Here is a 288,358-nt window from a genome sequence, read left to right as displayed (position 1 = left end):
TGTCATTGTGGTTGGATAGGACAGAGAGAAATGGAGAGAAGAGGGAAAGTCAGGAGGAGAGAAAGATAGACACCTGCAGACCTGATTCACCGCTTGTGAGGTGACTCCCCTACAGCTGGGGAGCTGGAGGTTCAAACCGGGATCCTTACGCAGGTCCTTGCACTTCATGCCACCTGCACTTAACCCACTGCGCTACTGCCGGACTCCCAGCTATGTCTCTATATGTACTTTCTCCCCCCACATTTTTTCCCTTCTATTCTCAGTGCCTGAACCAAAATTCTACTGTGCCTGGTAGCCATTTCTCCCCATTTTTATCTCATAGGTCATAGAAAAACTGGATAGAGGGATAGAGGGATAGAGAAGAAAAAGAGTAAAACCACCACCTGGAACCTCTCCCTTCTTTTTATTTTTTCCTTCCTTCATTCCTTCTTTCCCTTGCTTTCTTTCTGTTCCTCCCTCCCACCGATCCCTCCCTTCCATCCTACCTAAGATTAATGTCATTTATTTCATATGAGATAAGTTGAGAGAGAGAGAGAGAGAGAGAGAGAGACCAGAGAGTCATTTGGTACAAGTAGCACCAAGGATAGAACCAGGAATCTCAGGCATTGAAATCCTAAGCTCCATCAGCTGAGCTATTTCCCTGGCCACTAGACTGCTGTCTTCCCGCACTGGGTCTTACTGTCCGCACAACCTGTGCCAGACATCAGGACTCAATCTCCCACCCTCGCATGGAGTTTGAGATTGTGACACAGACGACACAGTGGAATGTCACATTAGGAGCCTAATTCTGACCTGCCAGGTTTGGTATCCCAGGGGCCATCCCCAAAGAGTGAGCAGAGGAGGGTGGGAGGGGGACTTGTGCTCTGTGTGAATTCTTGGCATCCCCAGTTATTTTGCATGAGTCAGTCTGGATTACAAGGCTTTCCGGGCCAGGTTGCCAGAACAGATTGGACCGTGTTCTCCTGTAACCCACACTTGCTAGCCTCTCCGTCAACTGCTTCCTTATCTGATAGTGCCAGAGTGTTTTGTCTGCATGGGTGGAACTGCTCTTTATGTGATGGTGAGTCCCCTATTATTAAAACAAGATCTTTTTATTTGGGGCCAGGTGGCAGCACATCTGGTTGAGCAAACACAGTACAATGTGCAAGGACCCAGGTTCAAGCTCTCAGTTCCCACCTGCAGTGGGGGTGGGAGGTGTCACACACAGGAGAGTAGTGCTGCTACTCTCTCAGTATCAGCCCCACTTGCTTCCAGGGTTATCACTGGGGCTCAGTGCCTACACTATGAACCCACTGCTCCTGGGACCATTTTTTATTTTTATTTTATTATTTCTTTTGATAATCTAGAGAAAAATTGAGAGAGGAGGGGAAGATAGAAAGGGGGAGGGAAAGACACCGGGCAGACCTGCTTAAACGCTTGTGAAGCAACCTCCCTGCAAGTGGGGGGGGGCTGGGGACTTGAACCTGGATCCTTCCTTGGGTCCTTGTGTTTCATACTACACATGCTTAATCCAGTGTGCCACCACCCAGCCCCTCTCTCTCTCTCTCAATCATTCTCTCTTTTCCCTCTTTCATCTCAACTTCTCTGTATTTTTTTTTTATTTATTTATTGGAGAGAGACAGCCAGAAACCGAGAAAGAAGGGGGAGATAGAGAGGGAGATAGACACACCCACAGCCCTACTTCACCACCTGCAGAGCTTTCCCCCTGCAGGTGCAGACCAGGGGCTTGAACATATCCTTGAGCATCGTATCGTAACATGTGCGTTCAACCAGGTGTGCCACCAGCTGGCCCCTCTGTGTCCAGATAAATGAATATTTTTTAAAAGTATATGTTAAAAAAAAACTTTTCACTCAAAGAGAAGACAAGAGAACTCCTTAAAGCAGTAATGAACTTTCAGACTAGAAAGCCGATTCCTTGTTACAAGGGGGGAGGGGGCGGGGCTGGAGGACAGGCAGGGCCATTAATCAGGTCAAAATGGGAAGCTCGCTGGCTGTGAGATACACCTGAAACTTGTATGCTCTGACAATGCAAGGAGTTTTTAAAAATGCCTTAAGTTAGAAGGTCTCAATCACACCCACCCAAAAAGATCTGTGTACACATATGTGCATCGCAGCACAATTTGTAATAAACAAAACCTGGAAGCAACCCAGGTGTCCAACAGCAGATGAGTGGCTGAGAAAGCTCTGGTCTATATACACACTGGAATACTACTCAGCTATTAAGAATAATGAACCCACCTTCTCTGACCCATCCTGGATGAAGCTAGAAGGAATTATGTTAAGTGAGATAAGTCAGAAAGAGAAAGGCGAGTATGGGATGATATCACTCCTTAGTAGAAGCTGAGAAAGAAGAACAGAAAGGGAGACATGAAGCAGAAACTGGCTGATTTTGGAGTATTGCACTAACGTAAAAAAAAGAAAAAAAACTCTGGGGGGAGGGGAGGGTAGGTTTTCAGCTTCATTATAGGGAGGTGGGTTGGGCACACAGACTTTTGGTGATGGGAATGGTGTTAATATACATTCTTAACCTATAGATTCATAAAACACTAATCAATATGAGAGGGAAAATTAGATTGAAAGTCTTGAACGTTTTGTTGTGTAGACCCCAGTTCTCAGTATATATTCCTTCAATCTAAGCACTTCAGGTGTCAAACTGGCAACCTGATAGAATTTCAACAGAGGGCTTAAAGTGTTAATACATTTATAACATTTGAAATATTAAATCATCTATAATATTAGACCAGAGAGTCCAGAAGCAACTGGTAATGTCAGTATATAAGACACAGTTACTGGTAAATAGCATTACATGAGATAAATCATGGTAAGGTCTTGTATGGTGCAGTAAATCCTACCCATGAGATTTTCAAAGTAAACCAAACTTCCAAATAACTTGGTTACAACAATAACTACTTATTGCCTTCCTAAACTCTAGACAGCAGAAACCCTCCCCATTCTCTATAAAACCCCTATTTCTCCCAGTCCTCGAACCTCTGGGGCTTGGCTCATTTTCCTTCATGCTTCTCTCTATCCATACCATTTTATCCTGCATCTTCTAAGCTCAAACAAGTCGCTGCAACCAATTCCACTTCGACGTGTTTCACTTCAGACAGTGTCTAGAGACGCCTGGAATGCCAACCCTTCAGCTCCATTACTCGGGTGAGACCTTTCCTAGCTCAAAAGATTCCTTGCTTCACACTTTCTAACAAAGATACAGAACCTTGATATAGACCAGGGCCATGAGGCTGTGCACATATGCACATGTATTCTAAGTTAGGGGAAAATATACACCTTAAAGCAAAAGTGTGCAGTAGTCTACAGTGACTCAATAAGGGCAGCAAGGAATAGAAAGACCTAAAACAGACACAATAAAGTCTTCAATCAAATAGTTTCTACTTAGACCCACATATACCCCTCACCAACTTTCCATTTCACTTCCCTCAATCACTCTAAGACTAACCCTTGTCAGGTAAAGTAAAACGTGAATAAGGGCAAGAGACTGGCACACTTCTATGATAGCTCTCTCTTTTTTTTTAATATTTATTTTATTTATTTATTCCCTTTTGTTGCCCTTGTTTTTTTTTTATTGTTGTAGTTACTATTGTTGTTGTCGTTGTTGGATAGGACAGAGAGAAATGGAGAGAGGAGGGAAAGACAGAGAGGAGGAGAGAAAGACAGACACCTGCAGACCTGCTTCACCGCCTGTGAAGCGACTCCCCTGCAGGTGGGGAGCCGGAGTTCGAACCGGGATCCTTATTCTGGTCCTTGTGCTTTGCGCCACCTGCGCTTAACCCGCTGCGCTACAGCCCGACTCCCTATGATAGCTCTCTTGGTCACTATCAACCCACCCCATCATCCTGGGTTCTACTCAACTCAGGGAACCCTGGGATTCCCACAGAGGTATGATGGGCCTAGACCTCTTAGACTGGGAAGGTATTGATTCCTCTGTCTCTTGCTGCCACATCTGTTCCTTCTGTGTCTTCCTCCCCTGAGAGTTGGGCTGGTTTCATAATTGAGGGGTGGAGGGGAAGCTGGGGAGCCACCAAGGATGGCCTGCTGTGGGGGGTGGGGGGAGGTGAGGTCTCCTGGGGACTCAGTCCCATATTCATTTGTTCTGTCTTATTCCATTTCATTATGTCTATTTTATGTTGGTGAGTCTCTCAGAACGGGTGGATTCCACATCAGGATATGATATGAAGAAGTAAGAAATGCTCAGATAGAAACTGTCTACCCTTCATTCAAAGGCATGCTCTGTCAAGGGGGTGGGACTGGGGGGGGCAGGTTGTCTACCCATCCTTTTAAACAAATGGTGTTATTGAGAAGCCCTTTGTGTGTTCCATCAATTGAAAGCAAAGGAAAATGACCCCGTGCACAGCCCAAAAGCTTTTTTGCTGTGGTGCATTTGGTGAGCTACCTCACTACATTGCTCAGGACTGCTTTAAGCTGAGCCTTCCTTACAAACACTGTGTTCTGCTTGTCCTGAGGACAGACTTTAGTGGGCTTCAGGAGTGTCTCTCTAGGCAATGAACAGGGCTATATTGGAGAGGCAGGCTTAGGTCTGAAGGTATATTGAAGTCAAACTCTGTGTCGATCCATCTCAAAGGAGCATTAGGTATAGTCTGCAGGACATTCCTTGAAAGATACATTTTATTTCTTTCATATGAAATAGAGGGAATAGAGATAGAATTTCCCACCAGAGAGAGAGAGAAAGAGAGAGAGAGGAGGCAGAGCACCACTCTGGTACATGTGACATTGGGAATTGAACCAGGAGCCTCAGGTATGTGAGTCCCATGCTCTCCCAACTGAGCTATTACTCTGGTCTGGCATCAGGTGCTTTATGTAGCTCCCAAAGGCATCTAGTGTTGTGCGTGATGAACTCCTCTGAAAACCCTGCTTGGCATTGCAAACGCCATCTCATCTCAAGGGAGTCCATCTTATGCCAACCAAAAGTCAAAGGATTGAGATAGTGGATCAGTTAGAATTCCTTGTTTTTATTTTTCCTAACAAGAAAAAAAAGCCAATTTTTAATCTAAGGTATTTTATTTTATAATGAACAACAAATGGAATTTACTCCTCTTTGTAGAAGAGGAGTAAATTCCACACAGTTCTCACCACCAGAGTTTTCCATCCTACCTCCTCCATTGGAAGCTTTCCTATTCTTTATCCCTCTGGGAGTATGGTCCTAGGATAATTGTGGGGTGAAAAAGATGGAAGGTCTGGCTTCTGTAATTGCTTCTCCACTGGACATGGGCTTTAGCAGGTCACTCCATACTCCCAGTCTGTTTCTGTTTTTCCCTAGTGGGGCAAAGCTCTGGAGATGTGGGGATCCAGGACTCTTTGGTGAGGTTGTCTGCCCAGGGAAGTCAGGTTGGCATCAGGCTAGCAAGTCAGGTAGCATCCTCAGCTTGGTGGATGAAAAATCATTAAAATATAAAGCAGAAAGATTGTTTAGTAATCAGGAACCTGAAGGTAAGAATATAGCAGATGAGATTTGGGGTCTCCATTTTGGAAAAACTTAGGAATTCTATTTTAGGTATATTTCAAGAGCCCATGTCTTTATTAATTCTTGCTTGAGCCTGGCAGCTAACATACAGGTGGGCTAAAGGTTTTACATGGGGAGATGGTGTCAGAGTTGGGAATGAGACTAGAAAGCTGAATCAGGGAAGAGAGTAGCTCCTCAAAATGGGAAAAGTATATAAATACCATTAACTCTGTAAACCCCATTGATCTGATCTGGGACCCATAATCAGCACAGAAACCCCATTGATCTGATCTGGGACCCATAATCAGCACAGAAGCCTGTGTACCTGTAGGTCTGCATACCTGTAGGTCTGAGCTCATATTCTGAGGTCATAGCTAGGAACCTTCTAGGCTGCACTCATTTCAGAGCCCATCTTCGTTGATGGCAGAGTATTTTGACCCAGTTTCCCTTCAGAGAGTGGGACAGTCTCTACCATTGTTGTTACACATTGAGGGCAAGGTCCTGTAGAGGACCTTAGGCTCACAGGGGGGTCCACTATGTTGTTCCTGGTGGAGAGGAGAGACTGTAGGTCTGTTAATTATCAAACAAAAAATTCTGTTTCAGAAAGGGAACAAGTGCATTTCAATAGCAGCTCTATAATTAGCCATTTCTGTCCATGATTTCTTCATAGCTGTTCTCTCTCTCTCTCTCTCTCTCTCTCTCTCCTTTCACCTTTATTTCCTTTAACAATGGTCACAATGGCTAGGAATTGCTCTGCTTCGAATTACTTGCTATCAACACCAAGAAGCCCAGGAAAAATGACAACATAGTAAAGAAAGATCTCTGTGCTGGATGTAGTGACATGTATTGTTGCCCTTTCACTCTTTGTATTTTTCTTCTAGTCTAGGGTATGATTTGTCAGTATGCATAATAAGCAGGTCAAAAAAAACCCCACTCACCTGAGGTTTTTATTTATGATGTTAAAGTTTTAGTCTACAAGTTCAATATGGGTAGGTACCCAAGTTTTATTTATTTTTCTCCATCAGGGGCAAAATCCCTGGGATTTGGTTCCTGCAGAATGACTCCAATGTTACTGGCAGCCATTTTGTTTTTCTTTTTTTTCTTTTGATGGGGAGTGACAGAGGGAGAGATAGAGATAGAGAGAGAGAGAGACAGAGAGAGAGAGAAACAGACAGAGAGAGATAAATGCCTGCAACACTGCTCCACCACTCTCCAAGCTTCTCCCCTGCAGGTGGGGAATGGGACCTTGAACCCAGATCCTTGCGTCAGGGAACTTGTGCTCTATCTGGTGCACCGCTGCCCAGTCTTCTAGATACACAGTTTTAAAATAGAGTCACATCTTTAGTAAAAGCTAATTTAGCTCTTTCCCTAAGTTGCATTTTGCAAAAAGGAAGGAAGGATGGAAGGATGGATGGAAGGAAGGAAGGGAGAACTGTATGAGCTCTTTTCTCAGGTGGCAGAGCGGAAGTCATTTAGAAACCCAGCATAATGACCAAAATATAGACATCCAGGTACCAACACTGAACTGTCAAGGCAGGGGATACTTGAAAGTAATTGATCCATGTTTGATTGTGGAAAGCAAATGAAAAATCAAGGCAAAAGCAAGAGGATGAATCAGAGTCACAGCTACTCATGAGAGCAAGAAATTCCTAGAGACTCAAATGATCCTTAAAACTGAAGCAGTCTGCATCCACTGTTCGGAAATCATGACCAGAAATAGTCTGAGGTGCTGAGTTCGGCACCAGAAATTATTAACCGTGTGCCATGAGGAACAGTGGTCTTCTACCCAACCAGCACCCTATATATGGAAGAAGAGCCAGCCCAAGGGGTGGGACGGTATTCACTGTTCTTCTCTATTTTAAAGAAGTTGTGACATTCTCAAGGGATAGGACTATCATGGCTGAGAAAGCCCATGGAACTTAGAAGCAGCAAGAAGGAGCTAAAATCACTGTCTGAGTGGTCATCACTGAATCACTTTCAAACAAACTGTCAAAAGGTCAAGAAGTGTCCAGAATTAAGACAGCAGAACAGGAGGCCTCATGGAAGCTGCAGAAACCATCTCTCAATAGGGTCCCTTTGTCTTTTTACCTCCAGAGATTTTGCTGGGGCTCCGTGCTGGCACTAAGAATCCAGTGTTCCTGGTGGCCATTTTTTTTTTTTTCATTGAAAGGCAGGCAAGGGGAAGATAGAAACGGAGAGGGAAAGATAGGCACCTGCAGAGTTGCTTCGCCGCTTGTGAAGCATCCCCGTTGCAGGTGGGGAGCCGGGGGCTCAAATCCTTAAGATTTGATCAGATCCTTAAGTGGGTCCTTGCGCTTCAAACTATGTGCATTAACTGGGTTCATCACAACCCACCCCACTCCATCATAAGCACGACCCCTGAGGCATTCATATTTATTTACACTCATGTAAATTTTCTTCAGACCTGAGTTTGTTCCCAGGTGGGTGCCACATACCTGGACTACTATGGGGGGGGGGAGGGAAGCCCCCTTCTCTGAGAGTCTGGGGCTCCCCTCTGGTCTAAGTATAGCACAGCCTCCCTTGAAGACAAAGCAAAGCCCCACATCTCCTGTGTGATGGTGGAGAACACCAGTGCAATTCTGAACAAAATAAATTGTGCTCTGTTCTCTGAGTAGTAATGGTTCTTAGTAATAGCCTCTTGCTGTGGTTTATTGGTCCATCTTCTAGTTTATTAGCGTATAGCCTGTGTCAGGACTTCCATTATAAACACATATTTTCTGGGTTGAGAGATCAACAATAAAATTGGGCCCATATTGAACCTGAATCTTGCCATTCAGGCCAAGTTCAAGAGAGTTAAAGAAAGAAATTAAAGGGAAAGGACTCGAGATGGAGAAAGGAAAGCGGTGGGGGGAGGGGGTGGAATCCACAGATAGGGCATCCTGATTCTGAACTTTTTTTTTCCCTCTTAGCAGGTTTTCATGTATAAGCTCACTTTGGTTTGACTATGCTCCCACTTCTCACAGAGCATGTGAGAGAAAGGGGGGGAGGAGCAATTTGAGAGCAGGGAAATAAAGGGTCAAGTCATAACAGCTTAACCCTGTACGGCTATTATACCAAATATAGCCACAAAATAACTGTGTCTTCACCTTGGAATTTGCTACCTGAGTCACCAAAGGGACAGGAGCAGAGCAAGAGAGGGAGAAGTGTTCTCACTCGTGGGATTTCTTCACCCATCTTTCTTACCCTTTGGCTGTTGACATTCCTAGACTTCTGTTCAGATAGACTTTGATAGCTAGATGCCTTTCTTCATTCACACAAACCCAAAGTAGCACCAATGGCGTTTTCCTCACGCTGTACTGAATAAAAGTATTTCAACTTGTTTAAATGTACTTCCCAATGAGATGGTTTCTTAAGAGAAGGAGGAATTAAAAAATAATAATAATAAATAAAAAGTTTGTGAGGGCTCCATTTCAAAGAGCCCAGTCTCACTGGCGTGTCCACTATGGAGAAAGACCTGGGTTTAAACGAGACCACAACTATTTGAAATGGATTTTTAAATTATCTACCTTTGCATTTCATCATGAATGTTTCAGGGAAATTATCCTGAGATAATGCCAACAAATGGCTGCCGACTTAAGGTTGATAATTGCTCTTGCTCATTTAAGGTTCCCAGCAGACCAGCTCAGGAAATTCAATGCCTGGCAAGGCAGGCTTGATAATATACCGTAACTGGCGCTTTCTTATTAGACGAGCACCCACATCAGCTTCCATTTGTAGCAATGACCCTAATTAAGAGAATCCTGATTTAAAGCAGTGTCTTCTTTCGCATTCTCTGAGAATCAGACCTGGATGTGGGAGGTTTAGCCGAAGGAATGTTTCCCCGAGCAAATCGGCACGATCAGACTTCTCCTTTAATTTTTCAGATGTACGTCATATTGCTTGTTGTTTTCAATTCCTCTCTCAAAATAAGAGGCTTTATTTTAGCTACTGAGCATCTATATGTTTGAGCTTGGACAGCGATAGGTATAAAATGTCCCCAGGAAACACAGCATGTGTGCAGAAGTGTACTCACCTTGGTCTTTGATAAATGATTGGGCTATGGGGTTTCAAGAGAGCTGAGGGGAAAAAAAAAAAAGATCACTGAATGCAACCTTCACCACCAGCACTATCTTAAGGGAATGGAACTGAGGGCTGGAAGTGAATGCAGTTTTCTCTGAATAACAAGAGGTCTTTTGATGAGAATTCTACAAAATTATCACCCCGTTCCCCTCCCATGCTACTTATTTTAATATATTTTATTCATTTATTTTACTACTACTACTATTATTTTAGCCAATGCATTGCTCAGGGCTGACTTATGGTGGGTTGGGAGATTGAACGTGGGACCTCAGAGCCTCAGGCATGAGTCTACTTGCATAACCATTATGCTATCTCCCATGCCCTTATTCATTTATTTTTAATGAGAGATACATAGCGTAAGATACACAAAGAGAAACACCAGAGCACTGGGGATGAAACCTGGAAATGTAGAGCAGCAAGTATGAAAGATTCTTTACATAACCATTGTGCTATCACCAGGGCCTTCAAATGTTAGTTCTATGTTGATGTATTTTTTGATTTACTTATTTGATAACACAGAAGTTGAGAGAGAAGGGAAGACAGAGAGACACCTGTAGCCCTGCCTCACTACTCCTGAAGCTTTACCCCTGCAGGTGGGGACCAGGGCTTTGAAACTGGGTCTCCGTGCACTGTAATGTGTGTGTTCAACCAAGTGCACCACGGTCTGGCCCTTCCCATTTCGTGATAGCAATATTATTGGTAGTGGGTTGTGAACAGTAAACACTACTATGATCTGCAAATTGTGCCTATAGGCGCAGTGGTAGTAGCAATTGCCACTATTTCTATGTCCTTTGCTATGGGTGCTGCTCTGAATAATGTTTTGCACAAGTGGATAGTCGTGGAAATTCACAGGTCAGAATGTCATATTCACCCCTGGGGAAACAGAGTCTCAGGAAAGTTCTCTGATTTATCTCCCATAGCAGGGTCTGTACAATGAAGAAGTGGGATTCGAACAAGGCTAGCCAGACCCCCAAACCAAATGGTCTTAGCTGGTTGATATACTTCTGTCGAGACAGAATGCATGGTTCAACATGTTCCTAGTGTATTGGCAGTGAAATTTGCCAATAAGCAGGAAAGAAATCAATGAGAAGACTCCCTGGAGGTTCAGTTAGTGTAAGAGAATAGCTTGACAGAAAAAAGGGAATGGTTAGATGAGTGACAGCTGTGAGGGGTGTGTGTGTGTGTGAGTGTGAGTGTGTGTGCGTGTGTGAGTGTGTGTGTGTGTGTGAGAGTGTGTGTGTGTGTGTGTGTGTATGTGTGACAGAAAAAGAATACGTATACTTAGCACATAGTTTTTCACTTATTTATGTGTAAAAACTGCATGAGAAGTAATATTTTAAGAAACAATGAGGAACATTCCACTTAATATTAAGTTCTTTCACAAAATTCTAATGACTTCTAATGACTGTGACATAGAATTTAGTTTAGGCATCCAGTGCAACAGACAGAATACCTTCCAGTGCTACAGGCACCTTCTTATCAGGATTTAATTGTTAAAATTGCTTCATTTTTAAGGAAAATGATCTAGCCCCAGGATATGTGATCACTATTATAATAAGACACCCTTTTTTTAATGCAAGGTTGGAGGGGAGGCTTCAGCTATTCTTGAAATAGTGAAAATTTCCAGGAATTATCCTTACTGCTATTATAAATTAATAAATTTTTAGCAGTGCCACACCACAAATCTTTGGCACTGACCTATATAGAAACATTAATATCTTATGATATTGATTCCAAAGACCAAGTCCAGAACCTTATGGTAAATCTAGAGGAAGTACGTCTCCTGTGATCGATGTTGCCATCAGATTCTCCTTCTAATACCTGAGTGAATCATAACCGCCACTAAGCCCAGGACAGGGTGGCTGAATACAACCTTGTTCATGAGGGTTCCTTGGGCACTAGTACACCTGGCAGTTCTACAAGACCACCTGGCACATCTCCAGCCCCTGTGTCTCTGCAGCTGTGGGCTGCAGTGACAATCTCACTCAGGCTGGAGAGATTCCCACTGTCACTGCCAGTCATTGAGTCAAGAACATCTACAACAGGACCCACTAGAGCTATTAGACTTCTAGAGGTTTGCCCAGGCTGGGCTCTGTGGTTTCCTTGTTCCCATGGTCGACAGACACTTTTTTAAAATATTTTATTTTATTTATTTATTCCCTTTTGTTGCCCTTGTTGTTTTATTGTTGTAGTTATTATTGTTGTTGTCGTCGTTGTTGGATAGGACAGAAAGAAACGGAGAGAGGAGGGGAAGACAGAGAGGGGGAGAGAAAGACAGACACCTGCAGACCTGCTTCACCACCTGTGAAGCGACTCCCCTGCAGGTGGGGAGCCGGGGTTCGAACCGGGATCCTTATGCCGGTCCTTGTGCTTTGCGCCACCTGCGCTTAACCCGCTGCGCTACAGCCCAACTCCCCAGACAGACACTTTTTAAGTTTTGTCCAAATGCTCATTTTAGATATGATTGGGTAGGAGTAGCCAGTGTTTAAAAGTAATGAGCTGTGTGGTCAGGGAGGTGACACAGGAATAGAGCATAGAATCTGCAAGTACGAGAGGTCCTGAGTTCAACCCCGGCAACGTGCGTATGCCAGAGAGCAGATCTGGCTCTCTCTTTCACATAAATGAATCATTTAAGAATATTAATACTTTGAAGAAAAAAGAAACAACAGTTCCCCCTTTCCTCCTCACTGCCTCATCTATCTCTAGTTTACTACCCTGAATTATTACCCTAATTCACAGCTGCTAGGTATGGCTTTTAACATGCTCTCTTTTCAAGGGCTTAAGGCTTAGGGAACAGCTTATAAAAATAATCAAAAAGTATAAATAAGAGTTGTGTTACCAAGCCAGCTGCAATGGGTCCCCTTAAAATCTGGGAGTGAGAGGAGAAAGGGGAGATGCAATTGTTAGTATCTCAGCTCTTGGCTCCCGCAGACCATTACCCCCCAGAGAGGCCAGCCTGAGTAACCACTTGAAACAGATGTTTTCAAGTTTGTTTATCTCCTTCCTGTCACATTCACTGCTTTGCTCTGCTCTGCTTGGCAGCTGACCTTTTGCAAATGTTGCTTTTGTTTTAGCAAGGGCCTGCTGTAAATAAGAGGGCAGAGATCACAGAGCACAGGCCATTGCATCCAGAAGGTTCTCCACAGGGGCCAAGGAGTCTTGTTTCCTCTGCCAGAGGGGAGTGTGGGGCTGCTCCCAGCTCCAAGGAAGATCAGGGGTCCCACTTGCCAGTGCTTCATCCAAGCTTCATGTCTTGATTTTCCCCAGGAGACCATAACCAACATGTTTGCTCATTCGTTTATTGACTATGGGATATTTTTGGCAGCGAGAGGCCATGCGATAGAATTTGTTTAAACAGAAACCGTTTCCACCGATTCCCAACACAGATGTCTTCTCTGAGCCACCATTTCTCTGGTAATAAAATACTGTCTTACCTGCCACACAGTGATGGACCTCAAGTAAGATCATGCACATGAAAGTACATAGAGAAACAACACAATGCTTGAGAGGAGACTTGTTTGGGGGGCATAGTACTTGGGCTATTATCATTCACCAAATGATCATTTTGATTTAAGTTCCAGATGATCAACAACATAAGACATTCAGGACCCAGTGGTAGCATACCAGGTAGAGTGCACACAATACCAAAAGAATAAACTCACAGAGAAAAAAAGGAAGGGGGGCTCATATTAAAAGGAAGAGGAAAAAGAGAGATGAAATTACAACAGATAATGCAGATACAGAAGATCATATGAGAATGTTTGGAGCTTCTCTATGCCAAAAAAATAAGTGGGGGAAGACAATCTAGAATAAACAGATACATTCTTATAGTCATACCACCTGCCAAATCTGACCCAAGAGGAAGCAGATAGACTGAACAGACCAATAATTCATGCAGACAGTGAAGCAGTGATCAAAAGGATTCCCAAGGATAAAAGCCCAGGTCCACACAGTTATATTAACAAATTAGATAAAAATAGATAAGACTTTCTTTTTTTTTTAATTAGTGATTTAATCATGATTGACATGGTTGTGGGATAAGAAAGATACAATTTCATACAATTCCCTCCTCCAGAGTTCCATATTCCATCCCCTTCACTGGAAGTTTCTCCCCCCCCCCTCTCTCTCTCTCTCTCTCTCTCTCTCTCTCTCTCTTTCTCTATCTCTATCTCTATCTCTCTTGCCTCCAGGGTTATTGCTGGGGCTCAGTGCCTGCACTATGAATCCCCTATTCCTGGAGACCATTTCCCCCATTATTTTTTGTCCTTGTTGTCTTTATTATTGCTATTGTTGCCACTGATGTTATTGCTGTTGGATAGGACAGAGAGAAATTGAGAGAGGAGAGGAGACAGAGAAGGGGAGAGAAAGATAGACACCTGCAGACCTGCTTCACCACTCGTGAAGTGACTCCCCTGCAGGTGGGGAGCCAGGGGCTCAAACCGGGATCCTTAGGCAACCCACTGGGCTACCGCCTGTCTCCCAAGCTTCTCTATTCTGTATCTCTCTGGGAGCATGGACCCAGGATCATTATGGGGTGCAGAAGGTGGAAGGTCTGGCTTCTGTAATTGCTTCTCCACTGGACATGGATGTTGGCAGGTGGATCCATACCCCCAGCCTGTTTCTATCTTCCCTAGTAGGGCAGGGCTCTGGAGAGGTGAGGTTCCAGGGTGCACATTGGTGAGGTCATCTGCCCAGGGAAGTCAAGTTGATGTCATGGTAGCATCTACAACTTGCAGCTTGCTGCTCTGTCCTCCTTTGTCCTTTCTAGCAACCTTTGCCAACTTATAGCTGACTTGTAATGTTACAGCACGGTTCCTCTTTGTTTCTCTCCTACTGGCCTGGAAATCCTGCACACACTTGGAATTCTCAGGTTTAAAGCAGTTTTTTTTTTTTTTTCAGAGAGTAGGCCAGGTACCTCTAGCTGCCATCTTGACTCCTCCCCCTAGATAAGACTTTCAAAGAACTAACATAGGTGTTAGTTTGATAGTCTCAGATAGTCTCAAATTTCCCCAGAAAATTAAAATGGAAGAATCACTCCCAAACACATTCTAAAAAAAAAAAAAAAAAAAAAAAACCAAACTATTATTACTCTGATCTCCAAAACAGGAAAGGTCTCTACCCAAATGAAAGTGATAGACCAAGCTCCTCAATAAACAATGGCACCAAGATCCTCAACAAAATCCTGGCTATCAAACCCAACAATGTATAAAGACCAAGACCCAAGCAGGACTCAATTCTGAGAAGCAAGAATGGTTCAATATTTCTCTAAATCAATAAATGAAATCCACCACACTCTCTGCCTTTCTGTCTTCAGAAGAAGGAGGAGGGGGAGAGAAAGAAGAGAAGAGAAGAGAAGAGAAGAGAAGAAAAGAGAAGAGAAGAGAAGAGAAGAGAAGAGAAGAGAAGAGAAGAGAAGAGAAGAGAAAAGAGGAGAAAAGATAGAGGTCCTGAAGCATCAGTTATAAATAGGAAACAGCCACCTGGTCAACGTCTAACTACACTTTTTATTCATTTGGATGAACAGATCAAAGTCTTGAAAAGAGACTTTTTGAAAAGACAGAATCACCTTCCTTTGCAAGAAGCATGTGGTGTTGGGCTGACTCATCCTCCCTTCCCTCTTTGGCAGAAGAGACCCTGTGAGTTCAGTTCATCACTAATTGATCCTGCTAGCTCCCCTCTCTGTGACCCCAATGCAAATGGCTGTCTGAACTCAGGCTGACCATATAGATTTTCAAAATTCCATTATTATTTAAATAAGTCCATGAACAGCTTATTTAGCAGTCAAAATAAAGTTCACAGGGTAAAAGGCACACGCATGAGAATGTAAACTATTCCCATGGTGTGCACCAGCCTGCCATTGCCATCTCCCCAAATTCTTCCAAATGATAGGGTTGTTCTAGCATTTTTTCATTTTTTAAAACAATATTTTATTATCTATTATATAGAGGCAGAGAAACATTGAGAGGGAAGAGGGAGACAGAGTGGGAGAGACACCTGCAGCACTGCTTCACCTCTCATGAAGCTTCCCCCTGCAGGTGGAGAGCAGGGGCTTGAACTCAGGTCCTAATGCCTAGCAACATGTCCACTTAACTGAGTGCATCACTACTGGACTCTTGTTCTAGCATTTCCTATATTTCAGGATAGGGTTATGGAGATCCAATTCCCCTAAATTCACTTTTGATGGCTGATGAAATCTAGACTGAATATTGGGTGTACTGAAATAAAGAGCCTCTGTCACCCCAAACGTTTGAAGTCTCCTTAGGCAAGAGCTGGAATTCTTCTAGAAGGTTCTGTAACCTAGGGAGCATTCCATCAGAAGTCAAAGATATGGGGTTAACACCCTGTTGACCTCTAGAAATTGGGGGATCCAAAAGACAAGATAAGAAAAACTTGGTTGGAAGGATGGAAAAAGGAAAGTGTGTGTGGGGGGTAATGTGGGAGGTGGATCAACTGAGAAGAAAGATAAAGCAGATAGGAAGGTGAGAATGTGAGGCAAATGATGGCCAAGGAAGTGCTACATCCAACTATGGTGTAAAGATGGTGGTTAGGGGTCATCATCTAGATGTCATTCGGAAAGAACCTGCTGTCCTGGGCACTACTAATAGAATGGTTGCTATGTGTATGTAACTACACTTTTTATTACACCAATCACGCCAAACCCATCTTCTTTAAGACTTAAAAAATTATATATATATATATTTTTTTTGGATAGTGGCATAAAGAAATTGAGAGGGAAGGAAGTGATAGGGGGGGAGAGAGAGAGAGAAAGAGAGAGAGAGAGAGATCTGTAGTTCTGCTTCACTGCTTTTGAAGTTTCCCCCATACAGATTGGACTAGGGGCTTGAACCCCAGTCCTTGTGTACTATAATGTGTGCAGTCTACCAGATGTGCCACTGCCAGGCTCCAATGCCCATCTTCTAAAATGAAAAACATATATATATATATGGAGTCAGGTGGTGGCACACCTGCTTAAGTGTATGCACTGGACCTGGGTCCAAGCCCCTGCTTCCCATAAGCGGGGTAGAGGGGAAAGTTTCATGAGTGGTAAAGCAAGCCTGCAGGTGTTTCTCTGTCTCTCTATCTGTCTTTCCCTCCTATATCAATTTCTCCCTGTCCTACCAAATAATACAGAAAAAATAGAGATTAAAAATATGTACATATACAATATACCTATTACATTTCTTGAAGCCCTGAAAATCTGTGATGCTACCTTAAAACACCCATCAAGCAAACACATCTGCACCCACAACTCTCTCAAAGCGCCTTTGACTTTTCTATCGATCACTTCTGATCGATTCTCATACCAATGAGCCTCTCTAAATTACTGCCAGTTTAAAAATAAATAAATGAGAATTTAATATTTACTGGGGCAAGTCCTCTTTAATTATTCTTTTCTTGGTGTGCAGAGCTGCTCCAGCTCTTCCTTCATCCAGCAAACTTTCTGATCACATAAAGAAGCCGAGACAATGCCACTGGGATTTTGATGACTTTGTTAACACCAGAAATAAATCAGCATGGAGGCTCAGCCGCCATGTCTCTCCTTTGAAAAGGCCTCCTCATTTGCTCAGGGCTTTGTGCGTCCCTCAATTAATTCTCTCTTCTGAATTGGAGTATTATATTTCTCAATGTTTATTGCTTATATGTAGAAAATATATGGGGATTACAGCTATTTCTTTGGTACTCAACTACCTTAATGAACTCTCTCATTAATGTGAATATCTTTGTGGAATAATTATTTCAGGTTCTGCAGGTTAGAAAAAAAAGATGATCTGCAAAAATAAATAAACAAATAAATAAATAAAACTGTAGTTCTCATTTCTGAGGGACTTGGTCTTCTGTTTATTTTTGTTTGCAAAGCTTCTGTGTAATATACAAGACATCCTTCACATCCATCTCCACTTCTGATTCTCATGTAAGTACTTGGGAAGGGTTGATAAGAATATATATGTATATTAGTCATTTAAAATGTAGAGCTTCCATTTTATAGAACAATTGCATTTGGAAGTGACTGTTATTTGCATTCCTGTGCTCAGCCTAATGATGGAGCATTGTTTTAAATATTGTTTCCTTATCTATTAGTATTAAAATATAAGTATTTGCTTTTGCTTTTTATTACATCAGCACATGCAGGTAATTTCTCAATTTCAAATTAATGTATTTATAGTTTGTGAAAATAAGATGATTGGTTGCCTTAAGTGCTTGATTTTTTTTTAGAAAATGTAAAAGAAGAGGCCTTATCCTGTCTATTTCCTCATCTGTTTTTTCTACTAGTTATCAATTCTGAGTTTATTTGTACCATCTATTTTATTCTTTCACGAATTTATATCTGCAGTGGTTTTCCTTCTACCTATATATACAAATAATATTTTAACCACACTCATCAATTCATTTGTGATTTTCTTTTGTTCTCAATTATCAGCCCTTTGAAATTATATTTTTCTACTTTGAGTTGAATGAGGAATTAATTTCTTCTCAGACGATCTTATTAAATAACGCTATGAATTTGCTATTAACTGCAGTTTTGGAAGCATCCAGTAACTTTCATGTGAAGGGTTTCATTATCACTTTTTAAATACTGGTGTTTGCCATTCTGTATCATCTGAGTGTGTGTGTTGTGTGTGTGTGTATGTGTGCTTGAAACTCTTAACTAGGCTATTTTAATTGTTTACCCATGTATGGTCTTGGAATATTTAGGGTTTCTTATGACAGGTTAAAATGATTACTTTTCCATTCATTCTTAATAGATACTCAAAAAGGACATATTGGGGTTGGATGGTGGTGCACCTGGTTGATCACACACATTACCATGTGCAAGGACTGGGGTTCAAGCCCCTAGTCCTCATCTATGTATGAAGGGAGCTTCATGAGAGGTGAAGCACAGTACTGTAGGGGTCTCTTTCTCCCTTTTAATCCCCCCCTTCCCTCTTAATTTCTCTCTGTCTCTATCTAAAATAAACAAGTAAATATGTTAAAAACAATTAAATGAAAATATTTTAAAATAAATAGAGTGAAAAATGTTATTGAATCACTTCTCAGTCTTATTCCTCATAAAACTATATATTTAGAAGGATTAATAATAATAATAATTTTTTAAAAACCTTCAGAGGTTTGGCTTTCTCCTCAAACTGTATTTCACTTTCGTTTTAGATATAAACACTAGAAAGCACTGACTAGTGGAATTATTTTCTTGGGTGTCTGTGCAAACCGCTCTATTTTGTGAGATGTGGAAGATTCATAATCTACAGATCCACCTATGGATCCTTTACCTAAGATAACCCAACTGCCCTCATTAGCACTACTCCCACCTAGTGGCCATGCTTGAAATTGCATACAGATATGAAAACAGTCATAGGTTACAGGTCTGAGTTCACAAATAAAAAGAACCAGAGCAACACATTAGGAAAACGGCTCACTGCAACAGAAAAAGGTGGCAGTTACTTAAACCTGTTGTACCGTATTAAACTGGAATACACTCTATCATTGACATCTGAGGACAGTTTGTATTTCCCCCTAAAGTCACGCGAGAATACTCAGAAGTAGCCTAAGTATTTGCCTTTGAAAAGTCCTCAGGTAAAAAGTTCTTTTGCTTTTGTGTATTTGCTTATTTATTTACATATCAATAAACTTTTTGTTTATTTATTTTTATTTGTCATTAATAGTGAGCTACAAGTGTGCCCACTTAATTTCAGAAAATTTCCCTGATCATGAGGTTCTCTGTACTAACAGGACACACTTAGAGATGCATATGACAGCTGAAATGTTCAATTACATGGATCTCATGTAGAAAATGTTGGAGGGAAACAGCAGCTGCTCTACAGCTGGATCAGCTATGGGGCCATAATAATAGATCCCATTTATAAGATTGATGGTGAGGCTACAATAACATCAGTCTGAGGACATTTAAAGGGAGTATTCTGATGGGGGGAAGAGAGAGAGAGAGAGAGAGAGAGAGAGAGAGACTACATTGGAATTAAACTGGACAATTGGACAACATCTAGCTGCGGAAGTAGCCCAGACCTGTATTCCTACTTCATCTGTGTAATCAGCTCCACAAATTGCAAAGCAGGGTTAATCCTTTCTCCCAAACTCCAAACATCTGTCTTCCAGCTACTCTTAACTTTCAGCTAGGACATCATTTCTTAGACCACAGGTTTCAAAGACTGACCCCCTCCCCCATGTTTTCATACTTGAATCCCTCTTAGGAATTGTAAGCCCACCCTTCAATGGAAGGCTGTTTTATTTTATCTGCCTGTTTATTTACCATGCTAACACCGTTCACCAATACATCCTGTTCTCAACATACTTTGGCCGTGCCTTCAATATTCCCTGAAGAACTACAAAAGGAGAAAAAGACAAAGAAAAAGGAAGAGGAGGAGGAGGGAGAGGAGGAAAAGGAGAACAACACTGTGTCTAAATTGTGCCTTTGACAGATAAAGACAAGTATGTAAGCCGCCATTCTCAGCAGAATTTTGTTCATAAAATGGAAGCGTCAGGGAGTCAGGCATTAGTGTAGCGGGTTAAGCGCAGGTGGCGCAAAGCAGAAGGACCTGCGTAAGGATCCCGGTTCCATTCCCCAGCTCCCCACCTGCAGGGGAGTCGCTTCACAGGCGGTGAAGCAGGTCTGCAGGTGTCTGTCTTTCTCTCCCCCTCTCTGTCTTCCCCTCCTCTCTCCATTTCTCTCTGTCCTATCCAGCAATGAAGACAATGATAATAACTGCAACAATAAAACAACAAGGGCAACAAACGGGAATGGATAAATAAATTTTTTAAAAAAATGGAAGTATCAGCACACTAAATGTCTTACTGTCCTTTCTGGTACGCCGGAAATACCAGTGGCATTATTTTAGTACTCACTAAAAATAAAATAATAATTAAAATTGTGTGTGCGTGTGCGTGTGTGTGTGTCTGTGCAGGTGTGTTTTCCCCACCATGTTTCAGCAGATATCGCATTTGGAGCTAAGCAAAGGCAAAATGGCACATAAGGCCATAAATGCATCTGTTTTCAAATGATTGACAACATGGGGCCAAGGAGGTGGCACCGCTGACGTTGCTGGAGCTGCAGGACGGCAAGCACCTAGCTCTGAGTTTGATCCCTGTGACCACGCGTACCAGTGGGATGCTCAGTGCCCCACTTATCTACCTCAGATAAATCCTTAAAGACAACGCAAAACAAAGTGAAATGGGAGGCAACGACAAGAAGTGAAAGAGTTACTGGGAGGTGGTGCAGTAGACAGAGTGTTGGGCTTTCAAGCATGAGGTCCTGAGTTTGATCCATGGCATCACATATGCTAGAGTGATGCTCTGCTTCTCTCGCTCCTTAATGAGTTAATCAGTTTTAGGGGCCAGGTGGTGGCACAGCAGGTTAAGCACACACACATTACTATGTGCAGGGATCCTGGTTCAAGACCCCCCCCCACCTGGTCCCCCACCTGCAGGAGGGAATCTTCATGAGAGGTGAAGCAGGGCTGCAGGTGTCTCTCTTTTACTCCCCCTCATTACCTTCTCTCCCCTTTCAACTTCTTCCTGCCCTATGAAATAAAATTAAAATGTTAACACATTACTTAATTTTAAAAAGACAAAGTAAGTGTTGAACCTCTTGTGCAGGTGTTCCTCTGCCCACTCCCCCTCCACCCTGAATCCTCAGGCCAGGGCGTCTCAACACAACCTAGATCGCAGCTCTGAACAAGCCCTGTGGACACTCGACACAGCGACACAATCGCAGGAAGTGGTACTCCTGATGCCAACTGTCTTCAGAGAAGCATTCCCTGGCATCAAAGGATGCTGGGAGTTTTGAGGGATGCAGAGACATATGTTTGTACACAGATGAATGAAGCATCAACTGCAAGGAAGAAAGTGCTGTTGGCATTTTCTAGCTCCTTGCCTGATTCCCTGGAAACATCCAGAAGAGTTCACTTGCAGGGCACAGCCTCCCTCCCCCCCCCAGGTTCCCCCAACAACCAGTCAGGGAGTAGGTTCTCTTCCCTGAGTCACTTAAACAGCCCTGCAACCTCATTGCCCCTGGGACTGGGGACTGGGGACAGGGGACAGGGTCCAAGACCACTGGACCATGAGCTCCTTGCCTTTGACAAGGCCCCCTATGCACAGACTGGGCAATGTGGCAGAACTCCAGGCAAGGCAGGGAGAAGCTTGTGGAAGATCAGAGTCAGACTGGAAGCCTGACACATCCAGCCACGCCTAGAACTCCCTGTCACACTTCTCTGCATCCTCCTCATCCTCTGCCACCATCAGCACCACTGCACGGTTCCCTCCAACTGACATTTCCAGAGTAAGAGCATCACCATGGACACAACAGATGGACAGAGAAATCGGTGGGATTTTCAACCTGGCTGTAGCATCTCATGGTGACAGTGGCCCAAATCAGGTTCCCAGTTAATAAGCAAAGATTTAGAGTGTTTTTGCAGGAAACTGAGAGGCTGTACACATGTACCAACAACTGTATTTACTGTTGACTGTAAACCATTAATCATCCCAATAAAAAAAATTATAAAAAGAAAGGAGCAAAGACTTGTGGGTGATGTCATCACAGAAGACCTTGGACAATGAACAAGGCATGAATTTCCACCTTATTTAAAATATGAAATTATCAAGGCATGAGTTTCCCCCTTATTTAAAATATGAAATTATAAAGGGAAGGGTGGTGTGTGTGGAGAAACACCTTCAGGACATGGTCAGAAATACAGAGAATGAAGGCAGCGGGAATGGGACCCTCCAGCAGCCCCCTCCTGCTTCTTTAAGCACAGCCGTGTCCCCAGAAGTCCTCACAGACCCCCACCCACCCACCACTGCACACACCCTGCCACAGCCCTCCCCCACCCGTGAATGCAAACAAATTGTTTTCAGCTACAATACCACTGGGCTCTGCTCTGACCTACGTAGGCAGAGTGGTTCAGCGTGGCCGGATTTTTTACATACAGCTGCATAGGGCAATTTTCATGTAGATTTCTAGGTAAATCAGTCCGCAGTTGGTCTATTACATGGACCCATCCACAGAAACCATTACGTTTGACAGAAGATTAGAAGGTGGTCCTTGTTTCTTCAGAAAGATGCCTCTCCCTGTGTCTAGTGTCTGAATAGGGAAAGGAAATGAATGAAATGAAATGAAATGAAATGAAATGAAATGAAATGAAATGAAATGAAATGAAATGAAATGAAATGAAATAAAAACAGAAAGAATGCCAGACACCTTCTACACCCCGAGACTGGGAGACAGCCACTCAGAAGGATCTCTATGGGAAAGAAAGGCATGCTCTCATGTTCTCCTTCTCTCTCTCTTTCTAACTCACTCTGTAGAAAATAAACTTTACCATGTAAAAGACCATGGGTTTAAGCCCCAGTACCATATGGCAGCACCATGGACAGCACCAAAGGAAGCTCCATGGTCTCTCTCTCTCTCCTCTCTCTCTCTCTCTCTCTCTCTCTCTCTCTCCTCTCTCTCTCTCACTTCTCTCTCTCTCTCTGTCTCCTTTCCCCCTATCTTCCACACTACAAAAAAAAAAATGACAACCAACCCTAAAATGAGCAAAGGAAGATAGGTAATCCTCCCTGCTGGGGGGAAAGAGGAGGGGGTATTAGCTAGCCACCTCCCCAAAGGGACTCTGACTTCTCGAATATTCATTTGATACAAGTCAGCCAGCGCCTACAGTGTTGCACCACTAGCCTGAGAAATCTCACAGGTTCCAGCAGGCAGGTTCAGCTAAGCTCCCAGCAGGTGGAGAAGTTTCTAAGGTGAGGGGAGCAAGTCATCTCCTAAGAGGCTCTGTCCTGGGATCCTCTAATTATTCCAGGCCGAGTTTGTGACAGGAACCAGCCAAAGCCATCCAACCATCTACTTGGTGACCAGTCTACTTGGAAAGGGATGGGGGCAGTGTAAGCCACATCTCGAGCCCAGGAAAGCTCATTTCTCTGACCTGTTCTCTGAAGGGGACAGTCACCTCCACCAAACACAAAGAGAAAGACTCAACCCAAACCTGGCCCAGGCTGTTTGTTTATGCCATCTTGAAATAATTCATCTTTATCCCTACTGAGCCCATCATGGCATTTCAGAAGTCAAAAAAAAAAAAAGAATAAAATAAAATAAAATGTGTTGCCTTGGCCTATTGTTTGCAGCTCTGGATTGTGGAGTGCACGAGGGAGAAAAGATTACAGAGACCGAGGGAGACACACGCAGGAGTGTGACCTTCCCCAGCGCTCCCTCGAACCAATCTCATCAAATTAAAGCACTGTATATTTTCCTTAATAATCTCTGATGAGGCCGCGGCTATGAGTGGACACGCACGGACTCCATTGCTATGCAGCGGGAGGCCTGCTTCGGCCCGCCAGAGCGTTGGGGGAATAAGTGAGCAAAATGCTTTAATTTGATAGGGTTAGAATCCTGCAGGCTCCAGGGTGAAAGGTCCCCAAGAGCTCCGCTCACACTGAATATGCAGAAATAAAAAAGTAAATTGCTTACATCTGCTGCCGGCGGCGGAGAAAATGATCTGATTGGACGGGCCGAGGGCTCTCCATCTCTTTTGGGTGAGAGAGAGGGTTTCAGAGCATCAAAAGCTTGTAATTGGTGTAATTCTGAATTAATGGACACACACATGCAAACACGCACGCACTCACACACACAATCGAGGGAGCATACACACACACACACACACACACACACACACACACACACGTACACGCGCGCACACACTTAGAAGCAGCTGTTGGCAGTTGCCTGTTTAGGAACGCTCGCAGATTGCAAAGAAGCAACTTGGAGTCTCATCTCTGTCCCCATCACACTGCCCAGCACACACACACACACACACACACACGCACACACACACACAAATCCTAGCCACGGGTCTGGATTTGACAACAGATAACAAGTATAACACTCTTATCTGCCTAGTCCTTCTGCCACAAAGCCTGGGAGCTATCAGAAGGACATATCGACTTGCCCAATTGGAAAGCTTTCCTGAAATATATGTGTGCAACCCAGCACTCTTTCATGGATAAAAAGATGCTCCCCCAAGGCCTTCCCGTGTGTGGAGGGGGTGCCCGGGAGCTGACACGGGAGGTTCAGGTTGGCCCTGGCTCTGTGATGCGGGGTTTCAGCAGCAGATTGGATCAATGTGAATCAAAGGCAGAATGCCGGGTCTTTGGGGCATGAGAGGCGGTTAGTTTCAAGCAGGATGTTGAACCTGGGGGGACAGAGGCAGTGCAGGGGCAGTGGTGTATGTGTGTGTGGGGGTGGCAGCCTGGCTTCTCACCTAGATGTTACTCAAGCACCTCCCTCATCCTCAATAGGATCAGTCTGTTGCTGGGTCTGGCGTTTTAGGCCAGCTAGGTGGAGGTTATCATCGGAACTGTGTCATTATTTTATTTCATTTCATTTTATTTCACTGACTTTGCCCAACTTGCTGATCCAAATACCACTGCCCCCCACCCTACCCCATCCTTGGGTTCCTGTCACCCACAGAAAGCAATCCTGGCTGCTCCTGGTGGAGATGAGCCTCCACCCCACCCCTAACACCCCCTCAAGGAGGAAGGTTTAGTGAAACCAAAGGAAATCCAGGGAAGGCATCCCCAAGAGGCCAACTTTCAAGAGTGATTTCTCAGCCCAGCATTGATCTGGGGAGGCAGCCTGGCCAGACAGGCCGGGCACCAACAGGCAGGTCCCGGAGGGCTCTGGGCTTTGCTGGCCTTGGACAGACAGCTCCAGGCAGCTCTGACATCTCAGCAATAGACAGGGCTGATGTTCAAGTTCAAAGCTACCCAGGGTCTCTTGGCTGCCACGGGCTCTTCCACATAGCCTATTCATTCCCGCGAGCACCATCCGGTCCATAGCTTTTCCCAGTGTCCATAAACAAGCTCGGACATTCTAGAAACACTTCACATGTAGATGATCGTTTATGTATGTGCACATATAAGGGCGGCAGTTATCAGATCTGTGAAACCTACTCAAAGGAATCTTGCTGGGTCTCTTTCCCTGGCAAGGCTACAGTCCACAGAGTCCTTTTCATTCCTCCACTGAGGCGGGATTTCTAGGGATTGATCAGAGGGACAACCTGGCTTCTCTTAGGAGCTTTGGCCCTCAGCTTAAAGTCTCCCCCCCCCCCAAGGCCCTGCCTCCACCATATGGTTCCAACTCCATCTCTATCGTTTGTCCTGCTTCCTTTGTCTGCTGGGCCCTGTCTCAGTCTATTGGAAGGTATTTGTCACCAATTATAGGTCTATTAAGGGATAGTCAATCAGTGTGACCAAAACAGCTAGGCCCTCGGGGCCCAGCTATTGATAAGAAACTGTCAATACCTCATTCAATCATTTGTTCCCCAGAACAACCCCCCACACCCACTTCCCCACACACACATCCATGCCCTGCCCTGCGGGCCCCCACCCCCCACACCCACCCCATCCCACCCGATCATCCCAGATCACTGTCTGCAAAAAAGAACTCAGTCTGTTTCGCTTCCCGGCCTCTGATGTTGCCACTTGCCAAATTACTCTTTCATTGGAATGAATAAAAACTTACACACACACACACACACACACACAAAAGGAATCTGAATCAGGGCTACTTATTAAACCGCTATTTAAACTGGGTGGCGGGGGGTAGATTCTTAATATGATTAAGAATATTACGGGAGGTTCGTGCGTGTAGGTGGCTGCAATTACTCCTGAAAATTGCAAAACCGGAAGAAAATTAATAAGGGATACTTTAAATTAGCTCGGCAGTAATTACTATCTATAAATACTTTCCCTTCCACCAACACAAAGTTTAGAGTTATTTACCTCATTTGGGACAAAAGGTTGCACTATCTGCCAATATATTTTTCCCACATATTCAATTTGCAAATCTTAGCGGTGGATTTTGTGTAATTATGATCCTAAAGGGGCTGGTCTTTTCTGGAAAGAAAAAAGCCAGGGAGTTCATGTGAATGGTTTTCAACTTCAGCCCCCCACCCCCACCCCCACCCCCAGCAAGATCACAATGTGGTGTGGGGGAAGGGGGGATGGCGAAGAAAGGAAAGGAAGGAAGAAAGGAGAGAAAGAAAGAAAGAAGGAAAGGAAAGGAAAGGAAAGGAAAGGAAAGGAAAGGAAAGGAAAGGAAAGGAAAGGAAAGGAAAGGAAAGGAAAGGAGAGGATAAAAGAAACCCAGATGCCCACTGTGAGGGAGTGAGTGTGAAACTATCCAGTCAGATCTCTGGCGGTCATCTTTGGGAGGTGGGCACACAGAACTTTGGTGGTGGGTGTGGTGTGGAACTGTACATTGTGATCTTGTAATCATATATTAATAAAAATGAATAATTAAAGAAGAAAAATAAATAAAGTAAAACCTAGAAATTTTGACATAAACCTAGATTTCTCAGGTCTCCAGCAAAGGAAGTTTCTGTCCATTCTATTTCCTATTTCTCTCCTTCCTTCCTTCCTTCCTCTCTCTCTCTCTCTCTCTCTCTCTCTCTTCCTCTTTCTTTATTTCCAGATTCAGAATGGAACCAATCAGAGGTGCTCACTCTTCAAAATTACCCATCTCCAGTCTAAAGAGAGAGAGTGTATATGTGTGCCACCCCAAACCCTGGCATCCTTTTAGCATCTGAGGTCCCCAGACTAATGGCTTTGAATGCATATTCGTTTTTACAGGTTCTGCTGATGTTCCAAATACACTTATAGATATTCATATCTTGTCAGGATAGATAGAAAGAGGAATTGTAGTTCATTCTAGAAGCTCCTTTAGGGAAATCTGACAACACACACACACACACACACACACATGTTCCCAGAGTAGAAATAGTGAAATGGACCAGGTCAGGGACCCAGGGAGTGTAAGGTCCCCTGATTCTCTGGTTCCCCAGCAGACAGCCATCATCACAAGGGACAGCTGAGCTCCTCTTCTGAAAGCTCCATTATGTGTATTTACAAAATAAACAATGCATGCAACTTCGTGATTGTCATCATTAATAATATGCATTAGAGCAAGCCGTTAAATAAATATACGTGCCAGAGATGCCTGCCAGACCATCACACTCTTTATTTTTTGTTCCCTCCATCAAGCTCCAAGGCATTGTCTCTGTTCAGTTGCGGGGTGGGGGGGAGATATATATCTCAGCCCTCATGAGGCAGCAGCACCAGCAAAGCAGAAATCATTATTTTAAACAACTCACCGATGGTTGCATGCTCCGATTTGAAATCGGATAAATCCGCAGTGAGAGCAGAGTTGGGGCAAGAGTTGGGTCTCATTAGACTTGGGTTTGCAAGATGCACGCGCAAACAGGACGCGAAATAGTCTCCTCCTCGCTTCAATAATGAACTATCTCTCACGGGGAAGGACAGACAAACAAACAAGCAAACAGACAAGGGGCATGATCTCTCCAGAGTTCAAGCTGAACAAGTTGTTGGTGGGAAACTCTGTTCATGAGACTCCCTCTAAAGCTTCTTTTTCGTGGGCCTGAGAAGATTTACCCGCTGAGAAATGCTTTCCCCTTCACAATAGCTTCTGGAAAGAAAAAAAAAAAAATGACACAATACTAACTAACCTTGAGGAGCTTGAAATCTCTACAGGTTGAAGGGACACTTGCCAAGATTTATAGTTCATATATTTTTAAAAGTTCATGTGACTCCAGCCTTTTGTGAAATAATACACAGTTTTAAAAAATAAACAAACAGACAAGAAAGCAACATGAAGTATTGCCTGAAAGAGACGCTCAAATGGCTGGATAACAATACCATACGAAGCAGAAACCTCTTATATTTTACTTGTCAGATCTTTTCAAACAGGTGCAGAAATACTGAAGCAGAAGAATAAAAACATGCGCTGTATTTATTTATACGCTGGAACTAAACACAGGGAGGACTGTATAGTAAATAGAATCAAGGGTATCGATCTGCATCACTTACTAAGATAACAGAAAACAAGTCTGTCCCCTCTGTGTTGTTCTTTATGGGGGGGGGGTGGACACCAAGACTGTGCATAGGAAAAACGGAGGAATAAATGAGTATTAATTATGATCACTGTCATGGCCAAAAGGGAAATGCTTTGATAGTCCGAGGTATGCCTGCATTTGCTTTCTTTTTCACTTAAGGCCTTTTATTGAGGAGTCAGGTCACAACTTCTCGGGTCTTGGATTCCCAAAATTTTTGCTAAATTTCAGCCTGTAGGAGAACAAAAAACACCCACTGACTGACAGCTCAACCCACTCAGAAAGTCAAAAGAAGCCCCCCCATACACACACCCAGACTTTCATCTCCTTCCTCGAGGCTTGCAATTTTCTTCTGGTTCCCATCAATTAGTTTTTAATTTAATTTTTTTTTTAATTTTAATGAGCAAGAGAAAGGGAGAGAAGGAGAAAGAGGGAGAATGAAGAGAGAAAAAGCAAGAGAGAGAGAGAGAGAGTACATGCAAGGATAAGGGCATAAAGCAACTTGGAAGGTCCTGAGTGCATTTCACTGCTTAGAACAGAAGAGGAAGGAGGAAGCCTGCTTGTGTTTTTGTGACTCACTCCACTCCTATTTTGACTTTTCTCTTTGACACCAAAGCAGACTGACCCACCGTAGGGATGCTCTGCCTGCAGGGTCTGGGAGCCAAGTGTGCTAATGTCAGATGCACCTGAAGCTGATACTCCTGGATGTGCCGTTCTGCCTTGAAACGAACGAATAAATAAACACACACACACACATAAACAAATGAGTAAATAAATACATAAAGATGAAGTGATGGTGTTTCCAAATTTCAGAATCAACTGGACTTACTTCCTGCAGGATTCAGACACTTGTCTCTTTCTAAGGCAAATTTCTCCAGACTTTGGCAGGTCTGAAAATACAAACCCTCCACTACGTGACAAAGCCCCTCTAATGCACCCAGAAAAGAAGGATTTTCATCTCTTGGAGAGGAAAATCACCCGAGCTGAGCATCCCTTAGGAAAAAAAATGAATTAAAAAAAAAGAAAGAAAAGAAAAGAAAAAAGAAACAGGGAAAACAACTGTGATCAGGGCATTTATGAAGAATACACATTTGTAGTTTTAAAAACATTAAAGTCAAAGTACAGAGAAGCATACACAAAGTGAAAGCAGAAGAAAGAAAGATAATTCCATAAATTTCTTTGCAGAAATATGTTCTTTTGGATTGAATAATGCATTTTTCTTTGTTTTACACACAATCAGGATATCATTAAATTCTGAAGTTATTTAGAAACAAAGCAGACTTTTAGTCATTTTTAACACACACACACACACACACACACACACACACACACACACACACCTTCCTGTCACAAATTTTCAGAAGCCAATAAAGAAACGTTGTGGTATTGTTAGAGAAAAAGGAAAGTAGTTGCTAATTATTCTTGTCCATTTAATCAGAAAGTATTATTTCCTGTTTTTCAAATCAGCGTTTTGTCTCTTAACAATGGATTAGGACACACCTTTAAATAAAAATTAGGGGGGGGGGGAAATCTACTTCCAGAATATTTAAGGGTGAAATTCCAGATACCATCAGCAAAATCCATGGTGTTCTACTGCCATCTACTGGCTATTATTCAAACGTCATGATTTAAAGGTACAGGTTGAAATGCACAGAACGGCTTTCAGAGCCCAAGTACTTTGCGATCTCTCCTGGAACAACTCACAACTTTGAAGGTTGCTCCAAATTTTTTTTTTAAAAGAGCTTTTCTTTATTATAGGATGAGCTCTATCCACCTGACACTATATTAAGTCCTGGGCTTATCTTTGACTTCTATAGTTGGAATTAGAAAACCTACTAGGCCTTTCTTTAACCTTCCAGAATCCTGTGGCAAAGGTTAAAGGTTTCTCCTTCTCCTTGACCACCTGCAATTCTTTCCTTCTTCTCCAAATTCAACATCCTCTTTCCCAGCTCGCATCTGGCATGGTCCAAATCACTTTGGCAAGCCAAAGGACTATCCTCTGGACACATCTTCCTTCCCTTCCCTTTCGCTCTGTGGCTGTTGAAATCACACACACAAAAAAACACTTGGCATTTTGGGTTGGTCACCTCCTGCACGTTTTACTTTTGTCGATGCAACCAAAAGCTTCCAGCAGCCATGAGCCACACAGAACGACTTGCTATCCAGAACATTCTTAGATATTTTTTTCCTTTTGCTGCCCTTGTTGTTTTATTGTGGTAGTTATTATTGATGTCATGGTTGTTGGATAGGACAGAGAGTAATGGAGAGGGGAGGGGAAGACAGAGAGAGAGAGAGAGAGAGAGAGAGAAAGACAGACACCTACAGACCTGCTTCACCACCTGTGAAGTGACTCCCTTGCAGGTGGGGAGCCGGGGGCTCGAACCTGATCCTTAACGCCAGTCCTTGCGCTTTGCACCAAGTGCTCTTAACCCACTGCACTACCGCCTGACTCCCCATTCTCTTAGATCTTTACTCTTGGTGATGCTTGCTGCCAAGCTCTACTTCCTAAAGAACAAAATACTTGTGGCTTTTAAAAACTAAGAAAATGCTCTTCAGTTCAGTCACCTGTCCTACGTTCTTACTCGAGACGGCCTGTCATTCCATTCTGCCTGCCGGAATGTTTCTGAATCCTAACTCATTCCACCCTCTTTGCCAGTTCTGTCGTGATCCTATAGTCATTATTCAGCAGTCGACTATTATGTGATTAGCATAACATCGATTGCTCCCTTCTAATCTACTTTTCTAGGTTTCGGCAGCTATCATCCAGTTAAATCAGGTGCCTTGTGGAAAAAGTTTCAAGGATGCCATTTATCTGCCTTGACTGGTGCCTAGCACATCATAAAATCCCAATTAATGATAGCTGTTTTGATAATTAGCATTAATAAAAATAATGAGTACAGATGCATGAGAGAAATGAAATCTACAACATACAACGCCATTATGCTAATCTCTGCCATAATGATAAAGGTATTTAGTCAGTTACAACTTCTAATTCGAAGCCCATCTTTTTTTTTACTTCTACTATACAAAATTCCTCACAACTAAGTAAATGATATGACACCCCACCTCCACCCCCAGTAGGATTCTCAGCTTCCAGAGGCCAAGAATTGTGACTTGTCAATGCAACTGAGGAGTTGCTGAAAGAATTCTCCTCTCCTCTCTTAATATTTAATTTCCTTTCTATTAAGGAGGGGAAAAGAGGTGTTCTGGACCAAAAACAAAGTGGAAGCACAGAAAGGAAAGAACTTGGAAATGCATTTTTGCTATCTGTGGATAGTTAGAACAGAGAGAGAGAGAGAGAGAGAGAGAGAGAGAGAGAGAGAGAGGGAGAGAGAGCCTCTGAATCTTGCAAGTGCCAGGTCATTCAGGGACAGACAGGGACTGACACAGTTCCAGTACCCATCACCTGCTTTCTGCTCTTTGAAATGACCCAGAACAGCTCTATTCTGGCCACCATCATTCCATTTTAATAGATTCCTCTATGTATGGGGGGTCTGATAACCCACTTTTGAACTCCTGAAAATTAGACCAAGAGGGCATGGGCATAATCCACAGCATCTCAGAAGAGTTCCTTGAGAATGGGGCTTTCTGCACCAGGAGAAAAAGGAAAGGCAAGCCACTCACCAAGACTTCAATCATTCCTGGGCATTAAAAAAGAAAACAACACCTCAAATTTTAGTTTCTACATACAGCAACCAAATAGTCCACTGACAGGCTGAGAGATAGGTCACCTGGTAGGGCATGTGCCCAGCTAGACTGACAGCCCCAGTTTTGGGCCCTGGCATGATATGAGAAAGAATCTTCCCAGGAGCATTTGTTCCATCCAGGTGAGCAGAGAATTGCTCGGGGGGGGGGGGGAAGCAGATAGGTCTCTCACAAAACCATCACCCTCTCCTGATTCTTGATTTCTGCATCTCTACTGGCCATCTGTACTTAACTGACAGATCAATCGACTGATTTTTTAAAAGATTTAGTTAGTTAGTTAGTTAGTTAATTATTATTGGATAGAGACAGAGAAATTGAGAGGAAAGGGAGAGATAGAGTGGGAGAGACAGAGAGACACTTGTAAACCTGCTTCACCACTTATGAAGCTTTCCCTTGCTGATGGGGACCAGGACTTGAACCCGGTCCTTGCAAACTATAGTGTGTGTGCTTCACCAGGTGCACCACCGCCCAGCCCCAATTGATTTTTTTTCAAGACAATTATTCAACTTTGGCCTACGGTGGTGTCGGGGATCAAATCTAGGACCTTTGGTACCTCGAACATGAAAGCCCTTCTGTACCATCATTCTGCTATCACCCAGCTGTCCCTAACTTGTTGGTTCTCGGCATGAAACAGAGCTGCAGACCCATAGGTATCCCTTAATCCTCATGCTCCTGGGAATCTGAGTGCAAATGAGTCAGAGGCATCTCTACATTTGACTGAATGTTTTTTCCTGTTTCAAGGGTTCCCTTCTTGCCAACCCACCACTACCATCCTCCTTAGCAAAGCTTCTAGACACTAAATTTAGGGGGCACCTGGTTAAGCGTACGTAGTACTAAGCACAAGTTCAAGCCCCCAGCTCTCTACCTGCAGTGGGGACACTTCACCAGGGGTGAAACAGGTCTGCAGGTATCTCTATCTCCTCTTCTCCTCTCAATTTCTCTCTGTCCTATTCAATAAAATGAAAAAAAAAATGGCCACCAGGACCAGTGGATTTGTAGTGTAGGCACTGAGCCCTAGTGATAACCCTGGAGACAAAAATAAATAAATGGAAGGAAGGAAGGAAGAAAGGAAAGAAGAGAGGAAGGGAGGAAGGAAGGAAGGAAGGAAGGAAGGAAGGAAGGAAGGAAGGAAGGAAGGAAGGAGCGAGCTAAATTTACAAGACTGGATGTTTTTCAGGATCAACTTGTACTCATTCATTCAGAATATACCCAATGCATTTGGAAGGTACAGTCAGAAGATGAGAACTTTTCAGGAAAAAAAAAAAAATGCTTGCTTTGTTAGTAGCTACCTCAAGTCCCACGCTGAGAAGGAAGGGGACACCCCCACCTGGAGATGTTCCTGAGCTTATGACAATGTTGTGTGGCTCACAGGGAGCTCAGGTGAGAAGCAGGAAGACTTGGGTGAAGGATTTCCCTTTATGCAGTGTCCAGTCTACCAGGAGGGCTTAGATCTCTCTCTCTCTCTCTCTCTCTCTCTCTCTCTCTCTCTCTCTCAGCATGACATCCATGATAAAACAGCAAGGATTCCTTGAAATGCTGTGCTGAAAGCTCTTCACATATGCACCATTTACTGGGTTTTAAGTCAACACCCCATGCTCAGGTGACTCTACTGACTGTCTATATATTAGCATGAAGGCTGATTTCTGCAAATCGAGGAAACTGAAATTGTCCAGAGGAGCAGTTAAACGCCATGATGTATGTGAAGTGCTGCTTAGTCAGGTAGAAACTGGGGAGTGTGGGTCAGAGAGACAGAGAAAATACACCAGGTAGGATGCATATGTCCTGCCATGCACAGGGCCCATGAATCCTGGCACCACATGGGGCGTATCATGGCAACTGGGGAAGCTCTGATGGTGTGAGGTTTCTCCTCCTCTCTCCCTCTCTGAAAGAATAAAGAACAGTCATGGACCTAAAGGCTAGAATAGTGCAGATAAAGTGTTGGGGGGCCCTCCATTTTGTAGATAGCTAGTAGGCATATTTTAGTTATATTCCAAAGGGCCTGTAGCTATACTAGTGTTTTTTGTTGTTGTTTGTTTTGTTTGTTTGTTTGCCTGAGTATGCAGGTGGATCCAAGTTATTGTCTGGGGAGATGATGTCATGGCTGGGAAAAGGACCAGAAAGCTGGATCAGGGAAGAGAGTAGCTCCTTAATATGGGAAAGGTGTATAAATATTGTTGACTATAAACCCCATTGACTTGATTTGGTCTGGGGCCCATATTCAGCTTAGGAGTCTGTGTGACCTCTGCATCCCTGTAGATCTGAGCTCACATTCTGTGGTCATGAGTAGGAACATTCCAAGCTGCCCCAGTATTGCTCCTCAGGTGTAGCATAGAGTGTGTTTTCCAGCCTCCCTTCAGAGGATGGAACATTCTCTACCATTGTTGATTCAAGTTGAGGGCAAGGTCCTAAGGGGTCTATTTTGTTGTTTCTGATAGAAATGACCGGTAACAATGGACAGAGGGATTTATTCGAGTTCTAGGCCCATCAAGTCTATAAATAAAAATTAAAAAAAAAAAGAAAAAAGAACAACGGGATTGGTGGATTGTACCAAAATAAAGGACTGGTTCTGGGTGGGGGTGGGGAGCTGTGCAGGTCCTGGAACATGATGGCAGAGGAGGACCTAGGTGGGGGTTCAGGGAGCTATGTGGAAAACTGAGAAATGATGCACATGTACCAACTACTGTATTTTACTATGGACTGCAAACTATTAACCGCAGCCATTACCACCACCACTCCCCACCCCGGTATAGAAAAAAGAAAAAAGAAAAAAACAACCCAGTAGTGGTAAAATCACACATGCTCACAGCCACAACTCTGCCTCCCAAAAGAATGGTCATCAGTAAGTGGAAGAAAGATCAAGCTAGCTCTGAATTAAAAGGAGAAGTCTTACAGCCAACAATGTGTGGTGGTCACTATGTTTATATATTCATTTGACATGTTTCCTGTGTGTTATGTATAATTTGACATGTTTCCTGTGTGTTATGTATACAGTTTCATATGGAAGAGAGGGAGGGAGGGAGGGAGAGAGAGGGAGAGGAGCCAGAGCATCACTTTGGTACCATGCAGCATGGATAAATGAACCAGGAGTTTCAGACATGCAGGCCCTGCACTCTACTAGCTGAGCTACTACTTTTTTTTTTTTTGCCTCCAGGGTTATTTCTGGAGCTTGGTGCCTGCACTGAGAATCCATTGCTCTGGAGGCTATTTTTTTCTTTTTGTTGCCCTTGTTGTTTATCATTGTTGTTATTATTGTTGTTGTTATTGCTGTCCTTGTTGGATAGAACAGAGAGAAATCAAGAGAGGAGGAGAAGACAGAGAGGGGGAGAGAAAGATAGACACCTGCTTCACTGTTTATGAATCTACCTCCCTGCAGGTGGGGAGCCAGGGGCTCAAACCAGGATCCTTACTCTGGTCCTTGCGCTTCGCACCATGGGCACTTACCCCACTGTGCTACCACCCGGCCCCCAACTGCCTACTATTTTTATAATCATGCTGCACTGGGAAATGTTCATTGTTGCACTTTATTTATTTATTTATTTATTTATATTATTATTATTATTATTTTAGATAGAGTTCAGAGAGGCAAAGAGACTATAGCGCAAGAGCTTCTTAAAATGCAGCAGGGGCCAAACTCGAACCTAGGTCCCAAGTGAGCTGTTCTACCGGCCCCGACACTTTATTTTTACAGAGAGGAGCCCAGAGGTGGGATCCTGTCTTCTTTCCCGATTCAGCTGCTCAGTCAGAGGGCTGTCCCTGATGTACGTACATATTGTTGCTAGAAAACATGACTTGAGGAAAAACAATACTAATATAAACAACAAGAACTAATGCCTCAGCTGAGAGACAGAGTGACCAGGAATCTCCTAGAGCACTGGGGAAAAGCCAGGGGGTAGTCTTCCTCTCTGCGGATTTTTTGAAATAAAGCCAGCAGAGTCCTCTAGCAAAACACTGGCTATTTTTAAAAGCATGCTATTGTTTTCACTCTCATCCTTCCAAGACCACAGCTGCCTTTAAGCAAACTAGGAGTAATTAAAATGGAACCACAGATAGATGCAGGCTGATCAAAGGGTGAGAGAGAGAGAGAGAGAGAGAGAGAGAGAGAGAGAATGTGTGTTGTTTGTGAGAGAGGAATTCTCTTCAAAGGAGCTAGGATGTCTCCCTGTACCACTATATTGATGGAGGATGGTTAAGACATTTTGGATGAAGAGTGATATTCATACTGTAGATCATTTGTTTATGCTGAAGGGAAAAGCAATTCTACACAGACATATGGGCCTTGGTTCACTGTCCATTAGACGCCTTGCTCCCCCAGCCTTGCACCCAAAGTCAAGCCAAACTCAAGCACCACATCTTCAGCGAGTAGATTCTCTAAGGTCTGGGAGGGAAGGGAGCTGATAACTGTGAGCAGAAAGTCTTCACTTCAGGTGGGAGACAGCACTAAAATCTAACTGCAGAGGAAGAATGTAGATCCCCGGTACCGCCTTCCAAAGTCATAGCTCAGGCTTGGATGTGACATTTTGACATAGGGAAATAAGGCCCACAGGGAGACCTTTGTACTCCTTACCTACAGTGAGCATATACAATAGTATGAACGTATCCAAAATCTCTATAATTATGTATACATAATTACATCTAATTAGGTATGCATTTAAGTATATAACAAGATATGTATAAATATATACAAAAGTTTCCTATCTATATGGAGTATGTCACAATCTGATCAGAAGAAGGCTGATAGAATAAAACACAAGATGCTGGGGGCCTGGCAGTAGCACAGTGGGTTAAGTGCACATGGAGTGAAGCATGAGGACCAGCATTAGGATCCCAATTCGAGCCCGTGGCTTCCCACCTGCAGGGGGTCGTTTCACAAGCAATAAAGCAGGTCTGAAAGTATCTATCTTTCTCTCCCCCCTCTGTCTTTCTCTCCTCTCTCAATTTCTCTCTGTCCTATCCAAGAGCAATAACAACAGTAACAACAACAACAACAACAATAACAAGGGCAACAAAATGGGGAAAATGGCCTCCAAGAAGTAGTGGATTCCTAGTGTAGGTCCGAGCCCTAGCAATAACCCAATAACCCTGGAGGCAAAAACAAAAAAACAAAAACAAAAATAAAAAAAGAAGAAAAAAAAAGAAAGAAAGAAAGAAAAAAAGACACGATGCTGAGTAAGCACTGAATTCAGAAACATGATAAAACTCGTGTATCTCAAATGTTATTTGGGGCATACTCAGACTGATTGCTTTTCCTAGAGTCTGAAATCCACTGTCACTGGCAAGTTTGTCTTATTTATTTATTTATTTATTTATTTATTTATTCATTTATTTAAATTGCTAAATTCAGAGCTCAAGAGATGGCACAATAGTTCTACAGAAAACTTTCATGCCTGAGGCCCTGAGGTTCTAGATTAATCACCAGCACCAGCCTAAGTCAGAGTTGAACAGTGCTCTGGTGTCTCTGTCTCTCTCTCTCTTAGTAAAATAAATAAAATATACTTTAAAATTTTTTATTATCTTTATTTATTGGATACAGACTGCCAGAAATCAAGAGGGAAGGGGGTGATAGAGAGGGAGAGAGACAGAGAGACACCTGCAGCTCTGCTTCACCACTCGGAAGGCTTTCCCCCCCGCAGGTGGTGACCAGGGGCTCAAACCTGGGTCCTTGCGCATTGTAATACATGTGCTTAACCAGGTGCGCCACCACCTGGCCCTAAAATATACTTTTCAATAGCCCTACATTTGGCCAGGCCTTGTCAATCCCTCCTGTAGGCAAGGACTTCAGGAGCCCTACCCGACTGGCTTAAATGTGGTCCAGATCACCTAATCACTGGCCACTGGTACTGGAGCTCTTAGAGGCTCTTAGAGCACAGGCTGCTCTGATAATACAGGCTTCTTCTATTCCCAGAGAAGATCCAAAGAATGGACTCTTGAGTGCTTCCTCTGGCTCAACGATAAGCCACACAGGAAGAGAAGGTCGAGATTGTCCCAGCAGTCTTCCTCAAGGATGGCCTGATGAGAGGGAAGATGAGCAAAAGATGCCTGCAGAAGATGAAGGTGACTAGGTAGCACTGGGAGACTGGGCATCTCCTCAACTGGGTGATATTTGAGACCCCTGCTTGCGTGTGTCTGATTTTACACATACACACACACACACACGCGCGCGCACGTGCACACACACGCGCACGCGCACACGCACACACACACACACACACTCACAGGGGAGCTCTGAATAAAAAATGGTTAGCTGTTTTTATTGAATGGAAGCAACGCTGGTTTCAAACATTATATAGGTTACAGACTTAGGTATCAACATATCTCGATATATGACATTATGCTCACCACCCAAAGCTTTGTTTACATATCACCATACAAATCATTATATCATTTTTACCCAAATTATCCACTGCCCACTCCACCTCTGTTTTTCTTTGTGGTCACTCTTTTTCTTTTCTTTCTGTACCCAGGGTTATTGCTGTGGCTCAGTACCAGCACTGTGAAACAGCTGCTGCTTGTGGGCATTTTTCTTTTATTCCCCCCCCCCATTTTATTCAATAGGACAGAGAGAGATTGAGAAGGAAGGGGGAGGTAAGAAGAAGAAAGATAGACACCTGCACCTCTGCAGATGGGGAGTGAGGACTCGAACCCATGTCCTTGCGCATAGTACTATGTGCACTTAACTGATGTACCACCTCCAGGCCCCCCCATGGTTACACATTTCTTTTGTTCCTATATCTCCTACATTCTGCAAGAAGTCATACCATTGATGTTTTTCTCAATCTGATTTATTCCATTAAGTAAAATAACTCCTAGGTCCATCTGAGTTGCTGCAAGTGGCAGGATTTTTTTCCATTGTTGTTGCTGTTGTTGTTGTTGTTGTTATTATTACTATTAATCTCTGGGCTCCATTGCTCCCGGATAACTTTAACAGATAAAGACAGAAAGGCAGAGAAAGATAAAGAGGGAAAGAAGCCACAGCACTGAGAGTCCCTTCAATGCAGTGCGGACTGGGCTTGAACCTGGGTCACACACATGGGAAAGCAGTGCACTATGCTTGTGAGTTATTTTGTCAGCCTAATTTTGCCATTTTAATGGTTGAGTCACATTTCATTGTCGACAACAGTTTTTCTCATCCACTCATTCAATGATGGACACTTAGGATCATTTACTTATCTTGGTCAATGTGAATAATATACAGGGAAGATGGCCGCGCTTTTCGTAACAGTATTTTCATACTCTTAGGAACAATACTTAGAAGTGGATCATACTTAGTAGCTGGATCATAAATCGTCACAATCCTTATTTTTTTTTTGGAGGGATCTTCCCACTGTCTTCCATAGTGGTTGGACCAATTCATATTTCCAACAAGCCTGCATACATTTTCCCTTTCTGAAGTGATAAAGGCAAGTTTCCTGTCTTGTTAATAACAGTCAGTGTAAGAATACTGACCCTGATGTCCAGGAAATTCCAGTTAAATCAGAAGTTTCCTGCTTCACCATGGCTCTGAAATGAACCTTCCCCCAGCACAGCCTTCTGGCCTGGAGGCTTCCAGACCATTCTAAGCAAGATGGTGCAGGGAATATAGAAGCATTAGGTGGGATAAAGAAGAAGTTGGCCAGGTCTCCTGACCAGATCATCTGAAACAAAGATCAAACTGAAGTGAAACAGAGTTTGCGGGAAAACAACCCAAGAAAAAGACATTTTAACAGGCGTGGATATTAGTGACTAGAGAAGCTAGTAGTGGTGAGAAAACTCACCGGTGAACAACACATCAGCAATCGCTAGTGGATTCACAGTGAAGAAGGAGACAAAGCTAAATCCATCTTACATCGCACCCATGATCCCAGCTTGCAGAATGCAGTGAGCCCTCCAGCTGTTACTACTGGGGTGTGCGTATACCAGACAAAAAGTGTTAATTTTCTGAATGTCATGTTTTGTCCTTATCTCTAATACAAAGCTCTAAGTAGGGGAGGTAGTAACTTTCTAGACATGGTTTTGGATGAGACAGGTACCATACAAAGGCAATAAATGTCATACAAATCCCAAGCTTGGTAAAGCCAAATTCTTTGCAGTTAGTTAACTATTGGCAGAATAGACATCATTCTACTGTATCTTACTACCCTTAAGAAGTCGAAATTTTTTTATCCCTGAGCCGTGTAAGCTTTTTATCAATTTACTTCCACAATAATCCATTGAGTAGTCATGATTCCAGTTACACAGAGCAGGCACAGAGGAGACAGTAAAGAAGAAAGTTAAGATTTGAAGCAAGAGGTGACATCTTTAAGTCTTCTACCTATTTGTCCTCCCACCCAACAAAAGTAAAACACATTCTTCTCAGCTGCACATATTTCCTTCTCCACAAGTCTTATTTTCAATCATAAGCAGGCCTCCATGAATTTAAAGAAATTGAAGTCATATAAAAGTATATTTTTCAACCAAAGTGAAACAAAATTAGAAATCAGTAACAGAAGGAAATTGCAGAAATTCTGAATGTGTGGGAAATAAAAAAGTACGTTCTTAAGTAACCAACAGATCAAAGAGAAAACCTTAAGGGAAATTAGAAAATGATTTGAGAGAAATGAAAATGAAAACACAACATAAAACATTTACAGAACACAGTTAAAGCAGTGTTTACAGGAAAATTTATAGCTCAAAACACCTATATTAAGAAAAAAAAAGATCTTGAGTTAATAACCCAACTTTGAACCTTGAAGAAACCTGAACATGAAGAATAAAATTAAATAACACGAACAAGAAAAAAGAAATATGGTGATAAATGAGGCAGAGAATAGAAAAGCACTAGAAAAAAATAATTACGTCAAAACTTGGTGCTTTGAAAGACCATGCTTTTTTTTTTTTTTTTTTTGAAAGAACATTCTTTTCACTATGTTAACCTATGGAAAGAGAAAAAGTTCAAATAACTGAAATAAAAAAAGAATAGAAGTATTAACTGCCACTGTTACTTAAAGAAAGGGTATGATGATGAAATATTATGAAGAACTATGTGCAGGGCCAGATGGTGGTACACCTGGTTAAGTGCACATATTACTGTGCTTAAGGACACAGGTTCAAGCCCCTGAGCCCCAATTTGCAGGGGGAAAGATTCACAAGTGGTGAAGCAGATCTCCAGGTGTGTCTCCCTCTCCCTCTCTCTGTCACCCTCCCTTCTCAATTTCTCTCTGTCCTATCCAATAAAGTAAATAAGATTTTAAAAATTTAAAAGCTTTACTTCTTTAAAAATATGTACTATGTGCCAAGAAGTTAGATGAACTGGCAAAATTCCTCCAAAGACAAATCTACCTAAATGACTTCACAACAACAAACCAATAATAAAAATACAGCAGAGGGTAGATAGCATAATGGTTATGCAAACAGATTCTCATGCCCGAGGCTCCAAAGTCCCAGGTTCAAGCTCCCACACCACCATAAGCCAGAGCTGAATAGTATTCTGGTAAAAAAAAATAATAATAATAGGGGCCAGGTGGTGGCACACCTGGTTGACTGCACATGTTACAATGCACAATGACCAGGTTCAAGACCCTGGTCTCTTATCTTCAGATGGAAAGGTTTTTGAGTGGTGAAGCAGGGATGCAGGTATCTCTCTGTCTCTCTTCCTCTCTACCTATATATATAGAGACTGACAGTAAGCTAAAGACTTAGTCATGTATTTATAAATTTACAGAAAGAAAAGTCCAGAACCAGAGAGGTTCACTGGTGAATTCAACTGAAAAGTGATAGAAGTAATACCACTCCTTCACAAATCTTCCTGAAATTAAGAGGAAAGGATCTTCTTTCTAAGAGGCATATCATGCCTTGATTCAGGAATCAGGTTCCAACACTAGACAAAAATAAATGTCCATTAGGAACATAGTTAGAAAAGTCTTTGACAAAACCCAAGCAAACTCATTTTTACTTGTGATTAAATACTGGTTCACAAAATTACAAGATAATAGGAGTACAATTTTATGCCATTTGGACCACAAGAGTTCTATGTCCTCATTCCCTCCACTGGAAATTGCAGTGGTTTCCCCAAAGTCACAGATCTCTCTCTCTCTCTCTCTCTCTCTCTCTCTCTCTCTCTCTCTCTCTCCCTCTGCATCTCTCTCTCTATCCCTCTGTATCTCTCTCTCCCTCTCGCTCATTTTTTACAGTGATTTAATATCGACTTACAGGTGGTAAGATAGTAGGAATATAATTCCATACAGTTCCCACCACCAAAGTTCTGAAATGTACCTATTTTCTTTTTACCCCTCTGGGGGTATGAACCAAAATTCTTTATGGGGTGCAGAAGGTGGGAATTCTGACTTCTGTAATTGCTTCTCTGTTGGACAAGGAGAAACAAGACATGATGTCTTCTCTCTCCACTTTTATTCAATACTGTATTAGAAAGTTCTAGCCAAAACAGTTAGAAAAGCAAAGAAAATAAAAGCCATCCAGATTAGAAAGAAATACCTAAGAGGATCTCTACTGTCAATTTACATGCCCACAATTGTATATTAAAATTCTAAGTCACCCAAGCACACACACACACACACACACACACACACACACACACACACACACACAACATATTAGAACTAAAAATGAGTAAACCATTAGAAAATAAACTCAATATACAAAAATAATAAATTACATTTTAGATAGATTAATGAATAGGTACATAGTTAATAAAAAGCAAATTCATTTATATTATTATCTAAAATAATGTTAAAAATAAATATCTATTTAAAGAAAGAGAGTGAGAATGAGCAAATCACATAGACAGAAATATCTTAATAGTTACCAGTGACATGGGCAGAGGGAGGAAAAGTGATTGTTAGTGGGTATAGGGCTAAGTTTTAAGGTAGTGAGATATTATAAAATTAAATAATGGCATGGTTTCACAATTACATGATTATATTAAGAGCAGTAATTTGTGTACTTTAAAACAAGTGAATATTATAACTCAGTTAACTTATCATTTTAAAAATATGCCATACAATAAATAAATGTTCAGGGCCAGACAGTGGCACACCTGTTTAAGCACAAACATGACAGTGCACAATGACCCAGGTTCAAGCCTCTGGTCCCCACCTGTAGGGGGAAAGCTTCACAAGTGGTGAAGTAGGTCTTCAGGTGTTTCTCTGTTTTCCTCTCCCTCTCTATCTCCCCCAGTCCTCTTAATTTCTCTCTAGCTCTTCTATCCAATAATAAATAAATAAAAATATTTTTAAAAAATAAATAAATGTTCAAGAACCTAAAATTGGTTGTGAAAACCTTTCAAGTTACAGAGGCTACACCATAGAAGACAAGGAATATTTCTTTTCTTTTCTTCTTTTTTTTTTTTTTTTTTTTACCAGAGGACTGCTCAGCTCTGGTTTATGGTGGTGCAAGGGATTTAACCTGGGACTTTGGAGCCTCAGGCATGAGAGTCTCTTTGCATAACCATTATTCTATCTCTCCCTGCCCAGCAAGGAATATTTCAAGGCGTATAAAATGTGATTTTGTGTCAGGCTAACGACTCGAGAGAGATGACCCAGGAACCAAGCTTGTGGTGGTGAGGCCGTTCAAATCTTTATTCATCTGAGCATCCCTGAGGTAACACACCTGATTAAGCCACGTGGCACAGACTGCAATGGCCGGCGTCTGCCTCCCCCTATTCCCATGCTTCACCAGGTTGGAAAAGGGAAGAGACAAGTCGGAAACGGAAGTGACTTGACAATACCATACATGGTTAGGAAAGGGGTGGAGAAAGATGAAAAAGGTAGGGACTTCCTTAGCAACTGTTACTAGGGGGTTGACTGGTAGGATTAATAATACCCTGTGGGGAATTAGGAAGGAGACCTTTAGTCATTTGTAAGACAAAGCAGAAGATTGATATGTAGATAATAAAAGGGCGGGCCATAGTATCAAGGAATGCAGGGTGGAGCAGGGGGAGCTGGCTTAATGTTTTAAGGAATGTCTGGCACCTGGAGGCAGAAAAATGCAGAGTGCTTTGTGAGACAGGGAGTCTGAAAAGATGAGGCAACACTTTGGGGTTCCCATATCCCCCTTGCTCAAACTCTCCACAGAGAGAGAGACTAACAGGATAGACACAACTCTCAGGTCAAGCCCTGCCAGGCTCTACCACATCCTCACAATTTCCCTACAATTTTGGACTATTGAACAGCTCAGCATATGAAAGCACAGAACTTGCATGCTCAAAAAACCAGGCATTCACTCCCTTCCCCTCTCTCTATCTCTTTCAATCTCTCTCATAAAAATTAAACAGATCTTCTAAACTGTGATTTATCATATAAAATTTTCTATTCCTCAAGAGAATATAACATTCCTAAGTAGTTGTGTACTGCTTTAGCCCATTGAAGCTGCTCTAATGAAATACCACTGTTTGTTTTGCAGTCACCAAGAATTTATTTCTCACTCTTCCAGAGATAAAAAGTTCAAGGTTGAAGCACTGGAGAACCACTCTTTAGTAAGTATCTACTTCCTGGTTCATAGGCAGCCATCATCTCCTTGAGTCCTTTTCTGAGGGAAGGGGAAAAAGAACTCTCTGGTGTGTCTTTTAGAAGAGCAGTACTTCCATTCACTAGAGGTCATCAGGTTTATACATGTAGACTGCTCTTAATCGATTTGCTTTCATTCTGAAGACTATCACTGCTAACTGCCAACTTTCCAGAAGTTGAGACATTCAAGAAGCTAACTAGTGTTCCAGATGATGCGAGACTGTGAGGTATTGATGACCTCCTTCTTGGAGGAATAGATTTCATATTAATTATGGATGAACACGTCAATTAGCATGTATCCAGAAAGAAATCTACAAGTAAAACTGGCAACACTCCAAAAAAGGAAACATACAGATTTACAGCTATGTTCATATTGCGATGCTATAGATGATACTCAAGATCTGGAATCAACTTCGTGTCCAGTGACAAGTCAGTGGATAAGAAAGGTGTGGTTGAGGGTTGAAGTGGCACACAGTGTTAAGCACACATAGTATCTTGTGCAAGGACCCAAGTTGGAGCCCAAGCTCCCCAACCACAGGGAGGAAGCTTCATGAGTGTTGAAGCTGGTCTGCAGGTCTCTCTCTTTCTCTCTCCCTCTCTATTTCCCCTTCCACTTCTCAATTTCTCTCTGTCCTGTCAAATAAAATAAGAGAAAACAAACACCACCAGGAGCAGTGGATTCCTAGTGCCAACACTAAGCTACAGCAATAACCCTGTAGGCATATATATATATATGAAGAAAAGAAAGGTGTGAAAAGCATATTGTACCATCCTGATAAAAAAATGGCACTGTTAAAAATTAATATGATGAAAAATCTCTGGAATATTGCCTCCCAGTAGTTAGAAAATAAATAACAGTTTCTAAATCCCATGAAGGTAAAAAGAGATTCAAACGAAATTAGAGAAATCTTTGAACTGAAAGAAATTTCAAACACCCACATGCTAGTCTATGAGTTGTTGTAATGTATTAGTTGTTGTTTACTTTTGCTGTGCTAATTGCAGGTTTAGAACAGAAGAAAGGTCTCATACCAGTGACCCCAAGCTATACCTTTAGAAGCCAAAGAAAAAGGGGCCAGGTGGCAGCGCACTTGTCTGAGCACATGTGTTACCATGCAGAGGAACCTGGGCTCAATCCCCCAGTCTCCACCTACAGAGAGGTGAAGCAATGCCTCAGGTGTCTCTCAAGCAGTTAAGCAGTGCTGCAGGTATTTGTCTACCTACCTCTCTATCCCCCTTCCCCTCACAATTTCTCTCTATCCAACAAGTAAATAAATACTTTTAAAAAGAACAAAGGATTCCAAAGAAAGCATAAAAGAGGAACCAATAATACTCAGAGTGAAATCAATGAAACTGTAATCAGAAAACAATAGGGGAATAAAGGCAACAAAAGCTGGTGGAAAACATTGACAAGCATCTAAACCTTCCAGTAAGGGAGCAAAGGAAAAAAACACAAACTCTCAATGCTAAATTCAAGATTGAGAAGTGACAACTCTCAAGATTATACAGTTATCAAAAGTGTAATCAAGAAATGCTAAGTGAAGCACTATGTCAAGTATTTGTCAAGTCTGGCATGTTAGATGAAATGGACTATTTCTGAGGAAGACAAAAAAAAATCATCAATGTTCACTCAAGTAGAAATATGAGTTCTACCTAACAATTAAAGAAGGGAGAAGATCTGTCCTAGAATAGCTTTCCTTGTAGCCTGGAAGGTGGTGCAGTGAATAAAGAGTTGCACTCCTAACCATGAGGTCCTGAGTTCAATACCCGTAATCTCATGAGCTAGAATGCAGCTCTGGTTATTCCTAATAAATATTGATAAATAAATAAACCTTTCAAAAGCATCTTTTCGGGAGTCGGGCGGTGGCGCAGCGGGTTAAGCGCATGTGGTGCAAAGCACAGGGACCGGCGTAAGGATCCCGGTTCAAGCCCCCGGATCCCCACCTGCAGGGGAGTCACTTCACGGGCCGTGAAGCAGGTCTGCAGGTGTCTGTCTTTCTCTCCCACTCTCTGTCTTCCCCTCCTCTCTCCATTTCTCTCTGTCCTATCCAACAACAAAGCAACGTCAACAATTGCAATAATAACCGCAACGAGGCTCCAACAACTAGGGCAACAAAAAGGGGGGAAAATGGCCTCCTGGAGCGGTGGATTCATGGTGCAGGCACCGAGCCCAGCAATAACCCTGGAGGAAAAAAAAAAAAGCATCTTTTCTTGAATAAAAAGAGAATGGGTCCCAACTTAATATATGAGCCTACAACCGGAACCATTGCAAAGAACCCATAGAACGATCTCTCTTGGGAATATAATTGCAAATATTTCAGAAACAGTTTTCTTAGGAAGTGGTATCTAAGAACGTAAAAAGAGATAATACAGCAAAGGCCAATTGGTATTTATGGAAGGAATGAAACATTGGTTTATAGTAGAAAATCCACAAGGGAGAGAAAGAGCTAGCTCTAGAAAACCCGTATTGACACGTGCACAGGCCAAGTTCAAGCTCCAGCACAGCAGGGAACATGTGATGCTAGAGGGAGCTCTGGTCTCTCTCTCTCTCTCTCTGAAAAAGGGATCTAGTGTGGTCAAATTGTGCATGAACAGGTCTCAGTTTTAATAAGTAAAATAGTAGATAAATATAAAAAAATAAAGGAAGAAAGAAACGGCATATGTATATATCAGAATTTTTTTCCATTTCAGAAACTATTTCTATTGCATGCTACTTCTTTTTTTTTCATCTTTTAAAAATTAGTAGGAGTCATCTCCATATGATTTATAAAATTATAGATTACAGGTCACATAGTTCCACACTGCAACCACTACTGAAGCTCTGTGTTCCCTCCTCCATCCTTGCATGCTGTTTTTTTTTTTTTTCCTCCAGGGTTATTGCTGGGCTCGGTGCCTGCACCATGAATCCACCGCTCCTGGAGGCCATTTTCCCCCCTTTTTGTTGCCCTAGTTGTTGCAGCCTCGTTGTGGTTATTATTGCCATTGTTGATGTTGCTTTGTTGTTGGATAGGACAGAGAGAAATGGAGAGAGGAGGGGAAGACAGAGAGAGAGGGGAGAGAAAGACAGACACCTGCAGACCTGCTTCACGGCCCGTGAAGCGACTCCCCTGCAGGTGGGGAGCCAGGGGCTCGAATCGGGATCCTTACGCCGGTCCCTGCGCTTTGCGCCACGTGCGCTTAACCCGCTGCGCCACCGCCCGACTCCCTACGCCACCGCCCGACTCCCGCATGCTATTTCTTAATGTGGTATTGTGTAGAAGATATTATGAAGAAGACACAAACGTGTCAAGTCCAAATACAAAAGGAAGAAAGGAAGAAGGAAGGAAGGAAGGAAGGAAGGAAGGAAGGAAGGAAGGAAGGAAGGAAGGAAGGAAGGAAGGAAGGAAAGAAAGAAAGAAAGAAAGAAAGAAAGAAAGAAAGAAAGGAAATGCAGGTTTGTAAGTGTGCTATTCTTTTTATTTTTAGAAAATGTGAATGGTCATATTAAAGAAAATCAAACTTCTCCAAAGAAAATCAATTACCTTCCTGACACTAACATGAAGGACAAATAAAAATGATAGTATAAGATGCACATTCTAAATATTAAACTTGTGGGGCTTTTGCTTTATAATCATGGATGCTTTTGAGGACTGAGAGGATATGAAAGGTAGTGACAGAGTTCTGAGAGGTGCATGCTGTGCTTAGCCCATTTTTGAGGAGTACTTTGACACCACATTCCTGAGCATCTGAACAAGAAGCCTTGAACTCAGTCCTGACCTGCTCAGCTACCTCCATGTTGTAGAGAGTCATCTTTTCATACTCTTGCCCATGGGGCTCCATCGAGACTAGCTTCTAAATCCAATTATCTCCAAACCAGATATAGGATGAAAGATGTAAGGGGAGGCAGAGAGTGACAAAGTGTCACAGTCAGACTGTCCAAAAGTCCCCTTTCCCTTTCCCCTTTTCCTCTAGAGTTCAGAGAAATGTGGAATTGAAGCAATAGATCTAGCCATGATGGGAACTGCTAATTCCAGTTACCAACAGATTCTCCCATAAGGAGCAGACATCAACACTGTTGTGATGACCAGATGGTGTGCTTAAAGCACTGGGTACTGGGAGTCGGGTGGTACCACAGCGGGTTAAGCGCACATGGCGAAAGCGGAAGCACCGGCATAAAGATCCCGGTTCGAGCCCCCAGCTCCCCATCTGAAGCGGAGTGGCTTCACAGGCGGTGAAGCAGGTCTGCAGGTGTCTATCTTTCTCTCCCCCTCTCTGTCTTCCCCTCCTCTCTCCATTTCTCTCTGTCCTATCCAACAACGACGACATTAATAACCACAACAATAAAACAACAAGGGCAACAAAAGGGAAAATAAATAAATATTAAAAGAAAAAAAGCACTGGGTACTTTGACACTCAGCACAGGAAACAGTCTGGCCCAGCCTCACCATTCACTTTCAGGCTGGATCTGAGTCTTTCACCAGAATGAGCAACAGCAGATGTTCACAGCAATGAATACAACCACAACACACAGTATTTATTCTTTGACCCCCATGGGTCAGAACTCCTGGCATCCTTTCCTCCAAATTTGACCAATGTCTGGCTTCTGCCTGCTTCTTGGTCACAACTTTGGTGTCATCCTGTTCCAGTGATCCCAGCTCTCAAGAAAAACAAAGACACTTGAGCACTGTAGTTTTCCCTTGCCAACAGAAGCACTGCTTGCTTTTTTGAAATTGTGTCACTTGGGGGGCCGGTGGTGGAATACCTGGTTGAGCACATGTATTACAATGTGCAAGGACCTGGGTTTGAGGCCCCCTGTCCCTACCTGCAGGGGGAAAGCTTTTCAAGTGGTTGAAGCAGGGCTGCAGGTGTCTCTCTGTCTCTCCCTCTCTATCACCCCCTCCCTCTAGTTTTCTGGCTGTCTCTGTCCAATAAATAAAGATAATAACAAATTAATTAATTTAAAAAAGAAAAAAAAAGAAGCTGTGTCACTGGGGAAATAATGATTTAGAAGACAGTTCTGATAAAATGGGTACAATCTCCCACCCAGCTTAGGGAGCTTTTATCCCCTCCATTTTATTGTGGAGTTAATGGTTTATGGTACATCTGTTGACACATGGGGACAGTTCCTCATGTCCCCATGGTAGGTGTCTGCAGAACACTCTTACCACCAACTTGCATCTTTTGCCATCCTCATGCACCAGGACTCCCCTGGCCCCTGTCAGCCCTCCCATCCTCTCCTTCCCCAGAGTCCTTTGCTGTGGCTCAGTGTACCCCAATCAGTTTTGCTTCCTGGTTTCCTTTTCTGTCCTTGTTTCTGAAATTCCACCTATAAGTGATATCATCTGATATTTGTCCTTCTCTTTTCTAGAGAAGCACTAGTTTTTAGCTACCAAGCAGAGCTAGATGAGGGGAAAAAATAGTTCACTTACATAGTGTGCTGCCCAGGTCTGAACCCAGCTCCCACAGCATTCAAGGAAGTTTTGGCGCTATAGTCTCTCCCCCTCCTTTCCCTGTCTCTCCCTCCCTCCCTCTCTCTCTCCTTTCTCTCCCCCTCCCTCTTCTATATCCATTGAAAAATAATCATCTTCCAATGCTTATTAATCCCCTTTCTCTCCACTTTGATCTTGGAGTGATATGGAAGACAGATGAGAGTTAACAAATGACCCAAAGGCTAAAATTCATCCCCTGCAGACAGGAGGACTGTGATAGTCTGTAACCATCAGCTGCTGTCTGGGGAGCTTAATCCGCCAGTGATACAGAAAGCCCCCATTAATTTGCCCCATTGTGTTAATAATGAAAACCTGAAAGCTAAAAAGTAACATCAGTGATTCATACTTGAAAAAAAAAATCTTCTTCCAAAGCATGGGCCACCCACACCACCACTTCTCCCACACCAAAGGTAGATGACTCTTTTTCTCCAAGTTTGTGCCAAATAAAATGTGGCTGACCTGCAGGTGGAGTGGAAGCATCTAGGAAATAGGCTTATTTCTGCAACTTCAGAAACTCATTCTTTAGGCAAATCACCCACTCTGAGGAAAGCAGAGCTGCCTCTGCTGTGAACATTTCCTTTTGCTTTTTCCAAAACAATTGTAAATCATGAAAAATTCACACTCAACTGATTTTTGGTGTGTGTGTGTGTGTGTGTGTGTGTGTTTTGTGGGAAGGCTATTTATAAACATCCCAACAGCTTGGAAACAAGAAGAACACAACCAGAAATCAGACTTTCAGAAATGCACTGGGTTTTTTCCCCCTCTTCAAATATATTAAGAAGAAAAAGTCTTCCACATGTAATTTTAAAGAGTGGATTTGTATTTTGTACATAGCATTTGCCCAGGGGGTGGTACTTAAAATGCTTTGAGTTTTTTGATCCCAAACTGTAGGGGATGTCCCCAAATGCAAACAGCAATACAGACCCAGGGAGGAAATAATGACAATGCACTTGAGTTCCAACAGGAGGGGAGGGTGCTGTTTGTTTCAGGCCTCCACTCAAAGCATCCTCTGAAGAAAGACCTCCCTCTCAGTGTGCAATGAACAAGGTCCTTAACATTCTGCCTCCGGTGGCTCAGGTGTGACCACTGCTTATCAAGGCTGCAGATAACACTTAGCTCAGCCTCGCTTTTGTTCCTCTCCATAGATGAAACCTGCATGCCTGAGGAAAGAATGGAAGTGTGCTGTCTGGCAGATGTCTAAATGCATCCACGCCTGCCGTGTCTAATTGGCCTCCTCCAAGGAGACCTGCATTCCAGGGAACATCTGGCAGGGTGGCAGTTGCTGTATTTGTAGTGAGTTTCCTCCTTAGGTTGACTGAGATTCAAGAAGTAGTTGAATTGGGGAAGAGAGTAGCTCCCAAATATGGGGAAGGTGTATAAATATTGTTGACTGTAAATTCCATTGATTTGATGTGATCTGGGGCCCATATTCAGTTTAGGAACCTATGTGACCTCTGCATCCCTGTAGATCCCAGATCACATTCTGTGGTTATGAGTAGGAACGTTCCTATATAAGGACCCATCTTCTTCAGGTGGAACATAGAGTATGTTGCCCAGCCTCCCTTCAGAGGATGGAACATTCTCTACTGTTGTTAATCCACGTTGCGGGCAAGGTCCTATGTGAGCCCACAAAAGGGTCTACTGTGTTGTTCCCATTAAAGATGACCAATAACAGTGGAGGGAGGGATCTGTTTGAGGCCTATCATGTCTGTTTGGGAATCTCAGGACTCCCTGACTAGGGCCCCAGCTGATGGGTGGCCTGATAGTGACTCAAGAGTCATCATTAAAGTATACCAGTCTCTTGCCCTTATTCAGCTTTTGCAGTCCTTACTTTGATAAGGTTAGCTTTAGAATAAGTGAGGGAAGTGTAATAGGAAGTAGGTGAGGAGGGTATCTAATTCTAAGTAGACACTATTTTATTAGGAACTTTATCTGGTACTTCTTATAGCCATGATATCATCTCCCCAGACAATAACTTGGATCCACCTGCATATCAGATGTCAGGCTTAGAAAAAAAACTAGTATAGTCATGAGTCCTTTGGAATATAACTAAAATAGGCCTACTAACTATCTACAAAATGGAGACCCCCAGATCTTCATCTGAACTAGTCCAGCATTTAGGTTCATGATTAGGCAACAATTTGTTTGGCTTTATATGTTCACTATTCTTTCAGCCACTGGGTTTCAGATGCTAGCAGGATGCCGACTTCCCTGGGCAGATGATGCCACCAATGTGTCCTGGAGCCCCACCTCCCCAGAGCCCCACCCCACTAGGGAAGGAGAGAGACAGGCTGGGAGTATGGATCAACCTGTCAACACCCATGTTCAGCGGGGAAGCAATTACAGAAGCCAGACCTTCCACCTTCTGCACCCTATAGTGACACTGGGTCCATACTCCCAGAGGGATAAAGAATAGGAAAGCTATCAGGGGAGGGGAGGGGATATGGAGTTCTGGTGGTGGGAGTTGTGTAGAGTTGTACCTCTCTTATACTATGGTTTTGTCAGTGTTTCCTTTTTATAACTAAAAGTTAAAAAAAAAAATAGAAAGTAGTTGAAAAGATAAAAGTTGCAGTGTGTGGACTCACTGGATCCTAACCTGGAGCCCTCCGATTTTAGGTTGAGTCCACAACTCTTGTTTTAAAACTCCATCAGGGACACTGTGTGATTCAACAGGTAAAGCATAGGTCTTACAGTGCTCAGTACTCTGGGTTCAAGCCCCAGCAACCCATGGGAGCACTCTAGACAGTACCGAGAGAGCTCCAGGAATGGTGGAATGGTGTGTTATTCTCGCTCCCCTCTCTCTTCTCCTCCCTACCCCAAAGATATAAAATCAAAGTCAGGCCAAGATTTGATTCAATGGTATGGTTCATACACCAGGCTCTGGATTTACCTCCTACCACTTTACTAAAATAATTTTTTAAAAAAGCTTCACCGAGAACTCATTACATTTTGAAAACTATAAGCCATTGTTAAAATAAATAGAAGATGACACAGAAATAAATGGAACAGCATTCCCAGTTCATGGATTAGAAGAATGATTATTAGGATGGCAACCCTGCCAAAAGCAATCTATATGTTTGATGCAATCCCTATTGAAATCCTAATGACACATTTCAAGGAAATTGAGCAATTTGTCCAAAAAATCCATGTGGAACTATAAAAATCTATGAATAGAAAAAGATACCAAACTCTGGTGGTGGGAATGGTGTGGGATTGAAACCCTAGTATCTTATACTTTTGGAAATCACTATTAAGTCACTAATGGAAAATTAAAAACAAATACTTCATGTATCTATCTATACCTGCAAAAAAAAGCCATCAAAAATAAAAATCAAATAGAGTGACTTATACAGCTCTATGGGTTATTCACTGGCTGAGGAAAAAGCAGCTGGAGTCCACTGAGGGCTCATCCGCTAATGAGAAGGCACTGCTTTTAGTGGTCATTTTCCTCAAACATATAATAAGCACATGGTCTTCCCACCTTCAAGATATTTGTCTTCTACTCAAGAAAAACAAAATGTCTATGGAGTGTCAAGAAAGAAGAGAACTTGACCCTAAAGTCTGCCCCAGGCAGAGGAAAGGAAATTCTGGCATTCAGCACATTTCTTAGACTCTGGGGCAGAAGACAGCTTAGGGGCTCAGTTCTTGTTGATTCTTGGGACCTTGAGCAAGTCACCACACTCTCTGGAAATCAGGTCCTTTCTCTTTGAAGGAGGTAGAGCTCATCCGTCTCTCCCAGGGCTTCAAGCTCCTGTGAACTAACAGTTTCTTCTCTTTCACTGCAGTCCACATTAGTAAGGTGTGAGCAGAGATGATTCCGTCCTGCACTGCTGGTCACTGTGATTGGTATGCCCCAGCCCCAATTCCCCAGAGTGAGGTGGATATGAGTTTGGACAGCAATAGAGAAGTCCTGTTATGTTTTATAAAATCCAAATTAATGATGAAAACTCACTACTGGTAATTTTTCCTCTTTCTGAGTTGAAGAAACTGGCTCCTTAGTGTGTTCAGTAAGTTGGTAACTCAGTGTCGTTAGGAAGGAAAAACATCTCAAAATACAGGAAAAGTGTGAGACTGGGGAACTTGCTATCAGAAGGGAACAGAAGACCATGTTTCCAAAGCTTATGTATAGCAGCGCTAAGGCCAGCTTCCTTCTACAGGCTTCATCTTCCTCCATGGGAGTTAAATCTAGAAAAGGTTCTCTGGGGCTCCTCCATCAGCGGGCATGCACCCCCAAAAGGGTTTCACACATACTTCCTACCCTATGGCAAACAGCACTGACCCCAGAGTGGCTTTTATCTAGACATGAAGTACAAGAAGAAATGTATAGAGAGATTGCTCCAAATCCAAGTTCTAACTCCTCACAGAAGAAGCTGAACTTGAACTCTGCCCCATAGGAAAGCATTTATGTTCTACCAGGAATGGGGAAAAAAACTGGTTATCAACTCAACTACTTCTATATTATAGAGAGTGAAAGATGGAAACAGCAATGCCCACTGTTATGTTAACATTAGCGTCCTGGAGTTAACTGTTCTCAGAAGGATGAGAATGAGTTCTAAGTAGTCACAAGCACTGTTCGCAACAGATAGCCAAATGCCCTCCTCGCAGGAAGATGCCTTTTCAGGTTTGATTATTTCCCACGCTCAGGTCCATGTGTCCAGATGTTGCCATAGTAGTCACATGAATGCTACATCCAAAATGAAACTCACCTTTTCCAACCCACCATACTCATGCCAGCAAATTCTGTCTGATCAAATGTCAATTGCCTTGGATGCAGATAGGGTCTCCTGGGAACATGTCATCTCATCTATCACTCAGTTCTTAGCCCTGTAGCTTCAGTCTCCAAAACAAGAGAAATATGGAAAGGTACAAGTAACTATAGGGCTGGGGGACATGGGAAGGTACAGTAGCCTAGGTAGGGGTGGGGATGGCTGATGTAGCCAAGCTGCTCTAAGACATTCGACCCAAACCCATTAGAAATGTCTAGCTAGGGCTCAGGCAGTGGCACACTTGATTAAGTGCATGTATCACAGTGTACAAGGACCCAGGTTCAAGCCCCTGGTCCCCACCTGCAGGGGGAAAGCTTCACAAGTGGTGAAGCAGGGCTGCAGGTATATGTCTATTTCCCTCTCTTTCTCCCACTCCCTTTTCAGTTTCTCTCTGTATCTAATAACTAATAATAATAATAATAATAATAACAATAACAATAAAAGAAATGCCTAACTATCTTGATGCTCTGGGAAACCATTTTGCATCCTGTGGACAGCAGGAGGGACCAAGGCACTTCCACTCCCATGCAACTTGCTACTAGTCCCCTACCCCTTCCTTTAAACCAGGTCCTGCCCTGCCTTGAGGGCAACACCAGTGGTTTAGAAGAGTTTGAGTTAGGAGTTACAAAGGTTTCAGTCAATGCCAAAGTCATGGCTGCCCAAGAGGTTTGAGCCTTGGGCCTCAGAGCCTACTAGCTTTCTTATCCAATGCTTTCTCTTATTTTAATCTCTCCTTTCTCTGCAATCCTAGGTCTTAACCCATAGAGTCATTAGCAAACCCCTGGCACATCTTACACGAGCAGAGATATTAACCCAAAGGTCTTGGCTGTGTTTCAACCCAGGTAATTGCACTCCGCTGACCAAAATCCTTTCTTGCAAAGACAGTCATTCTAACAACTGGAACATTCCCTCCCTCCAGCTTCTCCCAGCTTAAAGGGAAAGTAATGATTCTCCCCGAGATCTTGGCCAGATGCCAGTCTGGGTCCATTTGATTCCCCACAGAAGGACAAGAGCTTTTCTGGGTGATTGGGCAGAGGACTGTCTTGAGTTTCAGAGGTCACAAGTTCAAATTCTATGGAGGGCCGCTTTTGAATAAGACCTCTGTTCATATTCAGACGACTTGAAAGCACTTACCTCTCTCACTCTCTCTCTCTCCCTCTCTCCCTCTCTCCCTCTCTCCCTCTCTCTCCTACCTCAACAACTGCCCCACTGGGAAAGGTAACAGTAGGGTCCTCTTTCATTTCCCTTCTGTACAGCTGGAGTGAGCCCACATTGGTCCTTAGCCATCCATCCCATAAGACCTCTGGCTCCAGGAGTCAGGCGGTAGCGCAGCGGGTTAAGCCCACGTGGCGCAAAGCACAAGACATAAGGATCCTGGTTTGAGCCCCCGGCTCCCCACCTGCAGGGGAGTCACTTCACAAGCGGTGAAGCAGGTCTGCAGGTGTCTATCTTTCTCTCCCTCTCTCTGTCTTCCCCTCCTCTCTCCATTTCTCTCTGTCCTATCTAACAACAACAATAATAATTTCAGTGACAATTAAAAAAAGACAACAAGGGCAACAAAAGGGAAAATAAATAAATAAATAAATAATTACCAAAAAAAATTTTTTAAAAGACCTCTGGCTCCATTTTTCCAGATCTGTAAATATTAGCTTCAGGAGTGGTGAAACAGTGCTGCAGGTGTTTCTCTGCCTCTCTCCCTCTCTGTCTCCCTCCATTTCTAATGTTCTGGCTATCTCTTTCAAATAAATAAAGATAATGTAAAAATGTAAAAAGAGAGAAGAGAAACAGAGAAGGGGAGACATCTCTCACACTAATCCACCATTCAGGAAGCTTCCCCCTACAGGTGGGGACCAGGGCTTGAACCTGGGTCTTTCTGCATGGTAACATGTGGCCTCTACTGAGTGAGAAGCCTTTTCAATAAAGTTCCCTTAGAAATCTCTGGGGCCAGCGAAATGTGTTAGAGGAGTCAATCTTCAGCAAGTGTTGCTTATAGAGATGCCAGCCCTTGAGAAACCTGCCTTCACACTCCCTCAAGGTTCTCTTGTCACAGACCAAAGAGGGTACAAGAAAGCAAGCACACAAAACTCCAGAGAAACATCCCCTCCTTCTGCGTATCACAAGGACACACTGCACCTCCCAGCCCCACAGCCTGTCCACAACTTTGCCACTTGTCAGCATTTTTATCACATGAAATAATACACCATCTAGACAGCGAGAAATATGGATGGGAGATCGATAACGGAGTAAATTAGTAGTCACCAGCGATCAAGTATGACAGAGAAAAGATGATTCATTTCTTCGAAGGTCTAAGATCTCAAACCGTTTATGGAGACGTGTTGGAAGATGCCAGGGCATGGAGTGGCTGGGAGGGAGGGATGCTTTAAGTTAATTGACAAGTGGGTTTGTGGAGGAAACACAGGCAATCAAAAACCTTTGAGACTTTATTCTCTCTCCCTCTCCATCTCCCTCTCCCTCTCCCTCTCCCTCTCCCTCTCCCTCTCTCTTTCTCTCTCTCACCACCCGAGCTACTATTATGACTCTGCTTCTCCCTTCAGCTGCTTCTGAAATCCTATGTGTAAGCCCCCCCCAGCAACCTTACATTTTATTACATGAAAATAAAGTTTCCAGCTCAGTGTACTGGCCAGTAATTAATCGAATTAACAATCGGGCAGCAGTGATGCAGTTAAGAATGTCACCTCTCTCTTGGCATGCATTTCATCTCGGACAGGTTTCAGAGGGTGATTTTTCCTGACATTTAACAGCCTGCCGGTGTGGCTGTCGTCTTGCAGAGAAATACAATTTATTCATCAGGGCTGCCGTCTTGCTCTCCTTGGGTGCTGGCAAGATGAACAAACGCGGATTACCTTAATATGAAAAGTGATGGCCCTTGGCGTCTGCCTGAATATAAATGCTGCAAGGAATGGGGAAGTCATTTCCTCTGGTGTTCTTGGCTATTAAGCCGGAATGGTGAGAGGGTTGGAGCTAAGCCTCAGTGACACCCGACAGTGTTTTCGTAAATAAAAATTGACTTTTAAATAGTTTTCAACTGTGCTTGGAAAATGAATGTACCTTTGCGTGTGGGAGTCCGGGTGCCTGCAGCGGGGAAGGGTGAAGGCCTCAGAGCCAAAGTGTCTGTGAATTCACATACATTCTTCTACTACGGGCTTGGCGGGCCAGAGACAGAAGGTGTTGGCCTCAGCTGTTGTCAAAGTTCTCTTTGAGAACTTTCAGGTTCCCTGGACTTGACATGGTCTATTGCAGCAATTCCAAGGACATGGAGGAGTAGGAGAGAGGGCTGAGAGGGCACTGTGGGACCAATGCATAATAGTGAAGGATGGTCTAAGTTGAAGGTATAATTGATGTGCAAGACCTGTTGTGAAAGGATGAGAAATTGGGAGCAGTGGCACACCTAGTTCAATGCACATAGTACAATGCACAAGGACCCGCACAAGGATCCCGGTTCAAGCCCCCACCCCCACCTGCAGGGGTCACTTTACAAGTGGTGAAGCAGGTCTGCAAGTGTTTGTTTTTCTCTCTCCCCCTCCACTCTCAATTTCTCTCTGCCCTATCCAATGAAATGGAAAAAAATGGATGCCAGGAGCAGTGGATTCCTAGTGTAAGCACTGCACCCCAACAATAACCCTGGAGGTATAAATAAATAAAATAAATAGGAAGAAGGAGGATGAAAATTGTGCCCATGTGGCAACATCTGTCTTGGAAACCATTATTTCCACTAAGAAAACATTTTCAAATGGGGGGGGAGGGATGATTACAGATTTAGAAGAGGAATGTGAAAGCAAAATCTGGGGGAGCACAAAGCACTAACTCTCATTCATTGTGATGTATCATCCTTTGAACTCTACAGAGTCATCAAATATTTCCTAGGAAAAGTGTGCTGTTTGCTACAGAGACAGAAGGGCCTGGAGGTTAGAGGGGGAGTCTTTCAACTATTGTCAAGCACTCAAAGGGAAGACAGATTGATTGCAAGCTACCTAACAAAGCAGCCCCAAACTCCACTGCCTTCAAAGAGCTCAGAGCTCACCCACACATCAACCGAAGGGCAGCTGGACACGGGAACTGACAGTCATTATCATCAAAAGCCAAGTGCATCTTAGGGTTCTGGTCTACCCAAAACTTAGCTCTTCCATAGAGAATCTGGAGAAAGCAGTGATGGCCATCAAGGTGGTTCACCTTATCAGCAAGTCGGTCAATGCTAAACTTTACGGGCACCAAGAGGTCCAGGTGATATATTCTCCATCCTGACACATGTCGACTGCACATGTTTAAGGACCAGAAACCCTTAGTTGTGCATGAGGCCCCGAAACACAAACAATTCTATGAAGGAAACCCCCATCTTCTACTGAAAGAAGTTACATCTGTACCTTTAAAACTGACACGCTTTCATATATCAACATTCCCTCAATAAAATAAATACTTTTTAAGGTGAATAAGCCAGCATATAGGACAGAATAAAATGAAAGTTGTAATAATAAAGGTATCAGCACAACTGAAAAATATTTTTTTCTGGGGTCAGGCAGTGGCACACCTGGCTAAGGGCACATACTACAGTGTGCAAGGATCTGGGTTCAAGCACCTTTTCCCACCTGCAGGGGAAAGCTTCATGAGTTGTGAAGCAGGTCTTCAGGTGTTTCTCTATCTCCCTCAATTTCTCTGTCTCTATCCAATAATAAGTCAATAAAATTTTTAAGCATTTTTTTTTAAAATATTTTTTTCAGAGGAGAATCAATTATAGAAACCAGACCTTCCACCTTCTGCACCCCACAATGATCCTGGGTCCATATTCCCAGAGAAAAGCTATCAAGGGATGGGATGGGATATGGAGCTCTGGGGGTGGGCATTGTGTGGAAATGTACCCCTCTTAACCTATAGTCCTGTCAATATTTCCATTTTACAGATAAAAATTAAAAATATATATTTTTTCAGTTAAAAAAGAAAGATAGGGAGTTGGACAGTAGTGCAGCAGGTTAAGCACAGGTGGCACAAAGTGCAAGGATCTGGCGTAAGGATCCCAGTTGGAGCCCCCGGATCCCCACCTGCAGGGGAGTCGCTTCACAGGTGGTGAAGCAGGTCTGCAGGTGTCTATCTTTCTCTCCCCCTCTGTCTTCCCCTCCTCTCTCCATCTCTCTCTGTCCTATCTAACAATAGCGATAACAATAATAACGACAATAACTACAACAATAAAACAACAAGGGCAACAAAAGGGAATAAATAAATACTAAAAAAAGAAAATATTTTTAAAAATTAAAAAAAAAGAAAGATAATAGCTGAGTTTCAGATAAGTTAAAGGCCCTACATAAAGTCACTCAACTAAGAAGTAACCAAAATGGAATTTTGACATGCCTCTAGCCATCTAACATTCTAAGAAAGCACATCATTCTGTCATTCTCCCCTTACTCAACTCCAGATTTGCCTTAGGCGTATCATAACCACCTTGTGACTGTTTCAGGAGCAGCTACAGTATCTGAAATGTCTAGGACATGGGGAATGCTAGGAGACTGAAATTCTGCCTCAGCAAGCCCAGGCTACTGGAAATCACTGCACCGTCATCACTCTTCCCTCACACAGCAGGTAGGCAGGTGGCTGTCCCCACCCTGTTCCACCACTGTCACTGTCATGCACCCCGCTAGCAAACTGCATTTCCCTTGGGCATTACAATTCATCTACTTTACTATAAATGTTGATGCCTCCTGTCATTTTGTTTCTCACATTTTCTCCTTGACGCATGGCATAAAGGACGTCTGAAGTAGGGATGTAGTTTATAGGTATGTGTACATACATGTGCACATAGAGTTTCCATGGAATATGTACAGTCATGTTTGCCTGCGAGTAAATTATACATGGTACCTATGTGCACATGAAAATGTATGCACAGTGACTAAGGAATGGGCTTGACTGGCAGAGCACTGAATTTGAATATCTGAGGTTCCCAGTTCTATCCCCAGCTCTATATACCAGAGTAATACTTGTGCTACTCTCTCTCCCTCATGTGGAACTCTTTATCTCTCATCTGTAATAAACAAAATAAGCCTTAAACAACATTCATGTGGGGCTGGATGCTGGTGCACCTGGTTGAGCTCAGCACATGTTACAATGTGCAAGGACCCAGGTTCAAGCCCCTGGTCCCCACATGCAGAGGGAAAGCTTCGTGAGTTGGTAAAGCAGTGTTGCAGGTCTCTCTGTTTCTGTCCCTCTCAATCTCCCATTTCCCTCTCAATCTCTTCTTTCTTTATTTTTTTATTGAATAGAGACAGAGAAATTGGGGGGGTAAGGTAGAGAGGGACAGAGACAGAGACAGGGAGATACCAACAGCCCTGCTTCACCACTTGTGAAACTTTCCCCCTGCAGGTGGAGACTAGAGGCTTGAACCTGGGTTAATGTGCATTGCAATGTGAGCACTTAGCCAGGTGTGCCACAGCCTGTCCCACACTCTCAATTTCTGACTTTCTGACTGTCTCTATCCAACAAAAAAAGAAAGATAATTTAAAAAAATCAAATGGCCAAATGTTAAAAAAATAAACTAAAAAATATAAACAACCATGCATGTGCACTATGCACCCCAGCATATAGATTCTGCATGTTAGTATAGTCTGTTACATGTTTAAATAAGTGTCACTTTTGTAAATATATAATATGTATGCATATTATATGAAATGAAATACATGATGTGTAATGTAGGCATACTTACCTCATGGTCATATATGGCATAGAATATAATATATTACTATAAGGTAAATTTGATTTGATATTATGTGGTTTATTATGTATTATATTAAACAACATCATTTTGCATTTATAACATATCTACCTTATACTTTTGTTGTATACCTATATTATACTGTTATAATATACCATAGTTGTACAGTATTATGTTAGATACTAGAGATATAACACACATATACTATGAATGAATGAATGAATGAATGACAGCATAGCAGAGTCTCAAGGATCAATGATGAAGCACTTTAATCTCAATGTGCACTGGTGTCAGGATGTTCCTAAGCAGTTGACACCTGGCTTTTGATGCTCATATTCTCTCTCTCTCTCCCCCCCCCTTTCTCTCATAGATTGGTTCCTAATTACCACTTTTATTTATTTATTAGTGAATAGAGACAGAGCTATTGAGAGGGGAGGGGGACATAGAGAAGGAGAGAGACAGAGACATACCTGCAGACCTGTTTCACCACTCAAGAAGCTTTCCCCCTGCAGGTGAGGACTACGGGGCTTGAACCTGAGCCCTTGCACACTTTAATGTGAGTGCTTTATCAGGTGTGCCACTGCCTGGCCCCTCTAGGCTCATTCTCTACCCTGCTTTGTACTCATAGGTAGGTCTCTTAGTCATCTGAGCCAACATACAACGAGGGCATCTAGATGAATAGTAAACATGCATTGTCACCATGCAGCAGACACAGTGCCAAGCTTCCTAGTATCCCTACTGTCCTAGTATTGCCTATATTTATAGGAGAGGAAAACAAAGTCCTTGCAGTTACTTGGTTCAGAGTCACACAGCTAGCCTGGGGCGGTACAGGCAGGGGAACCAGGACTGGCTTGCTTCACTTCTTTGGCAGGGACTGAGATGAACATGCACACCTTCTGCCCAGCACCCAAGTGAACCAAGTGCTCAGCACATGTTAGCTTGTGGCCGTCGCTTCCCTCTGTCACAGCAATGTCTGTCTGGCCACATGTACTGTGAACTTGACAATTTATTTATTGGCCTTGTAAAGACTGGAAGAAGATATCAGCTTGCATAGATTTTTTTTCCAACTCTCTATAAATAATAAGTTAAGGAAAACTGGTCTTTCTTACTTAAAGCTCTAATTTAGATTCTTTATCAAAATGATTTAAAATGCCTTTCACGATGAAGCCATATTTCAAAGGCTTTATTTATTAGACTCCCTGAAAGTGTGTTTTTAATGCACAGTCTGACTTTTTGCCAGACCTCTTCTCTGAAACAGTAAAATTAGAGCCGTCCCCTCTTTAAAGAGTTATATTTATTAGGTTTTTACATATTGATACAGTACAATTCATCAAAATAAACCTGCGAATTGGCACATAAATCTTCCAATAGTCCCCATGCTTTATATTCTGAGTCTCTACTGTAATTCCCCCCTGCTAAACATCAGCACAGAGAAATAGCATGGCAAGGAGTATCTTTTCAAAAGAACCAGGAGGACATGCTCAAGTCTAACTTTTCTTCCCTCCCATCTGAGGCTCCACTTGAGCACCGTAGCTGTGTGTGTTTTGTCTGAGGCTGATAATTAAATGTGATTACATTGGAAACCTCAACAGCTGTGAACTTCACAAACGGGCAGGACTCAGGAGCCAAGGCCGAGGACCACAGACAACCCTGTGGGAACATGCAGCAAGAAAAAGGCATCACTAGGCCAGTGAGATAGCTCACCTGGATAGTGCCCTCATCATCTCCTGCAAATGACCCAGGCTCCCAGGTTCAAGCCCAGCCCCCACTGCATTGAAGGAAGTTTGGTGCTGGGGGAGTGTCTCTTTCATTTGCTTGGTGCCTCCACAATTCCACCATTCTTGGTAGTCACTCTTTGACAGAGGGTAAGAGACAGCATTGGTGAGGAAGAGAGAAGGGAAAAAAGTACATCTACAACATGGTTCTATGATTAGTGAGACTCCCTGCCTTTGCAGGTGGGGACCAGAGGGTTTGAATATGTGCCCTCTGTGCCCACTCCCCACCTCCCCATGCCGTATATCTTGAAAGAAAAAAATGCCAAAATATTTCTGGGTCTAATAATTGCCCTAACGCCCAAATGGCTCGGCTAGCCAGAAAGTCTGACAGTTTTGAGAACTCATTTCTTAGAGGGCTGGGCAGTGGTGCACCTGGTTAAGCACACATAACACTAAGCGCAAGGACCCAGGTTCAAGCCCCCAGTCCCCACCTGCAGGGGGGAAGCTTCATAAGAAATAAAGCAGGTCTGCAGATATCTATCTTTCTCTCTCCCTCTCTATCCCCCTCTCCCCTCTCGATTTCTCCCTTTCTTATCCAGAATGGAAAAAATGGCCGCCAGCAGCAATGGATTTGTTGTGCTGGAACTGAGCTGCAGTGATAACCCTGAGGGAGAGGGGTATACTTTATTTCCTCTTCCCAGTTAACTTTCAAATCCCTGGTATTTTGTACTCCATTGAAATAAAGTCTCCATCCCCTACAATTCTTAGGCACCACTGCTAACAGCATCATGGCTGAGTCTGCGGGACTCCCTGCAATACATCTTTGTACACTCTGGCCTATGTGTGAGCAGGTGCCAGGGGCAGATAAACCCAGTGTTCAGGCAGATCCTACCCATCTCCTTCCCACTGAGTGGTCTAAGGCTCCTCACCACTTCAGCATCCACTGATCTGATCTCTTACCCTCCCAGGGGCCACCCTCCCCTCCCGCTCTGGGCACTGAGCTACTTCAGTCGGCCTTTCCTCACCCGGGCCAGGATAGCACACTGTATGAGTATGCTTGAGGCTCCTGCTTCATTTGCCCATATTCTCTTTCTTGCTCAGGAAAATATTTACTACATATCCCCCAAGGCCTCAAGCATGTAAAAGTGAAGAAAGCCCATCCCCCTACACACACACACACACACACACACACACACACACACACACAGAGAGAGAGAGAGAGACTTTCAAATGTCTTAAAAAGAGCAGACATGGAGTTGGGCAGTGGCACACTCAATGGAGCATTTATATCACAGTGCACAGGAGCACTGGGGTTGACTCCTTGCAAACTAATTTCAGACTCTCCCCTGGCCAGCTGAGAAAGCTAGTTCAGAAATGTCATGGACAGGTTTTGAGTATAGGAAAGAGTTTCACATTGTGTTTTTGTTTTTATCAAGGGCTCACACACATGATTTCTGCTCCAGGATGACTTTTTCAGATCAGGAGGGAGATGGGGGTCAGGTGGAGGACTGGGGATTTAGCCCTCATCCCCACCTGCAAGGGAAAGCTTCCTGAGGGGTGAAGCAGTGCTGCAGGTGTCCTTCTGGCTCTTTCCCTCTCTGTCTCCCCTTCGCCTCTCAATCTTTTTTGTCTCTATCACATCATAAATAGAGATTTTTTTTAAGTATTTAAAAATAAAAACAAATATGACACACATGCTACATTTGTGCTATCACAAAAAGAGAAAGAGAGGGAGACACACTAGCATGGGGGAACTTTCTCTGGTGCTAAGCTACTCCTATGTGGCACTGGGGTTGGAGCCTGGCATGTCCATAGGACATAAGGCAAGGCAGGTGCTCTACCTGGTGAGCTACTGCTCCAGCCCTCAGAAGGGTTTTGGTTATTTACTTGCTTGCTTTTGGTTGTTCCAGGCTTTTTCAGGTAAAAAGAGAGAGGGAGGAAAAAGATGTCACAGCAACAAAGCTTCCTCCAATGTGGTGGGGGCGGGGGTAGGGCTGGGCTTGAACCTGTGTTGGTCACAGAACAAAACAAGCATGCTATCCTGGTGAGCTATTTAGCTGGTCTGGAAGGGTATTTCCTAAATATATGTGTGCGCACACACACACGCACACACACAAACACACACACGCACACACACACGCACACACAGACCAGTAATATAGCTGGAGATGAGCAAGCAGATGGGCTAATTTTACTGTTAAGTCATGCAAGCCTTGCTTGACCTGCAGGCTAGACAATTCCCTCGAATCCTCTTTTCAGGCAAATGTGTAATTGGGCAGACTCCATGCCATTATCCATATTTTTAAAACTTGAAATGTCCTAACTTAACATCATCTAGAAGGGAGCATTGGGTGGTTGTACAATGGGTAAACCTTTGGACACTCGACAGTGACGTCTGTTGTTCAAAGCCCAACATCCCATGTACCAGAGTGGTGCTCTGATTCTCTCTCCATTCTTCATTCACAATAACAAATAAATGAAATATTTTTATTCTTTATATTTATTTATTTATTTATTTATTTTCCTTTTTGTTGTCCTTGTTTTTCATTGTTGTTGTAGTTATTATTGTTGTTGATGTCGTTGTTGTTGGATAGGACAGACAGAAATGGATAGAAGAGGGGAAGACAGAGAGGAGGAGAGAAAGAGATACCTGCAGACCTGCTTCACTGCTTGTGAACTGAACCCCCTGCAGGTGGGGAGCCATGGGCTCGAACCAAGATCCTTACGCCAGTCCTTGCACTTTGCGCCATGTGCGCTTAACACACTGCACTACCACCCGACTCCCATAAATAAATTTAAAAAAATTTTTATTATCGTCATTTATTTATCGGCTAGAGAACGGCAGAAATTGAGAGGAGAAGGGGAGATAGAGATGTAGAGAGACAGACAGCTGCAGACCTGCTTCACCACTCGCAAAACTTTCCCCCTGAAGGTGGGTTTGAACCCCAGTCCTTGCGCACTGCAACATGTGCACTCAACCAGCTGTGCCACCACCCGGCCCTCAAATAAAACATTTTTGATAAGTGAAATAGCTCACTTGGACAGTGCACTGCTTTGCTATGTGTGCTGCCCAGGTTCCAGCCTGGCCCCCAGTGCGTTGAAGGAAGCTTTGGCCCTCTGGTCTCTTTGACCTGCCCTGCCTTTCTGCCTCTGTGTCTCTACCTAAAAAAGTGGGGGTGCACCCAGTTGAGTGCATATATTGCCATGTGCAAGGACCTGGGTTCAAACTCAAGGTCCCTACCTGCAAGAGGAATTTTCAGGAGTGGTGAACTACCTATTCAGGAATCAATCTATCTATCTATCTATCTATCTATCTATCTATCTATCTATCTATCTATCTATATCATCTCTCATCTCTTTACTATCAATTTCTTTCTGCCTCTATCCAAATTAGTAAGTAAATAACAATTTTAAAGTAAATCAGACTCCCCACAAGAAACCTCCAAATCATACAGCCAAAAGAGTATATTCCAGCTGCCTAAATCTTATGGTAGTAGGTACTTACCGGGTACTTCAGTGCATAACTGAAGCAAATGCACTCACCCTGGACTTACTTTCCCATCAGGGGTGGACTAAATGCCCCATTATAGAGGAATCATACATGAAAGACTCTCTCTACATCAAGTGCTGGATCAAAGGAAGGGAAGATGAGTGGTCTAGAGGCAAGAGCCACACCTCCCGAATTCTGAGGCCAGGAGTGCGCTGTCTGCATTTTAACTATCTCTCCTTGACATGAAACAGCACTCAGATGGCCCCCACCCAGACGAGTCAGGTAGGCTAGGCTGTGAAGGTCCCCTTCATGCCTCCTGCCTGCCTCCTTCCGGGCAGTGGGATGACAGGGCTCCGACTGGGCTCAGGTGAATCTAATTTAGAAACGGGACCCTGCAGGTCCCTCTCATCCCAGCCTTGTGGGAGGGTGTCTGTGAGCCTCCCCGCCTGGGTCTGTGGCATATTTACTGTCTCAGGGTTGGCTGGCTCCTTCCCAGCTGTGGCTGAGCCCATCTGCACCGAAACAACCCAACCAGATATTCCAGTGACAGATGAAAGCATGTCTCATCCTCACCATCCCCTGCCTCGTCCTGCTTCTTTAGGAGCATGCAGGGGTCACCCATGTGTCATTCTGACAGCCATCTCACAGCGTGCTGTACATCAGTACTCTAAAGAAGTTTCTCATTCATTCATTCAACAGCCTTCACCAGCCATGCACTCTGTCATTGAAATTCACACACACACACACACACACACACACACACACACACACACACACACACACACACACACACAAAACCACCACCCAGCCCCTGGCTTCAGAGTTCATTTCACTCATGCCTTCTGCTCCACGGGGAGTTTTTCACCCATTGGCAACAACCTTCGGTACCTGTTACTTGTCTAGAAGTACAGCCAAAATGCTAGCTGTGTGGCAATTGGACAGGGGAGAGTCCATTTTAATTTTTAACTGAGCCACCCCATATGTTGCCCTCTCCAGCTCATTCTCCTTTGCCACAGCCGCCTTCTCCTTGGCTGTCACTTTGTGCTTCCCCGTGTCATTTCTACTTAGCTACCACCTCCTAGGAGGGAAATCTTCTCACTAAGGCTGGATGTGTAAACCAAGGGTCAGCTGCAGATGGAAAGCAGAGGGCAGACAAGAAATGTCCTTGGGGAAGATCTCTGATGCCTCCAGGAGGAAGACCTCTAGAAGCAAGCCTTGCACAATAATAGGAGCTTGAGTGTGTATTTATCAACTTTGCCAGCTGGACTGGACACATAAAGCACTGGTATCAGGGAAATGAGCTAAGAACTAGATCCCTTCACCTTCACTAGCACAGGACTCCTTTCCCGTACTCTCCCTCCTTTTGTTTCACCCCTTTTCTTTCTTTGACCCTTACATCCTAGCCCAAGAGGGAGATGTTTTTCGGAGCTATCAGTTAGCCTTTTTTTTTTTTTCTGTGTATGTGTCATCTTCCCAGTTGAGAGTATTTCATTTTAGAAATCTTTGCATGAGAGAAAAAAAAAAATCATGCACCACTGTTTCAGTCTGCCATATTCTTGGATAGTAAGCACTTGGAAATAAACCCGTTTTCTTTGCACCGACCCATATCTCTTTTCCTTTTTTGGTGGGGGTGGATACATAGTTAGCCTTTATCCTGAAGGATCAGGCTACCATTAGTTCTCTCTGAGAACCAGAATTTACGAGGAAGGGCACATGATCAATTCTAGAGAGAAGGTTTCTAGAAATGGTAGATGCAGGAGTTGGTAGGTCACGAAGTGAACCAGACAGTATTTCAGTGAGCCACACCTCAGAGAGTTGGAACTTCCTTACTTTGGGAAATTGTGGTAAGTTGAATAATGCCTCCCTAAGAAAATATTTGCCTGCATGCCCTTGGTCCCAGAGCCTCTGACTATAACTTTATGTAGAACAAGGGTCTTTGTAGATGTCACTCAATTAAGGACTGTCATGGGCTGGAGGGCCCACTGGGCTGATCTGGGATAATGTCATTCCTTAAGATATTCCCACAGTTTCTCCACATCTTGGGCCAGAATCTCTTATTTGGCTGCAGGATGAAGGATTCTGGCTCCTGTAGGACACCCAAACCACCCAGGTCAGAGGCAACCAGGACTGAGGCCAGTTCTAGCATTGCCCTCCTTGCACTTGAACACCCACTGTGTCTTCCTGTCTGCAAACTCATAGGCTTGAAACTGCAGCATCTGGTTTGAAGACAATGGGCCAGAATCCCTTACAGAAACTCTCAATAGCTCCTACTGTCCTAAAAGAGCACATATCTATTCTAGATGCTCTACTTCTTTAGTTGAACCTTCACGAATCCAGAAAGGCACTAAGACAAGACTTTGAAGGTTAGCAATAATAAGAGTGAAACTAATAACTGACATTTGTGGGATCCTTCCTAGTTTGTCAGAGCAATGCAAAGGATTATATAGAATCTCAGTCATTACTGTAGCACTAGAAATGACCACTGTTATCTATTGATTTTAGCAGGCAATAATCTTAGACATTCACAAGTCTAGAAAGTTGCACTCCTTGTTATAAAGCTTTATCCAACTCTGGGTGACTGGCCAGTAAGATAATGTGTCTCTAGCATGGTAGGTCCACCTAGCTTAGAGGCTTCTGATGAAAGAAATCATATCCAAGGGATCAGGCAGTGATGTACCTAGTGGAGAGCTCACATTACAGTGCACAAGGATGCTAGTTCAAGACACCTGGTAGGGGGTAAAGCTTCATGAGTGGTGAAGTAGGGCTGCAGTTGTCTCTCTGTCTCTCTCCCTCTCTGTCCCTTCCTCCCCTATCAATTTCTCTCTGTATCTATCCAATAATAAATAAGTAAAAATATTTTTAAAAGAAATCATATCCATTTCATAGGTATTGGAAACTATTCAACTGGTAAAGGACAAGACTTAAGTGTCTAAAGTAACTGGTTCAATCCCTGGAACTATATGTACCAGAGTAATGTCTTTCTTTCAATTTCTCTCTCTCTCTCTCTCTCAATTTTCTCTTTCATAAATAACAAATCAAATAATCTTTTATTAAAAAATATTTTTAAAAGGAAACATTTTCATGCCACTGGCAAAAATAGGAGGGTTGTTAAGCACTAAAGGAAGAGTAAGGGAAGAAAGAATGTAGGCAAAGGCAATTAAGGATAGGCTGAAGTTGAGACGACATTTTATTTAAGGAAGTGATGCTAATTTTCGAATCACATATTTGTCTAAGAAAGAATGATTGGTTTTGGACTTGTCAGTAGGAACTCTAGTCTTAGAAACAATCTTCCTGTGGTTGGGAAATAGTGGGGAAATGTATCAAGTGAGGTATCATTTGAATGCCTGTTATTCTGGGGTAGGAAACAACAAAAAAAAAATGGTGTATTTTTCCTATGGGAAAGATAGAAGATAGGTGTTCCTGAAGCAATCCAGGCCTCTAATCAGATGGTCAGAGAAAGGCCTCAGCACTGGAGACAAGAGTTTTGCAGCCTGGGGTGGAGATGTGGGGGCAGATAGTAATGCCAAGGTCAGGAAGGGTCCGGGGCCAGCTCAGCCCATCTGTAAACTCTGGGTGAGCTGGAAGAAACTAGAAACCAGACAGGATCCCAGGGCTGGAAGAGGCTTGCTGGCCAGGTGACAGGGCTTATAAAGAGTGGGGCCAAGAGGCCAGACCATGGGAAATGAAATGGGCAAGTGGCAGGTCAAGGAGCATAAGGAGTAGTAAAAGTTGAGTGATTTCTTGTGTGATTAAGGGTTTATTTGGTGTTATCTGGAGTTAAAGGGAAATTCAATAGGGGAGCTCAATCCCCAGGTCTCTCTGCCTGTGTCCATTGCTGGCTTGAGAGAATAAAGCAGCTCAAAGGGGTTGGATGTGGAGATTGTTATTTTAACCTCTTTATCTCCCACTCCCAAACCTGAAAAGGACTCCCTTTCAATCATTGTCTGAACTACATGGCAATTTGGGGAGCTGTGTTTTCTAAATTTTCTCAGATAAGCAGAGTGGATAGAGAGATGGTCCTGCTTGAATGCAAACAAAACTCTTTTTAAAAAATTATTTCTATGCCAGAGAGAACCAGATCAACACTCAACATACAGGATGCCAGGGATGAAACTCAGGGCCTCTTGCATGAGAGTCCAATACTTATCCATGGAGCTACCTCCTGGGCAAAGAAAACAAAAACTCTTGTTTTCAGAAAGTTACAACCTTTTAGAACATTGTCTAAGGAGTTTTCAGAAAGCTACATTTTAGAACATTGTCTGAGGAATACAAAGACTTAAGATACACCCCTTTTTAAAAAACCAAACAATAATTATCATTTTATTCCCAATGATCACACCAAACATATGGATCAGTACACACACACCCTTCAAGAACATGTTTTGATGAGTGATTCCATTTATGCAAGGAAGAGGCTTAGTTGTAGAAACAGGTAAAGTGTGGGAGACTGATTCCTAGGAGAGATAAACTGTAGCTACTTACTCACAGGGAAATACTCATATTGCAACCTGCCCCCCATACAGACTGCAAATGGATAAAGTTACTATTTTCAATATCCTTAGCTATTTAACAAATTTAATGGAATCAGCCTTAGGCATGACCTTTTAGATTTTACATACACAGTTTGAAGATTTTATTTTCAGTTCCTGAATCGCACTCAGTTTTAACGTCTGTGTCAGCATTACTAAAAAGCTATGTTGCGTATTTTTAATATCTCAGCAAGCCCTTGTAAATCTTTAAGCTTATTCTGACAAATTTGTTTTTCACAGATCTTACTGACTTTGGGGGCTAACAGAAATCTCTTCCCCAATTATCTGCCAAAATCAAGAGATGAAGCTGTCAGTTAAAAAAAAAAAAATCTTGTAAAGCAAAATATCCTGGTACCCACCCCAACATCAACACAAACCAAAGAGGAGAAACCTAAGACGGTCATAAACCTCAACATGGCATGGAAGCTTGCAGCATCTACTTCCGAGCTTTCAAAAGGATGGCCTAGAGGCAGTGCAAAGAAAACAAAACCGATCCTTAAAAAAGAAATCAGAATGGTCCTTAATGCACTTGGGAGCAGGTGTGGAGGAAGCCAAGAGGATCTCTGGGGTCACCGGGAAGGAATGTCAACGCTGAGTTATTAAGTTGAAGCAGAAAATACAACCTGAAAGCTTAGCTCCAAAGGAATTAAGGATGTGCTGAGGAAGGAGTGAAATATTTGCTCCCCGAGTCACGGGGGTACACAGGTTGGAAGGCAGCATCTGGGGCTTATTAAATGTGCTTTAGGTGACAGGTGGCTTTGGGAAATGGGGGCCGAGTCAGAGCTTTTAAAATATTTTGCTGGGAAGGGTAAATAATTCGATGCCTTGCTGGTCCCCCCCCCCCCTCCCTTGCAGGGCTGTTTGAAATACAAAAAAGCACATCTCCAGCCACATCAAAGCTGTTTCACAGGCAGACTAAGGCAAACATCCTCTGTCCTGACACCTGACCACGCCATGGTTTGTTTCACTTCCGGCATTCTGAAATCTGTTCTGTGTTCTGCTGGTATTGATCAGTTGCCGGACCCTATTGTTAAGAGTTCTAAAACGAGTATACCTCCCTTGTCTTTTTAATTCTCCATTTTCATGAGCCTGACTTTTTATAGCCCAGTTAGCTCCTGGGGCAGCCACAGATGTTGAGCCAGAGAAAATAACCTCAGCTTTGGCACCAAAACGAGCATGCTGAGGACTCATTTCAACTTTTGCAAAGGGAAGAAATGCTCTCTTGAGTGCCTGCCAAGTCAACGGTCATTTTGCTGCCATCAAAGATGATGGGGTGATTTGTGCATAAGTGTTTCTCACTTGCTTTTGTTTTTGATTTTTTTTTTACATTATTTTGGTTGTGACCGATTTTTTTTTTCAGCTTAGAATTTTGCTTCTATTTGAATTTTGTTGAAAACTGTATTTAGTTTGGTGTTGTGAACTATCTATTCAGAAAAGTTCTACTCTGCCCTCTAGACTACATCTCAGTAGAGAGCTTCATCAACAAATGTGTCCCTCGGCATTTAAAAATGTCAATTCATTCTCCCAAGATATTCTTTTAGAGAGCACCAGCTTACTCATCTTTTTCATTAAATATATATATATATACATATATTTTAAATGTAATATAGATATATAATAGATGGGTAGATAGATAGATGATAGGATAGATAGATAGATAGATAGATAGATAAACAGATAGATAACAAGTCTACTTCTTAATTCTCCTAGGCAAAGATTTGAATATAACAAAGTCTCCTAGGGCAAGGGAGATAACGTAATGATCATGCAAACAAACTCTCATGCCTGAGGCTCCAAAAGTCCCAGGTTCAATCCCCTGCACCATCATAAACTAGAGCTGAGCGGTGCTCTGGTGTTTCTCTCTCTCTCTCTCTCTCTCTCTCTCTCTCTCTCGCTGCATCTCTCTCAAAAATAAAATAAATAAATAAATTAAAAAGTCTCTGGAGGCCGGGCAGTAGCACAGCGGCTAAGAGGGTTAAGTGCACATGTGGTGCAAAGCGCAAGGACCTGTGTTAAGATCCCAGTTTGAGCCCGTGGCTCCCCACCTGCAGGGGTTTGCTTCACAGGTGGTGAAGCAGGTCTGCAGGTGTCTATCTTTCTCTCTCTCTCTCTCCCTCTCTGTCTTCCCCTCCTCTCTCCCTTTCTCTCTGTCCTATCCAACAACAAAGACATCAACGACAACAATTCTAATAAGCACAACGATAAAAAAAACAACAAAGGGGGGGAGAATGTCCCCTGCATATCTACCCAGTGGGGAAATGGAGAGAGAGTCCTCCTCCTCAGCATGCCCCATTGTCCCCAGTAGAATTCTCTGAACTGTCACCCCAGTCCCTGTAACCCCATATCCTTAGATGCCTGTTGCCCAGCCTCAGAACACATGTGCTCCAGGCAATGTTTTCCCACTTCAGACCAGGAACTTGCCCAACTTTAAACAAAGACTGAAATGAACGGTGGGCATTAAAGTGATTGCTATCTCATATGGCGCTTGAATGAGTGGGAAGCCATGTAAGAGGATGGGAGAAGACAGCAAGACATGCTGTATTTCTTCTAAGATCTTTAGGCCTCTCCTGGAGTCACATCAAGGAAGTTGATTGCCCTCCACACTTACCCCATGGGGGCTGTCTTCTTTGAATATATCCAAGATATCCTCAGTGGGCCTGTTTTAAAATCAGGATCTGACCAAATGGTAAGAAGTAAATGTCGTTTACTCTAGTGGCATTCTCTTGGCTGCTTTGTCAGAACTGCATGGCTTTTCATTGTGTTTGTCTAAGGAGCCTAATGATTACTTGTATTCATTCACAAATTGTGTGTAGCACATGGCTGTTTTTTATCTATAGCTGAGATTCTTGAGGACAAGTTTTCTTTGTTTTAATGCACTCTCATTTGCATGTAGTTTGGACATGGAGTAAGCACTGTAATAAATATTGGTGAGAGTCAAAAATGCTTAGAATTATAGACTCTGGGTGGGGGACCTAAGCCAGAGAGCATCAGACGCAAGCCTTTGAACTGGTGGCATCAAAGTCACTCACGGCAGTTTCATCCAGAGGTGTTGGTCTTTCTACCAGAGAGTATAACCAGGTAGATCTTTGCAGGGGTCCTAGAATCCTAGTTGTGTTAATTACTGAGACTATTTCCATCTGCACCCATTTTTCTAAGACTTACTGATCCAGACTCACATATTTGTACTTGGTGTAGAAATTGACTTGATTTGACTTCCATAAGGCAAGACTCCAAAAGGACCTAACAATGAAGATTCTTCCAATTTTAGGAAGTGGAAGTACCCTAAAATAATTGTCCTCTAGGGAAAGATAGAAATAGGCTGGAAGTATGGGTCAACCTGCCAATACCACGTCCAGCGAAGAAGCAATTACAGAAGCCAGACCTCTCATCTTCTATACCACATAAAGATCTTTGGTCTATGCTACCAGAGAGAATAGGGAAGCTTCCAATGGAGAAGATGGGATGCAGAACTCTGGTGGTGGGAGTTTTGTGGAATTGTACCCCTCTTATCCTATGGTCTTCTCGATCATTATTAAATCAATAATAGAAAAATAATAATTTCCTCAGTGCCTTTATTTGGTACACAAAGAAAAAGACTTTCTTAATTTCTCAGACTTACAGTGTTGATTGGCAGTAAAGTCAAGAAAAGAACCTACAGCTTCTAGTTAGCTCCTAGAAAGTCCAAGCTCTCCACTGCCACTTGCTCAGTGAAATTGTCTCCATCCTTTTCATAGTGGACAAGGCTTTCTCCCATGGTCTCCCTAAGCTTTTGGGTTTCTGTCAGATGGAGTCTTTGTTTGTTAGACCCTTCACACAGAGGTTTCAGTGAAGCTAGTTTCATACTTAGGGACTGGAGATAGCACTGAAGCTAGGTAAGCATAAAGCATTAAGGGAGTTGGGCAGTAGCACAGCGGGTTAAGCACACATGGCGCAAAGCGCGAGGACCAGTGTTAAGGATCCCAGTTCGAGACCCAGGTTCCCCACCTGCAGGGGGCGATGCTTCACAAGCAGTGAAGCAGGTCTGCAGGTGTCTATCCTTCTCTCCCCCTCTCTGTCTTCCCCTCCTCTCTCTGTTTCTCTCTGTCCTATTTGGCAACAACAACATCAATAACAATGATAACCACAACAATGATGAAAACAACAAGGGCAACAAGAAGGAAAATATATAAATAAAATATAAAAAAGCATAAAGCATTAAATACTGGTATTGAAAAGGGATTCTATGAAACTCAAAAGCATTATGCAGCAAGACAGATTACCTCCAAAGACATATTTAAGTAAATGTTAAACAATGCTCCTTATGATGACTTGATCACCAAAGGAAATCTGTGCATTTACATAAATTAAACAGAATGAATAATGATATTGCTAAAGAAAATGTTATTGGAAATTTAGAAAGTTCAGAGCATTCCAGAGCAATACAAAAGATGCCCAGGGAGAGGTTTGTTCTTTATGAAAAACTTGCAGAGATTATTATTTATGTCTTTCCCTCTTGCCTCTATTTCATTTATTTTTGTTCCCCATGTCCTGTCCCACTTTTCAGCAGCATTCACTAAGCAAAGTGCATTTGCACTGAAGTTACCTTGAGTATTTCCATTCTTAGCTAAGAAGCCACAGTTCTTCTCCTGCAAATCCAGGTAGACCTCAGACTAATTGTGAGACTGTGGTAATCTTCCTGTTGAGCAATTTAGAACTGGAGCACAAATGTGGAGACCCAAGAGTAGGAAGTTTTTCCTTTGTTATCCTTTAAAATAGGCTTTCCGTGTGGAACTCCGGCTCCTAGGGCTTTGTCATCTAATCCAGGCCTCAATGTTCAGTTGTTTATTCCACTTGATCAGTGTTAGTCTTATTCCCCCTCCACATTATTCAATAGGAATTATTATTATTATTATTATTTTTAAATCTGGAGCTAGATTCAAAAAATACTATTTCTAAAGTAAGGTGTCTCTGAGATTAAAATTATTACAGTAAGAAGAGAGTTGGGTAAAATAATGAATTGGATGGTCAAACAATCTCCATGTTTATTTGTCCTGAAATAATCATATCACTTGAATTGTAGAGTTCTAGCTCAATATTGTTTTTTTTAATATTTTATTTTATTTATTTATTCCCTTTTGTTGCCCTTGTTGTTTTATTGTTGTAGTTATTATTGTTGTTGTCGTCGTTGTTGGATAGGATAGAGAGAAACGGAGAGAGGAGGGGAAGACAGAGAGGGGGAGAGAAAGACAGACACCTGCAGACCTGCTTCACCGCCTGTGAAGCGACTTCCCTGCAGGTGGGGAGCCGGGGTTCGAACCGGGATCCTTATGCCGGTCCTTGTGCTTTGCGCCACCTGCGCTTAACCCGCTGCGCTACAGCCCGACTCCCTTTAATTTTTTTTTAAATATTTTATTTTATAGCTCAATATTCTTATAAGAAAGACGAAGTACTGGCTTCCTAGTTTCTGGCTGTGGTCATCTAAAGAAGCTAGAAGAGCACACCCATGGGTGATTGGGAAGCTCTAACAAGTAACTACTAGTGAATCCCAGCTTAAACCTGCTGCCTGGAGCCACTACTCACTCAAATGAACCCTCAATCCGAGATCAGAATGAATTAACACAAATCTGCAACAGAGCAATAAGAGATTCAAAATTACTGCTAAGTAATTCTACTTTGCATTGATAAATTCTAGCAAAGGAACTCTGATTTGCATCTACTATTGTTAAAAAAAAAGGAACTTTAGTTTATATCAGTGTTAGAAAAGAATTCTATTTGGGAGTTGGGCGGTAGCACAGCGGGTTAAGTGGACGTGGTGCAAAGCACAAGCATTGGCATAAGGATCTCAGTTCGAGCCCCCAGCTCCCCACCTGCAGGGGGGTCACTTCACAGGCGGTGAAGCAGGTCTGCAGGTGTCTATCTTTCTCTCCCCCTCTGTCTTCCCCCCCTCTCTCCATTTCTCTCTGTTCTATCCAACAATGACAACATCAATAACAATAATAATAACTACAATAATAAAACAGCAAAGGCAACAAAAGGGAATAAATAGATAAATATTTTTAAAAGAATTATAGTTTGACCTTCAAAACCTTGTCCACAGGAAAGGAACCTAAGTTTGCATCTATTAGCACTAAGATAAGCGCTCAAGTTTGATTCCTTCTACATATACTACACTGAAAAGAAACATCAAGTTTTACCAAATGGGCTTTTAGTACAGGAAGTCCCACACAGACATGGAGGAAATAGATTAGTTAGGAGAAAAAGGACAAGAATAAGAGGGGAGATTATGAGAGATCTATCTTCATTCCCCTTTTTTCTTTTCCATCATGTTATACATGATACTGACTTTGAGAAATATACCTTTTTTTTTTTCACTTTTCCTCAAATCAACCTCCTTACCCTCTAAAGAGTATCAAGTTTTAGTTTAGTTTTGCTTTTCTATCTTATTTTATTTTTTATTTTTTAGTTAGTTAGTTTGTTTTTACAGGTATAAGTAGAAAAAGCCTAGAAAGTCAAGGACTGGATTTGAGGCAATCAAGAAGAAAACCAAGACCCCCAGATCTTTCCACATTCAGAACCACAGCTGCTCAAACTTCCTCCCAGAACAAAACCTATTAACCAATATTAACTGCTCCTCATTATTCCAAGAGGTCAGGGCCTATAGCAAGTGAGTCCCTGAAACTATGCTTTTGTTTCCAGCTCTAGGTTTTAGCAAAAGACTTCCTGAGGCAACTCAAACCACCTCCTCCTTTACCTCAAGGTGACATTAGACAGCCTGTCCTGGTGGAAGGTAGGAACATCACAAGCAGGTAGGTTGGGTGAAACCTACCTTTTCTTTCTTCCTCATCTTCTCGTTATGTCACCAGTCACCAGGCCCTCCCATAACTATTCAAGTGATGACAACAAAGACGATGACACTGACAATAACCACCACACAGAAACTCACAAGAATATACTGCTCTGATGGAGAGGAAACAGCTCGTGAGAAGTGAGGCCCTAACCTGCTGCTAGACGCCCTGTGGCTCCTGTGCTCCCGCATCCTCCCATACTGCAGTGTTCTGAGCTGGGACTCCAGCTGATAGCCTGCTTGGATATGGCTGCTGGAAACTGGGTTCTACCCAAACCATCTATCTGCTCAGTGTCCCTCCTGAAACATCAATCACGAGGCCTCAAAGACTAGAATTAACCAGCTATACTGAGTTACCTAGTTGGTTCTCTTCCATAACTTTGTTCTTTTTTTAACTTTAGAATATGAGTAAAGTTGAAATGAAAAGTACAGTGAGCCAAATAATAATAAAACAAAACCAGGCATGACATTCCAAACTGAAAGCCCTTCTTCTTTAGAAGTAGACAAAACTAAAACAAACAAACAAAAAAACCCAAAAACAGATGGAGCCACAAAGGTGACAACATCCATCTCTCCACAGCACCAGAAACTACAAAAGGTGCCAGGAAATACCTCTTCTGGATTGCCCATCTTATTGTATTTTACTTTAACTTTGTATCCTGGCTCAGCTCTGAAAACAGGATAATCATGTGTCAGTTATTTCATTACAACCCGAACTTGTGTTTCTCAGGAAGAGAGGCAGAGGGACAAGCTGACACAGATTTCAATTCAAGGATATAGCCTCTTGCTCACAATGAATCTTTTTTTTTTTAATGGAGACAATAAAAGCTCAAAGAATATCTGAAAGACTCAATCCTACAAGGTGTCACTCTGTCTGGTTTTTACAATAAGACTGCCCTCCTGAGGTCTTGAAACTTCATGATCACAGTGGCATCTGGTTATTATGCTTTCACAGAAGACTGCTGACTGCCAGCTCCCTGTCTGCTATTCTCTCGCTCTAAGTTGAGATTTCTCCCGGGGGTAGTAGCTTCAGAGTCCAAAGAGATGGCCACACAATACTCTTGTCTTCACAATCTTTGACCTTCTTAACCCAAATGGCCTTGACTCATACCCCACTTTAGTGACACTTCACAAATTGTCATCACTCCAAACAATTACATTCTCCCTTCGGACCATCATCTGTGCTCCTGCTTCTAGAACTTTCCTTAGACACTGACCAAATCTCAGTGTCGTCCCTGTATTCATTTTTATCTGCCAATATGACTGTCCCTAGGGGTTTTTCTTCTTTGTAACCCAAGACTACAGGGTTGAGTCTGCTTATGGGGCAGTTAGCCCCAAGCAAACTTGAACTCAGGTTCAGAGAAGAGTATTAGCCATGGACCCACAGGCCTTTCGATACCTAAGAGTTAATTTAGAAGGGTCAGCCAGTTCTCCAGGAACTTGGGCAGTAATGGTGCACCTGTTTCTGCTAATATCTACTTGAACATTTGGTGTTGTGGTTTCCACGCTGAAAAGTCAACGACTTTATTATGATGTCATGTGAATGATGCTAGATAAATGTTTTCACTGGGATATCACTGACTCGGCTTCCTATTAGTGATGATGGTTCATTTATTTAAGTGGCTCTGAGGAAATATCTGGGCAAGGGTTGCTTTGTGCGAAAACCTGTAACTGCTCCATGTGTAATATAGTTTCTTTCCCATTAGTCTTAAACATCCCAGAGTATTGAACTTATGGTTTGTGCCCAGTTCACTCTGTATTGAAGTGCACTGAATTAGGAAGCAGGAACAATATGCCTTCTAGAGGTAGAAGGTTCCAGAACACAGTGGTGACTTGTGGTCTTCTGGACACTGACATTACATTCATTAAGGAGAGTTCACATTTCACTTTTTTTGTTTTCTTTTTACCACTAGGTTTATTGCTGGGGCTCGGTGCCTTCACTATGGATCCACTGACAGCCACCCCACCCCACTCCCGCCTTTTTCTCTTTATTTGATATAACAGAGAGAAATTGAGAGGGGCAATGGGAGATAGAGAGGGAGAGAGACACCTGCAGTACCTGTTCCCCGCCTCACAGATGGGGAGTGAGTGCTCAAATGCAGGCCGTTAAGCATAGGAACCTGTGCACTTAACCTCTGCCTGGCCCCTCCCAAGCTTACATTCTATGCTATGTCCTCAAATAGCAAAGAACACACCTGCCAACTCAAATGTCTTCCCAAAGAAAACGGTCACCATCCATCTTGTTTTTATGAGCGGTACGCTTTGTCTGCCCTCACCAAGTCTGTCTGTCTGTCTCTCCACATCACCTATGAACCACTTTTCCCATCTCTACCCCCATTCACTCCAGAGAAATCAGGCTCTGTAGCACTCTGTCACACAACTGAGTAAATGTGGTCCCTCCCACTTATAAGTAACTCCATGCATGTATCTTCAGGCCCAGTCTAGTAACTACCCTGCACCATGGTCACCCCTCAAGACCCCACATAGATCTGCAGAGTATAAGCGTGCATGTGAAGGCTCATATGTTTTCACACAGAAGTTGCTTCTTTCCACACACCCAAATTGCATAAAATCAATACAATCCTATTAAAGCGCCAATGTGTTTCCTTAAAAGGGCCCCAAAGTACAATGCCACAACACATATAACAATTTAAGATAGAGATAATGAAAGCGGGTGGACTTGCAGAGTAAAAGAAAATAAAAAATCACACATTCATTTCTTTTTAATGAGTGAAATTCACATAATATGAAATTAACCATCTTAAGTGTGCGATTTGGCGGCTATTATTTCAGGCACAAAATTGTACAGCTCTATCTGGTTCTAAAAAGCTTCCAGTCTTCTCAAGTGACACCTCAGACCCATTGAACAGTCACTCCTCAGGCTCCAGCCCATCCCCTGCAACCAAGTATCTGCTTTCCATCTCTGTGGGTCCAATGTGTCTCTTGACAATTTCCATCAGTGATGGCGGTCCTAACAGACTGTACCAGAGGTCTGAGGCATAGAGTTAAATTATAGCACCTAAGCTTGAGTAGTTATCCTTTCTGATGATCACTTCGCAATGCATTTATCATCTTGTATTTGGATCCATAAGCAGCATATGACTGTACTGAAGACACCAAGTGTGTCAGCAGAGATGTACTGAATGCAGGTGTCTCCTATGGAGACAGAAGAGGTGTAGAAGCAAAGGAGAGAGATCCTGAAGGGCGAGTGCTTCAGCCGGGAAGAAGATACCTGTGCCCACGGCTGGACCCGAAGTTTGCTCTGTCTCTTCATCAGTGGAGAAGCCACGGCGAGGCAATGGTGGCAACCGGTCTTATCTTGCTCTCTGTATCTAGCTCATGCCAGTGTCTTCTACTGCAAAATGCAATTTGAATCCAGTTGTCAGTAGTCTAGGAAGCATAGTCTGCCACCTCTCAGCCCTCTAGACACAGAAGATATGAAAGGGTTTCAGAACAAATGCCCAATAAGCCAAGTGACTTCTAGAAGCTTTGGGGGCCTCATTTCTTTCATTCTTTGTTCTAGTGACCCTGGTCCATACTCCCATGGGGTTAAAGAATAGGAAAGCTGGGAGTTGGGTGGTAGCACAAAGGGTTAAGTGCACGTGGAGCAAAGCGCAAGCAAGGACTGGCCTAAGGATCCCGGTTCCAGCCCCCATTTCTCCACCTGCAGGGGAGTGGCTTCACAGGTGGTGAAGCAGGTCTATAGGTATCTTTCTCTCCCCTTCTCTGCCTTCCCCTGCTCTCTCTATTTCTCTCTGTCTTATCTAACAACAATGACATCAATAACAACAATAATAACTACAACAACAATGAAAAACAACAAGGGCAACAAAAGGGAAAATAGATATAAAAAATAAAAAAAATAAGAATAGGAAAGCTATCAGAGGAGGGGATGGGCTACGAAGCTCTGGTGGTGGGAATTGTACCCCTCTTATCCTAGGGTCTTGTCAGTGTTTCCATTTATTTATAAATAAATAATTTTTAAAAGAAGATATTAAAAATAGTATTTGTTTATAATAGAGGAAGAGAGGAAATGAAGAGGGTGGGAGAAAGAGAGGCCTGTAGCACTGCTTCAATGCTCATGAACTTCCTACCTGCAGGTGGGGATCAGGGGGCTTGAACCTAGATCTTTGCACATGGTCTCCTGTGTGCTCAACCAGGTGCACCACCACCACCGGGCACCTCCATAGCTTTCATTAAAATGGCACAGTGGTGGGCCTTAGTGTAACCGGCATTACGTTTGGAGGGCCATCTTGATGTGGAAAGTCCTTTAATTAAAATGGGAAAATTAAGTAGAAGTATAGGCAGTTATCATAATGAGGCAAAAGTAGAAATAAATTTAGTAACAAAGGGAAAAAGAAGTTTCAGAATGTTTGATGTGATACAGTATCGTTTCGGTGAATATTGAATAGGGTGTATCGGTACTATTTAATATTGATTGATACTCTCAGGTAATAAGTGCTTAAAACACAGGAAGCGTCAAGCCAGTAATCATCATGATCTTTGCAAGGAAAGGAGGAAACTGAGGCTGGGAAGTGCTGTAAGGAAAACTTCAAGTCAGAATTTCTGTAATGGTGGCTTTTTAAAACTAGGTGGTGGGAACATGACAATTTTCATATCATCACCTATACCGTTTAGTTTATCTGAAGTGTCTTATAGAAAAGAAAGAGGAGGGGAAAGGACCTAACTTATGGAAGAAAATCTTTTACAGATACGAGGCCAGTTGTGAGGAATGCAGAATTTCACCCACATGTCAACAACTGCAATGTGAACCCTGGCAATCCTCCCAATAAAATTACTTGGAAAAAAGAAGGAAAGATGAAAAAATAAAATCAAATCCATTCCAAAGATTCAGAAAGGCATCAGTATTCTTAAAAGTAGCAGTGGGAGCTAGAATACCATGAAACAAAGTCTGCTGGTATGCTGATCAGCTGAACAACCTACACTTACTTCTGTACCCAGTCCCACCATGAAACACGTGGGACAGACAGATTTCCTTATTCAGCTGATGCCACAAATCACTACTTCCCCTGAAACTCTTACAAAAAAGTCAAGTTTCACCCAACTAAGAAAAGAAATAAAATAACAGTAAGAATGAGTTCCAAAAACATAGCATCTAATCCAAGAGAGACATAAGTAAACTCCCTGGATGATGACTTACAAATAAAGTCAGAATGATAGGAAGGAAGGAAGTCAAAAGCAGGCACTATGAAAAAACTGGAAAAGGTAAATATAAATAAAGGATAGAGAGATAGTATAAGAGGGGCTGGATGATGGCGCACCTGGTTGAGTACACATGTTCCAATGCACAAGGGCCCAAGTTCAAGCCCCAGGCCCCCAACTGCAGGGGGAAAGCTTTGTGAGCAATGAAGCAGGGCTGCAGGTGTCTCTCTTACTCTCTCACTAGCTCCCCCTTCCCTCTGGATTTCTGGCTGTCTCTATTCAATAAATAAAGATAATAAAAATCCTTTAAAAGAGAGATAGTGTAAGAAAACTAAATGATGATCCTTCAGAATTGGATAATACTGGAGGATATGTAAAATTTTAAAAAGTAAATGTATGAAAAACATACTAATGTTATGTGGAAATCTCCAAAGTAGTGGGGACAAGTTTGAATCTTAAGCCTTATCCCACTGACTAGCATTATCCCATGCATGGCAAAGCAGTGCACTATTCAGGTAAGATGTCTCGCTCATTTGGGGCTTATTTTTTCTTAGATTTCTTTATATGTTTACTTATTAGTTTATTTTTGCTTGTTTACTTATGTACAAGGAAGAGGGATTGAAAGAACCAGCTCTTCATTCTGGCGCAAGATGCCAGAAATCAAACTTGTGACCTTCTGCTTAAGAGTCATGCTTCCACACTGTGCCCTGTCTCAGGGCACATTTTTTGTTTGCTTGTTGTGCTTCTACATGAAAGAGAAACATAGTTTGTGAAGTGCACCTTTTATATCAATTGAGATCATCTTGTGGATTTTCTCCTTTAATCTAGAGATTTGGAATGTTACATTGATTTTTCTTACACTAAAATATGCTGCATTTTACTTCTTTCGTGTGTGTGTGTGTGTGTGTGTGTGTGTGTGTTAATAGGAAGCCTGAGAAATGTCTTATCCCTGTTCACTTATAGGTAACTGTTTGTCCCACTAGGCTATCTCTAACTATTTTTTGTCTTGGCTTTTCTGAAGTTTGTATATGATATGTCATCATGTAGTATTTTGTTATTTCCTCTTCTTGGGGGTTCTCTGAGCTTCCTGTATCTGAGATTTAAGTCTACCATTAATTATGGAAATTCTCAGATACATTTAAAAGAAAACAAAAAAAATATATTTATTGATTTTCCCTTTTGTTGACCTTGTTGTTTTTTAATGTTGTTGTAGTTATTGTTGTTGTTATTGATGTCATCGTCATTGTTGGATAGGACAGAGAGAAATGGAAAGAGGAGGGGAAGACAGAGAAGGGGAGAGAAAGAGAGACACCTGCAGACATGCTTCACCACTTGTGAAGAGACTTCCCTGCAGGTAAGGAGCCAGGGGTTCGAACTGGGATCCTTAGGCCGGTCTTTGTGCTTTGTGCCACGTGCGCTTAACCCACTGAGCCACCGCCTGACTCCCAAGAAAACATTTTTTAAGCTAAAAAAGAAATCAGTTTCACAGAAACATAAAAATAGACAACAGGCAAAGATGGATCAATGTACCCAAAGTCTTGACCATTTAACTATCACACTCCAAAAGACAACACTTTTGTCCCCTGCCCCATTGCTGGAAGGAGTGATAGAAGTCTAGAAGCCTGAGTCACACAGTCTAAAAGCTACTGAACAGTAATCTCTGAGGGCCACGACTTAGCATTTCCCTCATGATAAGTTAGGAGCTCCAAAAGACATGCCAGCATTAATAAGCATGGATTCAACAGTAGCCTCATTTACAAGCTAGGCGAGAGGCAGGCTGGCCCACCTTCTTCACAATTGGGCTATTTCAGTTGTTGCCATTGTTAACAGAGTTGTTTTAAAAACTTGGAAAATGCTCCTTTCAAAGCAGTCTGATGAAAATGCACATCCCAGTGTAACGGGCATCTTTCTTTTTCCTTGTCCGTCTGCTTTACTTTCCTGGGAAACAGATGGCAGGTGTCCTCATCTGCTTTTCTGTACCAATCATATTCTCAGAAGACTGGCGGGTGTTGGGGTTCCTATCAAGTAACTGTAGGCTCAAAAATGGATCTACTGAGGCAGCATTCTGGGGGTGTCATAGGAGGCTCTGACTGATGGGGTAGGAGGTGTAACACTCAGGGTGTCTGCTATGAGAAACTCAGCTCTTTTCAAGTTCAAAGCAGGAAGCGAATGAAGAAAAAAATTGACGAGCCAGTGACCTCAGGGAGACTGTGACTCAGACACTGTTGCCTCTACTGAATCACTGGCTGTGGACCAGTCTGAGAACAAATGGTGAAGTCGAATCCGGGTTTCTCTGATCTGTGTCCTGATTTGTTTTTTTTTTTTAACTTTAAAAAAAAAAATTTTATCATTATTTTCCCTTTTGCTGCCCTTGTTGTTTTGGTGTTGTAGTTATTGTTGTTGTTGATGTCGTCTTTGTTGGATAGGACAGAGAAATGGAGAGAGGAGGGGGAGAGAAAGATAGACACCTGCAGACCTGCTTCACCGCCTGTGAAGTGACTCCCCTGCAGGTGGGGAGCCGGGGGCTCAAACTGGGATCCTTATAAATTATAAATACATGAATACGTAAATATTCTGTTAAAAAGGAAATGGGAGTAAATGTGGCCTGGGAAAATAGCTCACAGCATAGTGCGTCTTATTTGTCGTGCGTGTGTCCAGGTGCAAACCCAGTTCCCACTGTGCTTTGATGGAAATTTCGGTAAAGAGCAGATTAGGGTGAGGCCAGGAAGAGGGTAGGTCAGAGGGTGGATGGCTTACAGTCTGAATTGCAGGAGTCGGGAAATTGAGGAGTTCTCAGTCCCCTGAGAATTCATCCTTTGTGAGATGAAAACTTTGGGCACCATTGCATTTTGATGCTTGAAGAACAGGGACTTCCCACTCTTGCAGCAAAGGATGACTTTGGTTTCTTCACCAGAGCACTCACTGTTCATCGCTGCTATTGGTGGGGCCGGGGATAGAATGCAGAACTGCTTGTATGCAAGTCCTCTGTGTGGCCACTGTGCCATCTTCCTGTGCCTGGCCCGAAATCATGATTTTATTGGGCCATCAAAATAGCTCACTGGGACAGTGCGCTGCTTTGCCGAGTGTTTGACCCAGGTTCGAGCCTAGCCCCCACCATATGGAGGGAAGTTTCGGTGCTGTAGTCTCTTTCCCTCTCTCTGCCTCTCTGTCTAGAAATAATAATAAATAATGATATTTAACCGGAAAAAATCACGTAACTAGAAGCAAATGATACCATGACACCCCATTCTCATTTCTGGAAAAAAGTGTAGTAGTTGAGTCTTACATATTTATTTAACAGGAGCTATAGAGTCTTTTCAAAGTCTAACTCAGGAAAAAACCACTCAGGCAGGTATTTTCAAGCCTGTGTCTACACCCTTTGCACACAGCAGCCAGTGTTCTGGCTTTGCCACTGCAGAAAGGGCCTCTGAGCACAAATAACACTGTGTACCACCACCACCCCAACACACACACACACACACACACACACACACACACACACACACACACACACACACACACACACACACTCACACCACCACCACCACCACCACCACCACCACCACCACCACCACCACCGGCCATCTCTTTCCAATCACATCTGAACGTTGCCAAACAGTGACTTCCAGCATCACTGGGCTCTGAGAGTGTCTGATCAGAGGCCAGGCAGGAGGATTACATCTGGTGGTGTGGAAAATGAAAGAAAAAATTCTTTGATTAAAATTCAGTGCCTCTCACCTTCCACTGAGCTACTCAATACTTGGAAGTTTCAGCCCATTATGGAAATGCAGCCTCCTTCAAGCAAAGTCACTCAGGCTGGGTATGGGGCAGAATATTATCCAAGGGAGAAGCTGAGTGAGCACATGTCAGCGAGAGCAAACCATGAACAGGGGAAGACTTCAGGAGGCTCCAAGAGTCCAGACCACCGCCCACGACTATGGATGTGGGTCAGTGTTGTTGCCAGTAGGGGGTGCTATCCTCACCTGGGCCTACTGCCTGTGGTCAACAGAAAATGCCCAGGTGTTCAAGAGCAAAGGCTCAGAAATCTTTTTTTCCCCACAGTCTCTCAGGGTTCTTCAGAGTCCTAGAAGTGCACGGAGCTCCTGGTAACTTGCCTCTACAGGCCGCTGTCACCCATAGTTACCCATAGTTAAGGCCAATTGTGTAGCATATAGCACACCATGGTTACTTTATTTTATTATTTTGGGTAGCAGCAGAGAGAAATTGAGAGGGGGGAGATAGAGAGGGAGAAAAAGACACCTGCAGACCTGCTCCACTGATCATGAAGTTTTCCCCACCACATGCAGGTGGGGGCCAGAGGCTTGAACCCAGGTCCTTGCTCATGGTAACCTGTGCACTCTATCAGCTGTGTCACTGCCCAGATCCTATCTACTATGGTTTTTATAATATTTATTTAGTAACACTAGAGAGAGAGAACCAGAGCATCATTCTGTTACAGGCAGTGCTGGGGAGTGAAATCCAGACCTCCTGCTTTCAAGTCCAAAGCTCCAGGTCCCCACAGGTCTGCAGGTGTCTCTCTTTCTCCCTCTCTCTCCTACTCTTTCTCTCACTCCTCCACCCCTACTATCAATTTCTCTCTGCCTGTCTCTATCATTCACACAAATAAAACATTAAAAGAGAGAGTGGGGCGGGGGAGAAGAAACAATGCCACAGAACTGAAGTGACCTGCTAGAAAAATCCTAGTTGCTCGAAAGCTCCTTTGATCAGCTCCCAGATGCCTTTCACAGCTAGAAAAGCCCAAGCGCACAGGTTAGAGAGAGCACACTGGCGGGAGGGGCCAGGCCTGACTCTGAGCCCCCTGCAGGTTCCCAGGCTCTGCTGCCTCTGTGCTCTTCAAAGAAGCCTTCCCCAGTGGGACTCTGCCTGGCAGGGTTCTCTCCCCTCCCCTCTACTAGGCATCCTGCAGTGGCATCCCTTCTGTAACTACCAGAGTCCCTGCCAAGCCTGATGATTCCTGACTGAGGGCTCCTGACTGCCAACGTTTAGCTTCTCTTCAGCTCGCTGAGTTATTAGCTGCGACTTGTGTGTGAGGGGGTTTCCCATTCTGGCAAGTTCTAGAAAAATGGTTTGATTAACGGAAGAATAGCTGGAAAACTATATTGCTGAACACCCACCTACTGACTAGCAGGATGAAAATATGAATGTCCATCATCTCTCTCTCTCTCTCTCTCTCTCTCTCTCTCTCTCAGTCTATACAGAAGACAGAGAGGCAGAAGGAAAGGGGGGAGAGAGAGAGAAAGAAAGAGAGAGAGAGAGAGAGAGATCATAGCACCAAAGCTTCCTTCAGTGAGATGGGGGCCAGGCTTGAACCTGGGTCTGCTGGAGGGCAGCTCAAGAGAACTAGCACCTTTCCTCTTGCACCCTGCAGGAAGCTCCGAGAAGGGACCAGAGGCAGGGCCAGAAGCCACAGTGTGTCTGCACATCCTGGCCCAGCAGCCCCCCTCCCTGACTGCAAAGGCCATAAGATGCAGATAGAGGCTCCAGGAGCACCTGAAGAACAAAAGCTGAAGCATGTCCCCTGAGGGCCCGGCCCGCCCTTCCTCAGAGGAGACTAAAATTGGGATGACCAGAAAGCCTGGTGTCTCTCTCAATCCCTCTCTCTCTCTCTCTCTCTCCTCTACATGCCTTCTCTATTTCTGTCCTTACTTTCTCCCAATAAATGTTCAATTCCTTGAAAGATGATGGTCTCATTTTGTAATTCTTCCATGCAGGAGTCAGTCTAGAACCCCATGGAGGGAACTGGGGAATGTCCCCAGCTGGCTGCACCCTCCTCCCCTTGCAAGTCCAGTACTTGATAACAGCACACTACCCAAGTGAGTTACTTCACAGGCATGGAGGCTGCCTTCATCTCAGTGTTCACCACAAAGGGCCGAATGCTCAGGCAGGTGCAGTGATCTCTGGGTGCCCTGTGTATGGTGACTGACTTAATAGCACCCAAAATACCCACCTAAAAACTATCACCAGGAGGTGAGGATTGGCACCAGGGTGGAGCCCAGAATCTGCAGGCAGGAAGTCCTAAATTTCGTCCCCATAAACCAGGGTCATACCCTGGCGGCTCTCCTCTCCTCTCCTCTCTTCTCCTCTCCCCTACCCTACCCTCCCCTCCCCTCCTCTCCCCCTCCCCTCCCCTCCTCTTCCCCCTCCCCTCCCCTCCCCTCCTCTCCCCCCTCCCCTCCCCTCCCCTCCTCTCCCCTCCTCTCCCCCTCCCCTCCTCTCCCCCTCCCCTCCTTTCCCCCTCCCCTCCTCTCCCCCCTCCCCTACCCTCCCCTCCCCTCCCCTCCTCCCCCCTCCCCTCCTCTCCCCCTCCCCTCCTCTCCCCCTCCCCTGCCCTCCCCTCCCCTCCTCCCCTCCCCTCCTCTCCTCTTCCTTTACCTCTCCTTCTCCTCTCCTCTCCTCTCCTCTTCCTCTACCTCTTCCTCTTCCTCTCCTCTCCTCTCCCCTCCTCTCCCCCCTCCCCTCCCCTTCTCTCCTCTTCCTCTACCTCTCCTCTCCTTCTCCTCTCCTCTCCTCTCCTCTTCCTCTACCTCTCCTCTACCTCTACCTCTCCTCTCCTCTCCTTTCCTCCTCCTCCTCCTCTTCTTCTTCTTCTCCTTTTCTCTCTCTCTCTCTCTCTTTCTCTCTCTCTCTCTCCTCCCCTCCCTCAGTGAAAAAATAAATATTCTAGTCTACAAAAGTGCTCCCATTCCAAGACTTTCTACCTTCTGGACATCACAAAATAAATAAACAAATAAATAGCCCTTATTCTGGAACAGCCACCACTGGAGCAGCCCCAGTCCTCCCTGTCTTTCTCTCACAGATGCCTCAGGAATTCTGCAAATGAGTGTTTACACTTCACAGGGGGTGGGATCACAGAGAAGGAGTGGTTGATCTTCGGATGCCTGCAGGCCTGCAATCTGTGCTACAAGTTTATCCCTCTCAGGGAAAAAAAAAAAAATCAAAAAGGAATGAAAAGAAAAGAAACAGAGAAAGAGAGGGGAGGCTGAAACATGAAGATAGAACCAAGGCAAGCATCTGTATCAGGCTAATTGGACCCTCGTGGGCCACTGGCAGGCACAATGTGACAATCAACAGAGCCTGGAACTTGGTACTTCCCAGGGAACAAACCCACTCACCCAGCCTCTGTGGCCTTTTCCCCAGCCTCCTCCCCTGAGAACCACTTCTCAAGGACCTAATTAGGGGTCCTTCGAAGGATCACAAGCCGGCTTTGCATCCACCAAGAGTGGGGTATTTTGCCTGGGAGCTGGGAGGCACTGTTAGAAGTCCCTAATTAGGATGAGTTGTTAATGGAGTTGGGCTGTGATGAAGGGGAGACCATGGGTTTGGTGCTTACTGGTGGCAAAGCCTGGAAGCAGGAGAGGTGTTTAATGAGAAACCTGTTGTGTGTGTGGGGGGGAGGGGGGTTTGCTGGGCTCTGAGGCAGCTGAGTATGGAGAGGCATTCCCCCAGGGTGAGCCTAGCTGGCTACAGGGGATGGTGAGCTGAGCCTGGCAGGGGTCTGATATCACCAAGACTCCCCAGTGATCCATTCACAGTTAAAGCCACATGTTCCTGCTGGGTTGAGGCTCCCCAGTGATGACCCTGAAAATCTCCTGGTCTCCGCAAACACTCCCCCCCAGCCCCCACTATCATCACCAAACTCAGGTCTGGACCTGTGGTAAACCTTCCTTCCTTCAGCCCTGCCTTTTCCCAGTGTACAAATGGAGAAACCGAGGCAAGGGAGGCTAGACAATTTACCCATGGCCACTATCAGGGATCCTGTGCTATACACAGAGACAGATATCTCTTGGTTTTTTGTTTTTGTTTTTTTAATAAGTGGGGGACCTTTTTCCCACCATGGGCCATTCGGATGTCTATGACACCATCTGCGGGCCATGCAAAATCATCACACCTAGTTGCGTGCACGTGTTACAATGCACGAGGACCCTGCTTTGAGTTCCTGGTCTCCATCTTCATGAGTGGTGAAGCTGCAGGTGTCTCTCTTCTCTTTCTCTCTATCTCCCTCCCCTCTTCTCTTGATTTCTGAATGTTTCTAGCCAGTAAATAAAGGTAAGGGGAAAAAATGAAAGATAATAAAAATGATCAAGTTAGAAATCAGCATTTATTGTTGCTTTGAAAGAGCTCCCCACCCCTTGAGGGGCAAAGAGATGGGTAGACCATAGAATGTATGCCTTGTCCTGGGTTCCGTCCCCAGCACCACATAACAGCAAGAAAGATTAAAAAAAAATACATCAAAAATGGCAAGCAGTGCTCTAGAATCCACTTATCTGTCATGTATCTGTCTGTCTGTCAGTCTATCTATCTATCTATCTATCTATCTATCTATCTTCTTCATACACAAATACATGTACACCCTGATTTGTTTTTAAAAATACCTCCTAGGAAGCATGTTAAAATGCAAATTCTAGGACCGGTGAGCTATCTCTGTTGGATAGTGTAGCGGCTTTGCCATGCACTGTACAAGACCTAGCACACACATACACACATTACAGTGAACAAGGACCTGGGTTCCAATCCCTGGTCCCCAGCTGAAGGAGGAAAGCTTCATGAGTAGTGAAACAGACCTGCAGGTGTCTCTTTATCTCCCTATCCCCTCTCAATTTCTCTCTGTATAGATAAATAATAAATAAATAACAATTTTTATTAGTGATTTAGGATTAATTTATAAAATTACAAGACAACAGGGGTATAATTCCACAGTTTCCAACACCAGAGTTCTGACTCCCCCAGTCCCTCTTGTAGGCTACAGCAGTTTTCCTAAGATTGCAGATGTGGGTTAACTATTTTTTTAAATTTATTTATTTATCTTCTCTTTTGTTGCCCTTGTTTTTTTATTGTTGTTGTAGTTACTATTGTTGTTATTAATGTTGTTCTTGTTGGATGGGACAGACAGAAATGGAGAGAGGAGGGGAAGACAGAGAGGAGGGGACAGAAAGACAGACACCTGCAGACCTGCTTCACCGCTTGTGAAGCGACTCCCCTGCAGGTGGGGAGCCGGGGGCTCGAACTGGGATCCTTACGCCGGTCCTATGGCTTAACTCTTATCTCTACAACTATCTGTCTATATTTGTATATAATCGCCACCCCCTTTTAAGATCCCATCTTCTCTTCCATTCCAAGTTCATTTCCTCTTACTACATCCAAATGTTCATCTCTTTTTTCCTAATAAAAAAAAAAAAGTAAGTAATAAAAAAAAGTAAGTCAGTCCAGAGCAGGGAAGCTTCAGTGAGGACAAAAAAAAAAAGTGGGGCCATGTGTTGGCACACCTGGCTGAGCGCATATGTGACAATGCACAGGAACCTGGGTTCAAGCCCCAGGTCCCCACCTGCAGGGGGAAAGCTTTTGTGAGTGGTGAAGCAGTGTTACAGGTGTCTCTCTGTCTCTCCCCATCCCTATCTTCCCCACTTCCCTCTCTACTTCTAGCTGTCTCTATCCAATAAATAAAGATAAACAATTAAAAAAAAATCCAAAGCAGGTTCTAATTGAATTGGTCTGAAATGGGGCTGAAGAAACTTTTTCTCAGAGCGCCCAAGCTGTGGGCCACACTCTAAATGCAAATCTCTGTGACACTTACTTGTATGAAGCTAAACATAAGACATGCTCACCAGACATTTCAATTTCATGATTAAGTCAACATCCTGATTTTTTTTTTTTTTTTTTTTTTAGTATTTACCAATGACTTTAAAACTCTAGGGCCAACTTTTTCAGGTAGAGAGATGCAGACAGACAGACAGACAGAAGGAGAGAGGGAAAGACACAACAGCTCTAAAGCTTCCCCCATTCTTTTAAAAGAGAAGGTTCAATCCAGTTGACACATACAGCAAGGCAGGCCACCTCTCATATGATCTATTTTGCTAGCTCAAAATAACCATATATACAAGGAAATAGAGAGGGGCCAGGGAGGTGGCTCATCAGGCAGAGCCCATGCTTTGTAAATCTGAGGCCATGGGTTTGAGCCCTGGCCCTGCCTGTGGTCAGGAGCAGTGCTATGCTCCTTCTCAATAAATAAATGAGATATTGCCAGAGATAGTGCGATAATAGTATATAGGGCTTGTATTTGAGAGGGTCCAGGTTCGATCCCCATGACCACCAAAGAACAGAGCCAAGAAATGCTCTGGTAACAAATAAATAAACAAACTAATAATATTTTTTAATTTTTATTTATTTTTATCAGAGAGGTAGAGAGAGAAAGATACAGTGAGAGACCAGAGCACTTCTCAGCTCTGGCTTATGGTGGTGCTGCGGATATTGAACCTGGGACCTCAGAGCCTCAAGCATGAAAGTCTTTTTCAGAACCATTAAGTTGTCTTCCCAACCCACAAATAATATTTTTTATTGCCACCAGTGTTAACCTTGGGGTTGGGTGCCTACAGGATGAATTCACTGATCCCAGTGGCCATTTCTCCCTCTCTTTTTTTTTTTTTGTTTCCTTCTATTTTATTTGATAGGACAGAGAGAAATGAAGAGAGGAGATACAGGAGAGAAAAACAGACATCTAATGACCTGCTTTGATACTTGCAAAGTTCCCCACCCCACCCCACCCCCCGCAGTAGGGAGCAGGGTCTAGAACCTAGGCCCTTCCACATGGTAATCTGTGTGTCACTGCCTAGACTCACATATTTTTGATGGGAAAAAAGAGAAGTGTTATAGTGCTCCCATGCCTCACCTTTGCCCGAAACAAAGACAGATAGTCAAGAAGCTCAGGGACTCTACCTAAGCGTGTGGTATAGATGACAGGTGACCACAGCACAGAAACGGGGGAGGGGAGGGCCTGGCAAATATGACAGCTTGAACTCTTATGTGTCCTCTAAACATTTGCAAGAGTGCACAAAACACCTAGTATTGGGGACTCCACTCTTCCAAAGTGCCCAGGAAAAAGGAAGGAAGGAAGGAAGGAAGGAAGGAAGGAAGGAAGGAAGGGAGGGAGGGAGGGAGGGAGGGAGGGAGGGAGGGAGGAAGGAAGGGAGGAAAGAAGGAAGAAAAGAATGTTTCAACATTTCATATCAGTATTTTGATAGAGACTATTTCTTGGCAAGTTTGGAGTTAAAGGGTGTTCATAGACCAGAAGCTTCCAAAAGAGGCAGCTATGCCTTCTGGGACCCTTTCTCCTTTAACTAAGACAAAACTGTATAACCAAATGGTGCTGTATCTCAAGGCTTCCATATGAGAAAGGAAGGTGCAAAGTGGTTTAGGGTGGAGGAGGGAATAGACAGCATATACGAAGGCAGGTGGGTTAGGGAGAAGACCCTTATTTATTTACTTACTTATTTGTTTATTTATTTATTTATCTATTCTAACAAGGATGAGCTATGGAGGCTGGATCCGGTGGCTTCACTTCTTGGGGCCTTGGTTTCTCCTTGAAGATTTGGGAAGCAGTAATATGGCTTTTCAGTACTTTGTGGAAACCATGGAGGTAAGGTCTGGAATGTCTCAGGTGCACTGCAGAATACTGAAGAAAGGTTATCTATCTATCATGGCTGCCCCACTAGACACAGCCTAATACTAATACACGTCCCTTGGGGGCATCTGTATAACCACTGCACCCCACATAGGTGAACTACTACCAAGCCCCTTCAGACAAGATCAACGTGCACCTGGACTATTGTGACAGGACTTTCACTTTTCCTTTTACTGAAGCAAGATTTTGTTGCAGTAGCATCAACAGCTTGGTATACTGTGCTGGGTTCAAGCTAGAAGTTCACTTCTGCCCTTAGCCACCCAACAATTTCCTCTCACCCAGACTGACCCGCAACCATCCACACTTCCTTTCTGGTAACCTTGACTTTAGTCTTATAGACTTAAGAGTTCTCTCTGTCTCTCTCTCTCTGTCTCTGTCTTTATCTCCATCTCTCTACAAGAGCACTGAGCAACTCTGTCTTATGGTGGTGCCGGGGACTGAACCTGGGACTTCAGAGCCTCAGACCTGAGAGTCTCTCTGCATAACCATTATGCTATCTACCCCTGCTCTAGAGTTCATTTCCTCTACTTGACCCAGTATGCTTCTTTATCTTCCACACAGGAGTGAAAGCCTAACCCGCTTGTCTTTCTCCGGCAGACCTTTCTTTCCTCTCAAATCCCTGCCTTATTCTATTCACGTAGTTGCAAGTGGTGAACGTCTGTCGTCTGTCTGTGTTACAGCTGCGTGGTAGTCCCTTGCCCACATGAGCACATCTACACATCTTCTTTGGCTAATCATCCATTATTGTGTGAGTAGGTTTTTTTTTTCCAGTCCTTGGCAACTCTGAATAATACTGAAATAAACACAAGGGTGCAGACAGTTCTTGAAATTATTATCTTTGTAGTTGTTAGGTTAGTATTCCTGAGTTGGATAACTGGATCATATAAAATGTCTACTTTTGGGCTGACAGAAGGGCTCACTTGATAGTGTACTGCTTCATCCTGTGTGTGACTCAGGTTTGAACTTGGCCTACACCACAATAGAGGAAGCTTCCATGCTATTATCGAGATCTCTCTCTCTCTAGCTTTATCTCTATCTCTATCTCCATCCCTCCCCTCCCCCCTCCCTTTCCTTCCCTCTCCCTGTCTCTATCTTTAAAAAATATATACATTTAATTTTCTGAAAGGGTGATCTGGGAGGTGGTACAGTAGATAAAACATTGGCGTTTGGGAGCTACTCTCTTCCCTGGTCCAGCTTTCTAGCCATTTTTCCAGCCATGACATCATCTCTTCAGACAATAACTTGGCTCCACCTGCATATCAAATGTCAAGCTCAGAAAAAGAAGAAGAATAAAACTAGTATAGTTATGGGCTCTTTGGAATATAACTAAGATAGGTCTACTAATTATCTACAAAATAGAAACCCCCAAATCTTCATCTGCACTATTCCAGATTTTAGGTTCATGATTAGTCAACAATTTGTTTGGCTTTATATGTTAACTCTTCTTTCAGCCACCAGATTCTAGATGCTACCATGATGCCAACTGGACTTCCCTGGGAGACAACCCCACCAATGTGTCCTGGAGCCCCACTTCCCCAGAGCCCTGGCCCACTAGGGAAAGAGACAGACTGGGAGTATGGATCGACCTGCCAATGCCCATGTTCAACTGTTCACTGGGGAAGCAATTACAGAAGCTAGACTTTCCACAACCCATAATGACCCTGGGTTCATACTCCCAGAGAGATAAAGAATACGAATGCTATCAGGGGAGGGGATGGGATACAGAGTTCTGGTGGTGGGAATTGTGTGTAGCTGTATCCCTCTTATCCTAAGGTTTTTGTCAGTGTTTCCTTTTTATAAATAATTTTTTTTAAAAAAAATATTGGAGTGTGAAGCATGAGATCCTGAGTCCAGTCTCCAGTGTGGTGATTCTAAGTGATATCCTAATTCTCTCTTTCTCTCCTTTGCTACATCAGTCTTATTTTTTGAGGGCTCCTTATACTGCTTGCCATAGTGGCTGCAGAAATAAACTTCTAACTCACCATTCTTCCTGATCCACTCTGGGGTACCCACTCATAGTCCCCCGTCTCTCCCCTCCTACTGTTCCTGAGGAAGTCAAAGTGATCCTTTGAACAGCTAAGAGCTTGGGTCAGTCTGACTCATCACACACAGAGACAGGCAGAGCCTGCCTACTCCCCCCCTCCCCCGGGCCCTTCACTGCATCTACCTGCCAGCTATCCCTGGCCAGCTCCCCTGAGAACCACTGGTTATCCCTGGTCCAGCCTGATAGCCCCCTACTAGCTTTGACTCCTCTCCTGACAAATTCAGTGCTGTGACCTTCATTACAGGAAGGTTGTGTTTTTGAATTTCTTGCAGAATGTCTCCAAGCCTGGTAAAGGTTCCAAAACTGTCAATCTCTGCAGAGAGAAAGATTAAGGAAGGATGCAGTAACTTACCAGACTGCCACTTACGGGACACTTTTCCTCTCACCTAACACCAGAAGTTGATGTCTGGTGATTTGGCTCTGTTCTCTCCTCACAATTATCCTTCCCTTGCATTCTTTTTTTAAAAAATTTTTAATTTTTTTATTATCTGTATTTTATTTACTGGATAGAGACAGCCAGAAATAGAGAGGGAAGGGGGTGATAGAGAGGGAGAGACAGAGAGACGCCTGCAACACTGCTTCACCACCTGCAAAGCATTCCCCCTGCAGGTGGGGACTGGGGGCTCGAACCTGGGTCCCTGAGCACTGTAACATATGCACTCAACCAGGTGCGCCACCACCCGGCCCCCCTTGCGTTTTATTTAAAGCTCTTATCCCCCAATGTTTTCTATGAGAATAGAGTCTTGCAGAAGGAATTGAGACCTGCCTATAAGTACAACTAGGAGTTATGTTCTGGATCCAAAATATGGGTGTTTTTGCAAGTTTAAAATTAGCTAATATGAACAACACTCAAACATAAGATGAAGTAGGAAGGAAGAAGGTAAACAGATTTCTGTTGAACAGCAGGAGGAAGTGTTCAAGAAAAATGAGTCAAGAATGTCCCAGATTCTAGTCCCTTGTGTCCCCAAGAGCTCACTGTGTGAACCTGAGCAACTTTTCATCATTCCTGGAACCTGAGTTTCCACACGTATAGGCCGATGAACTAAGACCAGATGAACCTGAGGATCACTTACTGACCTAACAATCCAACAGCTTGTAAGGGTGCAAAGAAATAAGAATCAATGTAATGAAACTGAATAGGATATTGTCTTCTCTTACGGATATCCAGTATTAGAAATAAATTATGAAGCTTACGTTTTTAATTACACAAGTGGTAAATCTAGAAAAAGAGCAATCAGCGTCAAACTCCCAACACACACCCCCCAAAAAACCAAAAACTCTCTAGATTCCTATTATCCTGAAATGACCATTCTCAGCACTGTAGGTTATATCTTTCAGAATGGGCCCAGTGCAAAGTTATAAATATGTATTTACTTTCACACATAAGTGAGAGGCTACATCTCAGTTTTGTCATCTGCCACAGAGCTGGTGGATATATTTATTAGTATAAGTTTTCCAAGAGCCGGGTTGGTGTCACCAATGGAAATTCAGCGACCTAGGAAGTGCCTCAGTAGATTAAGCATTTAATCCTCAAGCAAGAGGTACGGAGCTTGATGCTCTGCTTGGGTGCTGTTCTGGTACTCTCTCCCCTTTCTCTCTGTCGTAAATAAATAAATAAATAAATGTCTTTTAAAAAGGTCTTGGATATATACACATACAGTCTTTGATCTAGTAGTTCTAGTAACCACACAGCTTAGGGTTATGAGAGGATTGGAAAATGTATATATATAAACAGTGTTCACCTTAGCATTGGTGAAAAAAATAGAACCAATCCAAGTGTTAGAAATTAAGGGAAAAAAAAAAAGGTTTCTGGGAGTTGAATTATATATATGATCCATTCACACAGTGGAATACCATGCAGACTTCAGAAAAGACTCACATATACGTATGAATGAAGATGGAGAGCTATATTGGGCCTACATCTGAAGCGTTTTCCCTTACAAACACAGGTAAGGGAGTTTACTGAAGTGTGTTCTTTAAAAAGCCACCGTTGAAGCTGCTGGGGTAGCACAGCCCTGATCTGGGCTGCTGACAGCAGCTCCAGGCTGTCCATATGCTAGGCAGCTTCCAGAATGGCAGGCTAACATTTCCCTCCTGCTGGCCTGCCTGGGCCTGTTACAACTGTTGCTGTTCTAAGCCTCCATTCTCTGCTCTAGCTCCCAGACCCTTTGCCTGCTCTTAGCCGGGTCAGAGAGACACTTAATTAAAGTTGAAAAAAATTGTCAAAGCCGGCTGGTGGCCCTCTTGTACATCACAGGACGACAGCCTGCCTTCCTCCCTCCAGGGCAGGGCAAGGAGGCCAATATGGCAGGATGTGCAGAAGGCAGAGGCAGCAGGAAGAGGGAGGTGAGGTGGGCGGATGCTGGGACACCCAGCAGAGAGCAAGAGGATCACAGAGGCACAGGAAACCAAAAGCGACCAGGCGGAGCTGCTGGAACAGGAAGTAGGAAGCAGGGTTGCAGAAACAATTAGCAATATCATGGACATAGAAGCTGTTAAGTAACATAACCAGAGCTTTCATGAAGAAACTCAAAGTAGACTCGACCATGTTCTGAACCTTCTACGGATTAACGACAAAGGAAAAACACTCCATCTCTGGCCTCCATGCTTCCCTTCCTTGCCTTTCTTTGACACCTTTTTTGTTGTTGTTGTTCATCATCCTGAGCCATGAGTATACATTTTCATCTCTTTTCATAGACCATTAGCTTGGGGTAGTAATTTTTTTTTATGTTGGCTCAGAGCCTGTGTATAAGTATTACTACAGGAATATATCACCCAGACCATCTTTTTTTCCCCTTTAGTTCTATATGCTTGGAGAGAAAGAGAGAGAGATATCAAAGTACTGATCTACCATCATGGAGTCTTCCCATGGGTGCTTTCCATGGGGCTCATTTTTCAATAGTATTAACAAGATGGGGACCTATGAGAGAGAAAAGCTGCTGGTCTACCTGGACGGGGCAGGCTATGCACCATGATACGTGTAATCCATGCTAGTCTTTCTGAAAACATGGTAAGGGATATATAGAGACAGACTTGACTAAATCCAAATGGAGTCTGTATCATATAAGCATAAACTGATGGTAATAAAATAAGAATTGTGATGAGTCAAGTGCTCACTATGCATGGGTACAGACTTTGTGTCAGTCTTTGAGAAACTCAAAGCCTCAAAGATCAGAAGTGTCTTCACAGATGACAACAGAAATTCAGATCTGGAAAGAGGCTGTAGTGTGCAGAAGACTCTGGTCATCTCTTTGCATCAGCAGAGAGTGACGTAGGTATATTGATCTGTCAGTACACATGATGCCTACTGTTCAACCTGAGTAAGGATGAAATCTCACTTTCTTACCATTTTGGATAAAGCAAGTCTAAAACCAAACACCAGTTCATTCTATCAACTGAAAGGCTCCTAATTCTGTCATGCAGCTAACATAAATTTACTACTTTAAAGGGATTGAAATTTAAAACACAACATGAATCCTTAAGAATAGTGTGAATGATTAGTATTTTTTAAAATTTTATTGAGTTTTTTTAAAATTTATTCCCTTTTGTTGCCCTTGTTTTTTTTGTTGTTGTTACTGATGTCGTCGTTGTTGGATAGGACAGAGAGAAATGGAGAGAGGAGGGGAAGACAGAGAGGGGGAGATAAAGAGAGACACCTGCAGACCTGCTTCACCGCCTGTGAAATGACTCCCCTGCAGTGGGGAGCCGGGGGCTCGAACCGGGATCCTTGCCGGTCCTTGCTACCACCCAACTCCTGTTTAGTAATTTTTGACCATGGCACAGAACACAACTGAGAGAGTTTCATTTGAGTCTCACCTCAAAGACAAGGAAACTGAGGCACAGAATGGCGAAGCAAAAGGTGCAAAATTTTAGACCTGTTACGTGGCAAAAGTGAGACTAGGACTGCATTCTATTTGACTCTATGACCACAGTCTCCTTACCCAGGACCAGATCAATGAGTTCAATCACCAGTGTTTTATTAATGAAGAAATCACAATTAAAAGGCTCAAGTGTTGGTTTCAGTATAATGAAATTCTTCTTATAGCGTTTGCCCTTCTTCCGTAGCCAGTCAGCAGTGTCAGGTTGAGCCTGATGTCAAGTTTCGAGACCTCCTTTGAATCTGGAGAGGTGGCAGTCATTGACTATGTGGGTCATAGTCTGTCTGGAGCCGCAGGGGCAGTTCGGGTTGTCTCTGGCTCCCCAGCGATGGAACATAGCGGCGCACCGGCCATGGCCTGTTCCATAGCGATTGAGGAGGGCCCAATCATAACGTGCTAGGTCAAAGCCGGGTTGACGCTTGCAGGGGTCTGTGATGAGGTGTTTGTTCTTTACCTCAGCTGACTGCCAACTCTGTTTCCAAGAGACTGGAACAGAGAAGTTCAGTGTAGGCATAGGAGACCAGATTGGGTGACGAGACGTCAAGCGTTGGACGGGGTGGGCGAAGATATCCGCGTAGATTGGCAGGTCCGGTCGAGCGTAGACGTGGGAAATGAAGTCAGATGATGCCGCATCCCGACGAGTATAATGAAATGATTAAAATTAGTCAAATTTAACTGTGTCAAAATGTGTTCTGGCCCTGCTTATTAGTACACAAGTTCCATTTCCAGAAGGCTTCTCTACGGGCACATTCATCTTGAGGAAGACTCCTTGTTCAAGTGACACAGACTAATTCTGCCTTCTGGAGGTGTAGAAGGTCTTACCCAAAACAAGCCCCTTTCTACAGTCCAATCCACCCTGACCACTGTCACAAGGGCGAAGGCAGACACTCACTGTGACAGGATTTTCACAGAGAAAGTCTGGAACTTTTCAAAAATGCTCATGGCCATAGAGGTGGTGAAATAAATACCCTTCTCATGCAAACTGTGCATTACTGCACCTATAAAAATAAATAAGACGGGAGTTGGGCGGTGGTGCAGTGGGTTAAGTGCACGTGGTGCAAAGCGCAGGGACCGGCGTAAGAATCCCGGTTCGAGCCCCCAGCTCCCCACCTGCAGGGGAGTCGCTTCACGGGCGGTGAAGCAGGTCTGCAGGTGTCTATCTTTCTCTCCCCTCTCTCTTTGTCTTCCCCTCCTCTCTCCATTTCTCTCTGTCCTATCCAACAACAAAGCAACGTCAACAATGGCAATAATGACCGCAATGAGGCTGCAACAATTAGGGCAACAAAAAGGGGGGAAAATGGCCTCCAGGAGCGGTGGATTCATGGTGCAGGCACCGAGCCCAGCAATAACCCTGGAGGAAAAAAATAATAATAATAATAATAAAAAAATAAATAAGACATATGCCCATGTAGTAAACAAAGTGGACAAGATGTGGGGGAAGAATTCATATTTTATTACCATAAAATTAGTTAAAGTGGTAAGTAGCGAGAAAATATATATGGTATACTCCCAATTTTTAACCAAGTGCCAATATAAATAAGTATATATTATTATGCATTAAAATTTCTAAAATGTTTGTCCCTGGAAAGTGAAATATGGAGAAGGGACATTTTTTAATTTAATTTTTTATATGGGATAGGGACAGAAAGAAATTAGGAATCAAGAGTGGCCTGGGAAACAGAGATGAGGTGAGAAAGAAAGACATCTACAACAATACTTCAGTGACCCTGAAGCTTTCCCTCTACAGGTGGGAGCAGGGGCTTGAACTCAAGACCTTCAGCAGTGTAACATGTCTGCTTCATTAAGTGTGCCACCGACTGGGCTTGAGAAAGGAACTGCTTTACCTGTTCTGTGTATTTCTTTTTTTTTTTTTTTCCTCCAGGGTTATTGCTGGGCTCAGTGCCTGCACCATGAATCCACCGCTCCTGGAGGCCATTTTTTCCCCTTTTTTTGTTGCCCTAGTTGTTGCAGCCTTGTTGCGGTTATTATTGCCATTGTTGATGTTGCTTTGTTGTTGGATAGGACAGAGAGAAATGGAGAGAGGAGGGGATGACAGAGAGGAGGAGAGAAAGACACCTGCAGACCTGCTTCACCGCCTGTGAAGCGACTCCCCTGCAGGTGGGGAGCCGGGGGCTCGAACCGGGATTCTTACGCTGGTCCCTGCGCTTTGCGCCACGTGTGCTTAACCCGCTGCGCCACCGCCCGACTCCCTGTTCTGTGTATTTCTTTCTCTTTGTTTTAAATTCTATTTATTATTGAATAGAGGAAGAGAGAAATTGAGATGGGAGGGGGAGATAGAGAGGGAAAGAGACAGAGAGACACCTGCAGCCCTGCTTCATTACCCATGAAGCTTTCCCCCTGCAGGTGGGGACTAGGGACTTGAACCTGGGTGCTTGCACACCGTAACGGGTGCAGCTAACTAGGTGCACCACCATCTGCCCCCTATTTCTATACTCATGATATTCTGTGTACCGGTATCTTCACAACCAATAACATATATATATATGTTTTCATCCTTGGCTGCCTGAAGATGCTGGACCATCTTGTACAACACAGTAACTATTCAGATCAGAACATTCATGATCAATTAACCACGATAGTGGCAACATAAGGACATTGACAGCCTTTACTCTAGAAAGGTAACAGGACTTCAGACAGAAATATGAGGGGGGTACTAGCTCAAAGGTATAAAACTCATCTCAGCTGTCATAGCTGCATTATTCACAGTAGCCAAAGAGGGGAAGCAACTTAAATGCTCATGGACAGGTGACTGGAAACAGAAGTTATGGGAAATATACTCAACAGCGCACTGCTACTCCGCAACCAAAAAAGATGAAATGATATCCTTTGGAACAAAACTGATGGAACTGGAGGTAGTTTTGCTTATCAAAATATGCAAGGAGGTGAGAGACAACTACCAGATGGTTTCACTCATATGTAGACTCTGGAGGCCTGAAATACATGAACTTGCAAAAAACAAACAAACAAACAAAATATAAGTGGGGCTAGGTGGTGGCACACCTGGTTGAATGCATATATTACAGTGTGAAAGGACACGAGTTCACATCCCTGGTCCCCACTTGCAGAGGGGAAGCTTCATAAAGTGGTGAAGCAATGTTGAAAGCCAGAATCTCTCCCTTTCTACCCCCCCCATCAGCTCTTAATTTCTCTGTCTCCATACAAAATAAAAAAATAAGTAAAGGAGATATTAAAGTCTTCCCTCCAAAAAAGAAAATTCTATTATAAACAGAAGTAAATAAATTATCTCTGAGACTTTGTAAGAACTGTGGTGATTACTGTTGGGAGGATGGGGGAACAGCACCTTGGTGGTGGGTACAGAGTGGAACTCTGTCCTGTAATTTGACAATCTTGTAAACCACTACTAATCACAAATGAAAAGGTCTTGAAAAAAATAAATAAAACACCCCAGATGTCATCATTGGGTTCAGCTTCTGAATCAATTTTGGGGGTGGAGAGACGATTTGATTTGGCGTGATTCACAGTTCCTAGGATGACAGAAAGGAAAATTATTCCAGACACTGGCTTGTGAGGCATGCCTTGCAGGAGAAGCAAAGGAGTTCTGAAAGATCCTCAAGAACCAGGAGAAGAACCGTGAGGACAGAATGCAGGCAGTCTTGGGACTGAAAGGCTAATGTCAGTGCTGGCAAAAGATAGTAGGATTCTGCAGTGAGTTTCTCTGTGAAGAATGCTCAGATTTTTCCCTCGATGTTTCAGGGGCCTTAATACATTGAGTTGTCAGAAAAGTCATGAAATGTCTTTCCTGTTTCTCTCTTTTTTTTCAGTAAATTATTTTTAAGACGTTTGATTATCTTTATTTATTGGATAGAGACAGGCAGAAATCATATCAAGAGTATAGGGGGAGATAGAGAGAGAGAAAAGACACTTGCAGCACTGCTTCATCACTCAAAAAGCTTCCCCCCTGCAAGGGGGTGGGAGGGACAGGGGCTTGAACCCAGGTCTTTACACATTGTAACATGTGTGCTCAACCAAGTATGTCACTGCCCAGCAACCACCATTTTCTTATTTTGCTATGCAAAACATGTCATGACTTTTCCAACAGCCCACTATTAATATATATATTTTAAGTAAGAATGATTAAAAGGAGTGAAAATTGAACAATCCTACCTAGTCAGGTCATTAATTCTGACTCCAGCTGATAGAGTCAGTCTACTTCCAGGGTTGAAACCATTTTAGGGTAAGGAGTATGGATCAACCTGCTAATGCCCATGTTCAGTGGAGAAGGAATTACAGAAGCCAGACCTCCCACCTTCTGCACCCCATAATCATCCTGGGTCCATACTCCCAGAGGGATAAAGAATAGGGGGGCTATCAAGGGAGGGGAGTGGATACGGAGTCGGAGTTCTGGGGGTGGGAATTGTGTGGAATTGTACCCTTCTTCCCTTCTTATTGTATAATTTTCTCAATATTTCCATTTTATAAATAAAAATGAATTAATACAAAGAAAAGTATTTGAAGGTGGGGGCATAGTGATTATGTAAAAAAGACTCTCATACCCGAGGCTTCAAAGTCTCAGGTTCAATCCCCTATACCACCATCATAAACTACAGCTGAGCAGTGCTCTGGTAAAGAAAAAAAAAAAAAGGATTTGATAACAGGCAACACACTATCATCAGGTCAGGAGACTATACTCCCAGTCATCTTATATCTACTAAGCTGCATAACAGGAAAGCTTCCCTCTACATTCCTCATCTGACTCACGGAATAATGTGGGGAAAACTAAAGATTACCAAAGCTCCCCTGGATTCTGAGTTTCTTCACATTTGCGAGGGCAGGGGGGAAATGATGAGGGTCATGCAATGGTCAGAGCCTTAAACGTTTTCAGTGCGCTGCTTTTTAGAAGGCAGGCAGTTAGCAAAATCTGACAATGAAAAAAAAAGGAGTAAGTAGGAGGTTAGCATTCATTTTATACTCTGCTTCGTGATATAAATTTAGGCTTTCATCTCCATTCAACCCCACGTAACGTCCTGTAAGACAAGGGAGCACTGTATACAGCTCAGCATTTCAAACATCCATATGATGGCCCATTTGGAACAGATTACAACTCTGCTTTCTGTCACCACGACGCATTCTCAGACCCATATTGTGTCCATATGTACTAGGGGCCGACCGGTTTTCTCCCACATATGCAAGAAAAAGAAGGAAAAATGAGGGGTACCTTTGAGCACAGACCCCTTTCTTCATACTCTCTTTGTTCCTAACTTGTCTTGATTAAAAACTAAAAAATAAAAAAATAAAAGGGAAAAGATTGTAGGACAGTTGATCAGCAAGCAAGGTCTGGGGGTGATGCCACAGCAGAAGTGAATGTGAGTCTCACCAGTGTGGAACATAACCTCTTCTCTCAGAAACCACATCGATCCATGAATTTCACTTCAAATACAGAACAGATATAAGACCGATATAGTCTAATGAAAAGAAAGTCTCTTTATATTCTCCAGTCTCCTTTAAAAAAAGAAGCAGCACCTCCTTTGAATCATGACATCCTATTAAATGCAAAAGAGGCCAATGGTTTTCAATGTCCCCAGTGAGACAAAATGCAGTTCTTCAGCATGCTTTCTGACAGAGGGTCCTAATTAGGCCGTAGAAGGGACAGGTTTGTTCTTCTGACCAACCTTGAAAGATGATCTCCCCCACCCAACTCTCCTTGAGAATCAATATGCACAGTTTTGCCTTCGGCAGTTCCCAGAATGAGGTCTACAAGGCACCGCTGCTCACTCACCTGCATCTAGTTTCCATCACCCACAGCTTTCTTTGTCCTCTGAGATCTACAGAGCCAGGACTGCACTGAGAGTATTGGGCAAGAAAAAGTGTCAGATAGCGGAGAATACAGGAGAAAGATAGAAAGGACTGTTCTCGGGAGCCGGGCTGTAGTGCAGCGGGTTAAGCGCAGGTGGCGCAAAGCACAAGGACCGGCATAAGGATCCCGGTTCGAGCCCCCGGCTCCCCACCTGCAAGGGAGTCGCTTCACAGGCGGTGAAGCAGGTCTGCAGGTGTCTATCTTTCTCTCCTCCTCTCTGTCTTTCCCTCCTCTCTCCATTTCTCTCTGTCCTATCCAACAACGACAACAACAATAATAACGACAATAAAACAACAAGGGCAACAAAAGGGAATAAATAAATAAAATAAATATTTAAAAAAAAAAAAAAAAAAGAAAGGACTGTTCTCTGCCAACAGGGGAGTCAGAGAATTTCAGCATCAATGGTTACAGGGGAGAATGAAATCTATTCTAGGTAGAGGATGACCTTGGGCAGCTCTTCTGTGGGATACAGTTTTGGCTGCCATGATGCTAACTCTTCCCTTTTCTACATTTGTCCAGGAATCCCATCTTCCCCATGGCTGAACCTCAAAGTAGACTGTTCTTCCTCACTAGAACAAAATCCAGCAATGGATTCTTTCTTCCAGGCTCTATCCAAGCATAATTAGCCTGTGCTATCTTTTACTAACCTGCCCACATCATTGATAACATCACGAACTTGTTAACAAGCAAAAATAGGTGCTTTGTGAGAGTTGCTTCTGAGAGGAAAATCCACAGATCTGGACCAGACTGTGGCTCAGCCGGTTAAGCTCACATAGTATGAAGTGCAAGGACCTGCTCAAGGATCCAGGTTTGAGCTCCCTACTTCCTACCTATGAAGGGTGGGGTGGTTGGGATGCTTTACAATTGGTGAAGCAGGTCTGCAGGTGGTATGCTAAAAAAATGGACAACATTTTCTCAGAATGATTAGCTCCTCTTCCTCCCCCCAAATAGTAAAAATACATTATGCAAATGTTATTGGTCTGCTTGAATTAAAAAAAAAAGAAATCTTTCTGACATTGTGTAATACCACTCCTTCTCCAGATCATTGTACAGAATTTACACACTTGTTATACAAGCACTGTGGGTCTATCATATATAAAGAACCCATCTGAATCAATGACCATGATTAAAAGGACCTAAACCATCTGACTGTTATAAGCAAGCCAGCTGTTAGGCCTAAGCATGGAAGCATCACTACTTTGTAGCAACTGGCTGCCACCCTGGCCCCTCCTCACATGCCCATTAATACTGGAATCAAATTATCCCTGTTTTATTCACATCAGGGCATTTCATCACAGATGTCTTCTGAAAACCTGTGAGATAACCAGAATTCCTTCATTTATATTCACACCGTGTATCTCTCCTTCCTGCAACATTTCAACACATTTCCCCAAATTGTTTGGCATTCTTTTGCGAAGTTTCTAAAGTTAACCCTAGCTTGCTTTCAGAGGAAGTAAACTACCAGAAGGGTTAAGTTATCCTCTTTGAGAATGAAATTGCATCCATCCATTTAATTATCAATCATGTACACAGTAAATACACACACACACACACACACACAATCACACACAATCACACAACGACACACTTGACTTCTCAAAGCATAGCTGATGGAGCCCCATTCAAAAGCAAACCCTTTGTAGATTTTCCTGTTCTTAGCTCATTTGCCAGTTGATCAAAGTTAAATTCACAGTTGTGTTAATTTCATGCAAAGGGTGTTGGGGCCAGGTGATGGCACACCTGGTTGAGTGCACGTTACAATGCACAAGGACCCAGGTTCAAGCCCCCATCCCCATGGGGGGAAAGCTTTACAACTGGTAAAGCAGGGCTTCAGGTGTCTTTCTTCACTTTCTCTCTCTAGGCCCCCCTTTCTCTCAATTTCTGACTGTCTCCATCCAATAAATAAATAAAGATAATAAGGGAAAAAAATTTTAAATTCAAAGGGTGTCTGGCTTGAGGCTGATGTGAGCCTGGGGCTATCCAACTGCAGTGTGAGAGGTGAGCTGGATTTGGAGGTGACAGTCCTGCTGGAAGATCATCTCTCTCTCTCTCTCCCTCTCCCCCCTCCTTCTCTCTCCCCTCCCTCTCTCTCTTGGTAAATCATGTGATCAGGCTATGTCTTGTCAAGTTCATCTTAGGATTCTCATAAAACCTGTGCAAAATGCAGTCAGCCAAGCAGATACTCACCGTGCTTCAGAGCAGAAGTGAGTCACTTAAGAGAGAGAGCCTGGTCTATGAGTAACTGGGGTAACTTTCCTACTACTCGATGCACAAGTGGGAAGGAAATGAAGAAGAAAGTTTCCTGTGAGGTTTCCAGGCTTACCATCAGCCAGAGCCCAGCCCTCAAGTCCCCCAGCTAGTTCTGACTGGCAAGAATTGGGTCAGTGAGGTCGCCTAGTGGGTATGCAAAAGGAATTTTCAAGTCTGAGACTCAACAGGTCCCAGGTTCAATCCACTGCACCACCCCTAAGGCAGAGCTGAGCAGGAATCTGGGTTTAAAGGGAAAAAAAAAAAAAGACAAGAATTCAGTGGTATGTGATTAAATTCTTAGGGTAAAAAAAAACCCTCCACAGCAAAGATGCCTCTGGGAATCAAGTCAAAGAAGCTACTGGGATCTCTGCTCCCTGCACAGGCTTGTGGGAGCTGAGCAGTCTCCATTAATCTCCAGACTGTGCTTGACCAGAGGGATGGGAGCCAAGCCCACTGTATTCTTCACTTGACACTTCGCAAAGTCTGCCTCTGATGCTTTGTAATCATTTCCTAGCCTGCAGGCACTCAAAGACAGAGTATACTAATAAGCCGTCCAATCACACGACAAGATCTCTCTCCCTCTCTCTTTCTCTCTCCTCGTCTCCCTCTCTCTCTTCTCTCTCTCTCTCACCAGTGAGGAAGACCTGCCTGTCTTGACAATGGAAACTGGAGCCAGAAAACAGGGGAGGGGAGGGGAAGGGAGGGGAGGAGAGAGAGAGAGAGAGAGAGAGAGAGAGAGAGCGAAGGATTACCTGGGTTATCAGATGTGCAAAAAGCAATGTCCACAGGAGGGGTGGTGGTGGTGGAGGGGGTCCTGAGCATCCTTACACACACACACACACACACACACACACACACACACACACACACTCACACACCTCCCTCTTGCCCTCTGGCATATCAGTCATATGCCTGATCACAGGCACAGATATGCTACTAGCTCAACAAATGAAAACAAGCACTTTTGCAAGATGCCAAGAAGCCGGGTCTTCAGTCCATCAGGAAGATTTGCCCCGAGTTCCTCCTCCTTCCCAGATGCTGCCAGTCAGGATTCAGGCCCACATCCGAACAGATGTTAGCCAAATACATCCAGTGTGAGCATCTCCTGACCAGAGCCAGGCACATTTGCTAGACCCAAGAGGAGCAGAAAGGAGTAGAACACATGCAGGAGGCCGACATTCCCTCCCCCTGCCACTTTACTTCCACTGGCTTTGAACAGGAGCAGCTCACTTCACCTCCAGCATCTCTGTCTAGGGGCCAACAAAACAGCTTACCTGGATAGTGTCCTGCTTTGCCATGTGAACAACCTAGGTTAGAGCCCTGCCTCACCATACAGAAGGAAGCTTCTCTACTCTATCTATCTATCTATCTATCTATCTATCTATCTATCTATCTATCTATCCTGCTCTGTCTCTATCTAAAAATATAAATAAATAATTAGCCCTGCTTAGAAGAGTTCTGTGGGGTTTTTTTTGGAGGATTAGTGGTTTACAGTCGACAGTAAAACACAGTAGTTTGTACACGTGTAACATTCCCCAGTTTTCCACGATTCAGCCCCCACTAGGTCCTCCTCTGCCATCATGTTCCAGGACCTGAGCCCTCCCCTCCACCCCAGAGTCTTTTACTTTGTCTAAAAAGTAAAAAGTCTTTTACTTTTTACTTTTTACTTTTTTTACACCAAGGCCTGGGAGAGTTCTGTCTAGGGTATCCTTGCAGAATAAAAACACATCTCAAAAGAACAGGAAAGCTTCCAATGAAAGGGATGGGATATGGAGCACTGATCATGGGAATTGTGTGGAATTGCACCCCTCTTATCCTATGGTCTTGTCAATCATTATTAAATCAATAATAGTAATAAAAAACATCTCAGAAGCTCACTGCTCCCACCATCCAGCCCCACCCCCCCTCCGCTGAGCCCTAATATTTCCCTGAAAAACAGGTGGCAGTAAAGAGACACCTTCAGAGGGAGCTAATCAGAGAAGTTCCTGTGTCTGCAGGGAGAGAGGTTGTACAAATGCTGCTGCTGCTGCTGCTGCTTCTGAGAAAGGCTGGGACAGGAACACACACACACACACACACACACACTGATTCATACACATTGTTCTGTTTCAGCATATGTTGTACCCAGTTCAACTACTTCCTCCTCTCCCCTCCGCCTCCTGCTCCTATTTAAATAACTCACCTTGTGGTAAAAAAATAGTTTCCTTGTGGCAAAGATCTTTGCTTTCGCAACTGACAGACCTCCAAGCACCAACTCCATCACCACCACCACCCCGGTGTAGTCAAAAGCAGATTCTATAGCGGCAAAGCCAAGGGGTGTTCTGTGAGAAGGCTGCCATATTATGGGAACATTTGGTTTCTGAACTGCCTTAAAACAGTGACCTTTTTTCTACTGCCAAATAAACAGTCTGCAAGCTGCACTGGAGTAGAACAAAAATCCCAGCCCATCGCTGACTGTGCTATGGATCTAAGAGATCCTCTCTTGTCATTTTGACCAGAAAAGGCATTTATTTGGATCCTGAGCAGAAACTGGTCTAGTTTCTTTGAATTTACATCTCTCTTAAAGAAACAAACAACAACAAAAACCACTGTGTCACACATGCATAGCACACAGATCTAGGCTGAAATAGGAGAGAGAGAGAAAGAGAGAGACTAACAATGAGACACCAAGTCCCAGGGAATCCACATGACTAATTTTGTATTTAGGAAAAAAAAAAAATCAAGGAAGACGTCTGTCCCAGTGGGAACTGTCCCCAACTCTTAGTAATTGCAAACATTCGTCACAAAGACATGGAAAACACAATCTGTGGCTCAGCTAGTACATTTTGCCCCTAAATACAATCTATGCATCTTCCCAGCACTCGTGCCTCCTCAACAATTCAAGACAAAGCTGCCACATTGTTCGGATTCACCAACCTCCCTAGAAGCCTCCACAGAAGTGACACCACCCCTCTACCCAGTAGGACCCCACGGGGTCCTGTCTCATTCAGATGTGTGTCCAACTGACAGAGCCTGCAGTGTCAGGGCTGTGTTTGCTTGGGATGCTGTAGGTTCCAGCCAAACAAACAAGCATCACAAAGCACCTTTGAAATGCAGGTGATTCCAGGCCTGTGGGCATTCTCTTCCCCACTCTACCACCTGCACACCCGTGTCTTTCTTTCACACCAGAAAGTCTGGGTGATTGATTTACTTCACATGGACTCATGAAGAATCTCCTAGGCTCACTAAGCGGGACTGTTTTAGAGTCTCTCCGATGCCCGCTGTGGTCTAGAGACTCACTCATTTAAAAAAGTGAGTCTTTAGGGGTGTGGGCGGTGGGGCCCTGGTTGACCACACACATCACCTTGTGCAAGGATCTATTAGGTTCAAGCCCCCAGTTCCCACCTGCATGGGGTGGGGTGGGGGGGAATGTTTCAGTGGCACTGAAGCTGTTCTGTAGGTGTCTCTCTTCCTTTCTCCCTCTCCCTATCTCTGCCTGCCCTCTCAGTTTCTCACTGTCCTATCTCTCTCTCTCTCTCACACACACACACACACACACACGAAAATGGCCACTTAGAGGCAGTGGATTTGTCACACATGTGCTGAGCCCCATATATAATAATAAAAATATATAAATGGTAGCAATAAAAATCAATAAAATGTGATTGCTTGAAATATCCATGCCTATCTAATTCCTTAACAAGGTATGTTACACGTTACCTTTCTGAATGTCCAGCTGTGTCTCCCTCGCCTTCTGCCTAGCTGTCGGGCCACTTATCTCTATCCAAACAACCATCAGTGATTCTTGCTTCAATTTGTCTTTTAAAATTTTGAAACGTTATTATTTTTATTCTCATTTTATTGATGGGTAAATGGTTTGCCGTACAGCTGCTGACATATGGGTAACAGCTTCTTACCCCCAACCCCCCCATATTAGGTGTCTACCTACAATTTAGGCATTTTTCCATTAGTACACATCAAATTTGCAATTGTACAAAGCAACTCTTCTTCAGCCTTCGAGACTCACCAAGCCACTGAATCACCCGGAAAATTGCCCCCACCCCTTTTTGCACTCAAATTCAACCCCGAAGCTGAGTAATCCCATAATCCACCATGGCCACCATTACACCAAAGTCACAACTGATAATCATTGTCCTAATTGCAGGCCTGTCTTCTTAAGAGACTGTGAGCTCTTCGAAGACTAGAACTAGATCTTGCTCTCCATCTTCTCCATGTAACTAGCTTGTGCTTCTTTCTCATCCTGGCCCAGGTTTTTGGCAGATGGAGGGACGCATGGGCATGTGGGTGGAGGGACAGTGAGGAGCACTCCCAACCAGAAGACCCTAGCTTCCCCACATCCAGCAGGCTTTGCCAAGGACACCAGTCCAGATCACATCTGTCGTGGGGACACATTGCTTGGACCACTCTAAAGAACAGCTATTTTTAACAAAAAAATGTAATTTCCACACAAAGATGGGCTGGAACACCAGTCCTTGAAGACAGCCTCAAGGAAAACATTCTAAATAATGAAAGACTTCTCTTAGAGGCTGGGTTACATTTTAATTCTAAATCAGACAGACCATCACCATACTCACCCACTCAAAAAACATTATTTATTTATTTATTTATTTATTTTGACCAGAGCACTGCTCAGCTCTGGCTTATGGTAGTCCTAGGGATTGAACCTGGGACCTTTGGTGCCCTGGGCATGAAAGTTGTTTATATAACAATTATGCTGTCTCCCTAGCCCCCAAACCCCATTTCTTTATGTAGACAACAAATGCCTCTCTGCTCTAGTCTAAGAAGCTCAGTGCAAATTTTTCCAGAAGCATCTTTTGGGACCCTGGACAACATAAAACGCAATAGAAGGGGGACATTAAAGCTTTCTCCAGCAGAAGCCACTCCTTATCACCCTGTGGTGAATACAAATCCCAGGTGGTTCTAGACTGCAGTCATATGGTGGATTCAGATAGAGTTGCAAGATAAAATGTAGTGAGTTGGAATATATATATTCCCATTAAATATATATTATTAACAATAAATGTATATTAATAGTTATTATATTGTTACTATAAACACATATTTAATATATAGTATATATGTATTTAACAGCACTGCTGAGAGTTGGCTGTTGGTGGTACTAGGGATTGACACCTGCAGGTGGGGACCTGAGGCTTGAACTGGGGTCCTTGTGCATGGCAATGGGTATGCTCCAGTAGGTGTGCATCATCCAACCCTCATGTACTTTACTGTCCCGGAAGGAGGGATAGTGCTATGTATCTGCTAAAAATATAATTTCATTCCTCCTAAAACTGGGTTTTCCCCACCCAAAATGACTACAGTGTCATTAGAAGTTTTGATGATAATTATTTTCAATTAAAATATTTATCTATATGTGAGAGAGAATCAGAGTATGACTCTGGCACTTAGTATAAGCACTACTTAGTATAAGTACTTCCTACATGCTACATGGCACATACAACAAGACTGATCCTGACATGCAGGGCTGCAGGTCTCTCTCTCTCTCTCTCTCTCTCCCCTACAACTCTCCCTACCTTCTCAATCAATTACTCAGCAATTAAAAATGACTATGCTGTGTCTCTGGGACAAAATGGGTGGACCTGGTGGTGACTGTGTTTAGTGAAGTAAGGAAGGCCATGAAGGCCAGCTACTCGAGAATCATAGCACATGAACTCAGGGAGATAATGATGTTCAGGAGGGTGGGGAGGGGGATAAGCAGTGCAAAAGGCTGAGTGAGTGGAGCTAGAACCCCAGGAAGCTTCACCTCCTCCTAGGCTGGTCTCCACAGAGTTCCCTGGAGAAGGAAGTAATTGAAGTGGCCTGGGGGTCTAGGCAGAGCTTTAGGGTTGGGGAGAAAACCACTCACTCAAGGACCTTTCTGAGAGGGTTGGGCAGTGAGCATGACAAAAACCCAACCGTGACAGGAAAATAAATAATAGTAATAAAAGGCTGGAGACGATTTCATTAGGTACTTTAAGGTGTCTTTTAGGTCTTTCTAGTTGCTTGCTTCATTTATTGACTCAAAGCAAACTATTGTGCACTTTTGCTTTCAGGTATGTATTTTGCCCTAATTTATGGATCCATGTATCTCATGGGACCTGGTCTATATCTAGGTTTTGAGGCTTTGTTAGGAAGTGGACCACCCAAAATGGAATTAAGGAGTCCTATGAGAAAGGAAAGATTAATCAATAATATGTATGCCTTTATATGTTAACTCTTTTTCCACCGCCAGGTTCTAGATGCTAAGATGATGCCAACTGGACTTCCCTGGGCAGACGACCCTCCCAATATGTCCTCGATTCCCCAGAGCCCCACCCCACTAAGGAGAGAGAGAGAGACAGGCTGGGAGTATGGATCAACCTGTAAACACCCATGTTCAGCTGGGAAGCAATTACAGGAGCCCAACCTTCCACCTTCTGCACCCTATATTGACACTGGGATAGATAAAGAATAGGAAAGCTATCATGGGAGGGGGTGGAATACAGAGCTTTGGTGGTGGGAACTGTACCCCTCTTATCCTAATGGTCTTGTCAGTGTTTCCATTTTATAAATAAATATATTTTTAAAAAAGAAGGATTCCAGTTCGAGCCCCCAGGTCCCCACCTGCAGGGGAGTCTCTTCACAAATGGTGAAGCAGGTCTGCAGGTGTCTATCTTTCTCTCCCCCTCTCTATCTTCCCCTCCTCTCTCCATTTCTCGCAGTCCTATTCAACAAGGAAGACAGACAACAATAATAACTACAACAATAAAACAACAAGGACAACAAAAAGGGAATAAATAAATAAATAAATAAATAAATAAATAAATAAATACCAAAAAAAAAGGCTGGAGACATTGAATGGAGCAGAGGCCCGCACTGAGCAAGCCCAGCGGCCGCTAGGTGGCACTGTGCCGCTAGGCGGTTGCCAGTGCATCTGCTCAGACAAGAGATGTGATTCCCGCCTGCCTATTAGTCCTTGCTGAGCAGGACACCTTTTCATTTTTGTTATTACGCCCCCCCAGTGTGCCCCCAAGCCGAGATGCATAGGCAAGTTCTGATGGGGGAGACTGCGTTAGTTTTCGTCAAGAAAAGATGAGATTTGAGGAGTAAGGGGAGAATTTTTAAAAATCCAAAGACATAAAATCATTATTTCTGTTATGACTCCTGTCTGCCGGCCAAGTCTGAGTTAGGCAATGACAAAGTATACAGTGATCAGATTTGATTAGATTTGTTTTTATCATCACCTGCTCCAGGATGACAATTCCAAACAGAAAGAGAGAGAAGAAGAAGAGGAGGAGGAGGAGGAGGAGGAGGAGGAGGAGAAGAAGAGGAGGAAGAAGAAGAAGTGAAGAAGAGAAGAAGAGAAAAGAAGAGAAGAGAAGAGAAGAGAAGAGAAGAGAAGAGAAGAGAAGAGAAGAGAAGAGAAGAGGGGATAGAGATGGAGAAACTATAGCACTGAGAGACTTCCTTCAATGTGGTGGGGCCCAGGCTTGGACTGGAGTGGAGCACATAGCAAAGCAGTGAACTCTCTAAGTTAGCTATTTGGGGGGGAGGGGAAGTTCATAGATGAGTGCAGCACAGTTGCTGACACATTTCTCATCTCCCCTGTAAAAACATTCTCACTCCCAACTTTGGGCTTTTTCCATCAACATACATCAGAACCCCGAAGTGTACCCCACCTCCAGTTCCTTCCTTCCCCAAAGCCCCCTGCTTTGGTGAAATAGACCAAACTCAGACTAGGTTTTACTTTGGTTTTTGTTTATTTGTTTTTCCTTTGTTTGTCATTTCCTAATGAAACAAACCCTGGCCATAAGTTCTAACACTAGGAAAGATTATTGATGTCCACAGATTTGAGTGCAAGGGAGATACTCAAGACAGTCTCCTTTGTGCATGGAATAATCCCGTGTGGATCCACAGGTGACTGGAAAGAAATCTGCAGTCTGGGGGCCAGGTGGTGGCAGCACATGTATTACAGTGCACAAGGATGCAGGTTCGAGCCCCCAGCCTCCAAATGCAGGGGGAAAGCTTTGTGAGTGGTGAAGCAGGGCGGCAGGTGTCTCTTTTTCTCTCTCCCTCTCCCTTTCCTCTTGATTTCTGGCTCTTTTGTACAATAAATAATAGTAACAGAGTAAACTGTTCAGCACACTCCAGCTCTGCTCTTGTATACCCTGTCAAATCCCCCTCAGCTGTGTCTCCAAGACTGTGAAGAATATGGTCTATTCCTGGCATCAGCCCCCTCCAGTGTTATTTTTGTTGTTGTTTTGAATAATTTAGCTAAAGACTTCATTAGTGCTTTTTTTTTCTTTTTTAATTTAAGTGCTTAGGCTTCCAAATAATGAATAGTCCAAATTCTCACCAGAAAGACGTCCATTCCGCTCATTAGAGCCTTAATTGTCAAGCCGCTGAAATGAGTCTTATTGTTGATTCCGATCGCTCTTAGGGAAGAGTGCTGAGGACTCTATCTCATTTATGAGCCCCATAAAAATAATGAGGGACAGAGAAAGTTGTTTTCCTGGCAGTTATGTTCAAGGTACAGGCAGGGGGAAGTTTCAGAAAAGCTACTCTGGGTATCTCTTGAAGGAGATTGTGAAGGACTGAGGAAATAGCTCACCTGGGTCGGCTCCTGCTCTGACATGTGCAGGACCCAGTTTTGAGCCTGGTCCCCACTGCCCCGGGACAAGCTTCACTGTTGGGATGACTTTCCCACTCAGAAAGTGGAAGCCCAGACTGAAGACAGTGCCAAGCAACCAGGTGAGATTGGGTGGGGGCAGGCCAGCCCAGGCCAGGCAGAGGAAGAGAAAGGGGTGTCCTGTGGGTGCTATCTGGCAGAGAGAATTGGCAGGGCCTGAAAGGGAATGGGGAAGGTCAAGGGAGGAACTCAGCTGGCTGGCTTGACCCAATTTGGGGGGCAAAGGAATCAGGTTAATCTGAGACCCACTGTGTCTAAGATCAACGCAGAAAAACTGTCTTGCTGAGATGTGTATCGCTCTCTCATCTCATCCGGGGGCACATCAGTGAGTCACCCCCTGCACAGATTCCCATTTATACCAAAAATAGGGCAGGGTACCCTTTATTTCATGCACAAAGGCAGCATGGTGCTTCTGAGGCGAACTCCACCTGAGTGAGAACTGGAAGATGTTTCCGTATTATAGGAGACACAGCAGCAGTGGGTGGATGTTTCCACAGGTGAGCAAGCACATGATTATTATCTCGTAGAGAAGTTTTTTTTTTTTGAGAAATTATTTTTTGACTGTTCTTAGACACCACATTTAATCTAAACTCTCAGGATGCGGCTCTGAAAAGTCCAACACATGAAATATGCTGAACTGAATCAAGAAGGAAGACTGGAAACAAAGAGAAACTCATCTCACAAGGACAGCTACTTAACACTGAATCCAGGGTACCTTTTGTCAGTTGCAGTGTAGACCAAATAGAAGAGAGAGCTCATACAATGTGTGTGCAGTTCCAGTGTCTGCCAGAGGAGGGCAGTCTAACATGATTCCTGCAAGAATCAGGGCTACTCAAAGCTTAATTAAGGCTTCCGAAGTAACAAATATATACAATGCCACTTAGTGGGTTTCCTCATGGTAGAAGTAATGCAAAATACAGTGTTGGGGAATATTTTCTTTAAAGCAGTTATTGTGTTATTATGCGTATGAAAGAAAAACTAAAAGCAACCCAAAAGCCCAACAATTAAAAAAGGGCTAACTATATTGTGATATAGGTAGGTATCCATGTCTGCATTCATCAAATGTTAAAGAACAAAATGATCATGCTTGTTTAAATGCAGAATACAGAATTCTATATTCACACAGAATATTTATTCATATATCCAATTAAAACAAAATTACTGTAGGAAATAAACATGGAAATGGTGAAACTTATAAACCTTGGTAATTAAAGAAAAAATGTTACAATCATCCAAGAGAAACTCAAGGCAGAAATAAGAAGTTTAATACACGGTATAGGCAAAAAGTGTTCTAAGATTTAAAAAAAAAAAAAAGTCTAAGTATAAATTAGAAAGGACTAGGTCAGGCATCTACCAACAGAAACTTCTAATCTATTCCTTAAATTATTCTTGAATTTTTCAAAATCAGAGTATCAGAGGGGAAAATGAGACTTTCTAAAATAATAGCATCTATAATGTTATATAATTTAAAAGGAGAAATGAATAAATAACCCTTCCAAAAAGTTACAAAAACAAAAACAAAATGTATTTACAGTGAAGCTGGTTGAGGGCGATTAAGGAAAAAGCAGAAATGAAATAAAAACAAAACAGAAAAGAAGAAACTGAGTATTTTCTTGGAAAATACAGGGCGCAAGACTGATCCTAGAAGAAGAAAACAACAACAAAAAAAGTCTGGGCCAGCAAGAGAATTCCCCTGGGAGAGTGTCTGCTTTGCCTTGTGCAAGACCTGACCTTCAGTCCAGTTCCCACTACACTGGCGGCGGGGGGGGGGGGGGGGGGGGCTCTGGTAATGCGGTAGCTCTCCCTCTAACTTTATTTCTCTCTTTCTATCTGAAAAAGCCCGGAGAAGAGAAGTCCCAGTGATGGTCAAAGCAAAAAAGAAGTAAAAGGCAAAAGTCTATAGTGTTTGTGGATACAATTATAACCCTGGAATAGGAAATCATAAGACATTGAAAGGATCAGATTTCTTTGCAATAACTGAGAAGAACTTTTTAAAGTGATTTCTGTCAGTTGAAAAACAAGATCAGAAGAGAAAACACAAGTAGAACCTTAACTGGAATTGGCGTATTGCACCAAAGTAAAAGGCTCTGGGGTCCAAAAAGGATGACAGAGGACCTAGTGAGGGTTGTACTGTTATATGGAAAACTGGGAAATGTTATGCATGAGCAAACTATTGTATTTACTGTCTGTAGAATGTAAAACATTAATTCTCCAATAAAGAAATTAAAAAGAAAAAGTTTTCTCTCAGTTGAAAAACAAGATCAGAAGAGAAAACACATGTAGAACCTGAACTGGAATTGGCATATTGCACCAAAGTAAAAGACTCTGGGGTGGGGGTGGGGTTGGATACAGGTCCAGAAAGGATGACAGAGGACCTAGTGGGGGTTGTATTGTTATATGGAAAACTGGGAAATGCCATGCATGTACAAACTATTGTATTTACTGTCTGTCGAATGTAAAACATTAATTCCCCAATAAAGAAATTTAATAAGTTTTCTGTCTTCTTTCATTCTTTTTCCTTCCTTTCTCCTCCCTTTATCCCTTCCTTCCTTCTTTACTTTTGCTCACTTTCTTCCTTCCTTCCTTTCACCCCTTCTTTTCTCTTCCTTTTTATCCTAAAAGGAAGTCTAAATATGCATTGTGAGGGCCAGGCAGTAGCACACCTGGATGACACTACCTGTCACCACATGCAAGAACCCAGGTTCAAACCCCCAATTCCCACCAGCATGAGAAGCAGTGCTGTAGGTGTCCTTCTCTCCCTTTCTATCTTACTCTCCCCCCTCAATTTATTTCTGTCATTATCTTAACTAACTCAATAAATTAAAAAGATTAAAGATAGCATTATCAACTAGTGTCTTTCTTTCAGAACTTGAAATGCTAGCGAGAGTCAGAAAATGATTGCTCTAAAAAAGCAGGCTGGGAGTCTCAATTACCTTCCAACGCCCAGGTCCAGCAGAGAAGCAATTACAGAAGCCAGACTTTACACCTTCTGCACCCCTTCATGATCCTGGGTCCATGCTTCCAGAGGGATAAAGAATAGGAAAGCTTCCAATGGAGGAGGTGGGATATGCTACTCTAGTAGTGGGAATTGTACCCTTCTTATCCAACGGACTTGTTGATCATTATTAAATAAATAATAAAGAAATATGGTTGTCTTTTTTAATCTGCTTACTTTCCCTAAACATGTTCAGAATTATTCAGAACCAGGTGGGATTTGATGGGGCTTTCGTTTTCATCTTTCTGTGTATCATCCTTCTCTTTCATCTTACACACAATAAAGTATTTTTATTTTATATTCACTCACAACAGACAACTATGTAAGCTACATAGTAATGAGAAGAAAAATCTCAAAATGAAGGGCATCACTTTTGTTTGGATAAGAATATGTACAAGTTTCCCTCCTCTATTGTAAGCAATTAAATATTTTCAAAGAGACTAGTTAGCCATAAACTTATTCTTTGCATTCTTCTCTGGACTCTCCACATAATCAAGAATAGTGGGCATCTTTGCTAGATCCTTTGTGTGAATTAACAGAGGTACACACACTGTTATGGAAAATGTATAATTGTTTGGTGTTTCAACAATACAAAATGTGATCACATTTCATGGATTGATGGCAGTTTGTTATCATTTGTTAAAATCAGACTTGGAGGGAAAAGCTTCCTGTGTCCGTATGCATATAGTCACTTTATTTGTTCATAGCTGATTCAATTCCCCTAGGTGTGTTCTCAGCAATGTGCAGGTAACTACTTCCTAGCTGAGGCACATTTTGCTTCTCACAAATGTTGGCTCCTGACATCCATATTGGAAAAGACAGAAAGCATTCTGCACCTCTCCATTCTAATGCATACTTCTTTATGATTGTCCCCTGTTTTTCTTCCTTTTTTTAAGGATGTTGATGCATTATTTGCCTTTTTAAAATTGCATTTATTCATTACTGGATAGAGACAGAGAGAAATTGAGAAATATGGGGGAGATGGAGAAGGAGAGAGACCAAGAGACACCTGAAGCATTGCCTCACCACTCATGAAGCTTTCCCCCTGCAGGGAGGGACCAGGGCCTTGAATCCCGGTCCTTGTATCCAGTAGTGTGTGTATTCAACCAGGTGAGCCACTTGCTGGCCCCAGTGCATTTCTTTTCTAACAAGGAATAAATTTTGAATGCACAAGAACAAGAGAAAGGGGACCAAGAGCTTGTGTTCCAAACTCAAGAACTTTACTGTGTATTTCAGCCCTCAACACATACAACACAGCACTTGGGCGAAGATTAAGGTACTTGAAAGCATATAATAGAGCAAAAACTCACTTGAAACAATGACCCTTTTCCTCAGGAGACAGTAGCAAGTGCAAACAGAAGCCTACAAGCTAGCCAAACACAGAGATGCCACGACATTCATTGTCCTTTGTAATGTTTAGGGGAAAAGTCATTGACTGGAAACATCACGAATAATTCAGTTCCTACCAAGGAACATCACCTGCCAATGATGTGCCAATATCCCACAAGGACTGCGAGTCAGCCAGGTGCGATCGATCTTATGCACTTACTCTTCTTCTTATCAACTGATAACAAAACTTTGCAGAGGGCAACCCATAACTGAGGATCCTATCTCTTCTGGTATGCTCACCACTTGACAAGAAAAGAAAGACCCACATTCACCTATTAAATATTAGCCTGCAATTTTTCTCTTTCTACCTCTCAGTTTCTGAGGCTACCAGGAGCCCCATGTGATTTATCATGGCCAAGACCAGATGACACACCAGAGATCACTAGGGACAAGGGGGGCAGTGTGACTCGCCAAAGCTCTGGAGAGGGGTGTACTGAATTCTGCCCTGTTAAATATCACAGTACATTGTGTTATTTTGCTTAATGGACCCACAAGGCGATCCCCCTCCTGAATAAGCAGTTTGATTATTATTATTATTATTTATTTATTGGTGAGGGCAGAAAATAAAGAGAGCAAGTTGGCCATTCTTATTCAAATCATCATGCTCACTGAAGAAGAAAATTAAACAGATGCATTACTCTTGACACTGTGGATGCAGAGTACAAAAATCTTCAAAGTGGAGAAGAAAAGATGCCAGCACAAAGTCTAGGGCACACGTCTGTGAGCTCAGCATGAGGAAATTTGGGGAGAGGGCTGAGAGCTGGTGGAAAAAGAAGACTGAATTTTGACATCATCAAATCTATTTTCTCAACAGGAATTTGCAGGTGAGAAGAAAAAGAAATAACAGTTTTGTCTCACACTGACCACTTAACCTTCAAATCCAGTCTCACTGTGTGAGGCCTTGATCTAAATCGCACTGCGAGTACAGGGCTCTCCTCAGCGTTTGAGCTTCTTTCTGCTGCCAAGCCCCTAGTCCTGGCGCCTTAGGCACAACACAACTCCACTGCTGGTGGCAGTTTTCATTCTGCCCACATTTCTATCATCTGACATCTATGCCTCCTCCTACCCAGGCCCTTCCATTGTATTCATACCCTATGCTATGAAGAATCACAGTAAAATATAAGCGAGTGAAGTGATTATATGAGTGACTCAACTCATATTTGAAAACAGTGACTGGGAGCCAGGCGGTGGCACAGTGGGTTAAGCGCACATGACGCAAAGCGCACAGACCAGCATCAGGATCCTGGTTCAAGCCCCCCATCTCCCCACCTGTAGGGAGGTCATTTCACAAATGGTGAAGCAGGTCTACATGTGTCTATCTTTCTCTGCCCCTCTCTGTCTTCCCCTCCTCTCTCCATTTCTCTCTGTCCTATCCAACAACAATGACAGCAATAACAACAACAATAATAACAACAACAATGATGATAAACAACAAAGACAACAAAAAGAGAGAAGAAAAAAAAAAAGAAAGAAAACACTGGCCAAGCAAGCATAGATAGAATAATGATTATGTACATAGATTCTCATGCCTGAGATTCCAAAGTCCCAGGTTCAATCCCCCACACCATAATGAACCAGAGAGTTTGGGTTCTACTGAGGGGAAGTCCTAACTGAAGATGGAGAAAAGTGATCTTCCATGAGTGCAGTGGATAAGGCTTAAGTCTTGAGTTCTAACCCTTGCAGCATGTGTAACAGAGTAATGTCAGGTGTTCTCTCTCTCTCTCTCTCTTTCTCTCTCTCTCTCTCTCTCACACACACACACATACACTCTTTCTTTCTCTCTTTCTCCCTCCCTCCCTCCCTTTCTCTCTCCTCTCTCTCTCTCCTTTCTCTCTCCTCTCTCCTTTCTCTCCCCTCTCTTTCTCCCTCCCTCCTTTCTCCTTTCTCTCTCCTCTCTCCTCTCTCTCTCTCTCTCTCTCCTTCTATACTTCTCATTAATAAATAAGATCTAAAGAAAAGAAAGAGATGGAGTAGATATAAGCCAGAATTGAGCTCTGAAAAAATGAAGATGTTTTCTCTAAACCACATAAGTCTGGGGTCCCACACAGTGAACCCAACATGAGGAGTTTCCCAACATTCCTCAGTGACAGCACTAGTACTGGTCTTCTGACTGACCTTTCTGTCTTATGAAACTGGCTCCCCTGGACTACTTCCCACTTTCTGTTCCTTTCTGGGTCTTATTAATTGACAGCAAGAAAACCAGCTTCAAGTCACTAGTAGATCCTCTGCAGAAAGCAAGAAAGAAGACAGAATCCAATGCTTTTCAACAGCTGTAGAAATAACTCCTCTGGGGGACACTTGGCCATTTAGGGAGTCATCTGTGGTTGTGGGGACTGGAGGTGGATGAAGTCACTGGCATTGGGGGGTAGAGGACAGGCAGGCAGGGTCACATTCCACAGAGCACAGGCCTGTCCTTCAACAAAGAAATTTCCAGGCTGAAGTGTCACCAGGCCCGAGGTTGAGAAACTGTGCCTTCACATCAGGTGGTGGTGACCAGCGTTGCTGTCTACGTTTGGCTTCATCTCCCTAAATGAGTCACCAGAGGGAATGAGGGGGTGTCAGCATCAGCCTAGGCAGAAGCTTGTCACTCTGGTGACATGTGTCCCAGTGCTTTCTTATCAACACTGAACAGAACTTCATTGAGTGAAGCAAAACAGTACTGTGATGTAATACTTACACCCTCAGTTACAGGAATCCCTTTAACAGATTTCTTAGCAATTAATATCTGCTTCATGGAGAAGCAATTACAGGAACCAGAACTCCTACTTTCTGTACCCCATAGTGAATTTTGGTCCACACTCCCAGAGGGGAAGAAAAGTTAGGGGAAGACAACCCTCTGAGCTCCAATTTAATCGGAGCCCGGAGAGAGAAGAGGACAAAAGAAAGGACATTCAGACATATCAGTAGGTATAGGTGTGACTTAGAAAGGAAAGAAAGGGAGGACTTTAGAAAAAATTGGAGGCTGGGGGTGGTTGAGTGGACTTGTTACAATGCACAAAGACCCGAGTTCTAGACCTGGATCCCCACCTGCCGGGGGAAAGCTTTTTGAGTGGTGAAGCAGTGTTCTAGGTGTCTCTCTGTCTTTCTCTTTCTCTATCTCCCCCTTCCCTCTCAACTTCTGGTGGTTTCTATCCAGTAAATAAAGATGAGTTTCAAAAAGAAAAAAATGGAGAAATATATAAAAATATAGATATGAAGTTTCTGAAATAGCAATCAACCTATGTTTGTGCCCTTGAGAGACCCTACTACAGTTTTCCAGTGGAGGGGGATGGGGACCCAGAATTCTGGTGGGAATAACAGTATGGAATTACAGCCCTGTTATCTCAAAATTTTAAAAATCAATATTGAGTCATTAATTAAATAAAATAAATATATGTTTCATCAGGGCCAGGAGACAACTCACTCAGTAGAGCATACAATCAACCATGGTCAAAGATCCAGGTTTGAGGCTCCACCACCACCTGAGAGCATCATCCAAGTGGCCTGAAGTTTCCTGAGTGGAAGACTGGTGTCCCTCCTTCTCTCTCTACCTTGGTCACTCTCTGCCTCCGCAAAAGAAATTAAACAGAGGAAGAGAGAGCCCTTTGTGAGCAGTGGGATAATACAGGAATAGAATCCCAGAGAAGCCTTGGTGATGAAATCAATAGATAAATAAATAAATAGGGTTTATCAATGAACAAGGGCTGGGAAACTAGTAATTCAGCCTGTCAGAGTACTGGTTTGCATGCCACAAGTTGCAAGCTCGATCCATTTTATGCTAGAATTAATCAGTGCTCTGTTGTCCCCCTCCCCCACTCTCTCTTCCTCTCTCATCCTTCTCTCATAATAAGTAAATAAATATTTTTTTAAATTAATGGACGGGGGATGGGACTTTCCTCGCCTGACAGAACACATGTGTGTGAGGAGTCAGCTTTGAGTTCAAATACCACATGGAAATGCCTGCCTCATAGATGATAGAGCAGTGATTCTCTGTTCTCTCTCTCTCTCTCTCTCTCTATCTATCTCTCTCTCTCTCTCCCTTTCTCAGCCTCTCAACCACTAGCTAAAAGAAAAAATGATATCAAAGCCCATCAATAACCCTGGCAACAAACAACAACAACAAATCTTCAATGAGCAAGCAGACAAAAGTTCATCACATAGGGTTAAAACTTAATTTCCTTTATAAACAAAGCTTGCTGTTGGTGGGAGGATAATTTTTTTAAAAAGGCTCTAGTTTATCCATTTTGCAGAATTCTAAGCCCTTGCAACACCAGAAACACAATCTTAAAATGTCTGTGGACTGTTAATACCCATAATATACTATTTCACTCAAACAGCGCTATACTCCATGCCAAAGTAAGTGTCTTGCAAGAGTCGTCATCTTAGAAATACTTCTCAAAAAATCATACTCAACCACAGTGGATTCAGCCTTTGTCAAGAACTGCATTTAGATCGCAGATGGAATATTGAGAACCATGCTAAATCACAGATGGTATATTTTTTCCTGTATTTCACAAAAAGAGCCATTTCTATCACTTTTTCCCCCTCTACATTTTGCTCTTGGTAATCCTGCCGATTGGGGGAAAAAAACTACAAAGAAAAAAAGTCTAAACCAAAAAGAATCATGGAAATATTCCCTTCTAGTGCTGTTTATAAGCTAACTGTTTAGTGGATGGAAGCACCACTGAATATTCTGTGGTGTAATTTACTTTCACAAAAACATAGACTGTAATTCATTTTAGGTGAGCAATTTGTTTTATGAGCCATGCATGTTTATTTGGGGCTGTGCTGGTTTCTTTTATTGAATGCAATAAAGACACTTCTTATCGATTGATTTGTTGTATCAGCAATGGGCTCCTTTCCAGACTGAAACACGGCAGCTTTTTCGAGGACATTATCCAGCATATAATTTCACCACAGATATGAATCTGGGTTCATTAGGGCCCACTTGTACAGCCTGTTATGACCTAATTTCGAGGATTCTTGCTTGGTGGTGACATTACCCTTCCCTGTGTATGGTTATCAAATGGGTTTCTCCACTTTTGATGGTTCATCACATGCACAGCTTTGGAGAGTGCCAACTTTTTCTACCAACAAATGAAATCAGAAGTTCAAAAGTTCACACCCAGCCCCACTTGACATGGAAACTTAAAACTCTGCAAAGCCTTCACACACCCTTCATGAATAATGAATGGTCATGCGGGCAGGAACTAGAGGTGTTAGAGGGCGACTTGGGCGGGGTGAGAAGTTGGATCAGTAGATAATCTTGTGTGCACATGTAGATACATACTTCCCAGCTGTGCATCATGGCAGCCACTTGTCTCTAATCAGGCTGGAGAGGTTACAGACTGTCCTTTGAGGTTCTGTTGGGGTTCAGCTGACTTACCTTGACTCCTAGACTATGGGTTCCTTGTCAGACCTGATAGCAATAACTGCATGCCGACATAAGACCATGCTTAGCTACACATTTCCAGAGTGAGAAAACCAGTCGGTAAGGACATCATGATCTCTGCAGACCTCACAAGGGGCACTTAGCCATCATGAGGTCCTAGAGACCATTCCTTGCCACTTTTTCATTGCACACAACAAGACCTAAGTCATATGCATCCAGTGCAGAGAATAGGGAGGTAGGATTTCATAGATGTGTAAATGGGTGGATGAACATAAAACCAGGAAGGGTGTGTGTGTGTATGTGTGTGTGTGTGTGTGTGTGTGTGTGTGTCTGTGTGTGTCTGTGTGTGTCTGTGTGTGTCTGTGTGTGTCTGTGTGTTTTAGACCAGTATTAACTAGTTCCAAAATATTGCTCTGGCTGCATCAAGCTGGCATTATGACACAGCGTTTATGTATAGGATGATTTAATGGGTTATTGCAGAATAAGAATCCTGGAGTTTACTTAATCCTGTGCATTAGGAGAACATAGCTACTTAAATGATGTTCTGACACAACAGATTAAAAAAAAAAAAGCCTTTCTGGGTGTTACCTAACTTTACCATGTATCTTTTTTTTTTTTTTTTTAACCAGAGCACTGCTTAGCTCTGGCTTATGGTGGTGCAGGGGATTGAAGCTGGAACTTTGAAGCCTCAGGCTTGAAAGTCTCTTTGCATAACCATTATGCTATCTACCCCTGCCCCCCCTTTTTTTACTGTAGTTATTCTCGATATAGATATTCAAACAGAAGCAGAGGATTTAAGGGAACAACTGTGAAATGGCGAGGGGGGTTGGGGATAGAAAACTGAAGTACTGCACAGAAGACATTCACTGTTAGAATGCAGAAGCCACAAAGTAAATATCTCACTTACACAGCTATGTCCTTTATTAGAAAGAAAGAAAAAAAAAACCCCTTAAATTAGCCTCTAAATCACTCCTCCAGGAGCTGACCACAGGCCCCTGCCCCCAGCAGGAACTTCTTATCACTTCTTCTCAGATGTCATTTCTAACATAAAACTGAAGGTCTGTATAGTTAGAGCCATTTCAGACAATGTGAGTGGGGCCCAAAGAGAAATGTAACAACCAACAGCCTCTAGCCCCTGGCTCCTTCAACCAGGTCAGTGCATCCCCACTGCCACATACAATGACAGTCCCAGTGGACTTTGACTTTACCATTTTTTTTAAACACAAGATTCTTCAGATTGGCCTTCCCATGACTATGTTGAATGTGCTTTTGTCTTAATGTCTTTCTAAGAATGCCTAATGAAGGGGGTTAAGAAACCGAGGATTCCGCAGAACAGCCAGCATTCAGCAGGTGGCAACGATTATATTGGGGGGTGAAAGGAAAGTTTAGTCTTGCCCTGCAGTATAATGTCCTTCAGGATAAATCACTTTAGGTTCATCATTCATTTGCCTCCTGCTCCTCCTTCTTCTCCTCTTGCCCCTCCTCCTCCTCCTCCTCCTCCCCCCCCCTCCTCCTCCTCTTCCTCCTCCTCCTCCTGCTGAAACTATTTCAGTCAGTCATATGGAGGGAAAAGTCCAAAGTAACAGAAATAAAGAGTTGGTACTGTCTCCTAAGAACTTCCTGGAAACAGCTACAGGACAATGAGTTTCTATCCTGTTGGCCAACAAATAAAATGTGTTTACTCCTTCACTATATCCTCCTGCAAAAATAAATAACTAAATAAAAGGTCAGGAGACTTGGCATTTTCCATTCCAAAGAACCATTAGGAAAGAGGGCAAGGCCAATGTGATTGTTGTAAATAGTGAATGTGTCTGTATCCGCTGACTTGTTATCAGTAATATCTGTCCTTACTCTATGGCTCCTTCATGAGCCACAGACTTGAGAATTTAAAAACACAGAGATAAGAGAAGACATGGATGCTCCTTTCACTTACCGCACTCATCCCTTGACCTAGCATCTCTTTTCCCTCTGGCTGTTCATGAATTGTCTTTTTATAATATGCTACCTAACGAGTTAAAAATTTAAGAATGTAATTGTTAACTCTTGAGCTAGCCCTGGACTAGAGTTGAACCTGATAAATGTTTCACTACTAATTAGCCCAAGTTAATGTTTGCTTATATGGTACCTAAAACAAAGGGTGACTTGTGACAAAGCTCTGCTATCTATTGGTGATGTCTGCCCTGGGTATAGGTATGAAAGTAGGGATACGGATGCCTCCTCCTCCTCCTCCTCCTCCTCCTCCTCCTCCTCTTCTTCTTCTTCTTCTTCTCCTTCTTTTTAGAGCCAGTCCACATCTTTCCCTCCCACTCATTTCTTGACAGTATTGATAAGACAAATAAAATAGCCAGACTCTTCTGGAATAAGCAACAAGTGGACCTAGGTAATGAATGAGTGGATGCACCACTAGACATAATGGAAGTGACAAATGTTTTGGGTTTCTGGTTAGAATGTTTTTGTGATCAGATATTGGCCTCAGGGACTTATCTCTTGTGGATAATAATTAGCCTCAGATCAAATTAGTTTCTTCATACTTAAATCTGCAGTTTCAACAATGTTCAGTGAGGACTTCCCTGTATTGCTACCTTAACTCTCTCATTTGGGAATCACTTTCAAATTAAGATACTTCTACAGACCCAAACAGCTAGTGCTGCTAACATTCCTTTGGCACATTTTTCAATTATGCTCTGAAATTAGGAAATGAGTTATTTCAGAGACAGAACAGCAGACTTCCAATGAAGTTACCTTATACCAAAACTTAAATTTTGTTCTTTCAGCAAAAGATATGTCTTTCTAATCCCCTACATGAGAATTAATTCCAGAATAGAATGAATCACCATGATAGAATTTCTTGAATCTTTAAATTATGTTGGTGGCAGTGTGCAAAAAAAATGGAGAGAAGGCACAGCAATTTATGCTATCTACTGATGATTCTCTGAGTTTTGGTTTCTTTTCAACTGATAAATTTCCCAGCAAATACAAATGAAGCTGTTTGTTGTTCAATAGAACTAGAATTGAAACATCAAATTAACTATAAGAAAATCGACTAGGAATATGGGCTCCCATTCTAGCTATGTGACCTTAAAATGTGCAAACAATAAATGGCTTGTAAGTGTGTTAATAACCACCATGGCCTTGAAATCAGCTCAAGCATCCTGGTGGTTCTAAATATTCAATGTTATGAGGTGTCAGTGAAGACAACGGAGCCGCTTCATGGAAGAAGAGGTGAGTGGGTAGTCACCAACATAGTGAAGGAGTAGCTAACCAGCACCTGACACCAGAAAACCACTGGAAGCTTTCTCAGCAGGGAAGTAGAGTAATGACACTGGGTTTTGAGAAAGGCCAATTTAGAAACTGGGCTGTAGTGACCAAGGTCAAAAGCAGGGCATCCAGGTAAGCAGTGAGCAGAACTCAAAGTAAGAAGCCTTCCCCACACTTTTTAAGGATGCCACATGTCTTGGAATAATTATGTTCCAAATGTGGGGAGAAGCACAAGCCTATCTCCAGGTTCTCTATGAAACTCTCTTCAAGGACAGTAACATGCCAAAACTAGCAGGAGAATGTGGAGACAAAAAGGAAGAATGAAAGGGGAGGGGAAGGGAAGAGAGGGGAGGCGAGGGGAAGGGAAGAAGTGGAAACAGAAAGGGAGGGAAAAGAAGGGAAGGGAAAGGGAGGTGAGGAGGAAGGGGAGAGAGAGGAGAGGTGAGGAGGGGAGGGGAAGGGAGGGGGGAGGAGAGGAGAGGAGGGAAGGGGAGGGGAGGGGAGAGGAGAGGAGAGGAGGGGAGGGGAGGGGAAGGGAAGGGAGAGGAGAGGAGGGGAGGGGAGAGGAGAGGAGAGGAGGGGAGGGAAGGGGAGGGGAAGGGAGGGGAGGGGAGAGGAGAGGAGAGGAGGGGAGGGGAGGGGAAGGGAGGGGAAGGGAGGGAGGGGAGGGGAGAGGGGAGGGGAGGGAAGGGAAGGGAGAGGAGAGGGGAGAGGGGAGGGGAGGCGAGGGGAGAGGAGAGGAGAGGAGAGGAGAGGAGGGGAGGGGAGGGAAGGGAGGGGAGAGAAGAGGAGGGGAGGGGAGGGAGAGAAGAGGAGGGGAGGGGAGGGAGAGAAGGGGAGGGGAGGGGAGGGGAAGGGAGGGGGAGGGAGGGGAGAGGAGAGGAGGGGAGGGGAAGGGAGGGGAGGGAGGGGAGGGGAGGGGAAGGGAGGGGAGGGGAGAGGAGAGGACGGGAGGGGAGGGGAGGGGAGGGGAGGGGAGAGGAGAGGACGGGAGGGGAGGGGAGGGGAGAGGAGAGGACGGGAGAGGAGAGGAGGGGAGGGGAGGGGAGGGGAGAGGAGAGGACGGGAGGGGAGGGGAGAGGACGGGAGGGGAGGGGAGGGGAGAGGAGAGGACGGGAGAGGAGAGGAGGGGAGGGGAGGGAAGGGGAGAGGAGAGGAGAGGAGGGGAGGGGAGGGAAAGGGAGGGGAGGGAAAGGGAGGGGAGGGAAAGGGAGGGGGAGGGGAGGGGAGGGAGGGGAGAGGGGAGGGGAGAGGGGAGGGGAGAGGGGAGGGGAGAGGAGGGGAGAGGGGAGGGGAGGGAAGGGAGAGGAGAGGAGGGGAGAGGGGAGGGGAGGGGAGGGGAGAGGGGAGGGGAGGAGAGGAGAATAATATAAATACCAAGAGCTATATAACTGTACATTTAAAAATCACGTCTAAAAAATGTGATATTAACAATGAAGTTTTTAAAAGCAAGTGAGCAAGTTCTCAACAACAGGTTAACTATTTTTAGTTCAGAATTCATGCACAGGAACTTGAGAAATACAAGTGTTCTCAGAAGCAATGCCACATTTTTTTTTTCAAGAGCAATTAGACTGTCTCGATATTCCACCTCCGTGTGTCCTTTGGAGCTTATAAGTGTACTGCATGAGCCATGCAGCCCAGAAGTTGGCTGGAGAAGTAAACTCCGTATAAATCCAAGTCTTCTATGAGTTGATCCACAAATACTCTGTGTAACTCAGTGAAGGAAAGGACAGAGTTGAAGTAAATCTCTGGTGATGGAAACATAACAAAATACAGAAGTCACCAGGTAACAAGGTAAAATCAGAAAGAAAATCTAGAATATTTCTTTATTTTTTTTTTTGCCACCTGGGTTATTTCTGGGACTTGGTGCCTGCATGATTCCATGATTCCTCACAGTTGTTGTTGTTTTAATAAAGGGTAAGAGAATGAAGGAGAAACAGAGACACCTGCGCCACTGCTCCACAACTCATGAAACTCAGCCCCTGCAGGTGGGATCCCAGGTCCAGGACAGTGTAATATGTGTGTTCTATCAAGTGTTTTGAGGGCCTGTGGTTACCCCATATTTTTGTGGTTACCCCATATTGTTGCTAAAGAATGTAGACTTTTTCCCAACACAACACTTCTCCAGTAATATTCTCCTACATTTTTGTGTATTGCTTCAAGAGGTTCACAAGATTATAATGCAGAAATATTGCTGTAACCCTAGTCATCCGCTTCAGAGTCCACACTTCTCTAGACTTCTCCCCTCTCTCCACAAATATTCGACCGTCACAGTTTTTCATCTCCATTAGCCACATTTCTGTCTCCCTTATCAGGCTTTTCCTTGATCCCACTCCCTCCCCAAATTAGTGTTACCTTCCCTGCATGTGCACAACTGCCATGGATACAAAATCAGCTCAGAGTCTGAAAGGGGACAATGTATTTTCCACTCAAAGAAGCTGCTGCCCAAATAGCACAGAAGGAACCAAAGGGACGGATAAACCAAGGACAGGGCCGCACTATGTTGAGGCTTTGCCAAATTGTCTCCCTACCTCCTCCCTCCTTTGGCTTTTGTGCCTGTTCTCCCAGTCAGGTAGATCTGAATTCTCCTTTTAGTTAATGGACACACATACACACACACACACACACACACACACACACACACACACACACACACACACACACACACATACGTTTTAAGATTCTTTCTAGTAAAAAACAAATCATGGGGTCAAGTGGTGGCACACCCAGCTGAATGCACATGTTACCATGCACAAGGACCCAGGTTCAAGCTCCCAGTCTCCACCTACAAGTTGAAAACTCCATGAGTTTCTCTCTCTCTCTCTCTCTCTCTCTCTCTCTCTCTCTCTCTTCCTCTCTCTCTCTTCCTCTCGCTTCCTCTCTCTCTCTCTCTCTTCCTCTCTCTACCCCTATCTCCCTTTCCATTTCAGTTCACCTTTGTCTCTATTCAATAAAGGAATAAAGAAAAGAGTTTGTATAGTAAGAAAAAGACTCCAGTAAGAAACAACTCATATAATTTTCACAATAAGCCTAAAAGCGGCAGTGGTCTTGACTGCTTAATGGGGGGGGGGAGATCATTTGAAGAGGAACAAAATATTAGAGCACGTTCTAAACTATCACTGCTTCTATCTACCTGGCAGTTAGCGAAAACCTTTGATCAAACCTCTGAAAAGGACCAGCCTTCAATGATTTCAAGCAAAAGGTTAATGGTGTTGTTCCAACTATTATCCCTTTTAAAGACATTATCCTCCTTTTTTTATGGCTATATTACCTTCACCTTTGAATGAACCCACTGCACCAGCTGTTCCCCTTCATCATAAAGTTGGTGGAATATCATCCGAGGAATAAGAGGCATGCCATGTTTTATCAATCAAGCCTAAGGGGCTGGGAGTCTTCTTACAAGCACAACTGGAAAGGGATTTTATTGCAAGCCTCTGGTTGGATTTGTCAATTGTCTTTAAGTAAAACGCATACCTGATGCCAAGGTAGAGAATAGAAAAAATGCAAGTCTAGGGGAAAAAAACCAGCAGCATAATGTGAGACAGTGTGACAAATGGGACAGTCGGACTGTAGAGGAGGTGCATGGGCTCCCTTTCCTGATGAGCCAGTGCCTGTGGCTTCTTGGCTTCTTGGCTTCTTGGCATCTGCCCACGGCTGGCTTCCCTGAACCTTCATTGCCCCTGTACCCTTCACAGGAGTGTGGGGGAGCAGAGGGCAGGATTGCGTTTAATTGAAACAGGAAAGTCCCAGCACAGCCTGAGCTCCAACACAGAGGAGGCTTGGTCTAACCACTTTGTGATAACATTTAAAATTTACAACACCTCCTCAGATCTCTCCCCAGGAAAAGAGAGAGGCAGGCTGGGAGTATGGATCAACCTGCCAATGCCTATGCTCAGCGGAGAAGCAATTACAGAAGCCGGACCTTCCACCTTCTGCACCCCATAATGATCCTGGGTCCATACTCCCAGAGGGATGAAGAATAGGAAAGCTAACATGGGAGGGGGTTGGATAGGGAGTTCTGGTGGTGGGGATTGTGTGGATTGGCACCCCTCTTATCCTATAGTCTTGTCAATATTTCCATTTTGTAAATAAAAATTAAAAATTACAACAAAAGCTCCCAAATGCCACCACTCATATGAAACTGCAAAATCATATTCCCAAACTGTTGAAGATTGAGAAATATTTCTAATTAAGTTACACCAAAGAGCAAGGCTTGTAAGACAGACTAAACACAGACTTTGGGGACACCCTGCCGCCTTAGCAAGCTGTTGTTGTTGCTGCTAGGGGTTCATGCCTCCAGATAGGGAGACAGTGACCCCAGTTCAAGTCCCTGGTGCCTACCTGAAAAGGGGAAGTGTCGTGAGTGGTGAAGCAGTGCGGAAGGTTATCTCTCTCCCTCTCTATCTCTCTCCTCATTTCAATTTCTGTCTCCCTACAAACTAAACAAACAACATAAGACCAGATTGAGAAGAAAGGGAAGCAAATTGGAATAGAATTTGTCTATTGAACAAAAAAATCTTTTAAAGGCCCTAGTCCCTCTGTCATTATTCTCAGATCTGAGACAGACAGATAGAGGGGGAAAATACCATGACACTAAAGCTTCCTCCAGGGCGGTGGGGTCTGGGCTCAAACCTTTCACAAGAATTTTTAAAAGGCTGGCATTAAATGAATAAAAGAGTCAACCAAAACAAGCAAGTTAAAGAACAAATCCCAATGAGGTAGCCTTGGGAGATAAATGTAAGAGTAAAAAGCTATACCTCAAAACCAAAGAGGATCAACACACTCCCAAGTCAGCCTCCCAGAAAAATGAGCATTGCTGATAAAAGTTCAATGTTGGGGGAGGGGGGGAATGAAAGCAGAATCTGAGAGGCTGCAGGGTGATCAGGTATGGAAGAAAGAACAGTCATATAAAGATACTCTAAGTTATGTATAACACTCTAAACTATCTTTTAAATAAGTATTATACTTGTTTATTGGATAGAGACAGTCAGAAATCAAGAGGCAGTGGGAGATAGAGAGGGAGAGAGACAGAGACACCTGCAGCCCTGCTTCACCATTTGTGAAGCTTTCCCCCTGCATGTGGGGACCGGGGGCTCAAACCTGGGTCCTTGCACATTGTAACATGTGCACTCAACCAGGTGCACCACCACCCGTCCCCCTCTAAACCATATTTACCAAGACATTTGAAAACTTAGACGAAATGTAAAATTCTCTTAAGACATTTAGTTAATACTTCAGAGGCAAATTATCACTAAGACCCTGGAGGCCATTCCCCCCCCACACTTTGTTGCCCTTGTTGTTGTTGTTATTGTAGCCATTGATGTCATCGTTGTTGAATAGGACAGAGAGAAATCGAGAGAGGATAGGAGACAGAAAGGGGGAGAGAAAGATTGACACCTGCAGACCTGCTTCACTGCTCGTGAAGCGACTCCCCTGCAGGTGGGGAGCCGGGGGCTTAACCAGAATCCTTATGCCGGCCCTTGCACTCTGCCCCATGTGCACTTAACCATCTGTGCTACCGCTCGATGCCTGTTTTAAACCTTTTTTAAAAAATAATAAGCCCATGGTGCTTTGCACATCTGGTTGAGTACAAATGCCACAATGCACAATGACCCCAGTTCAAGTCCCTGGTGCCTACTTGAAAAGGGAAAGTGTCATGAGTGGTGAAGCAGTGCGGAAGGTTATCTCTCTCCCTCTCTATCTCTCTCCTCATTTCAATTTCTGTCTCTCTACAAACTAAACAAACAACATAAGCCCGGAAAAAAATAATTAATGACCCCAGGAGCAGTGTATCCCTATAGGCACCGAGTCCCAGCGATAATCCTGAAGGCAATAAAAAAAGAAAAGAAAAGAAAAATTATCCCAGACAATGTACATGATCCTACCAGATAAAAGGAATTCATTTGTTTGCTTTAGTGAACAGAAAAATATAACCGAACTATGAACTCTGTCTTCTCTGAGATATAATTTATTTTCTTTTTATAAGGACAGTGAAAGCAAGAGAGAAAGGGAAAGATAGAAAGGAAGGGAGAAAGGCATCTGTGGTTCTGGTTCATGACTTGCAAAGCTTCCTTCCTTCTTTCAAATGGGGACCTTGCACTTGCATCTGGAACCTTGCACATTGTAACATGTGCTCTCAACCAGGTACCTCACAGTCCAGCCCCTCACATTTTATTAAGCTGACACCTCGGAGTAAGACCTAAGCATGTGTGGTTCAAGTATTTTTAGTTTGCTTGTTTGTTTGTTTTTTAGCCAAAATGTAATAAAATTGGTTTACAGAACTTGTTTCTTCTTTTTTTTTCCCCTCCTTTCCTAACATCTCTTCACTTCCCAGCTTCAGAATCAGTGGTGTATGAATTTTCTACCTGAATTTTAGAAAAATCCCCCATTCTGGCCCTAACATGTTCCCTCAAGCTAGCATGTCCATAAAATATGGAACATATAGCACATTCTGTCCACTCAAGTGTCCATTCTACTACAGTTTATACCTACTTGGAGGAGCTCTCCAGCACCCTTGAAAATTTAAAAAATGAGTTAAGCACAGGTGGCACAAAGTGCAAGAAGTTGAAAAAAAATCAGAAAAGAAAACACAAGTAGAACCTGAAATGGAATTGGCGTATCACACCAAAGTAAAAGACTCTGGGGTGGGTGGGTGGGGAGAATACAGGTCTAAGAAGGATTCAGAGGGCCTAGTCGAGGTTGTATTGTTATATGAGAAACTGGGGGATGTTATGCATGTACAAACTATTTTACTTACTGATGAATGTAAAACATTAATTCCCCAATAATAAAAAAAAAGAGAGAGAAAGAAAAAAAAAACAAACAAACAAAGTGCAAGTCCCAGCATAACGATCCCAGTTTGAGCCCCCGGCTCCCCATCTGCAGGGGAGTCACTTCACAGGTGGTGAAGCAGGTCTGCAGGTGTCTGTCTTTCTCTCCCCCTCTCTGTCTTCCCCTCCGCTCTCCATTTCTCTCTATCAAACAATGAGGACATCAATAACAACAATAATACCTACTACAATAAAACAAGGGCAACAAAAGGGAATAATTAAATATTTTTTAAAAAGAAAATTTAAAAAAATATTCTACTGAGAAGTAGATGGGGCTAGATAGCATAATGGTTATGCAAAGTGACTCTTGTGCCTGAGGCTCCAAAGTCCCAAGTTCAAGGGTCCACACCACCAGAAGCCAGAATTGAACAGTGGTCTATAAAATAATAATAATAATAATAATAAACAAATAAAAAATCCATAACTAATCACTGTGATTTAGATCACCCAGAACCAGAACTTCCATAAAATCCATTATAACTTGAAAATCCTTTGTTGGCAAACCTGACCTTAACTGGTGTAGGACTTATAGAACTGGTATATAGCTTTGTTCATTAACACTCAGGTATTAGATAGATGGTAGGTAGGTAGGTAGGTAGGTAGATAGAGAGAGAGAGAAAGAAAAAGAGAGAGAGAGAGAGAGAGATAATGGGCCAACTCCCTATGCCATAGTGGGCGTGTTTTGTAATTACCAGCATATGGATAAAGTTCTACCATTCACATATGGAGAACTGATTATTCTGAAACACATCTGTGACAGAAATAATTTCACAGAGTGCACTGGGGAAAATTAAAAATGTATATACATACATAGAGAAAATAGTTTGCTACCTAATTCATAATAGATAGTGTAAAAATGTCCACCCCATTAAAAAAATGATCAGGAATACACTGGCACTCAGTGGAAAGAGGCCAATGGAAACATATGGAGTATTTCCTATCAAACAACAGTTCTAATGACAATATATCCAAAAAGCCATGAAGTCTTAGATTCTCAAATTCCCATTGTCCCTCTATTTGGTGTCTCTTTTGGTTATTTCTGGATTTCTCAAGAAAATGTGATGTCAATTTTAAAAAGGGGGGGATTTTGTTTATGATTGCATTCAGTGTACACACAATAATGAAAGAAGTGTGAAAGAAGGGAATAAGAAAGAAAACTCAATAACTATCTTTTTTTAAATTTCTTTATTGGGGAATTAATGTTTTACATTCAACAGTAAATACAATAGTTTGTACATGCATAACATTTCTCAGTTTTCCATATAACACTACAACCCCCACTAGGTCCTCTGAAGGACCTGTATTCTCCCCCCACCCACCCACCCCAGAGTCTTTTATTTTGGTGCAATCAATTCCAGGTCAGGTTCTACTTGTGTTTTCTCTTCTGAACTTGTTTTTCAACTTCTTATAGTATGCCATAAAAAATAAATCATTGATTGTGAATAATTGAGTTTTCTAATAATCAGAAAGTACTGAAGTCTGAAATTAAATGTGCCATGTCTATACTTTGAGCCACAACCCATGAGGAAGACAACACAGTATTGTTTGCAAGTCATCTATGAGGAAGCTGCCCTGGGGAGCCAGAGACAACCCGAACTGCCCCTGCAGCTACAGACAGACTATGACCCACATAGTCAACGACTGCCACCTCTCCAGATTCAAAGGAGGTCTCGAAACTTTACATCAGGCTCAACCTGACGCTGTTGACTGGCTACGGAAGAAGGGCAAACGCTAGAAGAAGAAGTGAATCTGATAGTTAACCTGGCAGATATACAGTGGAGATTCATATGCAAGAATCTGATTTCAGAGCCACTGTTGATCTGTAGCCCCATACTCTATGGAATAGTTTTTGTTCCCTTCATTATTAGATGTCATATCTGTAACCTTTTATCATAGATGGGAAGAAAAATATCTGGTGTTACTAAGTGACTTGACTTAATTTTCAACCTAGAAAGTGGTGACGCTGGGAGTCAAATGGTAACAGTTGCTGAAGTTTGCATTGTTGGTATATACCTACTACTGCCCCAAATCCAAGTGACATCATTGGAGCAGTGGGAGAAGAAGAAACTTTAAATATCAATTATTTAGTAGACAGTGTGACTGAGGGTAGAACAGAGCTTCAGAAATGCCGATTGGCCATGCATTATTAATCAAGCTATCCCAGTCAAGAATTTCAGTATTTCAAAATTTTTAGTAGCATTTCAAATCAAAATTTTTAGTAGTACAAATTTTACCACAGTTAATAAAATGTCTTATATACATTGAATGTCTAGCCTCCACTAATGAATATGCCATCTATTTACTTCCATTTAAGATTGCTTTTCTATAGAAAAAACAGTTGGGGAGTCTCTGAATAGGAAGAAATGAGGGACTGGGAGGCAGCCCTGATTGGTTTGCAACCTGCAAAGTTACCTCCTTCAACGTTACATCATCTGAAGTATCTATGAAACCCACTCTAACTAGGTACTTGGTCTTTTATTTTCTTTACAATGCAATGAATGTTGACTGTGAATTTTTTTTTTTAAAGAGAGCTAATACTTGAGAACAATAGCAGCACAATCCATAGTGATTCTTTTTACTTATTTTATTGGGAGGGGATAATGGTTTGCAGTGCAGTTTCAGACAAATGGGTATAATTTCTCATCTCCACCATGAAAAGTGTCTGCCAAGCACTATGAGCCTCAACTTGGGTCCTTCACCAAGGCACCCCCTGAACTTCCTCCCTGCCCTTCTCCCCCAGACTTCTTTGCAATACACCAAGCCCAGTCCAAGTTTTTCATTGTGTATTCCCTTTCTGTGTTTAAGTTTAGCCTGTGAGTGAGATCAGCCAGTATTCACCCCTATCTCTTTGGCTTATCTCATCTAACACAATTCCTTCACATATTAAATGACGAAGGGAGAATCTATTGAACATATGGCGTTGGGAAAATTGGGTTGAAGTGTACAGAAGAATAAAAGTTTCATCACACACAAAAGTAAACTCCAAATGGATCAAAGATTTGAATGTTAGAACAAGAAACAACAAATATTTAGAGAAAAACATTGGCAGAAGTCTTCTCAATCCAAGTTTTAAAGGTGTCTTCAATGGCTCAAGTATAATCACAAGAAGAACAAAAACAAAAATAAACCAATGAGAATATATCAAAATGAAAAACTTCTGCACAGGAGGCTGGGTGGTGGTATACCTGGTTGAGTATGCATGTTACAATGCACAAGGACCCGGGTTCGAGCCCCCCCCCCCCGTCCCCAACTGAAGGGAGAAAGCTTCAAGAGTGGTGAAGTAGTGTTGCAGGTGTTTCTCTGTCTCTCTCCCTATCACCCACTTCTCTCTCAATTTCTGGATGTCTCTACCCATTAAATAAATAAAAATAATTGGAAAAAAAATGTCTGCACAGCAAAAAGAACCACCACCTGAATAGGGAGACTCCTCATGGAATGGGAAAAACATCTTTAAAAGCCATATATAGGGAGTCGGGCTGTAGCGCAGCAGGTTAAGCGCAGGTGGCGCAAAGCACAAGGACCGGCATAAGGATCCCGGTTCGAGCCCCGGCTCCCCACCTGCAGGGGAGTCGCTTCACAGGCGGTGAAGCAGGTCTGCAGGTGTCTATCTTTCTCTCCTCCTCTCTGTCTTCCCCTCCTCTCTCCATTTCTCTCTGTCCTATCCAACAACGACAACAATAATAACTACAACAATAAAACAAGGGCAACAAAAGGGAATAAATAAATAAAATAAATAAATAAAAAGCCATATATAGACAAAAACCTAATAATCTACATATATAAAGAGCTCAGCAAAGTCAGCAATAACAAAAATATGACCCGGCCCATAACCACTCTTGACTATGAAGCACGTGTTAAAAAATGAAACAACTGCTGAGCTATCACAATCTTTCTAAGTGAAGGACTTACTTAGACTTGAGAAATGAACTCAAGACATATGGCATTTTGTAGGCATAAAGGGCTGTGTAATGTGGAAATAGAGTTTGACATCCAAATACAAAAATGTGGTTAGCAATCCAAAGTACACTTTAGAACACTTATATTCCACATCTAATGTACCATCCCAACCAACCAGGTAAGTCAGAAAGGCTTGTAGGCATGTAATCAAAGCCAAATAAATGAAGGTTACTGCTCAGGCATTTCCCAGAATTTTGACATGGTTCCAGGCAGCCAGTGGAAATGCTAAAATAAGTTTGGAAGTAAGTTCTACAGAAAGGTGTTTACTCAGAGCAGTCAAGAGTTTAGAGCCCCATTCAAGCAGACTGAATTCCCAAACCAATGACATGAAAAGATGAACCATGCATAAACTGAGTTACTTGTACATAGCCATCAAGAGCTACACAAGGAACTTAAGTGTCAGAGACCCACCCAAGACTTGAGACAGGGAAATTTGTCTTCAAAATGTCAACTGGTTAATCAGGTCCAGATCCTTGATCTCACTAGCCTTAGGTTCTGTGAGCTGAGCAACTGGGTAGGGTGAAACTATAAGGTGACTAGATTTTGAGCCCAGAGCTGAGTGATACTAGTTAAGGTCCCATTGTTTCTATAGGATTATTGGGAAAGGGACATTCTTGTTGTATTTCCAAATTCTGAAAGGTTGTTTATCAGGTAGAACTTGATGTTTGATCAGACAGACTGACAGTACTAGTTTAAGGTTGTCTCAGGTGACAGGAAGTAGTTAAAATAGATTTTTGTTGTTGTTGTTGCCAGGGCATCACCACCCTCAGGTCAACTTTTTCAGATAGAAAGACAGAGAGGAGTCGGGAGGTAGCCAGCAGGTTAAGCACATGTGGGGTGAACTATCTTGATACCCCCTAAAATATATTGCAAGCTGCACTTCATTCAATATACAAAAAATAAACTTAAAAATAACCAATGTGTTTGTTTTCCAAATAGCCCACTGGAGTGACAAAAGTAAAATAAAAGTATGTGACAAGGATTTGAAAAAACAAAACTATGAATTTTTAAAATTAGAAACATAGAAATAATTTGCAGGACACAAAACAGGAGAAACTGAAGTGAGACCTCACTGATCTGTGACTTAGTCCAAGACAACAAGAATGTAGCTGAAGAAATGAACAATGATTTTTGCAAGAAATACTATGATCCCCCCCCAAGTCTCTAGTTATGGAGTCAGTAGTTTCAGGGTGTGGGCTGTTGGGTGTACTTCTTCTAGCCAGGGAATAAAAAGCTAAGAGAGAAATAGCAAAGTCAGGCCACCATTTTGGGTGTGAGTCTATGCATCATAGTGGAAATAAACCCATATCTTCTCTTCTAATCTCACTCGGGATTTACTTATGGCTTCTAAATTTTTGACTGAGTAAGAGAAACCTGCAGCCAATGAGCACATCAGCTACCAATGGTGCCTATTCCAGATATTAACATCTGATGTTTACACACAAGCCAGTGTCACCAAGCATTTAAAGAAAAACAGAGCATGGAAGTGAAGAGTTGCTCTGAGAAAAAAAATCAAAGCAAATAGTTTCCCAAGGAATGTAGAATTAACAGAGGGAAGAGAAGAACAACCTGCCAAAGATTAAATTATCCCCTGTGGTATTGAAGGCTTCCACATAATAAAAGTAGGTTGATCAACAGGAAGAACTAGAAACTAAAGTGAAAATCTTAGAAAAATGAACAGAACACATTGTTAGCATAATATAAGACACAGTAGAGACCAATTCATGAAATGAACATACACTCAACCTGGTTCACAAAAGTTAATTTGAGGAAGTAAAGCAAAAGACAAGTGAGCTATAAGTGATATGAGCAAGACTTGAGCCTTCCTGAACTAAAATGGCTGCCTAGACACTCAAAAGACAGCAGTAGAAGTAGTAACTTATTACATATTCTGCACTTGTTTCCCAGATAGGAGGTTAATTCTAAAAATACTGGCAAGCACTTCTAGAAATAAGAAAACAACTTTATTACAAAGGGAAGCGAAATAAACACACTTTGAGTCTGTCATAAACTGCTAGATGCCAAGTCACAATGAAGATGCGTCTACATTGTTCTGAGGAAGATAGTACAAACTCTGACACTTGCAATAAGGCAAATTATCACCTGCTTAGGAAAACAAACTAAGCATCTCTGCACTTATGCAAGGGCTCAGCAAACAGACCAACACAGCTGTCATTTCTGAAAAAGAATATGACTTCTCTGTACATACCAGATAAATCTGAACACATATGAAAAGGACAAAAATCTTAGGGATTAAGTAGTCAGTACAAAAAAAAAAAAGGCATCTGTAGATGCTACAGTTATATCCAAACAAGGTGACAATGAGCATATAGAGTCTAGTGGTACTTATCACAGAAGAGCTTTATACAAACAAAAGGCACAATGAGCTTTTGGAAATATTTCTTAACTGGGGCTAAGTTTAAGAATGACTTTAAAATCTGAAATTCAACTGGCTTTCAAAACCTTCCTGTTGGAAAGTAGAAGATAGCAAATATATATGTTTAGAAATCCCACAGGTTTTCTTATTTTTTAAATATTTATTTATTTCTTCCCTTTTGTTGTCCTTGTTGTTTTATTGTTGTGGTTATTATTGTTGATGGACAGAACAGAAAGAAATGGAGAGAGGAGAGGAAGACAGAGACATGCAGAGAGAGTGGGAGAGATAGACACATGCAGACCTGCTTCACCGCCTGTGAAGCAACTCCCCTGCAGGTGGGGAAATGGGGCTGGAAGCGGAATCCTTACACTGGTCCTTGTGCTTCGCACCACCTGCACTTAACCCGCTATGCTACCGCCCAACTCCCTGGTTTTCTTATCTTCACCATGGAGGTGCTAATGTACTAGACCGACATGGGCTCCAAGTTCCTTTAGCAAATTTTAAATCTGGGGGAGAGGAGAAGTAACTGAAAGACTTCGAGTGAACAGATCATACAGCATGTTCACTGTATGAAAATGTACCAGGGCTGCACTATGTTGACTTGAGCGGTTTTCAATGCGCATGTTCTATTTTCACTATAGCTTTTGCCAAAGTGATCTTAAACTCCATGAACTAACAAGCCAATGCAGAAAGGTTACAGGATACAAGGTTGCTTTCCTAACATATTTGCAATGAGCAAGAGAGATCTGACAGTAAAACAAACAAACAAAAAAACAAGCAGGGCACCAATTAATTAGCACTTCTAAGAAATCAACTTCTTAATGTGTAGTTTACACATGATGTATAAGATCTATCTAAGGAGAACTGCAGAGCTTGGATAAGCAAACTCAAAGGAAGACGTTAATAGATGAAACTTTGTTCTATGTTCATGGACAGGAAAACTCAGTGTTGTGAAAATGCAAGTTCTTTCCAAATTGAATTACAGTCAATGAGATCCCAGTCAGCATCTCAAAAAATTTTTCCATGGATAGTGGCAAATCGGCTCTAAGGTGTATATGGAAAAACAAGGAACTCATAATACCAAGATAATATTTCAGAAGATTGTGTTAGAGAACTGACATTATACAACTTCAAGACCTAACTACAAATATTTTGTTTACAAGGCAATGTGTTAGTTGCAGACAAACAGATAAATAGCTCAATAGAGACAAATGCAGATAAGTAGAGATAAAGTAGCAGAAGAGAGAGTTCAGAAATAGACCCACATAATATAGTCATGTTATCCTTGGGGGAAAAAACGGCAGTAAAAAGCTAAAAATTAAAATTAAGGGGTGGGTTGTGGTGCATCTGCTAGAACACATACAATATAGTGCATAAGGACTCTGGTTCAAGCACCCTCAGGCCCCACATGCAGGAAATAACTTCAGTTATCTTAAGTAACTTAGATGAACACTTAACTTCACAAGCAATGAAACAGTACTGCAGATGTCTCTCTTTCTCTATCTTCCCCTTCTCTCTTGATTTGTTTCTTTCCAAAATAAATAAAATGTTTTCATAAAGTCTTTAAAAAACTTAAGATTAGTTTATTGATTTAGCATTGTTCTATATTACTATGAAATTTTTAGTAGTACAGTGTTCAGTTCAGTGTGTGTGTGTGTGTGTCACATACCACATCAAGCTTTTATTGTCATTACACCAACCAGACCTTCACCACCAGCACAAATTTCTCTCTATTCTTTTTGACAACCAACCACAGTAGCTTGCATAGTCTCAGTTTAGTTAATTTTTTTCTTATTTGGTTATAATCTGTTCTAATTGTAGTACTAGCCATTTTACAAGTAAAGACACTTATTGTCCATGTAAATAAAAACATGTAGTGCTTCTATCTTAACATAAACAAATATCTGATGTCAAAAAAACTTTCTCATTCAAGAAAATATGATATGTAGACAAATCTATAATAATGCCATCCTTAATCATGAATCAATTAAAAAGTCTCATTAAAATTTGAGAAAATACCAACTATTCTCTTTTACCTCTATTGCTCATTTTTGAACTAAAATTTTAATTATTATTGAAGGTGAGAGAAAACAAGAACCCTAAATTTAGAATGTAAAAGACACCCAGAATGGGGGTCAGGCAGTAGCTCAGTGGGTTAAGTGTATATGGAGCAAAGCATAGGAGCAGCCTAAGAATCCCGGTTTGAGCTCCCCACTCCCCACCTGCGGGGGGGGGGGGGGGGGGGGCTCTTCACAAACAGTGAAGCAGGTCTGCAGGTGTCTATCTTTCCCTCTCTCTGTCTTCCCTCCCCTTTCAGTTTCTCTCTGTCAGACCCAAAGACATCAATGGCAACAATAACAATAACTAAACAACAAAGGCAACAAAATGGGGAAAAATGTCCTCCAGGAGCAGTGGGTTTGTAGTGCAGGCACCAAGCCCCAGCAATGAACAGTAATAACCCTGGAGGAAAACAAAAAGATATGCAGAATGGAATATTGCCTGTCCTTACACTGAACTGTCTCCCTAGAAAATCCAAGAGTATTATTCAGTGGATTTAAAAATACAAAAGGTACTGGGTTAGGAAAATAAACAAACACAAAGCAGAGCCCTTGAGGGCTTTTACAGATACTAAGCAATGAATAATAAGTGAGTTGTAAAAAGGGGGGAAATGCACAAGATAATCCCTGTGATTTTCACAGTTGACTCAAGAGGACTCCTAATCCACAGAGCAGGAAGTGAGGATCTCAGGGGGAAAGAGGCAAGCTCCCTGATTGGAAAAGACAGATCTAAGAATCTGAAGAGACTGAGATTATCAGCCTCTGCAGAATAGAGTAACAGACACAGAACTAGAGAGTGGGAGGTAGGATGTGTGTGTGGGGGGGGGATCTGCAGGCATTCTGCCTCAAGGATTCAGCTGGGTACTAATCAGTGTTTGTGTGTGGAAAAAACACTTGAGGCTGAGGAGTGAATTAGCTGGAAGCATTCGAGGGAGCAGACAGCTCTGACTCACACTAGACTGGGAATAATGCCTGTTCCCACTGGCAAAACTAGAAAACCTTATGATTCACAGGTATGAAGTTCTCTGAAGGTTTTCTGTGGAGTGAAAAAAAATTGGCCATAGACTGAATATTGCTCCAGGTCCCCCTAACACGTCTTAAACAATGTGTTTAGAAACAACACGTAGAACAGTTAAATTCTTTCCAGATAACTGCCTCCCAGAACAGTTCTCAAGAAGATCTACTGGAGTACAGAATACATAACATCCATATAAAAGAAAATTCACAATCAGGTAAGCAATTAAAAACCCTATGCATGCAAAGAAGTAGATGAATAGACTCCTTAAGAAGAGACAACTTTAGCTGAAACCAACCTATAGTTAATGTGGCTATTATAATTAATAGGCAAAGACATTAAACCATTTATATTGATATTTGTATTCCACATGTTGAAAAAGCTGAAAACAACAAAAAGACCCAACACCAAGCCAAACACCAAGAAATACAAACTACAATGTGCAAGATAAACAGAACCCTAAAGAATTGTGAATCAACTTTAATGTCTACTTTACATGTAATGATAATCTTTGAAGAGTAGTGAGGCAGAGGAATGTCTGAAATAAAAGAATCTGCAAGATTTCATGGCTGAGAATGTCCCAAATTTAACAACATATTTATTTACAGTGCCATGAAGATCAAAGAGTCCCAAATGATAGTCAACTCCTCAAGAAAACAGTGATAACAAGAAAATCTTAAGAGTAGTCAGAAAGGAATGCAGTGTTATGTGTGATTTTTCCCCATCCTTTTCTATGGGAGTCAACCAGCGTCACTTTCCCATTGCTTGCCACCAAAGAACCAAAGAACTCAGTGACCTTGATGGTACTCAGCAAGTAACTGACTGATTTCCTTAGGAAGTCCCTTGAGGGAGCACAAGGTGCCCCTCACCAAGGAACCATAATACTTAAAGCATTCAGATATCTCTTAGGTTATAGCTGCCATCAAAAAATACTTTTCATACTACTTTTTAATTATCACTAGGACTTCACCACCCAGGGATGAGTTTTTCAGGTAAGACAGACAAAACCGACACAGAGAAAAAGAGAGAAAGAGTGAAAGAGAGAGAGAGAGAGAGGCAGACCACAGCACATTGAAGTACTCTCCAATGCAGCTGAGGTCTGGCTTAAACCTTGGATGCACACATGGCAAAGCATCACACAATCCAAGTGAGCTATTTCATCAGCTGTCTTCAATGTCTTTAAATGTAATAGAAATCAAAGCAATTATTCAATTCAATTGAAACGTTATTTTCTAGACCAGAAGGAAGTTCCACATGTAGGGTACATCCATCCTTCTACTATGCACGCATCCCAGGTTCAAGCTCTGGCACCACATAGGAGAACCTTGTCACCAGGAGAAGCCCTTCGACTACGGTGTCTCTCCTTCTCCCCTTGTCTCACTCCTTGAAATAAAATGAAAAAAAAAAAAAACATCAACCTGGGAGGAGTGAAATCATGCATGTGCAAAGCCAAGGTGATGCCAAAAATTAAATAAAGAAAATAAAAGAATGCTGTCGTTTTGTTGTTGTTTTCATTTTCCAAAGACTGATTTGCTGCGCAGCATTATCATGGGGGCTGTCCACTTGGTCGATTCCAAATTATATTCCTCCATGAGGATAATTTCTGGAACCATCCGTTCCACCCCGGTTCCATGGCTGCCAGTTCTTAGCAACATCGCCCCGCCAGATATTGGTCGGGATGTGGCATCATCTAAGTTCATTTCCCACGTCTACGCTCGACCAGACCTGCCAATATACGCGGATATCTTCGCCCACCCTGTCCAACGCTTGATGTCTCGTCACCCAATCTGGTCCCCTATGCCTACACTGAACTTCCCTGTTCCAGACTCTTGGAAACAGAGTTGGCAGTCAGCTGAGGTAAAGAACAAACACCTCATCACAGACCCCTGCAAGCGTCAACCCGGCTTTGACCTAGCACATTATGATTGGGCCCTCCTCAATCGCTATGGAACAGGCCATGGCCGGTGCGCCGCTATGTTCCGTCGCTGGGGAGCCAGAGATGACCCGAACTGCCCCTGCGGCTACAGACAGACTATGACCCACATAGTCAACGACTGCCACCTCTCCAGATTCAAAGGAGGTCTCGAAACTTGACATCAGGCTCAACCTGACGCTGTTGACTGGCTCCGGAAGAAGGGCAAACGCCAGAAGAAGAAATCATGGGGGCAGTGCTGCAGTGAGCCAGGAATCTCCTTTGTTGGGAGAGACCATTTTTTTTGTTTGTTTGTTTTGGCAATGGAACCAAATATCCACATCCAGGCTTTCAAGAGAATGGCCCTCCCACCCCTGTCTCCCCTTGGCTGATGGTAGCTTCCAGCCAGTGTTCCAGTGGCATCTACTACAGTGCAGGTTTGACAATTACTCTGAGCATGACAATTTAATGATTTGGATGTCCTGCTGGTCATGTTTTCTTACTAATTCACCGCAGTAATGGGGGATGACTGAAGGTTACTTCAACTGTGGGCAATCATCTGTATGTTAATGCAGAGTCCAAGGTCCCCCACACAACAGTACCCAATACATTTCCCAGCTAGCACATTTGGTTGCTTCTGAAAGAAACTAATGAGTGGTCTGTCAGGTCAAGGTGTCAACCAGTAGTCAGTCAAGGAGGGGCCTGGGAGCTTGAGCACTACGCCAGGAACCCAGTGAACCTGGGTGGTTAGGATTGCAGGTTTTTATCTGAAGTCTGCAAGTACCAGTCTCTTCCTGTCTGAGTAGTCTTAGACAAGTTCCTTAAACTGTCTGGGCCTTAGCTTCCCCACTGGGAAGAACTGTACCAAAACACACGATCTCAAGTGTTCATTCTGGAAAGTGAGTGTGATACATTTCAATCCAGAATTGGGAACAAGGAGTACTTAATAAATTTTAATTGTTACTGCTTTTGTTATGGCCTTACTATGGCTCACTTTTGAATATTTATTGTATTTGACAGAACAGAAAGAAATTAAGAGGTAATGGGGGGGTGAAGACAGAGAGAAAGAGAGGCACCTACAACACTGTTTTACCACCAGCAAAGATTTCCTTCCCCCCTGCAGATGGGGACTGGGGGTTTGAACCCAGGACCTTGCATGTAGCAATATATTTGCTCAAACTGGTGCACCACCACAATAAATACCTTAAAATAGTTATTCACTTCCCCAGACAATAATTAGGATCCACCTGCATATCAGATTTCAGACTCAGGCAAAACAAACAAACAAACAAACACTAGCATAGCTATAGGCCTTTTGAAATATAACTAAAAGATGCCTACTACCTACCTACAAAATGGAGGGCCCCCCAACACTTCATCTGCACTATTCCAGCCTTTAGGTCCATGATTGTTCAACAATTTGTTTTGCTTTGAATGTTAACTCTCTTTTCAGCCACCACGTTCCAGATGCCAGCAGGATGTGACCAGACTTCCCTGGACAGACAACCCCACCAATGTGCCTTGGAGCTCTGCTTTCCCAGAGCCCTTCCCCACTAGGGAAAGAGAGAGACAGGCTGGGAGTATGGCTCGACCTGTCAAAACCCATGTTCAGTGGGGAAGCAATTACAGAAGCCAGATTTTCCACCTTCTGCATCCCACAATGACTTTGGGTCCATACTCCCAGAGGGTTAAAGAATAGGAAAGCTATCAGTGGAAGGCATGGTATACAGAGGTTCTGGTGGTGGGAATTGTGTGAAGCTTTACCCCTCTTATCCTATGGTTTTGTCAATGTCTCCTTTTTATAAATAAAAAAAATTTTTTTAATAGTTATTCACTGAGGCAGGTGAGATGCCCTAATGGTTCTGCAAAAGACTTTCATACCTCAGGCTCTGAGGTCCCAGGTTTAATCCCTAGCACCACCGTCAGCCAGACCTGAGCAGTGCTCTGGTAGAACTCTTTCTCTCTCTCCCCTCTCAAAAGAAGTGTTTAAAATATTGATTCATTGTTTGTTTATGATAGAGAGAGAGAGAAAGTGTTTAAAATATTGATTCATTGTTTATGATCGAGAAAGTGTTTAAAATATTGATTCATTGTTTGTTTATGATGGAGAGAGAGAAAGTGTTTAAAATATTGATTCACTGTTTGTTTATGATCGAGAGAGAGAGAGAGAGAGAGAGAGAGAGAGATCAGAACATTGCTCAGCTCTTCCACATGCAGTATCAGGAATCAACCCTGGGACCTGAGGCATGCAAGTCCTGTGTTCTGCAGCTGAGCGCTTTCTCTCTGGACAAAATTCATCTTTCTAACAGTGTATGCTTTCTGCCACGGTCCTCAACATGTGCCATTTAAGCTGGAATTGCCCGGGGAGTTCGCGATTAACATCTCTGATAGGCCAGAAGTTGTGATGCATTGGTTGGACTAAAATCCAACTGTCTCTATGTTGGCTGCCCCCAGGTTATTCTAACCAAGTCTAGATTCAAGAATACCACCTTGGGTGCTCATGCCCTGGTCTGGATTTGGGCTGGACTAAAGTCATTACTCTGCCCCCTTCTTGCTCTCTCCCCCTCTTCTCTGAATGGGACGCTGGCATGTCTAGGTGTGGGAAATGTGAGATGAAAAATGGTTCTTCTTTGTGTCTTTTTCCTTTGGGTATAAGCCCTAAAAAATTTTTTTTTTAAAAAACTATAGAAATGCAATTTTAACAAGTGTTTGTCAATTCTCCCCCAGCCACCAGACAAGCTTCTTGCACATGCAAGACTGGGGACACACCTGTGACCTCTCTCACAATGTCTTCCCCCACCTGTGACTGTGACACTTCAGGTGACACACATACTGTTAAGAAACAAGGGTTGGTATCCCCCAAATGCTGGCCTGTGTAGCATGGCCATGTGCATCTGAAGAGCAGGTGGCTTTCTCCAGTCAACCCCTAAGCAACTTCTTTGAAAAAAGTCACTAAGCAGGGACCAGGCAGTGGTGCACACTAGGTTAAGTGTACACATTACACACACACTGTGCAAGAACCCAAGTTCAAGCCCCTGGCCCCTATTGGCAGGGGAAAAGCTTCACGAGTGGTGAAGCAGTGTTGCAGGTGTTTCTCTGTCTCTCTCCCTCTCTGTCTCCCTTGCCCCTCTCAACTTCTCTGTCTCTATCCAGTAATAAATAAAAATATTTTTAAAAATCACTAAGCAAGACATGCAAAGTTCTTGGATCCTGGCCACAGAAGCAATGAATTATTGGACTCTTAAGTCTCTAAGCTGGACTTGAAAAAAAGTTCATTCCTTCCAGTGACTTATTTTTTGGCAAAACCCTCTGTTCTTTTCAAGGATGGAAGAGATAGAGAGTTGCTGCATCATAGTGGTTGGTCAGCTTCTGGCTTCTCTCTACAATGTTCATATCAACAGCTGCTTATTTGTCATATCTAGGTGGATACTATTTTTGAAAAAAATAGTAATAACATTATCACTATAAGATGCCCTTCAATAAAAGCTATTAAGTCTTATACCACCAACCTCTGTGTCCAAGTTTAAAGAAATTATGATTCCTACTCAAGATTTAGAAGACAGAAACAATCCTCTTGATTGGTTAAAACTGTGGTGTTCCTCTCTTATGCCAACTTCAATTCAATGAATGAATGACAAGGGATGTTTCTACTCAGCTGGAGAGAGTAGAAGGCTATTAGACACAACACAATGGAGAGGGCTTCTTTGTATCTCCCAAAATAAGCCAAAATATTGTGGCACCAGGCACAGAATCAAGACTATGAGTCACTCTCATTTTGTCTCTGAAAAGCAAACTATGATTCTCAGCTTTAGATAGACATTGGGTTTGACGTAAATGTCTTGATTACTTGGGATACTAGGAAAAGATCTTCACAATAATTAGGTTGAGAACAATCTTTAACACCTTTTCCAACATACACACAGATCCAGCCTTTCAAAGTCCTGGCGTTCTTCATAGGGCACCAGTGACATGAACGTTTCCTTTTCAGTATTGCAGTTACAAAAAGAATTCCACTGAAATGAAATCCGTCTCATTCCTACATCTCATTAAGATAACACCAATAACAAAAAAGAAAAGAAAGAAAAATATATCATGATTTTTCCCACAAGCCAATACCAGGCACTTTCATACAACAGTTTATTAGACAAAGTAGATACTCAGTGAAAGAAAAATGAGCATCAGACACCTAGAAAGGTTAGTCCTTTCTCAATTTTACATAGTGACTTTGAGGATGGTATGAACCCAGGAACCAAAGGCCTTGTTCTTTTCACTACTTGGTGGTTCTTCCTGGGGCAAAGACAAGCTGTGGCAGTCCATGGATGTCACACAATAAGCACCACAGGACAACACTCAGCCCCAGAATGGATGCTGAAGGCTGATGGCCCTGCCTTCCTGACAAAGGAGGTGAACAGCTTCACAGTTCCCCACAGGGTCTGTTCCTGCTCTTTTGTACACCCTAGCGGCCCAGAGCACACAGGGAAATGAGTATTTGCTAGGTGCCTGGGATTTTTTCTTTCTCTTGAAGGGTGTACTTATTTAGCTTCGTAATAATCTTTATTTATATTTCACAATAAATGTCAATGTATATTTGGTATGTCACAATAAATCCAGATGTTTGTTCATATTCCAGAATGAAAACCTGAGACCAGGGCACTACCCAGTCGCGGCAGATGCTGGTGCTGGGATTGAATGTGGAGTCCGTGGAACCATGGGTCTGCCACCGCTGTGCTATCCCACGTTCACTTTAATACTTTTTTTGAGAATTTATTTTTTTCAGTTTTTTGTATTATCTTTACTTATTGGATACAGACAGAAATCGAGAAAGAAGGGGGAAAACAGAGAGGGAGAGAAACAGAGAGATACCTGCAGCACTGCTTCACCACTTGCAAAGCTCTCCCCTTGCAGGTGAGGACCAAGCACTCAACCTGGGTCCTTGTGCACTGTAATGTGCACTCAAGCAGGCACACCACTTCCCACCTACCCCTTTAATATTATTTTTAAATATTTTCTTTTTTATTATTTTATTTTGTTTATTGAACAGAGACAGAGAGAAAAATGGAAATGGAGGGCGAGAGAGAGGCATCTGCAGCCCTGCTTCACTGCTCGTGAAAGGTTTCCCCCTGCAGGTGGGAACCAGGGGCTTGAACCAGTGTCCTTAGCCATTGTAATGTGTGCACTTAGCCAGGTATGCCACCATCCGGCCCTGAAAAATTATTTTATTTCATATAGGGTAAAGCTTCACCTGAAAGACAGAGAGAAACCAGAGTATCACTCAGGCCCATGATGCCCTGGGGAGCAGACCCAGAGCCACACCTGTGCCAGTCCTGTGCTCTACAGCAGAGCCAGTGCCCCAGATGCTGTCTTAGGACCTCTGTGCTTTATTCCCTCCCTTTGCCTTGACCCCCACCCCCACCGTGACTCTGTAACGATCTCAAGGGAACATCATAGCTGCTTTCTGTGTTCTACAGGTATTGGAACTCAATACAAAAGCCATACTTTGGGGCCAGCAAAATAGCTCACCAGGATAATGTGTCGCTTTAGCATGTGCTCAACCCAGGTTTGAACCGGCTCCCAACTGAAGGGGAACTAACTTCCTTACTGAGGTATCTATCTGTCAATGTCAAAGTAAAGAGGCCAGATGGTGGCGCACACCTGGTTAAGTGCACACATTACAGTGTGCAAGGATCCGGGTTCAAGTCCCTGGTCCCCACTTGCAGAGGAGAGGCTACACAAGTGGTGAAGCAGGGCAGCAGGTGTCTCTCTGTCTTTCTCCCTCTCTATTACCCCCTTCCCTCTTGATTTCTGGCTGTCTCTATCCAATAAATAAATAAAGATACTAAAATTTGTTTTTAAAAATCCTAAAAACAAACACCAATCTGGAGATGTCCAGGAGGAAGAAAATCCTATATGCATCAAAATAACAAAGAAATATAAGAAGCAAAGCTTGTGAGAAATGTGCAGGTTACACAGGGAAAGGAAGAAAAACAAAGACAGTATTGCAGTAAAGAGCACATTTAAGTTCCTGAGTGGTAAAACTCAGTATTGGGAGCTGCTCATTCTTCATGACTTAATGTGTAAGAGCAATACTCCCCCCAAATGCTCTCACAGCTAAATGTTAAGGGGTTTCTCTGTTTTGTTTTGTTTGCCAATTCTTTATGAAAATCTGGAAAGTTAGTCCCTTATTTCTTCAGGAAAACAAAATGTGTAAAGAAATAGCTAAAATACAATATTTAATAAAGAGATATAAGATTAGACTTGTTGCACTCATGAAAATACACTCTAGGAAAAGTTATTGGTAGAATAAACATGTGTATTGTTTGGGCTCAGGAATCAATGACAGGTCAGGATAAGACAGATTTTTTTTTTTTTAGTGATGGACTTATACCAGTTCACAAAATCATTTTAAAAATGAAGAGTGAACTCAGTAGAAAAAGGATGAAATGCATCTTGTCGGATTTAAGGAAGCTTTTCAGGGGGAGCAATTAACTTATATGTTTTATATAATACTTAAGATTATTAGCGAACTTGAAATATAAATGTCTACTAGAAGAAAGCGAAAAGATTTTATAATCTTCAATACAGGCAGAGTTTTCTGTATTTTCACAAAGAAAAAAATTATAGCAAACAGTAGCAAAACAGTAAGAGTAAATGTAAATTTCAATACAATTAAAATTAAAAGCATTTATAAGACAGAAAACCAAAATGCCTAAGAGTAAATATTTGTAACATCTCACACCAAGTTTTGATACCCCAGCACATAAAAAAAATTACAGATCAATGAGAAGAATGAACAGGTAATTCAGATAATATAGTGTGGATAAGTAAACAGAAATAAAGAATGGGCACTTCATAGAACAGCAGGCTATATACAAAGTCTGCTCAATCTCACTCAGATTCACATAAAGGTAAATCTAAGCCCCAAGGAAATACCATTTTTTCACTCATCAGATTGACAGAAACTTCAAACTGGTTTAGATGCCAATGCTGGCAAGATCAGATGTGAGCCTGAGCACTGTTAATGAGGATATAATCTTTTTGGAGGACAATTTGGCAGTATCTATTTCAATTAAAAGTGACTTAGCCTTTGACTCAGCAATTACACTGTTGGGTTTCCATCCTAGGGGAAATAATTATGGATGTATACAAAGAGACTTTCCATGGGGTGTACGCACACTGCTATTATTAATAAACTAAATTCTCAAGGAAACTAAACGCCTATTAGTGGGACTCTGATTACACAAACAATGGTGCAGTCATACAGTGGACTCCTGTGTCATTCACTCATAAAAACTCTGAGGCAGATCTTTACATACTGATAGAGATCTGGCCTTTGTAGAAGGGAGGAAAAACAAGGTGCAGAACCCCTAACTAGAGTGTGAGTTCATGTGTGCCTGGGAGACAAACAACACTACGTAAGTGCTGGGAGGTTCACAGACTGCATATTAATCTGGTAATAGCAGGTGCAAACTCAGATCATGAGGGGACATTGCTGGTGGCTGCAGGAGCAGAATTTGGAAAATAAGGTGGAAGAAACCCTCACCCCCAAACCAGGGCAGCACTAGACTCACCCCTTACCCTTTTCCCTAGTCCATTGGAAAATACAGTCTTGCTAGGACAGCTCACCTAGCTAGGGCACCTACTTTGTCATGCAGGTGACCCAGGTTGTAGGCCAGCCTCTTCCCACTAGAGGAAGCGTATTATGTGCTGGGGTATCTGTCCCTTTTCCCCTCTTTCACTGTTTCTCTATTTGGAAAAAGGCAAATTTGGAGTGGTGAAGCATTGACAAAAGGGATGGAGGAAGAGAGGGAGAAAGGAAGGAGGGAAAGGAGGAAGGGAGAGAGGAGGTAAAGGAGGGGAGAGATGGGGGAAAGAGGAGGAGGAGGGGAGAGGGAAGGAGAGGAGAAGGGAGGGGAGGGCAGGACAGGACAGGACAGGACAAGACAGGAGGAAATATATTCTTAAATCTCTGGACTACAAGTTCATAAAATGATTGTGCAAAGTCTGCATAACATCAATTTGATTATAATTGTAATATTTAATTCAAGTGGAATCTTCCAGCCAACAAAGGCTTGTAAGAAAATGTTTCTTGAAATCAAGTCATTACCCTAAGAGCAGAACTCAGGTTAGGGGAAAAGAGAATAATAAAGTTGGCAGAACAAATGCTGTTTGGTCACCCACCCCACCCCATGATGCTGCGTCAGTGGTGGCATTATATTTACTTGAGACCCTTATTGGTTCCCCGGTTGAGTTGTCTTGAGCTCACGTTCACTTGTTCAGTTTTAATGATGGGAATATAACCTCCAGTGACTACTGGAAGCATTGCTCTTGTTCTGCCCATTCTGGTACCATTTGATCTTTTAAAGCTATCTTTCTTTGATGATTGATAGAACCAGAGCATTCCTCTGGTGCATATGATACTGAAAATCAATCTGGGTGTCACACTTGACAATACAAGGCCTTATTCACTGTGCTACCTCCTGGGGTGCTCTGATGCCATTTTAATACAGCAGTGTGTGTGTGTGTGTGTCTGTGTGTCTCTGTGTGTGTGTCTGTGTGTGTGTGTCTGTGTGTGTGTGTCTGTGTGTGTGTGTGTGTGTCCAACACAAGAAGACAGAATCTATCAACTATTCAGAATAAGACCCTTATATTAACTCCCATCTCCCCATCAAAATAGACAATCAATCAAACAAACACACAAAAATACACTCTAAGTCTCTTTTTCTAGGAGGGGGGGCAGGTACTCTGGCTTTTGTTGATCTCTTAAATGTCATCTTCTTAACATGATTTCTCCTTTTAAACTGCATGGAATAAAACTTTTCTTAAAGTGAATGCTAGTCATTGTCTCTACAGCTGTAGCTGCAGAGATCCATTTGGGAAGAGGGTGGAGGATAAATTCACCTGTGGAAAGTCTGGGTGATCACCAGTAAGCAGCCATTGCCAGGAGGGTCTTGCTAGTGCAGAGGACTGAGGGACACCTCGGTGCCATCCAGATGTACAGAGACTCACTTGGGCAGTGAGTCCAAGTGAACTTCATAGAATACGTCCATCGCAAAGCTCGGAGGAACCATGTTAAATGAGGTTAAGTACGAAAGAGAAGGATGAATGTGGGACAATCCCACTCACAGACAGAAGGGGGGGGAACAAGAACAGAAGGTAAAACACAAAGCAGGACTTGGACTGGTTTCGGTGGATTGCACCAAAGTAAAGGCCTCTGGAGCAGAGCGGGGTGGGGGTGGGGTGTTCAGGTCCTAGAACATGATGGTGGAGGACTTAGGTGTGGGGTTAGCGTGCTATGTGGGAAACTCAGAAATGTTACCCCTGTACGAACATTTTACTACATAAAGTAAATAAGAAAATAATAAGAAAATAATATAGCTAATTAACAAACAATCCTGACAAACACAGAGAAAGATGATCATGGAGCACTCACTGGTCCTTACAGCAAAGTTTCCTTCTCCCTATGAGACTGCAGCAAGATTCAGGAAGGGTAAATTCTGCTGCTGGAAAATCAGCCCAGCACAGCTTCTCTCCCTGCAGGCAACAGTGAAAACAAACAAAACCTCAGAAGCCAACAGTGCTCATAGCTGTGTTTACCTACCTACTGCTAAACAGGTGCTTTAGGGAAGAAATGCAGACAAAAATGAAAGTGAGTTTTGTAAAAGGTTTTGACACTCTGTCTTTTAAAACAGAGATAAAGTGACACACCACAGCACTGAGGCTTCAGTGCAGTGGGGGCCGGGGGCTCGAACCTTGGTCTTTCTTGAATATGGCAAAGCAGCGCACTACCCAAGAGAACCATTCCACCAGCTCGGTTTTTCCACTCTTCTTTCCTGATGTGGAACCATGGGTGGCTAGTGTACACAAGAATCAAATAATTAGATATCTGTCTCTAATCTTGACTACTCAAAAAAAAAAAATTCTAACTACAACAGGATAGGGTGGAAATCTCTATTGTGGTAGTTGTTATAAGTGAACTTTTCCTTGGCCATTTTTCAGATTTGCAAAATATCCGCAAAGATCACACTGAGTCGCCATGTACCCCTCACCCAGCTTCTTCCGTTGTTGATATCTCACATTGCCCACCATCCAGTTTTGAAAACTGAGACGTCAATAGCATACGTCACAACTGTTCAAATGTTCTTTCTAGACTTCCTTCCCATTTGGTTTTCCACTAGTATCCTTTTTCTAAGGGTACAATAGAAGGGATCTCATCCCATTTAGTCATCATGTTTCTTTTCCTCCCTGCTCTGTTAGTCTTGAAGTTTTTCCTTTTCATGGCTTTAAGATAAGTTAGGGTATGACATCCTCACAGGTGTAAAGTGATATCTCATCGCTGTCTTCATTTGCATATCTCTGATAATCGGTTACTCTGACCACTTTTTCAGAAAGGACAGAAACAACAAATGTTGGAGGAGTGGATGCTGGGGGAAAGAGGCACATCTGAATTACTGGTGGGAATGTAAATTGATGCAACCCTTGTGGAAAAGTGTTTGGAGATTGCTCGTAACACTAGAAATAGACCTTCTGTATGACCCAGAAATTTCTCTCCTAGCGGTTTACCCAAAGGAAATGAAAATACCTGTTAGAAGAGATCTATGTATAACTATGTTCAGAGCAGCACTTTTTGTAATAGCCCAAAACTCGAAGCAACTCAGATGTCCAACAACAGATGAGTCCATAAGAAAATTATAATATGCACACACCGTGGAGTACTATCAGCAGCAGTTAAAAAGGAAAAAGTCATCTCTACTTCATCTAGGATGAATCCTAAAAACATCATGTTAAGTAAATTAAGTAAAAAAAAAGACAAAAAATGGAACAATCTCACTTAGAGATGAAAATTTTAAAAGGGGGGGGAACGGAGAGGGATATAACAAAGCAAAACTTGGGACTGGGTGTGGCATATTGCACCAGAGCTAAGGACTCTGGGAAAAGAGATGGGGGGAGGAGACAGAGGGAACCCTGTTTCATAATGCACAGGGAGATGAGTAATTGTACTCATATTTCTACAACTCCATTGTAAATGATTAACCTCCCAATAAATTTTATATATATATATACATATACATATATATGTATATATATATATATATATATATATATATATATATATATATATATGTTTGAAATAGTTCAGCTCTGTAGCTGAGTTGACCAGACCCACTTGTTAGTGAAAAGGCCTTCAGAGATGTCCACTCTACAGCAATCTTCTCTCTCTTCCCTGTTAACAGAGCTCTGCTTTCTTTTTCCAGTTGGAAGAAAAATCACTGACATAGGTGAACCATGAAAGTGCCATTTCTTTTAGGAAGTGGTGACCCACTGCTCACCTGGGTTCTTATTTTTGATCAAACAACAGGACAACAGCAGAAAATCTGTTGAAAGCCTTTAGAAGATACTTTTTATTTCTGGAAAGAGAACTTTCTGGGAAGAGAAAGAAGAGCAGAACAAAAGCCACCACCGCTTTTGTAGACGATTACTCCTTTGCTCTACTTTCTAAACTACCGTCACATGAGAATGAGTTTCTAAGAGCTCTGGTGTCAGCTGCCACCAGGAAGGAAGTTGGGTATGAGTGAGGAGGAAGAAAAAGGAGTCTGCCAAACCAGCAATGAGAATTCCTATTACTATACGACTCATTCAGTAAATAATAAACACACGTGCTAGGGCCACCTAGCACCATCTATAAGCACAGCTGAGCATGAGAGAGGCTGGGGGTGGGCAGGTTAGCTGTTTAATCCACTATTTGGAAGTGCATTCTGCTAGCTGTATTGAAAGTATTATGTGTCAAGTGAGCAAATATTTTGGCCTTTCTCAACACAAAATGTCATATTCCCACTTCTGCCCTTAGAGTTCTGGAATACCATTGGCTTTTCTCCTTTTCCCAGTGCTTAATTTGGAAACAGAAAAGGATTGGCTATCGTATATCCAGAGAAGATGAAGGTGGTGGAGGCTAAGAGGCAGAATACTATGTGCTCTTATTGCGGAACCAGTAACACTGCATCCCTTTGAATTCATTCAGTCAACACTGACTGAGGCTTCTTGTAGATTAAACTCTGCTAAAGACTAGAGGTACTGTGATGATAGGGAACATGTTCTGTATCTCACATGGGGTAATGGACAATGTGCAAATAAGTATAGAAAGTCAGTTCATGTATAAAAGTGGCAGAGTAAGCTCATCTTGGAGGTTAGCCTAGATAAATTGGCCAGAATCAGTTTTTATTTTTCATAAATTTTTGAAGGCCTACATTTTGTGTTCCTTCCCAGCTTCTTCTTAGGAAACTTAGAACTTGGAAAACCTTATTAAAATGCCATATGCATAACAAACTCAAAAGGTAAACATTTTAGGGAAGGGGTAAATGAAAGGAAGGGGAAAAGGAAAGGTAAGGATGCAAAGAAATAAGCTACATTAGAAAATATTCTAAATGGTAACTTGAGATCACTTAATCTATGATAATAGGTCACAAACTTGTGATTCCTATACTGGAAGAGCTTTAAAAGGATTATAAAATGATGGTCAGGCACTAGCAACAATGGAAGATGGCAGAATTAAAATGAGACTGGAAATATTCGTGAACTGTCACATCGAGATCAGGAAGTGCTTTCGGGTGGAGCAGAAACTTGGGTGGCAAATACAGTTGAGAAACCTGATTCATAGAGTCCTTTTTAGAGCAGAAAGAATGACAGGTCCTGCTAGTCCCAGTTTAGAGGCTTCTGGGCCGGGCAGAACTCCTTCGAGATCGTATCAGATTGAGAACCATAGCCTGTCTCCCTGGGGGACTCCTGCTAGGCTGGAAATGCTGAAACCTGGGAAGAAGTGGTGGAGCAGGAACCTGGAGTCAAGTAGATGCCAAGTGGACCGTTAAAGTTCACAGAGGGAACCCCCAAATCTCGTAATAGAAAACACTGCCAAGTCCCATTTTTCCAGAAAACTTACTTATTTTCTAGTACTGCAGAAGCCATCATAAACGCAAGGTCAGTGGGGTAGCCACAAGTATTCTAGAAGAAACCCAGCTTCTCCTGCACAAAGCTCTCAGGCTACCCGAAGCCACGCCCCCTTTGTAACCATAGGAACCCCTGACAAGCCTTGAGTTGGGAGAGTCCTCAAGCTGCCCCCTCCCTACAAGATTTTGTTTCCCACTCACTGTCCACATGGGCGCACCGTCTTACTATTGGTCAGTTTACCAAGACAGTGTCTAGTCCCAGCCAATAAACGACATGTGCACGTGCACACCCGCTCCCCGTGATTGGCCCCTGCCCCCTGATCACGCAGTGCCTTCCTGCGCCAGCCCTAGCTAGGGGGCGCCAATGAAATGAGACAGTAGCCCTTTACAGCCAATCAACGAGCAGATGGGTTCACAGCAGCCCAATAGGCGCGCGGCGGGGGCGGGCCGTCCCGGCCCCTTTCTAGGTCTCAGCTGGGTTTGTTAAAGCAACAGTCCCCACGGCTGGCCGGGGTTCCACGGGGCACGGCACGGAGGCCGTGGCGGCCCTTGGCGTGTGGCGGGCGCCCTTGACAGTGGCGCCGCAGTGCTCTAGACCCCGGATCGGCCCCGCCCCGGTCCTCCCTGGCTCGGCCGCGTTGTCCAGCGGGATGGGCGGCGAGGCAGGGGCTCCTGCAGCCGCGGGGACCGAGGGCCACGTCAAGAGCTTGGGGCTGGTGTTCGAGGACGAGCGCAAGAGCTGCTACTCGAGCGGCGAGACGGTGGCCGGCCACGTGCTGCTGGAGGCGGCCGCCCCGCTGGCCCTGAGCGCGCTGCGCCTGGAGGCCCTGGGCCGTGCCACAGCCGCCTGGGGCCCTGGCAGTGCCACCCCGGCCCCCGCCGCGGAGGTGGAGTACCTGAACGTGCGCCTGAGCCTGCGGGAGCCCCCGGCAGGTGAGCCAGCCGCGCAGGGCCTGGGGGCGCCCAGGGAGGGGGCAGGAGCAGTGCCCACCTGCCAGGTGGGAGGCCCCTGATGCCCACCTGCCTGGAGGGCCTGGCTTCCAGAGATGGGGGACCTCCCTCCTTCTCTTTCTCATCACCATTTGGATGGTCTGGCATCAGCTTCTCTGCACCCCCACCTGTACCCACCCAGCTCACAGTACCCGGGGTTTCAAAGCTCTACCTAGCACCCAACCCCAGGCAGGGCTCCCTCATCCCAGGACCTTCTAAGACAGCAGGGGCTGGGCTGAGCGGTTGCCATGGGAACCACTGATGGACAAGATAGCAATCTGGAATCCTGGGCCTGGAAGTCCTGTGTCTTCTGGCCTGAGGCATGGAGGAGGGTGGGACCAGGGCCCACGTGCGGTTGCTTGCTGCAGTGCACAGTGTCTTGTGGGTTTCCCTTCTCCTTTTCCTTTTCCTCCTCCGCCTCCTTCTCATCCTCCTCCTTTTCATTCTTCTTCTCTGACTCCTGGGTCTGGACAGAAGTTCTTGGCTGAGGATGAATTAGCAAAATTCTTGGGAAGAGAGAAGTGGTGAAAGGGGTGAAGGCAACTAGCCTTGGAGTTGACCTCCAACCTTGGCTTCCCCTCTTCTGGAGGGGAAGTGTGCCCCTGCCTTAGATCCTTTGTCCTTGGTCTTGGCTTATTTTTGTGTCCTTGGAGTTCTTTTCCTCTTTGCCGCCCCCCCCCTCCCATTTTTACCTACTCCCACCTCCCTACTCCATTTCCCAAAGTTCTTTGGAAACAGTGAAATCTGGGCACGGGAAGAGGGTCTTGTCACTCTTATGAAGCCCACCTAACAGTTTAGGCCTTCCAGAAAGGTCCCAGTGTGAACCCACAGCATGGTGCTCCATTGATGTTAAGTGCAAAGATTGATTCCATAAATCATGTGAATACTAGACAACGTGAGCCTCAGTCCTCCTCCACTTGGTGGAAACTCTTTGACCGTTTTACATCAGCTTTGACTTTGTGTATAATGTTAATGCTGTAGACTCTTGCTCCTTGAAAAAAAATATGTACTTGTCTGAACTTTGCAGTGGCTTCCACAGACATCAGTAGGCTGTAAAGTTTAGCCTTGTCCTGCTATAAGGAGGTAGGTAGACTGCCCACAGTATGTGAGGCTCCAGTGATCCAGAAATTATAGCCAGAAAAGCATAATCTGGACCCCTCCCCAGCTTTCCATCATCCCCCCCATAGTAACAAGAGAGCTGATATTTCAAGATGACTGACTGGACCTAGGAGGAGAAAAGTAAATTGTTCATTGGCTTTTTAGTTTTGGCTGAGGACTTTGAACTCTGTATCTCTGTGCCCTTAACTACTGCATCAATAAATGTAAGATTAATAGCAGCTGGAGCTTGAAGGTAGGCAATAAAAGTTGCTCTGATGAAATCTAGGGTAACCACTTTTTGATATATAAGAGCTTGTTTTTTGTTTTCTGTTGATTTTATGCTGATAGATTGTCTAAACCTAAACAATTTGAATCTACAGCAAATACTTAAGATTTATAGTCTTAATCAATCGATTGCATAGGGAAAAAAAAACAATCTCCCTTCTCCCCCAGGTATCTATCACTTAAAGAAGTTAATGGCTATTTATAGTTGTAGCTGATCAGGATTATTTTATTTCAAACCTGAGTTAGAGCCACCTGAGGAGCTTTTAGAAATCCAGCATTGCAGAAAGTATGACCCCTTGAAAATTCTGTGCCACTGTCAGTGGGAGGCAACTACTTGCTGTCTCTGTGCTTGGCTTCCTCCATGCTTTTACTGAGAGTTCTGGTGGTAGACAAAACAGACCAGTGAGTTGGTTTTGTTCTCGGTCGCCCACTGGCAACTCAGCCTCATGCCAGCCCCTCTTCCTTCCTGTGCCCGTCTCGGCCTCTAAAGGTCTGCTAGTGCCACGTCGTAAACATGAATGCTGAGCTTTAGATGTAAGACCACTAGTGCTGCTGTGGCTCAGGAATCCTCAGCGCTACATGTGTGTGTGCATAAACAGATCCAGAAGAAAACAGATTCGATTCCAAGACATCAGTCCCATTTCCTTATGTTTTCCCCGTTTATGTTTCTAGACGATCAAACGCCTCATTCTAAGTGTTGCAGCTTCTGCACCTTGATTTCTTTCCTGTATGAAGAATAAACTTCATCTGGCTCCTGACCATCTTTAATATCCTTGACAGTTCTCTGTACTCCACACACATCGCTGTACCTTGCCCTTCCTCATGTGGTTCTGTTCTCTGAACTGCATTGTGCTTATCTCCATGGCAACCCTCACATCCACAGTGGGCATTGTTCTGAAGGGACCAGGGGCCCAACATGCTCTGATCATACTCTGACTACCTGTGTACAGGTGCCCATACCTTCCCTAGGTCTGTTTGGAAAGTTCCTCACCTTTCTGCCTACGGCATCTAACATCAAGCACTGCAAATCTCAAGCTTAACTGAAAACCACATTTTTGAACATCTGAAGAACTCTTAATTATCATACTCAGTAAATGAATGATTCTAAGTCAGGACTGTAATTCTAGATTCCCTGAGGATTCTGTAACTCTAGAAACCCCAGCTTTCTCTGGAGCCTCGTGGTGAGCCTGACCCTATATTTTGAGAGCTGTGAATTGGAGGGGCTTTCTGGTCCTTTCCATGCTGGATCACTGCTACTCTGGACACGGCCCCAGCCCAGGACTCTCTTCACCTCTGTCTTCTACTTTCTCACATTTTCACATCACACCCTCTGTCTTAGACACGTTTGCACCATATCACCCCTCTGTGTAACATTCCTATTGAATGGACTTAAGTGATAAAGAAATCTTCCCCTAATCTTTCACACACTCGGGATTGAGGATGAGTTCAAAAGACATAATGGGCCAACAACGTGTGCTTGTCTCCTAAAAGGTCATGGGGCTGAAACAGTACCTGACTTGTATAAGGTCTCACAGTCTTATAACTCTACTATTTAAGTAAGAAAAAAAAAAAAGCGATTGGGTGGCAGTGCACCTGGTAGAGTGCACCTTTTACAGTGCTCACAGATCTGGATTCAAGCTCCCAGGCTCCAGCCACAGTGGAAAAGCTTCATGATCAGTGCTGCATGTGTCTCTTAATCCTCCCTTTCTACTTCCCCCTCCCCTCTCAATTCCTGCCTCTATCCAATAAATAAGTAAATAAAAAATGTTAAAGTATCCATTTGGCTCGTGATTTCCAGCCTTTAATTTTTTTAATACTATGATCACATACAACAGCAGAAACCTTCATTTTCCTGTCAAGTGCAGGCCAATCTCAGAGAAACTGCTCAGTCTATGCAGCCCTTTTTGTTGTCTTTATCACTTCACCATTGGTGAGGACAGCCAGTTCTAAATTGGAAGTTCTTGTGAGCATAAAGTCAGAGCAAAGCTTCCTGGTCTCTGTGGACAGGCACCCTGCTTGACACTGCAGCCAGGCACTGGACTTTGGATCTGTGGGAGGCATGCAGAGTGTGTTCACCAGTGCCCCAGCAGTGCCTCTTGCCTTGAGGGTCTGTCCACATCCTGCCTCTGGCCTTCTCACAGTCAGGAATAGAACTCTCTGCCCAATAATCTGCCTCCTGGCCCAGAACGAAAGGTAGCAGTCATGGTCACGGTTAGCGCAAAGCTTGCTCTGCATCCCCAGTTAACCACCAAGATGCTGGAGCCCATAACAGGAGACACCAGTGCTACATGGAACCTAGATGACTTTTACATACCACAGAATTCAGACCTTGTGTTTTGGGGCAGAGATGGAAAAGGAAGGAAATGAATGATTTCCCTGGTATATTACTAAGACTGAATACCACTAGAGTGTCCATGTTTCTTGCTTAATGACTTGTACTGTTGATTTGAGTGTTTTGCATTATCTTCAATGTTAATAACAAATCAAGTAAATAGTTCAATTCCCTTTTCAGCTGTCTCCCAGAATATGTGATCTGAAGTTTGCTTTTGCGGTCTACCAAAATTAAGTAGATCCATTTTATGCCAAATAAGATGTAGGTTCCACTCCACTTTGGTATCTCAATAGTATACTGTAGGCCCACTTGTGTTTGTCTAAGTGTAGTAAATAATGCTGTGTCTGTGTATATACTTGGGCACACATGTGTGCATTTAGACGTGGGGGGAATCTCTGGACTCTCACACTTTATGGTAATTGAATAATTGTTCCACTTGAAGATAAGATACCACACATATGGTCTGAGAAACCAATTAAACTCAAGAAAAACTGATTCTGGTTTGAATTCCTTAAAAAACTTAATAATCTCGGTCTGTAAACTTGTTGGAGCACACTGGGTGTCTCATCCAGAGAGACCTCTTTAATAACCAACCTGAATTAGGTTGTGAAAAATTCCTGATCTCCTACTAACCCTCACTCATAAGCAGTGTTCTTTTTTTTTTAAACCAGAGTACTCTTCAGTTCTGGTTTATGGTGGTGTGGGGGCTTGAACCTGATACTTTAGAGCCTCAGGCATGAGAGTCTGTTTGCATAACCATTATGCTATCTACCCTCCACCATTCTCTTCTTTTCTAGGTGAAGGCGTCCTCTTATTAGAGTCGGGGAAACATGAATTTCCATTTAGCTTTCAACTTCCATCTGAGTAAGTAAAACTAGAGCAGACTTACTGGGATCAGGTTCCTTCCTTCTCGCCTGCCTACCTGCCATTCTCCCTCTCCCTCTCCCTCTCCCTCTCCCTCTCCCTCTCCCTCTCCCTCTCCCTCTCCCTCTATTCCCTTCCCACCAAACCATCATCCTAAGGGTCTTTCCTGGGTTTGTTTAACCAAAAAAGTAGTCTTGTGCATGACTCTAGTCCATCCCCTCCAGGCCTCTGGTGACATCCTTCACGGGGAAGTATGGCAGCATCCGGTATTGTGTGAGAGCTGTCCTGGAACGTCCCAGGGTGCCCGACCAGAGCGTGAAGCGGGAACTCCAGGTGATCAGCCACATCAACCTCAACACCCCAGCATTACTAGTAAGCTCCCCGTCCCACTCTGCTCTTCTTCCTCCTTCCCTCTCTTCCTCATTCCTCTCCAGTGCAGTATCAGCACTTAACAGTCTTCATAGTCATTTGTCCTGTCACTTTCTGAGGTCCTCTTGCAACCCAGCCCACAAGCATTCACTAGAAAACATGTGATTCTAGGTTGGGCAAATTACGAAGTGGGTGTGTCCATACTATCGATTATGTCCCCTCCTGCTGTTTAGGGCTCCCTTTGCCAAAAAGTTATATGGACTCAAAATGCATTAATAAGGCATAATAATAATAATACACACAGAGAAAGCAGTTCCCCTCCCCAGCACAGGCCCATCCGCAGGGCTCTGGTATTCTCAACCCCTCAATAATAGTAGGGTGAGGAGCAGTAATTACGGGAGAGTATTAATCATGCTCAGCCTGTTATTGAAGCCCCGGCCATTATGCTACGTATCCTTCCATCGTGCGTGTCATTTTCTAACATTAAGTAAGTGCGTGCAGCTGCCTCAGCACCCCCCTCACTTATCATTTCCTTATGACAGATTTGGCCACATTAAAGCATTGAGCTTCTAATCATCACCAGAGATCCTGTAGACGGATACGAAAGATTAGGCTCTAAGTAACAACAGAATAGGCAAGATGGGAGCTAATGAGCTCGATTCTTTTATCTAAACCCATATTATCAAAATAATGTAAAATTATAGCTTTTACTCTCATGATAGCCACTAGGACCTAATGGTTCTTCATTTAAATATGAATGAATAATTCTTCTATTTCACAGAAAAAACGGAGACAATTTAAACTTTCCATCATGATACCAGTGTTACAAAGATATATTTTAATATCAGAGATTGCTTTTTTTCCTCCCTCAGCCAATGTTTTTAAAGATACGGGGGGGAGAGGGGAGTTAAAAGTTTGGTGGGTGAGTGTGTGTCATCACTGGGTTTTCTCTTTTCCAGACTAACTTTCAAATAGAGCCAGAGACAGAGCAAGAGAGGGAAAGACATCTCAGCACCAGATCTTTTCTGAGCATGATGGAGTCAGCCTTGAAACTGGGTCTCACACACGGCAAAGCAAACACCTTCCTCAGTCAGCTATATTGATGGCCTTTTGACTCAGTTTTCAGGAAAAATGTAATAGAATAGACTCTGGTGTTCACCTTAGACTGTGACAGTATGACCTGGTGGCGTGACCTCTGTGACCAAAACCTCACCCAAACCACCCAAAGGACCTGGCTTCTGGCTGTCACTTATCACTTATTCAAAACATTTTTTTTTTGAGCACTAGCGAGGCTAAACACATTTTTAAAAACTGCTGGAAATTGGGAACTTAGCTGTTGTGGAAATTAATTTGAAGAGCTTCTACTTTTTGTCAAAAAGATACTGTTCTTACGCTTTACTATTCTCTCTAAAAACGGAGAGGGAAAAAATGCAGCTTTGCATTTTAAATGGGATTCTGGTTTGTGAATGCAGAAGCCCAAGGCTGTAACTCTTCTACCACTTCTCTCCACACTGAAAAGAATGGAGTAGCATGTTCAGTAACCTTGCAGGTCCATTTTTCTGGAGATGTTGTTGTGCTGCCATTGTACTACCCCCCAACCACCATAAGTTAAAGACCCTTGAAATCTCAGCCTAAAACTGTATACTGATGTATGGGAAGTAAAAAGTTTGCTTATTCTGTATTTTAAATGGCAAACAAAATTCTAATTATTGATTTCTACACCATTTATCCTTTTATCCTAATTTTAGATAAGATCTTAAAAACAGTTTTGTCATGCTAGAAGGTACTATTATACTTTGTGGGGTGGGGGTAGATAGCATAATGGTTTTATAATGATACTCATGCCTGAGACTCTAAAGTCCCAAGTGCAATCCCCAGCACCACCATAAGCCAGAGGTTAACAGTGCTCTGGTAATAATAATAATAATAGCAGGATTTTAGTTTGTAAGTTTTTTAAAGGATAATATGCCTTCTCCCAGAAATGTAGTGTCTCCAGCGTAAAATAGATTGTGGGTGTTAGTCTCATTTGAATCTGAAATGTCACTTTAGTTTTCCTGAAAAAGGTAATGATTTTTAATGCTTTGTGTTTTAGCAAGTATTTTGCCTTGTACATCTTATGAGGATAAGAAAAGCTGAGATTTTTTAATGTTAGATGTTTTCTTGTAACTGCTGAAAGATGCTATTTTAAGTTCTCTGCCTCACCAAGTCTGACCTGATTAAAATCATTTTATTGCTTGAACTTTTCAAGACGCCTGTATTGAAAACTCAAGAGAAAATGGTTGGCTGTTGGTTTTTCTCTTCTGGTCCAGTCTCGCTGAGTGCCAAAATCGAGAGAAAGGGCTACTGTAATGGTAAGCAAAATGTTTGCCACTTCAAGTGGAAATGCATTCTTTTCATTAGCTAATTACAAGTGATTTCAAATAGCATGTTTGGTCATTTTTGAAGCACTAAACTATAAAAAAAAAAAGCAAATACTAAAGTGTGCTGGAATAACATAAGTATTTAAAGTGGATAAGATTCCAGGAAAGTCTGACTTCAGTCCTGTTTCTTCAGTCGCAAAGACAAAGAGTGGGACAGCGCCAGGATGTTAATGCTGCAAGAGAAAGTCTAAAGCAGTGTTTCTTGGAAGAGATGTTAGTATGAAGATACTGTCAGGCAGCCTGATTCTACACTGGGTACAAGTGCAGAAGGCTAGTAGGTAGCACACTGACAGTCTGAAGACCTGATTAACAGGAGCATTACTATTTGTGAAAGGCCAGCTCCACACAGTGGACTTGCCCTCTCCCCATCCCTGGGTTCTGGTTTGGTGGAAGTGCCTGTGGCCTGAAATGGCACTAGGGTGAGTGAATCATTCTGAATATAAAAATTCCATGTTCTCTTCCTTGTTCCACTTTGTGCCTGCATGTTATCAGCTCCACCAGCATGAAAGTTTTGCTCTCTTGCCCTGCAGGTTTTATTCTTGTAGGGAAGTCAGTGGGTCTGTTAAGCATCTTTGTACTCCAGGTAGTATAGTACTGAATCATTTACAATATGTCAGGTTGTCATTTTTAGAGATACTGGCCATTTCCATGTCTTGAGAACTACAAGTCTAATATTGCCACATCAAAAAAGGGGGTGATACAGGACAGACAGCCTGCGATGAAATTTCTATTCTTCTGACACAGGTGTAAGTTTTCTACCAGCACTTCTCAATTTGTTCACTCAGAGGGTTTTCTTTTTGTTTGTTTGTTCGTTTTTTTGTCTTTGTTTTTGTTTTGTTTTTGTTTGTGTGTGTGTGTGTGTTCTTTTTAGGAGAAGCAATTCCCATCTATGCAGAAATAGAGAACTGTTCCTCTCGCCTGGTTGTCCCCAAAGCTGCAATTTTCCAAACCCAGACCTATCTGGCTAGCGGGAAGACGAAGACGGTCAGGCACATGGTGGCCAACGTCCGAGGAAACCACATTGCGTCCGGGAGCACCGACACATGGAATGGGAAGACCCTCAAGATCCCCCCCGTCACGCCTTCCATCTTGGACTGCTGCATCATCAGAGTGGATTATTCCTTAGCTGTAAGCAGAGCTCTTTGCAAAAGAACAATTGTGGGACGGAGCAATAGCCGGCACCATGTTCCCCTGAACATGTACATTTGCTTCCTAGGAAAATGTCACTTAAAGGCAACATCGCAACAAATTTTGGGATTATATAAGAACTGGCTTTTGTTTTTATTTAAAAAGTGTCCCTTGAGCAATGTGAATAATAGAGGAAATCTGGGTGCATTAAGAGGCACTCATTATATTGAATGTATATTTTCTCTAAGTCATGATCACTTAAACAATGGTGAAATGTGTTAAAGCCATGGTGCTTGTTACAAAGCATATTTTTTAAAGCACATCTATATTTTTCACGGCCTGCATTTGATTGCTTCTCCATCTTACATGTCCAGGACAATTTGTATTTGTATCGGTGGGCTGTGGCAGATAACAAAGACATTTTTTTCTATGAAAAATAAGTGAATTGAGCTGTCTTCTTTGAGACTTAGACCTGTGCCTCTCTCTCTCTCTCTCTCTCTCTCTCTCGGCCTATTAGGTGTACATTCACATTCCTGGTGCTAAAAAATTGATGCTGGAGCTGCCCTTAGTGATTGGCACAATTCCCTACAGTGGTTTTGGTAGCAGAAACTCCAGCACTGCCAGCCAGTTCATTATGGACATGAGCTGGTTGGCTCTCACTCTGCCAGAACAGCCTGAAGGTAAATGTCTTATGACCCTGTCTTACAAATAAAATGCCTAAGAACAAGTCGCATGAGATAGCAAACTCTCAGATCACTGACTACCCCCAGTTCAACTGTCCTTACTTTTCTGATAACTAAGTTTCATGATACTTTGTCCCTAAGCTGGGGAGACAGCACAGCAGTAGCACAAAGAACGTGCATGTAAGAGGTGCCAGTTGCAATCCCAGCAGCCCCATAGCCAGAGCTGAGCTGTGCTCTGCTCATCCTGACAGGGCTCTTTGGGAATGTAGCTTATCCAGGACTCAAGGTTATCTGTGGCAGTCCCCGGAATAAAAATCTGCATCTCCTTTTGTTATTATTATTTTATTATCTTTATTATTGGATAGAGCCAGTCAGAAATAGAGAGGGAAGGGGAAGACAGGGAGAGAGACAGAGACACTTGCAGCCCTGCTTCATCACTCATGAAGCTTCCCCCTGCAGGTGGGGACTGGGGGCTTGAACCTGGGTCCTTGTGCGCTGTAACACATGTTCTCAACCAAGTACACCACAACCCAGAATCTGTATGTCCTGATGTCCTGTTTGTAAGAGTCAAACAATGAAGAATAGAATCAAAGTGTAGAGTGTCATGTGTTTTCTATGGTTATGTTTCAATAACATTTTCTTGTACCTAGATCATTCTATATACATCTCCAAAACCTGAACTATAACCAGTGTTAGTAGTGGTTTGATAAAAGCAGTCTATTAAGTGTGTTCTGTGGTAGTAGACACAAAAGCTGTGCTCATCAGAAGGGAAAATACATGGTTTTATCTTCAGATTTAGCTTAATGTCTTGTTTCTGTGAGAGTACAGATGAAATGGAAGAGCTGGAGTTGACTGTTACATGGATTTCTTAGATCTGACTCCATGTATGTTGCAGCGCCACCAAATTATGCAGACGTGGTATCAGAGGAAGAGTTCTCTAGACACATCCCTCCTTACCCCGAGCCCATCAGCGGTGAGGAAGAAGCATGCTGCCCTATGTTTGCCTGCATACAGGAATTCCGCTTCCAGCCACCACCTCTTTACTCAGAGGTAAACAAAGCAAACAAGGATTAGCCTTTCATTGCATCATCTATAAATAATCCCATGTCTCTTGCTGGCTGCTGATTAGTAAGGGGTGGCTATAGAAATGTTTCAGGGTGGTGATAAGCCACACTTCACAGTATTTCCTTCATGACCACAGCATGCATGGATAGGTCCTTGTGTTTTGAGGGATCGTAGGATATGGAGAATTTAACTGGCCTTCAGGGGAATCTAACTAAGAGGTTCTAAGCTGTGTGACTTAAAACCATCCTATAATTAGCAGTAGGTCCAGGGATCATTTACTAGCATGTACATCAGTCACCTCCATCTGTTCTTTCCTGCAGGTTGATCCACATCCTAGTGACGTGGAAGAGACCCAGCCTGTTTCCTTCATTCTCTGAGCATATCAGAAATCACTGTGTTCTTCATCGAGCTAGAATGTTCTTTCTTCCCCTCTTGCTTTTTGGGAGGAACAAGGAAGGAAGGAAGGTTACATTTGGGACAGAAATGAACAGCTGAACAGCAAGACTGAAGGCATGAGAAATTAAACAGTGCTCTAACTTTCCAGTGGGCCAAAAGAATGGTTGCACAGCTTCATAATGTGGTCATGTATACCCCCTGTCCCCTTTAAGAGATGGGAAGGAGACGGGAAACGTCACAGAATGCGAAGGAAGTCCTGGTGGTAATGAGTAAGTGGTGCCTGAACTGACCTGAGTGAAAGGAGTTTGTGGAGACACAATCATGGTGTATGCTGAGAAAAGCTTCAGAAAGTGGAACCAAGTAGCCTGAGCTTCCAGCCAATGTGTATTTAGTGGGAGGAGAGTTGATTTCAGAGGAGGAAGCCAAACAAGGTTGTGCGTGAGTAGGAAGGCCAGCTCGAATAGGAAGGTAGGAAGGAAGGAAGGAAGGAAGGTAGGAAGGAAGGAAGGAAGGAAGGAAGGAAGGAAGGAAGGAAGGAAGGAAAGAAGGAAAGAAGGAAGGAAGGAAGAAAGAAAAAAAAAAAAGCAAGACCTGTACAGATTCTTGAGTCTTCATGATTTTTCACCATATTCCTTAGAGTTGAAGTCCTTAGAAGAGCACCTTTCTCCTTTCTTGAGATGACGGTCTTCTGAGGTCTGAATCAAGTACTGCAACTTGAACTCTTTTGGTGGTAGTGTGTAACCTGTCTCAACAGTATTATAAAACCAGGAAAGAGTGCCTTGAAAGGCTGGTCTGCTTAATGAAGACAGAAGTTTCAGTAGGAAAACACATTTTACTGAGGGCTGTACTTCTTACTCCCTTTAAGTACTGTAAGATGATTCACATTTGGCTTTCCTCCTGTCTTAAGTTACCTTAAAAGCACATTAGAAAGAGAAAAGGGTGGGGGGAAGGTTTGCATCTTCAGGATGCCTGGAAAACTACAAGAGGAGGGAAAGTATTTATGTTCTTAGCCTGCATCTAGTGAGCTTATAAGATACACTTTAAAACCCAAGGCCTGATCAGTCTGCGCTGGAATTTCTGCTGATTTGCGTAGCAGTTTCCTACCACTGATGATCAAATCTGAATTTGAACCAAGAGAAAAAAGAAAACTATAAGGCTAGCATGAGACAGAAGTAATGCATGTGTACCAAAGGGTATTTCACAATGAAAATTCAAAAGAGGGTAGGAATACCATTTAAAAAGAGAAAGGAAAGAGACAGAGAGAGAAACCTAGTTCCTGTCAGAAGATGTGGGTCTGCTGATGGCAGTCACGGTTTTGGACATTGTTCTTCCAATTTTTAAGTGATTGTCTTTAAACTGTGATTTCTGTTTATTGTTTCTTGGTGCAATATTTGTATTGTTTAACCTCAGGACATTCAGACCCACAGAACTGTGTGGCTGCTAAAAGCTGAGCAGTTTTTTTTTTTTTTTTTTACTGCCACTCACCCTCCTCCGAGTCATAGCCACAAAGTCACTTTTATTTTTTCCCTTGAGTTGGTTGGTTGTGTGAGCTGAGAGTCTTTCTGGATACATAAGGGCAAAGGAGGCTGTCAGTTTCCCACTGTAGAGACTTTGGAGTCACTGAGTCCTCTTGATTTTTCTCCATGCCAAAAGGGTTTCACCAAGAAACCCTGGTGCTCTCCATGCAGAATGCTGCACTGCATTCGGCAGAATGATACCATTCTTCTCCCAACCAATATATTCAGTTAGAAATAGAGAAGTTCTTCTGAGGTTAGATTTTGTATCTGAAAATTAGTTGGCCATTAGATCAGGAAATTTTTCTACAGGCACAAGGGAAACGTATGCTTTTCACCCCCTCTGGACATACCTCTCTTCTGGGTGATCACAGAAGCACCCAAGCATCCCTGCACTGTGAGCCACTGTTTAAACCACAGTACAACATTGTGATGCCAATAACTGTGATACTGAAATTGTCACAAAGCTTTATTCCCTGCTCTGGTATTTGGTAGCTTATCATTTCCTCTGGTGTGTGTGTGTGTGTGTGTGTGTGTGTGTGTGTGTGTGTGTGTCCGTCCATACATTTAAATATCCAGGGTTTTTTTTTATTTTAGTTTTAAAAAGATCATCTTCAACTGTGTCATGATATCTTATTGTACTTTCTATGCCTTGTTAAGACGTTGTCCATCTCTCTGATTCCAAAACAAGGGGAAAGAAAGAAAACAACAGAGGAAGAGAAGGTTTAATTATTTTAAAAAGCAGCAGCTTAAAGGAATCTACTACTCGAATTGCTTTGTTATAGAAATCGTGAAGTGTGCCCACGACACTGAAGCAAATCTGGTTTTGTAGCACTTGAGAGAAGAGCTAAAATGGTGGATTTGCCTTATTGATCATGTTGTCATAGCCGACTTTAAGCTGTAGGTTGAAGCTGCATATATTTTCATAATCGAGAAATCCTTTTATGAATGTAGAAAATTCTACACTGAAACAGAAAATCCTTGAGAATGAAGATAAAACTTAAGCTGCTGTTATTTGCCTGTTTATTCTCCCTCTTGTGTAGTTTGCAAAGAAAACTGTGGCCTTAGAATTTTTCTTTTCTGATGCAAAAAAAATTTTTTTGAAGATGAATATGTACATCTTCTACAGAGCACACAAAATCTTTCCATGTATACAACTTTACTCTTCTTGTTTTTTGCTTTGCACATTAAGACACTCAATAGGCAGGGGTTATGTTTTTGATAAGTTAATTATGAAAGCTTTTTTATTTTTATTATTTAAAACATAACAGTTTAGCCCACAGGAAAAAAAATTGTATTTTGTACTCTTGTTTGAGCCCTATGGGTTCCTTTTGTTAATAAAATGATTACATCGATGTTGTGACTTGATACTTTTTTTTTCTCTTTCTTTGCTAAGACTGTAACTAAAATTATAGACCTAAGGAAAATCAATACCATAGGACAAAATGTAGGTGAAATTCCTCTTGTGTATCTTTAATCCAGGCACTGCCCTGGGGGTTCTGAACCTCCTTTTATAGGGGTCTTAGTCTCCCCAAGGTTATCCTTTTTTTTTTTTTTTTACTTTCAATGAGGAAGGGCAGTTGAGGTACTTAAGTAAGCCTAATGGTATTAATTATGAAGTGAGCATTAATTCTATTGGTTCTCAAAAGCTGACAGCCACTTTTACAAACTAAATTTCTGCATTTGGCCTGAATCTCCCCTGTATTAGTTCTGGTGGACTCACATAGCAGAGAACACTGTACTAACTAACCTCCTTTCATCAGCCAGTACTTGAAACTATACACAGAAATAGCATGCTTTCTGTAAGGTCTATGAAATGCTATCTTCTCCCAAGAAAACTGCCCAGAACCTCTGTCCTAGAAGATGATCATTGTTACTTAGCTGAGTGGTAACTTACTCTCTCAAGAGTTTCTAATACATGAGATTTTTTTTTTTTAAAGAAAAAGTAAATAGCCATAGGTTATTTGTGATTAACAGAAACTGGAGCTTTTTCTCCTACAATAAATGAGACTGTAAGCAAAGACTGCCCCCAGCATTTCTGCAGTTTATATTGTGAAGTCTTGGGTTACAAAAATGTAGATGTAGAACACTATAAGGAATGCAGGAAAAGCCCATTACAAATGAGGAAACAAAAGCCCAGAGAAGTAACATGAAGGTTTGACATACATTCTCTGTAAGATCCCTGATCCCTCTTGAACTTCCCAAACCTACAACATTAACTGAAGTTACAGAAACATTAACTGCTTGAAATTGCAGACTTGGATACTAAACACTGGTTTTACCAAGAGCCTTGAGTACTTATAACTAGAAGCCTTGCCACCTGAAAGATCACCAGTGTGTGTGTAAATTGCTTCCTTGCTGTGTTTAATTAGTAGTTGGAAGCCTTTCTTCATCAGAGGCACTTGTTTTTCAATTTATGTTTTGAAGTAATCACAGACTCCTGAAGTTGCAATGATAGTGCACAGCAAAGCTGTGCTCCCATGACCCTAATAACATCCCATCACATCTTACGAAACTACAGTGCATTATAAACATTAGGAAACTTGCCTTGACACAATGCAGATAGTTAAGCAGAGCTCAAACTTGACTTGGATTTCGCCTGTGTTTGAATGCACACAGTGTTCTTGAGTTTTGTTTTTGTACATAATTCTCTGACATTTTAGTCCATGTCTAGGTTCCTATCACCACCACAATCACAACGCAAAGTACTAACCACTGTATGATCACAGTGCCACACCGCCTGTGACTCACCGCAATCAAGATACAGAACTGACTTATCACTACAAAGGAACTAACCTCAGCCTGCCCCTTGGCTGATGCCCTCTCCCCTTCCCTAGCCACTGACTGATCTGTCTCTCTAATTTGCTCGCTTGGAGACTGCTACATAGAACCATTCCTGGGAGTCGGGCTGTAGCACAGCGGGTTAAGTGCAGGTGGCGCAAAGCACAAGGACCGGCATAATGATCCCGGTTCGAACCCCGGCTCCCCACCTGCAGGGGAGTCACTTCACAGGCGGTGAAGCAGGTCTGCAGGTGTCTATCTTTCTCTCCTCCTCTCTGTCTTCCCCTCCCTCTCTCCATTTCTCTCTGTCCTATCCAACAACGACAACAACAATAATAACTACAACAATAAAACAACAAGGGCAACAAAAGGGAATAAATAAATTAAATAAATTAAAAAAATAAAATAAAATAAATAAAATTAAAATTAAAAGAACCATTCCTATGTACCTTTAGCAAATGACTTTTTCACTCAGTGCAAGATCCTTATGATCCATGCAAATCATTTCTGTCCATTACCTGTTTGTTCCTTTATGTTTGAGACATTTTGGAAGAAAGAGATTGCGCATGACTTAGAATTCCATTTTGCAATTTGCAAAGAAAATGTGTAGCACATGATACCTTTGCAAGTATTTTGGGTTTGGAATTTGAGAATGGCTTCCTAAGTAGAAGATTTAAAAGGCAAATTTCCACAAACTTAGAGGGCTGCTTTTATGAAGTATTCTGCCTTTAAGAGCAAGTAACAGTATCATAAAAGAGCAAGAAACAGGGATTCAGGTGGCAGTGCAGTGGGTTAAGCACACGTGGCACAAAGCGCAAGGACCAGTCTAAGGATGCTGGTTCGAGCCCCTGGCTCCCCACCTGCAGCAGAGTCGCTTCACAGGCAGTGAAGCAGGTCTGCAAGTGTCTGTCTTTCTCTCTCCCTCTCTGTCTTCCCCTCCTCTCTCTATTTCTCTCTGTCCTATCCAACAATGATGACATCAATAACAATAATAACTACAACAATAAAAAAACAAGGGCAACAAAAGAGAATAAATATTTTTAAAAAATTAAAAAAGAGCAAGAAACATTCATGATGAACTTATAGCACAAGGAGAAATTATCTTGGGTTACGTATCCTGCCAGGTTTTGAATTGCAGAAGTTTTAATGAAAAGTTACACAGGATAGAAAATGTATTTGCTGTGTGTAATTTTGTTATTTTTTTCTCTCTTCTTTAATTCCCTTCTTTCCAGTTCCCCTTTTTATTATTTCAAATTAAAAGCTCGCCCAGGAAGTAAGAGTAGCTAAGCTGCAAAATGCATACTTGAGTCTTAAAGAAACAGTATTATAAAACATGCTTTGACTTGTTAAGACCACTACAATTTTCCATACAGAAGGAGCCATATTTTGTAGCACTTGTGACATTACGAACCTCAGGAGCTTTTCCCTATAACAACACAGGAATCTGTCACTGACGGAAGCAGTGCAGTGAAATGAAGTTTGAACAGAACGAAGGTGGATAAAAAGTGACAGTACCAATTTCTACAGTGAGAAAACAAAGGTAAAACAGGCAATGGAAAGGGCTGGGCTGTGATGGATCTACTTAAGTGCCCATATTACCAAGTGCAAGGACCCAGGTTCAAGCCCCCTCTCTCCACCTGCAGGGGTAAGCTTCATGAGTGATGCAGCAGGTCTGCAGGTGTCTTATCTTTCTCTTTCCCCTCTTCTCTACCCCCCTCAATTTCTCTCTGTCCTATTCAATAAAAATTAGGGGGGGATGGCTGCCAGGATTAGTGGCTTCATAGTGCTGGTACTGGGTCCCAGCAATAACCCTGGTGGCAAACACACACACACACACACACACTTAAAAAAAAAAAAAAAAACAGGTAATGGATTAATACCACCGCAGATTCCTGGATGAGAATCTATTTTCCCCCAGGTTGTTTTTCCCTAGACAGTTAAAGTCATTTTGCAGAAATATTAAAAAAACTACAGGAGTAAACTGAGGGCAGTGGATACCAGGAATTTCTCTTTTTCTTTCAACGCTACAGTACTGTACCAGCCTCTTCTCTCCATCCTGCCCCCAGTTCCAGCTCTACGGAATGACTAGAAGGCAAAGTGCTCCAAAACAAAACCACAGTAGCAATATTCATTCTATGTGGAGTTTGTGATGTTCTCTGCATGGGCAGACTAACTGTGCCATGACAGTAGCAGGTTCCTGGTTGTGTTGTTGCTTTTTAATCTGAGATGCCATTCTTAGAATCCATCCAGTATATGTGTGACGAGTATTCAACATGTGAGAGCTTGTTTGGATCAGCTGTAGCAGGAACATGCAGAGTCTGGGCTGGCTGACTCAAGTGATGCGTAAAAGCTGATGTGTCATCAATTAGCTTACATAAATTAGCTTACATAAAAATACACACAGTTTTGGGTTGGTTGGTTTTTTAGATAGACCCAGAAAGGCAGAGAGAGAGAGAGACAGAGAGAGACCACAGAGACTACAGCACCCTACTTCCTTTAATGTGGTAGGAGCTGGGCTCAAACTTAGGTCCCAAGCACGACAAAGCAGTGCACCTTCCAAGTGAGCTATTTCACCAGCCCAGACACTCTGCTTCATGATTAGAGATTCTCCACCCCACCCCCACAGGCAAGGCAGCTCCCCAACCATGGCCTTCGCATTGCTTATGCACTGGAGACTCCACAGACAGCAGGTCACCTCACTGATCTCCCCCCCACCCCCACCCAGAACAAGGAGAAGAACACAGAGGAGGTCCCGTATTTTCAGGGGTTGATTCACTAGTGGACAGGAAATGGGTCTAAAGACCAGACTGTCAACAAAACCATTCTGTATCTTGCCCAGACCCCTGGACCACTGCAGCCCAGGAAGTTGAAAGCCCAACCACATCTTGCACCACAGGAGTCAACAGCATAACTAAGCATGACTATGAGGACACAGAGGGAAGCATGCTGCAGAGCCACTGTTTGAAAGTGCAGTTATAGGTCAGCTATCTTTCTGAGCTGACATGGGGGAGCCAGCTAGGAGCCAAAGTACTTCCTTAAAATGGTCTCTCCCGCCTAAATGAAAATACATGGAACAAAGAATGTATGCATATGCAATAGAAAAAATATGATTGTAAAGCACAGATGTGTCCAGTTTCCTTTATTTTCCTTATATTTAGAAAATTGTATTTATTTATCTTGCAAACACAGGCAGGCACACATGCACCACTGGGGTTTGGCTTTTTAAGTGCTTGGGACTGAATTTGAGACTTCTGGGATCTCCAGCAGGAACTACCTTGTTAATCCCCTTCACCTTCCTTGGGAGAGGATAAAGTCAGAGATTCCTGGTGACCTCACAGGGTGCCCATTTCTGAGGGGAAGAATTTAAAAACAAAGTTTTACTTTTGTTGTTCTATTCTTAATTCAACACCTGGTCCCTTTTTTTCAATAAATGCAAAAGTGCCAGGGGAAACTGTTAACAGCAAATACCTACTTCTATCTTATCTGGAAGAACAATAGCAAAAAAAGAAAAAGAAAAAATATCAAGGGGCCAGGTGCTAGTGCACCCAGTTAAGTGCACACATTACAGTGCACATGGATCCAGGTTGAAGGCCCTGGTCCCCACCTGCAGGGGGAAATATTCACAAGTGGTGAAGCAGTGCTGCAGGTGTCTCTCTGTCTCTCTCCCACTCTATCTCCCTTTATCCTCTCAATTTCCTCTCTATCCAATAATAAATAAAATACATTTTTAAAAAGAAAGGAAAAGATGCCAAAAGATAACTTATCTCAAAAACAAATGGTCACAAACACTAACAGCTACTCCCTTAGGTGGGAAGCCATCATGTGGCTTGCTTTGTTTTTAATAAATGTAACTGCACTGCATTTGTACTCTTGAATAGCCACCTACAGAATTATTCCTCCAGAAATACAACAACAAGAATTCTCAGATTGGGGTGATAAATCAGCCTGGGAGAGCAGCAACTTACATCTCAGAATGGGGGGGTCCATCCCTGGCACCACCTTATACCAGAGCTGAGCAGTGTTCAGCTCCTCTCTCGTCCTCTTTCGTTCTTGCTCTTGTAATATACAAATGAACAGATCTTTCTTGAAAACAACTCTCACTGCAGTATGAAGGTGTTTCAAATAGTATTGATGAGGCCAGGGGGTGGCATACTCCACAGAGCAGACACTTTACCATGTATGAGGACCCCAGGTTCAAACCCAAGGCCTCTCCTGCAAGGAGGAAGCTTCACGAGTAGTGGAGCAGTGGCAGTGCTACAGGTGTCTTCTTCTCTATCTCCCTCACTTTTTATCACAAAAAAAAAAGAACATGGTCACAAGAAATGGTGGTGTTGTGCAGGCACTGACCTCCCAGAGCTAAAGATGGTGGGGAAAAAATAGGATTGATATTTACTAGGAGATTTCTGATAGTCTCCAACTTTTCTGATCACAAAGCAAAAGAAAGAAAAACAACCCTAATGTTGGGTGAATTTATTAAAGAATGCCCAGGCAAGACCACAACCCAGAAATAGTTCTCACATTCCTTCCTTTAAGAGAACTAGTCTGAATATTGCTAACAAGATGTTACACATTGTGTGTCTGTGCGCAGAAGTTACATAAATGTTCTGAAAACTTTTGCACAGTAGAGTGAGTCAGACAGCATGTCTTCTCATCTAGTCTTCTACATGTTGAGGCAACCAACAAGGTCATTCAGCTTTCTACTTTGTTTTGTTCTGTTTTTCTTTCTTATCTACTGATTAACCCATTTTTCTGGGAGTTAGGGGTGGGCATCCTAGACCAGTCATTCTCTGTATATCCTTGGTGGTTCATGAAGCTCTTGTCTCGGGTATCTGCACCTCTGTTCCTTCAGAGTCAGGAGTTTTAGATGCAGCCTTATCAGAGAACCACAATTCTGGCTTAGTCTCACAACAGTACCCCGGAAAGATGGAGGCTTCTGAAGCATTTCCTTGACACTGTGCAGTTCCTTTAACGCCAGGAAGGGCTGAGTTGTTGGGAAACAGGCAACAGGTGAACTTTGTTCCTTCTCTAGTCAAGCTTGACTGTCCACACCAGGTCTTTGACCATTCAGCATAATAGGACAGGTGCCAAGATAAATAGTCTCTCAGCAGGTTCCCAGGCACGAGTGCAGGGCTGGCCACCATTTCCTTATCTCAAGTCTGGTATGACCTGTGCACCTACTGTTGCCATTAACTGGCAGTTTGGCCCATACTCAGGGCAGGGCACAAGCTTCGAGAGATCTCTACCCTGGAATTAATCTCTATAGCTAAGACCCAAATCCTCAACTCCTGCACCATGGTCCCCTAGGGAGAAGAAGGTGTGAGAAATCACTGAAATAAATAAATCAGAAGTGAGTGCCCTCAGTAAGCATAAGAACTCCACAAGTCGTAAGTTCCCCAGGAGGAAATTGATTCAGAGGGTTTTTTTTTTCCTGAGTTTTGTGAAGTTTATACCATAGAATTAAATAACTCCAAAGCTGGAGCCTCTCCTGTTATCTACCTAGGGTCTGTCTCAATGTCCCACCAGGGTGGGGGGGGTATCTCTCCTTTTCTAAGTGGACAACCAAAATGTCCTGTTTTCCCAGAACTTTCCCCACTTCCCAGAATCCCTTCATTCCCATGAAAACCAGCACACTGAGGCAGCCTACCCTTATCCCTCTCATCAGGGGGAAAACCTACTCCCTAAGCCCCCACAGTGATCACAGGCCTTGAAGAGCCAATCACTGGCTTCAGAACCTCCAGCACCTAAAATTTACCTGGTGTCACCCAACCTCCCTGATGCAGAGTATCTTCCCAAAAAGACAAGACACCCATAGGGCCTGGGTGGTCCTGCCATTAGGATTTGTACTGGGAGATGGCAGCCAGTCCTCCAGCTTGTCTACTCTCCACCTCAGCCCATTCCAGGGGCCTCACATTCCCTATTCTGCTGAGGAGGCCCCAGACTGCATGAGGTTCCGGGTCACAGGTCACTTACACATGTCCTGAGTCCTCACTGCTGCACTGGAAGGCCTTTGTTTCCTTTTATCTCACTCTCTCCTCACCCTCTCTACCTCCTTTCCTCAATCTCTCTCTCTCTCTTGCATTTAAAAAACTCAGAATATTTATTTCCCAATGACTCTAGGTCACTTTCTTTCTCTTGATATTCTTTCCTTATTTTGGTTTTATTTTTTTCCACCAGATTTATGCTAAGACTCAGCACTGTACAACTCCACTGCTCCTGGTATTCATTTTCCCCCTTTTTGATAGTAGGTGAAAGACAAAGATAGAAGGACACAGAGAGGAGAGAGGCAAGACACTGCAACACTGCTCCACCACTCATAAAAGCTCGCCTTCTGACCTCCCCATACCTCCTAGAAGCCTCATGTACACATATCCTTTCATACCTTATTTTGCTTGAACCTCCCCTAAGTCCTAAACAAAACCCAGCTTCTGGGCCCACCCAGTGATTGGGGAGATTACAGTAGAACAGCTATCTTCACATTTCCCTGACTGTAAGTATCAGATGGGCAAGTTCTTGAGGCCAGGCGGTCAGCAAAGTAAGGACACAGTCTGTTTGCCATCTCAACTCTCTTTGACAATATAAAGGTCTCTCTCAAAGAAAAGGGGGGGTTCCCCCCAACACTCTCTTACCTTAGTAGGATTGTCCCCACCACCGCCCTGCAAACTGCTCATCCATCAGTGGGTTCCAGGTCTTGTCCTCAAGTTGGGGACCTCCATCCACAGCACCAGGGACAGAGTCCCGGGAAATCAGGGCATGCTGGAGCATGACTGACTGCATGAGGGACCTGTCATCTCTCAGAGGGAACCCAGGGATGGCTTTGAATGATAGGCTGGGCATTGGAGTCAGGGGGCACGAGGCCACTCAGATAGTAGAGTGCATGCCTGATCAGGGAACACAGCAGGTTGTGATTAGCTTTCCATGAACATGGAGCTCTTGAGATCCCAAGTCACTGCCTGGCGCGGAGACCCCAGGCCACTAAAGGAAGTGCACGGTCACTTGTTGGAAACTCATGTGACCACAGCTTGCTTTGTCCATCAGCTTCAGGCTCACCTCCTATCTCCTGTGACCCAGGCTCTTTTGCAAAGACTCCATTGCCCTGCTTAGACACAAGTGTCTTATGAATTCACTATTTGTCATCAGGTCTATCTGCTAGAACTTCTGTCTGTCCGCTTTGCCTATGTGCTACTTGGTATAGGATGAGAAACTCAATTGCCTCTAAGAGAGCCCAGGGAATTTTTATATTTATGACAGAGAGAGATGGGCATCGTTCTGCCTGTTTCCATTAACACAGACGGGCAATTAATGTGTTTGGTTCAAAAGCCTTCAAACATTGTATATCCATTTGCACGTTTAAATGGCTCTGTATAACCGTCAAGCAGGTGGTTAACTATATGTATAGTAAACTCAGAGAGAAACGGGTAATTTTCAATTATAATTGTCAGTTCACAGTTTACATGATAAGACTTTTTTGAATAGACCCATTAGCTGATTTAGCTTGCCGGGGTTTTTATAAATCATGGTTTATTTGCTTATTCTACTTTTAAAAGAGGAATTTTCAGCCTTCTCCCAGGAGTCGATAAATATTTACTTTGGTCTTTATGCCGCCCAAATGCCAAGTTTGACAATGAATGAAATATCACAGGCTTTATCCGAAGCAGCTGTTTGAACGCAACTGTTTTATTTGTTGTTTTGTTTAGTATTATTACTTAGATAATAGCTTGAAAGTTTTATTCATTGGCTATTAATTTGTTTTTTTATAAATAAAATCAAAATAGGGCTGCATCGCAGCTTCTTCCAATTTTATGACATAGTGTACTTTCCCGGTAATGCGGGCTGACAATAGCACCTTCCCAGCCAGCGAGGAGCTGGCCCATTTTCCTAAATGATATCCTCTAAAGCAAAACTCTGAAATAGATGGCACTGACTTACACATCATAAAAATCTGATGATTTTTGTCACTGCGGATATTATTTCTCTCTCCCAGGCACCAGAATGCATTTAAAAGCCTCCAGTTTGGGCTTTTACAGCACAATGTGCAATGTGAGATTTCAAGTCTATGGGCAAAACAGCCAAATGAGTGTCGAGACAGGGAATGCCATTCTGGAAACTACTTCCAACCTTCTTGACTTTGGGGGAGCTGCTCAAGTCTGCTTTTGAGGTGCTCCATGCTCAGGCAGGAATGTTTTGTCCCTGATGCACAAAAAGAGACCTGGCGGGGGGTGGGGGGGAGGGGGTAGTGTTATGGGCTGGAAGATGGTGCACCGAGTTAAGCTCACACTGTAGTAAGTTCAAGGACCAGTGCAAGGATCCAGGTTGGAGCCCCCTGGCTCCTCACCTGCAGAGAAGACATTTCACAAGTGGTGAAGGAGGTCTTCAGGTGTCTATTTTTCTATCTCCCTCTCTACCTCCACATCTCCTCTCAATTTTTTGCTGTCTTATCTAATAAAGTGGAAAAATGGCTGCCAGAAGCAATGATTCCATAGTGCCAGCACCAAGCCCCAACATAACCCTGGAGGGAGGGAGCCCCAACATAACCCTGGAGGGAGGGAGGGAGGGAGGGAGGGAGGGAGGGAGGGAGGGAGAGAGAGAGGGAGGGAGAGAGAGAGAGGGAGAGAGAGAGAGAGGGAGAGAGAGAGAGAGGGAGAAAGAGATTCCCAAAAGTTGGGAGTCCCAATGGTCTTCCTTATGGGGTGGCTGACCCAACTGCTTTCACCGTTGACCTCCTTCCTGGCCTGTCCTCCTGCGTCCATCATCTGCCCGTGAACTACCTGAACAGCGTGTGAAGCAGGGCACCTCAGCCTGTTCCTTTGGGTCCTGCCAAGTGTGTTTGCTGCTGAGCAGGAGCACTCAGTGGTTTGGCACAGCCATTCTCAGCCATGATAACTGACCTTCAAGACAAGTCCTCAGAGACAAGCCTCCAGGAGGAATCCGGGCCAGACAAAGCACTAGAGATAGAAGCTGTGTGGTGTTGCACCCAGTGAGCACACATGTTGCCCGAGCACAAGGACCAGGGTTCAAGCCCTGACAATCCCCACCTGCAGGATTCAGGAATGATGAGGTAGTGTTGCAGGTATCTCTCTTTATCTATCTATCTATCTATCTATCTATCTATCTATCTATCTATCTGCCTATCTACCTAACTAATCTATCTCTCACTCTCTCTTTCTATCTGAGAGTTGACCCAGAGTTTTGAAACTCTGAAAAAGATAATGAGGTTCACCCACAAGGTATAAGTCCCCTAACATAAAGGAACATAACAGATACTCAGTGGGAGTCGGGCGGTAGCACAGCGGGTTAAGCACAGGTGGCATGAAGCTCAAGGGCTGGCCAAAGGATCCTGGTTCGAGCCCTTGGCTCCCCAACGGCAGGGGAGTCACTTCACAGGTTGGTGAAGCAGGTCTGCAGGCGTCTTTCTCTCCCCCTCTCCGTCTTCCCCTCCTCTCTCCATTTCTCTCTGTCCTATCTAACAACGACGACATCAATAACAACTACAACAACAATAAAAAACAACAAGGGTGGGAGTCAGGCGGTAGCACAGTGGGTTAAACACAGGTGGCCTGAAGCACAAGGACCAGCGCAAGGACCGGCGTAAGGATCCCGGTTCCAACTCCCGGCTCTCCACCTGTAGGGGGGTCGCTTCACAGGTGGTGAAGCAGGTCTGCAGGTGTCTTTCTCTCCCCTCTACCTTCCCCTCCTCTCTCCATTTCTGTCTGTCCTATCCAACAACAACAACATCAATTTCAACAATAACTACAACAATAATAATAAAAAAAACAAGGGCAACCAAAGGGAAACTAAATAAATAAATATTAAAAAATATTTTTAAAAATATACTCAGTAACTGTCAGATGAATCCTGGAAAGTGGCATGTGTTTTCTTCATTTCAGTGATGTCACCAGCTAAATTTGGTTCCAGGGTATTTTAATATCTAGATCATTCTTCTGTTCCCTCCCTGGAGTACAACCCTACCCAATAATCGCAAAATAAACTCTCTTTTCCTCTCTCATAGTAGTTCTTGGAGGTCTAGTTCAGTTACCACCTAAGATCCTGGTGGTCCACTTTCTACCAAGTACCTACAGAAACATCCACCTTGCAGGAGAAAAGTCATGGGAAACAGGGCTTAGAGGAGAACTGTTTCTCCAAAGGAGTTGGGTGCTCAGCCTTGAAGGTCAGACACTATCAGAAGGCGATATTCTATCAGTGTGTGGCACAGAAGAAGGAAAAATAACACAAAGGTCGCCTTAAAGGTCAAAGCACTGCTGCAAAGAAAACTAAATCTATCCCGTGCTTTCATAATGTATCTAGATTTTGGGAGAAGAAAAACACATTTTATATCCAATTGCTTTCATGAATCAACACCTTTTTTTTTAACAGTTAAAAAAAGATATTGGGGGGACTGATGGTTTATAGTCAAAAGTTAATTAATTCAGTTTTGGGTACATGTGTAAAATTTCTCAGTTTTCCGCAAAATGTCCTACCCCACCCCCACACCTGGGTCCTCTTTCACCATTGTGCACCAGGACTTGAAAGCTGCTCCCCACCCTGAGTCCTTTCCTTGGTGCAACGCACCAAATCTAGGCCAAGTTCTGCTTTGTGTTTCCCCTTCTGTTCTTATTTCTACAGTTTCACCCTCTCGCTTTTATTGGGTTTAACTTTATACATCCCTTTGCTTTTCGTTTAAAACATTATTGAGGGTTAAATAAGGGTTAATATTGAGGGTTACAGTGTAGTTTTTTTTAACACATAGACACAACCTCTCACCCCCCCTCCCCTTGATTGGTGACTAGAAGACACAACAGGACCCCAGTGTCCCTTCATCCCATCCCTCTCTCTCCTTTGTCAGAGTCCTTTGCTTGGGTGCAAGATGTCACAACCAGGCCAAGTTTCACCTTATATTTTCCTTTTCATTCTTCTTTAATATTTATTTATTTATTAATAGAGACAGAGAAATTTATTTATTTATTTACTTATTAATAGAGACAGAGAGATTTATTTATTTATTTATTAATAGAGACAGAGAAATTGAGAGGGGAGGGAGATAGAGAAGGAGAGAGACAGAGAGACACCTGAAGCGCTGCTTCAGTACTCATGAAGCTTTCCCCTCACAGGTGGTTCAAGACCAGTGCCTTGGCACTATAATGTGACTGCTTACCCAGGTGCACCAACGCCTGAGCCTTCTCTTTCTTTTCTTTGTTCTAATGTATCTAGATTTTTGAAGATCACTAGGCGTGATTCTGTAAACGTCCGTAAGTCCCCTGATGTTTCCTTTTTTGTTCACCAGAGAAATGTTCCTCGCTGGCATGTGATGGTGCTGAGGATTGAACCTGGGATCTCTGGTGTCTCAGGCATGAATGTCTGTTGCATTAAGTCTGGTGTTATATCGCTAACCCACCTGCCACTTTTGAGAGCACTGAGGAACATTCTAAGTATAAAGGTTAAGAAGTAAAGAAGTTCGACTTCTACTAGGCCAGCAGAGATAGGAACTCTTCCTTGAACTTGCCTGATGACAAAATCCCCTGGGATATGTGCTGCAAGCAGAGGTTTCTGGACACTCCATGACCCTTCTGATTCAGATCTGTCAAAGGAGGAAGCTGTTGGCAAGTCCAGTAATTTGGGGACTCTGACTTTGACAGCTTCTGTTGTTATCAAAGCAGAAAGGAGAACTCTAGATGTTGAGCTCAGGCTTTGCAGTTCCAGGAACACTTGGGAGGAAGAGACACCAGGAGGTGGCCAATCTGTGTCATTTTAGGGTTGTGCAATTGCACAGTGGTAATGCACACATCAGACTTTCATGCTGGCACCTTGGAGGTTGAAGGTTCAATTCCCAGCACCACCATAAAGCCAAAGTTCTGCAGTGCTCTGGTCTCTAACTTATTAAAAGTCAGTAAGTACATCTTTTAAAAGTCAAAGTGTATAAAATCAGTAAATCAATAGGGTATATTATACCAGTAGTATGTAAGTCAATGTGTATAAAATCAATAAATATATCGTTTAACAGTTAAAGCATATAAGTCAGATGAGGAGTTTGGATGGGTCATCACTTCAAGGTAAGACAAGATGAGAGATGAGTGTGAGGGATGGTAAATGGAGGGGAAGGAGACAAGGACAAGGGACACTCAGATGAGAATTCAAGAATAAAAGAAGTCCACAAATAAGCCTGACCCATCACTGACCATGACCACGTATAATCTCACCAGGTCAGCCTAAGCCACCTAGACCAAGTTCATCTGAAATCTGGAGTCCATAATGAGAAGGGCTTGCTTAATGTCTACTATTGACTTCACTAGGACCTGAGTCAGTCCTCCACAATACACAGGGAGGGTCATTCAGAGCTTCCCAGGAAGCTCTGTCTTTCTCCGTGGCTCTCTCGCCCATGTCTGCTGCTATTTGGAACACAGTGAGGGAGGCTGGAGAGAAGCTATGAAATACCCTGCAAGGTTAGAGTAGCAGTAAAGGTCTCACAATGAGAATAGTAACTGACAAAAGCACTTTGAACCTTTATAACCTGAAGTAAAAGTAAGGATTATGTCTCATTTGGGGAACACTAGTAGAAAGTACTTTCACTGGTTTATTTTTTTGCCAGTCACCCATCCATTCACCCCCCACACACACACACAAACTGAGGGATGATGAGGCTTCCTTCTGTCCCTCATTCATTTTCTTTTCATTCATTTTTATCAGTGATTTAATAATGTTCTAGAGGATGATAAGATTACAGAGTTATAATTCCACACCTCACCCACTTCCAAAGGTTTGTGTACTTCTTCAAGCTCCTGCAATCATAGTCCCCCAGATATGGAATAAGGATTGCTGGGTATAGAACTGGGAACTTCAAACATATATGCCCTGAGCTCTACTGCTGAGAAATGCTCCTGGTCTTAGAGGATAATTACAATTAATCAAACTTTATATTTTATTTCTGTGTTGTGTGTGTGTGTGTGTGTGTGTGTGTGTGTAGGGGTGCTAGTGATCAAACCCAGGACCTCATAGATGCAATGGACCTTCACATCCATTCATAAGTGGTTCATCAAGATGTGCTTGAAGTCCATTGTCTCAACAAAATGTCGGCCATTCCAAATCACTGCCGTGGTGGTTGCTCACAAGCTCGTTTCAGAGTAGAAGACATGGGGCCAGGTGGTGGCACACCTGGCTAAGTGTTCACATTACAGAGTAGAAGACATATATTAAAGTATTAATCTCAGTGTTTATCTGGTCCACAAGAACAACACTGTCACCACACAACACGCTGAAAAAACTTAGTCCCTTCAGGCTGACCTCTGGCCTGGTCTCTGTGCCAACCTCTGAAGTAATTGTTTGCTCTGGCTACACTGCACACTCATGTAGAGGCACCACTACAGCCAGAGTCAAGGGGCCACTCTTTCTTCTAGGAATTCACACACATAAATAGGTTTGGGAAACACACCAGCATGTTCTTAGACTTCCTCTCCCCCTGCTGCTTTTCAGAATTTAGGTCAGTTTCTATCTCTAGATCTTCCTGTTCCCATTTACTGGAGGGCAGTTTGGTTTTCCCCCAGGGGACACAGTAAACACTGCAACTGGGTCACTCTCTAACATCAGTCATGTCTTCCTCCTTGGGAAAGGTGATCCTCTTGACTTCCACAACCAAATGGGAGCAGTGTAGAGTCAGAAGACCTGACTTGGGAACAGGTTGAGTTTCTAAGAAGGAACTCCAGAAATAGAACTCAATGTCAGGACGCTCAACAGCATTTACATGGGAAGTAGATTCTAATATTTTTTTTAAAGTCTGTCTCTTCAGGTCTAGGTGCTCAGAGAAAGAGTGAGGAAAAAGATGAAAAAAAAGAATAAAAGAAAAGGATATTGAAGTCCAGGTGATTCTGAGAAATGTCTTAGATCCAGACCTCAGATGAGATGAAAGACAAAATGAGGAAGGAATGAGCAGTGTCTCTAGATACTCAAAAGGTGACCTTCTTCCTAAGTGTTTTGATGATGTTCTCCTGGCTTTTGGCCTCTACCTTGTTGCCAATACTAGCATTTCTGCCCAGAGGCTGCAAGTGTTGGCAAAGTTATATTCCCATTCGCCCCTGGATCTCAGTTCTAATTCAGACATTTTTGCTGAAGGCCTCGTACATGCCAGAATCTCTTGTATTAGCTAGAGAGACCAAAAGAGCCTAAGTCTTTATAGTTACTTCAGGGGAAAATGGTCCATAAACAAACAAGTGAAGGGGGGCCAGTAAGTGAATTAGCAGTAGAATTCAAGTCTTCCATTCATGAGGGTTTGGGTTCAATTCCCCAGCACTGCATAAAATGGAAGAGTGGTACTCCCTCCTCTCCCTTGCACTCTCAATGAAAAATTATTGACAAAATGAACAAATGAGCAAATAAAGTAACTGTCAGTAATGGTTGAGTACATGGAGAAAAACCACAGGGGCACAGGAGAGAGAGGCGGCTGACAGGAACAGTCTTCTTTAGACAGGACCAACGAAAGATTCTGGGAAAGGATGGTGTGAGAGTGGAAATATAAAAGCAGAGAAAAAGCCAGCCAGCCACCAGAGAGACTGTTTAGAGGCTATTCCTGGCAAGAAAAGCACTGGGAAGTTTTGAGATGGCCATGGGCATGGCATAGTACCCTGGGAAAAAAAGAATGAGGAGAAGAAGGGAGAGGCAAAGAGAAAGACACCAAAACCATCAGCCATCTGGCACCCAGTTGGGCTTCACAATCTAAATACAGTCCTGTGTTTCTGGAATTTGGATTATCATGTAGAACTATGAAAATACACCCAGAAATTTTGGACTAGAAAAATAGAAAGAGGAGGAGGGTGGAAAGGAAGAGGAAGGGGAGGTGATGATGATGATGATGATGATGATGATGATGATCATACAGGTATTTCTGAGTCTATTTCTTGTCTTGGGAATAAGCACAAACCTGAGTTCCCAGGAGGGAGAAACACAGACCTTTGCCCCCTTGGCAATCTTAGCCCCTAGAGTCTATCCACAAGGTCAGAGCATCCTCTGTTGTTTGCCTTGAGGGAAAGCTCATCTTCTAAAAATTAAATACACTGTTTCTATGAAATTCAGAAAGGATCTTTGGGGACTGGGTGGTGGCACAGCCAGTTAAACACACAGGATACTAAGTGCAAGGAGCCACACAAAGATCCAGGTTCTAGCCCCCAGCTCCCCATCTGCAGAAGGGATGCTTCAGGAGCAGTGAAGCAGGTCTGCAGGTGTCTATCTTTCTCCCTCTCTGTCTCCCCTTCCCATCTCAATTTCCCTCTGTCCTACCCAATAAAATGGAAAAAATGGTTGTCAGGAGCAGTGGATTCATAGTGTGGTACCGAGTCCCAGTGATAACTCTGGAGGAAAAACAAGAAAGCATCTTCCTGATCTGTTTAAACCAAGGGTGTAGACATAACTGGGGGCCCACTGAGAACTTAGTCTCAGAAGTCGCCTTTCTCAATCACCATTGAAACTACCAAGCCCTTCCCCAGAATCATTCTTGCAGCATAATAGTTCAGAGGAGAAACACATAAGAACTAATGTAGGTAGCATCGCATGCTGAGCTTTCGATTTTCTTTCCTTCCTTCATTCCTTCCATCCTTCCTTCCTTTGTTTCTTCCTTTCCTTCTGATTACACACCCTTTGCTTCCTTTGAACCTTATAATCAAGGCAGGGAGGCATGAGAATAAAAGTGAAGTCACAAGATAGCTTAGCTGTAGCACACAGAACTTGTGTGTAAGAGGTTGCAGGTTCAGTCCCTGCACCACCATTAGCCAGAGCTGAGCAGGCAGTAGAAGCAATTGTGAGAGGGTAGGGGCAAACTCCCCAACCTCTGGGTTACTCTGAGATTAGGCTCAAACTTGAAATCTCATGCACCCATGTCCTGCACTCTACTGATAAGCATGAAGGCTGATATACCCAAAATACCAAGTGGTGGCAAAATACCCAAGTGGTGGCATAGTCAGTAAAGCACACACATTACCATGCAAGAGTACCAATGTTCAAGTTCCCAGTCCCCACCTGAAGTGGAGGAAGCTTCATGACCCATAGAGCAGTGTCTCTCCTCTGTCTCTCTTATTCGCTGTCTCTCTGTCTCATTCTCTATCAAATAAAGAGAGGGAAGGGAGGGGAGAGAGGGAGTAGAAGAAAAGTAAAACAGAAAAGAAGTGTTATTCACTTATTTGATAGGACAGAGAGAAATTGAGAGGGGAGATACAAAAAGAAAGAGAAGAAGAGACACCCGCAGACCTGCTTCACGACTTGTGAAGCTGCCTCCCCCCTTCAGGTGAGAAGCAGGGGCATGAACTTGGATTCTTGCACATGGTAACATGTACGCTCAGCCAAGTGCACCACTGCCCACTCCCTAGAAGTTTCTTTGGGGTTATATGCGCAGCTCTCCTTCTCCACCCAACTTGGCAGCCATGCACCATGAACAGCTGTTTCTAGAAGCGACCATTTAAGAGTCTGATGGCACTAAGTGATGCTGCTTCAGGGTTTTCTCAGAATTCCCCAAATGCTCTGATCCCAGGCCACATGGGCAGGGCAGCAGGACACTTGTTGGGGACATGCCCAGTAGAGGTCCAGGTCCCTGCTCCTGGCACATGATGGAAAGATCAGTGGTCCGTGCAGTCTCAGAAGTCACACAGCTCATTCACAGCGTAAACAACTGTTTTCTTTTGTCTCCCAAACAGCCTGTGGCTGATGCCCATGCGTCAGCAGTCTGTGGGACAGAACAGGACGGGTGCTCACTGGGCCTCTCTTGAGCTATTAAGACACAATCACAGCTCCAGGCAGGTTGGGAAGAGAGGTACAGGCTGGTAGCTTTCATGAAATCTCAGAGGAAGCAACAGGGAAATTCCCTGCAAAAGCGAGTCTCTGACAGAAGGATGCTTCTGGGCAGTTCATTATGGCAGAGAGCCTCCCTCACTAACTACAGTCTTCCTCCCACTGGATAAGAACATTCTGAAACACAATCACAGGAGAGCAAGCACTAGCTTGCACTAGCTAGGATGATAGGGGATAAGGATTAAGAAGTTCCAGGCTATTAAGATAGCACCATGGTTATACTAAAAGGCTTTCATGCCTGAGGCACCAATTCCCAGGGCCACCATAAGCCGAAGTTGAGGAGTGCTCTGGTAAAATAATAACAATAACAATAAAATAACGACAGTAATAAAAGTAATGGTAATAATAAATTTGAAAAATTAAGTTCTTTCTTCCTCATGGAGATTCCATCTGTGGGGTGACTCACAGAGAATCTGTGTCAGGCTGAATGACCCTAGGTCACCTCATGGCTTTAAATGGAATCTCACAGTCCACAGAGGAAGCAGAGCCCCTGAGCTAAGAGTTTGTGTGTGGCCTGGGGTGGGGGGGAGGTGGACAGGTAGCATGGCAGAGCCCTGTTTCAAAGGAACATTTGTGTCTGGGGCTGTGGCAAGCCACCACACAAGCCATGAATAATGAAAGCTTGAAGCAGCCGTGCCCTTTGCATTTCCCTGCAATCACCTGAATGAATGCCCCAACACTAAGAAAAGTTGGGGTTATTTCAACCAGTGTCCCTAGGTCCCAGCAGAAAGAGACCTCTCGGACTCCGTTTCTAAAGCTCCATGAAATGATCAAATCCACAAAGAGGCTTTGCTGCGGCTATAAATGCCCCCGTCCTGGCCCTCCCTCTGGCCTCTGCTCCTCCCACCAGTCATCCATTCTTCAGAGACAACAGATATTCTTAAGATATGGTGGCCGTTAGTGTCTCCTAGAGGAGAGTCATTTTGGAAATAAATCTTGTGTGTGCTTCTGCCTGACTGAGGACAGCCTCTGGGGTCAAAGGCAAAGGAGCCCACGCTGAGAAGATGGACCTGCTCCTGTATCCCCGGGGACCACCCAAAGAGGAGTGTCTCTTCCCTCAGCACCCCGCAAGGCCTGTCCCCATGGACACACCACACAGAGACCATAGACTGGGAGCCGGGCGGTAGTGCAGCAGGTTAAGTGCATGTGGTGTGAAGCACAAGGACTGGCGTAAGGATTTTTTTTTTTGAGACCCTGCAGGTCTGCAGGTGTCTATCTTTCTCTCCCGCCTTCTGTCTTCCCCTCCTCTCTCCATTTCTCTCTGTCCTATCTAACAACAATGACATCAATAACAACAATAATAACTATAACAACAACAAAAAACAACAAGGGCAACACAGAGAAGACAGACTGACAAAGAATCTTCAGTGTGGTGTCTACATGGTGGGTGTGAACAGAGCTGGGTCTACGCCTCCCTGTACACATGTGTTCACTTATACGTGGCTGTGTTTCCATATGTCCACAGGAGTGTGGGTGTGTGCCTCTGTGTGGGTGTTTGTAATTGTGTGACTGTGTATTTCTGTGTATTGTCGTGTTCATGTGCACATATGTGCGTGTGTGTGCCTGCTTGTGTGTTGTTATGTACATGTGTGTATTCATTCATACTGGTACTTGTGGGAGGTGTGTGTTTCTATGCTTAATTGTAAGGGGAAGTTAGTATATTTTTGTACTTATATGTATGTGCATGCTGTTCTGTGCCTGTGTGTGCGTGTGTGGGTCTGCATGTCTGTCTGTCATGTGCATATGTGGGTGGGTATATGTATTTGTATGGGCACTTGAGTGTGGATGTGCACAGTTGTGACAGAATCCTGAAGGTACAGAAATGGCTTCCTTGTCACTTTCCAGATTGTCCTTTGCAAGACAGGTAAGTGGGGGTTCAGCTCACACCCTCCAACTATCCAGTGCCCCCTTTCCTCATAAGATCTGGGAACCCAGCTGCTCCAGGCAGCCCCCTAGGCCTCCATCTTCACCTCATTTCCTATCAACCTGGAAGCATAAGACAGAGAAGGGGATGGAGGAACCATCTGAGAAACAGAGAAGGTCTGATTCCACCTCTTGCTCAGGCACCCCTGAAAAGCCGGAAGTGAATGGGAGCACCATGCGCTCATCTGGTCCCAGTCAGGTTGAAGTACTAGGCACCACCCAGAACTTCCCAGAGCAGTAGAGAGCCCTGGGTCAAAGTCCTGATAGCCAGAGGAAGCAGAGTGTCGGTATTTCGTTCATGTTTTCAAAAGACCAGAAGATTCCTTTCCCTTCCCTATGCTCAGGACAAGCACTGGCTTCTGAAAGGAAGCTGTCAGTCACCACAGTCTCCACTTGGGGCTTTGTCCCACTTAACCCCATCACAAGGTCAAGGGCTATGTAGACAGGAGGGAGAGACTTGTTGACAAAGATCCCATGAGAATGACAGCTCTACTCAACAAATGTTCAGACCAGTGTTGAGTGTTAGGAAGGAAGGAAGGAAGGAAGGAAGGAAGGAAGGAAGGAAGGAAGGAAGGAAGGAAGGATAAACACTAGCTCCCACTCAAGGCTCTGTCACCATTTCAGCCAGAGGATGAGCTCTTAATCTTGAAATTAGCACTGGTGTAGAAAAATGTCCAGGGTGCCCAGGCTTAAGCCCAGTGTTGAAGGGAAGCTTCCCTGAACACATTTCATACCTGTGCTCATACCTCAGAGATGAGTAAGAGTTGACCCAGATCTGCCAAGGTTTCCATTCCAGAGGAGCATTCCAGGAAGAGGCAGGCAGGGTTACTCACCAAGGCCTGAAGCTCTGTGTACAGCTGTGGGTGGCTTAGCTTCAGGGGAGCACAGTACCTGAGGTGGAGAAACAAAACACATGGGGCCAGGGCAGGGAGGCAGGCCAGGTATGCAAATGAGGTGGCTGAAGAGCCTGAATTGTAGTAGGTTGGTTTCACGGAAACAATAAGGAAACAGAAATGAGACCAGGCAGAGGATGAAAGAGATATTTGAGGTGACAAAGGCAGCAAATCTACCGGGATTTACCTGGAGCCAAGCCACAGCCATTGGGGTGGTAGGATGCAAAAATGGGCAACCCCCCCCCCCGCATGTTCATAGCTGCGTCATTCACAATAATCAGAGTGGAAGCAACCTAAATGCCCATCCATGGATGACTGACTAAATAAGTTATGGGCTATATACTCCATGGGATACTACTCTGCACTCAAACAGGATGATATTGTGTTCTTAGGGACAAAACAGATGATGGGACTGGAGGTGATTGTGCTCAGTGCAATAAGAGATGAAAAACAACTGCAAAATGGTTTCACTCCTATGTGGAATCTAGAGATGTGATTCACATGAACTTGCCGGAAGGAAGGAAGGAAGGAAGGAAGGAAGGAAGGAAGGAAGGAAGGGAGGGAGGGAGGAAGGGAGGAAGGGAGGAAGGAAACTGTAATATTGGTGAAAACTGTGAACTGTGGTGGTTATCTTCAGAAGGGTGAGGATACAGAATTTTGGTGGTGTGTGTAGTGTGGAAATTTACTTTGTAATTTTACAATCTTGTAACATTAATAGCAAATAAAAAAATTTTAAAGTGGGGTTTGCATCAGTATGGAAGGTTGCAGAACAAGGGATCAAGTGAGTGAGTATGTCCACTGGCTGCAGAAGAGGCTGCCCAAGAGACAAGACACGCTGCATGAGGCTTGTCTCCTGTGATTATATGGACTCCATCCACCTCCATTATTCTCCTACAGGGGTTGGGTCCATCATTATATAAAAATAAGTGCTCAGAAGTCTATCATTCAGTTCGCTGGAAAAGGCATCCCATACATTCAGAATAGGCAGGAAGAAAAGTCTATGCCAAACCCAGATTAACTGACATAAAAGAGGATTAATCCAGTCCCACAACATAACACAACTTTTTGAAACAGAAGAGAAAGATAAGAAACTCTTTTGGTTGGGTGATTGTGAGTAACTTGAAGAATTCTTTTGGAAAAGGATTTTCCTCCTTGTTTTTCTCCCTTCCTCTCCTTTTTAAAAAAAAAATAAAAGGATATCTTTTATTTATTTTCATGAGAGAAATACATAAAATTAGAGACCAGAGCACTTCTCAGCTCAGTTTATGGTGGTGCAGGGGACTGAACCCCAGACTTTGGAGTCTCAGGCTTGAGTCTTTTTGCAAATAGTTACGACTATTATGCTATCTCCCCCTGCCCCTCTCCTTCCTTTCTGCATATGTCTGACCTCCTTCCATTTTTTGGTGCTTGAGTATATGCCCTGATTCTTAGAGTGATAATATAAATTAGAAGACCTCCTCCATGAACTAAATGCAACATCATGACTTTGAGGCCATCTTTTCGATTATTTTCCTTTGTTTCATGCTCCTGAAACTACCCGGTAAAACCCCGTGTTGAACAAGACAATCTATGAGTTTCTCCTTCATTATCACACCATCACCACCACACTCAGAATAGTTCTGATCACCAAATGTGTAGGAGACTTTGAGCACATCAAGCAATATGTGTGACACTAACTGGATGTTCTATAAGTCAATTCTGACAGTGCCAACTTAGAGTTGGGGTCAAGGTCAGGTCTAGCAAAACTAAGGGCTCAGTCTTACAGACTGACCCCCACCTTCAAACAATAATTATAAATGTCAGGCTGCCACCAGTATTTTAGTCAATTGGTTATAAAGTGGGGTTCAATAATTTGCTGGGATGACTTTCAGAACTCAAGGAATCACTGCTCTACTATAAAGGATATAATATGGGACAGATGAAGGGGTTCAAAGTACAATGTCTAGAAGGGTCCCCAGGATAGGACCTTCTGTTCCCAAAAATGGGGGTGCACAACACTCTACCAGAAACAAGCCCTCACCAACTCAGAAGTCTCTGAACACACAAACCATGAGATTCTTATGCAGGTATCATTGTGTTGGGAAGCTCCATCTTTAACTCAGTTTCTGCCCTTCTCCCTTCTCAGAGAAGGAAGGGGTTAGAGTTCTAAGGTTCTTGTCCTGGTTTAGATTCTATAGTGAACAGTTCCATCATGAAGCCATCTAGGAGCCCAGCAGGAGTCATCGCATAAGAGAAAAGACATTCCAAGAAATGCCCAAGAAATTTCAAGAATTTCTACCCTAGAAACCAGGCAGTAGACAGCAATATGTGTTTTGTATTATGGCACAAACTCCCTTTCTTCGTTGTAACCATTTAGACAAAAGAAGATTGCTTTGCCTCTAAATGTTTATATTGCCTCTAAATGTTTATATTGCCTCTAAATGTTTTATATCAGCCCCAGGAAGAACAACAGTGAATGCATCACAGATTTGTAATTGACCAGCAACAACAGTCTAAGTTTTCCTTGAGTCTGGCATTCTCATATTTTTATATCATGTTCCTTTTGCTTACTTGCCAACCCCCACCCCTACCCCAAAGTAGTCTTTTACCCAAAGACTCCGGAATAAGTTGACTTGGTTGCCATAATGTGTTTCCCATCTGAATCATGTTTGTCTAGTTCTGATCAGGCTTTTGTTTACTCTGATAATGTGAGCGAAGGTCCCTCAGAATGTTCACAGAGCCCCAGAGGGGTCTTGGGAAGGTATTCTGAGCACAGTGTGGGCAGCTTTCCAAAGACACCTGTGGAGTGTGTCCATGATCGCCCTGCCGCCTGAGCATTCGCAGGAGGCAGTCTGCAAAGCTGGGAAAGGGTTATTCAGCTAGTTCCCTGAGGCCAGATTGAAGCCTGTCTCCACTTCACAATTGGAGCAAGTGCTCTGCCTACAGGGCTCTGCTTCCAGCTGGCTATGCCTGCTCTCCTTTGTGTTCCTGGCTTTGTCACCCATCCCTCTATGGCAGCCATAAAGATAGAGAAGTCAGTGTCCCAGAGTAAACTCCATTCACGCCCAGAAATTATCAGTGACAGACAAACATTACGAGGCTAAGCCACCCCACCTCCAATCCTTGCAACACCGAAAAGGGAGAAGTGCCTCAACATTTGGTTCCTTTCCAACTTCAGGCCTCATGTTTAAGCTGAGTCCTTAGCCCTAATGAAAAGTTTCTGACTGATTCTGTTTGCAAATGGAAATGAGGCCACAGAAACCCCAATCAGTGCAGGCTAGAGCATATTTCATTTCGTTTATTTTTTTAATGGCACAAAGAATAACATCTCTGTACAACTGAAACAACACAGCTCTAAGTCTCTCTAGACCACTCACAACTCTATACCTTATCCCTCACCAAAAGTGAGTGCTACTGGCAATTTGAAACATGTTCTCCTCCTCCTCCCCCTCCTCTTCCTTCCTCTCCTTTTCCTCCTCCTCTTCCTCCTCCTCCTCCTCCTCCTCCTTCTTCTCTCTCTCTCTCTCTCTCTCTCTCTCTCTCTCTCATTGGAAGTACTTAATTTTAGTTTTAGCTGAGACCCCAAGATAATAGATGATCTATTCCAGAGTGAGGCTAGATCATCCTGAAAGCTGCCAATGACTGTCACACATAGACTGTTGTCAAGGGCATAAAGGGATTTTGAGAAGACCATAAGGCAGTGACAGGAGGGTTTGCCTTCTTTTATTCAATATAGATATTATATCTATAAAAATATATACTATGTCTAATTAATATATTATACTATTTTATTTAATGTATATATTTATATCTTTTTAAATATTTATTTATTCCCTTTTGTTGTCCTTGTTGTTTTATTGTTGTAGTTATTGTTGTTATTATTGTTATCGCTGTTGTTGGATAGGATAGAGAGAAATGGAGAGAGGAGGGGAAGACAGAGAGGAGGAGAGAAAGATAAACACCTGCAGACCTGCTTCACCGCCTGTGAAGCGATTCCCCTGCAGGTGGGGAGCCGGGGGCTCGAACCAGGATCCTTACGCTGGTCCTTGCACTTTGTGCCACATGCGCTTAACCCATTGTGCTACCACCCAACTCCCTATTTATATCTTTTTATGCATCATTCAAGAATGAACTCAGGGCCTCCTGTGTGTATGTGTGATTCTGCTGAGCAGCTTCCCAGCAAAACAAGAAGTGAAAGACAGCCACCAGATGGCTTCACTCCTATGAGCAGTGTAGAGAAGGAACCCCCACTTGTGTACCCCCCCCTTTCCAAGAGGTCTGATCTGACACTTACTCTGTCTCTCTGTTTTGAATTCTGCCTTACAAGAACCTGAAGGTACATTCAGGACCCACTTTCCCTGGCTGCTCACCTACACCTCCATGCCATCCTTCCTGTCAACTTTCCACACTTTCAACATCTGGGGGTGTCTAGTAGTAGTCAATGAAGTTCACACACAGAACCTCTACTCCCAACCCTAACCCTGCCCCTGAGTTCCATTTACAACTCAATCTCAAGGGGCCAGGTGGTGGTACACCTGGTTGAGTACAGTCATTATAGTTTTCAAGGACCCAGGTTCAATCTACAGTGGGGAAGGATCACAAGTGGTGAAACCGTGCTGCCGGTGTCTCCTTCTTACCCTCTCTATTTCCTCCTCCCCTCTTAAGTTCTCTCTGTCTCTATCTAATATCTAAAAGCAATAAATCAACAAATATATCTCAAAAAGATTTGATTTTTTTTAAAAAAAAAAGAAAGAAAGAAAACTCCTTCTCATGAGCTTAATGTCTTTAGCAGGGTTCAGTAACTGAGCCCCTTCTATTTTTACTCATTATCTTGACAGTACTATTTTCCTTAGAATGGGACACAAGATAATGGGGCTCTAGTCAGCCAGAGAGACTCTAGGCAGAGAGAGAGAGAGAGAGAGAGAGAGAGAAGCTGACCCAGTAAGATTCTCTTGTAACTGCCCATTTTTCACCAGATAACATCAGCTGGATTCACAGCCCTCATCATCCAGACATAAGCAGAACTTGAGTATTTTATTTTATTTTATTTTATTTTATTTTATTTTATTTTATTTGCCACTGGAGTTATTGCTGGGGACTTGGCACTACAAATCCACTACTATTGGTGGCTATATTTCCTTTATGTTTTTTTCCCCTTTTATCTGATAGGACAGAGAGAATTGAGAGTGAAGGGGGAGATCTGAGACACGTGAAGTCCTGCTTCATTGCTTGTGAAGTTTCCCCAGCTCCAAGTGGTGAGTAGGGGCTAGGACCCAAGTTCTTGCACACGGTAATGTGTGTGTTCAATCTGGTGTGCCACTGCTCAGCCTCCGGAACCTGAATATCTGATCAGCTTCAGCCCTCATGACTGAGACACCTGCTTTCTGCCAAAAGGTTTACAGGGATGAAACCATTGCTCATGGCTCATTGCTATAATGGGGCAGGGCTATGTTCTTCACAAAAACTTTCATAAGAATGGAAAACAGAATGTCTGCTTGACTCACTGTCCAGGGGCTGAATAGATGCCACTCAGCTTTCTATTCCCAGAAAAGAGTGCCACCACCCAAGGAAGCACCCTGTCACCTCAAAAATATTGTCCAGTGTAGTCACTTGGCTCATTCACTACGATGTCGCTATCTTGACTTTTCCTGCTTTCTGGTCTGTCTTTTTTTTTTTCTATCTTTCCTTGGAAAGATCATATTTTTATATAATAGAAGTTAAAGTCTCAGTAGCCTGGACTCAAGCTTAAGGAGACACATTAGCTCTTGAGTGTCTATGGAAACTGCATCAGGGGCATTACAGAAGGCCGGCCCTGGATGGAATTCAGAGCTCCACTTAATTATAACCATCACATTAATGAGGGTAACAAACTGTTGCAGAACAGACAATAGGCAGTGGGACTGGAGGTGTACCAGAAATTTTCCTTAGGAAACTGGAATGTCAGAGGAGGCACAAGGAGACAAAAACCTTCCTGTGAAGAATACAATGAAATCTCACAAAGTCTGATCACAGTCTTGCACTTGTTAAAACTCACTCAAACTCAAAAGAACAATAGAATGCTTGGCTTTATTTCTTTATTTTTTATAATGTTTGGAGTTTCAGATCAAGCTGGCAATTTTCTTTCCCGTTAAGTGTGAGGCTAGTTGAACTAAAGTCATGGAGACAGAACAGAAAAGGTCAAAAGACAAAGCTCAAAAAGAAAATGACATAGTTTTATATCAGAATCTTGCTCAACCTATGCTTGAAGATTCTCTGGAGAAAGGAAACTAGGGCTGGAGAAAAAGTTGACTTGGTTAGTGTCCTGCTTTGCCATGTGCATGAGCCGAGTTTGAGTCTGGTCCCCACCTCTTTTTCTCCTTCTATTTGTCTTCTTAAAAAAAAAAAAAAAACAGAAAAGAAGTCATGGGGTTAAAGTGGTGGCACACCTGATTGCCTGATTAAGGGCACACATTACAGTGTGCAAAGGCCCAGGTTCAAGTCCCTGGCCCCCGCCTGCGGGGGGGAAAGCTTCATGAGTATGAAGCAGGGCTGCAGATGTCTCTATGTCTCTTTACTCCTCTCTACCCACTCCTCCCCTCTCAATTTTACTCTGTCTCTACCCAACAGCTCGGATCTACAGGGATGCAGAGGTCACATAGGCTCCTAAGCTGAATACAGGCCCCAGACCACATTAAATTCATGGAGTTTATAGTCAACAATATTTATATATTCCCATATTTGGGAGCTACTCTCTTCCCTGATCCAGCTTTCTGGTCCTTCCGCCAGCCATGACATCATCTCCCCAGACAATAACTAGGATCCACCTGCATATAAGATTTCAGGCTCAGGGGAAATAAAATCTACAATAGCCATAGGCCCTTTGGAATATAACTAAAATATGCCTACTAGCTATCTACAAAATGGAGACCCCCCCAACTTTTCATCTGCACTACTCCAGCCATTAGGTTTATGATTAGTCAACAACTTTTTTGACTTTATATGTTAACTGTCTTTTCAGCCACCAGGTTCCAGACGCTAGCATGATGCCAACCAGACTTCCCTGGACAGACAACCCCACCAATGTGTCCTGGAGCTCTGATTCCCCAGAGCCCCATCCCACTAGGGAAAGAGAGAGGCAGGCTGGGAGTATGAATTGATCTGTCAGTGCCCATGTTCAGCAGTGAGGAAGCAATTACAGAAGCCAGACCACCTTCTGCATCCCACAATGACCTTGAGTCCATACTCCCAGAGGGTTAAAGAATAGGAAAGCTATCAAGAAAGGGGATGGGATATGGAGCTCTGGTGGTGGAAATTATGTGGAGTTGTACCCTCCTTATCCTATGGTTTTGTCAGTATTTCCTTTTTATAAATAAAAAATAAATTAAATATATAATAAAAAAGAAATTAATAGCCAATAGGATATAGACAGAGCTATATATTCCTCATACATCTGCATCTACCTATCCAGCTCTCAAGAGATTTAGAATAAGGAACTGACAGGTACAGTTATGGAGGCTGACAAGTCCCAAGATCTCCAGAATGTGCCTGAAAGCTGGATACCAGGCAGACCCATGGAAGGGTCTGAACTGAGACCTTAAGTTTCTTTCTTTTTTCCAACTGTGGTTCCATTACTGAAGACTGGACGCACATCACCATGTCTCTTCTCTCAAGACTCAGTGATGTTCATTCTGCCCCTTGGTGTGTCTCAAAAGGAAAGTCTCTCAGCTAGATAACTGTAGTTAAGATATATGAATTGAGGGGCCAGATGGTGGTGCACCTGGTTAAGTGCACACATTACAGTGCACAAGGACCTGGGTTCAAGACCCTGGTCCCCACCTGCAGGGGGGAAAACTTCAATGGTGAAGTAGGGCTGCAGGTGTTTCTCTATCTCTCTCCTTCTCCCCTCTCAATTTCTCTCTGTCTCTGTCCAATACTAAATAAATAAATAAATAAATAATTTTTTTTCCTCCTCCAGGGTTATTGCTGGGCTCGGTGCCTGCACCATGAATCCACCGCTCCTGGAGGCCATTTTTTCCCCCTTTTGTTGCCCTTGTTGTAGCTTCGTTGTGGTTATTATTATTGCCCTTGTTGACGCAATTCGTTGTTGGATAGGACAGAGAGAAATGGAGAGAGGAGGGGAAGACAGAGAAGGGGAGAGAAAGATAGACACCTGCAGACCTGCTTCACCGCCTGTGAAGCGACTCCCCTGCAGGTGGGGAGCCGGGGGCTCGAACCGGGATCCTTACGCCGGTCCCTGCGCTTTGCGCCACATGCGCTTAACCCACTGCGCCACCGCCCAACCCCCAAATAAATAATTTTTAAAAAAGATATCTGAAGTGAATGGATACTTGTAGTGGCCATGCTCCTAGGCCAGCCAAGCTTGATGCTGACTATGGAGGCTTCAGCAGGCTCCCAGGGGCTCCCACTGGGAACTCCCCTATTCCTCTCTGTTTCCTGTACAGCTCTCCCTGCCTCACTCCGAGGCTGAGGGCATATGCCATTCTAGAACCCTTGACCTCAGATGAGCAGGTCTTATGATTCCCAAGCTAGAGGACCACCCGGGGTGGGAGTCTCATCAGTCTACACAGGCAAAGCATCAGAAGCTCTTGTTCTGTGGCTGAGAGAGAAGAGGTTGGGGGAGTGGCAGTATTCCCACAATTTGTCTTCTTTATGGGGTCTCTGCACAGCTCACAATGTGAGAAAGTGGTGGCAGGAAAAATAGCTCAGCTGCTAGAGCACAGACCTTGATATTTTTTAGGCTCCCTGTTTCAGACAAAGGGACGTGTGTTCTAGCCTCTCTCTGCCACTCTCTCTGCCTCGACCTTAAAAAACAGTAGAAAAAAAATAGATCAGACAGATAGAAAAGTAGATGATCCAGTGTGGTGTTCAGGCTTCTCATTCTCTCCTATGAGATGAATAAAATAAATTTCTTTTAAAAATAAAAAGGAAAGTTTAGTATATATTTTTATATCAGACAGTTCAGCCTCTAACTTTAATATGGCCTGAGATGAGGTATCTTCACACTCTGTATCTTTACATAAATGCAAGGGGGGAAAAAATCCAGGGACCAGGGGCTAGCTCACTCAGTAGAGCACACACATGACAGCATGTGGGGCTCTGGGTTCAAGTCCCAGCACCAAATGACAATGAGAAGGTGAAGAAGTATCCTGTGTTTCTCTCCCATTCTTTTCTCTCTTTTTTCCCCTCCATTTCTACCTTTAACTCTCCTCTTTCTTTTGTTGATTTCTTTCTTTCATTATTTCTTTTGATATATAGAGAGAAATTGAGAGGGAAGGAGGAGATAAGAAGGGGGGAGAGAAAAAGAGACATATATAGCACTGCTTCTCCGCCTGTGAAGCTTCCACCTGCAGGAGGGGAAGCCTGGGACCCTGAGCACTCAACCAGCTGCACTGGCATCTGGCCCCTAACAGAAGCCTTTACTTTCTTAAAATTTTATTTATTTATTTATTAATGAAAGAGAGATACAGAGAGAGACCAGACAATTGGCTAACTTTGGCTTTGGCTGGTTCTGGGATTGAACCTGGGACCTCAGAGCCACAAGTATGAAAGTCTTTTGCAGAACTGTCTCCCCAGCTCTATCCACCCCTTCCCCATCCCTACCTCCCTCCTCTGCTTCTTCCCTTTCTTCCTTTCTTCTTCCTTTCGTTTTTTTTTAATTTCTCCTTCCCTCTTTCTTTTTCTCTTTCTTCCTGCGACCAAGGTCATGGTTACTGCTGGGGTTCAGTGTCTGCATGACTCCACAGCTCCAGTGATTATTTTTCTTCTTTTCTCATAGAGACAAAGAGAAACAGGGATGTGGTAAAAGAGATGCCCGCAGCACTGCTTCACTGCTCATGAAGCGTCCTCACAAGGCCTTGAACCCACTCAAGTCTGGTATGTATTCTCTCTACTGAGTATGCCACCACCTAACCCCATCTCTCTGCTTTTGAGAACAAAAAAGAATAGAAACTTGAGCCAGGAGGCCATGAGGTGGTATCATAACTACAGAAATCCCTGGATTCACTCTCTGGCACAACATAAAGGAGAGAGAGAGAGAGAGAGAGAGAGAGAGAGAGAGAGAGAGAGAGTAGAAGAAAGGAAAGAAGGAATGGAGGAAGAGAGGAAGGAAAGAAGGAAGGAAGGAAGGGAGGAAGGAAGGAAGGAAGGAAGGAAAGAAAGAAGGAAGAGGTATAGGTAGGTTCTCAGAGTCTACCACAAATGAAAGAGAATGAGAAGTCAAGCTTGCTAGAGTCTGTCTTTAAGTCCAGTGCCCTTCATCTGTGTGGTGAAGGTGCCAGTCCAACCACACTGACAGCTTGGGCTTGCCTGCATCACAGAACCCGCCTGGTTTTACAGGGAAGGGCGTGTACATCAGCATTCAGGAGGCAGATGGGACTCTGCTGTTGTTTTGCTGTTGGGGAAAGCCCTGCGGAGCATCCTCCAAGGATATGCAAAGTGGCCTTGCTCTCTGGCTGAGTCACTGATTACAGGTTCCAGGAAAGGAGAGAGAACACCCAGTGCTGCTGGAAGCATGCAGCATCCTTGATAGCATCACCCTCGGGAGGGTGTGGACTTGCTGACGATGGAATGGCAGTAACCTGGACACACAAGAGCAGGACACAGTGAAAGGAAAGGTTGAGATTGTCTGGGACACACAGGTGACCAGCAGGGACCCAGGTATGGAACTCAGGGCACACACTGCTCCTCAGGACAGGAGAGGTTGGGAGAACCTACCAGCTGATCTGACTGGGTGAGACCCTCTCGACCTTGGGTCTCCCGTTGCACGATTCACACCGCGTTCGTTCACAATCCCCTTTCCATGAGAAGGTGGTGGCTTTCCTATTACCAAATCTTGGTAATGTTGGAGGGGATAACAAGTGATGAATGGAAGAAAGCATGTTCTTGGGGGACAGGCAGTGGCACCCCGGTTAAGCGCAGGTATTACTAATAGCAAAGATCCGGGTTCGAGCCCCCAATGGCTCTCCACCTTCAGGAGGGAAAGCGTCACAAGCTGCGAAGCAGGCCTGCAGGTGTCTTTCTCTCTCCCTCTCTATCTTCTCCCTTCCCCCGTCAATTTTTTTCTGTCCTGTCAAATAAAATGGGAAAAACACGGCCACCAGGAGCAGTAGATTCATAGTGTAGGCACCTAGTCCCAGTGATAACCCTGGAGGCAAATAAATAAATCAATCAACATGATTCTCTGAAGTATTCCCCGTCCATCTCCAGCACTGGTGGAACTGATTCTCCAGACTCTAACACAGAACTCTAATACTTCTGATGCAACCAATATCCCGAGAAGGAGAAGTGACAGTGAGACCTAACCGTGGGCTACAATTACTGGGCCCCAGCTGTGGGCCCAGGTCTTTACTCCACAGTCATTTCCGCACCAGCAGTCAACAGACAAGATGCCACTGGTGAAAACCAAACAATGCCATCAGACCCAGAATCATAACTCACTGAGCAGACTTCCTGTTGAGATGCACTGCACTCACTATGAGCTTAACAGGGGGGCTCCACAGTCATCTCTCCTTTGCCATAGCACCGCTCTCAATGACCTACCCCGTATCATGTCTACTTAACAATCACTACTAGGAAAGAGAGCTTCTTCCAGCATGAAGTCCCCAAATCTCACCTGCTCTTAGTCTTACCTTTAGGTTCCTGATTATTAAACAATGTGCTCTGCTTTATATCTTAATGCTTTTCAACCATCAAATTGCAGAGGCTACCATGACGCCAACCGGACTTGCCTAGGCAGATGACCTCACCATGTTTCCTGGAACTCCACCTCCCCAGAGCCCTGCCCCACTAGGGAAAGACAGAAACAGGCTGGGGGTATGGATCCACCTGCTAATGCCCATGTCTAGAAGCAATTACAGAAGCCAGACCTTCCACTTATTGCTCCCCATAAAGATCTTTGGTCCATACTCCCAGAGGGATAAAGAATAGAGAAGCATCCAGTGGAAGGGATGGGATACGGAACTCTGGTGGTGGGAATTGCATGGAACTGTACCCCCGTTATCCCGCGATCTTGTCAATCATTATTAAATCACTAAAAAGAAAGGAAGAAAGAAAGAAAGAAGGAAAGAAGGAAGGAAGGAAGGAAGGAAGGAAGGAAGGAAGGAAGGAAGGAAGGAAAAGAAGAGAAAAGAGACTCCTTGCAGCAGGGATTGTAGCAATTCAACACTCAAAAGCAGCCCTTGCTTTCCCTCCCTCGCTGGTTTTCCCTTCTCATTGTTCAGGATCACTAATCAGAGTCAATGACTCACTCTGGGAGGGGAAGACAAGCGCATCCAAGTTCCGTAGTCAAACACAGAATGGTCAGCTGATAGCAAGAACGTCAGACACACGGAGGGAGGAACACCCTTCCAGGGAAGCCGCTGGCATGACCTCTGCCCTACATTCATCAGTGTTCCCAGCAGAGGGGCACACCAGCTGAGGACCCACTCCTTAGGAAAAGCATTGCAGACTTCTCCCCAAAAGCATTTCGTCAATTTGCCGTTATTATTATTTTTTATTTATTAAACAGAGACAGAGAGAAATTGAGAGAGGAGGGGGAAATAGAGAGGGAGGCAGAGAGACACCTGCAGCCCTGCTTCACCATTCATGACGCTTTCCCCCTGCAGGTGGGGGACCAGGGGCTTCGAACCTAGGTCCTTGAACACTGTTATGTGTCACTTAACCAGGTGCGCCCCCGGCTGGCCCCAGATTGACCTTTTTGTTTAGCATGCTCCAAAGCACATGGCTCCAGTGAATGTCGGGACTTGGAGACCAGCCCTCCTGATCATCTCCGCAAGAAACACAAGATAGGGAGTCGGGCTGTAGCGCAGCGGGTTAAGCGCAGGTGGCGCAAAGCACAAGGACCGGCATAAGGATCCCGGTTCAAACCCCGGCTCCCCACCAGCAGGGGAGTCGCTTCACAAGCTGTGAAGCAGGTCTGCAGGTGTCTAGCTTTCTCTCCTCCTCTCTGTCTTCCCCCTCCTCTCTCCATTTCTCTCTATCCTATCCAACAACGACAACAACAATAATAACTACAACAATAAAACAACAAGGGCAACAAAAGGGAATAAATAAATTAAATAAATATTAAAAAAAGAAAAAAGAAAGAAACACAAGATAGCCTGGCATACAGAATAGCACTTACTCTCAGGTGTGTGAGAAGACATTTATCAAGTTCCAGATTCACCCAGGCAACATAAGAGATGGATCTATGCAGGAGAGGGTCTTTGTGGTCACAGAGCTGGCTCTTTATTTTTTTTTAAAGTTTCTACTGAGAAATTGCCTCTAAGTATATACAACTAGAGGGGAAATAGCATAATAAGTCAATGGTACATCTACGCCAATTTTAAGAAATTGTATTGTCTAGGCACACTGGAAGTAGTCTGTTTTATTCCATTTCCCTGAGGAGTGTGTGTGTGTGTGTGTGTGTGTGTGTGTAATCTTTACACCTTTACCAAAGGTCATAAAAATGTCAAGTATTCACTGATACGTATGATTTTATACTGCCTTATTATTATAATTTAGTTTATTTTTTAAGTTTTTGAAATATTTTTATTTATTTATTATTGGATAGAGACAGAGAAATTGAGAGGGGAGGGGGAAACAGAGAGGGAGAAAGAGACAGAGAGATACCCACAGTCCTGTTTTACCACTTCCAAAGCTTTCTCCCTGCAGGTGGGGACCAGGGTCTTGAACCTGGATCCTTGTGCACACACTGTAGTGTGTGTGCTTAACCAGATGTGCCCCCACCTGGCCCCCCATTTATTTCATTTTTAGTGAGAGAGAGAGAGAGCAAGAGAGCGACAGAGAAGATATTTTCAGAGGGACAAACACTCAGACATACAGAGAAAGACCAGAATACTGCTCAGCTCGACCTTATGGGACTGAACCTGGGGCCTTGGTGCATCACACACAAATGTCTTTTTCAGAACTGTAATGTTTCTCCCTAGTTCATTCTCTGCACCTTGCTCCCCCCCCCCATTTTAGAGGCTATGAGGTGCTGCTTCACAGCTTGTGGGGCTTCCTCACTGCAGGTGGGAACTGGAGGCTTGAACCCAGGTCCTTGCACATTGTAACATGTGTTTCTAAAGGGTACACCATCACCTGGTCCTCCATCTAACTCATAAGGATTTTCTTATCTTTATTTATTTATTGAATAGAAGCAGCCAGCAATCGAAAGAATGGTGGGACAGAGAGGGATGGAGACAGAGACCCCTGCAGCCCTGCTTTACCACTCGCAAAGCTTTCCTCCTGCAGGTGGGGAACTGGGGACTTGTAACATGTGCGCTCAGCCAGGTGTGCCACCTACCACCCAACCCCATAAGGGTCATTTTTCTTGCAACTTTTCTCGTTTGTCATCTTGACTTAAATAAAACATAGAATCTTCCATGGGAAATTTATGTGCTATAAATTTGGTTTTGTAGTATTCTAAACATAGGACAGACACTTGTTAGCTGGTTATTCGAGAACCTGAACATTTTTAATTATGGCAAGTCTGGGGGTGGGGCATGGCACAGTGGGTATGTAGACTCAAATCCATATGAGATGTTAAAATTACTAAAATGGTGGCTTCTGAATCTTTTTTGTCTGGTTAATGCTACGAAGAATTATAGCATCACACAGTCAGTGGTACACCAATAACTTGTCCCTAAAAATGTGTTGTCATAGATCTAAAGGGTTAGTTAGACTGTATTGTAAATACCGACACTTGTTAGCTGGTTATTCGAGAACCTGAACATTTTTAATTATGGCAAGTCTGGGGGTGGGGCATGGCACAGTGGGTATGTAGACTCAAATCCATATGAGATGTTAAAATTACTAAAATGGTGGCTTCTGAATCTTTTTTGTCTGGTTAATGCTACGAAGAATTATAGCATCACACAGTCAGTGGTACACCAATAACTTGTCCCTAAAAATGTGTTGTCATAGATCTAAAGGGTTAGTCAGACTGTATTGTAAATACCGACTTTCAAGGGACCGGGTGGTGGTGTACCTGGTTGAGTTCACATCTTACAGTGTGCAAGGACCCAGGTTCAAGCCCCCAGTCCCTATCTGCAGGGGGAAAAAAACTTCACAAGTGGTGAAGCAGTGCTGAAGGTGTCTCTCTGCCTCTCCTCCTCGCTATCTTCCCCAGCCCTCTTGATTTCTCTCTGTCTCTATCCAATAAATAAATAAATATTGACTTTCAAAATTACAAGATGGGGCTGGGTGGGATGCACATGTTACAATATACAAGGGCTTTGGTTCAAGTCCCGGATCCCCACCTGTAGGGGGAGCTTCACAAGCAGTGGAATCGTTCTGCAGGTGTTTCTTTTTCTAGCTCACTCTCTAATTCTCTCTTCCTGAGTGACTTCTCTCTGTCTCTGTCCAATTAAAGTGTTCTTAATGTAGCTTAGCTTCTAATGCACCAGTGGAATCTAGATATCATGGTGATCAGACACTTTTAACATCTTTTTCAGGATGGGGAAGACAGCAAAATGATTCTGCAAAAGACTTTCATGCTGAGGCATCAAGAGGTTCTAGGTTCAGTCCCCTATACCACCATAAGCCAGAGCTGAGCAGTGCTCTGATAATAAATTAATTAATTAATTAATTAAAAAATATATATATATATACCAGCAAGCTCTTCTTTAAGTATTAGAAATTCTATATCACTTCTCCTTGAGTTCACATCTGTATTCCATTAACCTGACGGGATCTCATCTCATCTAGTTCGGCATATCATTACAGCTATTGATACAGCTTAGTCGCTACATGAATGTTCCTCATACAATTTCATTGGATATGCATATTTAATGAGAGATGTGATATATTTCTCAATTTGTTCATGCACTCACAGTTATTATTACATACTGCTGGGATGAGATAGAATTTGACATCAGCCTTGATCCTGTCATTTTTTAAAAATCTGGATAGATGTACACCTCAAATCTATGTCATTTGCATAAAGAAGTAGACAGAAATCAAAGGAATATTGCTGTAAGAATGTCACTCAATTATAAGCACAGAATCTGAGTCCAATCTCAGTAACAAAAACTGCAGAGTGATCTACCTTCAACAACCATGTAAGCAACCTGTACTCTCTCCACTCAGCGAGATTCATCTCCAGTACTGCTACAAGGACATAACTAGAATCTACCTGCTAAGAAAGTTCTACCCAGACATTCGCTTTCTCAACATATGTTCCATGTCAGCCTCGCTCAGTGTTAGAGTGCACCTGTCTTTGAAGTCCTGACTCCTTGCAGCACTGTAGGATTCTAGATAGGTGTGGGTTTTGCCTCTCTTTTGTGAAGCCTAAGGAGAGGAAGTAGAATGACAGGCAACGTGCAGGCAGCCATCTTGCAGATAACATGCTTAGGTAAGGCGATGGCTTCAGACAATTATTCCCAACTCCTTGGAGAAGAATCCATGAATTTCAGAAAGGAGTCTTGATAGGAGCGTGGGGGGGGGGGTGGATGATATTTACAGCAGCTGGGAAGAAGGCAAGAGAGGACAATCAACTCAGAAAGCAACGGGGGAACAGAGACCTTTGTTATATTGTCTTTAAGCAAACTGATTTAGTGGCAGTCTGGAGACACTCAAAGCTAAACCCAACTTTTATTTCACTTTATTATTATTATTATTATTATTACTATTATATAAAACAGAGAGAAATTGAGAGGGAAGTAAAGACAGAAATCAAGAATGAAAGAGAGACACCTGAAGCACTGCTTTACTGCTCATGAAGCTTCCCCAGTGCAGGTGGGAACCAGGGACTTGAACCTGGGTTCTTGAGCATGGTGACATGTGTACTCCACACCCTACTACCTGGCCCCTGTAGCTTCTCTCTTAACCCAGGACCCACAGTGATAAACAGAATAAGAATCCAGTGGATAAGGAAGACTGTAGACCACTCTAAATGCTTAGAGAAACCAGCCAGGAGGCATAGATCAGAGTAGCTGTGGTATAAGCTTGTGGTACGGGCAATGCTACCTGCCAAAGGGGAATAGTCTTGGGTTTGTGTAGTGGCAGTGAACTGCTGGGTGAGCATCACAGGCTGTCCGACTTTTCAAGAGAAACCAGAAGTAGTCTAGATTTGTGATGCTCTCCAATAAACAAAATCAAACATGTCAGTGGGCTTTGTCTATCTTGAGGCCCATATATATTACTTTTTCCTTAACCAAAGACTCTTAAGTTTCAACTGGAGAGTCAACCCATGTTCCAGAAAGCACCAAGAACTGAATCATTCCTCCTGCTAAAAGCAGATGCCTTTTAGGGGGGCAGTGATGGCACAGTGGATTAAGCGCGCATGGCACGAAGCACAAGGACAGGCCTAAGGATCCCAGTTCGAGCCCTCGGCTCCCCACCTGCAGGGGGGTCGCTTCACAAGTGGTGAAGCAGGTCTGCAAGTATCTGTCTTTCTCTCTCTCTCTCTCTCTGCCTTCCCCTCCTCTCTCGATTTCTCTCTGTCCTATCCAACAACAAGGGCAAATAATAAATAAATAAATAAATAAATACATAAATAAATAAATAAAAGCATATGCCTGGAACCAAACTAGTGAGCTAGTGTTCAATCAATGGCTATTAGCCGAATAGTAGATTAAAACGTTCCTTGGATGAGAGAACCACAGTTACAATCAGGAGACTCCATTTTTATCTCCCCCCAGCACAAAAGTAGAGTACTGTGGAGTCAGTAAATAGCTCACTTGGATAGTGTGCTGCTTTGCCTTGTGCATGACCCAGGTTCAAGCCCAGCCTCTACTTCACTGAAGGAAGTTTGAATGTTGTGGTCTCTCTTTTATATACATTAATATTTTACTGAGGTTTCTGGTTTAAAGTAGAGTTGTTGACATATAGATACAACCCTTCATCTCCCCATTATAGATGTCTGGGAGACACTTGCTCCCCCAGTCACAGCCCCACCCCCACCATAAACCAGGACCCCAATTTTCCTTCATCAGATCCCTCTCTCTTCTTCCCCAGAGTTCTTTGCTTTGGTGCAAATACACAACATGCAGCCCAAGGCTCACCTTATATTTTCCAGTTCTGTCCTTGCTTCTTAAGTTCCTTCCACCCCTGAGTGAGACAGTTTGGCCTCTTTCACTCTCCTTTCTATTCCTCTCTGTCCCATGCAGAGGTGTGTGCCTGGGTTGAGGTTCAAACTCCCTCCAAGGGAGAAGCACAGCAGCACTAGGGGAAACTCCAATGCTGTGATGTCTGTCCCTCGATCTGTCTCTCCTTATGTCTCTATCTGAATGATCAAGTCAGCCCACAGGGGTACCAATGCCACCAAAATACTTACATGCATGCATGCATGCATGCATACATACATAAACATGCGTGGACATGTGTGCATATGCACATGGCACAGATGGAGTCCATGAGCAAAGGGAAGAAGGGAAACCCTGCCTTCTGTGGCCACTCTGAGTGTCTTATTTCTCACCGTGATTCACTCTGGCTTCGATTTCCTCAGGTAAACACAATGAGCTGGGCTCTGATGATCATGATGTACTCTGTGTGTTTTGCCAGCCTCCTTGAAGCTTCTTCTTTTTTTGGGGGGAGGAAGCTGGGCATTACAAATAAATAAATAAATAAATAAAAATAAAAGGACTATCTCTGGAGTCCCCTCTTCTCCACCCCCCACCCTAGAATTGACACTGCCAGAGCCTCGGGCCCCAGGCCTGTGGGGGAAGCCGCTTAGTTAATTACTGCTTCTCTGTCTCCTGAAGGTAATTGAGCTTCCTGAGGTGCAGAAACAAACCACCAGAGAGTTGTTTCAGCGCTAGGAAAACCTGGCCCGATCCATTATTCCAGATCTATATTTATGCTCATGGCTTACGAAGCACCTCGGGGCCCTTGGGGAGTAGGAGAGTCCAGTGAATCTAAGGAAAATATTATTAAATAGATTTATTGGGGGTTGCCAGAGCACGCAGAGCCCTCTGGAGAACCAATGCAGGGAGATGAATTATTTTCTGCAATTTCCAGCACTTGTCTTTTGAAGAGTCTCTCATTGAACCCCTGGCACCACCCTAATAGTCCCTGCTAATCCTGTTGCTATGGTGACAACAATTAATTATATGCTTAACTAGTCTTACCAGTCTATCACTGCAATTCAATTAAAACTTGATTTGATTCTTCCTGTACTACCTGGATTTGTTTTTTCTTTGTCTGGTTGGTTTTTGGTTGTGTTAGTTTGTTGTGGTTGTTTACCTTCGGCTCTGCAAGGGAGTCTAATCCATTGCTTGAAAGGATCCCAGAGATGGTTCAGTCTAAGTCCCAGAGGCCTCCTGGACTTGAACTGGATGGGACCAGACACACTTGCCCTGAATTAGACATTGTTCCAAGAGCCAAAACATGTGGGAGATTGGAACCCAACAGCTGAACAATTCAGAAAGCCAATACCCGCTGGGTACTGTGCGCTGCTATGAAGCAGTGTTTTCGTTCTCTTTAATTTTAATAATGTATTTAAATTCGAGAAAGGACTTGCAGGATTGCTAAGCAAGCAGCCAACACTCCCCACTTGAACCCCAAGGCTGAGCTGTCAGGTGAATGCGCCTCTCTTGCCCCACCTGCTGGATATCAGTGGGAATGGCAAGGCAGTGAGAGCATTTGCTGAGGCTGATGGGCTGGAAAGGTGAAGGCTGAAAATGTTAAATTATGGGGCCAGATAGTGGCACACCTAGCCTAGAGCTCACATTACAGTGTGCAACGACCAGGGTTCAAGCCCCTGGTCCCCACCAGCAGGAGGGAAAGCTTCACAGAGTGGTGAAGCACATCTGTAGGTGTCTGTCTCTTTCCTTCTCTTATCTCCCCCTCACCTCTTAATTTCTCTCTGTCTATACCCAATAATAAACAAATTTTAAAAATACCAGGGGCTTGGTGGTGGCACACCGGGTTAAGCACTTATATCACAGTGAGCAAGAACCCAGGTTCATGCCCCTGGTCCCCATCTGCAGAGAGAAAGCTTCACGAGGGATGAAGCAGGTCTGCAGGTGTCTTTCTGTCTCCTCCCTTCCCTCTCAACTTCTCTCTGTCTCTATATAGTAAATAAGTAGAATATTTAAAAATTTTTTACTGGGGTCAGGTGGTAGCTCAGCGAGTTGAGCACACATGGCATAAAGTGCAAGGACCGGTTTAAGAATCACGGTTCAAACCCACAGCTCCCCACCTGCAAGGGGGTTTGCTTCACAGGCAGTGAAGCAGGTCTGCAGGTATCTATCTTTCTCTCCCCCTCTCTGTCTTCCCCTTCTCTCTCGATTTCTCTCTGTCCTATCCAAAAACAACAACAATGACAATAAACAACAAGGGCAACAAAAAGGGAAAAACTAGCCTCCAGGAGCAGTGGATTCATAGTGCAGGCACCGTGCCCCAGTGATAACCCTGGAGGCAAAAAAAAATTACCTAAAAATTATTAGCACTAAATTACCACTCACCAGTGTCAAAGGAGCAGCCTGACGCCTCCCTTCATGAGATTCATTCATTCATTCATTCATTCATTCATTCATTCATTCATTCATTCAAACCAGAGCACTGCTCATCTCTGGTTTCAGGTGTTGCAGGGAACTGAACCTGGGACTTTGGAGCCTCTGGAAGGAGAGTCTTTGCAGAACTATTATTCAGTTACCCCTTGTCCCTCCTCCCTGGCCCTTCATATATTTTAGATAGGATGTGTTCCAGTCTACATAAATTTCAGGAGCAGAGTTACAGGCAAAAAAAAAAAATCCAGTGAAATGTTGGAGGTGTAAGCTTTTACTTTCCTGTATTTTTTAAATTAGTTTAATTAGAGAGAGAGAGCCCTACTTAGCTCTGGCTTTGGGTGGTGCCAGGCATGAAAGCCTTTTGCATAGACATTATGCTATCTCATATATATTAATATTTATAATATACATCACATATTATATGCACACTATGTATACATATATATCACATAAAACGTGATAATGATGTAACTGACACATATTTGCCTCGTCTGACTATTTACATCTATTCATTGGTTCCTCTTCCTCCCTTGATCTCCTGAACCTGATGGCTTACATTGCTGCATTCCTGTGCACTGTGTCAAGAGTTCTTCTGGGCTATTTACATCTTTCAGGCTTGGATACTGGGCATCTTAACCCTTCAAAACTCACCTGATGACACACCCAAGACATGGCCATGATGAGTATACCCAGAGCTGGGTTTGGGGACAGTTAGGAAAGGGGTATAGGTCCCCAGTCTTCCTGCCTCCCACAACTCTCTTGGCCTCTGGGATCTTGGCTTCCCAGGGAACAAAGTCATTCATGGATCTTTCAACTGCTCTTCTTCTCAAGGGGTAAGGCTGATAAGAAAGGAGTGTGCCTCTGAGTTTCTGAGGCTTTCCTGTTTCCAGAATCACCAGTTGAGATGAAATTCAAGTCAATTCACCCTACCACTCACTGCACCTCTCTCTCTCTCTCTCTCTCTCTCTCTCTCTCTCTCTCTCTCACACACACACACACACACACACACACACCTATGGTCTTATGAGACAGCACAAGTCCAGTCCTTTCTGCTGAGGCTCAATTAAATACCCACTTCATTCATGTAGTCCACTGGCCACTACAAACTCTGTGTACCACAGCAGACACAAATTCTTCCTTTTTAATCTCTATCCATCCTCCCAGACTCTCCACCTCCTGTTTCCCTGGTCACAAAGACTTGCACTAGCAGATTTATACTTAATCACTGATGCATCAGCTCCCCCCACTCCCCAAAACTATCAGCCCACCCCCCTTACTTGTCCCCATCACCCCAAATGGTCATTTCTTCTCCAGTCCCAGCCTACCCACCAAGGAGACTTTGTTATGCAATGACAGCAATTATTATTTGAGAGATTATTTGTTCAACGTTTAAGACTGTCTAGTTGATGAGAGAAAGAGACAGGGACCCAGAGCATCACTTGGATATTTGTGACACTTCTCCAACAGAGAAGAAAAAAGAAAGAAAGAGAGAAAGAAAGAAAGAAAGAAAGGAAGGAAGGAAGGAAGGAAGGAAGGAAGGAAGGAAGGAAGGAAGGGACCCTATAGATTCCTTTAATAAGCTTCTTGTTTCTAGGAGAAAGACAAGGCATGGTCTGCCCCTTGCCCCCACTATTTTAGTATTCTTTCAAAGCCCTATCTTCTTTTAATCTTTGAAACTTTTACTTTGCTTGATCAATGACACTCCATCACTAGAAGTCTAGTTTCACAAGCTCAGGGACTATACCCTTTTGTTTACTACTATATTGTTAATACTGGGGTTGAACTTAAGATGTCACACTTGCAAGTCCTGCAGTCTAGAACTGAGCCACCTCCCCGGAAGCTGAACCCACAAATAAATGAGAGGGGTACTTCCTATGTGCAGACATTACATTGGATCCTGAGAATTTAAAGCTGAATGAAAGTCAAAGTCCCTCCCAGAGGAGCTCAGAAACTGTGCTACCGCCCGACCCCCAGTAAGATTTTTTAAAATAATCTATTTATTTACTATATAGAGACAGAGAGAAGTTGAGAGGGAAGGGAGGAGACAGAAAGGGAGAGAGACAGAAAGACACCTGCAGCCCTGCTTCATCCCTCGTGAAGCTTTCCCTCTGCAGATGGGGACCAGGGACATGAACCTGGGTTCTTGCTCACTGTGATATAAGTGCTTAACCCGGTGTGCCACCGCCTGACCCCTGGTAATATTTTTTAAAATATGTTTATTATTGGATATAGACAAAGAGAAATTAAGAGGTGAGGGGGAGATAAGAGAAGGAAAGAGACAGACACCTACAGATGTGCTTCACCACTCTGTGAAGCTTTCCCTCCTGCTGGTGGGGACCAGGGGCTTGAACCCTGGTCGTTGCACACTGTAATGTGAGCTCTAGGCTAGGCGTGCCACTATCTGGCCCCATAATTTAGCAGTTTCAGCTTTCACCTTTTCTGCCCGTTATGCTGCTTGGGGGCAGAGATAGATGTGTGACCAGCCTACAGCAACCTCTGCCCTTGACCTTCCAGGAGCTGGGCAGCGTCTGCCCGGCCAGGGAGCACTATACACTGGAGTCAGGGGTGGCATGAACAGCCCATCCCTGCCCTTAGAAGTCCCTGGTAAAGAGGCAGTGGGTTTGCTTGTGGTAAACTCAGTGATGCTAACTCCATAGGCGCTGTCATCCTCTGCCTTCAGGATGTCACAGAGGTGCCTCCTAACTCCACGTTTACTTTTCACTAATTGATGCTCACAGGCATTTGGCTGAATCTCGCTGGCTCCAAGGCAGGAAAAGACCAGGAGGAAACCGGTCCAGGGGCTGCTCTTCCTCAAGCAATCACCATGGCGACACTGCCATCTATCTAGGCCAAAGTGATGCAGGAAAAGAAATGCAGTGAGCCTGTGTTCCCTCCAGCCCTGAGGGGCCCAGGCCACCACAGCCACCCAGGGGCCTGGATGGGGTCACAAGGCAGACTAGTGCTGGTCAGCCTTGGCCCGGCTGCTAGTATAGGATATTTTTAATATTTTCATTTAATATTATTATTTTGGATAGAAACAGAGAAAAAAATGAGAGGGGAGTGAGTGGCAGGGAGGGAAAAAGTCAAGAGAGACACCTATAGACCTGTTTCACAGTTTGTGAACCTCTTCCTCCACCACCACCACTACCCCCACTCCCACCAGTGAGGAGCCAGGCCTTGAACCCAGCTGAGTCCTTGTACATGGAAATTTGTTCTCTACTGAATATGCCACCCCCCAGCCCCCTCTAAACACTTTATAATTCTCCCTCACAAGTTTTGGGGGGTTCTCAGAAAACAACCTAGTTCCCAAGGGTGAACTAGGTCCTTTATTCGAATAGAGTACAAAGAATATTCATGATTTAAAGGCTCTGGAAGGACAAATTCACAGTACACATATCAAAAAGACAAAAGATAGGCAGGGAAATATATATTTGAAATTTGTAGAGTTCTTGCATTGTTTGGACAGTGATGTAGGCTGTCACCTCCACAGGACAATATCCCAGACTTGGGGATGGAGACATTTCTCTCAGGGCCAGGCAGTGATGCACCTGGCTAACCGCACACGTAACAGAGTACAAGGACCCAGGTTCAAGCCCCTGTTCCCCAGCTGCAGGGGGGAAAGCATCACGAGTGGTGAAGCAGGGCTGCCAGTCTCTCTCTCTCCCTCTCCCTCTCCCTCTCCTATCTTATCTTCCTCTCCCATCTCAGTTTCTCTCTGTCTGTATGTATCCAATAATAAATAAATAAATATCTTAAAGGGGGCCAGGTGGTAGCACACTGGGCTAAGTGCACATGGTATGAAGCAGAAGGAGGGGATAAGGATCCCGGTTTGAACCCCCCAGCTTTCCACCTGCAGGGAGGGGATCACAAGTAGTGAAGCAGGTCAGCAGGTGTATGTCTTTCTCTCCCCTTCTCTGCCTTCTATTCCTCTCTCAGTTTCTCTCTGTCCTATCCAACAGCAACAACAGCAAAAACAACAAACTGGGGAAGATGGCCTCCAGGAGTAGTGAATTCATAGTGCAGGCACTGAGCTCCAGCAGTAATCCTGGAAGCAAAAAAATAAATGAATAAATTTAAAAGAGATGTCTTCCCCCACTTCCCCGTGATGGTTCATTGAGTGTTTCAGAGTATTCCTCTCAGGAGAATCCTGGTAAGAAGACATACTACTATTTATAAATTTATATATCTATCGTGCCTCTGATTTAGACTACAAAATACGCTCCCCTTTGCTCCCAAGGTTTAGAAACTGAGCAAATCTCTTTCATCAGCCTCTTCTCTCTAGTCATACAGCCCCTGCCCCAAGGCTGAAAAGTGCTCCCAGCTCTAGACCCCTCTCCCCACACTGTGTCCACAGTTGGTCCACCTTATGCTTCTCCTGCTTGCTTCTTCTTCTATATATTCTCTCTCTTTCTCTTCCTCTCCCTCTCCCTCTCTCTGGAAGCTCCCCTGCTCCTTCATAGCTCCTTCATAGCTCCTTCATAGCTCCTTCATATAATTAAACCCCTGAGGAGTTGTGTCCTCAGCCTCCAAACCTGTGAAATCCCAGGGTGGGTTTACCTCTGATATAGAGGCAAATAGTGTAAACCAAGCCCTATGGCTGGGTGACTTGGAGGAACCTTCATCTGCCTACTCAGCTCTTCAGAGGAGGGCTCCCCTCATCTCCATCACAAAGGAGTGTCAGAGGATCATGCTGCCATGTGAAGGAAAAAGTGCTTCTGTGAGCTCAATGGTGTCCTCCAGTCCGTGTGTGTGTGTGTGTGTGTGTGTGTGTGTGTGTGTGTGAGTGTGTGTGTGTGAGAGAGAGAGAGAGAGAGAGAAAGAGAGAGAGAGGGAGAGAGGATCTCCCAGAGGGATTGCATTTGTATTGAGGAAGTAATTAAGGTTAAGTGGAGTCAAGCTCTAAAAGGAAGTCCTTAATGAACATGCAATATTTAGAGTTTAAGCCTGATCTTCCCATTTCCAGTTTGGTGATTTCCACCTCTCCCAGGGAATTTCTCATTCCCGCTTGGTCTTTACAGCTATTGAAATTAAGGGGTTCACAGTCTCATGGTTTTCGTTGTTTTCTTTAAATCTCTGCAGGGACCCCATGTTCCTCTATTTTGCTTCGTGAATATTGGTGATATGTGTCTTGTCTCTTTCTCTTACTCATGCTTTCTAAGTGCTCTCTCTCTCTCTCTCTCCCTCTCTCTCTCTCTCTTTCTCTCCCACCCTCTCTTTTTCTCTCCCCTCCCTCTTTCTCCTTCCCTCTCTCCTTCCTTCTCCAAAGCTTCCCCCAGTGCCATAGTGTTCCCATGTGGGGTAACTGAGGCTCTAACGTGGGTCCTATACATGGCAACATAGGTGTCCTCTTAGGTGAGCTATCCCCATGCCCCCCTCACGTTTGACTGTCTTAAAGAACAAGGTTTGAGCTTCGTAATTTTTTTCTTTGCCTCCAGGGTTATTGCTGGGCTCAGTGCCTGCACCATGAATCCACTGCTCCTGGAGGCCATTTTCCCACCTTTTGTTGCCCTTGTTGTTGTAGCCTTGTTGTGGTTATTATTGTTATCGATGTCATTCGTTGTTGGATAGGACAGAGAGAAATCAAGTGAGGAGGGGAAGACAGAGACAGGGAGAGAAAGATAGACACCTGCAGACCTGCAGGCCTGCTTCACTGCTTGTGAAGCGACTCCCCTGCAGGTGGGGAGCCCGGGGCTCAAACCAGGATCCTTCCGCTGATCCTTGTGCATTGTGCCACGTGCGCTTAAACCACTGCGCTACTGCCCGACCCTCGAGCTTCGTAATTTTTATTACACATTGGTTGTGTAAATCATTTCTGCTGTCATGATGACAAGCTGCTTTGTTCTCTGTTGGAGCTTGAATTCATATTCTTCTCAACATTACACTATAGATACAAGCAAGAAAAGCAGTAGAGGATTAAGGTTCACCTCTTCTTATTCCTGATACGTAAATTTATCCTTTCAAGCATGGTTTTACTGCCTCTCTCACACACAGAAAGTGTACTCTATATCCAGCACCTAGTCTATTTTGTTTTTTATAATAATGTTGTTTTCCTTTCTTTAAAAAAAACTTTATGGGGTGCCAGGTGGTGGCATACCTGGTTGAGCACTAGGTTCGAGTCCCCAGTCCCCACCTACAGGGGGAAAGCTTTGTGAGTGGTGAAGCAGGACTGCAGGTGTCTCTCTATCTCCCTCCCTCTCTGTCTCCCCTTCACTCTAGATCTCTGGCAGTCTCTATCCAATAAGTAAAGATAATAAAAAAAAATTTTAACTTTATTTATTGTATTTAATAGAACAGAGTGAAATTGAGAGGGATATAGAGAGGGAGAGACAGAGAGACACCTGCAGCCCTGCTTTACCACTTGTGAAGCTTCCTTCCTGCAGGTGTGGAGCAGGGGCTTGAACCTGGGCCCTGTGCATGGTAGCACATACACTTACCCAGGTGTGCCACCACTCAGCCCTGTCATTTACCTTTTTATCTGTGTGAGGACTTTCAGGTCTATACTAGTCTGTATTAGTCTACATTATATTAGTCTATATTAGTGTTTTTACTTTCTATGCATTTATGTCCTTACATATAAAGGGTCTCAGAATCAGGTAGTGGTGCACCCAGCTGAGTGTATGTGCCACCACACCCAAGGGCCTGGGTTCAGGCCCCTGGTGCCCATCTGCAGAGGGGAAGCTTCAGGAGTGGTGAGGCAATGCTGCAGGTGCCTCTCTTTCTCGCTCCTCTATTTCCCCTCCCCCCTCAGTTTCTCTGGCCTATCAAAGAAAAAAATAATAAGCAAATATGAATAAAGAACAAAAAGCAATGTGTCTCCATGTTTCATTTATTCAGTTTGAGAGGTTTTGATTTTAATTAAATCAGTTCATTTGCATGTAATATAACTGTTTAATATATTAGAACTTATATATTAGTATCCTACAGGCTCTTCATTTCTTTATATGCCTTTATTATAGTTTTGAGTTAATAAAGCTTTGAAAAATTATTTTCCAGTCTCCTCTATAGCTTGTTACTTACACTCTCTTTTATTTCCATTATTGTTACATAGTGGTAACAGGAAGTGGCCCTGACTCACTCAATGTAAATCAGTGCTTGTATCACTGCTCAAATAATGCAAGAAATTTACAAAGTTCAAATATATAGTCTCCCTTCTGTCCACTGTATACTTCAGATGTGGGTCACGTGTTTGTGGTGTCGATAATCATTAACATTCTTTGTGGCCTACTTTCATTTAGAGTCACCATCACACGTAGTCTTTCTCTCTCTTTCTCCTTTTATTTCTGTTTTTCCTTCTGAGCTAACTTTCTTTCCTCAGGAAGGGTGGCACTGTGTGTTTCAAGACAATAAATCACTTCAACTCTTCTGAATAGGTCTTTCTTTTTCCTTTATTTAAAAAAATAATAAGTCTTTGGTCTGAGGATATAGATCAGCTTGTTAGAGTACCAACTTGCAAGTCTGAGACCCCCAAGCACAGCAAGATCAATTCCCAGCACCACCTTATGCCAGATCTGAGCAGTGCTCTGTCTCACTCTCTCCCTCATAATAAATAAGTCTTTTTTTAAAGATGTGCTTAAGAACAGACGTAAATACAAGAATACTGTATTTTTGTAGAATTCTTTTTATTTTATTTACTACATTTACTGGGGCTCAGTGCTGGCACTACAAATCCGCTACTCCTAGCAGCGTTTTTTTGTCTTTTCTTCTTCTCCTTCTCCTTCTCCTTCTCCTTCTCCTTCTCCTTCTCCTTCTTCTTCTTCTTCTTCTTCCACTTCATTGGATAAGACAGAGAAGTCGAGAAGGGAAGGGGGAGACAGAATAGGAGAGAGACAGAAGGACACCTGAATACCTTCTTCATCATTGGTGAAGCGCCCCTGCTGCAGGTGGGGAGCTGGAGGCTGAAAGCCAGATCCTTGCACGGGCCCTTCACTTAGATTAAGGGCACTCCCTTAGAGATCTTTGGTCCATATTCCCAGAGGGATAAGGACTAGGGAACCTTCCAATGGAGAGGGTGGGATATGGCATCCTGGTGGTAGAATTTGTATGAATTGTACCCCTCTTATCCCACAATCTTATTGATCATTATTACATCATCAATAATAAATTTTTTTTAAGTTGAAAAATAAGAAAACACAAAGCAGAACTTGGACTGGGCTTGATGTACTGTAACAAATTAAAGGACTCTCCGGTGAGGGTTCAGGTCATGAAATGTGATGTCAGAGGATCTAGAGGGGGGTGAATTTTTTTTTTGTATTTTCTCTTTTGTTGCCCTTGATTTTTTATTTTTTATATTATTTATTTGTAAAAAGGAAATACTGACAAAACCATAGAGGTGAGTTGGGGGGGATTGTTATATGGAAAACTAAGAAATGTTATACATGTACAAACTACTGTATTTTTAATTTTTGTTACTGTATTTTATTGTTGAATGTGAACCATTAATCCCCCCAACAAAGTAAAACAAAAAGAACTAAGTGCGCTTAACCAGGTGTGCCACTGCCCACCCCCTATTTCAGCAGAACTCTAGGTCAACAGTTATAGCTCAGACAGTCTATCCATCACTACCTGAGTCCTGTAATGAACACAAAACTCTCCTTAACCAGTTACATCCATGGCTTGGATGCTTCAACATTCATGATCTGTTCTCATGAGGCAATGTTGTGAGGCACTGAAATCACGCTGAAGAGCTTTCTCCAAGGATCGACATGGGTAGTACCACTGTATCCGCACAAAACAAGGTGCCAGTTCGAAATACTGTATGATCCTTGCTAAGTTCTGTGCAGATAAAAAGTCGAAGACAGAAGTTAAGAAGTAAAAACAGAAAGGGGAAACATAAAGCAGGACTCAGACCAGGTTTGGTGTATTGCACCGAAGCAAAGGACTCAGAGGGAGGGGAGCTTCAGGTCCTGGTTTGTGATGGTGGAGGAGGACCTAGCTGGGGGTGAGTGTGTTGTGCAGAAACTAATAAATTTTAGGGGTCAGGCAGTGACACACCGATTAAGTGCACGTTACAGTGTGCAAGGACCCAGGTTCAAGCCCCTGGTCCCCACCTGCAGTGGGAAAGCTTCACAAGTGGTGAACTAAGGCTGCAGGTGTCTCTCTGTCTCTCTGCATCTCTATCTCTTCCTCCCTCTCATTTTTTCTGTCTTTATCCAATAATAAATAAAATTTTTTTTAATATTTATTTTATTTATTCCCTTTTGTTGCCCTCTTTTGTTGTAGTTATTGTTGTCATTGTTGTTGGATAGGACAGAGAGAAATCAAGAGAGGAGGGGAAGACAGAGAGGGGGAGAGAAAGACACCTGCAGACCTGCTTCACCACCTGTGAAGCGACTCCCCTGCAGGTGGGGAGCCGGGGGCTCGAGCCAGGATCCTTACACTGGTCCTTGCACTTTGCGCCAACTGCGCTTAACCCACTGCACTACAGCCCGACTCCCATAAAAATATTTTTAAAAAGAAAACAGAAACGTTACATACTTGTACCAACAACTATATTTACTGTAAACCATTAATCCTCCCAATAAGCAAAAAAGTCTCATCTTAGAGCTAGATCCCTCAGTTAATTCCACCTGTCCTATGTTTAACCTTAGCTATCAAGGGCTATGGATAGTTATTTTCCTGTAGTTGGAATAATTTCTAGGCATATGTGTGTGTGTGTGTGTGTTTCCTTTTCCTTTGATATTTAAGTGTATAAACAGAATAAATCGTGTGTGTGTGTGTGTGTGTGTGTGTGTGTGTGTGTATTCATTTATCAGGCAAGTTATACCAGTTGTCATCCATGCACAGAATACCCAAAGGGACTCAACCAGAAGTCCATTTTCAAGTTGATACAGTGCTTCAGGTCTGCAGCCACTGAGACAAGCTTACATCCCACAAATTGCCATAAACACAAGACCCCCCCCCAACCATAAACCCTCTGCATGGAGCATTGCCTCTCATGCACGCCTCATCTGGAGTGGAAAGAGACAGGAACCCCTTCCTTCTCTGCAGCAGGAGCTGCTTCCCCAAGCCTCGTGAAGGGAGGTGATAATGCTGCCCCCCAGCAGGAATTAATTCTGTGCTAGTCAGACATGGCTGTGACTCTTGCAGCTGCTTCACAGAAGCAAGGGCTCTGCCAATGAGTGGCTGGCTTTCTTCTGCGGGGAAGGTGTGAAGTGAGCCCCGCAGCAAAGACCTCACTGGAGCTCACAGGATGTTTTCAGACGTGTTAATTAGTCTGATTTCATCATTTCTTCAGAAGATGGTTTGGGGCATCAGCTATCCTGAGGCCATCAATCCCGACTGAGCTGATTAACATTGGACTTGTCACGTAATTGGAAAGGTCAAAAACGCAGTCTCTCGTTTGTGTCCTAAAGCTAAAAGGACTGTCAGAAAAAAATACTGAAAGACTTCACAGTGAGAAGGAGTTCCGGAATCTGGCCAATCTGGATTAAATCCTTTGGTCCCTTGCTTTCTCGTTGTGAGTGGACTAGGGAGTTGTCTTCTCTGAGCCAACTCAGCTCTAGGATTTTCTTTTTCTGTCCAGTTTATTGTAGGAGAGCCTTCTGAACGAGATCCTCATTCCCTGGAAATGATCGGCAGGTGGAGCCTGTGGGGGCAGCGGCAGTCACCTCCCAACCTGCAGCCTATTACCTGCCTCCCGCAGCATCACTGGAAGTCAAGCAGGGTGAAGGACCCACACAGATGCTTTGCAGTGCAAAACCAAGCACCCTTTTCCGTCTGAAAAGGATCAAAGCTACACAGATCTCTCCATGACTAGGAGCCAAAGAAGCCACGGAAGCAAAGGTAGAAGAGGGCTCAGTCACCGGAGGGAAGTGAGTATAGAATGTTCTAAGACTCAATATATTGTATTTACTGGTAGCAGGGTTATGGCTGGGGCTCAAGTGCCTGCACTATGACTCCACTGCTCCTGGCGGCCTTCTGTTGTTGCCCACCCCTTTATTTATTTATTTGACTGGACAGAGAGAAACTGATAGGGGATGCGGGTGAGGTGAGGGGGAAGAGAGCCACCTGCAGCACTGCTTCACCACTCATACAATTTTCCCCCATACCAACAGTAAGTTATTTCATAGATGGAGCCTAATCCCAAGCTAGAAATCCCACAAGAAAGCCTGGGGACTGTCATACTGACTTCTATGCACCATGGGCAACAGAAGGAAATTCAGTTAACAGGCTTGTTTTCACCATCTGCCACGTCACAGTCATCCTGCACTCAGAACTCAGGCTGGTACTTGGCACCACCAGCCAGCACTCAACCTAACACTGACCTGTAGAATGATGAGATTCATGGAACCAGCTGGGGAGCCCTACTGGTTTCAAGCCAAGTTACCTAGTGCATGGCACATAGATATAAGGGAATATAATACAGACACTCAAAAAAAGGCCACCTCATTACAGGCAAGTATAGAGCACAGTTGCTATGGGAAAGTGTTAAGTGAGTAAGAGACACCACGATGTAGACGGTACTAGCCAAGGTCTATCTCAGCAGATCCAAGAACTCTTAAAGGGGGATTCAAAGGGGCTGGTGATCCAGTGCCCTATGGCTGAGCAAAGTGTCACTGGGTAGTGAGTAAGGGGCATCATGAGACTGTAAGAAAATAAATATATGTGACCACTTATAGCTTATAAATTCGTATGCACCCCCCACACACACACACACACAACAAAGTCTATGGTAATCAGTACAACAGCAAACATGTAGTCACAACTATCCTAAGACACCATTAATTACCATGGGTTTAAAATCTATACTTAAAACTATCTGCAAACAGAAGGATGAATATGGGATGATCTCGCTTTCAGGCAGAAGTCGAAAAACAAGATCAGAAGAGAAAACACAAGTAGAACCTGTACTGGAGTTGGTTAATTGCACCAAAGTAAGACTCTGGGATGGATTGGGAGGGGGAAGAGTACAGGTCCAAAAAGGATGACAGAGGACCTAGTGGGGGTTGTATTGTTATATGGAAAACCGGGAAATGTTATGCATGTACACACTATTGTATTTACTGTCGAATGTAAAACATTAATCCCCCAATAAAGAAATTTAAAAAAACTATCTGCATTAGTGAATATTTCAATAAAACATACATGATAATAGTAAAACAGTATAGATATGGATATGATGATGTGGTCATGCACTGAAGCAAAAAGGGATCATATACACACATACATGTGTACATATATGCATACACACACATATATATGTACATATACATTCTTAGTTTTTATGAAAAATATGTTCTAGGGGTGTCCTTTTCTTCCCAACCCCTACAAATCACCTGTTAATAGTGGTTGCTTCCAGGAAAAGAAATTGGATTGCTGAGTTACATGGAAAGAGACTTACTCAGCACTGGATATCTTCTCAAACCTTTTCAACTATGGACAGAACTCACTAGTCGTAAACAATGAAGTTTTTAAAAATCTAAAGTATATACTCAAGGAGACATAGACTAGGTGGAAATATCTGCAAAACACATACCTAACAAAGACATATCTATGTCATATCCAAATATACAAAGATGTCTCAAGACTCAATAACAGGGAAATAAGATGATTTCAAATGACAAAAGGGGGGGGGGTTCTGTGAACAGACACACCAAAACAGCTGTCTATCTGACACACAGGTATAGAAAAACGCTCAATATCATTGAAAGCACAAAGTGAAACCACAATGGCATTATCACTGCCCACCTACCTGAAAGGCTCAGTGATTTTAGTGATGGGGCCTAGAGTGGATGGGCACATGGAGTGACTGACGCACTCCTGGAAAAAACAGCTCTTACTGATGGAGACGTCGAATAGCCCAGCTACCTTGTAAAACACACACCCCCTTTTTTCTCTATGTAAACAAGCACCATATGACTGAGCACTCACATGCCTAGGTTTTGACTCAAGAGACATGAAAGCACACTTCTGCACAAAGGTTTGCGTCCTGATCATCTCAGAAAGTTGATTTGGGATTGGCAAAATTAGAAATGACCCAAATTTCCTGCAACCAGTGAGTAAATAAACACACTGGGCTGTTCACACAGTAAAAATGTGTCTCGAAAAATATAGATAAATAAACAGAAAATAACAAGGGATGCTGAAATAACACAGATGAATCCCCAAGGCATTATGCCAAGTAAAATGAGTCAGAGACAATGAAGGTAAGAAGCCACTGATGGAACAAGGCATGGCTAGTGGAGGCGTTAACAGAACAATGGCTACAGGGGCTGCGGAGGAGGAAAGATACTGACTACAAAGAGCAAAAGGGAACTTTTTGGGGTGGTATAGGGATTGCTATACAACTGTTTGCACAGAATAGAACCCCCAGAACTTCTGCATGTAACTTGTCAATTACTCCTCAGGTAATGCAGTATCTGGAATTTACCAAGGATGGCATTGCTGGTTACTTCAATTCTGTTCCCTGAGGATTCAAATAGAGAAATGAAAAACACCTGGTATCTCTTACCTGACCAGCTAGCTGCCTTCAAAGCCGCTCAAATCTCTACAGTTTCCCCATGGACCTTAGTTCAATTATGTTCCCCTTGATGGAGAGTATCTGATCCCATTACCCACCCTTCAAACAAGGGCAGAGAGATCCCAAGTAGGAATGGGAACTTAACTAGACATTCCTCAGAGAAGCCAGGTTTTGAAGAGGGTGTAGCAAGGTCAGAAGGAGGTAGGTAAATATGATTAAAAGTCACTGGGGAAAACAGTATCGTCATCAGTGCAGAGCCTAAAAAGGACATGGTGGGTACACATTTAGAACTTCATCCATTACACCACTGTGTCTTCAATGGCTGTTTCTACACAGACCACCACGCATATTCCTGACCCCTTAACAAATACGGTCATTTTAATTGACTCATTTGAATGAAGCGGGGATTTGAAATGGAACCTTGGAAAAACACAGAGACTGAGACCAGGGCAGACGCTGGGCTAAATTCTTTTCTCTTCTATGACCCTGAGCCACTCACACCTCTCGGTTATTGGTCTCATTGCTCTGACAGCAGAAGTAACATGCGAGTGGCTTAGCATCTGGGTGGCCCATTTGGGGTTGGGAGAAAAACGTGCAGATTACACAAAGGAATGATCCAGATTAACTCACGGTTCTGCATTTGTCTGCAGCCTCCAGTGGCTTGGTCACAGGCTTGGGACAGGAGAAGGTGGTAGACAGGAGAAGGCAGGGTTCCACGCCACTGGGTGCCATTGTCACAAGAAGCCAGGTGTCACTCCTGCAATGAAAGGAAATCAAATAATTTGACCTTTCCAGATAGATTCAGTGACTCCATTCTACACAGAAAGAGATAGTGGTTCATACAGTACAAAAATAAAAGCCCCTCGGATAAGCATCTGAAGTCTATCTCACGGCTATGAAACTAAAGAGGAAATTTCGCATTGATGATGGACACCTTCAAGTTGTCAGTGTTTCTATTTTATAAATAAAATTTTTTTTAAATAAATAAAGCAAAAAAAAAAAAAAGAAAAGAAGAAGGTGGCAGGGAGGACCTGTGAAATAGCTCAGTCGGATAGCTCACTTTGCCATGTCCATGACCCAAGTTCAAGCCTGGACCCCACTGCATTGAAGGAACTTTTGGTGCTGTGGTCTCATTCATATTCTCTCTCTCTCTCCTCTTCCTCCTCCTCTCCTCTTCCTCCTCCTCCTCCTTCCTCCTCCCTCCTCCCTCCTCCCTCCTCCCTCCTCCCTCCTCCCTCCTCCACTCTGTCTCTATTTTTAAAAATGCCATGAGGACTGAGGAAACAGCATAATGATTCTGCAAAAGACTCTCATGTCTGAAGCTCTGAGGTCCCAGGTTCAATCCTCAGCACCACCATAAGCCAGAGCTGAGCAGTGCTCTGGTGAGTATCTTTCTGTCTGCCTCTACCGCTCCCCCCTCTCTATATATGCAGTTTTTTATTTTAATTTTAATAACTTATTTTTAATTTACTTATAAAATAAAAAATATCAAGTGGTCCTGGAGGTGGTGCAGTGGATAAAGCATGATACTGTCAAGCATGAGGATCTGAGTTCAATCCCTGGCAGCACATGTACCAGAGTGTTGTCTGGTTCTTTCTCCTCCTGTTCTTCTCATTAATAAATAAATATTATTTAAAAAATATCCACAAGAACAGGATAAGATGGGTACAGTTTCCACTGCTAGAGTTTCATATCCCATCCCCTCCACTGGAAGCTTTCCTGTTCTTTATCTCTCTGAGAGTATGGACCCAGGATCATTATGGGGTGCAGAGAAGGAAGATCTGGCTTCTGAAATTGCTTCTCCGCTGGACATGTCTGTTGGCAGGTCAATCCATACTCCCAACCTGTTTCTATCTTTCCTTATTTTAATATCATGGCTGTTTCTGAAATGCTTCTTCAGAGTCCAACTGTCTTGTTGGACTGGCACAAGGAGGGACTCTGGACCTGAAACCTGTGGGGGACCCACTGTGCAGCATCACAGAAAGCCAGATTCTGTCCCATCAACTTTTCCATGACAGGAAACTGCTGGAGTGAAGCTCTACCTGACCTATCAATCTCAGGCCATGTCCCTACTCCCCAGAGTCCTACTGAGGACTAAGCTTGTTCAGGTTGGATGGGGGAAGCAGAAGGAAAGAGAAACACAGAAGTTCTCCTGTCTGACTCTGAAATGGAAAGGCTCTGCACCCCAGAACCTCAACCCAGTCCATCCAGGACTGCTCTCCTCAAAACACTGCAAGACTAGAGAGATCCTTCTTGGAAAATGAAAGCAGCCCTGATCTCAGAGGGATGGACACAACAGTCTCATGGGGCTATGGTCAGGCATTTTTTTTCTGGACCTGAGTGATGAAGGGAGGGAGGCAGAAGCAAGTTCTGAGGTGGACTGAGTCTGGCTGGCCTGTGGCCCTTCTGGCAACAGTTACTGTGCTTATTCCTTCATTTGTGGGGGAGTGAAGTACACACACACACACACACACACACACACACCAACAATATGGTTCATGCAAAGAGCCTTTTGGTGAGTGATCTACAACCAACCCTCACCTCTGTAGCCCTATTTCCAGGAGAGGCCACGTCAATTTTTCCTTCAGGATTTTCTTAAAAGATCTATTTACTTACTTTTATTTAAAAAAAAAAAAGGAAGAAAAGAGATAAATGGAACATCATAAATCTTGAGCACTGCTCAGCTCTGGCATATGACAGCACCAGGAGTTGAACCCACGACCTCAGGCATGCAAATCGAATGCTCTGACACTGAGCTATCTTGGGGAGGGGAGTAACTAAGACAATATCTTTGTGACCAATGCAGAAGGGTTTGGGTGTCTCAACTGCTTCTGGTAATAAAGAACTCAAATGAAAAAGAAAATATGCCCCCAACACCAACACCACCAAACAACAAGAAAGTGAAATGAGACAGAAAGTAGGAGACCAGTGTATCCCTCCTACAGCCACTAAGAGCTTGTAAATCAGAACAAAGAAGAGATCAAAGGCCCATCTGTGAAGATCCTCGTGGTTATTAGAAGGGCTGGGGACTGGAACTGACAGGTGGAGGGTCTCAGGAACTTTGTGGGAGGTGGTGAGGTGTACACACATACACACACAAAGGGGGGGGGAGAGAGAGAGAAAAGAGAGATTTTGTGAAATTACACTCCTGAAATGTTAATACTTTAACCAATTTTAAATTTTTAAAAATACTTGAGGGTGGGTAGTGGTGCACCTGGTTAAGTGCACATAATACCATGCTCAAGAACCTGGGTTCAAGCCCCTGGTCCACACGGCAGAGGGAAAGCTTCATGAGTGGTGAGGCAAGTCTGTAGGTGTCTCTCTACCTCTCCTCTCTATTTCCATTTCCTCTCCATTTCTCTTTGTCTTATCAAACAAAAGAAAGATCAAAAACTGCTTTGGTCCAGTGGTTGATCCTTACTGGACCTGAAAAATTTTAAGATCTATCTATATATTTAAGAGAGAGACTGGCGTCATATCACTCTGGTGCATGAGATGCCAGAATTCAAACACTCAAACTCAGGATCTCATGTGTGAGAGTCCAGCACTTTATCTACTGCACTACCTCCTGGGTAACAAGGACCAGAATTTTTTTTTTTTAATCATGAGTTTAAGCCAGCTCTTATCCAATGAGACAGACACTGCTCAGTCCCTAACTTTGGGCTCAGAAAGCATTTGAAACTATACCTTGGGTCATGTTATTGTGATGTCACCCTTTCTGTTCAGTACCCCCAAGGCCATTTGACTCTTTAAGGTAGTTGAGCAGGGCTGCCCTGCAGGGCCAACAGGGGGTGGGGACAGAGCCAGCTAGTAGCCAGGTGTGTGAGGATCCCAGTTCGAGCCCCTTGCTCCCCACCTGCAGGGGAGTCACTTCACAGGCAGTGAAGCAGGTCTGCAGGTGTCTACCTTTCTCTCTCCCTCTCTGTCTTCCCCTCCTCTCTCCATTTCTCTCTGTCCTATCCAACAATGATGACAGCAATAACAACAAGAATAATAACTACAACAATAAAAAAGACAAGGGCAACAAAAGGAAATAAATATTTAAAAAAAGAAATCTCTCTCACCTCTCAGCAGGTGATGAGAAAATTCTATAGACATATGCCCCCTCCCCCTCAGGCTAAGAAAAGAAGCTGGAAAATACAGAATTAAATCTGAAATGTTTAAATTCAACTCCAAATCCAGCCAAGGGGTTTTCTCTCTTGAGAGAAGTATCTCTTTGTTATTTAAAACAGGCATCCAAGCTCACCTGGATAGTGCACCTGCTCTGCCATCTACGCCATGCAGGTTCGAACCCCGCCCCCACCACACTGGAGGACACTTTGGTGCTATGGTATCTCTCTCTCATGCCTCTGTCTCTCTGTCTCTGTCTGTATCTATGTGGAAAAGTCAACTCAGAGAGAAGCCCCAGACACAAAAATCACACACACACACACACACACACACACACACACACACACACACACACACACACACACACCATAGGAGAATTGAAAAAGCATGCATGTACTCACTGCTATTCAAACAAGAATGGTGATGGCTCCCTTCTATAAAAATACCAGGTCTACTAAAAGCTCCAAAGTAATTAGAGAAAAGACACTTTAAAGAAATGTCTTCAAGGACGCCACCTGGTGGATTTCTCCTAAATATGCCATCTGCTCTCACAGGCAATTAAGCTGACTGGCAAGGATAAACACACGTGCATCTTGAGACAATCCAGGCCCCTCTCGCCCCTCCCTGTGACGGTCCATTATTTTCTCTCTGGCCATCCTGAGTCTCCTTTCCACCCTGCTATCATCAGCTGGTTCGCCAAGCTTCCAACCATTCTGCTGCATTAGAGCTATGTTATGGCAGGATTTACAGTGACATCAGGCATAAGGAAAACCGTTATAAAATAGCCATGGACGACATTATAAACCAGCAATAAAGCTGGCCGTGATGCACAGCTGGCATTTATCTGGGCCACCTGTTCCACTTCCAGTCAATTCTGATGAGCTGCTTCCACCTTGTTCAGCTCACTGGATTCCAAAAGGCCTTTCACTTGGTAAAGTATTGAAGCCTGGGTCAGCCTCTCTCACTCTCTCTCTCTCCCTCTCTCTCTCTCTCTCTCTCTCTCTCTCAGAATAATGAACACATTCAGCAAGATAGTAGGGACACAAGAACAAAGTAAAACAATCTATTGGATTGCTACACAAATGGAAGAATAATCCTAAGTGAAAACGACAACATATCTGCAATGGCATCAGAAAGAACAGCATAATTAGGGGTAGATGTAACAAAAGAAGTGCAAGACTTAGACTGGGGAGACAGCACAATGGTTCTGCAGAAGAAGACTTTTATGCCCGAGGCTCTGAGGTCCCAGGTTCTATTCTCAGCACTACCATATGCCAGAGTTGAAGAGTGCTCTGCTGCCTCTCTCTCTCTCTCTCTCTCTCTCTGTGTGTGTGTATCTGTGTGTGTGCATAAAATAAAGACCTGCATACTGAAAACTTTTTGAAAGAAATGAAAGAAGAGGCTTAAAATGTGGAAATATATCCCTAATTATTGCTAAGATGACAATATTCCCTAAATTGACCTACAACTTCAGTGACACGCACACCAAAATACCAACTTCCATTTTTGAATCATTTGGCAGGATGGTCCTAAAATTCACAGTGAAATAGAAAAAACCTAGCTGGGCCAAAAAGCAAGCCTGAGAAAGCAAAATAAAATTGAAGGACACATATTCTCTTATTTCAAATCTACTACAAGGCTACAGGAATAAAGAGTGACATGCACACACACACACACGTACACACACATGTACACACACACACACACTATACCACTGGCAGAGAATTGAAGCTTCCCCAATGAAACTCTAAACTCAAATGTCTATGGTCAATTGAATGGCATCAAGACCATTCAATAAGTTAAGAATAATCATTTCAAGTGATTTCTATTGGCAATAGAAAATTTGCATCTACAAGAATTTCATAAGAATAAATATGAGCCCCTAGTTCACACCATAAGGAAAAAAATTCTAAGTCAAAATTTGGGCCCCAATTCAAAATGTAACCATCAAAACTGTAAAAGTTCCAAAAGGAAACAGATATAAATCGTTGTGACCTTGGGTTGGACTTCATCAAAAGATAAAGCTTTTTGAGTCAAAAGACATTAAAACTGCAAAAGAAAAGCCTTGAAGGAAACATATAAATCTTGGTGACTTGGAATTTAACAGTAAACTGAATGTCATGAAAACATAAAACTGTTTTAGTCAAAAGATATTAAGAAGCAGGTGAAGAGACAGCCTAGCCCCCTCCCCCAGCCCCCTGTCACTGGGAGCTCAGGACCAGATAGTTTTAGGGGTTCCAGCCCAGGTCATCATGTATGCTAAGGTGTGCACTCTACTAGGTGAGCTATCTCCTGGCTCCCAAGTGTCAGCTTTTTATAAAGATGGAGGAGTTGGGAGAGGGAAGGAGGGGTTGGAATTAGTGTCTTCAGGGAGGGATTGAAATGCCCCAGGACCTTCCTGTCTCATGGACCACAAATCCTCAAACTTCCTCCAAGAACCAAGCCTACAAGGTAGCCTAATTCTTTATTATTTCATGCAGGCAAAGCAGCAAGAACAGGGTGGTGGATGTGAGTCCCTGGTGCTGTACTTTTGTTGCCAGATTTGGTTTTAGCCCATTCACCATTCCTTGGTAATGCCAGACTTTCATGCCCAAGGTCCCAGGTTCGATCCCTGGCACCACCTTATGCCAGAGGTGAGCAGTATTCTGTTTTCTCCCTTTCCCTCTTTCACTTTGTCTCTCTCATGCTGAAGAGAATATTTTCAAGCTATATATATATATATATATATATATATATATATATATATATATAGCCTAAGTCTTTATAGTTTGAAAATATTTGTTATCAGTCCTCACACCCCAGGGAGCTTGTCTTTTCTGGGGGGAGGGGCAGGGAGGTGGGAAACAGTAGGGCTTCAGAAGCAACAATGGAGAAGAAGCAAAAGTCAGACTGATAAGGAGGAGGCCGAAGCAGAAGAGCCATGAACCCAGAAGCATCGAGGCAGATGCCCAGCGGGTCACAGAGGACAACAGTTCAGATTGCCAAGGAGCCTTCTGGGCTTGACCACGGAACCTGGGATGAATTAGCCACTTGTGCAGGGGGCCCAGGAATGTGTCCTCCCCCTAATGGACTCCACATTGTTCCCTTCCTAGTCATCCTCCCTCGGCCTCCGCATCTTAAGAGAGGAGACGTCAAAGCCTGGACATGATCCAGGGACATGCAATAAAAATGATTCAGGGGCAGGGGAGCATTTCATGGAGTAGGTGAGGGGCGAAGCAGAGGCTGCAGAAGATGCTGCCAGGAGTAACTGTTACCCAAAGGGGTGGGGCTTCTTCTGAACAGAGGCTGCTCACAGGCAAACAAGCATCTGAACATTTGGAAATGGCCTCTGCAATGCTCTTTTCTTTATATTTTTCTTGTTCGCTCTGCCAGTGTTATGCATGCCAGGCCTGGGTCAAAATCAAGCACAGATCTGAGCCTCCTGGGAATTCTCTCTCACAGAGTTGGGCTGTATCGGGGCATTGGGAAGGCCAAGCTTTGAAACCAAAACAGAGTGAAAGAGATGCAAGAACCCCCAGCCAGTAAGAGGTCTCGGACTGGGCACAAGAGATGGACCGGGGAGAGAGGCAGAGAGGTGGAGCACTCTGTGGGTGGCCAATACTGACCCCGGTTCTGTCCTAGGTCACCTAGCCAACATGCATAAGAGCTGGTCCCTGTCCCCAAGATGTCGCAAGTGAGTGTGACAATATCCAGAAGACAACAGAAAATTCTTCTCAGGGCTCACACAGAGTAGCCAAAACCCTCTGACCCAGTACCCTCTTGCTAATTGGTAAAGTACATGCCTCTGACCTGCAGTTCTTTTATCGTCTTTAATATATATTTCAAATGTTTATTGATTTGATATTTTTTAATTTGATAGGACAGAGAGAAATTGAGAGGGCAAGGGGTAAAGAGAGGGAGAATCAGAGAGACACATGCAGATCTGATTCACCAATCATGAAGCTTCCGCTATGCAGGTGGGAACTGGGGGCTTGAACTCAAGTCCTTGTACATGGCAATATATGAGTTGTTCAGCCAGATGCACCATTGCCCAGCCCCTGTTCATTTCTAAATAATATAGTTTATTAGTATAAATCTAACAGTGGTTTACCAGATTATACAATTATACAATTTCAGGTATATGTTTATTTTTACCTCCACATATATGTGTTGTTCTGGTTTTGTTTGCTTGTTTGCTTTGCTATTGTTGTTTTCACACTAAGGTGGGGCTCAGTGCTTGCATAACTCCATAAATCCAAGTGGCCATTTTCTTCCTTCCTTTTACTGTATGTGGTTAAGCATGCACAGTAAAGTGCACAAGGACCCAGGTTCGAGCCCCTGGTCCCCACCTGTGGGGGGAAAGCTTCACAGAGTGGTGAAGCAGGACTGCGGGTGTCTCTCTCCCTCCCTTCTCAATTTTTCTCTGTCTCTATCTAATAATAAACAAATAAATAAATATTTATTCAAAGAAAGAGAGAAACAGAGAGTGGGGGGAAGACACCTGCAACACTGTTCATGAAGATTCCCCCCTGCATATGGGGATGAGGAGCTTGAACCCAGGTCTTAGGTCCTGGTAGCATGTGCATCTGCCAGTTACACCACCTCTCCCCCCACCCCCTCCCCACACCCTTTGTTCTGGCCAGAGCACCACTTGGCTGCAGCTCTTGGTGGCACCAAGCATCACACCTGGGCAGTCTCCCATGCCCTACCACTGGGCCATGTCCCTGGCCTGGAACCCTCATGTCTTTGAAGATCTGACCCAGAGTTTAGGAGCAGGTAGTGAAATGCCGTCTCAGCCAGGATGGACTGGAGAAGGAAGTAGCTCTAGGCATGCCTTCTCCCCCTGTTGAAAGGCTAGGCTGCACTGTCACCAACTAGCAAAAGTATCCGCTGAGAACCAGTCGCATGAGAGTGGGTGTGGACACGCCCTGAGAAACAGAGACTTCTGGCCCCGGTCTGTCAGGATCCTCAGGAGGAGACTCAGATGTGAGACCCACCAGGTGCAGAGCTACTTGTCTGTCGGTGGGAAGGGAAAGATGCAGTGACTTGGTATTTAGACCACACGGCCCTTACAATCCTCACTGAAGAGGCAGCTCGTACGTTTGTGTAGATCTGCTCTGAGCACCTGCTTCTGCCTCTGCTTCAGTCCATGTTCCTGCTCCCCGGGTCCAATTAACACTGTGTCACTGGTGGCATGAGCCAAGGTGATGCTCAGTAGTGAGACCAAATGGCTCAGCCCCTTTCTGAATATTTGACAGAGAGTGTGGGGGTTAGCATAGCTCTAAGTGTTAGGGTCTCACCCCCCAATCTGACTGGGACCTTAAGCTTTGCTTAGTGGACATGCCAGTGTTGAGAAGTCCACCTACTCAGTGACCCTTGCTCTCAGAATGAAGTTCCAGGACTAGTCAGGAGCTTTTGCTTTTCCATGTGCCTCTGTGCCTCTCCACCCCCACTAGAGGAAATCAGTCTCTTTAAAAGCTTCCAAGAGGGAGTCTGGCAGTAGTACAGAGGGTTAAACACACGTGGTGCAAAGCGCAAGGACCGGCCTAAGGATCCCAGTTTGAGACCTCGGCTCCCCTCCTACAGGGGAGTCGCTTCACAGGTGGTGAAGCAGGTCCATTTCTCTCTGTCCTATCTAACAACAATGATATCAGTAACAACAACAGTAATAACTATAACATCAATAAAAACAAGGGCAGCAAAAGAGAGTATATATCAATTTTCCAAGGAGGGGGCAGGCAGTGGTACAACTGGTTAAGCACATGTTACCATGTGCAAGGACCTGGGTTCCAGGCCCCTGCTCCCCACCTGCTGGTCTTCCAATGTCTTTCTTTCTCCCTCTCTATCTCCTCCTACTCTCTCAATTTCTCTCTGTCCTATGAAAGTAAGAAAGAAAGAAAGAAAGAAAGAAAGAAAGAAAGAAAGAAAGAAAGAAAGAGAGGGAGGGAGGAAGAAAGAAAGAAAGAAAGAAAGAAAGAAAGAAAGAAAGAAAGGAAGAAAGAAAGAAAGAAAGAAAGAAAGAAAGAAAGAGGAAGAAGTGGCTGCCAGGAGCACTGGATTCATGAGCCCCAATTATAGCCCTGGTAGCAATAAATAAAAAATTAAATTTATTAAATTAAATTAAAGCGCTTCCACTGAGAGCTGGGAAGACTGTGAAGGGGTAGTGCACCAGAATTGCATACCTGATGTCTCAGCAGCCCCAGGTTCAAGCCCCAGCAATAGTATATACTGGAACTGAGTCGTTTTCTGGTCTGCAATCTACCTCTCTCCCTGTCCCCTCTTCTCCTTTCTCTCCCTTTCTCTCTCCCTTTCTCTTTCCCTTTCTCTCTCACTCTCTCTCTCTCTCCTCCCTATCTCTCTCTCTCCCTCCCTCCCTCCCTTCCTCCTTTCTTCCCTTTCTCTCTTTCTACCTCTCCTTGCCTATCTCTCATGCATATAATAAAATATGGGCTCGGAGACAGCTTACCAGGTAAAGTACATGCTTTATTATGCACAAGGACCCAGATTCAAGCTCCTTGTGTGGGTGGAGCCCTGCTACGGTATTTCTTGTTCTGTTTCTCACCCTCCATTTAAGAAAAGAAAAATCATCCTCTGAGGACAAGGGAATGATGCAGATAAATAAATAAATAAATAAAATAAATCTTTCTAACAACAAAAAAAGGGCAGCCAACATGTCTCTTGGTGAAATCTGTAATGGTTATCATTGGCTGGGGGAAGGAGGGACACAGAATTTGGATGGTGGTTATGGTGTGGAACTATTATCCTATAATCTTACAAGATTGTAAGCCATGATTAAATTAATAAAATGTGAAAAAGCAAATTAGTGTGAATAAAAATGATTTTAAAAGGCTTCCAAGAAGACCCTCTTGTTTCCACACCTAGCCTGACCTTAGTGACAATCACCCTTGACCTTCCCTGCTCTTCCTCCAGTGCCTGGACAACCCCATCAATAACCTTGTGATTTTTCACTCAAGATTTGGCCAAATGTTTACCTGGTTCTAGGCCTACCTGCCTCTGGCCTGTCAATCTGGTGGGACAGGGCCCCAGGCCACCAGGGAGAAGGTCACACTGACTACTGGGGACATAGTTCCCAAATTCCAGGAATTTCTTTAATTTACTTTTATTTATTTATTTATTTTATGCATTTATTCCACTGGTGAAGCTTCCCCACCTGTAGATGGCTATGGAGGGGGGGGGGCATGAACCTGGGTCCTCTCCAGGTGCACCACTTCCAGGCCCTCAGATCCCAATTTTAATTGGTTTCCTTAGACTTTTGCTGGCACCAGTCAAAACATGACTCTGAAGAAGACTTGTCCCCGAAAGAGACAAGGTTGTCAGATTCCCCGCCCCACCACTACCACCTTGGACGCAAAGAGCCTCCCCTCCAGGAAGGGGTATGGCCTTGGACAGCTCAGCTCCCTTCCTACTAGGAGAGGGAGCTCCTACCAGGGACATGGCAGCCGGGCAGTGAGGAGTATAGGTACCTGGACCTTGAAGGGAGATCAGAGCAACATGGCTATCATCTACTAGGGCTTCTTAGTCTGTGAGAATCCCAGGAAGCCTACAGAAGTCCACAGGATGAGAGGGACAAGGGACATTATGTGTGTGTGGGGGGAGGGCAGAGAGGTAGCACAGTGAAAGGAGAGGGAAGCAGGAAAAGACAAACCCACACTTAACGCACAGCTTACCCCAAAGCTTCTACACATCTGTGAGTCCTGAGCCATAACTCACATGCCTGTGACTCCAGGTTCCATCCCCAGCATTGCTTCTGCCAGCAGTGAATGGTACTCTGCTCTCTATCAGTGTCTCTCCCCCCCCCAACCTCAACATAAATATTTAAAAGAGAGTGAGAAAAACAACAAAACAAATCAACATGAGCCACAGACTTGATTCCAAACTACCTAGTGACCCAGGTGACAAAAGAAGGCAATGTCATCAGAGTCAAGGGTCACAGGACCCACAAGAAAATAGCATCCTGGGGCAGAGAAGCGGCTGGGCAAAAAGCACAGGCCTGGCACCCCTCATGCTCAATCCCCAAAAGAGAGCAACAAAGGCTAAGCAAGTCAGAACTCTAGGGACTGTGGAGCTGTGTTTAGATTGGTAGGTGGGTGGACAGACAGAAAGACAAATGAGAAGTAGATTGTTGATAAATATAGATCCTTACCATCTGTCTGTCTTGGAGACAGAGGTAGGTAGATAGATAGGTAAATATGATGAGTAGATTTATTGGCATCTCTATCTGTTTGGAGGACAGAAATATAGGGTAAATACATGATTCATAGATAGATAGATAGATAGATAGATAGATAGATAGATAGATAGACAGACAAACTTATTCTCCTCTCTTACAATAAAGAACAGAACAAAAGAAGTTAACATCATCCTATACAAGAGTCACAAAGCCCCCAAGATAAAATATCCTACCCCTTTAAGAGCATGGTTGCTTTTCTTGGTGCTGAAGTCTAAAAGGTGTTTCCCCTCTGTGTCCTAACAGAGGGTTGGCCTTGGGGGAAGGACAAGAACATGGGCAGTGTCCCAGTGGGCAGTGCAGCAGCCTTTCACAGGAACTTCTCAAAGAGCCCTGCTGGCTTATCCAGGCACAGGAAGCCAACAAGAAGAACGCCTGCACACGTGGCTATGCAATCATGAATCTTCTCATCAGTGACTTCATCTTCAACTCCACTTCCACAGAGAGAAATGTCTGAGGACATTCCCAGGGCACCTATCTGTTCACTGGCAATATTTTAAAGTGGGTACAATAATTGCAATAATCTATCGCATTAAATTTTTTTTTCCAGCAAGGAGTCTTTAGAAGAAGAAGAGGAAGAAGCAAATCATTTTCATATGGCTGGAAGGCCGATAATAAATTAAGCCTGGCATACCCAGAGAAGTGCTTTCCCCCCCCCCCAGTTTTGTTTTATTTCCAAACCTTTCCCTGTCAACATTCAGGAAGACATGTTTATGGGGAAAGCAAAACAGATGATCTGAAGGCCCAGCTGAAGGAAGAACACAGCTGTCTCCAAACACAATGAACCACTTACCCTAGATAAATCATCCTGCCCAGAAACAGTCAAGTGCCAGGCTCCTGGGCCTCCTCTGCCTAATGGTCTCTGCTTCTAGCTTCCTTCCCACACAGACACCCACTGCCCCCAGCACTATGGGACTCCTCCCCCAAAAGAAAAAAACCTACTACCTCATCTGTTCTCTTCTCAGTCACCCAAATGCTTATAGCCCTTTCTAATTTGGGGAGGTCAGGAAGTCCCCCAACATTATCCTCTGACGCATTTGCTGCTCTCTAAGTTCTTTCTTTATTTATTCCCCTCTCCTTTTAGACAGACTTGACCACTCCAGTGAGTGTAAGCACAGGTAGGGAAACTTGAACCCTTCTTCACTCCTCTGCCTTCGGATGTCAGAGTGGTCCCACACCCCTGCTCTTCGCTAGCTGGGGAGCAAGGTATAGTCGTTCTTGATCCACTTAAGTCAGAAAGACAAGCCACCCCACCAAGGATAGACAGTGTTTGGGGTCCAAAGGGTTGCTGTTCCAGAAAGAAGCCTAGAAATCTACTATCTGTAGGCTTATGAGAGAACAAAAGGTGTGAGGGGGTGGGGAGGCAGAAGAGCAGGAAGGTAGATTCAAACCAAACTGAAAAGCAAATCTGGACAACTACCTCACAGGGTAAGGCTCCTGCCTGCCCATGTGAAAAGTACAAATTCAAGCTCCGGAACCCTATGGGCGGTGCTACAGCACCAGGGTACTCAGCCACTTGTGGAGTGTGTGTGTGTGTGTGTGTGTGTGTAAATGAAAAAAAAAAAAAAAAACAACCAGGAGCTATGAAATACACAACACACACAAAAGAAAATTAAGAAAGAAAAAAAGCAGAACCATCTTCTCCTTTATCTTTCTGGGCTTCACTTACTTCTCTAATCTGTAGAAAGGAGAACCAAACCCATGAAGTGTCAACTTGGGTAGTGGGAGACCAAGATTCAAGTACAGATGTCCTCTCTGCCCCAACTCCCCGACCTCTACCTCAAGGAGGATGACTTGACTTAGAATGTTTTGACTTCTTGAGAGTGTGGAGGTAATAATGTATTTGAAACCATGGTGCCCGAGGGTTACCTGGTCTGGCTCTAGGAGGAGGAGGTAGCCTGAGGATTATAAAATGGACTCAGATTCTCCTTGGAGGAACTGAGTTTTGCAAAATACAGTTAAGATGTTAAACTGAACTAGGAAATATAGGGACAAGAGTCATACATGCCCAGACCCCACTCCATTCTGTCCTGACAGCCTTGGTACCTTCAGGATAATGAGAAGAGTTATAAAGAGATATAAGTGAGAAGAGTTATAAAGGTTTTCAAGGGGTCTGGTCGTGGCACCTCTATAAGTGCATATATCGCCATGTGCAAGGACCGAGGTTCAAGCCCCCCAGTCCCCACCTGCAGGAGGGAAGCTTCACAAGTGATGGAGCAGTGCTGAGGGTGTCTTTTTTTTCTCTTTCTACCTCTCCCCCACCCTCTTCCCTCTAAATTTCTCTCTGTCCTATCAAATTAAATAAATAAAGTTTTATTTATAAAATAAATAAAGTATTTTATTTTTAAGTTGGTTTTCAGAGGATTCAAAATCCATCATGATTAAGGAGGCAAGACAAACTAAAGCCTGAGACCCCCATGCTGTGTTCCCTGGAACCCACACCCAGGTTTGCTGCTAAGCCAAGGTCTCACACATGTGATGTGATTTTGCCACTGAGATGCTTGATTATTCAGATAGAAAAATGGAAAGAGAGACAGAGAGAAGAACAGACACTTGTGCACTAGCCCCATGGCATTTCCTAGATGATACAAGGGCCTGAATTTGGGCAGCACATATGGCAAATGAAATGGCTTACCTAACAAGCTATCTCTCTACACCTCACCCCCTAGCTGTATGCACCCCTCCTTTTTAAATTCTTTATTTATTCCCCCTCCTCTTGAAGCTAAATAAGGATATACTACTTGGCGCCTAGAGAGTCAGACATTGCAGAGGCTGGGTGGTGGTGCACCTGGTTGAGTGCACATGTTACAATGCACAAGGACCAGGGTTCAAGTTCCTGGTCCCCATCTGCAGGGAGAAAGCCTCGTGAGTGATGAAGCAGTGTTACAGGTATCTCTCTATCTCTCTTCCTCTCTATATCGCACTTCCTTCTCACTTTCTAGCCATCTCTATCCAATAAATAAGTACAGATAATTTTTAAAATAAAATAAATTAAAATGTTAAACACTGCCACACTAACTGTTGTCAACTAATTTAATATTTACTTACTTATAAATGTATTTCTTTATGAATGAGAGAGAGTGTCAGAGTATGTTTACAGACTTGGGGATGAGGGGTATGCTCAGACCAATAATATCCTCCCTGGTGTGCAGGAACATTATTTAAAGTTAGGGACAGAAAGGGGGATTGGGAGAACTGGTGTTAAGAGTTGGAAAATCAAGAATTAGGTTCAGAGAAAACAGGAGTGGGGACCCAGGCCAGCAGGTCTTCCTGGACAGCACTGGGAGTGCTGTGCTATATCAATAATAATAATGGTGAAGTGGTGCTATAATGACTCTCCATTCTCCTTCAGAAAAGTACAGAATTGGGCCAGCAAAATAGCTCACTTGGAGAGTGCACTGCTTTGTCATGTGCACAACCCAGGTTCAAGCCTGGCCTCCACACATTAAAGGAGGCATCATTGCTGTGATTTCTTTCATCTTTTCTTCCTCTCTTTGCCTCTCTATTGGAGGAGGAAGAGGAGGAGGAGGAAAGCCCACAAAGGTGAAGCCCTATGTTCATCCCCAGAAGCTGCATGAACAAGAAATGATTCCCCAGGCATCTATTCCAAGTTGAGAAAACTTTGTTCTGTGCTTAGCTAGACTTGTCAAAGTTTACGACTTTATTTTTCTCTCATGGGTGGAGAATTTCAATGAAAATCTCACAGCTCTCAGGAGTCAGGTGCTAGTGCAGTGGGTTAAGTGCACGTGGTGCGAAGCGCAAGAACTGGCGTAAGGATCCCAGTTCGAGACCCCAGCTCCCCACCTGCAGGGAAGTCACTTCACAAGCGGTGAAGCAGGCCTGCAGGTGTCTATCTTTCTCTCCCCCTCTGTCTTCCCCTCCTCTCTCCATTTCTCTCTGTCCTATCCAACAACAGCAATAACAATAATAATAATAACCACAACAATGATGGGACAACAAGGGCAACAAAAGGGGAAAAAATGGTCTCCAGGAGCAGTGGATTCATGGTGCAGGCACCGAGGCCCGGCAATAATCCTGGGGGAAAAAAAAATCTCACAGCTCTCTCTCTCTCATTCTCCATTTCCACAGACTCTAATCATCGGTTTCCTTCCCTTAGAGCTCTCTCCCTTGCCTCTTCTCTCCTCTGCCTCATTAGCATCACTCATTAGCATTTTCTCTCCAGCTCTGAAATATTGCTGTCCCCTCAAGCTCTAGACCCCCTGCAGCATGAGCTATGGCATCGGTGGCCCTTTTCCCCAGCAGGATGTGGGCACTGGCCCTGCTCCTTGTCCTGCCCTGACACGTGGTGGGGTGTCATCTCCTAACCCTCTTGTAAGCAGCTATCTATTTACATGGTGACCCAGGGCCCTGCTCATAATGAGGAACCCTGTAGCCATCATGCACAGCATGGGCACAGAGGCAAAGCAATTTAGGAGAAGATGCGAGGATCCTGAAGTTAAGAAAACTCAGACTCCGAGTCACAGTTCTGTCTGTTAACAAAGATAGTGTAGCAGCGGAAAGATGGCTGACATGATTTTCTGGTTTGCTTCCTGAGACGTGGACTCCAATTCTTCTCCCCTTCAGTGTCAGCTGACTTCAGTGAGGTGCTTGGTCAATGGACTCTGGCACATGAGGAAATCTGGGACATTTGAGAGCAGGTCTTAAGTCTTACGGACTTCTACAGCCTCCACTCTCAGGCAAGAAATTCAACTATTCTGGTGTCGCCATGTTGTGAGGAAGCTCAACTCACAATGTAGAAGAAGGAGCTATCAGGATATAGTGAGATCAGGCAAACCCTAAGAACAGATGAGTGCAGGGGTCAGGCAGTGGTGCACCTGGTTAAGCACACACATTGCAATGCACAAGGACCCAGGTTCAAATCCCTGGTCCCCGCCTGCATGGGGAAAGCTTCACAAGTGGTGAAGCAGAGCTGCAGGTGTCTCTCTGACTCTTTCCCTCTCAACCTCTCCCTCCTCAATTTCTCTCTGCCTTTATCTAATAATAAGTAAATTTAAAAAAATAAAATAAAACAGATGAGTGAGAAAAGTGAGCTTGGACTTTCTAGTCCCAGTAAACATAGATGAAGAAGAACAAAGAACCTTTGTTATTTCTTCCCAGTTGTTTGGAGCATGTAAAATTTTTCATTCTATGAGTGGCAAGTTTGGGGTGCAAATTTTGCTATAATGGACAGTGTCGAAACAACAAGGACTGGGCAAATTCTGAATCTTCATTTCCTCATCTATAAAATGGGTCCAAGAATATAAACTAATTTACCTACATTGTCCAACTCATATGGATTAAATAAATGCACGGACCCCATAAAGTAGTGTAGTACTGGAATAGTGCAGATGAAGAGTTGGGGGGGTCTTTGTTTTATAGATAGTTAATACTCCTATTTTAGTTATATTCCAAAGGGCCTATGACTATACTCGTTTTTGTTTTGTTCCCTGAGCCTGACATCTGATATGCAGGCCGATCCAACTTAGTGTCTGGGGATATGATGTCATAGCTGGAAAAAGGACCAGAAAGCTGGATAAAAAAATAGGAAAGCTATCAGGGGAGGGGATTGGGATATAGAGTTCTGGTAGTGGGAACTGTGTGGAGTTGTACCCCTCTTATCCTATGGTTTCTGTCAGTGTTTCCTTTTTATAAATAAAAAATGTAGTGTAGTGCTTAGTATAGTGTGGGAAATAGTTTAATACTGATTCCTTCATTAGAAAATGAATATATATATATATATATTCTAAATGTTGCGTGTTAAGTTCCTTATTGCAAACAATGGTGGCTCTTTTATCTTTGGGAACTCATTTGAAATCAAATCATTCTTCATGAGTATTTTGTAGGTGCCAAGCAAAGGACAAAAAACCAACTCCTTTATGCTTCTCCAGAAGAGAGTTCTGTCTTTGAGATCTATTCTCTGAATAACTTTCAAATATAAAAAACAGATGTATTAACTGCAGTCAACATGTACATTACAAGGCTACAACCTAAAAGATCCTATGTCTCAGGGGAGGGAGGTATGCTTTCAGGTCCTGGTGCATGATGGTGGAGATGGTGGAGGAAGACCTAAGGGGGGCGGTGAGTGTTTTGTAGAAAATTGAGAAATTTAAAGGAGAGGTAATTCCAGCCACGAATATTATATCCTGCAAAATTATCCTTCAAATATGAGGGAGAAATAAAGGGTTTCTCAAATATTCAAGAACTAAAAGGAATTTGCCGCAATCAACCCCACCTTACAAGAACTACTGAACCGAGTCCCACAAGAAAGCAGGAAGTGAAGGAATACAAGTTCCAAACACCAACTTGCAGATGTTCCATGATGTCAACCTGACTCGCCTGGGCAGACGACCTCAGCAGTGTACCCTGGAGCCCCACCTCTCCAGAGCCCTGCCCCAGTAGGGAAAGATAGGGACAGGCTGGGAGTATGGATCAACCTGTCAGTGCCCATGTCCATAGGAGAAGCAATTACAGAAGCCAGGCCTCCCGCCTTCTGCACCCCATAATGACACTGGATCCATGTTCCCAGACAGGTAAAGAATAGGAAGGCTTCCAATGAAGGAGGTGGGATATGGAACTCTGGTGGTGGGAAATGAGTGGAATTTCATGCCTCTTATTCTATGGTTTTGTTGATACTTTCTATTTTACAAATAAAAGAAAACTGAGAAATGTTACATATATACCAATGACTGTTGTCCCCCAAATAAGAACTCCAATGTTTTGATTAATTAATGTTGTAGTATAGCTAACTACCTCCTCTCCTTCCCAGCTTTTCTAATCTACCATCATCCCACAGAAGTTAAAGTATTTATCATTTCATAAAAGTTCTACCAGTAGCAGAAGACCCCTTTACTGGCAGAGCCCTAAGCTGAGTTTAGTAAGCATGACAGATCCATGATGTGATGGTCCCATGACCAGCTGGGGTGAAGATCTGGGCAAGGCAGCTCAGCCCGTGTCCAGTAGGATGCCCACCCTAGCACAGATGAGCCCCAAAGCACAGCTATATTTTTAACTGTCATTCCAAGTGAATTTATTATTCCCAAGATGTGAACTTACTGCTATGGGTGGAATCGAAGGGTAAATAGCCCAGCTCTCACACCTTGGACAGAATCAGTCAAGCTTCAGTCTCCCACAGTAAGAAGAGCCCCACATACTTCCAGTGGCAACTGGCTCTTGAAGTTATTTGGTATTGGATTCCATCTGTCCTTGCTTAGGGGACAGGATTAGGGGAGGATTGAGAGTCCCATTCCTGAGAGAATTCTGTGTGCTTCCTGGGACATTTCCTTAAGTCAACAACTCACATCTAAACACGTGTCTCAATGTCATCTCCTTGGGGAGCCCAAATGAAGACTAGAGCTAGGGAGAAATTCTCATTGACTTAAGAGAATTCCCAGCTCTACACATTTTGCTAATTATCTCATAAATGTGCTTCCTTCTTTACCAACCTACTATTTCAAGGGAAATTCAAAACCTCTTTTTTTTTTTTGCCTTCAGTATTACTGCTGGGGCTCAGTGCTGGCTGGAATTACAAATAAATGGCTCCTGGAAGCCATTTTTCCTTTGTTTCTTCTTCTTCTTTCTACTTCATTTTTATTTGACAGGAACAAGAAAATTTGAGAAGGAAGAGGAGATAGATAGGAGGAAAGAATGAGGAGAACGAGAGATACCTGTAGACCTGCTTCACCACTCATGAAGCATCCTCCCTGTAGATGGGGTGTGGAGGGACTTGCACTCTGATCCTTGTGCATGGGGACTTGTGTGTGCACTCAACTGAGTGTGCCATCACCTGGCAGGAGTTCAAAGCTTCACTCTCTCCCAACATGAGCAATCAATAGCTTCCTAACTCTTCTCCTTTTCTATATAACCCCTTCCCGTTCATTTATCCCACCACGGTTGCAGGGTTATCTCTGTATATTTTAAAACTTACTTCATTCATGCTAGCTTTCAAAAAAAAATTCCCCACTGACTGTAGGAAAGCGTGTGGATGCCGTAGTCTAACCTGTTAGCCCCAACTTGATTTGGTGACATTTTCCATATCCAAGCCACCCTATTCTTAACACAGACCCCCTATGCTGAATCCTTTATTTTCCCGTCCATGGTTCAAAGCCAGCTGGGAGCATGCTCTCCTACTACACTGTTTTCAAAAGCTGTGTTCCAGTTGTCATGTAGGTTCCTGGAATGCTGAGCATTGGTTTGATCTTTTGGTGCTCAACAGAGGGGAGGACTCAGCTCTAAAATGCCCAGCTGAGAGATGCAAGATGCTGAGAGTTCTCAGGGCAGGTATCAGAAAGGGCAGCACCACAGGTGAGCATTTCTCAGCAGGCCAGAGTGCTCTGCTGCAGGCTGTCTAGACTCAGCCCAGTAGTGTCTAAGAGGGTCTTAGTAACAAGGAAACGCTGACGTTGGAAGGCAGCTATAAAATGAGCTGTAAAAGGTAATATCAAAATATTTTCCTATGATCTCTTTAAAAATATAGAGGGACCCTTGCTCCCATGGTATGTCAGACTCCAGCATATCAACAAAAGTAAAACTTTATAACCACTATTTCCTCCTCCTCTCCTTCCTCCTCCTTCCCTCCCTCCTATTCTTCCTCCTCTTCTTCTTCCTCCTCCTCCTCATCTTATTATCTCACTATACAAACGACCACAGTTTATTTTTTTCTTTTATTTTTTCTTCTCTTTTCTATAAATTTATTTATTTATTTATTTATTTATTTTTACCAGAGCACTACTCAGATCTGGCTTATGGTGATGCAGAGAAATGAACCTGGGACTTCGGAGCCTCAGGCAAGAGACTCTCTGTACATAACCATTATGCTATTTCCCCACACACTCGGCCACCTAGGACCACATTTTCTAAACACAAAATACTGAGAGCAAATTTTCTATGAACATATGCACACACACACATGCACACACACGCACACATGCACACGCACACACACATGCACACACACACGCACACGCACGCACACATGAACACACACGCACACACACGCACACACACACGCACACACACAGAGACACACACGCACACATGCACACACGCACGCACATACACGCACACACGCACACATACACGCACGCACACACGCACGCGCACACACGCGCACATACACGCACACACGTGCACACGCGCACACACACTCATGCACACGCACGCACGCACACACATGCACACACACGTGCACACACGCGCGCACACACACACATGCACACACACACATACACACGCACACACATGCATGTCTATTTTGTCAATGAGTCACCTCAATCACTCATTTTCGGGCACTTTCTCACTTCTGAAATGGAGAAGTGATAGCACTAACTTCAGTGGAGTGAGTGTTCTGAGCATGAAATGAGCTAAGATAAATAAACTGGACAGCATACCTCCAGGCCCAGAAGAGTTATAGTGTGTTTTCCTTATCATTATTATCACCTTCATCATGGAAGACCAGGCTTCTAGAGAAGGAAGTGGATGCAGAGGCCACAAAGCAGGGATGGGCCAGAGCAAAGGCCAACACCCATGCTCACAGCCGCCTGCTGTGTTGCCTCTCCCACTGCAAGTGCATCTGAAGCGCCCACGGGCCTTCCGGGTCTCTGCACCTTTGTATGTGCTGTTCCTCTTGATCAGCGCATCTCCGTGCATCCTTTAAGTCTTGACTGTTCCGTGTTTGTCGCATGGAGTTATGTCAGTCTGACTGACTGCTAGATTATGGACTCTTCCAGAGCCTTCTCTGCTACATCTTAATCATCGCGTGACTGTCAGCACATAGAAAAGTACCTGCCATATGGTTACTTTCTAAATACACATTGAGTAAATGTAAATATGAACATGTCACTATATGAATAGATTGGCTTCATCTAAGAAAAGTGATGAGCATTTCTTTCATTTAAGAACCTTGGTGGTTATTTCTGAAAGCCTCGGGATTAAACCACACTCACTCCTACAGTTTACCTTATGACTGGGATAGAGAGGGGTTAGAGTCAGGGGCTGGGTGATGCAAATAGTACTAAGTGTGAGGACCCTGGCAAGATTCAGGGTTCAAGCCCCCAGCTCCCCCACTCCCCACCTGCAAGGGGAAGCTTAGCAAGCTGTGAAGCAGGTCTGCCAATATCTATCTTTCTCTCTCCCTCTCTGGCTCCCCTTCCTCTCTCAATTTCTCTCTGTCTTATCTGATAAAAATGGGAAAAAATGGCCACCAGGAGCAGTGGATTCATAGCGCTGGCACCAAGCCCCAGCAATAACCTGGAGGAAGAAGAAGGAGGAGAACGAGAAAGAGAAGGGGGAGCGAAAGGGGGAGAAGGAGGAGATGGAGAAGAAGAAAGAGAGAAAAAAGAAAGGAAAATCATAAGTGTAAGGGCTGGAAGATAAGGACCCAGGTTCAAGCCCCCAGTTCCCACCTGCAGAGAGAAAGTTCTACAAGAGGTGAAGCAGTGCTGCCGGGTGTCTCTCTGTCTCTCTCCTCTATTCCCCCCTTTCCCTTTCATTTCCTTCTCTCTCTATGTAATAAATAAATAAGTCTAAATAAAATCAATGAATGAAAGAGTGAAAAGATATGTAGGAAGCCACAGTTTCTAAAGAAACAACATTCAAATAGTTCATCAACAAACAAAAATCTCTCCAAGTCATTAATAATCAGAATTCCAAATGAAAATCACAATAAAATACTCTATCACCAGAAAGACTAACATTGAAAGACTAGCAACACCAAGCCCTGATAAAGAAAGGAAGCCACAGGAATTCTTATGTGCTACCTGCAGGATTTTTAACTGACATAAAATGGTTTCTCTCCTTCTTCTTCTTCTTCTCCTTCTCCTTCTCCTTCTCCTTCTCCTTCTCCTTCTCCTTCTCCTTCTTCTTTTTTTGTGTTCTCCTTCCCAAAGTCCTTTGCTTTGGTGCAACTTTTTTTTAATATTTATTTATTTATTCCCTTTTGTTGCCCTTGTTGTTTTTATTGTTGTAGTTATTATTGATGTCTTTGTTGTTGGATAGGACAGAGAGAAATGGATAGAGGAGGGGAAGACAGAGAGGGAGAGAGAAAGATAGACACCTGCAGACCTGCTTCACCGCCTGTGAAGCAACTCCCCTGCAGGTGGGGAGCCAGAATCGAACCCGGATCCTTACACCAGTCTTGCGCTTCGTGCCATGTGCGCTTAACCCACTGCACTACTGCCCGACTCCCCAGTTTCTCTTCTTGATGAGCTGGAATTAGCCGCAAAAGTGGAAGACACACACTCTATGAGTCCTGAATTCCAATCCCAGAGACCGTCCCAACCAAAGTGTGTGCATATATGTGAGGCTTGTGCAAATATATTCACAGCAGCATTATTCACATGATCCCAGAGGAGAAACAAGATACAAGTCCACCCACAGAAGAACGGACAAAGTGGTGTATTTGTGGGATGCAGTGTTAATCACGGTGTCTACAAGAATCTTGCTATGGGTAAAGCTCATGAACAAGACTTTGGGGGTTGGGTGTTAGGCACACCAGGTTAAGTACACATACTATGAAGTGAAAGCACAAGGACATGCACAAAAATCTGGGTTCAAGGCCCCACTCCCCACCTGTAGGGGGCTCACTTCACAAGTGGTGAAGCAGGTCTGCAGGTGTCTATCTTTCTCTCTCCCTATCTCCCCTCCTCTCTCCATTTCTCTCTGTCCTATCCAACAACAACAACAACAATGGAAACAAGATAGCCTCCAGGAGCATCTGGTTTGTAGTGTAGGCACCTAGCCCCAGCAATAACCCTGAAGGCAGAGAGAGAGAGAGAGACAGAGAGACAGAGAGAGAGAGAAGAGAGAGAGAGAGAGAGAAGAAAGAAAACTTTCAATCAAGGGAGCATGAAGTGCTTGCTTAACTTTTTAACAAGACCGGGACAACTAAGGAAGCAAATGGCAGATGAGGAAATGCATCTCTGTGTTCTCTTAAAATGCCAATTCATGAGTGACACCAAAGTTACAGAATTAGGATATGAGCCTTGTTGGGCCTCCCATTACATACATCCTGGGTCGGTCGGGTAGCCCTCCCATACAGTGACTGCTGACATCATAATCTACTCACACCCTGGGTCCTGCAAGGAATAAGCCATTAATGGGTCACAAGTGTTTGCTCTCTCTCTCTCTCTCTCTCTCTCTCTCTCTTGCTCTCTCTCACTGAGAACAAAAGACTCGGTCCCCCTGGAAGGAAGCAGGGCTTTGAGTCCCTGAGATCATCATCCTCCTGTTTCCAGGTCCCTACCAATTGCTGGAGCTACATTCAGCCCAATTAGGCCAGGGAAGAAGATGTAATAGCATAACCTTGGGCCATAGTCAAGAAAGCAGATTCCCTTCTTAACTGGTAATGCTTGCTTCCCAGGCAGCTGCAATTTCATGACAGAGAAATTTCGTGAAGCTCAAGGGCTCGGGAATGCACATACCCCTTAGGATCTCTCCCACCAGCTCCAGGAGGCAATGTCACAGCTAGAATCCGCACCTGGCTCTGGGTGACAGGGACCAGACCCTGGATAAGAGAGGCCCATGGCAGCTGGAGGAGCAAGGTTCCATGTCCAGCTGCTCATCCTTCCTGTCAGAGGCCTGCTCTGCTTCAGTGCAGACAACCTTTCTCCCCCAAATGAGGATGGGGCCAGCTACTGGCTAGAAAGTATAGGAGCCCTCTCTGGGCTTTTCGGATTCTTTTTATTATTATTGTTTTTAATTGAGGAGGTTAGTGGTTTACAATATGGTTGTTAATATCTGAGCCTGTTTCGCTCCCTCCCAAACCCTCTCTCCCCAGAGTCTTTTGCTTTGGTGCATTACACCCTGCACAGTCCCAGGTTTGCTTGGTGTTTATGGTCTGTTTCTTAAGTTCCATTTAAAAGTGAGATTGTTACAGGTTCAAGACTCAAAGCCAACCGATTGGGGTCAGTAAGGAGGAACTTTATTAGCTAATGAGCCACAGAAAGAGCCTGTGCTCTCAAAGAATTCTGGGCCCCAAATAAAGGGAAGGTGGAGCTTACATAGGGAGCTACAGGGCTGAGGGCAGAAAGCTCATCACAGAAGCAGAGGCTGCAGAGGTTAAGGGGTGGGAGGGTCCAGTTGCCTTAGTTACTATTATCTTTTCTTGCATAGCTGTGTCTGGGGGAAGGTTAGCCTCTGGACTTCGAAGTTTCATGGCCTGTCAGGAAAGGATATACCACTCAGTGGTATGTGGCTGGGGGAAGGGGGGTGTTCTCAAGGCCTCCTGTTATCCTGTTATCTGAAGCTTCTCTTCTTCCTACTGTTTGGTTAGTTAACTCTTTTTTTTTTTTTTGCCTTAACATTCTATTTCAAGATCATCTGGTATTTGTCCTTCCCATTTTGACTGATCTCACTTAGCATAAGACCTTCAAATTCCATCCAGGATGAAGGCAAAGGAGATGACTTCATCATTTTTGATAGCTACACTACACACTACACACCACTACACACCACAATTTTCCTAGCTATTCATCTGTCCTTGGAGATCTGTGTTGTTTCAAGATTGGGTTATTACAAACTGTGCTGCTATTAACATAGATGTACACAGATTTCTTCAGATGAGTGTGTTCATTTCTTAGATCAAGGATTTGTCCCAGACATGAAAGGCTGGTTCAATCTACATAAATCAATAAATATGTTCACCACATCAACAAAAGCAAAATCCAAAGCCACCTGTAGGCATGGGTTCCTCAGTTGAGACCAGGGTACCGCATATGCCAGAATGATTCTCTGGTCTCCCTTTCTCTCTAGTCTATCTCATGGAATAAATTTTAAAAATCAGTCTTACAAAGAAGACAAACAAGAAACTGGAGAAAGTGATCAACTTCCCTATCTTCTGACCAAATAAAGCAAGAAAAAAAAGTCCATAGAGAGAAAAGAAAGAGGGGCTGGCACCCAGTAGAGTGCACACATTGCTGTGCATAAAGACCCAGGTTCAAGTCCCCAGTCCCTACCTGCGGGGGGGGGGGGGCTTCATGAGCAGTAGAATAGGACTGCTGCTCTATTTCTCCCTCTCCATCTTCATATCCCTCTTTCCTCTCAAGTACTCTCTGTCTCTATCAAAAAGAAAAAAGAAGGGGGGAGAGAAAGAAAGAAAGAAAGAAAGAAAGAAAGAAAGAAAGAAAGAAAGAAAGGAGGGAAGGAAGAAAGGAAGGGTAGAAAGAGACAGTGGAGGCACAAGAGGTAAGGGTCAGAGAAAATGAAGGAAAGGCTCTGGAGACAAAAAAAAAAAAAACAATGAATGAAAGATCAAGGAGAAGTGGGGGTTAGGGGGAGTGAGTAAATTAACCCATGAAAAGCAATTCAATTCAGTCCCAGGGGCTGGGCTGTGGCAAACTCAGATAAGCATGCATAGCACCATGCACAAGGACCCAGGTTCAAGCCTCTGCTCCCCACCTTCAGGGAGTCCTCTTCATGAGCAGTGATGCTGGTTTACAGGTGACTCTTTCTCTCCCTCTCTCTATCTCACTTTCCTTCCCTTCTCAACATCTCTCTGTCCTGTCAAATAAAAATAAGGGGGGAGGTGGGATGGCTGCCAGAAGTAGCGGATCCACAGTGCAGACACCAAGCCCCAGCAATAGTCCTGGTGGGAATTTTTTTTCTTTTCAGTCCCACACAGTAATTTCTGGCTTTGTCAAGCATAGCTCACATAATAGGTATAGGGTGAAGGACCAAATACGTTGGTTACCTCCACCCCAAATTCTCACTGAAACTGCAGATAAGGAGAGTGGCCTTTTGTCAATAGGCTGTTTCATATGGTGAAGGGGATTTGACAGCAGATGACGAGATGGTGTTAGAGCTTGAGTGGAAGGCTTATAAAGATTATTTGGCATGCTCCAGGTGGGCTTTATCCAATCATGTGAGTCCTTCACTCCGGAGAACATGTTTCACCTGGACATGCTAGCGTGAGAAGGATCCTACAGGGGCCGGGCAGTGGAACACCAGGTAGAGTACACATGTTGCCATGCCAAAGGACCCTGGTTCAAGACCCCACTCCCTACCTGCAGAGGGGAATTTCACAAGCAGAGAAGCAGTGTTGCAGGTATCACTCTTTCTCTCTCTCCCTCTCTCTCCCCCTTCCCTCACCCCCTTCCCTCTCAAGTTCTCTAGTCTCTATCCAAAATAAATAAATATGGGGAGTCGGGCTGTAGTGCAGCGGGCTAAGCGCAGGTGGCGCAAAGCACAAGGACCGGCATAAGGATCCCGGTTCAAACCCCGGCTCCCCACCTGCAGGGGAGTCGCTTCACAGGCGGTGAAGCAGGTCTGCAGGTGTCTATCTTTCTCTCCTCCTCTCTGTCTTCCCCTCCCTCTCTCCATTTCTCTCTGTCCTATCCAACAACGACAACAACAACAATAACTACAACAATAAAACAAGGGCAACAAAAGGGAATAAATAAATAAAATAAATATTTTAAAAAATTTAAATAAATAAATATGATTTTTTTTTAATGTAGGGGCTGGGTGGTGGCACACCTGGTTGTGTGTGTGCACATTACCATGTGCAAGCACTCAGATTCCAGTCCCCAGTTCCCACCTGCTGGAGGAAAGCTCCCCACATGGTGCAGCAGCATGACAGGTATATCTCTTTCTCTCTCCCTCTTGATCTTCCCCCTTCCCTCTTCTCTATCCAATAAATAAATATATTTAAATCAAAACAGATTTAAAGAAGGGATCCTACATCTCTCTGGGTCTGTGATGTAGAGCTACATGCAGGAAACAGAGAGAAGACACTAGAAGCTGGAGAATGCCGGGAGACAAACAGACTCACCCCCCAAAGCACTCAGAAATGAACATACCCTTCATTTTAGCTCATGGAGACCTGGGTTAGGCTTCTGGTTTCCAGAATTGCCAGACCACACGTTTGTGTCTTTAGCCACAAAGTGGGCAATGGTTTGTAACAGCCCTGAAAAAATGAGCACACCCGGGGACTTCAAAAGTGGGGGAAAGTATCAAAAATTGGTTTCCCATTTAAAGCCGGAATGGAATTGCTTTTCCCTCCCTGCGACACAGAGAAGGGTGGCTCACAGGCTCATTAATATGCAGAAAGGGTGGCATAATTACTTGCCACAGGTAACCCCTCTCCGGCTGCATGAACCGAGCTAATGTGCACATTCCGGCAGCACTGTGAGAGGGGCCCTGTGAGCAACCCCCCCATCATAAAAGGAAATATTTGAATAATATGGAAATGCACTGGATGTTATTAGCAAGATGTCAGGCTTGACAGGCTGTGTTATTGTGAAAATAAATGAGTTTTGACACAAATAACTTAGGTATGCATTGACTATTTTTTTTCTTCTTCTTCCTCTTTTTAAGCAAACCTGGGAACACTGTATTATTGGGTGTTGTGTGTGGTAGGTTTACAGAGACCTGGATGGCTATTAGGAGAGAACCAGAGTGAAGGATCGCTTATTAATGTGTTCATTAAGCTGCTCAGAGGTGTAACAGTCATTACTCTCCCCCCACACACCCACTCCCTGCATGTACACTGTTCCTCTTGCATATTTAATTAACTCTGGCAGCCAGGGTTTATGAGCATGAAGGGAGCTGTCTGGAAAAGTGAAGTTGGAAATAAAGAGAAATCAAATTGACATCATTGGAATAACAATTTTGGTGCTGTATCTGTTTGTTTGTTTTTGGCCACCAGGGTTATCACTGGAACTCAGGGCCTACAAAACACCACTATTTCCAGAAGACTTTTTTTTTTCTTTTTGAGAATGAGGGGGCAGAGGGTAGAAGCAGTTAGCATAATGGTTATGCAAAGAGATTCTCATACATGAGGCTTCAAAGTCCCAGATTCAGTCCCCTCCTAAATCACTATAAGCCAGAGCTGAGCGGTGATCTGGTTAAAAAAAAAATACCAGGAAAGGAAAGGAAGGAAGGATTATGGCTTGAACCGGGGTCACACACAATATCAAAACAGCACACTATCCAAGTGAGCTATCTGCTGGGCCAGGCCTTGGACTCTCCAGCATGAGGTCCTGAGTCTGATCCCCAGGACTGCATGTTCCAGAATGATGCTCTGGTTCTCTCTCTCCCTTCTTCTTTCTCTCATGAGTACGGAAATCCCTCTCTTTTTAAGTTATGTTGATGAAGGGGCAAGAGATAGCTCAGCTGGTAGGGCATGTCTTTTATCAGCCATGGGGCCCAGAGTCTTACTCCCAGCACCATGTGAGAATAATAGGATGAAACCTGACAAGTAATGAAGCAGTGTTAGGGAGTCTCTCCCCATCTCTGTCTCTGTTTCTCTGTGTCTCTCTAACAGTTTGGCTTTAATCCAAATAAAAAGAATGAAAAAATTAAAAAAAAAAAAAAAAAGGAATAGCCTGGCAGTAGTGAAACCATGCATGCCTTATACCTCATAACGGCAAAAAATAAGCAAGTCAATAAACAAATGAAACCACTGATAGACTGTTTGCAGCAGAAGAGGAAAGCGGCGAGCAGCTGGGAGCCAGGGGGAAGGGGCAGTATTGGAGGGGGTCACTCACTTCAACTGGAAAGCATTAGTTTGGCCTGGAGTTAACTGTTGGGTTTCTTTCTATGCAAAAATACATCATGACTTATCCAACAACCCAATATTATTATTATTATTATCAGCATCCTCACTATTCTTATCATTTATCTTTGCCACCAGGATGATCGCTTGTCTGAGTGCCTGCACAATAAGGTGATCACTCCCCAGTGCCTCACTCTTCTTTCCTTTCTTTCTTCCTTCTTTTTTAATCGAGACAGAAACTGATAGGGAAAGGAGAGAGAGAGGGAGAGAGAGAAACAGAGATGCCCGCAGCACTGCTTTACCTCTCATGAAACTTTCCCCCTGCAGGTGTGGAACCTAGCGCTTGAACCCTAGTCCTTGTGCATAGCACTAGGTGCCTTCTGCCAAGCCTTGCTCTTTGCAGGTGGAGTTAAACCCTTGCTAGAAAGTATCAGTGACCTGCATTCACCTGTCCTCCACGGTACCAAACTGTAGTGGATTCACTGTGGTCCCTATCACTGACATATGTCGAAAGGCATAGTAGCCATGCATGCAAGGGAAGGAAAACCATCCGGATGATAGAAACACAGCATCCACTCTCCCATCAAACAGATGAGCACATAATCACAGCTTTCATCCTGCAGATAATTATAATTGCCTGCTGGATACCCAGCACCGTCCGCTTGATAGGTGTGCAACCTTTGGGTAAGAGGCAAGCTGAGGGGAGTCTGGCTGTAGCGCAGCAGGTTAAGCGCAGGTGGCGCAAAGCACAAGGACTGGCAAAAGGATCCCGGTTCGAACCCCGGCTCCCCACCTGCAGGGGAGTCGCTTCACAGGCGGTGAAGCAGGTCTGCAGGTGTCTATCTTTCTCTCCTCCTCTCTGTCTTCCCCTCCTCTCTCCATTTCTCTCTGTCCTATCCAACAACGACAACAACAATAATAACTACAACAATAAAAAAAAACAACAAGGGCAACAAAAGGGAATAAATAAAATAAATATTAAAAAAAAAGAAAAAGAAAAGAGGCAAGCTGAATATTTCACTGATAATATTCAGGTGGCCTCGGGTCCATGGGAACTCTGAAAGCCACTGGGAGCAGGAAGCCAAGGCAAAACAAAACAACAACAACAACAACAACAACAACAACAAACATGCTTATAGAGGCCTGGGAGATAGCATAGAGCTTGCAAAGGAGAGGTTTCCAGGTTCGATTGCCAGCATCACCCATAGCAAGAGTTGAAAGCTGCTCTAGTCAAACAAAACAAAGCAAACCTGGGGATTTGTCCACACCCAGAATGCACACCCAGGTGAAACCCAGGGATAAAAGCACAAGGGAAATAAGGCAGAGACCCTTGCCACCCTCATCTTCTCCCATGTGGAGCTAATGGAGTTGATGGAGTCAGAGAGGGCTACTCCGCATATGCCTTTGCCCTTTGGGGTGCTCCTCTCTCTTCAGCCCTGTGTTAGTGTCACCCCCCCACACACACACACACACCACCACCACCACCGCCAAAGCTGCAGTAGGTCAGAGCATGACCAGTTTAGACAGGAGCTCGCACTGGCTGCCCACACACAGGGCCCCAGGAACCCCAGTAACAGGCTCATTTAGAAACAAATCAGGGGTTAAGTAAAAAGTGCATGGCAGAGGCAAAACAACAACAACAACAACAACAGGCTGCCTTTCCCCCTTCCTGTCACTTAGAATTAGCAAGGGACCTTGAGCAGCCGGTGTCTGAACCCTGAGATGTCATTCAGGGCCGCCTCTAATTGAAGCCAGGATAAATGGAGTGGAAAGGCAGTGTCTAATCCAATCACAACATGAGAAAGGTATTTTGACATGTAAATTACAAACTTCCTGTGTATTTTGTCTCCTCAATTACACCCTCCCCTGTCATGGTTTTTTTCTTCTTCTTCTTGAAATTATATCTTAATCTCCCAGTCTCCTAATAATGATGTCATCATTCTTGGGCCCTGAGCACTGTGTAATGGTATTTCATGGGACACGCCAGTCATGATTAAGTAAACGCCGGCTCTGTCCCCCATGATGCCACTGCTCACAGTGTGCAAATATGCCTACTGTCAGCTGCGGCTCTGTAAGTGCTATGGCATTTTTTGCTATGTTCCCACTCTCTGCTTCCTGACTACTGGGACCACAGTTTGGGAAGCACTTTTGAACAGCTAATGGGATTCCTCTGTATTTAAGTTGGGAGTCCCAACGCTTTTCTTTTCCTAATAGGCTGGATGATTTGGTTTCCAATATAAATCTTGCACTGGTCTCTCCTGTGAAACTCTCTCTCTTTTAGAATCTTATGTGAAATAAATTAAATACATCTTTAAATGCTCATCACGGAGGCCCACTGCAAAAGCATTCTGCTGCTGCTCTTAGAGAAAGAGCCACTGTTGAAATCACAATGAGGCATGAATTAGTCAAGGAAAAAAATGCCAACTTAACCAGCAGAGAGAGTTGGTGCTGTGTGGTAGGAAATGCCACACTGGCTTTAACCCTGTGCCCTGGATTTCCAGGTAGGGAAATTGCAGCCGAGGGGTTGGGCAGTGGTGCCCCAGGTTAAGCGCACATACTACAAAGTGCAAGGACCTGCACAAGGATCCCAGTTCGAGCCCCGTCTTCCCACCTGCAGGAGAGGTCATGTCACAAGCAGTGAAGCAAGTCTGCAGGTGTCTACCTTTCTCTCTTCCTCTCTGCCTTTCCCTCCCCTCTCAATTTTTCTCTGTCCTATCAAATAAAATGGGAAAAATAGCCACCAGGAGCAGTGAATTCATGGTACCAGCACCAAACTCCAAGGTTCCCTGAAGGCAAAAAGAAATAAAGAAAGACACAGAGAGAGGGAAAGGTGGGCCAGGTGCTAGCACACCCAGCTAAGTGCATACATTACCATGCTGAGGGCCTGAGTTCAAACCCCCACTCCTCACCTGCAGGGGGATGCTTCTTGAAAGAGTAGATCTGCAGGTATTTCTCTCTCTCTCTCATTCTCTCTCTCCTCTCCTCTCTTCTCTTCTCCTCTCCCCTTTCAGTTTCTGTCCATCCTATCAAATGTAATAAAAATAAAATAAGAATAAATAAAAACATTTACAGATAACTAAATGCTATGTTTACCAAATAAAACACTCTTCAGCCAATCTGACCTAATGGCAATGTACCCCACTGGGCTGGCACATCCCATAATGCCTTCTGTTCTTAGCTTTAACATAATAAAGAATCTGTCCCACTAGTGTAGAATATTTGTGTTTTGCAAAGGGATTTGAAACTTGCAGGACAAAAAGAAGTTTCCAGAAAGCTACCCAGGAGGATGTAGCCAGAGAAATCACAGTTGCAAAGGCATAGCTACAAGAACTAGTCTAGAGCTGGGAACCTAAGACACCCCCCATAGGCCCTTCCATCCACCTCTAGCTAGAGCTGTGGCCCTTTATCCCAGCTGGATATGTGGTGTCTATTCAAGAAGAACTAAACCAGGTCAAATTTTAGTCCTAACTAGGTCCTTTTTAGCACCATTCTGAAAGGCGCTTGCCCTGAGCAAGCTCAGGAGCTGCAAAGACTCCCCAGTGCCAGAGTGGGCCTCAGGCAGCTAAGAGTTGGCATTTAATGTGTAGCACATGAACAGGAAATTCAGTGCCCAGGCCTAGCAATCAGTAATATAGGCACTGGCATTTTTATCAGAGTGCAAAAGAGAAAGCAGTGATTTACCAGCCCCTGGCAGTAACAGACACAGAAGACAGTGTTACGGAAGACGCTCTGGCTGAAGCTGGAATTCTTAGCATTTGTTGGTCAGAGAGGCTGAGCGACCACTGCAGTTGTCAATCTACAATCTACTCCATGGAGTAATGGTGGACCAGAGTGTTTCCTACTGGTTAATTGTTTCCTACTCCCTAAGGGAAGTGAGACTGGGAAGGGAGGTCAGAACCACATTGTTTTTTCATGAGGGTCCATGCTGCTTAACTGGCTTAGATTAGCTGGAAGGTCAATGGTAATAGAAAATACTCAGGACTTTGGCCGGCTGACCCTTAAATCAGTACTCTGTGCAAGTAGAGTTTGTAGTTTATCCCAAAGTTACACATTTTGCCCATGATCTTTACCTGCCTACCTGCGCCCTACCAGTGACTTCTGAGAAAGCATAGGACATGCTCTCAGACTCTCACCCTGTCTTGCCCTAACTTACTCTGTTGTCAGAAAAGTGATGATGCATTTTTGCATAGAAAAACATGGGAAAAAATGATGTCATAACTTTTCTGACAGCCCAATAGAATCACACCTCTCTCTCTCCCTCTATCTTCTCTCTCTCTCTCTCTCTCTCTCTCTCTCTGTCTTTACCAGAGTTATCATTGGAGCCTCAATGCCTGCATGACAAATCCAGTGCTCCTGGTGGCCATTCCCGTCAGGCCAATGCATCCAGGAGCCTAGTCCAGCTCCCCTGGAAGGAAGGGCCTGCACTGTCTGAGAGGCTAATCCCAACCAGGATTCTCGACCACAGGGAGACTTTCTCACAGGATCCCAGCCTAGCTTGTATTTCACAGTCTCCCAGAGGGGGGTTGGCAGGAAGGAAACTCTAGTTGAAGATGGTTGGAAGAAGAGATGGACATGACACAACAAAGCAGCCCTAGCTCCCAGCCCCACCCAGCATTAAGGTCAGCACTAAGCATTAAACTCCTCTGACAACTCCCTCTAACAGGGAACAGAACAGTTCATCTCTTCTTGTTTGTTTGGCTGTTTGACCAGAGCACTGCTCAACTCTGGTTTATGGTGATACAGGGGACTGAACCTAAGACTTTGGAGCCTCAGGCATGAGAATCTCTTTGCATAACCATTATGCTATCTCTCCTGTCCTTGGAACAGCTCATTTCTGTCTCTGGTTTCTTTTCTTTTTAATACTTTATTTATTTTACTATTCTTATGTTTGTTAATGAAAGAGATATACCGATACAGAAAGAGAGAGACCAGAGCACTGCTCAGCTCTGGCTTATGGTTTTGCTGGGAACTGAACCTGGGACCTCAGATTGTCCCCACTTCCAAACCAGACCAGGAACACTACCAGGAAAAGGCATGTAAGCCTTACAAAGGTCAGAGTGCTAGGAGGTGCAATTTTTCTTTTGGTTCTGGGGGTCCAGAGATCTTCAGGCAGGAAAGCAGCACCTGAGTGTGAATCCAGACCTGGACACAGGTATCCTGCTCGCCAGCTCAGGTGAGGCACAAGGGTGTGGACTTACCCCACAGACACATCATTTGCGCAGCCAAACAGGCACACGAGAAATCAGCAGGTGTCCTCAGGCCTCCTCTGTCTGGGTTTTCTTCCTAAACGTATTCTTAGGTGGGGAGCGTCTCTGACCAAGAGCAATCAGACTCTGGTTACTGAATATCCATTTACTGTACATTTTGTATCAGCAGCTCATGAAATCATCCTCAAGCTGCATCTGTGCTCCCTGCCAACACACAAAATGTGATTTTTAGTAGTTTGTCAGAAAAATTACCAAAGCGAAAAAGAAAGAAAACTTGCTGACAATAAGTTCTATTCTCACTGCTTCAGTAGTCCTCAGGTGGGGTATGAAAGCCTTTGTGTGCTCAAGTGTTGGCTTATTACTATAACTGGTAATATGGCTAAGTAACAACTATATGATCGGATGTTTAAAAGACTTAATTATATTGGAAGAAACATACATACCCCCATGTTCATACCTGTATTATTCACAATAGCCAAAGAGTGAAAGAAGCCTAAATACCCATCATCAAATGACTGGCTAAAGAAGTTATGGGGTATATATTCCATGGAATATTATTCTGCAATCAAAAAAGATGATACTGTGTCCTTTAGGACAAAATGGATGGAACTGGAGATGACTGTGCTCAGCAAAATAAGCAGAGAGACTGGGAGTCAGATGGTAGCTCAGCTGGTTAAGCACAGGTGGCACAAAGTATAAGGATCCTAGTTCGAGCTTCCAGCTTCCCACCTGTAGGGGGGGTTGCTTCACAAGCGGTAAAGCAGGTCTGCAGGTGTCTATCTTTCTCTCCCCCTCTGTCTTCCCCTCCTCTCTCCATTTCTCTCTGTCCTATCGAACAACGACAACATCAATAACAACAACAATAATGACTACAAAAACAAAAACAACAAGGGCAACAAAAACGGAAAATAAATAAATATTTTTAATTATTTTTTAAAAAAGAGAAGAAAGACAATTACCAGATGGTTCCACTCATATGTGGAATCTAGAGATCTGACTTATATGAACTTGGAAAAAGAAAAAATCCAAACAAAGCAGAGACAAACAAAACTGCCTCCAATCTCTGGGAGGTTGGAGAGTGGGGATATGGAACTTTGGTGGTAGATGTGGTGTGGAACTATACATCGCAATCTTATAATCTTGTAACAACAAACTATTAATAACAAATTAAAATTTGGGGGCTGGTGCAGTGGTGCACCTGGTTGAGTACACATGCTCTATTGTGCAAGGACCCAGGTTAAAGCCCCTCGTCCCTACCTGTAGGAGGAAAGCTTTGCAAGTGGTGAAGCAGTGTTGCGGATGCTTCTCTGTCTCCCTCCCTCTCTATCTCCCCTACCTTCTCAATTTCTGACTGTTTCTAGCCTATAAAATTAAGATAATAAAATTAAGATTTATTTTAAGAAAAAGAATTATTTTTATGAGAAAGACCAGAGCACTGCTCAGTTCTGACATGTGGTGATGCTGAGGCTTGAACCTGGGCCTTCAGGCAGGCAGGTCCTCTGCTCTCCCACCCTGAGCCATGGTGACAATATATATAATCTCAATGAATCAAGCCATTGGTCCATACACTGCCAGCTATGAGACTGGATGAAAGCCCAGCTCATTTGCACTGCAGTTGGAACCAGCTCTTACATTCCCTGCCACTTCCTTTAGGCATGAAGTAGCCCTCCTAGGACAGTCAGCAGAGCAAATCTACTTTTTGTGGCCAAGACACAAAGCAACAGAGGTGTATTGCTTCTCTATCATCTCATTTAGTGGACAGCACACCTGTAGAAACCACAGCTACTTTGAGGTGCAAACTCCCACTGGGAAGACTCAAAGTTGGTGGAATGAAAAGCCTGTTCCCAATGGGAAGTCCAAGTAGACTAAAAAAAGTGGGCTAAAAATGCATTAATTTAATAACAGCACAAATTAAGTGTGATTATAAGCAATTTGACACAGTGGCCTAGAAGGGTAGGGTGGCCTGAAGGTGAAGACTGGGGATATGTACAGAGTCCGTAATCAGCCCATTAGAAGAGGGCTAATTATAGGGTGGAGGACAGAAACCCCACCTTCCTAGATGACCTACAGGTGTTGGCTTCTATATGTGTACACGGAAAACCCACATAATGAAGTAACCGGTGTCACTTCAATTTTTAAAAGCTTTGAGGAATGGGGATAGGAAATATTAATTAACTAATTAATTATGAGAGACTATTTTTTAATTTAATGTTTTATTGATTTACTAATGATCGACAAGACCATAAGATAAGAGGGGTACAATTCCCACTATGAGAGAGAACTCTATATCCCATCCCCTCCATTGGAGGTTTTCCTGTTCTTTATCCCACTGGGAGCACGGACCTAGGATCATTATAGGATGGAAAAATATGGCAGAAGTTGAGGAACATGCTTGAGTCCTTTGTCAAAATATTATATTATACATTTTTCTTACTGCTTAAATTATCTATCTAGGTTAGGGTATAGTTTCTTTTTTCTTTACAGCTAGTATTTTTTTTTTCTTTATTTGATTGGGGATAGAGAGGGAAAGAGAAACGTAGACACCTGCGGCACTGCTTCGTCACTTATGAAGCCTCTCCCCTGCAGGTGGGGCCCAGAGGTTTGAACCCAAGTTCTTGCGCATGCTACCATAGGCAGTCAGCCAGGTGTGTACCACTGTCTGGCCGTGTGGATGTCTAGTCTGAACCAGTACCTAACCACTATTTCAAATGGCAGCTGGTTTCCTTTCAGAGAAAAGGGACAAGCTGTGTTAGACTTTGGCAGCTTCATTTCCTTCCACACATAAGAGAAAAAGGGACCATAGCCAGATTCTCCACAAGAACACTTACAGAATGTTTTTTAATGGAGTTAGACTGAGATTTCAAATTTCAGATCCTGAAACATGGTAATGGAGAAGGACCTAGGCTGGGGGTGAGAGTATTATGCAGAAAACTGAGACATTTTATACAGGTCTCAACAAGTGTGTTGACTAGAAACCATTAACCCCTCCAACCAAAAAAAGGAAGGAAGGAAGAAAGGACATGAAGGCTACAAAAAGTATCATAGACAGATTGAAAGAGAAGGACTGAGGGAGAGAAAGGTACAGAAAGAGAACACACCTTGAGAAATAAAATCCAAACGAATGACTTCGTCATTTCCTAGTCAAGTTAAAGACGGGAAATGAGCTTACTCAGCAGGAAGACAGTTTCCTTAGACTTGCCGGTTTTGCTCTGGGTGCTCGTGGGCTTTGAAAAAGAAAATTCATCTTCCCTGCCTCCCTGCCTCTGTCTAGTTGTACTAATAGCAGGAACTGGAAAGCACAGGTTCAGAAACAAGTGTCAGGCAGGGCTGCCTGTTTGCTTCAATAGGTGTTGCTCTACTCCCATCTACTGATTAGAAGCTGCTACTTCTCCCCTGTGTGCCTCCTCCACCCTCCCTGGACGGGAGCAGGAGAATCACTAACTTGAGAGTCACTTCATCTGACAGATTCCCAAGCCATGCTGTGCGTGTACATTCTGACAATAATTAACAGTTCACGTTTAGCAACAGGGAGGTACTGTGTTCCTGCTATTTATCCCACTTTTGACAATCAAGGAAAAAGGCAATTATCACCATTTGAAGCTGTTTCCTCTCTCTCTCTCAGAATGTCAGTTTATTTAGACAAAAATCACACATGTTTGTGGAGTTCCTCCCCCCCCCCCCCACTTATTGTTTGTGTTCTATTCTTGTGTGTTTTGGCTTGGTTTGGTTCTCTTTTATTTGGTTTTCTCTTTGATAGAGACAGAGAGAACTTGAGAGGGAAGAGGATTTGGAGAAGGGGAGAGAAAGAAAGAGACGTGCAGTTCTTGCTTCACTGCTCAGGAAGCTCCTCCCCTGCAGGTGGGAACCAGGGCTTGAATCTAGGTCCTTGTGCACTAATGCGCACACTCAACCTGGTGTGCCACCACTCAGCCCCTTTCGTTTGGTTTGAGTGGTTTGCTTTGTTGGTTGGTACTTGTTTATTTATTTGTTTGTTGAATCACAAAGGGATTGTTTTCTCACTGGGTTAAGGCGTAGCTGGGCAGGGCAGTAAATGAGAAGCAAAATGAATGAATTAACAGGCTGGGCCCCCATCATAACTAAGGTCCCCCAACTGTGAGCTTATAGCATATTCTTATAGCATGGTCTTATAGCATATTCTTAGCTGTAGTAGAGGATTTTTCTTGAATTCAAGGTTTTTTAAAAATATTTTTTAACTTTATTTCTTTTTTTCTTTTTCATGCCTCCAGGGTTATTGCCAGGCTGGGTGCCTACACTACAAATCCATTCCTAGTGGTCATTTTTCCATTTTGTTGTTGTTGTTGTTGCCATTGTTGTTGTTATTGTATTCTTATGGTTGTTGCTATTGTTGTCGGATATAACAGAGAGAAATCAAGAGAGGAGGGCAAGACAGAGAGGGGGAGAGAAAAATAGACACCTACAGATCTGCTTCACCGCCTGTGAAGTGACCCCCCTGTAGGTGGGGAGCTGGGGTCTCCTTGAGCTGACTCTTAAGCTTCATGTCATGTGCGCTTAAGCCAGTGCGCTACCACCTGGCCCCTGTATTTCTTTATTTAATCTGATAGGACAGGGAAAGTGAATTAAATAGGAGAGAAGGTGAGAGGGAGAGGGGGAGGGAGAGGGAGAGAGACCTCCAGCACTATTTCACCACTCATGAAGATTTTCCCCCGAAGGTGGGGACTGGGGGCTTGAACCTGGGTCCTTATGCATAGTAACACATGCACTTAACCAGGTAGGTGCACCACTGCCTGGCCCCAAGGATATTTTTGAAAAGCATCTGAAAGTCACACAAAAGACAGCTCACCTGGTAGAGCACATGCCCTGCTGTGCTGAGGCTCAGCATTCAAGCTCCAGCACCAGATGGGAACACTATCAGTGACATCAGAGAACCTCCATGGCTGGTGGAGTAGTGCTGTGGTGTCTCTCCTTTCTTTCTTTCATACACAGTATCCCCAAGAAGCAAAGTATAGAAAACAGGGCTAAGGACACTGCTGCATGCATGAGGTTCTCAGTTTCTTCCCAAACTGCATCTAAATGAAGAAATAAACACCCAGCCATGACATCATCCCAGACAATAACTTGGATCCACCTGCATATCAGATTTCAGACTCAGGGGAAAAAAAAACACTAGTATAGCTACAGGCCCTTTGGAATATAACTAAAATATGCCTACTAGCTATCTACAAAATGGAGAGCCCCCTAACTCTTCATCTGCACTATTCCAGCCTTTAGGTTCATGATTGTTCAATAGTTTGTTTTGGCTTTGTATGTTAACTCTCTTTTCAAACACCAGGTTCCAGATGCTAGCATGATGCCAAACAGACTTCCCTGGACAGACAACCCCACCAATGTGCCTTACAGCTCTGCTTCCCCACAGCTCTTCCCCAGTAGGGAAAGAGAGAGACAGACTGGGAGTATGGATGGACCTGTCAATGCGGGGAAGCAATTACAGAAGCCAGACCTTCAACCTTCTGCATCCCACCTTGATATTGGGCCCATACTCCCAGCGGGTTAAAGAATAGGAAAGCTATCAGGGGAAGGGAGGGGATACGGAGTTCTGGTGGTGGGAATTGTGCAAAGCTGTACCCCTCTTATCCCACAGTTTTGTCAGTGTTTCCTTTTTATAAATAAAAAATTTTAAAAAAGAAAGAAAGAAAGAAAGAAAGAAAGAAAGAAAGAAAGAAAGAAAGAAAGAAAGAAAGAAAACAGGCAGGCCCACCCAGGAGATGGCTCAGTGGATGAAGAGTAGAACTCTCGAAGTATGAGGTCCAGAATTTGATCTCAGCTACCAAATGTGCCATAATCACACTCTGACTCTCTCTCACTCTTGCTCTCCTTCTCCTTCTCTTAAATGAGTAAATAAATCTTTTCAAGGGGCCAGGCAGTAGTATAACTGGCTAAGTGCATATGCAACAAGCCAAGAACCCAGATTAGAGTCCCTAGCTCCCCACCTGTAGGGGCATGCTTCATGGAACAGGTCTGCAGGTGTCTCTCTTTCTCTTCCCCTCTATCTCTTCTCCCCCTCTCAATTTCTCTCTATCCTGTCAAATAAAAATAGAAAGAAAAGATTAGGGGAAATGGGTCACTGGGATTGGTGGATTCTTTGTGCAGGCAGGCACCACGCCCCAATGATAATAACCCTGGTGTGTGTGTGTGTGTGTGTGTGTGTTATTTTCAAAAATAAATCAATAAAAAGAAGAGGTGCAAGGAATTGTTTCTCCACAATACCCCCATGAACCCTATTTAATTAACTACCAATGGTCTGAGGATAAACTTCTGTGACATTTTTTCAGGGTCTTCATTTCCATAGTGGCTAGCTATTAACTCCACCTGCCAACCAAAAGATGACGGTTTACCTTTCAGTTAAGTCCACAAGATGAGTTCCCTCTGCAAGAGATGTAATATCTATTCTATCTCAATTCATCACAGCTCTTTAATCAAAGTGCACACGCCACCTCCCCTGACTGTCCCTCCATCAAACGCCGACCTAGAAATCTGACCCTGGACTTCCCTGAGCCGCCAGCTAATTAAGAACCTGGTCATCCCACCTACAGACTTGGAGAAAAGGGGCCAGGAGAGCTGCCCTAAAGAGGTGGCCTCTTTATGGAAAAGGGTCTTGAAAAGAGGTCAGTGGTAATTACCAAGCAGCAAAAAGAGTCCATGTAACACAGTGTGGACATGATTAGCCCATAAAACATTTAGAGACTTAAAGCATAAAACACAAGTCATTTGTGTTGAATGTCAAACTGAGATAAAGCAGCCCAGCATGGTGAAGGGTACCTAGACCATGGGGAGCTCCAGAAAAGACCTTGGGTTTTGGAGGAGGGGTGCAAACACCCAACCTTCTCACCCGATGGCTGCATGACTCAAACGGATCACAGGGGATGTGTCCCGTGCTGGCTGAATTTCACAGGTTCAACTCCAGAAGTCTTTCGAAAGGGAAGAGAGACAATAAAGGTGGATCCTACCACTGTTGCACCAGGTATAGGCTTGTCACGAAACAAGAGAGACAGACCCCAGAACTTTGCCCTCCCAGTTCAGATTGATGGCTCCTTTTCACTTCCAGAAGCTTCTTGCCAGCCAGTTCTTCTTTCTGTTCATACAGTGGTAATTACCAGTCAACCGCCATGTCTGATACTCAGTTGAAGAAACAGTAGTTCAGGAAGCTGGAAGGTGGCACACTTGATTAAGCACCTGGGCTCAAGCCCCCAGTCCCCACCTGCAGGGGAGGAAACCTCACAAGCAGTGAAGCAGGTCTGCAGGTGTCTCTCTTTCTCTCTCCCTCTCTATCTCCCTCTTCTCTCTCAGTTTTTCTGTCTCTATCCAATAAATAAATAAAATAGTCAAAGATGAAATAAAGAATTGCTTAACTCAAGGAGGGAGGGGAAGTGTGCTGAGCTGGATTAAAGGGGCGCACCTGCTGGTCTCCAATGTAGCAAATCCCTGCAGGAGTTTCAGGGTGTCTCACTGTATGGAGTTTACCTCTTCTTGCTGACTGTATGACCCACTCCCTGAGAAGCTGTTTCTCCACTCCATTAAACCTCACTCAGCCCTCATTTGCCCTCTGTAAAACATAACTACCTCTCTGTTGAAAGGGGTTAATGGAAAAAAATCTGAAAATGAAACTGGAAAAATGAGGTGTCCGTCACCTCTTCATGGAGAATCAGAGACCTAGAGACAGACCGAGACTCGTGGGATGCATTGGATCGACCTTCCCGTGGTGCATCCCGTGAGTACCCATTCATTGGGGAAACTGACGATCCTTCCTAGACGACTGAATCCACATGGATCCCAGTCACTTTCAAAGCCAGCAACAAGCAGCTCCTGACAGCTTTCAAGCTGTTGGTCCTGCTCTTCGAGTCCTCCAACTTAATGTTGAGGGGCTGTCCTTTGCCAAACGCGACCCACATAGTCAACGACTGCCACCTTTCCAGATTCAAAGGAGGTCTCGAAACTTTACATCAGGCTCAACCTGACGCTGTTGACTGGCTACGGAAGAAGGGCAAACGCTAGAAGAAGAAGAACCGAGACTCAGTCATTTGGTCACCACCTCCTTCCTCTTGGTTAGGGTTTGGTCACTGTTAAAGTGAACCTATCAGAGTCTAAGGTCTCTTCTAGTCTTATCCTTGTTTAACCTGAGGTTTGTCATCTATGATATGTATTAAGATCCAGGGTGTCTGATTCTTTGTTGAAGTGGGTATTTTATGATAGACATAACTCTGACTCCTGTTGGACAAGACCACTAGCATGGATGACATAACTCTGACTCCTATTGGACAAGACCACTAGCACGGATGACATAACTCTGACTCCTGTTGGACAAGACCACTAGCATGGATGACATAACTCTGACTCCTATTGGACAAGACCACTAGCACGGATGACATAACTCTGACTCCTATTGGACAAGACCACTAGCACAGATGACATAACTCTGACTCCTGTTGGACAAGACCACTAGCACAGATGAGTATCTGCTCAAGACTTACTTTGTGCCAAGTCAGGGATTTTCTTTCACTCCTCACTTCACCCCTTGAGGGTTGTATTAATAAATAGGGTCACCACTGATGTGGAGGAGGACAGAGAGGCAGATAGTCTGGGAAATATGTCCCTGGCCCCCTTAGCATAGGGAGTGACAGGCTTAAAATTAAACTTATAATTTTAACCATTGTATAATAAAGATTCAAGCATGTTTCTTTCAATTACTATAGTCAATACACCCACTTTTCCATTCTGTTAGTCATAGACCAAGGAGAATCATATAGTTTAGTCCTACTAAGAAGAAACTGAAAGGGCTTCTGGTGCACTTGAAATATGTTCATTTATAATTCTTTCCTGAAGATGTCCATGGAAAGGACAGTAAAAATACAGAAAAGGGGCAGGGCAGTGGCACATCAGTTAAAAGTATATAGTAAGAAGCACAAAGGCCCACATAAGAATCGGATTTGAGCCCCCATTTCCCACCAGCAGGGGATCTGCTTCATGAGCAGTGAAGTAGCTCTGCAGGTGTCTATTTTTCTCTCCCCATCTCTGTCTAACCCTCCTCTCTCAATTTATCTCCATCTTATCCAATAAAATGGGGGGAGGGGAAGAATGTCCACATGAGCAGTAAATTTGTAGTGCAGGCACGGAACCCCAGTGATAACCCTGGAGGCAAAAAAAATTACAGAAGAGCAAATAAATCCAAGACTGTGTTAAGAATTCCAGGGGAGGATAGTAAGGCAATCAGCACAGTGCTGACTTGAAAAGAGATTCTGGGAACCAGACACTAGGTTGATTAAATTAGCTATTGGTAAGGAACTTCCAGCAGAACATACTACATCCCACAATAACCACAAAAGGTGACTTGGGAGATGAGCCTACTTTCCTGAGACAGGGAGACCTAAGGAACAGGAGGAAAGGGGCAAAGGCTGGATGGATGTGTGCTCTACCTCAAACACTATGAGGTTCAAACACTTGTCAGTTTCTAGATCACTAGAAGCAGTGATGATTACCTCCAGGTTAAAACCAGGGGACTATACCCTGGTTTCACGAATGAATGAATGAATGAATGACCACGAGAGAATCAGAACTCCTAAAGAGTGAGTTGTTGCTCCACTATAAAACTTCCCCACAGAGCAGCAAATGTGCATACAAAATCAAAGACACTTCTACGAAAGACAGAGGAAAAGAAAAAGTGAGAGAAGGCATATACTATAGAGATCACTCTATGAAGTCCAATAACCACCTCTTTTATTATTATTATTGAGGAGAAGAGTGAATGAATCAAAATCTAATTTTAAATTACTAGAGAACAACAAACTTCCTGACTAAATGCTTCCACTGAATGTTGAGTAGGAGAGATTAAAGATGATAATGGGATCTCAGAGTGGTAAGAAGTCTCCTTAAAAAATCTATTGGACATTGACAGGTCAATCCATACTCCCAACCTGTCTCTCTCTTTCCCTAGTGGGGCGGGGCTCTGGGGAAGTGGGGCTCCAGGACACATTGGTGAGGTCCTCTGCCCAGGGAAGTCCGGTTAGCATCACAGTAGCATCTGGAACCTGGTGGCTGTAAGAAGAGTTCATATATAAAGACAAACAAATTGTTGGCTAATCATGAACCTAAAGGCTGGATTAGTGCAGATGAGGATTTGGGGGGTCTCCGTTTTGTAGATAGTAGGCCAATCTTAGTTATATCCCAAAGGGCCCATGACTATCATTATGGGGTACAGAAGGTGGAAGGTCTGGCTTCTGTAATTGCTTCCCGCCCATGTATAGTGGGGAAGCAATTACAGAAGCCAGACCTTCCACCTTCTGCACCCCATAATGACCCTGGGTCCATACTCCCAGAGGGATAAAGAATAGGAAAGCTATCAGGGGAGGGGATGGGATATGGAGTTCTGGTGGTGGGAACTGTGTGGAGTTGTACCCCTCTTATCCTATGGTTCTTGTCAGTGTTTCTTTTTTATAAATAAAAAATATTTTTTAAAAATCTACTGGTGAAGTAGGGACATTTATTCACAAAGACAAGGATCATATTGGCACCAGACTGATAAATTATCAGAAAAAGTAACTGCTAGATTATAATGAAAAGGTACATTGAGAATTACAAAAGGAAGGTGACCAAAAGAATCCACCTGGACAGTGTACCTGCTTGTGACTCAGCTTCAAACCTGGCCCCCACCACACCTGAAGAAGCTTCAGTGCTATGGTGTTTTGCCTCCCTCTCTCAATCTCTGGACTTTCTACTTCGATCTATGAAGAAGCCAAAGCAAAAAACAGTGAGGTTCCAGCAGTAAAAAAAAGAAAAAAATGTCACAAAAGAATATTACCTGAAGGGGGCCAGGTGGTGGCTCACCTTGTTGAGTGCACATGTTACAATGTACAAGGACCTAGGTTTGAGCCCCCGGTCCCTACCTGCAGAGGGAAAGCTCTGCAAGTGATGAAACAGGGCTGCAGATGTCTCTCTGTCACTCCCACTCACTATTTCCCCCTTACATCTCAATTTCTAGCTATCTCTATCCAATAAATAAAGATAATAAAAAATTTTAAAAGAATATTACCTGAATTCTGTATCCAGCTATCCATCAAGAATGTAGAGAATGGAGACGTTTTAGACAAGCAAAACTCAAAAGAACTTTAAAAAAAAAAAAAAAAAACTTAATGCTACACTCCAAGAAGACAGATCAAAACTAGTATTTTAAAATTCCAAAATATAGAGGAACTAAGGAAAGATGAAATAAAATGACTCCTTTGTTGCTGAGGACTTATTCTGATGCAGTCTCCGCCCCCAGGTTTTTCTATGCCCCGCTAAATCCTAGAGTGCCCCTTTTCAACCAATCCTGGCTCCGCCCCCAGGTTTTCCTATGCCTCGCTAAATCCTAGAGTGCCCCCTTTCAACCAATCCTGGCCCTACACGTCACCCCTGGTTGTCGCCCAATAAAAAGCCCCCTCACCCCTCCCCTCGCTCTCTCTGGGCTCTCGGCTCTCCCTCTCTGAGGTCTCGCTCCCTGCTCTCCCCCCGTGGTCGGCCATTGCTGGCTGGCTCCACGTGGTCTGAACCAAACCTCCCCCCCATCCTATAATAAAGATCTGTGTACCCCTTTGCTCTGGACGTCCGCTCTCTTCTCCGCGGTGCAGCCCGACACCAGACCACCTCAACAACATCTGGCGCCCAACGTGGGGCAACTGCATAGACCTGCGTCGTAGCGGGTGTCCCATAATTGCCTGATGTAAGCTCCTGTGTCGCTAGAATCCAATTATCTGGGTGTAGGTGTTTAAGATTAAGGCATACCTGACGGAATTGTGGTGTCATGCCTTCCCAGACAATAGAGCGCAGGAGTAGTGTGCGGACGTCAGGATTATAAACCTTTCTCTCTAAGCTTCTCTTCACCCTTGAGATGAAGCTCGCCAATGACTCATCAGAGCCTTGGTGAAAAGAGTTAATGGGAGCTGATGGATCTACATCAGGTGTGGTCACCCTTTCCCATGCTTGTGTTGCACAGATGCGTACCTGTTCAAAATAACCAGTTGGAAACCTGGCTTCTGCCTGCTGAGCTCCAGATTCATAAGCTCCTGCTCCAAACAAAGCATCAGAATTCCATTCTATCTGTTTGTTACTATTTTCCTGCGATTGCCTAGAGCACTCATCGCGGAAACATGCCTGCCACTGAAGATAGAGAGGGTCTGGGAGTGCAGCACGAGCCAGTTCTTTCCAGTCTTGTGGTGTATTTAAATGCTGGTAAAAGCTTCTCAAAACGGACTTGGTCCATAGAGAGTGCATACCGTCCTCCCTGACTGCTTGCCTGAGCGTTCCAAGTTCTTTCGAGGAATATGGCTGCCACGGCTGAGGGTTTTGTTTAGAAGGGGCCAAGTTTACCGGGAATGTGTGGATTTGGTCCGGTGGCGCGGGAGAGGGAGCTACAGAAGTGGAAAGTTCAGTAGAAACTGCTGTAGTGGCTGCAGGGGAGACTAAACGCATATCTACGGGGACGGAGCTCCCGGGGTGGACTGCACATGGTTTAAAATCCTTAAATGCTGAAAAAATATCCTTTAGCTCTCGTATCTCAGCCACTAGATCTCTTAATGGTGATGTATCAGCAGGGGGCGGGGTCAGGGACGAGGAAGCCTCAGGCGGAGCTGAAACCGCGGCAGCAGGGGCCGGGGGCGGGGTCAGGAAAATGGAAGCTGCAGGCGGAGCTGAAACTGGGACAGCAGGGGCAGGGGCGGGGTTCAGGAACGCAGAAGCTGCAGGCAGAGTTGAAACCGCGGAGGCAGGGGCCGTGGGCGAAGCTGAAACCGGGATGGAAGGGGCAGGGTTCAGGAACGCAGGCTGAGCTGAAACCGGAACGGAAGGGGCGGGGTTCAGGAACGCAGGCGCCTCAGGCGGAGCTGAAACGGAAGCTGAAACCGGGACGGAAGGGGCAGGGTTCAGGAACGCAGGCGGAGCTGAAACCGGGACGGAAGGGGCGGGGTTCAGGAACGCAGGCGCCTCAGGCGGAGCTGAAACGGAAGCTGAAACCGCTACGACGCAGGTCTATGCAGTTGCCCCACGTTGGGCGCCAGATGTTGTTGAGGTGGTCTGGTGTCGGGCTGCACCGCGGAGAAGAGAGCGGACGTCCAGAGCAAAGGGGTACACAGATCTTTATTATAGGATGGGGGGGAGGTTTGGTTCAGACCACGTGGAGCCAGCCAGCAATGGCCGACCACGGGGGGAGAGCAGGGAGCGAGACCTCAGAGAGGGAGAGCCGAGAGCCCAGAGAGAGCGAGGGGAGGGGTGAGGGGGCTTTTTATTGGGCGACAACCAGGGGTGACGTGTAGGGCCAGGATTGGTTGAAAGGGGGCACTCTAGGATTTAGCGAGGCATAGGAAAACCTGGGGGCGGAGCCAGGATTGGTTGAAAGGGGGCACTCTAGGATTTAGCGGGGCATAGAAAAACCTGGGGGCGGAGACTGCATCAGAATAAGTCCTCAGCAACACTCCTTGGCATCTACATGGCTTAACAAACTGGAAATTGTTCCAAAAGAGAACGGAAGTCGCATTGTGTTTTGGGAAAAGATCAAAGTGACTCTATTTGACAGTATAATCTGGTAGCTGAGCACGGCTAGTACTATGACAGAAGGGCAGGTATTATTTCTCTCCTCAGTGTGACAAACAGAAAAGAATTAGAGATAACAGTTAACTAAAATGACACATGAAGGTAGCACTCCAGTGCAAAATATTTCGAGTGCACGCTTCTTGGGGAAGCAAAATTCAAGGAAGCCTCAAAACAGAAACTCAAATACAGTTCTGTTGGCATGCTTATCTGCTCCCTCTCACAGTCATGGAAGGCTCTGGCACTCAATGAACAGAACAGTGATTTGTTCTCAAGTGGGAGTAAAAAGGGATTGAGTAGAAAGGCACTGAAAAAGTTCAGGCCCTGCAAGTTAAATCTATGGGTCAGCCCCCCCACCCCGTTTGAAGATACTGTGCACAAGTACTGGCAAAGTTCATGTGGGTAGTGAGCTTCGCCATGTGCATGACCCAGGTTCAAGCCCAGCCCTCACAGTATTGAAAGGGCATAGTTATATGGGGGTGCAAGGGGGGCTGCAAGGTAGTTCCCCAAAGAATATACTTGCTTTGTCATGCACATGACACAGGTTCAAGCCTGGCCCTCACAACACACACTGAAAAAAGCTAGTATTATGGTGTCTGTCTTTCAATCTCTATCTCTTATCTCTATCTCTGTCTCCCTATCTGAAAAAGCTAACCTAGAATGGTGAAGCCCCAGTGATGACCCCAAAAATAGTCATATTTGCAAGTGGCAGGTCCTCTCACCCATCCCACATTGGTCCAGAGTAATTGCATTTGGGAAAAAGAGTTTGTGTGATGCTGAAATGAGCTAAGTCTGTCCATTGAACATAGCACCCTCAGCCTCAAGCCCACTGAAGCTGGTGACAGTTATAAAATGAAGAGGGATACCAGGGCTTTGGGATACCAGGACTCAGCAGGTCCCAATGGAAACAGGCTCAACATCAGGGCTCATTTGTCCCATAGTGTTTCGTGTTTCCTTTTTTTCCATGTTAGAATTATCACGGGGGCTCTGTCCTTAGCCTGGCTGAGTGCAGTGTGACCAGGTGCCTCTCTGCTGGTCTCTCTTCTCTTGGTGACCAAGCACTGGGGTTACACTCCTGCTCTGGCCATAGCTCTAGACAGGTCTTTCTGTTATCTTCATTCTCCTGCTTCCTCAGCCATCTCATCTCTCCCCCTGGACTGTCAGTGGTAGATAATCAGGAGTGCTACTGGGAGGTCCTCTGCTCAGTGGTCCAGCAACGAACTTGCATGCATGAGGTCCTTGGTTCAATCCCCAGCACTACATACACTAGAGCAAAGAGATGCTCTGGTCTTTTTCTCATCAAAATAAATCTTTTTTTAAAAGTTGTATTTTAAATATTTTATTCCTTGAATAATTTTATATTGGCAAGGTTAACTTTTAATTTTACTCTCAATCATTAATTAAGCAACTCTGTTGGCGAAATTAGCTACTTTAATTTGTTGTTGTTGTTGTTGTTGGATCTGGGAAATAGTACACCAGATGTGTGTGACTGAGACTCCAGTGGTCCCAGGTTCAGTTCCTGGCACCACAATATGACAGAGCTGAGCAAAGTCCTCTCTCCTCTGTATCTGAAAATAAAAAAAGGAATCTTTCAATACTTCTTTTGTGTTACTATGGCATCTCAGGGTCCTTAGGCCAATTCAGCACTAAGGACTTTATGATGGGTGATTTGGAAATAGTTCCTTAATCCAGTATCATAATTGCTCTAGGAGTGGATTATTATTATTATTATTATTATTATTATTATTATTATTATTACCATCAGTTATTTACACGTTATAGATGAGTACACTGGGATTTACATGAGCCAAAGGTTGTAGGTATCTCTGACCCCCAAGTTTATACCCTGATATCAATCTCTAGTGCTTTTAACACTCCAGTTTTGTTCATTGCACAGTGAATCCTCACTGAATGTCACTAAGAAATTCTTGGAAACTGCACCTGTATATGCAACATAACGAACCCATTTTAACCCAAAGTGAATTGTTATGAACAAGAGGTAAGTTCACCCAGCATATTTAGAGTCACAGAAAACATCTCCAGGTTTCTAAATAAAGACCTGAAACACCAGCTGTTGGCCTGTGAGCCTACAAAAGAAGATTAGTGTGTGTGGGGAGGGGAGGGGACACACAACTAAAGGAGAGCCGAGCCGTTACATGCACCCTGCACCCCAACTCCCCCCTTGAAGGCCAGTGACCTTGCTGGTAGCTTGACACCAGCCCTGATGAGAGGGGAACAAATTCCTCCAATGCCTGAGTCCTCTGGTCTGAATCCACAATCCTGGTGGCTCATAACACGGTCTCATAAAACCTGAGTTTGCCCTGCCTCCTGCAGGCTGGACTTGAGATACTGGCACCCTATTTTATCAAGCATGATTGTCACCTCACAGCCCAACCTGGTGAGCACCTACTGTATGCCTTGCCAGGCCCCAGAGGCTCTCTGGGTGGCAGCTGTATTACTCAGAACCTTAGACATAGAGGAAACTCTAATGTCCTTGGTGGTGGTGGGAGGTGTTGCGGGGAGACTCGAACAGGTCTCTAAACCAGGACTCTAAACCTGCCCTCTAATGTTGGTCATTCTGGAGTGAAGTCTGTATTCTAATATGTCCACAAGCTTTGAGTCAAACTACCTAGCAATACTATATGGCTAACTGTTTGTTTGTTTGTTTGTTTAAAGATTTATCTGTTGGTTTATGAGAGCAGGGAGGAAAGAAATGGAAAGAACCAGAGTGTCACTCTGGCATGAATGATGCCAGGCATCAAACGTGTGCTTGACAGTCCAATGCCTCATCCACAGTACCACCAGGTCAGAATCTGCCCAACAGAAATGGTTTTTCAGGATCTTCCCTCAGCTGGGTTTGAATTCACCCAGCTTCAGAATGAGCCTTAGGATGGCATCTGAGTCAATAAATACTATGTCCATACATGTGCACGGGTCAGCCAGTGCCAACAATCTAGGGCACTGGGACTCAGTGATGAAAATTTGCACATTGTTTTTATCAAGGTGACAATTTTCCCAAGTGGCTGGCCAGAGTCATTCAAAAAATTTTAGTTACTCAACAGAGCATTTTTCAGCTTCAGTAATTAAAAGAGAAACAGAAGGGGGGGGTGATTTGCCTGCTTCCTCTATGGCATTCTCTTGACCCCACTGTAGTGTCTGCCTACCCACTGTTCTTGAATGCCTTTAGCCATTCTTCAAAGAGCCATCGCTGTGTTACATCATCACAACTCACAGAGAACAGCCAGATGCCCTCGGAGCCATTTTTCTGAAAGGGTGATATTTTAGGAATGGCATTGACAAGCAACATGTTTCTGAATTGAGTTAAGCAGAAGACCCTGACCAGGGAGAAGCAGAGGTCCTGCTGCTGACTTCCAAGATGACCCAAGGGAAAGGGGATGTAGCCACTGTAAGTAGGTGAGGACCCCACTATGTGCTGGAGGCAGGAGCGGACAAGTTTGTATATGCTACCCAGACCTTCCTTCCCAGAGCGGAGGATGTATAACAGGGGTCTTCAAAGTCAGCCTCAAGTGGCAGGCAAGGCCATGTGATCAGTGCTGTAGTCTGCTGAATACAAGCCACTGTGGGTAGTTGAAATTGGAGAGAAAAAAGAAGCAGGAAACACTATTAAGAGTAAAAGATGGGGTGGGGGGGATGATGAATTATTCCAGGCAACAAACTAGAAGCAAGGAAAAGAGAGAAGTGAGAAATCAAGGAGCCAGGAGAAAACTCAGCTGGGAGGGCTCAAGCCTTACTGAGGACGAGATCCTGAATTGACACCATCAGCACAGTGTAAGTGCACCAAGTACAGGCCAGCACCGAGCGAGAATTCCAGTGATGGTGGAGCTGTGCTTTGGTGTCTCTCCTCTCCTCTTCTCCTCTCTCCTCTCCCCTTCTCTCCTATCCTCTTTCTCCTCTCCTCTCCTCTCCTCCTCTTCCTCCTTCTCCTCTCTCTCTCTCTCTCTCTCTCTCTCTCATTTCTTTTGTCTTCTTTTCTCTTTCTGCATAGCTATTTTTTTAATTAGCCCAGGGAAGCCCTCAGTTCATTCTAGGTACTATATTAAAGTAAATAAATAAAAATAAATAAATAAGAAGCCGGGAGACCAGGCAGTGGTGCACATTACAATACGCAAGGACCCAGGTTCAAGCCCTTGAACCCAGGTTCAAGTCCCCACCTGCAGGGAGTGTGGTGAAGCAGGGTTGCAGGTGTCTCTTTATCTCTCTCCCTCTCTATCTTCCCCCTCAATTTTTCTGCCTCTATAAAATAAAGAGATAAATAGTAACAAACAAATAAATAAGAGGCCAGGCAATGGCACACTAGGTAAATACACATGTTACAATCACCAAGGACCTGGGTTCAAGTCCTTGGTTCCCACATGCAGGGGGGAAAACTTCACAGTGAAGCAGGGCTGCAGGAGTCTCTTTCTCTCTCTCTCTCTCTCTCTCTCTTCCCCTTCCATGTTGATTTCTCTATGTCCAATAAACAAATAAAATTTCACTAAGAACAAATATTTAAAGTAAACATTAAACTCCATCTACTTTTCACATGTATTTATTTCATAAGAGTGTTCAGAGAACTGAATGTGAGTCCTGTGAACTCTCACTGAGCTAGTTATAGGCCACTATACCCAATCAGTGTTTAATGTTGGGCCTCCAGAAAGATCATAACATGTTTCCCTATGCAAAATTGTGCTGGGTCTCTTCAGACTCTTTAGACTTTAGCTGTCTGAATGGATTCAATCTTTTCTCTCTTTTTTTTTTTTTGCCTCCAGGGTTATTGCTGGGGCTCAGTGCCTGCATCATGAATCCACTGCAATTTTTTCCCTTTTGTTGCCCTTGTTGTTTTGTTGTGGTGGTGGTTGTTATTACTGTTGTTGTTATTGAATAGGACAGAGAAATGGGAGAGAGGGGGAGAAGAACAGACAGGGGAAGAGAAAGACAGACACCTGCAGACCTGCTTCATTGCTTGTGAAGTGACTGCAGGTGGGGAGCCAGAGGCTCTAACCAGGATCCTTAGGCCGGTCCTTGTGCTTAGTGCCACGTGTGCTTAACCCGCTGCGCTACTGCCGACTCCCAGGATCCAATCATTTCCAAGTATTCATCTATTCCACTGGAAATCCAAGACTTCTCCACAGCCACTGCTATCTAAATCTTGGTACACAGCTGATCTCTCCTTATAGTCACTTTACTTTTTGAAGTATTCGATTAGCTGGAGACATTTTCTCTGTCTCTGTCCAATAAACAAGCAAACAAATAAACCAACATTTTAAGAGAAATTGATAGAAAGAGGGAGATAGAGAGATAGAGAGACACCTACAGCACTGCTTCCCCACTTGAGAAGCTTCCCCCCTGCAGATGGACCCCCAAGAACCTGGGTCCCTGTGCACTCTAGCATGTGCACTCAACTGGGAGCACCACTCTAGCATGTGCACTCAACTGGGAGCACCACTGCTAGTCCCCTGTTGTGTCTCTTACAGAAATTTTAGCGGGGAAACACAACACCCCTTGTTCAATCTCTACTGGTTTAGTAGATGAAGCCTCTCCACACTAAAGCATTTTTAGATCTGAACTCTTCAAAGGCAGCCTCCAAAACACAGTTGTGGTATTACAGAACTTAGAGGTGCAGGAAACCCAGTGCAGGGCTCCACAGATGACACTGACCAAAGAGAATTTGAAGTACTGAGAGTAAGAGCAGAAAGAAACAGGACAGAGGAGAGGTGTTCACAGTCCAGGAGGAGGAGTATCCCTCCCCCTTGCAATCAAGCAAGGGGCTACAGAATCCAGTAATTTACTGGCCCCTCTGCATTCTCTCAACTCCCAGGAGGGAAGCATAGGGCTTTCTTCCTAGAAACAATATATGCATTGACCCTTTCTCTCACAAAGGCAGCAATTTAGCAATGACTCCCATAGCTCACCTCCTGGGACATCAGTTGAGCAAGGGAGAATATTGATTTTGATCTAAAAAAAAAAAAAAGGAAAAATGAAGAAACTTGCTAAAATTAGCAAAGTGGTAATGTTTTCTTTAATGCAAAAGCAGTCTGTATTATTATATTTTTTAATATACTAGGGATTATAGAAAGGGATGGGAATGGCTGGGCTTTCAAATAAATCCACCTAACATAGCAGACTATCACTTTCCCTTTATCCCCTGGGACAAGAGGTACTTTATATCCAGATGCTGATCTGTCTCTGCTAATGAACTTCATGTCTGCAGTTTGGGCAGTTCCAGCAAGGCTCAGGAAAGAAGACATCAAAAAGCTTGGGCGGACTTAATTGATCTTCCCAAATATCCAGTCCAACAACCCAGGTGCGTGTGTGTGTGTGTGTGTGTGTGTGTGTGTGTGTGTGTGTGTGTGTGTCTATTGGGAGATGAGTGGTGATGCACCTGGTTAAGAGCACATATTACCAAACACAAGGAACTGGGTTTGAGCCCCATGCTCTCCAACTGTAGGGGAGGCACTTCATGAGTGGTGAAGCAGATCTGCAGGTGTCTATCTTTCTCTCTCCATCTCTCCTCTTAATTTCTCTCTGCCCTGTCCAGTACAGATTGGGGGGAGGGTGAACAAGGGGGGCCACTGGGAGCAGTGGACTCACAGTACTGGCAGTGAGCCCCAGCGATAACCCTGGTGTAAAAAAATAAATAAAGTTGCATCTGAATGTCAGACTTCACAACTTCTAGAAGCTTCTATTTGAAAACACTCCCACTTAAATCCATGCATATAGCTCCCAGTTTTAAAAAAATGCATACAAAACATCTATTTGTTTCTGCCTTACACCTGATTGGATTTGATTCTACTTCACTCAAAAAATAAAACACACCACTTGACAGATCACAAGATCACTCAGTGAAATCTTTTAGATGGTTTAAGTGTGCCTCTACTTTTCATCTCCCCACCCCAGGAAGAGCCTGCAGATTCCCTCAAAGGACTCCATTATGAAACAGTAGACATACCTTACGCATTGAGTCAGTTTCTGACAACACACCCTGAGAGTATTTGACTACCCCTACTCGGGGAATCATATTCTGCTGTCACTGGTATTTAAACTGGATAAAGATCTTGGGGATTTCTTTCTAACACACCATCCTACCCACCTGCCTTGAAATACTGAGTAATAATGAGGACATGTGTTGACTTCTGCTGCTGTGTTATTTGCAATTTTACTCCATGTGATGGGGTCAGAGGGAAGAAGTCAGCTCCCCCCAAACCACACTCAGTGCTTCACTGCAGCAAGATCCGGTTTGTTTTCCATGAGCCATTCCCCTGTAAAGACAATTTGCTCTTAAAATGCCATCTTTTCAGCCAGGCTGGTGGCTTAGTGGTATAGAGTATGGGGCTTTCATGACGAGGTTCTAGGTTCGATTCCCAGCTCTACATTAATTATTTTAAGTTTTATCACTGTTGTTTTTTTATTTTTAATATTTTTCCTGAATTATTGTTGTTGTTATTGCCACAGAGTTACTGCTGGGGTTTGGTTTCTGCACAATAAATCCACCATTTCAGGTGGTGGCCATTTTTACCTTTTTTTTTTTTCTGTTCTTTTCATTTGATAGAGACAGAGAGACATTGAGAGGACAGAGAAAGATCTGCAGACCTGCTTCACCATTAGTAAGCCCCCCCCCACACACACACACAGGTGGTAAGTAGGGGCTTGAACCCTGGTCCTTGGTAATGTGTGAGCTCAGTCAGGTGTGCCACCATCCAGCCCCCTGACCTTTTTTATGTCTGTAGTGCCAGGATCTCCCAAGTGCACATTTTGATTGCTCCTGAGCTAACTTTTTCATTCAAACACACACATACACACACACACAGAGAAAACACCAAAGAGAACGTAGGACACAATAGCTTCCCCAGGTGCCATGATGCAGGCCCTCGAACCTGGTCCACATACAGAAAGATATATGCCCTGCCTGCGGTGGAGAAGTTCTCTCTCTGTCATATACTGTCTTGACAAAGGCACCCCTATGTTCACAGCTGCATTATTCACAATAGCCAGAGAGTGGAAGCAACCTAAATGTCCGTCAACAGGTGAGCAACTAAAGAAGTTATGGGATATATAGAATACTAGTCTGCAATCAGAAAGACAATATTGTATCGTTTGGGACAAAATGGATGGAACTGGAGGTTACTATGCTTAGCAAAATAAACAAATTGGTGAAAGTCAACAACTGGACAGTTTCAGTCATACATGTAATCTAGAGAACTAACACACATGAACTTACAAAAAAACAGTAGCAAGAAAACTGTTTCTAAGACTTGTGAGAATTATGGTGGTTATCTCTGGGAGGTGGGATGGTAGCGGCACGGCACAGAACTTCAGTAGTGGGTGTGGTGTGGAGCTCTACCCTGTAATCCTACAATCTTGTATCTCACTATAATCACAAATAAAAATTTAAAAAGGATACATAAATAGAAGCCTGTATTCAAACACACAAATACTACTACACAGTAATTTTAAATATCTTCATATAACTAACATGTAACACAGGGTTTCAGGTGAACAACATAAGGACTCAGTATTTCTACACTGCAAAACTATCACCAGGATATGTCTAGTTAGTATCTACTTATGGGAGTCTGTTGGTAACACAGTGGGTTAAGCACAGGTGGCGCAAAGCACAAGGACCTGAGTAAGGGTCCCGGTTCAAGCCCCCGGCTTCCCACCTGCAGGGAAGAGGCAGATCTGCAGGTGTCTGTCTTTCTCTCCCCCTCTCTATCTTCCCCTCCTCTCTCCATTTTCTCT

At 43.7% G+C, this 288,358-nt stretch overlaps 1 protein-coding gene and 1 long non-coding RNA gene across 3 annotated transcripts; one reads left to right on the top strand and one right to left on the bottom strand.

The window, feature by feature from the left end:
• Nucleotides 1-121,024: 121,024 nt before the first annotated feature.
• LOC132534925 (uncharacterized) lies at nucleotides 121,025-271,062 on the bottom strand. Its single transcript, XR_009546685.1, has 4 exons — nucleotides 270,849-271,062; nucleotides 266,018-266,230; nucleotides 231,625-231,751; nucleotides 121,025-121,403 (listed from the first exon to the last, which is right to left on the bottom strand). It is a non-coding gene; the product is annotated as an uncharacterized LOC132534925 (long non-coding RNA).
• Nucleotides 162,045-176,064, top strand: ARRDC4 (arrestin domain containing 4). 2 transcript variants are annotated; one of them, XR_009546592.1, is made up of 9 exons: nucleotides 162,045-162,498; nucleotides 167,068-167,134; nucleotides 167,359-167,506; nucleotides 169,752-169,854; nucleotides 170,795-171,051; nucleotides 171,569-171,731; nucleotides 172,630-172,784; nucleotides 173,120-173,687; nucleotides 173,760-176,064. XR_009546592.1 is itself a non-coding variant. In XM_007518558.3 (8 exons), the coding sequence occupies exons 1-8, from the start codon at nucleotides 162,216-162,218 to the stop codon at nucleotides 173,174-173,176; spliced, it is 1,233 nt and encodes a 410-aa protein (XP_007518620.2). In that variant the 5' UTR covers nucleotides 162,045-162,215; the 3' UTR covers nucleotides 173,177-173,702. The 2 variants fall into 2 exon arrangements, 1 of the variants encoding a protein (XP_007518620.2); XM_007518558.3 differs by lacking the exon at nucleotides 173,760-176,064 and having other exon boundaries at nucleotides 173,120-173,702.
• Nucleotides 271,063-288,358: the final 17,296 nt, after the last annotated feature.

Source organism: Erinaceus europaeus, chromosome 20, assembly GCF_950295315.1.
Source record: "Erinaceus europaeus chromosome 20, mEriEur2.1, whole genome shotgun sequence".
Classification (NCBI taxonomy): Eukaryota; Metazoa; Chordata; class Mammalia; order Eulipotyphla; family Erinaceidae; genus Erinaceus; species Erinaceus europaeus.
Note: the sequence above shows the minus strand (reverse complement) of the source record. Positions and strands in the feature narration are given on the sequence as shown.

What these genes read in the sequence shown, in the direction of transcription:
- ARRDC4 (XM_007518558.3), top strand. Translation starts at nt 162,216, where the DNA reads ATGGGCGGCGAGGCAGGGGCTCCTGCAGCCGCGGGGACCGAGGGCCAC. An exon ending in CCTGCGGGAGCCCCCGGCAG is followed by an intron (nt 162,499 to 167,067) that starts GTGAGCCAGCCG and finishes CTTCTTTTCTAG; the next exon opens with GTGAAGGCGTCCTCTTATTA. An exon ending in CACCACCTCTTTACTCAGAG is followed by an intron (nt 172,785 to 173,119) that starts GTAAACAAAGCA and finishes TCTTTCCTGCAG; the next exon opens with GTTGATCCACATCCTAGTGA.